We start from the raw sequence: 288,358 nt of genomic DNA, 5'->3' as shown, positions 1-288,358 counted from the left end.
AGGTCAGGTAAAGGTCACTCCAAAACTGTAGGGAGAGGTCAGTCAGGCATGCTCAGTCCAAAACTAGGTAGGGTCACCATCCCATAATAGTCAACATCCCATAATATTAAGACTTGTTGTTTAACAGCTTTGGTTGACAGATTTAGCCGTTATCATTGGTCAATAAGTATGAACCAATCAGAGAGGGTCTGAAGGTGATTGGTGGATAGGTATGCTAATGCTAGGATTGAAAAATAAACCAATCGTATAAGTCCAAAAACTGTATTTAAGGCAGAGAGGCGTCAGGCAGAAGTTAGTCAAGTTAGGAGTAGGAGAAGAAGGAGAACCAGCAAAAGATCAGAAGAAACCTAAAAGAACAAAGGAATCAGAAGCAGCAGCAGACAACTGCAAGGTGACAGTAGCAGCAGTGATGTTGCTGGGACAGAGCAAAAGGACTGTGACAGAACAGAGGGAGAAAAGCCTACAGAGAGTAAGCATGCCAGCCATAGTATAGGATATAGAATAGAAATAGAGTTCATAAATATGTATGTTTGGGATAATAAAAATGATTATCTGTGCTGCGTATATTTATGTTACTATGTATAAAGTTTAGGGTTTATTAAGATTGCTGTCAGTGTCCTGCATATGACTGATCACTATATGCAGAATATAATCACTTACGCCATTCCAACTGTATGACATTATGGTCTTAGATACTTTAACTTGTATACCTGTGCTAAGGGATTTATGTTTATGTTTTAATTTAGGTTTAGATTAATTGTATCAGGAAAGGTTGGTTATGCTAAATAAAGAAAACACTTTGTTTTGGAAAAATACTGCCTGGGTGTCAATCCTTCGAGCAGAGGGCTGTATCCATGTCCTCCCAGGGGTGAACAGATCTAGTCTCTGCTGGGGGCATTTCCTGAAGGGTTTGGGAAATCTTGGGTAGACCCTAGCAATTTCGCTAGGGCGGGCCCCCTCCTCTCACCTTGCAGTATTTGGGGAACCTGGAAGTAAGCAATAGGAGGGCTACTCTGGGATCCCCTGAGTCTGTTCTTGAGGTAACAACTCTGGTCCCATGGTGGTGTGCCTGTTCTCACGACTCAGCTCTCTGGCCAGATCAAAGTAAAGTCTCTAAACTAAAACCAAATAAACATAACTCTTCACCCCTACTCAGGTTCACATTTCTACAGACTCTTTGCCCTTTCCTGTGCTCTGCAGGGTTGTCCTCCTGCTCTTGTGTGGAGTGGCACCTCCCAGGGCTTTCTTCCTGGAGGCCTGGTCCCAAAGTCAATAGTCCTTCCCATGGTCTTCAAAGCACCATTTAAAGTTGGGGGAGACATAGATTTCCCCCACACCTGACCCTCTTAGGCACACCCCCCGCCACCATCAGCCTGATCCTCCTGGCCCAAAAGTGCTTACATCCAGGGCCGGCTCCAGGCACCAGCCAACCAAGCACGTGCTTGGGGCGGCACCTTGTAAGGGGAGGCCAATCTTGGGGTGGCGGGGGGCGCTCGGTTTTTTTGTTGTTTTTGTTTCGGGCGGGCAGCGCTCGGGGGGGGTGTTATTTTTGTTTCGGCAGTGTGGCGTGGCACGGCACGGGGGGGGTGTTTTGGTGGCGAGGCGCTCGGGGGGGTGTTTCAGCGACGCAGCGCTCGGGGGGGATGTTTCGGCGGCGCTCGGGGTGGGGGTGTTTCAGTGGGGCGGCGCTCGGGGCGGGGGTGTTTTGGCGAGGCGGCACTCTTTTTTTTGCTTGGGGCAGCAAAAATGTTAGAGCCGGCCCTGCTTACATCCACCCCTGCCAAATATGAGTGAATGGTGTGGTGACCTGGCACGCAGTTGCAGCACCACTTAGGTTTGGCCTGGCTGCCCAGCTTCATGGTCTATGCATCTCCCTCTTGTGTCAGGGTCTTCCATGCCACCTTTCCAGTGGACAGGAAGCAGAACCCAGGCCCTCCCTCTCCTCTTGGTTCCAGTCCAGTGACCCTGTGGCAAGCAGCTAAGGTCCACTCCCTCAAACTCCTTGCTGCCTCCTGGGTTTTCTTTCTACCTTGGCTCTTTCCCACAGCTCCTCCCTGGCCTCACTGTACATCTGCCTTTTTCTAGGCCTTTTCTCCATTCTCGAACAACAAGAAAGGAACTGCAGATTTCTTCCCCTTTCTCCCTGCAGTCTCCTCCTTCTGTTTTGTGGTGTAGCAGACTTGCTCCCTGAGTCTATGATCACTGGGCACTGTACTTAGTATCTTTTTCACAACTTAGATACTCGCACCTTTGCTAGCCTTCTTAAAGAATTGCAGAAGAACTTTTTTAATTGGGCCCCATTTTCCTTGTATTTTTGATAGCTGTTGCAAGAAAAAACTTTGTTACTTTAAGGCCTCTGAATTTTCTATATAAATACCTCCCTTCATTGGTACAGACTCTGCAATCCCAAAGGACATGGTCTATTGTTTCCTGGACCTTACATATTACGTATAATCCATCTTTGTGCATGTTAATTAGAAATAAATTACTATTTAATCCACAATGCCCTGTTAGAATTCTAAATAGAGCCACTTCGCTCTTCCTCTCAGGGCCTTGGATTATGTCAACATTGTCAACTGTAGGGCATACTTCTCTGAATGTTTTCCCCTTTGTTTCATTTGCTCACAGTTCTTGCCATTCTTTCCTTGGCTCATATTTTATTAGGTGTTTAAATTCCAATTTGCTTAAGGGGATTCCTACGTCAACTTGTTCATGATTAATAGCACTTTTTGCCGGTTCGTTGCCTGCTATCCCTATATGCACCAGGATCCATGCTTATTACTATGGTTATATCCAATTGCGCCAGTTCAGTTGTTAGCAGTAATATTTCATTAAGAATATCATTTCTGCTGTCAGCCTTACCCCTGTAAACTGCCTGCTGCCCCGATAAGGAGTCAGACAGGATGGCCCCAGCAGCTGGCTGCAAATCTAAAGCCTAATTTAGTGCTAGCAATAATCCCTGTTAGCTCAGCTGTAAAGACAGCTACAAACTTAGTTAGCCTCACGAGTTTCTTGAGTCTGAGGGAGGGCATGCCGAAAGCTGTTCCCACTCCTTCTGTTCCTTCCTCTTTGGAGCCGTCTGTATACATTTGTCAACAGTGTCCCACTTATCACAAATATTTTGATTTACTCTATCTTGTATATCTATTAGTCTTCTTCTTTTATTTATTTAATTATTTAATTTCTTGTCTATCTCGGGGGGATGGTTTTCCTAGTGATAGAGTATTTTCCCATAATTATAGATTTTGGTCTCTTTCAATCCTTTCTTTTCATTAAGATCTTTTATCTGCTTCTATACCCTATTAAATGGGGAAATTTTGATTTTTTTTGTCCTACCCACCCTCCACTTAATTCCCAGCAATTGTTATATACTAGCTTCATGTTGGCATCTTCACTATTATGTAGTACCTTGGCCCACAAGGATAAGTCTTGGAGCTTCATTCTAAGAGTGATAGGCATTTCACTGGCTGCTATCTGTAATACACACAGAAGCATATTAATGAAGGAACCACATGCAATATGTAATGCCTGTGCTTGGATATAGTCTAGTTTTCTCAGTTTTGTATTCACTGCTGATCCAATAAGTGGTCTAATTAGCATTCTGTATAGAATTACCACTATTTTCTTATCCATTCCCCAGGATGTTGCAGAGATACTTTTAAGTAAATTAATTCTACCTTTGCACTTATCTTTAATATTTTCAATATGGTCTCTCCAAGTGAGAGGTTGTTATCGAATATTACACCTAAAAATTATAATTTTTCACTATATTAATGTGTTGGTCATATAGATGTCATTTTACATCTTTGGGGATTTTCCTTGTTGTGAAGATCATCCCCTTAGTTGTGTTTATGGAGAGTTTGAAGCCCCCATGTTTCCCCATTCTGCACTTTTCTTAAGTGAATCATTGCTTCTTTTGGTGGCATTTTCAAGGTTTCTGCTTTTGGTCCATACGGCACAGTTATCAGCAAATAATACGATCCCAATTCCCGTACTCATCTCCTTACAGAGGTCATTTATCATGATGTTAAAGAGGATTAGACTAATTACACTCCCCTTTGGAGTTCCATTTGCAACTGATGTACATTGGAAAAAGCTTTCCCTATTTGGACTTGTATAGCTTTAGGGAAGGAGGCTTGTTTAAGAAGTCCCTTATCCATCTGCACATTTTCCTGTAACACCCATGGAGCCCACTTTATGAAGTAGTCCCTCTCTCCGTAACACATCATAAGCTTTGTCTATGTCCAGGAATGTTGTTATCGTGAATTCTTTGGTTCTTGTGCTTTTTTGTGTTTCTTTTTCTATTCTTCTGAACCTACTTTGTGTTCCATCTATGAACCTATTTCTTTCTAGGCATGCTACTTATCTCTCTGTTGCCATTCTTTCCATGGTTTTACTTTGACATAGTGGGAGGGCAATTGGTCTGTATGCCTCAAGTCTTAAGCACAACTTATCCTGCTTCCTCACTGGGAGAGTTATTGCATGTTTCCAGTCCTTAAGTATTTCACCTTTTCAGCATATGTTATTATATCATTTTAGTACAACCCTCAAGCTTCCTTCATTTAGGTGTTTAAGAATTTCAAGCTCATTTTGTCCTTGCCTGGTGCAGTGCTTTTGCTCCTTATCACTTTTTGGAGTTCTCTGATACCAAAGTTTTCATTTAAAATAATATCCACATCCTCCTCCCACCCTTCTTCATCTCATAATTATCCCTAACAAATGTTCTTTCCTCTCACTAATTTCTGTCCTCTGATCCTCTTCATTGCTGACTTTTTGGAACATGGTGGCCAGAATTTCCACTTTTTCTTTGTTGCAGCTTATTACTCCATGCCCTGCAACAACAAGGCTTGGTATCATGTGGCTCTTACTTTTGAGTCCATTCATTTTCCTAGTTTGTTTATATACCTCTGTTGTATTGCTGTCTTTATGTACTTTCCCTCCGTATGTTCTCCAACGTTCTCTTTTTGCCCTTTTTATAGCCCTTGGTGCAACTGCATTGCTTTTTAGTATTTCAAAGTATTTCACTATTTAAGGAATTTTTTGTTGTCTTCTATGCCTTGTTCCTTTCCCTAGTTATTATTTTATGGTACTTGTTCCATCAAGGAACACTTTTCCTATCTTTAAGGACAGGAATAGCTAGACTGGCTGTCTTAATGGTTTCCTTAGTAACATTGCTACAATGTTTCCTCAGTATCTTCATTTTTACATTGTTCATTCACATGTGACTCACTTTTGTTTCTAAAGAGTTTCCAATTTGCTTTTTTTAAATTCCAAGGAGGGCTATTATCCTCATCTTCAGTATTTCCTTTTCCGTGAAATGTAATTAATGTCAGGAAGCAGTCACTATCCATTCCCTCTTCTCTGTAAATTTCCCAGCTGCAATTACTTGCTATGGTGCTAGAAGCAATTCCCAGATCCAGGCATGAGAAGCTTCCGTTACCTGTATTGAACCTGGCAGGTGCTCCATCATTTAATATTACTAAATTATCCTCTTCAAAGAATTGCTCTAAACATTTTCCATTTTTATCATTTTTCTGACTTTCCCACAATCTGTCGTGACTATTCAGATCACCACAGATAATGAACTGGCAAGTGCAATCTGCAATTAATTTTTTCAGGTCCGTAGCCTCTAGTTTCCTAGGCAGTGTAAAGACTTAGGGTATGTCTACACTACGAGAGTAGTTCGATTTCACTTAAATCGAATATGTGGAATCGATATTACAAAGTCGAACGTGTGTGTCCACACTAAGGACAGTAATTCGACTTTGTGAGTCCACACTAACGGGGCAAGCGTCGACATTGGAAGCGGTGCACTGTGGGCAGCTATCCCACAGTTCCCGCAGTCCCCGCTGCCCATTGGAATTCTGGGTCGAGCCGTCAATGCCTTCTGGGTAAAAAAATGTGTCGAGGGTGCTTTTGGGTAACTGTCGTCATCCGTCTGTCACTACCGCCCTCCCTCCCTCCCTGAAAGCGCCGGCGGGAAATCAGTTCGCGCACTTTTCTGATCAGTGACAGCGCGGACGCCACAGCACTGCGAGCATGGATCCCGCTGCGACCATCGCTGCAGTTGTGGCCGTTCTGAACGCCTCGCAGCTTATCATACACCTTTCCCTGAGGCAGATGCAGAGAAATCAGGAGAGGAGGCTACGGCACCGCCGTGAGGGCCTGAAGTCGGAGAGTAGCACAGAGCTGTCAGAAACCACGAGACCCAGCGCCCAGGACATCACGGTGGCAATGGGTCTTGTGGATATTGTGGAACGGTGATTCTGGGCCCGGGAAACAAGCACGGACTGGTGGGACCGCATAGTGCTGCAGGTCTGGGATGAATCACAGTGGCTGCGAAACTTTCGCATGCGGAAGGGGACTTTCCTCGAACTTTGTGAGTTGCTGTCCCCTGCCCTGAAGCGCAATGACACCCGGATGCGAGCAGCCCTGACTGTCCAGAAGCGAGTGGCCATAGCCCTCTGGAAGCTTGCAACGCCGGAAAGCTACCGGTCAGTCGCGAACCACTTTGGTGTTGGCAAATCTACCGTGGGGGTTGTCGTGATGCAAGTAGCCAACGCAATCGTTAAGGTACTGCTCTCAAAGGTAGTGACCCTGGGAAACGCACAGGTCATCATAGATGGCTTCGCCGCGATGGGATTCCCAAACTGCGGTGGGGCTATAGATGGGACTCACATCCCTATCCTGGGACCGGACCACCAGGCCAGCCAGTACATTAACAGAAAGGGCTACTTTTCAATGGTGCTGCAAGCACTGGTGGACCATAGGGGACGTTTTACCAACATCAACGTCGGATGGCCGGGCAAGGTTCATGACGCTCGCGTGTTCAGGAACTCTGTTTAGACGGCTGCAGGAAGGTATTTACTTCCCGGACCACAAAATAACTCTTGGGGATGTGGAGATGCCTACAGTGATCCTCGGGGACCCAGCATACCCGCTAATGCCCTGGCTCATGAAGCCCTATACTGGCGCCCTGGACACAGAAAAAGAACTGTTCAACTACCGTCTGAGCAAGTGCAGAATGGTGGTGGAGTGTGCTTTTGGCCGTCTCAAGGGGAGATGGAGAAGCTTACTGACTCGCTGTGATCTCAGCGAAACCAATATCCCCATTGTTATAGCAGCTTGCTGTGTGCTCCACAATCTGTGTGAGAGCAAGGGGGAGACCTTTATGGCGGGGTGGGAGGTTGAGGCAAATAGCCTGGCTGCTGATTACGCCCAGCCAGACAGCCGGGCGATTAGAAGATCCCAGCGGGACGCGCTGTGCATCCGGGAGGCTTTGAAAGCTAGGTTCCAGACTGAGCAGGGTAACCAGTGACTGTTAAGTTTGTGGACACAGAAGCTGAACCTGCCCCCGTTTCTTTACCCAGTTAATGTTGACTATCCTTCCAAGTTACATACCCCCTTCACCACCTTCCCAAAAAATAAAATCTGTTCTGTTTTGTTAATGAACACCGTTGTCTTTATTACTGTTTTCGCGGGAATGTTTTAAACCGGGGACGCAGACTGTGGCGGGGGGCGGGTTTAGTGTTCTGATGCAAATGATGCTTCTAAACTCCAGGAATGACAGGCTCCGCAGTGGTGGACTGGTTGTTTCAACGGAGCCTGCCAGCACTCCTGGGCGGGACTGCGTGTATGTGTCGGCTATGTGACTTTCTGGCAGGGGGAGGAGGGTTACAGATCCCTGCTGCGTGGCTCTGTGATCCAGGATAAGGACCGCGGCATAAGATCTGTAACTGCCTTCCCCCGCCACAAAGTCACAGATCACCCCCCCCCCCAGAACATGAAAACCACCTCCCAGACTGACCAGGGTAACTAGTGACTGCACTGTGTATGTGTCCTGATGCTGGACCTGCCCCCGCCTCTGTACCCTGCTAAAGGTGACTGTCCTGTGCAATTACCAAGCCCCTTCCCCCCCTTCAGACAGAGTCTCCTCCAAAAGAAAATCATGGAAACAGTAATTAACAGAAACGAATATTTTATTATGAACCACACATGAAACGGGGTGGGGGTGAAACTTGGACGGGGGCTTGTGTGAGGTGGGTAGGAAAGGACTTTTCAAATTTTGGGGAATGAGAGCCTTCTAGTGCTAGAGCAGTCTGCAGGGGTTGACTGAAAGTTTTAACGGCCCTTGCCGCCCCTCCTTCTTTGGACTTTGGGTGAGGGGGGTGTGGGACTTGGTGGCGGGGGAGGGCGGTTAGAGATAGACTGCAGCGGGGCTCTGTCCTCCTGCCTCCGGTCTTGCAGAACATCCACAAGGCGCCGGAGCGTGTCCGTTTGCTCCCTCATTAGTCCAAGCAGCGTTTGAGTCGCCTGCTGGTCTTCCTGACGCCACCTCTCCTCCCATTCCATGATTGCTCGGTGCATTTGGGACAAGTTCTCCCTCCACTGTGTCTGCTGGGCTGCCTGGGCTCGGGAGCAGCCCATTAGTTCTGAGAACATGTCCTCACGCGTCTTCTTCTTCCTCCGCCTAATCTGCGCTAGCCTCTGGGAGTGTGATGCCAGGCTGGATTGGGAGACAGTCGCAGATGTGTCTGTGGGAATGGGGAAAAGGGAGTGAATTCCTGAGACAGATAAATGAAGTTGTGAACAAAGAACATAGTCTTTCTCTGTGAACAAGACCATGCACTGCACCTCTCACATGCGCACTCAGGACAAGGTCGAATTTTAGGCCCTCGCCTTCAGTGCCTGGGGTCTTGCAGTGGCGATCTGAGAAGCGGGGCAGGACACCTGAACTTGTGTAGCAGGCAAACATGGTAAGCCGTAGACTTGTGGCTGCTTAAAACTTTAATAGTAGCACTGGCCTCCTTTCACATTGAAAGCAATGCCAGTCTCTGCTGGCAGCAATCAGGCAAGCATGAACTCTGCCCCTGTCCCACCCCCTCGCGGCTGTCCCAGGGAAAGATCCCTGTATGCTGCCCCTCTCCCGCCTCCATCGCGTGGCTGTAAAGCAGTCCCAATACTAACATTCCCCTCCCTAATTCAAAGCAGGGCATCATGAGCGACATCACCCTGATGAGGATCTCGGAGAGCGACAAGGAACGGATGCTTAGGGAAAGCATGCAAAAACCAGGGCCGTATGCCGCCATGCTCTGCCGTGCAATGATCCCTGAGTACTTGATTGACTCCTGGCGCGGAAACGTCTCGTACCATGGAGGACCCAATAAGATCGCTCTCCCAAGGAACCTGATGAACAGGCTTGAACATTACCTCCAGGAGAGCTACGTTGAGATCTCCCATGAGGATTTCGTCTCTATCCCCGGACATATAGACCGGATTTTGGTGTAGCTGTACTGGCAGGGACTACAGAGTGGAGCGTCTTGGGCAGCAGAATCATGAAAAACCGGACATTGTTAGATTTTTTTTAACTATTTGGGACTAAATAGTTAAGCGCCTAAGGCAAAGAAATCATGAAAAACCCATTGTTAATATTATAAATATTTCAGTTCTGTTAAAAATAAAAGTTTATATGTTTAAATCACTTAATGAAAAACCCATTGTTAATATTATAAATATTCCAGTTCTGTTAAAAATAAATGTTTAGATGTTTAAAGCACTTACTGCTTGATCCTTCCCCTGATTCTGTGTCCGGGGTAACGGATGGGGACGGTTGGTAGGGGATCTCGGTAAGGGTGATGAAGAGCTCCTGGCTGTTGGGGAAATCAGCGGTGCAAGCGCTGTCGACTGCCTCGTCCTCCTCATCTCCTTCCTCATCTTCCCCGTCCGCTAACATTTCCGACGAGGAACCGGCCGCGGACAATATCCCATCCTCAGAGTCCACGGTCAGTGGTGGGGTAGTGGTGGCGGCCGCACCTAGGATGGAATGCAGTGCCTCGTAGAAATGGGATGTGTGGGGCTGGGATCCGGAGCGTCCGTTTGCCTCTTTGGTTTTTTGGTAGCCTTGTCTCAGCTCCTTGATTTTCACGTGGCACTGCGTTGCATCCCGGCTGTATCCTCTCTCTGCCATGGCTTTAGAGATCTTCTCGTAGATCTTTGCATTCCTTCTTTTGGAGCGCAGCTCGGAAAGCACGGACTCATCGCCCCACACAGCGATCAGATCCAAGACTTCCCGATCAGTCCATGCTGGGGCCCTCTTTCTATTAGATTGCACGGCCATCTCTGCTGGAGAGCTCTGCATCGTTGCCAGTGCTGCTGAGCTCACCACGATGTCCAAACAGGAAATGAGATTCAAACTGCCCAGACAGGAAAAAGAATTCAAATTTTCCCGGGGCTTTTCCTGTGTGGCTGGTCAGAGCATCCGAGCTCGGACTGCTGTCCAGAGCGTCAACAGAGTGGTGCACTGTGGGATAGCTCCCGGAGCTATTAGCGTCGATTTCCATCCACACCTAGCCTAATTGGATATGGCCATTTCGAATTTAGCGCTACTCCTCTCGTTGGGGAGGAGTACAGAAGTCGAATTTAAGAGAGCTCTATGTCGAACTAAATAGCTTCGTGGTGTGGACGGGTGCAGGGTTAATTCGATGTAACAGCGCTAAATTCGACATAAAAGCCTAGTGTAGACCAGGCCTCAGAGACCCAGACTTGCTTTGTATCGGTATCTCAACAGCACTATACTCGATATTTAGCTTTTTAACCTCTACTTCAAGGTAGTTCAGGTTCTCCTTAATGAAGGTTCAGATACCTCTACCCTTTCCTATTTCTCTATCATGTCTATATATGCCATATCCTGGGATTTTATAGTTGATTAGCCAAGTCTCCTGTGTGCATATTATATCAGACTTTGTTGTCATATCAATAATAGTTTTCTTTAATTACTGCCCATGCACTATTAGGCTATTGACCTATTCCAGATTAAAATAGTCACCATCGTTCTTTTAACCTTCAATATTTCTTTCACTTAGGAAAGCATGAAGTCGTTCAACTGATAGGTTGCTAGCCCATAAGTACTTTTCAGCAGCTTTAATTACAATTCTCATTTTCTCTGTTTTCTTTCCTGTTTACGACGTACAATTTATTACTTCAATCATAAATGCAATCAATCTCTCTGTTTCTATAAGTAGTTTGTCATCTCATTTTACCCCAGTGTCACTCATTACTTCCTTCCCATGAATTTGTTACTGGCTATTCCCTTTCCCTATATCAGGTTTCCTTTTTTCCTCTTTTTTTTTTTTTCCTTTTAGATCTCCGCTAGCAGCTACTGCATATGAGATGATGTTAGATGTTTTGGGTTTTTTTGCATTTATCTTGCTCACTTTGCCTCAATACAGCCTCCATATGTTGAGCTGTGTTTTCCGCCAAAGCTGCAACATTTTTGTTCTGTTCCTTCCTCACAATTATCATATGAGTATTCACCTCAACACTTAACTGCACTGTATTTTTCCCTTTGCAATTATTTGCTATGTGACCAAATCTTTGCCACCTATAGCATCTCACAGGAGGAGGAATATAGGGTTGAGTCCAGAATATCTGATACCCTAAAGTTATTCATTCTAGTAGCATCCTTTCTTTAAATGTGACCAGCACACCTGTCAAGGGCTTGCTATCACCTCCTCTTCTGCTGATTAGACTCTTAGCAGTTACTCTCTTATCTTCACCTATTCCTTGCTTTATTTTTTCTACTGACGTATTCTACCCATCTTGTTTCAGTGAGGAATTTGGGGAGCTGACAGCTTATTTTTATTTTACCTAACCCTTTTGTCTTAAGGAGCTTCCCTACCTGTTCTTTGTTTCTACATTCCACTAGCAAGTCTCCACCAGATAGTTTCTTAGCTCTTACCATAGCTCCTGCACTTTCTGTGACGCAGCCTGCAACACTCAAGGTATGTCTACACTGCAATTAGACACCCGCAGCTAGCTGGTGCCAGCTGACTTGAGCTCAGGTTTAGCGGCTGTTTTAGACATTAGGACTCGGGCAGCAGCCCAAGCTTTGAGACCCTCCCACCTTGCAGCGTCCCAGAGTCCTGGCTCCAGCCTGAGCCCAAATGTCTATACTGCAAATAAACAGCCCATTAGCCCAAGCCCCTAGAGACCAAATCAGCTGGCACAGGCCAGCCGTGGGTGTTTAATTGCAGTGTAGACCCCGTCAGGGGATTGATATCCCCTGTCCGTCTTCTTAACTGGGCTTCCTCCCCTTATGTTCACCACCCACCTCCTCCCACAGCTGGGCTTCATCTTCATTTGGGCCTGGTCCACCCTCCAGGTTCAACCAGATGCCTTGATTGAGCTCTAGAGCTCCAGTTGACCTTTTTAGTACCAGTGTGGGCTATAGACTCATTTGTCGGTTCGACGATGACATTTTAATGTTATTTCTTTTGGTGGATTCTGCAGTGACTCTGAAATCCAAAGCGTGATGTGCATGCTTGTGAGCAGATCGGGCAGACAAAGTCGTTGGTGAGCATCTTGGTAGCTATAGCAGTGTTATGATGCTTTTCCCTTGCAGCTAACAGTCAATTATTTCTGTCCTCTACAAAGGCTTGGAAAGCTCTCAGTGTTGTGTGTTGCCATGCGGATCTATTTGATGCAGCCTTCTTGAGATCACCAAAGTGAATGCTGTTCTTGATGCTAATGCTGTCCTTGTAGCGCTTTCTTGGGCTGTCTTGATTCCGGTGTCCTTGTGCCAATTCTCCATAGAAAATTTTTCTGGGGAGTCGATGTTCAGGCATCCTAACGATGTGTCCAACCCAGTGTAGTTGGGCTTTTATCAGCATGGCCTCGATGCTTATGGCATTTAACTTTTGGAGAACCTCCAGGCTGGTAATTTTGTCTTGCCAGCAGATCCCCATAATGGCACGCAGAGAGCACCTATGGAAGGCCTCTAGCTGTTTGATATGCCATTTGTATGGTGTCCAGGTCTCACAGCCGTAGAGGAGAGATGTGAGCACAAATGCATTGTAAAGTTTTGTTTTTGTTGAGAGGGTTGTGTTGTGGGATTTCAGGACTTTGTTCCTAGTGACTGAGAAGCTTTCTGTATCCTGTTCATGATCTCTTTGTCAAGAGATCCATCACTGGAGATGTTGCTGCCGAGATAGGTAAAATTATCAACTTGCTTTAGTTGGATTCCACTGATGGATATACTAGAGAATATGGCATCGACTGATGACTATGACTGATGCGACACCACATTTTTCTCCAGGCTGATTGTGAGACCAAACAATTTTGATGCTTCAGCAAAGCAATCTGTGATGCACTGGAGATCTCCCTCTGTGTGTGCTAGGAGGCCACTCTCATCCGCAAAAAGTGCTTCTCTTATTAGTAGTTCTGTTGCTTTTGTTTTTGCTTTAAGCCTTATAAGACTGAAGACTGAGCCGTTATGTCTATATCTGATGTACATGCCTCTGTTGAGCCTGTTTGTAGCATGGTTGAGCACTTGTGTGAAGAAGAGGTTGGACAGTACAGGGGCAAGGACACAGCCTTGTTTGACTCCATTTGAAATGGGAAAGGAGTCAGTGAGATCTCCAATAAAAGTACCTGACCTGGCATCCCCTCATGGAATAAAAAAATGATCCTTACCAGTTTTGGTGGGCAGCCAAGTTTGCTGAGGATCATCCATAATCCTTCTCTATTGATTGTATCAAATGCTTTTGTCAGATCAGTGAAGACACTGAACAGATCTATGCCAGACCTCATCACGGGTTTAATAAAAGGCACCATTGCACAAGGCAAAATCCTTTCCCCCAAGTGTCTTTGAATTATGGGACCATGGTAAAGTGATCCAAAAATAGTAATACTTTATTTCAAGAAAATATCACTGACTATAGATTTTGCTAAATGCAATATTTTTCAATAGTTAAAATATCAGGTACTTAATAAAGCAAGTTTCTTGTTAGTGTGTATAGTTTGTACCTCTATTTATTAGGCTCATAATTGCATAACACTGAGTCAAAAAACACTATATGCTTTAGGGTAAGCCTTGAAACTCCTGGTGAGTTATAATATAACCAACACATTTATTACTAAATATTCTGTAAAGAATGGAGTATTAGGGCATTGGTCGTGATACATAGAGTCCTTCATTTCTAAGTTGTATCTATCTCAGTCTTTGAGCATTCCTAACGTGGTTAACACCGCAGCCTCTAGGATACTGGTTCAGATCCAGCTCATGTCAAAAGTGACCCAGAGTTAGGGCTGTTAGAACATAAAAAACGGTTACTTACCTTCTGTAACTGTTGTTCTTCGAGATGTGTTGTTCACGTCCATTACACATTAGGTGTGCGTGCGCCGCGTGCACGAACGTCGGAAACTTTTTCCCTCAGCGGCTCCCGTCGGGCCTGCAGGGTCTCCCCTCCCGCCAGAGCGGCGCCCCGCTCTAGCGTATATATATCCCTGCCGGCCCGACCCTCCCTCGGTTCCTTCTTGCCAGTGACTCCGACAGAGGGGAAGGAGGGTGGGAAGTGTAATGGACGTGAACAACACATCTCGAAGAACAACAGTTACAGAAGGTAAGTAACCGTTTTTTCTTCTTCGAGTGATTGTTCACGTCCATTACACATTAGGTGACTCACAAGCTTACCATTGGAGGAGGGTAGGAGTCAAGGAATAATCGACTGAAGCACAGCTCTACCGACCGCCGCGTCCTCTCTGGTCTGATGATGGATCGCGTAGTGGGCTGTGAACGTATGCACCAACGACCAGGTGGCCGCTTTACAGATTTCCTGGAGTGGAACCTGCGCCAAGAACGCCGCCGAGGACGCTTGGGCCCTAGTAGAGTGAGCCCTGATCTTCGGGGCTGGTACGTTAGCGAGCTCATAGCACGTGCGTATGCAAAGCACAATCCATGCCGACAAGCGTTGCGTCGAGATAGGTTGGCCTCTCATTCGCTCCGCAATGGCAACGAACAGTTGAGTCGACTTGCGGAATGGCCTGGTCCATTCTAGATAGAAAGCTAATGCCCTACGGACATCGAGGGTATGCAAGCTGCGTTGGCTTGGGGCCGAGTGTGGCTTAGGGAAGAACACCGGTAAACAAACGTCCTGTCCCGTATGAAACTGCGTGACCACTTTCGGGAGGAATTTCGGGTGCGGTCTGAGCTGCACCTTATCTTTATAGAAAACTGTATAGGGAGGTTCCGAAGTGAGGGCCCTCAACTCCGAGACCCTCCTAGCCGATGTGATGGCCACGAGAAACGCCACCTTCCATGAGAGGTGCATGAGGGAGCAAGAGGCCAGGGGTTCGAAGGGCGGCCCCATGAGCTTGGTGAGGACCAGGTTGAGATTCCACGCAGGGACCGGCGGGCGCGAGTAGGGAAACACCTTGTCCAGCCCCTTGAGGAATCGGGCTACTGTGGGGTTAGAGAACACTGAAGCCCCCAACTCCCCAGGGTGGAACGCCGATATGGCAGCCAGATGCACCTTAATTGAGGCGGGGGCGAGCCCCTGATGCTTGAGGTGCAGCAAGTAGTCCAGAATCGATGGGACTGAGGCCTGCAGAGGCTGGATGTGATGAGGCTCACACCAGTGGGAGAACCGTTTCCATTTGGCGAGATAGGTCGCTCTTGTCGAGGGCTTCCTACTACCAAGGAGGACCTGCTGGACCTGGTGGGAGCACCTGTGCTCCATATCGTTTAGCCAGAGAGAAACCATGCCGCGAGATGTAGCGACGGTAGGTTCGGGTGGAGTAGGCGACCTCAGTCTTGCGTGATGAGGTCGTGATGGAGGGGGAGGGCGATCGGAGTGGTCACGGACAGTTCCAACAGGGTCGTGAACCAGTGTTGGCGTGGCCACGCCGGGGCAATGAGGATGACTGTCGCCTTGTCCCTGCGGGTTTTGAGGAGGACCCTGTGGATGAGCGGGAATGGGGGGAAGGCATACATCAGGCTCCCGCCCCACGGAATTGCGAAGGCATCTGCCAATGAGCCCGGACTGAGGTTCTGGAATGAACAAAATTGAGGGCATTGGCTGTTGTCCTTGGTGGCAAAGAGATCCACCTGGGGAAACCCCCACCTCTGGAAGATTAAATGCAGGACGTCCTGTCTCAACGTCCACTCGTGCACATGATAGGACCAGCTGAGGCGGTCCGCTAACCCGTTTTGGGCCCCCGGGAGATATGTCGCTAGTAGGTGGACTGAATGGGCTATGCAGAAGTCCCAGAGGAGGAGCGTCTCGTGACAGAGGAGGGAGGACCGGGACCCGCCCTGCTTGTTTATGTAGAACATGGCGGTAGTGTTGTCCGTCAGAACTGACACGCTGTGGCCTTCTATGGTAGCGTGAAAGGTCTGGCAGGCGAGGCGAACCGCCCTCAACTCCTTCAGGTTGATATGAAGCAACTTTTCTTCCCTGGACCACAAGCCCTGAGTCCGCAGGTCCCCCAGGTGCGCCCCCCAACCCAGGTCCGACGCGTCTGTTACCAACGTCAGATCGGGTTGCAGGGTGGCGAAAGGGACCCCTGCGCAAACTTGCTGCCGATCGAGCCACCAACGGAGAGAGTTCGACACCTGAGCCGGGATCGTCACGACCAGGTCTAAGGGGTCTCTGTTGGGGCCAGCCACAACTGCAATGGCCTGAGTCTTAGGCGGGCGTGTCCGACTACATGAGTGCAGGCCGCCATGTGCCCCAAAAGCTGCAAGCAGCATCTGGCTGTGGTCGTGGGGAATTGCTGGATGGAGCTCACGACCTTCTGAATGGCCAAGAACCGCGATGCGGGAAGACTCGCCCGTGCCGCCACTGAGTCCAGGACTGCCCCTATGAAGTCCAGTCTCTGCGTGGGGACCAGCGATGACTTGGGTACATTGACCAGTAGACCGAGCTTGCAGAACACCTGTAGTGCCAACGTCACATGGGAGCGAACCTCGGCCTCTGACCGGCCCGCAAGGAGCCAGTCGTCCAAGTATGGGTAGACGCGCATCCGTCTTTTTCGAAGAAAAGCTGCCACCACGGACATGCATTTTGTGAATACGCACGGGGCCGTTGCCAGGCCGAAGGGCAAGACCGTAAATTGAAAATGGCGCTGGTTGATAGTGAAGCGCAGGAACCGCCGGTGGGCCGGGCGGATGGCGATGTGAAAGTAGGCATCTTTCATATCGAGGGCAGCGTACCAATCTCCCGGATCCAGGGACGGGATAATAGCACCAAGGGAGACCATACGGAAACGTGTTTTGAGCAAGTATTTGTTTAGTTTGCGTAGGTCCAAAATAGGACGGAGGCCCCCTTTCGCTTTGGAAATGAGGAAGTATCTGGAATAGAACCCTTTCCCCCTGAGGTCCGGAGGAACCTCTTCCACCGCTCCTACTGTGAGGAGGGTCTGTACTTCCTGCATGAGGAGTTGCTCGTGAGAGGGGTCCCTGAAGAGGGATGGGGATGGGGGGTGGGAGGGAAGGGTGAGGAGAACTGAAGGGTGTAGCCCGCCTCCACCGTGTGCAGGACCCAGCGGTCCGATGTTATATGTGACCAAGCACGGTAAAAATGGGACAGGCGGTCCCTGAAACACAGAGGGGGATCCGGAATAGAGGTTGGTACTCTGTCCTCGATCGCAGCTTCAAAACCCTTGCTTGTTTCCCGGCTGCGGCTTGCTTTGGCCATGATTCTGGCCCTGGTTAGGCGTGTTGTTGCGTCTACGCCTGTTATCCCTGCCCCTCCTGCGGTACGGTTCCTGTCTAGGACGAGGGTGGTACTGCCTCTGCGGAGGTTGGGGCTTAAAGGGCTTCCTCTGCGTCACTGGGGTGTGCATCCCCAATGACTTGAGGGTAGCTCGAGAGTCCTTGAGGCTATGCAGTCTGGCGTCCGTCTGGTCCGAGAACAAGCCTGATCCCTCGAACGGAAGGTCTTGTAGGGTGTTTTGCACCTCTGGGAGAAGGCCGGAAGCCTGTAGCCACGCCGAGCGCCTCATTACCACTCCTGACGCGATTGTCCTGGCGGCTGCGTCCGCGGAGTCAAGGGAGGCCTGTAGAGAGGTCTTGGCTACTGCCTTCCCTTCGTCTACTATGGCCGCAAATTCGGGTTGCGAGCCCTGAGGCAAGGCTTCCTTGAACTTGGAGACCGATGCCCAGGAATTGAAGTTGTGTCTGTTCAGAATCGCTTGTTGGTTTGCGATCCTCAACTGGAGGCCTCCGGACGAGTAGACCTTTCTCCCAAATAAGTCCAAGCGTTTAGCCTCCTTGGCCTTGGGGGCCGGGGCTTGCTGGCCATGTCGCTCCCGTTCGTTGACCGCAGAGACGACCAGCGAACATGGTGTTGGATGGGAGAATAGGAAATCAAACCCTTTAGATGGGGCAAAGTATTTCCTCTCTACGCCCTTTGCAGTAGGTGCACTGGAGGCTGGTGTTTGCCATACTGTCTTATAATTAGATTGGACCGTTTTTATGAGCGGGAGCGCGATCCTGGAGGGGCCCTCCGGGCTTAGAATGTCGACTATAGGGTCCTCCTGCTCAACAGTCTCCTCTGCCTGCAACCCCAAATTGAGGGCTACTCGGCGGAGCAGGTCCTGGTGCGCCCGATGGTCAATCAGGGGAGGACCGGACACGGTTGTGCCCGCCACGGCTTCGTCTGGCGAGGAGGAGGAGGTCATGGCCTTTTGCGCGTCTTCCTCCTCCTGCAACTCCTCATCGGCTGGTTGCCCCTCCGGAGTGCATTCCCTGACGTGGGTCTGGGACGGTGCCGGGCTCGGTGCCGAGTCAGCCCTTTCCCTCTCTGGCGGCCTGATCTCGAGGTCCTGGATGGGGGGCCTTGTTGGTGGTAGGCCCAAGGGGTCCAGAATGGCCATTGCCCTGGGTGGCCCCACTGTGGGTGCCAAGTGGCTTCGTGCTCCCTACTGGTCTGTGCTCTGTGGGCATATCTGGTGGAATGGCCCGAGTCTACCTCCGAAACTATGGACGGTGATCTAGAGGGCCACGGCGGTGCCGTGGGACGGTGCCGGTCCGGGGTCGGAGAGCGGTGCTTTCGTGACCGGGACCGGGAGTAGCGCCTTGCTGACCTGGACCTGGATCGGTACCGGTGACCCCGGGACCGGGAACGATTGCGGGAGGACGGTCTCGGGGATCGCGCAACCGATACGTCCCGGTGCCTACTCGAGCAGGGCTGCTGGACCGGTGCCTTGCGCTTGTTGGGGCCCGACTGTTGTGCGGCCCTCTGCGCGGAGGGAAGCCGGGAGTCCACCGAGGCGGAGCTCGACCGGGACCGGCGCCATGAACGGTGCCGAGATGGCGACCGTGATGGGCGCATCATCGCCGGTTTGCCTTTGGATGGCAGTCTCGGCGGAATGTCCTTAGCGCGGAGGGTGCCCTCAGCGGACAATTCAATGAGGTCCTTTGCTGCCTCAAATGTGTCCGGGGTGGAGGGCTGTTCCAAAAGTTCCTCCAGCCCTTCCTCCTCACTCGACGCGCCTATCCCGGGGCTCGACGGGCCTTTCGGCGCCGGAGCCACTGGTACCGGGATCTATGCTGGGGCCGCAACGGCCTTAGGAGCACTTGCGGTCTTCGCGGGCGCTACCCTCCTGTGCGGGGAACGTCCTCGGGCCTTGGGTTGGCCCTTCGATTTAGCCGGCGAAGACGACCGGTGCCGGAGGTGTTCCCGCTGATTCGGTGCCGTGGGCTTAGGTTGCCCCGCCGGCGTCGGATCACGAACCGATGCCGGGGCACTCCGCACCGAGGTTGACGGTGCCGTTGAAGTGGAGGGCTGTAACGCCGTCTCCATGAGCAGCTGCTTCAAGCGAAAGTCTCTCTCTTTTTTAGTCCTAGGCTTGAAAGCCTTGCAGATCTTGCAGCGCTCCTTTTGATGTGCTTCCCCCAGACAACGGAGACACGAGTCGTGTGGGTCACTTACTGGCATGGGCTTGCGGCACGTGGCACAAGCCTTAAAGCCTTGGGCGTGCGGCATGCCCCGCCGCCCAGGGCCGGTGCCGGGGTTGGTCAAACACCCGACACAACAGAAGTTTAAGTCTTTCTAAATAGCCAGGGGCTTAACACTAACTACTGAAGAACTGATAACTGAAGATAACACTGAGTACTATGCTAAGGGACACTCTCAGACGAGAGATAGAGTTGTTCCAACGTCGCCAGGGGCGGTAAGAAGGAACTGAGGGAGGGTCGGGCCGGCAGGGATATATATACGCTAGAGCGGGGCGCCGCTCTGGCGGGAGGGGAGACCCCGCAGGCCCGACGGGAGCCGCTGAGGGGAAAAGTTTCCGACGTTCGTGCACGCGGCGCGCGCACACCTAATGTGTAATGGACGTGAACAATCACTCGAAGAAGAACATTAAATTTCACAATGCACATCTGTGTCTAGTTTTTAGTGGACAAGTAGTTTTACATCACAAAATTGGAAATACCAATCATCATTAGCAACTGTCCTTGCAATTGGCAACATTGTTGGCAGCCTCAGCAGAGGCAAAAGGCTTGAATCAGCCACAGAGGTAATCTTGCAGGTAGGGCCAAAATGAGAGAATGCATTGTTGCAGCTAGTGCTATCGATAGACTTCAGTTTCCAGGGCTGTCAATATACTACCATTATATCAATAGACCTCAAATATTGCCGACCTTACCTAGGATCCAGTCCAAATTCCTGAGTTCAGTGTGCTTTGGGTTTAGGGTGACCAGATGTCCTGATTTTATAGGGACACTCCCAATTTTGGGGTCTTTTTCTTATATAGGCTTCTATTACCCCCCACCGCCGTCCCGATTTTTCACACTTATAAATAAATTAATGGAGATATCCTATCTCTTAGAACTGGAAGGGACCCTGAAAGGTCATTGAGGCGAGGCCAGCCCCCTGCCTTCACTAGTAGGACCAAGTACTGATTTTGCCCCAGATCCCTAAGCGACCCCCTCAAGAGCTGAACTCACAACTGTGGGTTTAGCAGGCCAATGCTCAAACCACTGAGCTATCCCTCCCCCTCCTGTCTGGTCACCCTATTAGGGCTGTAGTTCATGCTCCCTTGAAGCAATTTGGATCAGCTAAATAAAATCAATGAAAGTGTTGCTTGGATTTGGCCTATTCTGAAAGTTTGAGGAGATGAGTAAAAGTTTCTGAAACATTTAAGTCACATGGGAGCCTAAATCCCATTGAATTTCAGTGGGGCTTGGGGCTCCTAAATTAATTAGATGCTTTTGAAAAATTTAACTGATCTACATTTGTCTGGTAGTAAGTCTCAAACCACTGAAGGCAAATTGAGTTCAAGGTCAGCCATTCAAGTACATCTGAGAGCAATCATTAAGCTGAAGTATCCATTGCACATTACACAAACTTAATGATGAAACACTTTTAATATCATATAGGTTTAAATATATCCACAAACATTTCATTTTCATCAAATGGAGTAAATTACCCACAGTGGTGACAGTGAATTCAGTCATCACAACATTGATTAGGAACTCTCCAAAAATGCCATTACATCAAATGAGACTCTTCCATGTGTACACTACTCACCTCTAAGGCCTGGTCTACACTAGGAGCTTATATCGAATTTAGCGCCGTTACATCGAATTAACCCTGCACCCGTCCACACCAGGAAGCTACTTAGTTCGAAATAGAGCTCTTTTAAATTCGACTTCTGTAATCCTCGAAAACGAGAGGAGTAGCGCTAAATTCGAAATGGCAATATCGAATTAGGCTAGGTGTGGATGGAAATCGACGGTAATAGCTCCGGGAGCTATCCCACAGTGCACCACTCTGTTGACGCTCTGGACAGCAGTCCGAGCTCGGATGCTCTGACCAGCCACACAGGAAAAGCCCCGGGAAAATTTGAATTCCTTTTCCTGTCTGGCCAGTTTGAATCTCATTTTCTGTTTGGACAGCGTGGAGAGCTCAGCAGCACTAGCAACGATGCAGAGCTCTGCAGCAGAGATGGCCGTGTAATCCCAGAATAGAAAGAGGGCCCCAGCATGGACTGATCGGGAGGTCTTGGATCTCATCGCTGTGTGGGGCGATGAGTCCGTGCTTTCAGAGCTGCGATCGAAAAGACGGAATGCAAAGATCTATTAGAAGATCTCTAAAGCCATGGCAGAGAGAGGATACAGCCGGGATGCAACGCAGTGCCGCGTGAAAATCAAGGAGCTGAGACAAGGCTACCAAAAAACCAAAGAGGCAAACCGACGCTCCGGATCCCAGCCCCACACATCACGTTTCTACGAGGCACTGCATTCCATCCTAGGTGCGGCCGCCACCACTACCCCACCAGTGACCGTGGACTCCGAGGATGGGATATTGTCCACGGCCGGTTCCTCCTCGGAAATGTTAGGTGACGGGGAAGATGAGGAAGGAGATGAGGAGGACGAGGCAGTCGACAGCGCTTGCACCGCTGATTTCAACGACAGCCAGGAGCTCTTCATCACCCTTACCGAGATCCCCTACCAACCGTCCACAGCCCTTACCCCGGACACCGAATCAGGGGAAGGATCAAGCAGTGAGTGCTTTAAACATCTAAACATTTCATTTTAACATAAGTGGAATATTTATATTGTTAAGAATGGGCTTTTCAGTCACTCAGTTAAACATAGAAACTTTTATTTATAACAAAACAGGAATAATAACTATATCAGTAATTTGTTGTTCATGATTTAGTTGGCTTAGTAAACTTTTTACTACTAACTATGTATAGAAAATCAAGTACTGTCCGGATATTCATGATTAGTCCACAACACGGCCCCTCCACTCTGTAGTCCGTTATGCTCAACTTAAAGGAAAAGGCGGTCAATGTGCCCGGGAATGGACAGACAGTCCTCCTGGGATAGCTCCGCATAGCTCTCCTGGAGGTACCGCTCCAGCATGCGCACGAGGTTCAACGGCAGGGCAATCTTGTTTGGTCCCCCGTGGTAGCACACGTTCCCACGCCATGAGTCCATGAGGTAGTCGGGGATCAGTGCGCGGCACAGCATGGCGGCATATGGCCCAGGCCTCTGCATGCATTCACGCAGCATCCTTCCCCTCTCGGTCTCCGAGATCCTCATGAGGGTTATGTCACACATGACGCCCTGCTTTAAATTAGGGAGGGGAATGTTAGTATTTGGACTGCTTTACAGCCACGCGGTGGAGGCGGCAGAGGGGCAGCATACAGGGATCTTTCCCGGGGACAGCCGCGAGGTGGTGGGACAGGGGCAGAGCTCATGCTTCCCTGATTGCTGCCAGCAGAGAGTGGCCTTGCATTCAGTGCGAAAGGAGCCCAGTGCTACTATTACATGTTTAAGCTGCCACAAGTCTACGGCTTACCATGTTTTCCCGCAGCAGAAGTAGAGGTGTCCTGCAACGCTTCTCTGATCGCAACTGCAGGACCCCAGACACATAAGGCGAGGGCCGAAAATTCGACCTTGTCCTGAGTGCGCATGTGAAAGGTGCAGTGCATGGTGTTGTTCACAGAGAAAGACTATGCTCTTTGTTAGCAACTTCATTTATCTGTCTCAGGAATTTACTCCCTTTTTCCCATTCCCACAGACACATCTGCGACTGTCTCCCAACCCAGCCTGGCATCACACTCCCAGAGGCTAGCGCAGATTAGAAGAAGGAAGAGAAAAACTCGTGAAGACATGTTTTATGAACTTATGGAGTGCTCACGAGAGCAGGCAGCCCAGACGACACAGTGGAGGGAGAACTTGTCACAAATGCACAGAGCAGTCATGGAACGGGAGGAGAGGTGGCGCCAGGAGGACCAGCAGGCTACTCAAACCCTGCTTGGACTAATGAGGGAGCAAACGGAGACGCTCCGGCGCCTAGTGGATGTTCTGCAAGACCGGAGGCAGGAGGACAGAGCACTGCTGCTGTCTATCTCTAACCGCCCTCCCCCGCCACCAAGTCCCACACCCCCCTCACCAAAAGTACAAAGAAGGAGGGGCGGCAAGGGCCGTTAAAACTGTCAGTCGGCCACTGCACACTGCTGCAGCAATGGAAGGCTCTCGTTCCAAACTTTGAAAAGTCCTTTCCTACCCATCTCACACTAGCCCATGTCCAAGTTTCCTTCCCCCCCCCCCTTTTCATGTGCGGTTCGTAATAAAACATCTGTTTCTGTTAAGTACTGTTTCCGAGAGTGTCTTTTGGAGGGGATTCTGTCTGAAGGGGGGGAAGGGGTTTGTTACTTGGACAGGACAGTCACCTGTAGCAGGCTACAGAGGCGGGGGCAGGTCCAGCATCAGGACACATACACAGCACAGTCACCAGTTACCCTGGTCAGTCTGGGAGGCGGTTTTCTTGTTCTGGGGTGCGAGGGGGTTGATCTGTGACTTTGTGTCGGGGGAGGGCAGTTAGAGATCCTATGCCGCGGTCCTTATCCTGGATCACAGAGCCACGCAGCAGGGGATCTGTTACCCTCCACCCCCTGCCAGAAAGTCACTTGGCCGACACATACATCCAGTCCCGCCCAGGACTGCTGGCAGGCTGCGTTGAAACAACCAATGCAGCACTGCGGAGCCTGTCATTCCCGGACTTTAGAAGCATCATTTGCATCAAAACAGTAAGCCCGCCCCCCGCCACAGTCTGCGTCCCCGGTTTAAAACATTCCCGCGAAAACAGTAAAAAAGAGAACCTTGTTCATTAACAGAACAGAACAGATTTTATTTGTTGGGAAGGTGGGGAAGGGGGTATGTAACTTGGAAGGATAGTCAACAGTAACTGGGTAAAGAAACGGGGGCAGGTTCAGCATCTGTGTCCACAAAGTAAAAAGTCACTGGAGACCCTGTTCAGTCAGGAACCTGGCTTTCAAAGCCTCCCTGATGCACAGTGCGTCCCGCTGTGATCTTCTAATCGCCCTGCTGTCTGGCTGGACGTAATCAGAAGCCAGGCTATTTGCCTCAACCTCCCACACTGACATATAGGTCTCCCCCTTGCTCTCACACAAATTGTGGAGCACACAGCAAGCAGCTATCACAATGGGGATATTGGTCTCGCTGAGATCACAGCGAGTGAGTAGGCTTCTCCATCTGCCCTTGAGACGGCCAAAAGCACACTCCACCACCATTCTGCACTTGCTGAGCCGGTAGTTGAATAGTTCTTTCCCTGAGTCCAGTGCGCCAGTGTAGGGCTTCATGAGCCAGGGCATTAGCGGGTATGCAGGGTCCCCGAGGATGACTGTAGGCATCTCCACATCCCCAACAGTTACTTTGTGGTCCGGGAAGTAAAGACCTTCCTGCAGCCGTCTACACAGACCAGAGTTCCTGAACACCCTAGCGTCATGAACCTTGCCAGGCCATCCAACGTAGATATTGGTAAAACGTCCCCGATGGTCCACCAGTGCTTGCAGCACCATGGAAAAGTATCCCTTTCTGTTTATGTACTGGCTGGCCTGGTGGTCCGGTCCCAGGATAGGGATGTGAGTCCCATCTATAGCCCCACCGCAGTTTGGGAATCCCATCTCGGCAAAGCCATCTCTGATGAGCTCAACATTTCCCAGGGTCACTACCTTAGATAGCAGTAGCTTGACGATTGCCCTGGCTACTTGCATAACAGCAACCCCCACGGTAGACTTGCCCACGCCAAACTGGTTAGCGACGGACCGGTAGCTGTCTGGCGTTGCGAGCTTCCAGAGGGCTATGGCCACTCGCTTCTGGACAGTCAGGGCTGCCCGCATCCGGGTGTCCTTTCGCTTCAGGGCAGGGGACAGCAACTCACACAGTTCGAGGAAAGTCCCCTTCCGCATGCGAAAGTTGCGCAGCCACTGGGATTCATCCCAGACCTGCAGCACTATGCGGTCCCACCATTCCGTGCTGGTTTCACGGGCCCAGAATCGCCGTTCAACAGTATCAACAAGACCCAGTGACAGCGAGATGTCCTGGGCGCTGGGTCTCATGTTCTCAGAGAGGTCGGAGCTAGTGTCCGACTTCATGCCGTCACGGTAGTGCCGTAGCCTCCTCTCATGATTGATCTGCAGCTGCCTCTGGTACAGGTGGAGGAGAAGCTGCGAGGCGTTGAGAACTGCCACAACTGCAGCGATGGTCGCAGCGGGATCCATGCTCGCACTGCTGTGGCGTCCGCGCTGTCAGTAATCAGAAAAGCGCGCGAAATTATTTCCCGCCGGCGCTTTCAGGGAGGGAGGGAGGGAGGCAGGGCTTGAGTGACGGACGGATGACGACAGGCGCCCAAAAGCACCCTCGACACATTTTTTTACCCAGAAGGCATTTGGGGCTCGACCCAGAATTCCAAAGGGCAGGGGGGACTGCGGGAACTGTGGGATAGCTGCCCACAGTGCACCGCTTCCAATGTCGACGCTTGCCCCGTTAGTGTGGACTCACAAAGTCTCACAAAGTCGAATTACTGTCCTTAGTGTGGACACACACGTTCGACTTAGTAATATCGATTCCACATAGTCGAATTAACTAAAATCGAAGTACTCTCATAGTGTAGACAAGGCCTAAGTAACCACATGACTGTCTTGATATAGATCTATCCTTTATCCCATACCCGACCTTGTCACATTACTTCTATCATGTCATGTATGAAACTGAAGCTCTTTGGAGTAGGGGCTATGTAGTCTATACTGGGAGGCATCTAGCGATGTTATTAATGAGGATGTTGTAGGGATCTCACACCCTAATGTTGAAACGATTGCGTACCAGCACAGTATGCATAATGCGAATTCTAACAAAAATGAATCAGAATATTGCAAACTCAAGTAAAATGAATTCATCAGGTAACCCGAGATTGTGTTTACCACTGTCCAGCGAGGGTGGACATGATCTTTTCTGAAGTGGTCAGGGAAGAGAGAGACGTCACAGAGCAGGAAAAGGGCTGATTGAGACTCACTGAGCAAGAGAGTGGAGTGAAACTGTATGGAAAGTTAATTTAGTCTGGAGGGGAAAAAAAGTTTTCAGCCCACTTCCTTTCTCCAAAGTAGAGTCTATGATACAATACGTACATACTTCCTCACTACAACACAACTGTTCTTGCTCTTTCTCTCTACCGAACTTGTATTTTACAGTGTATGTTTGACTTTCTTTATTGCCACTCTGCAAACAAAGTGGCTGGTTATGCTCACAATGAGATTATAAACTTTCTACTTCTATTCTATTAAGCATGGCCTGTGACAGTGCGCACACTGTACCATATTATACAAATACATGTAATCCATCAAACAAGTCACAACACAGAATTCTTTAAAATGCCTATAACCAATCTATAAACCATTTTCGCTTTGTTAATTATGCATAGAAAGCAAATTAAGTGAACGGCCGAAACTAAAACCAATGTTATGCATGAATCAAAACAGATATGGAAACATAGAACAAAGGAGAGAGGGGTTGTAATGTGAAACATCCAACAGTCCATACCTGTTAAAGGTTTGGGAAATTAAGGTAACTGAAAGAAAAGGTTTGGGGATAAATGGATCCAGATGATCCTTTGTTATCATTAGTCTCCCAATAGCATTCTTCCAACAGAAGACTAACACTCAGTGCCCAGTTAGACAGCTGTCTAGAAAATGCATCTTCTAATTCTTTTCTCTCTATGATTATGAAAAGTACCAGACCTAAAGCTTCATCGATGGAAGTCCTCTGTGTACTCACTGAACAAATCCAGTCCAGTCCTTTTCCACCTCAGTCCTTGATCTCTCTGAGACTGACACAAACAATGACAACTGGATTTATTATTTGCTTGACATAGGCACCCCTCCAGTAGGACCGAAACTGAAGCTACCTATCCTTTCACATAGACCATCCACAGCTGCTGCGGTAACAGATTTGTGCACTAATCCCCTCAATTTGGATTCATAGAAAAGTAAGACAGTTTATCCTATTAACAATTCCCTGAGACATCTAATTCCCCCGCAACATTACTTTCTAATGGGCTGATCCTTTGAAGTGTTGAGCACATTTTATGAGGAGGTGCTGAACACCTTCAACTCCCATTGACTTCGGTGGGAGTTGAGGGCACTCGGGATACGTCTACACTTACCTCCGGGTCAGACGGCAGGCAATCGATGTTCTGGGATCGATTTATCGCGTCTTGTCTAGACGCGATAAATCGATCCTGGATCGATCCCGGAAGTGCTCGCCGTCGACGCCGGTACTCCAGCTCGGCGAGAGGAGTACGCGGCATCGACGGGGGAGCCTGCCTGCAGCGTCTGGACACGCGGTAAGTTCGGACTAACGTACTTCGAATTCAGCTACGTTATTAACGTAGCTGAATTTGCGTACCTTAGTCCGAAGTGGGGGGGTAGTGTGGACCAGGCCCGAGGCCTGGTATCTAACAGGATGGGGCCTTAATTTTTTAAGTGAGTGTTTTGCATCCCTTCAGGACAGACTGTCCAGACAATGTTTTCTGTCATTTTATGACTTATCTTGAAATGTCCTCATTATTTGTAGTGCAGTAGCACCTAGAGGCTCCAACGAGGGACCCCATTGTTCTAGGCATCTACGATGTTATTACGATGTTATGTTACACACACAACACAAAGATAGATTATAGGCTATTTGGGCAGGGGCTAACATGATACAGTATGTACACACACACACACATATATATATATATATATACTCTGTGTGTGTGTGATACAGCCTAGACAAAGCACATTAACATAAGAATTACCATATTACAAAGTAGATTGTGGGAATGTATATCTGAAAACCATTTTTATTCTTTGGCTGGGTGAGGAGGGTGTCATTCACTGGGATTAATTAGTATTGCAGAAGTCATTAAGTACCCCCTACAATAAACAGAAAGGTACTCATACCTCTACATGCCAGATAACGTGTAAGGGTTATTTGGTGACTATTTGCACAAGCCACAATAAGGAAAAGTGAGATAGAAGGATTCCTCAATAGAGGAAAAGTCACAATCGAGAAATTAGACTCAGGGAGTAACTCTAATCAAAGCCCAGTAATTATAAACCTGATCCTGTAAGGTGCTAAATGCCCTCAGTTCCAATTGAATTCCATGGGAACAGAAGGAACTCAGTACATTACAGTAGCTGCTCAGCATTTTGCAGGATTGAAGCCCTCTGATTGTACAAGGTACCTGTTATGATCCAGGTTTTGCCACCCTTGTCGTTCACAAGTAGTTCTACTGTTCTCAGTGGTGCTACTCATAGAGTAAGGTACGACTTAGTGTAAGTGTGGCAAAAATCTAGCCCTATGATTTGGTAAGTGAAGATATGAACGAGATGGGGAAATATTCTCTTAGCAGTATGGTTTATATGTACAATGGAATTTGCATTAAATATCACCTCCAAAAGGCAATCGCTTCTTTAGCAACAACTTTGAAGTATCCCTATGCAGTTTTCTTTTATCTGTATTTTCCTGGTCCTTGGATGGATTGCTCAAGACAGTTTTCCCTTTTTAAAATATGCATGAAAAAAGCCAAGTATCAGAATGAGGATACATCTCTCTTTAAATGTATCGGTGATGTGACGACAAATTGAAAATTGCTGATTGCTCTGTGTTCTCAGTTCTTCAAAGCGACTAAAGAGCCTGTCAATTACAAGCCATTGAGCTTGACCTTAAAAACTGTCAAATGAAAATGAAAAACTCCCTTACAAATCATGTCCCTCAATATTTTTTGTCAAGTAATAAGTGGTGGCATCTTCACCAAAGGAAGGATCCACATGACTGGATAATTGACTGTTCAGGTGCCCCACACTCGGCTTCTTAAAAATCTTGTAGCAATTAAGCTAAGTTTAAAGTCTAAACGCTTCCCTACATCCTTTCCTTTATCCCAAATTAACATCCATGGAAATCTCATTGCACCACTGCACTTGGATATATTTGTCTTTCTCCTCTCTTTAATAGGAGACATGCAGTAAGTCTCTTGCCTTTCTTATCACAGCAATAATTACTGTCTACCATCCTCCAAAAGAATAGCCTTCATTAATACTTGAATTTAGAGTCACTGAACACTTACGCGTTCTCAGTACTCAAGAGATATAACAGTGAGTCAAGTTAGATTAAGGAGATCCCTGTTAATATCTGTGGGTTTGACCGTGTCATGTACACATAGCCCTGAGTTGGGGGTTAGGTAGAGTTGCACTTCGCCATGGATTCTCCTGGCCACATACTATTATATCTCTTCATGGGGTGCACCTTATCCCTAACTAAGCTCAAGCCGTGTGACGCCACATGAGTTATAGGAAGAGAGCGGCTTGTTCTACATATAAAATTTTTAAATAAAAATGAAAGCATCGCTACCCCTAACTTTCCTTTGCCACTGTCTTCTTTTTAATGGCTGCCTGAACTTAGGCTCCTAAATGCTTACTTCGGTGCCTGGGGGTAACATTTTCAAAAGTATCTAAGTGACCTAAAAGCCTAAGTCCTGTTTTCAAAAGTGATTAGGCACTTATGGCCAGATTTGTAAAGGTATTTAGGTGCCTAAGGTTCAGCTAGGTACCAAGTGAGATTATCAGAAGTACCTATAGCCCGAATCTGACACCTTCAACGTACATTGACTAGTACCTGACTCCGCAAGTAGGCCCATTGAAACCAATGGGACAAGATATGGAGTGAGGTCCTATCCCACTTGAGAAGGGTCTCATCTGGCCAAGTGAGAGAAAGGTCCATGTTAAAAGTGGTAGGCGGTTTCAGTGGCCTAGTGAATCACAGTTTGGAAGACTTTTCTTTCTTCTCTTGAAGGGTTAAATCACCCCCACACTGGGATACTTCTTCCAGAACTAGAAAAGAAAATATGTAAATTTCCCTTTTCAGGACCCTTTCTATATTTTTCCCCCACTTCACCATTTTGAATTTGGGGTCACATTTTGCCACCCTTACGCATGCTGAGTGGTACCTAATTCTGCAAGTAGTCCAATTTTGGCTTAAGGTCCTCAGGGTCCTCTAGCCAGTCAATGACACAGTTAGGAATTACAGTGGCCAACTCACTGTACCTAGCAAAAGGGGGCCTTAACCCATGACAGGGGTTCCTAAGCACTGTGGCAATACAAATATATTATTATACAAGGGCTGCAGAATATGACTATTTTAATTTATAGCCAGGCATCTTATCCTAAAAATGACCTGAGGACAGAAGCAGAAGAGGCCAGAAAACATGTCTCTAATCCAGCACAAAATGAGGACAGGATGCTCTCAATTCATGCAGACGGATTGGTCCCTGCTTTGACTCCATTGAGTTCACTGGTGTTACCCCAGGGATGAACTTGTCCCTGCTCTTCAGTGCCCTAGAGTTGAATTGAGTTTCTGGTTCTGGCTTCTCTCCCTTGCCCAAAATCTTTCTGGCTGTGGACCAGGGTGCACATTAAGCACCCGAATTCCACATTTAATTACAGTGTTTAAATAATGATGTAGAGCATTGATTCCATTTACTCACAATAAAGCAAACTGGCTTTATGTATTTAACACCTAGGGCTCTTCCTGTCTCTATTAGACTTGGTTCCATTTCCTATTTAATCATCTTCTGTCAATTATAAATTCCCAAAGAGGTTGGGCTCCTTTTTACCATTAGAGAAACTGAATACTCCTGGCATTTTAGCAGCTTTTAGTTAATGTGTTATGTCCTGGAGACAGAAATTTGATTGAAATGAAGTAGATTGCTTATTTGAATATTTTTTATATTATGCTCTTACAGCTCTATTTGAACAACTATGATATGTGGACAGTCTGGCCTGAGTGGTCAGTGACACTAAGGACCCCTTTATACCACTCTGACAGCATAAAAGGACTTTGAAGTGGGTGTAAATGTAATTTATATCCACAGGGCAGTGTAAATGGATCTTAGTATAACAGAGAATCAGCCCTCTGTTAAGTAGTCTCCTTACTGCCTTCAGAATCTGACTGTAGAAGAATGCAGTAGCAACAATTAAAAACTATTAAAAACTAGGAATCCTGAGGTTTAGAAAGGCACCAAGGGCCAGATTCCGAAAAGACTTTACACAACTAACCAATCAGACAGACGCCATTGACATTTTGGAAGCCACAGATCAAGCACTACTTAACTCCCCCTCCCCCCCAGGTGCCTAAATCCCTATGGCACCAAAATTTCTGCCTGTCAGCATTTTCAAAGCTGCAGAAGCATTGATGCCATCCCCATGCCTAGAGAGCTTCTGAGAACTCTACCTCAAGCCCCAGAGGCCCTGAAATGCCATTTTCAAACTAGGTGTGTGTGTGGGGGGGGGGGGGCGATGCCTAGCCAATCCTGTACGTGTCCTATGTTTATGCCAAACGCTGATACTTGGAAGGCTCTGCAGCAGGGAGGCCAGATACAGGCCCCAGATAGGTGTGGAGGTGTAACCCACACACCTACTGGGTGTGGTGTTCTGTCCCATCTAGTGGCACCAAGACCTCTTAGAGAGCGTTAAATGAGTCTGCTCTACAGCCTTAGCTACTTGGCTTTTAGCTCATGAGGTAGAGGCTCATGCACTAAGCTCCAGAGATCCCCGGTTCGATCCTGCCCGCCAACAACCGGGGTCTGTCGGCATTACAGAGGCAGCACAGCAGCCATACAAAAGACAGCTGGGGGAGGGTACAGGGAAGTGTGGGATGAGCATCAGAAAGAAATTAAGTGTGAACAAGAAATGTGGGGAGAGAGAGAGAAGGTTGTGAATGCTAGAGCAGGAGCTACCCAAATTGTCTAAGGTGCCTAACCCCAGGGCAGGTTTCATAGCTGAGGATCTCATAGAGAGACTTCAAGGTCAGAAGGGTCCATCGTGATCATCTTGTCTGACCTCCTGCACATCACAGGCCACAGAACCTCGCCCATCCACTCTTGTGATGGACCCATAACCGCTGACTGCATTACTGAAGAGTGGCGGTAAATGCCTGTCTGTGGCCCGTCAGCCAGGCACACCAGGTCAGCTGTTTAGGTGCCTAAGTTCCTTGCCCTGCCCCTCCTTGGCATCTCACTCCAGGCTAGCATAGACAGCTACCTGCTCAGCATTTCTTAGGCACTAAGCTGCCCCTAGGCATTCTATAGGGAGCGTAGGCAACATGGAATAAATTTGAGTAGCTGGTGGGCTGCCTAAAATTTAGTCATTGTGCTGCTCAGTCGAGCAACACCTAAATCCCTCTAAAAATCTGGCCCCCAACAGCTGCTGAATGGGATGCTCATTACATCATCCATGGTCTTGCTGAGTGCTCTGGCCAGCTAAAAGCTAGTCCACCTTAAAATCTTCAAGCATATTTCTACATGACATAACTACCGTATGCAAATTTGCCCCTTCCACTGTGTCCCTGCTGCCAATCTACAGTTCATGCTTTGGCTGGTAGCTCTCTCCTTTAGCATGGCATTCTCCTCATCTTTAGCTTGACCTCCCTGCACATCCCCACCTCTCCGTATCCCATGAACAAAGAGATGCTCCTTTGGCTCCCTGTCTTCTTCCCACTGAGTTCAAACTCCTTGTGGAAAATTCATCCCTGGAACGAATAATCACTTTTCATCAATGGGCAAGGAAGGTGGGCTACTGGTTAGAGCAGAGGCTGAGTGCTGAGTCGCCACTGCTTTGCACTTCATGCCATCTCTTCTTCCTGAGCAACATGGAGTTTAAAACCCTCCCAGGTGGATTAATTTATTTTTAAGGACAGAGGGGACTGCTTACAATTTTTGTAAAGATCATGGCATACGACACTGTCTGGATCGCCCTCTTTTTTACGTTTTCTGAATTCCAGAATGATACAGCAGGCAATACCTAGGGAAGCTGTTGTTTTATTTTCCACGTGTCTGCTTTGGTGGTAGACTTGATACAATAGCACTAATGTACTGGGGGTCTCTTTGTGGATAGCCAATGTTAGTGTGTTAATGGAAGTAGTGGCAGTGTCGGGCTCTCATTTTGTCATGTGCTTAGCACACCTTTGAAAGAACCTTTCTCCCATTGAAATCTATGGCAAAGCTCTCACTGACACTGAGGATAGTGGGATCACACTCCTTGTTGTTGTGTTTTGTCTGTATTTTCTTTGTGTTCTGGTGCTGCAGTATTTTTTGGAAAGTAAACACCATTGTGGGGGTGGGAATAGCCTGAGGGGCTACAGGAGGGCAAACAAGACAGCCACAGGTTTGTTTGAGTTTTGGTGTCCTCCTGACTTGGGAAGGAAATCAAATTCAAAGCCTTTCTAGTCCCAAAGCAAATTCTCCCAAGAGTGGCTTGTGGGTTGACCACTCTCTCTGTTTTCATTGTATACTTTTTGTTCAGTGTTTATACTACTGGGGAAGCTCATTTAGCAGCTTCCTTGTGCTGGTTAGGAGCAGCTTTATATTAGTAATAATAATAGCTTCTTGATTGTTCTTAATGCTGATCTGCAATGCCGTTGCTGTGACTGTACCAGTGTAAATGGATGAGATGCAAATTCCTACTGCTGACTGTAGCTGGACCAGAAACCTTGCATTTGTTTACTCCCTAGACCCTGTCCCACTGAGGACTAGAAGGTTGTTGAGTTTTCTTCCTATCATCCTTTGTAGAGTTGCCAGAATGTTATATTCAAGTTTACAGAATCCCATCAGTTCTGCACGGAGTCCATTATAAACTCACCTGAGAGACCTTTCCCTGTTTCTTAATATTCCATCTACCATCTGTCAACTTTGACCTCAGCACAGTTTCACTATCAGTCTAATTTGTTAGTTTGCCTTCCAGGGAGAGTTTTAATGCCCAGATACAGTCAGGAACTCTGTCTCATCTGAAAGATAATCAATGGTTATAATAACATGGGGGTGGAGGAAATGGAGAAAAGAGGTCTAGGATCATGATTAGGGGAAGGCAAATGCTCGTTATTAGATTCTGACATAGCCATAAACATAGTGGCAGGGTGCTACCAACACTTTGAAAGAGGGAAATGAACAAGTAGTTTAGGGCAGGGCAATTCCTAAGACTGAAGAAAAAGAACTAAAAGTGATGTGATGCCTTTCTGGGAGCTGCCGAACAATTTCAGATGAGACAGAGTTCCTGACTGTATCTGGGCATTAAAACTCTCCTACCACTCTCTGCAAGAGTAGTGGCGGTGTATGTCCCATGTACTGTCCACAAGCCATTCACGGAATTACATCCTACGTGTTGCATCCCTGAGACCTGTTCCATGCCTGCTGGGTTCCACCCCAGATATGGATGTGTTTTGTGTGTATAGAAAGTACCTTGTAAAGAACTTTTGGATCTTTAGCAATACAAGACACTATGTCGGGGGGGGGGGGGGGGGATTGTATTCCTGGCCTGCTAAATGCGTTTATCCAGCCCCCTTCACAGATTCACAACTTTGATCTTAGAAAGGGCCTTATTATCCACTGCCTCGTGTGCAGTCACTTACACCTATGCAAAGGGGCTCTAAATGCTCATTTTATACCCACTTTGCTCTCTCTTTAGTTGGGTGTAAATGACCACACAAGGGGCAAAGCCATGGCGAGCCAGGCCCTGTCTCCTTAGCCCTTATGCTTGGAAAGGTAGCTTTCTAAATGTGACCAGATGGAGCAAAGCCACAGACAGCCTGAAGCAACAGATAGGTGTGAACGGACCCATTCAGTTCAGTGACATGTTAACTCTTATGTGTGATGTTGGTGGTATAAGGACTAGATTTTCAAAAGGCATTTGCTCACCCAATTTGTAGATGCAGTCACTGCAATGGCTGCTCCATGTGGGGTACCGTAATTGCATGTGCAAGTGGCCTAGAGTTAGTGGAGGCAAATCAGCTGTGGGTTGAGGGTAGTATGTGGCCACAACTTGGTAGCCTTGGTCCAGGGGCCATAATTAAAGTTGTAATTTGGCCTTCTCCACAGAGGGGGTTTGATTCCCACTGGGCTTATTCTCTTCAGGGAGACAGTTACAGCTTCTTGATGTTGTGGGCCAGCCTGCAATGGCTCTGTCCTGTCCTGAGTTAGAGCAGACCGGGAGGACCATAGGCTAGCTGAGGATTGGCAGAATGAAGCTCTGCCCCATGCCTGCCCTCCCTCTGGCATGCCCCCTTACAGTGGTGGGGATCCAGCTGGCACAAGACCAGCTCATCTGTCTTTTTCCCAGCTGAAAACCCCTCTGCTGAAGGAATTCTCAACGGGCCAGTTACAGCCAGAGCAGGCTAACAAATAAAAACCTAGCATGCTAAAAGTAAGGCTTTACCCCCTTTCATTATGATTACAGCCTTCTGCAATACAGCCAGGAGCAAGTCACTATGTTTCCAGAATACGTCATTTCAAATGCATATTTGAGTTTTGTAAACGTCACCCAAGAACTAAGGCTGTGTCTACACTACAAACATTGGAGATCCACCGCTGAAGCTCTATAGTGTAGACATTGCCTGCATCAAAAGAAGGGGTTTTTCCATCACAGGACTAAATCCACCCCCTCAAGAGGTGGTAGCTAGGAATGCCTATATATCAGGTCTTAGGTGGGCTTAACTACATCTTTCAAGAATGCGAATGTTTCACACCTCTGAGCGACGTGGCTAGGTCAAACTGCGTTTTAGTGTAGACTAGGCAGACTCTCCTGGCTTTTGCGATGGAATTGACACAGCTAGCAGCAGCAGCAGGCACTGTTTTAATGTGAATTCCCAAATTCAGAAACAAAAGGATTATGAAGGTTGTGTTCATAAAACAAAAGGAGGTAAACCAAAATGAAGCATTTCCAAAAGTTGGTTATTTCATTTCCCATCCTGCTGGCATCGGCCCCCACAGAACGAAACAAAAAGTCCAGAAAAACATACTCATTTTGCCATTGAAATCTTTGGCTGATAATAAATAGGATTAGAGCCACACACTGCACTTGTTTGATTCGTCCTAGTAGCCAGAAAAACAACTCACCCTCCTGGGTTATTTTAAAAAGAAGAGCTACTTGCTATTATGCAGTATCTAGTGATAATTGCTTTGAGCATCTATCAGCCCTGCAGAGCTTCCTTGTAGAATGAGGGAACCAGGCTGAAGTCCCTGCTGTAATGAATAGTTAAGTATGTTATAGACAGTGAAATAGCTTCAATAGGAGCGAGGGAGCGACTCACCCTAGTGTATCTCATAGCCTGATAGTTAGAACACTTACTAGGGAGGGGGGAACGCTGCGTTAAAATCCTTGCTCCTCCAGATCGTGCACAGGTCACAATACCACCCATGTAATTTTGGCTCCATGGCCCCCACTGTCATGAGTGTCACAGTGGGGCAGCCAGTGCTGCTCCTTTACACCACTGGCATGGGGCCAGCTCCTGCCCGGGGGCTCCCTTTCTGGGCTCTGCATGTCCTCGCCCCCACTTCCAGCACCCCATGTCTCCTCTCAGGGATGGAGAGTGACACTACACCTGAGCGGACCAGGCTGGAAATGCAGGGGCTCAACATAGTGCTGAGCTGGTGGGCAAGGTGCTGGGGCCAGCAGCTGCAGCAGGATAGCTCCACAGGGATTGACAGAGCATACCAGCTCAAAAATTTCTGGGGGTGCCCCTGTTTGTTTCCCTCCTTGCCTGGGGCTATCCTCAGAAGGTAGGGGGCTGCCAATGAGCTATTAGCTTACAGCACCTCCAGATATTTTGGAGGGAAGTGGCTAAGCCTCTTCTGGACCTTCAGGATGGGTGCACTTCCACCCCCAGCCCCAACTGGAGTCTTTGAAGCAGAGTAGGCCACTGGGACCCCCTGAGCCTCCTCTTCACAGGAAAGTGGGCCCCAAACAAGAGAGGGAGGAGGAACTGCTTTTGGTGGGAGGTTGTCTTGCAAGGATGGAACTAGGCCAACCAGTGGCCCAGCACTGGTGCTGGCCACCCCCAGTATCAGCCCCAGCACCAGGTCACTCACCGGTCCCAGCGTCGGCCCCAGTGCTGGGCCGCCCACTGGCCTCAGCATAGGCCCCAGACACCTGCTGGGGTCTGACCGGAGCTGAGCTCCCGCTGGCTTGGGGGAGAGGGCAGAGTGAGGGTGTGGCAAAGGCTTGGCTTAGGGAAGGTTTAGCCTCCTCTGGCCTATTATACCCGCAGCCCATGACTTTAAAGTCAAGCAGTTCTTAGAGTTTGTCACGGATAGAAGAGTTCAGACTTCATTTTTAATTTTAAAAACAACCTTTTTGGTTCACTTTTAACCTGATGTGAGGAATTCCTTTTTCTTCCTCTAGTTAAAATTAATGCCCCTTCATGCCAACAAAGTTACTGTTCCAAGGGGGAAAAGGTTAATCTATTTACAATTTTGTAAAAGACCCCCATCGCCATCTAAGACTTCACAGATGTCCCTATTCTGTGTCCAAAGCCCATTCAAAACCTCATGTCAGAAGCAGGGAGACACCTCTGCTCCTAAAGAGCAGTGCTAAGATCTTCAAAGATATTTACGTATTTCAGTCAGAGTTAGATACCTAATACCTTTGAGGATCTGGGCCCAGGTGCTGATTACTTCAGCTTTACTGAAACAGTTACCATTAGTACTAGAAGGTCTATGTATTTCTGGCTCCGTCCAACAGAGGGCAGTGGTGCAGGCATACATACACTGGGCAGTACATTATAGTAGTGTAACAGAGGGAGACTAATGAAGAAAGGAGGGGTATTCACATACAGATATCTGAGATCTGCTACATATTTGGTTTATTCCCATTGAATCCCCATCTTGCAACTTGTCTGCGTGATGACTTTGCTGATATGAATCATTAAGGTTTATATTATATTTATATGAGCCTTGCATCAACAGTGAACTTTATATTCGCCCTGCATGAAGAGTGAATTGAAGGAAGAGGTTTTCTTATCTCATTAACTACCACGTTGTAGTTTTATGCCCAGAAAACATTTCAGAGCATTGTTGGATGCCCTTAAGCCAGCCATTGTTAGTCCACATTAATGTTATCCCATTCTTTCTCCGAGTAGCCTCTTGGGGACAGACACATCAGCATCTGCTCAGACCCCAAACCATTATTTAGTACACACTTGAGAATAAAGGAATCATTGTGAAGTGTCATCTGGGAATGGCACAAGTAACTCCATTACCAGTAACTGGCAATACATACAGGGATCAAAGGGAGCCTCCCAATGTGTCCCTCTCATTTTCCACTTGAAATGAAAGGAAATTGTTTTTTTGTTTGCTCCAACCTGTGGAAGTGAGCCTTGATTTTTTTTGCTTACATGGATCTTTTCCCAAAAAGTGAGTATAATGTAAACAAGCACAGAACCTTACAGACTGGGTTGAATTTTGTGTGATTGTGCTTATATATATATGTATGTAATTAACGTTGCATTGTAAATTACAGCTTGGCCAACCGATTGCATAGCCTCCCTATTTTTTATTAGTGTAAGTTCATTTATTACTGTTCTTAACTTTCCCCTCCATAGAGTAGGCGGGCAACCCCACCTCCTCTGAACCATAATGCCAAAGAGGGAAGGGACTGTTACACTGAGTGGGGAGAGCCGAGTACGGGTTACAAATACCTCTATGAAAAAAAAAGTGATTCTCTCAAACTAAGTTTAGTTAGCACAGGCACAAAATCCTCCACTAAATAATGCAGCATATAATCTTAATGGTTGTTAGTTAAGAAAAAAAACATTAACATGCAGAAATCTAATTTACCATATGTCCTGCCTGGTAATTGAAGGGCAGGAAAAGGGTAAATGTGGATTAGATCATAGAAATAATTATACCTATCCCTAATAAAGTGCATTAGTGTCATCAGAACCCCTTGATATATTTACAACCAGTATAGCCATCATCCCACTGCATCTCTTGAGATTTAATTAAGAAAGTAGCACTGGTCTGTTAATATTGTTTTGACCTGACTTAATTTGCCTTTTGTAATTTATGCAAATTTCACAAGGTGAGAGGGGATGAAAGAGAAACTTTGTTAGTGAAAAGCTCTTTGAATGCAGATTAAGTGAAGATTAGATACAGAAAATAGTGCAGAGTAGTCAAGAGGAAAACCACCAAAATGGCTTGCTATTCAGAAAAAAATTTAACTTATTTGACATCCATGTTATAATCAACGTTTTGTTTTTGCTTTTTCCCTCCCTAGTCTGGTATTTTGTTGCTATCATAGCAAATGGATATCACAGGCAATGTAACCTTACCCAACAACCATTATAGGTCTTTATGGTACCATAGATCAGCCTTCCTAAAAGAAAAGCCTCATGCTTGCCAAAATTGTTTGTATTCGATTTATACATAATTATTTTTTCCTTTGAAAAAGAAGATATTGTTTATAGAATCTGATCCTTCTTTCACTTGCAGAGTGTAAATCAGGAGTGATTTCTTTACAATCTATGTGATTACACTGGTGTAAAACTGGTATGGGAGGAGAATCAGGTGCATGTTTTCTGCCTAGAATCATAGAGCCAATGGACCCAATTCTTCCTTCAGTTACACCAATGGGAGCAGCAGCTACCCAGTTCAGGAAGAAGCATCTCTGATTATTCTTTGGTGCTTTGCCCTCTTTCCGCCAGCAGTACCAGTCTATGCTATTGAATTAGTCATTATGTCTTGATTTATTTTATTTCTTCAAAAATGCATATTTATGTGCTTTGCAATTCCTGTAAAAGATAAAAGGTGTCACAAAACATTAACCCCCAACTTTTCAAAGCAAAAAGTTACCCGTGAGATTCCCATCAAAGGAAAACTGCAGTGACAAGCACTGTTGACACCTTAATAAATCCTAGATGAGAATTTTCAATATCGTTTTTCAAACTATGCTGCTGTTTTATCAGTGCTTCTCACAGATGTGACTGATACTGGCCGCTCTCACTAAAGGATGATTCAAAGCCAACTGAGGTCTTTCCATTGACTTCAGGGCTTTGAATCAGGCCTAAGAGCTGCATGGGATCCCCCAAAGCATAGGGCTCGTTCTGATGTGCACTGTCTCTCTCATCTCAGACTTCAGCGCAAAGTAACCAGATTTCACACCACTGCTGGTTGGGGAAAGGGTGCAGTTTTTTCCCATGGAAAATTTCAATGTTTGGACAGATATTTGAATACTGAAATATTTCATTTGCAAACCAAAATATTTCAATTTGGAAACACTGCTGCGTGCCTCAGGGGAGTTGTAGTTTGAGTGCCTAAAGCTCCTCTTCTGTGCTCCCTGCTCAGACTACCTCTCCCATGATGCACCACAGTTTTCCCTCTTGCAGACAGGAAGTGATGGGCACATTATGGAAATGCCTGCCTATGGTGCATCATAGGAGATGTAGTCTGGCTGGGGAGCTCAGTCCACAGAGGAGCATAGGGACATGAGGCAGAAGAATTACAACTCCCATGAGGTCTGTTGTGGTTATTGGACCTAAACAGTTGTAAAAAGTATGTGAAAGTTCATAAGATGTTACAATAATCATGAAAAAATAAGTCCATTATTTACTATGATGAATGTTATAATAGGCACAAGAAAACCTGACAAAGAATCTGTATTAGTCCAAGTAACCAGGGCCAACTGATATAACTTAAGAACTATGTGAGCTCATACTTTATAAACAAGAAAATGTGGGAACAAAGTTACTTATGCCAAGTTACCTTATGGAAATGGATTGAATTGGTGGACCAAATAATGAGAATAAAAGATGCCACCCATCTTTACGCCTTTTGTGGGGGCTTAAAGAGATGTTGGCTTTGGGGAAGAATCAGCTTCTCCCAGTTCATCTCCCATGTCACCTTGCATCCCAGCTCATCTCGGCTCATCTTATCTTCCCTGACCCCAAGACTGAAGGCACAAACTATACCGGAAGACTTTCTTTCGAGAGGAAGGCCAGCTTTTAAGTTTAAGGAACTTTTTTTTACCTGTGAGTGCTGAAAACCCCCAGCATGACTTCTAGTCCTCAGGCCATCATTGGGAATAGCTAATTGCCAGCATGTCAGAGACACGTAAGATGCTGTTTTGCCTCCCTTCCCTGTTGTGTTACTTTCTGCCCTGCTATTTCTTTGCTCCTCTCTCTCTTGGCTTTACATCAAACCCTGAAATCAACTGCATTGCATCAGCACAGCGAGATGAGATTACCACAACCCTGCCCTGTGTAAGGGGAGAAGATCCAACCAGATGATGCCCCTGACTGGAATGTGAACCAGGGACCAAGCAACAGGTGCCATGGTTGACCTGCCAACCAATACACCCATTTGTGACTGACCAGCCACCCAGTGTTCCAAAGACATCAACAAACGTTGTATTTCCCTCCACCTTTCGTATCCTCTTTCTCCTTCACCTTTTGTCCTTCTGTTTGCTAGAAGCAGGAGAAGTGATTGTCCTTTACACATCAGAACTGAAAGTAAAATTAACCCTTTCCTTTTCATCAAAGAAAGGTTGTTCTGAAAATAAGAGACTCTAATATTTTGCCTCCAAAAGGACAGACTTTAAAGGTTTTGATTGTTTGGTTTGCATAATCACTCAATTTCAGTTTCAGCATAAATGTTTGTTTTAATTGTGTTTGATCAATAAACTTTCAATTTTAGAATGAATGCTTTTGAGTGTTTGCCAAGTAACCTAAGGTTTTTGTAGGGGGAAAAACAATAACCCCTGAATCTCTCTATCACTGTTTAATGTTGGACAGTGAAAGAGTTTATAAACACCTTGAATTCTTAGGCCTTTGAGATCAACAGGTCTCAGGATAGGATTTCCAAACTGAAATATTTCAGGTTATTTGCAGAAATATTTTGGGGTTTGGGCATTCTGTTTTTCAACAAAAAAGTCACAATTTTCCATGGAAATCAGCCATTTTGCACATTTAATCAAAAACTCAGTTTTCTGTTAAACATTTTCAACATTTTTAACCGGCCCTATTTTCCACCCAGGGAACTAATAGAGAGAGGACCCAGAACTGAATGTCTGTGCTCGTTTATGTTCTGAAGGTCACGAGATTTACTCCAAAGACCACCAAAATCAATGGAAGTCTGTCTGTCGACTTCCGTAGGCAATAGAAAAGGTGCTATAAAATACTAGTATGAGCCGTATGCTGTGTTGTTGTAGCTGTGTCTGTCCCAGGATATTAGCCAGATGAGGTGGAGGAGATAATATCTTTTACTGGATCAACTTCTACTGGTGAGAGAGACACGCTTTCGAACTTGTGTAGGTCTGCGGAAGAGCTCTGTGTAAGCTTGAAAGCGTGTCTCTCTCACTAACAGACGGTCCAATAAAAGATATTACCTCAACCCACCTTGTCGCTGTATTATGATCTTTGACAGATTACTATGGAAGTGCAATGGAACAGGCATGAGCAAGGAGAATATCAACATTCTAAACCAGATGGTGAATTAATGCTCATCATCACTGTTCCCTGTGTATTTCTTGGCAAATGGCCTTTTCTGCCTATGCAAACTGCGACACATTTCAGTCTCTACAAGAGTGTTAGCAACACAGACTGCGATGAAGCTGCTGTTTCTCCAGCCTCGCAGCCTAAACCTCTGCTACTGAGGACCAGGTATGTATCCATGCACTATCGCAGGTTTTGAGGGCTCTCGTAATTTGATTGGAAAGACTTTTTAAGGAAGCTCAAAAATGACAGTCTGAGAAGAAACAAACCATTATGTATTATTGGTGGTATTGCAGCTACACTAGTGCTTCTGAGGCTTAGGGTGTGTCTTCACTGCAGAATTAACTCAAGAACTCAGCAGCTAGGTCTGAGTACCCACATTCCCTTATCCCAGGTGTGAGCACCACACTGCAAAGCCCTACCCGAGTCACTGTGCCATCACTGGTGATGTACTCGCCCGTGGGAGGTGCCAGGACTTTTGATGGCGTACCCTGTGGGTCTTAGCACTGCACTACACTGAAGCACGCTGAGTCTTTCCCAGTGAATTGCAGGAAAACTTGTTTGGGAATTGTGGGAAGGCACTGCAGGACTATCAGCATTTGAGTGGTTTAGCCAGTCCCCTCACTGCATAGGGGGCAGGTCACCAGCCCCAGTGAAACAGCACGCGGACGTTAGCCTGTACCCCTCCCGCCCCGAGCAGAGCCAACTAGCCTGGATTGAAAGCACTCCCAAACTGAGGTGATAGGGTTTGGTGTGTGGATTTCGGGATGAGGGGGGATTAGGGCAACACCTGAGTCACCAGGAGTGAACTCCAGGTTCTTTACTACATGGCACAAGAAGCCCAAAGTGGCTTGGAGTGAGCAGCACCTTCGTGCCATGAGTCAGATTCCACTGGCATGATGCTTCAAAGGCTTCGCAGACACAACTGTCTCCACCAGGTTTTGCAGCGCTGAACAATCCCTGATAGATCCCTCCTGCTCCAAGTTCCTCAGCCACTGGAGGACTGAGGGGACGAGGTGACAGGGCTGCAGTTCTGGGAGATAACATTTCACCCCAGGAAATCTTCCCTCTGTGCTTTGCTCAACGCACCCTCTCTGAAGCGATAGGGTTGGAGGGTGCATGAAAAGCCCTGCTGCTAGTGCCCCTACCATTACCCTTACATAGCTCCCAGTTCGGATGTCCTATGATTTAGGGCATGAAGAAAATTCCCTGGCATGGTGGAGAAGTTTAGCCACCTCCTAGGTATTTTTAAAATAAGAGAGAAAAACAAGAAAAAGAATATAACCAAGAATAAAAATACCAGCCAGAAAGGGTGCAGATTCCTTCTTCCCATTCTGCTTTTCTTTTCTTTTTCACCCTTCCCCACTTTATCAGCACCCCAGTTTTATTTACTCTCTAATCTCAATTAGGGCTGGGCAGCAAACAGTTTTCCCAGCCCACAAATACTTTGAGTTTGAATTTTCTCCTGTCTCAAATTGGAACAAAAAGTCAAATTGAAAACATGTCTGAACCAAAAAAAAACAAAAAAAACAAAAAAAACCACCACAACTATTTTTGTTTCAGGTTAAACAAAACATTTCATTTTGATTTTTTAACTTTTTTTACCCCTTCAGTCTAATTAGCTTAAATTTTTTGTTTTGACAATATTGTAATTTTGTTTTGACAATTTTGAAACTTTTTTCAAGTTGAGAAATTCACCGAACTCCACCCCATTTCATGAAAAGTTTGGGTTTCAACAAATTGGCATTTGTTGGTAAAAAAAAAAAAAAAAAAAAGATGTATTGTGAAATTCCCAACCAGCTCCAGTCCCCATGTCCTTAACAATTGAAGAGTAGCATCCATTTTTACCCTTTCTGCCTGTCTCAGCTACAAAAGACAAGTCGCTCCTTTACTATGTTTCCGACTCATGTATCTGTCCATCCACTGTCAACAACCTCTGGTCATTTTACAGGGAGGAGAGCTCCATGCCCATTTTTACAGGGGACATTTAAAAAAAAAATCTACTTATTTTTTTTAACCCAGAAGAAAGGCCACTGGTCTCCAGCATCTCCTGCTCCTCTTGCTCTGTGAAACTCAGCTGATTTCAGTTTCAGGACTCCTACCGATCGGCTATAATCACAGGGACATTAGCTACATTAGCCCTGGCCTGAACCTGCCAACACCTTTGAGACAGGCTTTACCTTGGAATCTTGCTGATTTTCCTCTGCTGCTAGCTTTCCCGAGTCATTGTCACCCTGAGCTGATGTTCTCTTAGGGGAGAGTTTGTGGGTGGGAAATTACAGAAAGAGACAGAAGTAGGACCCTGCTCTATCACTGTTTCACCTGTAATTTGCCAAAGGTTACTTAACCTCTGTCTCCCATCTTTAAAATGGGAATGATAATATTTAGTATCCGTACAGCTCACAAGGGTGCTGGGAGAATGAATTAACGCTCATAAAATGCTCTGAGAGCCTTGGCTGAAAGGTGCTAGACAAGCAGTCATTTATGTGAACTACTGCCCTCTCCTGGATGAAATCAAACTGATCATTGGTCTGTCTTAGGCCCTGTAGATTCTGCGGTAGCATGGGTGTAGACAACAAAGGGCTTGGGGAGGGGGGATGTTAGAAATTGCATTAATAAAGAAAGGAACCACTGAGTTTGGAACAGAAACTCATATCTCACTTTATTAAAAGTGGGAAAATGTAGTTATGGTACAAAATTACTCATTAAAGTGATATTCAAGAGCTATTGCATTGTTTTTTAACTCTAGCCCTCCACCCCAACCAAAAAGTTGTCTACCCTCCTGTTTAGCTCCAATGGCCAAGAGCTGTGGTTCTGGAGTAAGAGGATTTGAGCTACATGCCGGCTTCTCTGGGCCGTGCCCAGTGGTTCTGTTGTTCAGTGTGTGATGGTTTAATAATCAGGCTCTGGATACACAGCACGAGTAATACACAAAATCCCATCTGGAAATTCACCAGCTAACTGCTGCCTTATTCAACAGAATCCTCACTTCTGCCTTCTCCTACCTTTGCATCTTAACGCTGGAAGGAAAGATCCATCCAGGGATCTCAGGATCAGTTGGACATGACTCCCCTATCAGGTCTCCCCTCACCCATGCTGCCCTGGAGGAAGTATTTCAATCTGCTCCTGTCACATTTACCACCCTGCGTTTAGTGGGGAGACAAAGGGCAGGTCCTTCTGAAATCATGATTTCCTACAGCTTCACAGGCAATCACCACGCCTAGAAGCAGAAGATAGCTGGGTCTCCTGGAACATGCTGGGCTCTTGCGGCCCCCTACTTTGTTCCTGCCATCTTACCCATTTCACAAGCAGTATTTTACAGGCTATGTGGTGTAACTTTCCACAGAGAAGCCTGGGAGACAAGACTCTTGAGTTCTACTACCACCTCTGCCACTGACTCACTTGGTGAACTGGGAAAGTCACTTCATCTGTGTCCGTTTCCCCATCTCTAAAAATGGGAATAATAATATTTCACTTGGCCACAGGCTGAGTATCTGGTTCTGAAAAAAGCACATTTGTCTAAACAAGGTGAAGAATTAATAGATACCATAGTCCTTGTCCTATTTTGGGGCAGTACATACACCCCCAGGATATGAGGTTTATCAGAGACCAAGGAGGGAAAATTTCCCTTTGTTTAGTATTTGTAGACTCAGATATGCATCGAGATTTTAACACAAAACATTTAAGAAACCCCTTCCCTTCTGTCCCAGATGTAAGGGGACATGGTTGGATCACATTACCACACAGTTTTACAGGGATTTGACTCCTCCTCCTGTCTAGGTTTGCTCAGTTTAATTACAGCTAAAAGCTCAGTCACTTCTGTTTGACTTGACTTGTCACTTCTGTTTGACTTGACTTGCTCAGACCTCTCTCTGAGAAATTGACCTAAAGGCCATTGAGGGCAACCAGAATGTTTTCCATTGATATCAGTGGACTTTGGATCAGTCCCGAAGAGAAGAAATCCCCTCCCCTCCACCCCCCAGACACACACACACCTTTGGTCAACACCTTCCTTCTTCACAAATCCCATTTAGAACAAATAAGTTCCCTTCAATCAGAAACTTCCCTTTTTTAGCTTAAAATACCTTGACTTGCTGCATGGAACCTAACCAACAACTGCTCAGAAGATTCATCAAAACATTACAGGAATGTTGTAATTTTCTCCCCCCAAAAAACAAGCATTACCCAGGAAATTCAGAGTTAAGGTTACATTTAAAAGTAATCCAAACTTGTTAAGGAATTGATATGCACAAACAACCTTAACTCTGCCCTTTAGGGATTCCATGCAGTGCCCATGCAATTAGAATTTATACACATAAAAAATCTGTGGTCCCAGATTAGATTACACTGATTTTTAAAAACAGAGAAAGAGAGACAAGGTGGCTGAGGTACTGTCTTTTATTGGACCAACTTCTGTTGGTGAAAGAGACAAGCTTTCAAGCTAAAACTTGCCTCTTTCACCAACAAAAGTTGGTCAGATAAAAGATATTACTTCACCCACCTTGTCTCTCTCATATCCTGGGACCAACACGGTTACAGCACCACTATAAATTTTAAAGAGAGTGGATTTATTCATCTTTTTTCCCCTCCATGGTGTCATGGTAACATTTACAAGTTGAAGAATGTATTATTTCTGCAGAAAATGGAGCACTATTTCCTTTGAGTTTTATTCCTAACCCCTTATTTTGTTCTGAGTAGTGTTTCCCCATAGGATTTTAGCATATAGGTGGGCTCCCTTCCATACTGCACAAACAATATTTGCCTGAGACCAGGGCAGCAAATACAGATTGACTAGAGTCATGCATGAATGAACCTTCTTTTTAATGATTCAATGCCTGAATAAATAATCTTGGCTATATCTCTTGCCTTTCAGTTGATGAGCTGCTGCAATGATATTAAAGATAGTTAAGAATTACCCTCCATGGTATAAATCATCTCGTTGCTATGAGGGATGTCACCTTGTATGACAAAAATGGGAGTGTAGAAAATTAGAAAGGAGATTAATGTCATGATCTGATGCTTTTGCTCATAATATTTTACAGGGTTTGCATCTTTCCTGCTTGATTTTCCCATACCTAAAGGTAAATTAGCTTATGAAACACCCAAATGCACTTAATGAGAGATTAGATACAGTAAACATTTAAATTACTCTGTCTATCAAGTGTGTCTAGAACCAATACCTGGGTGTAGAGTTTTAGCATATTGAGCTATATTCTTCTCTAATAAGAAGCTTATTTTTTTCATTCCAATTCAACTCTTCTGAAAGGCAACTGCTTGCCATGAGCATGGCAAACTGACCTTCCCTTTGTATTTGACTTGACAGAGTTTAATTCAGAATCCCCTCTTAATAGTGCTAGCAGAAGACACTTGACAACTGTACAAGTCACCTTGTGGTGTGAGACACTGTGTCATAGCAGGCAGTGAGGCCACATTGCACAAGCTGGCGACTAAGCAAAATTGAAGTAGGACACGTTTTTTTAAATAAAAGTGTCCACACAGAGACTTGCACTGAAATGAGAAAAGGTGTTAATTAAAAGTAATTTAGGTGCAAGTTTGAGTTGTAATTAAGGGCTTGTCTACACTAGAAAGATTACCGGGATTGCAGTACAACCCCATTGGAGTACCATTAAAAGCAACTGAATACCAAGGCCCTAAAATTGAGACACCCCCTCAAAATGCATTCACAGTAAAATTTCTAATGATGTCTCCTTGTAATGATTCACAAACAAAACTGGACTTTGAAAGAAAAATCCATGTTTAAAGAAGATTAAGAAATGTTGAACATTAAAGAATCGTCATATATTCCACAAATTCTCCTCCCCTTTCTGATAGATTAAGGGTAGCACAGAATAACATATACTGACATATAAGATTGAAATATAAAAATGAAGGATTGCTAAAAGGTAACATTAAAAGCTTGCTATTTTAATTTAATGATTCGTAACTATGTATAACGAATGAGTACAGATAAGGTAAAACAAATAAAAGGAAGTTCTTCACGCAGCGCACAGTCAACTTGTGGTACTCCTTACCTGAGGAGGTTGTGAAGGCTAGGACTATAACAGGGTTTAAAAGAGAACTAGATAAATTCATGGTGGTTAAGTCCATTAATGGCTATTAGCCAGGATGGGTAAGGAATGGTGTCCCTAGCCTCTGTTTGTCAGAGGGTGGAGATGGATGGCAGGAGAGAGATCACTTGATCATTGCCTGTTAGGCATAGGCGTGCGCACGGGGTGTGCCGGGTATGCCCGGGCACACCCTAATGCAGGGGTGGGCAAATGGCCCCCCTCTCCAGGCGCGGCAAGCTGCGGGGTCTGTGCTCCACGGCCGAGCGCAGCAAGCTGCCGGCCCCTCCCCCGTCTTTCTCCCTCCCCGTGAGTCCTGCCGCCGTGCGCGCCGCGCTCTGGGGGCCGGGGCTGCACGCTCCCGTGGGGCAGGGTTTGGCTCCACGGGGAGGCAGACACCTCCCCCCTCTCCTGGAGCCATGCTGCCCTTTGTGCAGTGCTCTGGAGGCCAGGGCTGCGTGCGCTCCCGCGGGGCAGCATTTGGCTCTGCGGGGAGGCAGACACCCTCACCCCTCCCCATGAGTCCTGCCGCCGTGTGCAGCGCTCTGGGGGCTGGGGCTGCACGCTCCCGCGGGGCAGCGTTTGGCTCTGCGGGGAGGCAGACACCCTCACCCCTCCCCATGAGTCCTGCCGCCGTGTGCAGCGCTCTGGGGGCCGGGGCTGCACGCTCCCGCGGGGCAGCGTTTGGCTCTGCGGGGAGGCTAGGAGCCTCATCTCATGCCATGGTAAGAAGTCCAGGGCCAGGGGGGTTGGATAAGGGGTGGGGGGAGTCAGGGGACAGGGAGCAGGGTGGGTTGGATGGGGGTGGGATCCCGGGTGGGGGTGTTAGGAGCGGGGGGTCTCTGGAGGGGGCAATCAGGGAGCAAGGGGGGTTGGATGGAGCATGGCTAAGGGTCGGGGCAGTCAGGGGACAGGTAGGGGGTAGGGTCCTAGGGGGGTAGTCAGGGGACAAGGAGCAGGGAGGCTTAGATAGGGGTGGGGTCCTGGGGGGCAGTTAGGGGCAGGGGTCCCAGTAGGGAATAGTCAGGGGACAAGGAGCGGGGGGGTTGGGGGTTCTGAGGGTGGCAGTCAGGGGGCAGGAAGTAGGAGGGAGTGGATGGGGCAGGGCTAGGGCGGGGCTCCCTGGGTGCACACCCTAATGAAATGGGCTGCGCACGCCTATGCTGTTAGGTCCACTCCCTCTGGGGCACCTGGCATTGGCCACTGTCGGTAGACAGGATACTGGGCTAGATGGACCTTTGGTCTGACCCGGTACGGCCGTTCTTATGTTCTTAGGTAACTCTTAGGCCAAATCCTGGCTGGCATAAGTGTGGTTTTGCCAATTCTTCTTTTACATGGAATTGTTAATCTTCTTGAAATGATATTGCAGATAGAACAAAGGTAACGTGTTGGAAGAGGTAAGTAAAAGATCACAAACTTGCTAAATAAAAACCCCCTTTTCTAGGAAGACCCAAGGCAGGGTGACACAAAAACAACATGACCTGGAGACTGCAAACCCAGCAGGAAAAATACAGAAGTTGGATAATTGAAGCTTAGACATACATATGTATGGGTTACCTAAAATCCAGAGGGTTGGTGTGCTAAAAGCCAATTAGATAAAAATGAATTAATCTGTAATGTAGAAATGTATAAAAGACCTAAGTGAACATACGCCAAAACTGGAGGAACACTAGCCCAGAAACTGAAGAACTGACTGAAGGAGCAAACCAAGGGATCAGAGAAGGCGATGACTCTCATGGAAGGTGAAAGAACTTCCCGGTGCCTCAGTGTGACATTACCCACAGTACAATCTGGACTGTTGAACAGCTGTGTCCTCTCATTTCTGCCATCTGGAGTGCCTTTTACACTGCTTCGCTGTGAGAGCAACCACTCCTGGTCTTAGGACATAGGATGCCTGCCAACCAATAACCCATAATAGCTTATAAGATGCATTGGGAAGCTCTTGTTATTGCACATGTTATACTGAAACTGCTTAAATCACCAGCCTCTTGTAGACTGGATGTGAGTGCACCCTTCAAAGAACATAACTGTCAGGATGAGTTAATCAGAAGCCCCCCTACCTAAGACAAAAGGGGTTGTGAACCCACCCAGGAATTTGGACTGAATAGGCAGAGGAGTTAGAGAATAGACAAAAACAGAGAGACAGGCTGAGGCAAAAAGCAAGACATCCAAGCAATAGCTGGTGAGCAGCTTTTGGGTCTGGTGTTGGCTAAAGAGGTTGGGGACTGTACGCTAAGAAGTTGCTCCTTTTATATTTGATTCCTTCTGTGTTCAGAGACACTGGACTTTGTACCCACTTTGTAAATAAACAAAATTGCATCAAAGAAAATATCAGACTCCATCCATTTATACTTCTGACTAGAACATCCCCAGGGCTATGACTTTGACTAGCCACCTGGGTCAAAGAGGTGCAGCAGATACTAAGGTATGGTCTACACTTAAAATTCTTCTCAACCAAGATATGTTGCTAATTTTTCACCCCCCTGAGCACCTTAGTTAAGCCAACACAGTCCATAGTGTAGCTGCGGCTAGGTTGACAGAAGCCTTCCTCCATCGACTTAGCTACTTCCCCTCGGGGAGGTGGATTAACTACATCGACATATAAAACTCCTTCCCGTTGATGCAGGAAGAATCTACATCACAATGCTACAGAGGTGTAAGTGCAGCGCTGGAACTGCGCTGCTTTAGTGCCCGTAGTGAAGAGATGTCTAAGCACATGCCCAGGCTCTTTCAAGTGAGGGAATCTATCTTTGGAATCCACTCCCTGGGCTGGCCACTAGAGTATAAGCTTATAGCAACCGTCTGCAATACAAGATACGTAAATCATGGGAACTCATCTAGGATTCCCCATCTCCTGTTCTGTAGCATATTCAAGCAGGCTGGCTATTTTTTTGCTATTGAACTGCTGTGTCAAAAAGAAAAAAAATCAGCCAATAAACTTTACCTTTATAATTACAATTTCACTATTCGATTAAACGAGTTGTACTCCAGCTGGACGTGTTGTGCCATCTGCCAGCCACTGCCCCTGGTTGAGAGAGAAGCTGCAGCATAAAGCAAAAAGTTCATTTTCTATAACAGTTTTCCTCTGTTCCTTAGCTGTATTTAAATTAAAAGAAATTCTAGTGAATGTCCGTAAAGAACTGTTACGGAAACAAATGCTTTCAAATTCTCCCTGTCACTCTGAATTCCACACATTTTGACTGGTTCAGTCTGCTGACTAAGACTATTTGTAATAGCACGTGATCTGATATGACAGCTAGTGCCTAGAAGGCTGGTATAAATTGGAAGTTATTTTAGAATTATCATACCGTGGCCTTGTCTGACTTAGATCTGCTCGGATTTGTAGTTTGAAATAAATTGTGCCATTAGAATGCATAGTATGGCTAATGCTAATGAGCTGGTTGGTTTAATTACTTAAGAAAACAGCTCTAATCATCTGAGGGTTTTTTTTTAAACTCGGAGCAGCGAGGCTGCTAATATTCTCTGTACCATACGTCTTTTGATAGCACATTTACTACTTATCATGTCTGATTATACAACCAACAAAATGTTAAAAAGAAGACAGTAAAATCATGTTGAAAAGCACTGACTGATGTTGATATTCTGAACACAGACAGGTTTTCTTATCCTTGTGAGAGATGTTGTAACGACTAACATCTTCCAAAGCTGGAAGAATAATGGGGATAAGAGCTAATATCCCCAGTCCATTAGTAACTAAGGAGGGTGTTTAATAGCATCTACTAGGGATAAACATTTTTCAGCCAGCAGGTCCTGATAACCTGTAGATGTAATATACTCACATTCTGTAATGTGTTTGACTTAATATTGCATGATATTGGAGATGGATGGCAGGAGAGAGATCACTTGATCATTGCCTGTTGGTCCACTCCCTCTGGGGCACCTGGCATTGGCCACTGTCAGTAGACAGGATACTGAGCTAGATGGACCTTTGGTCTGACCCGGTACGGCCGTTCTTATGTTCTTATGTTATGTTCTTATGATATTCTGACCAAAGAATTAGCACTATTCAGTCAGAAAAGGACCATGTCAAAAGGATTAAGAACTGGCTAACTGACAGATCTTAATAAGTCAAGGGGAATCTTCAACAAATAGGGCTGTTTCTAGTGGCATTGCACAAGAATCAGGCCCAGGCTACATGCTATTCAATATTATTATCAATGATCTGGAAGTAACCATTTCTGACAAAAATTGAGGCTAACACAAAGATCGGTTCAATGGTAAATATGAGGAAGACAGGGTAGTTACACAGAGCAATCTGGATTGCTTGGTAAACTGGGGCCATTCAAACAAAACACATTTTAATACAGCCACATGCGAGGTCAAATATCTAGAAACAAAGAATACCAGGCCATGCCTTCAGAATGGGGGACTGTATCCTGCAAAGCAGCAATTCTGGGAAGGATTTAGGGATCAGCGTGGACAAGCAATTCAATCTGAGCTCCCAGTGGCATGCTGTGACAAAAGGACTAATACAATCCTAGTACAAACAGGGAAGTAGTGAGTAGGAGTAGGGTGGTGGTTTTACTGGAGAAACCAATATTGGAATATCAGTTCTGGCATCCATATTTTAAAAAGGAAGTTGAAAAATTGGAGAGGGGGAAGAAAAGGTTCACAAAAATCATTCAAGCTCTGGAAAATATGCATTACAATGAAAGACTAAAGATCACTGTGCTTATCTTAACAAAAAGATCTTGAACAAAATGACTAGATTCTGGTGTATAAGAACCTTCACAGGGACATAAAACCAGGCACAAAGGGGCTTGTTAACTTTCAGCCACCGGTTCTTGTTATGTCTTTCTATGATAGATTAAAGTCAGATACATTCAAATTAAAAATAAGGCAGTTAATCGGGGTGATAACCATTGGAGCAAACTACCAAGGAAACTGGTGGAATCTCCATCTCTTGAAGTCTTTAAATCAAGACTTGATGCTTCTGGAGGATATGTTTTAGTCAGATACATGGTTACCTGGGGTTTTCTGACCTCAAAGCTCTTGGTAACTTTTACTCTTGGCGAGGCAATGGCAGGAAATCAATCAGTGGAGACATGGCTGTCCAACTGACAGACAATTGACACAGGCAGTACAATGCAAGAATGACACAGGCAGTACGATGCAAGAGTGCTCTAACCTTAAAGCTACACTCTATTTAGTCTCAAGCACTTACACACATCCACAACAGGTTACTAAAACATCCCCAACCCTCAATAATTATCGGAGTCTGGGGTGGTTCTCGAGTGGTACAGCAGCAACCTTCCAATGGCCAGTCTTCTGTCTGCCAGTGGGGACCTCAAGATATGTCCACAAAGTGATCCTACTAGCCCAAACTGCTCCCCCCTTATTTATTGTGTTAGTACGACAATAACATGTCGAGCAAAAAGACTTGTTAAGCAAACAATTTCAAAGGTTAAGCAAGAGGTTTCCTCAGATGGTTAATTAGACAGATGTGTTTTTGCAAAGTCCGCATGCTTGAGGGTCCTGACAAACACATCTCAGAGGGCAAATAGAGATAAGCTTCCTGTTCTGGAAAAACACATTCCTCAGCCATTTCAACAGAGGTCTTATCATGAAGGATGCAGGGAACGGCTCCCTTCTTGTGGTCGCTCAAACCCTCCTTCCCTCCTGGCTGAGTTATGCTAAGGCTGCTACACAGGCCCACTAAAGCCTACTGACTTGGCTAATTTGGCAATAAGCATGATAATCGATATTCCAACTAGCGGCAGTGGTCCAGGCAATTTACTGTCAATTCCTGCAAAGCGCCTATTCTTAGGATTCCTCTTGCAAACTCCATATAAACTATAAACGTCTCCCACTCATCAGTGTATAATCATGCCACAACTGGGAGGTGGGGGGCTCGGGATGTCTGGCCTCCATATAGGGTGCAGGCGCTGCGGAAGCTCCCTAAAAGTGCGGGTCCACCAGCGCCCGAACTGTGGCCCCACCCCCCCGCGCCATCCCTTCCCCCAAGTTCCCACCCCCATGCCATCCATTCCCCCTGAACTGCCACCCTCACACCAGCCCTTTCCCCGAGGCCCCACCTTCATGCCACTTCTTCCCCACAAAGCCCTGCTCCCACACCGCCTCTTCCCCCCAAACCCCACCCCCTGCTCACTCCTCTCCGCTCCCTCCCGTCACTCACCCTTATGTCCAGAAAAAAGTGATGGGGCCACGGCCCACTGATCCTCCCTGTTCCAGCACCCCAGATAGGGGGGCAACCAGTGGTGCACTAGGGCTTTTTCCTTTTATGCTTGACCGGTTCATGTTCTGCCAGCTTCACTAGGAGTTCGGGGCTGGACAGCTGGTGTATCTTTTCCTTTGGCTCATATTTTAAGAGCCATTTCCAAATTTCCCCACGCCACGGGGCAGGGGGCCTGCCCCGACCCTTATAGGATCTGTCTCCCCTCTCTCTTCCTCTGTGGCCATCTTGACAGGTTTCCTCTTAGGTGGGTGAATATCTTTTTGGACCTCATAGGCCTTTTTCGTCCTATCTTCAATATCTCTTGTTTGAGCCACCGCCAGGTCCATACCCACCCGGGCCATACCAATCATGGGGAGGAATCCTTGGATCAAGGTATGTCTAAAGAGGCTAGGACTCTTCAGCTTGGAAAAAAGGAGACTAAGGGGGGATATGATAGAGGTATATAAAATCATGAGTGATGTGGAGAAAGTGGATAAGGAAAAGTTATTTACTTATTCCCATAATACAAGAACTAGGGGTCATCAAATGAAATTAATAGGCAGCAGGTTTAAAACAAATAAAAGGAAGTTCTTCTTCACGCAGCGCGCAGTCAACTTGTGGAACTCCTTACCTGAGGAGGTTGTGAAGGCTAGGACTATAACAGAGTTTAAAAGAGAACTGGATAAATTCATGGTGGTTAAGTCCATTAATGGCTATTAGCCAGGACGGGTAAGGAATGGTGTCCCTAGCCTCTGTCTGTCAGAGGGTGGAGATGGATGGCAGGAGAGAGATCACTTGATCATTGCCTGTTAGGTTCACTCCCTCTGGGGCACCTGGCATTGGCCACTGTCGGTAGACAGGATACTGGGCTAGATGGACCTTTGGTCTGACCCAGTACGGCCTTTCTTATGTTCTTATGTTCTTATGAAGGGCTGAAAAATGTGGGTTAATGACATTTGTCAGTCCAGAGTGCCTCTATGCCAACTGTTTCCTGGCTATATAACTTTCTGCTCTCTCCCCTGCTTGCTGCTTCTCTTGGTGAAATATGACTGTGGGGCTCTCTGCCAGGAAGAGGGTTTGTATTACTTCCTTTTGCAGGTGTATGTGTTTTTCTGCATCTTCAACTCCAAGAGGAGCCCCAATTTTAATATCATAAGGGAGCCCTGCAAAATCCTTGGGGGGCCATACACTCCCTGCGCATAGCTGCCACATCAGCTGGAGTAAATCCAGCCGTGCCAGATACTCTGACCAAAGCTGTATTCCTATGCGACAGGCCCACCTGATTTCCCTACTGCCATAACCTGGTCAGGAGAGAAGGGTCTAGTCTCCACCGCGCCTTTGCTCCTCCCTGACTTCTCTGAGGACCCCCTTTGTGACTGAGATGTTGACAATGGGGGCTATTGGAGGGGGTCTATGCGGCTCTTCCAGAGATCTCCACAGGGTACTATATGGAGACTGCCCAATAGAAACCAAGGGGAATTCACCAGGCTCCTTTCTCTCATAATTGCAGCAAGAAGGGGTGCAGATCTGGGTGTTTTCCAACTCTACATCTTCCTCCCAGCTACGATTCCCTCTGATCGCTGCCACGATCCCCCTTTGCTCTCCCAAATGAGTCTTAAGGGCACAAATTTGTTTCCAGCAATCCCTGTGGTCTGCCTGAGTGTTGCTTTGGGAATCTTTCAAAAGGGCTCTTACAGCTGCTTCGCTCTCTGTTGTGTGCTGGTTTAACTCAGACACTTCCTTCTGCAACCTACCGCTGACCCTTTTGCTGTCACACACTTGTTTCTGCATTCCTACACTCTCCACTGCTTGTGTCAGGGAAGTAGCTCTGAGAAACTCCGATTCCATCTGCAGATTAATTAGTTCCCTCTCTCCTTTTCAGTTCCTGCACCCTATCTTTCAACTGATTTAGCCCCTGATCCAATGCTGTCACTACCATCCACAATCCCTCCAAGGCAGCCCCTTCTTTGCCCTAACATTTCGGCCTCCCCATTTCCCTGCGCTAACCCAGACTTCCCATTGCTTCTGGAGCTGCAGGAAAGCTCCAGGGCCAATGAAGGGTCCTTTACCCACAGCTTCCTGTACAAAATCAGTCAAGCTGTTTCCCAACATCATTTTCAAAACTGTTCTCCATTTCCAAATGCTTCCTTTCCTTTGGACATAATTCCTCACTCGAGCAGGCTATCAACCTGAGTCCTAAGTCCCAGTAATGGAATTTATCCAGAAATTGACCCACAAACTACAACAATGGCACTTGTAGGGAGCTACCCCACCCCGCCGTCTTTTACCTCCTATTGGAATAGACAAACCGTCTGTGCCAAATGTCCCCTTCCTCTCCACCAGATCCTCTCTGGGGCCTCCAATTCTGTTACTGTGGTTTTAAAACCCTAAACTCTTGGTAACTATTAATCTTGCAGTGTACTGTTTGTGCTAGCCATCTGTCAGTCAGACGGCCATGTCTCCATTGATTTATTTCCTGCCACCGTTTTGCCAAGAGTAATAACTACCAAGAGCTTTGGGTTTTTAGAACCATGGTAAAGATATGTTATTGATCTCAGTATAGGTGTAAATGGATGAAATGCGATGGCTTGTGATATATAGGAGGTCAGACTAGATGATCTGCCTTAAAATCTATGAATCTATTCAAATATCTTAGCAATGATAATATTAGGGAGAAAGGATGGTCCTGTTACTAAAGCACAAGTCTGTGGATCAGGAAATCTCATCTATACCTGACAGCCATAGCTCTCCTTTGCGACTTAGGCCCACATTTTCTATGCCTACTATTGGGCAGGTACGGGCCTGATTTTCAGAGGTGCTGAGCTCCTGAAGCTACCATTGTCAACAGTTGGAGTTGTGGGGCTCGGCGTCTCTGAAAATCAGGTTGTGGCAAGCTCCAATTGGGCTCCCCAAAATTGGATACCTAAAATTAGTGAAAATTTGGCCTCAGTTTTCCCAGCTATTAAGTGGGAGAGAATAAGCTTAACTCATATTAAAGTTCTAAAGTTCTTTGAGATCTTTCAACAGAAGGCACCATGGAAACGTGAAGTATTGTTACGTATGTAGAGTTGCTTTCCGAATTTTTAACACTATTATTTATGTAATGCCTGGCCAACCTAATAACAGGTCTCTGTCCCAAGTCTAAACTGTAATAGTAAATACTTTGTATTACAGAATGCCACATTTTGACCTGTGTTGCACTCATCAGAACATAACAAACTCTACTCCGTCAGGGAGACTCAACCTTCGACTCTTTATTGTCGAAAGCACAAGCCCCTGCCACCTCAGCTAAAGCTGTAACACTGTTTGCTCTGCATTAGCAGCTGACTCTTATCCTTAGCATGGGCCAGTCACATGCAGGTCTGATCACAGGTAATATGTCACTGAATTAAATGCACAATCATAATTGATTTCAGTGGGAGCTTCCTTTGTTTTAAATGAAGGCAGTATTTGACCCAGAGTGTGCTGTGAACAGATTAGCTGGAATGCTTCAGTAGTTTTTTTGGTTTTAATATTTTGCAGATCAGGTAAGGGACTTGGAACAGATGAGACAATGAACCATTTTGAATAAATGTGAAAAATATTCTCTTTATATTATATTTCCTGCATACAGGACATATGTGTGTCTGATTCTATTTTCAGTGAAATAGAATGAGTGTCCCTGCCGTATATTTCACTGTTTTAGTCAAATGTAGCTAGATAGTCTGCTACAGTGTACAACAAATCTATGCAACTCCTACACAAGGAACACTCTTTAATGGTGCACTTGCTTTCAAACAGGACTATTTCCTATTCACAGCGTGCAAAACATAACGAATGCTGACCATTTCCAGAAATTGTGACTAGAACAAAACCTATTGAACTGACATTATGCATACCTCCACTATAGAGCAACAAAAGTATTTCCTTACAAATGAGAATCCCTTGCTTTTTACTGGAATGGCATAAATAACATATATATCTTTGATGGACAGCATGTACATTTGTGTCTTCCTTTTCCCAATGACTGTTTTACTCCCTTATCTTTCAAATACAGTTCTTGCTAATAAGAAAAAAATGGGAACATTTATTTCCCCCATGTCTGTGTAAAAGTAATGGACTCGTACCACTTGTCATTTTCAACACACTTGGCTAACAGCTGAATAGATACTAAAGGGCCATTTCTGAATTCAGATTACAGTCATGAAACTACCAATGGAGTCAGTGGGAATTGTGTTGCATATAACTTCAGTTATTAAGATTTGTAACCTAGGAGACTAATGGGTCCTCATCAGTATTCCAGTCCTAAAAGAAGAAGTGCCGGAATGCACTTCCATTAAGTGATAGTACCAGAGGTATCAGAATGCCATTACAGTTCCCCCCCAAAAAGTGTTCCTGAGCATTCCAGCACCGGGTCCTCATGTGATAGCAATATCCAGGAGGCTGACCTTTCTCTTTGCATATGGACTTTGCCACAGTTATCCAGGCCATTATCCCTCCAGATTAGATAACTGCAACCTGTTCTGCGTGAGCCAACACCTGAACCCACTCAGAAACTTCATGTTGAGGACAGGGAAGATTTCCACTTACTCATCTGTGATTACTCCTGTCGTCAGTCCCTTGCCTTGACTTATGTGAAGCTTTTGGGTGCGATGCAAAGTATTGATCTTGATCTATGAAATCCAACGGACTAGATCCAAAGCTGGTATAGATTGGCATAGCTCTATGGAAGTCAACCTCAGAAATTGCCTCCCTCCTTGTATTGATCACAAAGGCCTACAAACTCAGGCTCTGTTAGGCCTTGTGCAAAAGAAAAGTCCTCAGCTCTGGAACTTGCACCAAGAATTTCCCTTCCTCCAGATTTTAAGAGTGGGAAGATTTTGAATTTACACATCTCTACTGAGCTCAGCTGTCAGGATGGAGCACAGGGACAACCCTACTCAACTTGGGCTTGGGTTTTCAGAACCCTTTCTCTCTTCTCTCTAGGCTACCCACCTTGACTACCTTTGCAGGCCTTGGCATATGCATGGGAAGCAGGCAAAGTACTTCCCCTCTCCTCCTCCATTCATATCTCTTTGTTAACTGTACGTGTTAGTACTAACGACCCATATGCCAAAATGTGTAGCCAAATAAGCCAAATACTTTGGCCCTATAACAGCCACCTAGTGGGTTTCTGTGCTGCAGCTGGATACTGAAAGTGACTAGGTAGCAGTATACATTGCACCTTGCTTGATATCTTTTGTCCCGCACATCTCTCCTTACTAAAAAGCTGGAGAAGGATGGTCAGTTTGCATGAATCCCTCCCCAGTCGTGGCTAAACCCTTTTCAAAAAGCGTTCAGCAAATCAGGCCCCTTTAAGGTGCCCAAAATCACTACTGACTTCTGAAATCCTGGCCATAATTTCATATTTGGGTGCCTAAATAAGCAGCCATTTTTCCAAACAGGATGACCACGTGTTACCTTCAATGAGAGCTGCTGTGTATTCAGCACTTCTGAAAATGGGTGCACTTATTTATCTGCCTATATGTGGATTTAGTAGCCTGCTTTAGATACCAATTTTTTTAACTCTCAGGCTAAGAAATCAACTTTTAGACACCAAAGATGGGGCTCCTATGCTCAAAATACATAATTCCAAAAGATTCTGAGCAAAGTCAATGATCCAGACAAATGATTATACTTAAAGGCCTTATATAGAAGCTTCTATTTGAAGGTGATGTGTTACTAATATATTCTCACTGTTGCTTTTAGACATTTTAGTTGCCTGTAAGATTAGTTTTATTAGCTGTTTCTTAATAAAACATTATATTAGTCTTAGTCTGCGTTTTTTTCACGTTAGCCATAAACGGTGTTGATTTGTCAGGAAAATTATTTGGTGCATTTCCATTTCTTGCAATAATGATATCAACTGATGCTGCAAGTTGGCATTTTTTCCCCCTTGGAGTTGATATTAACATTCAGAATGAAGATTAAACATTTGAAGACCAAAAAATGTGAGAATAACTGGTGGGACTGAAATAACTTTAAAGGTTAGGTTATAGCTATCAAGCTTCCAGATGTGCTTCGCAGATTGCTGATGTAAAGCTTCCAAAGGTTTTTTCCCTTCATGTGTCAGATCTCCTTTATGCTTTAGACATTGTCATAAAAGGCATCAAATCTTACTTTCCAATCTAGAAAATCATTTTAATACGAGTAATATCAACAAAGTCACCTCACTTAATGCCATCTCACAGTACCATACAGCTGCTTTGGCAGCAGATTACAATATACTCACAGAAGGAGGGGCAAAATAAGCAGACGTCTTTCCGTGCTTCATTAAAATGAGCTTAGCAAAGTTAGGCTGATAGGGTAAATGGGGATAGCTCTAGTTTGAACAGAAGCTTTGACGGCATTCGCAGTTTCCACTATTCTCAACAGCAATCATCATGCCAGATGTTGCGCTCCTTGTATAAATTATATGCCTGGTGTTTGTTGACGAGGGATAAACTAGGTGCAGCCAGTTTTCATTTCACAGCAAGCTGTTAAGCAGAATAATGTTAAAGCCCTGCAGATCAAGACAGAGTTTAATTTTAGCTAAATTTAAAAAAAAATGACAAAGCTTCTCTTTTACTGCTGAAAAGACATCTGATGTTGGGATGTTCTTGTTAATCAGCTACAACAACCTAGACATGCAGACATGAGGTAGCTGGCATGAAGTATGTTATTTTTATCTTACAGTGTCTGCAGACACTCTGCTTCCTTCCTCAGACCGGAAGAAGAGTTCTGCATAGCTCGGAAGCTGGTACCTTCCACCAGCTGAAGTTGGTACAATACAAGCTATTACCGCAACCACCTTGTCTCTCACATATCCTGGGACCAACATGGCTACAACAACATTGCAAACAATTTTTATCTTAGTAGTATCAAGTAGGAAATGTCCTTCCAATCACGCTTTTGAGTTACACAGAATCCAGTGCCATTAGGTAACCACAGTGAAAAATTACACACAAAGGCATTTCAGAAACACGTTTCTGTTCACCTCTGTTGATAAATTGTATAGCCCATGGCTCAACCATGCTTTGGTTCATTATGAAATAAATCCAAGAGACCAAATAACCAATATCAGTCTGGATTATTGCTATAAGCCAATAATAGTATAGTATAGGGAAAAGGTTCTGTTTGATACTAGTTTCCAGGAAGCCATCTCGTGCAGCATTGTTACATTTACCTTGCATAGATGGTGTGCTCCCAAACTTACCCATTTCAGGTAGGAGTATTTATAGGATGGTTTTACAAGTTACAAAACTCTTTGCATGTCACTAAAATCCAACCCATCATTTCATCCCATTTCCTTAACTTGTTGTTTTGTTCCTTTCCTTAGCTTTGCTTTGGATACTAGCATTCCAGGTACTGGTCTGTGATGATCACTCCCCTGCTCTAATCCTCTAAGAATAGCCTTCCCAGGATGGTCTACCACACAGTCTTTTTCTATAAAACCCCTAGAGGAATGTGTTTAAAAAGATGTCATATTTATACAGACGCACACACTGTAACAAACCTGATTCTTATGTGCAATTTAAAGTTCCTGTTTGTGAGTATCATGCCAGCATGTCTAAATGCTCAGCCCGACAGTTGCTAATGTGTTAATAAAATAATGACACAGGATAGCGCTGAGAGTTGCCTAGGATAAACGTTCACATCCTGTGGTCAGTCATGGGGGACGATCTATTGTTTATTTGCATCTTTAAAAGAAAACCCAAATCAACATGCAAACTTATACATAGCTAGCCCGTATAACTATGAATTCCTGTCTCCATTACTTTTGTCTTTCCTCCGCCACTCCCTCTGCTTGTTTGCTATGCCCACTGCTGCCTCCCGTCTTAGAATGTAAACTCTCCAGGGCAGGGACCGTCTCTTACTGGTTATGTGCAAGTGCCCAATCTGATGGTGGCCTCTGGGCATTATCATTATTATTTGTATTTTAATAAGTGTTCGTGTGAACTGAGCCAGCTTTTCTTGGCTAGAAGAATGGGTTGTTCCAATGCCCACTGAGAAGTTTCTGTGGGAGAAATAATGAAGGAAAATGAATAGTATAGCATCCCCCCAAATAACCAAACAAGGTAACATTTTAGCACAATTCTGGTGGGATTATATAGATCCATAACAATACTAAAAGTTCCCTGAATTAGTATTGTTATAAAGCAGACTATTCAGCTTTTAGATTTTACAAATACTATAATTAGATCTATATATGCCTGATGGTTCCACAGGTTTATTCTGGGGAACAGGGCAGCAAAATCAAGACTAGGAGGTTTTGTTCTAAGGACATATATTTTTATATCTGTTCTAGTAAGATCAGTATTAACTCTTCATTTGAACAAATAGTTTGGCTTTGTTTGGAGTATGCCTTTTGATTAGTGCCTAGGAATTCAGTTGGAGACACATGCTGAATTCATTCTGTTGATTGTGATCTGAAGTAACCTCTTGGGTGAGAAATGCAAAATACATTTATTCTGTTTTAATTAGAACTCTAGCATATCCTCAGCCTTGTAAAGCAAATGACAGCTCTGAAGAGAAGAAAAGAAAGCTATTTTCTCTAGGTTTTCAGCACGCCATGATAGATATGGAATATGACAGAAGGGACTAAAAGTTAATAGGAATCATTAATCAAAATATGCCCTCGTAGCAAATAGCCATTCGGCCGCTGTATCATATGTCTTTCATTTCATGACACACAGTCCTAGACCTTTACAATTGTTCCTGTCCCGCAGGGTGAATTCAATTGAATAACACTGAGTTCCTTTTTTTTTTTTTTTTTTTTAAACGCAGACAGGATACATTTTAAAGGGCTGTATCATCCCTTATTTAAAATACTGCAGTGTTTGACAGTGATGGCACAACACACTGCAGTAATACTAAACTGTAGTGACTTGGCCCATTACATTTAATACATGTAAGGGATATGGACCTCCATGTTGTGTCAACGCAAACATGTCATGTTGATTGCAAACGTGATGTGACATAACACAATGTGATTGGGCACAGGCAGGTTAGGGACATCCTAATTTTCAGCTTCAGTATTCAGGGTCTTAAAGAAAGAATGTAAGGAGAGGAAAGGCACCTGAGGAGACAGAGTTCTATTCCCAGGTCTCCCGCATGTTTCCTGTATGGCCTTGGGCAGGTCACCACTTCTGTTTTCTTTCCCACCATTTGTCTGTCATAGCTATTCAGTGTAAGCTGCTCAGGGCAGGAACCATGCATTTGTACAGGACCTAGCACCATTGGGCACTCCAGGTGCTACTATGATATAGATAATACTAATAATTAGTCCAGACAACAGCAGAGTGTAGGGACCTGTGGTTCCCATGGTTTGACTGCTTCACTATTTAAAAGTGTGTAGACTTGCTAATATTAAAATAGAGAAACAATCCAAAGTGTGTGTGTGTTGTGGGGGATCCAAACACAAAAGGACCATGATAAATCCTTTGGCACTTCATCATCTGGCCTCTTCAAAATAAAAAAGTACTGATAAGGGACATTAAGAGCAATTACGTCCTAGCTTATGATGTGGCTCGGCCTATGCTCAAACATTCACTTTCAATTCTAAACAGTTTGCATCTACTGTGCATTGTCTCGTCCGTGAATAATGAATCCCACTGGCATTATTACTTATTGTTATTAGGGCTGTCAATCGATTACAAAAAAAGTAATCGCAATTAAAAAAATTAATCACGATTAATCGCACTGTTAAACAATAATAGAATATCATTTATTTAAATATTTTGGATGTTTTCTACATTTTAAAATATATTGATTTCAATTACAACACAAAATACAATGTGTACAGTGCTCACTTTATATTTATTTTTGATTACAAGTATTTGCACTGGAAAAAAAAGAAATAGTATTTTTCAATTCACGTGCTGTAGTGCAATCTCTTTATCATGAAAGGTGAACTTACAAATGTAGAATTATGTACTAAAAAACTGCATTCAAAAATAAAATAATGTAAAATTTTAGAGCCTGCAAGTCAGCTCAGTCCTACTTCCTGTTCAGCCAACTGCTCAGACAAACAAGTTTGTTTACATTTACAGAAGTTAAGGCTGCCCGCTTCTTGTTTACAATGTCACCTGAAAAAGAGAACAGGTGTTCTCTTGGCACTGTTGTGGCAGGTGTTGCAAGATATTTACGTGCTAGATGCGCTAAAGATTCATATGTCCCTTGATACTTCAACCAGCATTCCAGGGGACATGCGTCCATGCTGATGACGGGTTCTGCCTGATAACAATCCAAATCAGTGAGGACTGACATGTTCATTTTCATTATCTGAGGCTAGGTCTACACTACCCGCCTGAATCGGTGGGTAGAAATCGATCTCTTGGGGATCGACTTATCGCGTCTCGTCAGGACGCGACAATCGATCCCCGAATCGACGCGCTTACTCCACCAGCGGAGGTGGGAGTAAGCGCCGTCGACTGGGAGCCGCGGCAGTCGATTTTGCCGCCGTCCTCACAACAGGGTAAGTCGGATCTGATACGTCGAATTCAGCTACGCTATTCGCGTAGCTGAATTTGCGTATCTTAAATCGACCCCCCCCCTGCAGTGTAGATGTAGCCTCAGGCAGATGCCACCAGCAGAAGGTTGATTTTCTTTTTGGTGGTTCGGGTTCTGTAGTTTCCGCATAGGAGCGTTGCTCTTTTAAGACTTCTGAAAGCATGCTCCACACCTCGTCCCTCTCAGATTTTGGAAGGCACTTCAGATTCTTAAACCTTGAGTCGAGTCCTGTAGCTATCTTTAGAAATCTCACATCGGTACCTTCTTTGTGTTTTGTAAAATCTGCAGCGAAAGTGTTCTTAAAATGAACAACATGTGCTGTGTCATCATCTGAGACTGCTATAACATGAAATATATGGCAGAATGTGGGTAAAATAGAGAAGGGGACATACAATTCTCTCCCAAGGAGTTCAGTCACAAATTTAATTAACACATTATTTTTTAACTAGTGTCATCAGCATGGAAGCATGTCCCCTGAAATGGAAGCTGAAACATGAAGGGGCATACAAATGTTTAGCATATCTGGCACATAAATACCTTGCAATGCCAGCTACAAAAGTGCCATGCAAATGCCTGTTCTCACTTTCTGGTGACATTGTAAGTAAGAAGAGGGCAGCATTATCTCCCGTAAATGTAAACAAACTTGTTTCTCTTAGCGATTGGCTGAACAAGAAGTAGGACTAAGTGGATTTGTAGGCTCTGAAGTTTTACATTGTTTTGTTTTTGAGTGCAGTTATGTAACAAAAAAACAACATTTGTAAGTTGCATTTTCATGATAGAGATTGCACTACAGTACTTGTATGAGATGAACTGAAAAATACTATTTCTTTTGTTTATCATTTTACAGTGTAAATATTTGTAATAAAAAATAATATACACTTTGATTTCAATTACAACACAGAATACAATTATATATATAAATAAATGTAGAAAAACATCCAAAATATTTAATAAATTTCAATTGGTATTCTATTGTTTAACAGTGCGGTTAAAACTGTGATTAATCAGGATTAATTTTTTTAATCACGATTAATTGTTTTGAGTTAATCATGTGAGTTAACTGCGATTAATCACCAGCCCTAATTATTATCATTATGATATTTATTAGGTGCTTAAGTGTACAAGGCGTAGCTGAGAAGTGACCTGGTCGTAGTTGGAGCACATATCCGACTTAGGGGGCTCTTTAGTCTAGCAGACAAAGTCATAGTAAAATCAGATGGCTGAAGCTTGAAAAATCCAGATTGGAAATATGATGCAACTTTTTAACAGTGGGAGCAATTAACCATTGGAACACCTTGCCAAGAGAAGTAGTTGATTCATCACCATCTGGATTCTTTAAATCCAGACTGGATGTCTTCCTAAATGATATGCTCTAGTTCAATCACAAATTATTGAGCCTGACACCTTTCATTTACGTAGAGAGGAATAATACCTCTCTCCATTGCAAGTGGTGTCCTACCGGTCTGTGTTATGCAGGAGGTAAGACTGTATAAACACAGTGATGCCTTCTGGACAGTCCCTGCCCGGAGAGCTTCAATCTAGAAGGCAAACAAGATCTCATGAAATATGTGAGTTTTTAGGGGAGAGTGAAATGAGGAGGGGAACCTGCCACAATGGGACTGGGGGGTGGTGTGCAATCTGCACGTGGGCTTCACAGCAGAAGGCACAAACTGGGAGGGAAAAGAAAAGAAGGTAAGCAGCAACGCTGGCATTATTTACAAATCAAAATGGTTGCACATCAGAGGGTATTTATTTAATTTATTTCTATTACTGTAGCACCTGGGAAACCCAGTCATGGCCCAAGGCTCCATTGCACTATGTGTGGTACAAACACAGAACAAAACAACAGTCCCCACCCCAAAGAGTTTACAAAGAGCTGGTCTAAGTAGGACAAGGAGACAAGAGGTGGATACAGACAGATGGGGTAGCACAAGGAAATGACATTGGTCAGTGTGATCAGCAGTGGGGTTTCACACCACTCCCGCCAGCCGCCTAACTCTTGTCAAGCTTTTTGTAGGTCTCACAGCAAAGAAGGGTTCTGAAGATAAAGCTTTCATTTTGTGGATGTTTCCAGGGAGCTCCTTCCAAATGACAAGGGCAGCCTGGCAGAAAGCCTCAAAGCGCTTGTTTGAAAATGAGATAAGCAGGCAATGGAGCCTGGAACCAGGGTCAATCAGAGGTGGAGTTGACATCTCAATGCAGAATAAAAGAGAGGATAGATAGGGGTGGGGTGAGGCTGTGAAGGACCTTGAAAGTGAAGACAAGCAGCTCACATTTCATGCAACAGAGAAGGGAGAGCCACCATAGGTATCAAAGAGAGGGGGGATGTAGCAAGGGCGAGACTCACCCCTGCGGCGCCTCCTGTCGGTCGTACTGGGAATTAGCTCTTTTGACCCGTAGCGCCCTCTGCAGGCCGGTGTCCCGCTTGCCGCTGGCCTCTGTGTCCTTCCCGGACCCAGTGCCCCTTGTCCTCGGGCACTGCCCCCTGGCAGTACACCTGCTCTCAGGGTCTCCCCACCCAGGAGAACCCCCACCCACTATCCCCACCTCACCTCAGTCTTGGGCTACTGCCAGTCACCATCTAGCCCCTGCTCACTGGGACAGACTGCAGTGTAAAAGCCACTCATCATAGGCAAGGGGGGTTTGGACCGGCTGCCTCTGCCTACCCTGGGCTGCACCCTTGCACCCTAGTACCTTTCTGGCCTTTGACAAGGCCACAGGCTGGGGCTTTTCCAGGCAGGAGCTCCCCAGCTCCCTTGCCCTATTCCCCAGCCCTGCTCCCCTCAGGTACTCTGTTCAGCTTCCCAGCAGCCAGGCCCTTCTCCCGATAGAGATAGAGAGAGACTGACTCTGCTCCTGGCCCACTGCCCTCTTATAAGAGCCAGCTGAGCCCTGATTGGGGCGTGGCCACAGCTGAGCCTGCTTCCCCAAACAGCCTGGGAACTGCTTGCTCCCATCACAGCCCTCTCCTGGGCTGTTTTAAGCCCTTTAAGGCCGGAGCGGGTGACCACCCTGCTACAGGGGACATGGTCAAAGTGACAGGAGAGGAGACTGATCTTTGTAGCAGCACTCGGAATGGACATGAGCAAGACAAGGCTGCATTAGTCAGGGCAGAGAAAGGAATGTTTCAGTAATCAAGATGGGATGATGAGAGCCTGGATAAGAGTTTGTGTGTCTGGACAGGAACGGTTGTTTCTCAGGGTATGTCTACACTCGAGCTGGAGGTGTAATTTCCAGCTTGCTTAGACGAACGTGCACTAGCTTTGATCGAACTAGTACTTTAGGTGCAACCACAGCAGTGTGGGTAGCAGGATAGGCTAGTCTCAGTGAGTACAACCTCGCCTGGGACAGTTACTTGGGCAGCTAGCCCATGCTGCTGTCCGCACAGTGGCTACACTTCTATTTTTATCACGCTAGGTCAATCAAAGCTAGCACACACACATCTACCCGAGCTGGAAATTACTCCCTCAGCTTGGGTGCAGACACACCCTTAGGGTATGTCTACACTACGAGAGTAGTTCGATTTTACTTAAATCGAATATGTGGAATCGATATTGCAAAGTCGAACGTGTGTGCCCACACTAAGGACAGTAATTCGACTTTGTGAGTCCACACTAACGGGGCAAGCGTCGACATTGGAAGCGGTGCACTGTGGGCAGCTATCCCACAGTTCCCGCAGTCCCCGCTGCCCATTGGAATTCTGGGTCGAGCCCCCAATGCCTTCTGGGGAAAAAAATGTGTCGAGGGTGGTTTTGGGTAACTGTCGTCATCCAACCGTCACTCCCGCCCTCCCTCCCTGAAAGCGCCGGCGGGAAATCAGTTCGCGCACTTTTCTGGTCAGTGACAGCGCGGACGCCACAGCACTGCGAGCATGGAGCCCGCTGCGACCATCGCTGCAGTTGTGGCCGTTGTCAACGCCTCGCAGCTTATCATTCACCTTTCCCAGAGGCAGATGCAGATAAATCAGGCGAGGAGGCTACGGCACCGCGGTGAGGGCCTGAAGTCTGAGAGTAGCACAGACCTGTCAGAAAGCACGGGACCCAGCGCCGAGGACATCACGGTGGCAATGGGTCATGTGGATGTTGTGGAACGGCGATTCTGGGCCCGGGAAACAAGCACGGACTGGTGGGACCGCATAGTGCTGCAGGTCTGGGATGAATCCCAGTGGCTGCGAAACTTTCGCATGCGGAAGGGGACTTTCCTTGAACTTTGTGAGTTGCTGTCCCCTGCCCTGAAGCGCAATGACACCCGGATGCGAGCAGCCCTGACTGTCCAGAAGTGAGTGGCCATAGCCCTCTGGAAGCTTGCAACGCCAGACAGCTACCGGTCAGTCGCGAACCACTTTGGCGTGGGCAAATCTACCGTGGGGGTTGTTGTCATGCAAGTAGCCAACGCAATCGTTGAGGTACTGCTCTCAAAGGTAGTGACCCTGCCGCGATGGGATTCCCAAACTGCGGTGGGGCTATAGATGGGACTCACATCCCTATCCTGGGACCGGACCACCAGGCCAGCCAGTACATCAACCGAAAGGGCTACTTTTCAATGGTGCTGCAAGCACTGGTGGACCATAGGGGACGTTTTACAAACATCAACGTCGGATGGCCAGGCAAGGTTCATGACGCTCGTGTTGTCAGGAACTCAGGTCTGTTTAGACGGCTGCAGGAAGGTATTTACTTCCCGGACCACAAAATAACTCTTGGGGATGTGGAGATGCCTATAGTCATCCTCGGGGACCCAGCCTACCCGCTAATGCCCTGGCTCATGAAGCCCTATACTGGCGCCCTGGACACTGAAAAAGAACTCTTCAACTACCGGCTGAGCAAGTGCAGAATGGTGGTGGAGTGTGCTTTTGGCCGTCTCAAGGGGAGATGGAGAAGCTTACTGACTCGCTGTGATCTCAGCGAAACCAATATCCCCATTGTTATTGCAGCTTGCTGTGTGCTCCACAATCTCTGTGAGAGCAAGGGGGAGACCTTTATGGCGGGGTGGGAGGTTGAGGCAAGTAGCCTGGCTTCTGATTACGCCCAGCCAGACAGCCGGGCGATTAGAAGAGCCCAGCAGGACGCGCTGTGCATCCGGGAGGCTTTGAAAGCTAGGTTCCTGAGTGAGCAGGGTAACCAGTGACTTTTCAGTTTGTGTACAGAGAAGCTGAACCTGCCCCCGTTTCTTTACCCACTAAATGTTCAGTATCCTCTCCAGTTACATACCCCGTTCCCCCCCTTCCAACACATGTTTAAAAATAAAATCACTTGAATTTTGTTAATGAACACCGTTTTCTTTATTACTGTTTTCTCGGTAAAGTGTTGAACCTGGGACGCAGACTGTGGTGGGGAGCGGGTGTAGTGTAGTGATGCAAATGATGCTTCCAAACTCCAGGAATGACAGGCTCCGCAGTGGTGGACTGGTGGTTTCAACGGACCCTGCCACCCCTCCTGTTCGGGACTCTGTGTGTGGGGGGGCTATGTGACTTTGTGGCAGGGGGAGGACGGTTACAGATCCCCTGCTGCGTGGCTCTGTGATCCAGGATAAGGACCGCCGCATAAGATCTGTAACTGCCCTCCCCCGCCACAAAGTCACAGAGCACCCCCCACCCCCCACAGAACACTAAAACCACCTCCCAGACTGACCAGGGTAACTAGTGACTGCAATGTGTGTGTGCCCTGCTGCTGAACCTGCCCCCGCCTCTGTACCCTGGTAAAGGTGACTGTCCTGTCCAATTACCAACCCCCTTCCCCCCCTTCAGACAGACTCTCCTCTAAAGAACATGATGGAAACAGTAATTAACAGAAACGTATTTTTTATTAGCAACTACACATGAAACTGGGGGGTGAAACTTGGACGGGGGCTTGGGTGAGGCGGGAAGGAAAGGACTTGTCAAATTTTGGGGAATGAGAGCCTTCTAGTAGTAGAGCAGTCTGCAGGGGTGGAGTGAGAGTTTTCACGGACTCTGCCGCCCCTCCTTCTTTGGACTTTGGGTGAGGGGGGAATGGGACTTGGTGGCGGGGGAGGGCGGTTACAGATAGACTGCAGCGGGGCTCTGTCCTCCTGCCTCCGGTCCTGCAGAACATCCACAAGGCGCCGGAGCGTGACCGTTTGCTCCCTCATTAGTCCAAGCAGCATTTGAGTCGCCTGCTGGTCTTCCTGCCGCCACCTCTCCTCCCGTTCCATGTGTGAACGGTGTATTTGGGACAAGTTCTCCCTCCACTGGGTCTGCTGTGCTGCCTGGGCTCGGGAGCAGCCCATAAGTTCCGAGAACATGTCCTCCCGTGTCCTCTTCTTCCTACGCCTAATCTGCGCTAGCCTCTGGGAGTGTGATGCCAGGCTACGTTGGGAGACAGTCGCAGCTGTGGGAATGGGAAAAAGGGAGTGAATTCCTCAGAAAGATAAATTTAGTTGTGAACAAAGAACATAGTCTTTCTCTGTGAACAAGACCATGCACAGCACCTATCACATGCGCACTCAGGACAAGGTCGAATTTTCGGCCTTCGCATTCAGTGCCTGGGGTCTTGCAGTGCAGATCAGAGAAGCGGGGCAGGACACCGGAATTTGTGTAGCAGGCCGACATGGTAAGCCGTAGACTTGTGGCTGCTTAAAACTTTAATAGTTGCACTGGCCTCCTTTCACATTGAATGCAATGCCAGTCCCTGCTGCCAGCAATCCGGCAAGCATGAACTCTGCCCCTGTCCCACCCCCTCGCGGCTGTCCCAGGGAAAGATCCCTGTATGCTGCCCTCTCCCGCCTCCACCGCGTGGCTGTAAACCGCTGGTTACAGTTCTGTAAAGGAACGGGCAAGCAGTCCCAATACTAACATTCCCCTACCTAATTCAAAGCAGGTCACCATGAGCGACATCACCCTGATGAGGATCTCAGACACGGAAAAAGAAAGAATGCTTCGGGAAAGCCTGCAAAGACCAGGGCCGTATGCCGCCATGCTCTGCAGGGCATTGATCCCGGAGTACTTGCTTGTCTCCTGGCGCGGAAATGTCTGCTATTACGGAGGACCCAATAAGGCCGCTCTCCCAAGGAACCTCATGCAAAGGCTTTCCAATTACCTCCAGGAGAGCTTCGTGGAGATGTCCATTGAGGATTTCAGCTCTATCCCCGGACATATAGACCGCATTTTACTGTAGCTGCACTGGCAGGGACTAAACAGTAGAGCGGCTTGGGCAGAACAATCATGCTAAACCGGACATTGTTAGATTTTTTTTCAATAGTTGCACTGACCAGGACGTTAAGCGCCTAGGGCACACTAATCATGAGAAACCCATTGTTGTTATTGTTAATATTCCTGTTCTGTTAACAATAAATGTTTAGATGTTTAAAACACTTACTGGCTGATCCTTCCCCTGATTCTGTGTCCGGGTTAACGGCTGGGGACGGTTGGTAGGGGATCTCTGTAAGGGTGATGAAGAGATCCTGGCTGTCGGGGAAATCAGCGTTGTAAGCGCTGTCGACTGCCTCGTCCTCCTCATCTCCTTCCTCATCTTCCCCGTCCGCTAACATGTCCGAGGAACCGGCCGTTGACAATATCCCATCCTCAGAGTCCACGGTCAGTGGTGGGGTAGTGGTGGCGGCCGCACCTAGGATGGAATGCAGTGCCTCGTAGAAACGGGATGTCTGGGGCTGGGATCCGGAGCGTCCGTTTGCCACTTTGGTCTTCTGGTAGCCTTGTCTCAGCTCCTTGATTTTCACGCGGCACTGCGTTGCATCCCGGCTGTATCCTCTCTCTGCCATGGCTTTAGAGATCTTCTCGTAGATCTTTGCATTCCGTCTTTTGGAGCGCAGCTCGGAAAGCACGGACTCATCGCCCCACACAGCGATCAGATCCAAGACTTCCCGATCAGTCCATGCTGGGGCCCTCTTTCTATTCTGAGATTGCACGGCCATCTCTGCTGGAGAGCTCTGCATCGTTGCCAGTGCTGCTGAGCTTGCCACGATGTCCAAACAGGAAATGAGATTCAAACTGCCCAGACAGGAAAAGGAATTCAAATTTTCCCGGGGCTTTTCCTGTGTGGCTGGTCAGAGCATCCGAGCTCGGACTGCTGTCCAGAGCGTCAACAGAGTGGTGCACTGTGGGATAGCTCCCGGAGCTATTACCGTCGATTTCCATCCACACCTAGCCTAATTCGACATGGCCATGTCGAATTTAGCACTACTCCCCTCGTTGGGGAGGAGTACAGAAGTCGAATTTAAGAGAGCTCTATGTCGAACTAAATAGCTTCGTGGTGTGGACAGGTGCAGGGTTAATTCGATGTAACGGCGCTAAATTTGACATAAATGCCTAGTGTAGACCAGGCCTTAGAGATGTTATGCAGAAAGAATCAGCAGGATATCGACATCAACTGCATGTCGGGACCTAGAGAGCAGTCCAAGTTTAAGATGACACTCAGGGTGGTGGTGTCCACAGTGCTCAAGAAAGGAGGTAGGGAGGGAATATTAAGAGCTCTGCTTTATCCATGTTGAGCTTGATCTGATAGCTAGACATCCTTGAGGATGTCAGAGAGACAGTCTGAGGTTTTAAGGTGGACAGATACTAGGTAGATTCATAAATTCATAGATTCATAGATTCTAGGACTGGAAGGGACCGCAAGAGGTCATCGAGTCCAGTCCCCTGTCCTCATAGCAGGACCAAATACTGTCTAGACCATCCCTGATAGATGTTGTAGGCTGGACAGATTTTATGGTAGTTATTGTAGGCTATGTATATCATTAGTGCAGTGTTTACTCCCAAAGCAGTCGAGAAGATACATCTTCCATTGTCTTCTCTCTACAAAGTTATTTTTTAAATCACCTTTGAAATTCTGTAGCAAACCAACTGTTCTAGCTTCAGCAATCCATAGGTGGGCTGCTGGCACATCATAACTAGCAAATAGAATGCCATTGATTCAAAAGTGTATGAGGCTCCTGCCAGGAAATCATTACAAACAATGAGGAAGCCACTGAATACAATATGTGCACAAGTCAAATGATTTTTTTCCCAGAGAGAAAACTTAATGAGCACACTGAAGGAGAGAGTCGTTTTTAAATGAGCCTGTACAATGGAAGAAACCTTTGGTGACAAGAAGGGCCACTTTGTACATCTGACTGCCCTGACTGCTCTTCCCCATCTATTTGTCTATGTTCTCCCCGCACCTCATGACCTGAACCAGGACTAACATGTGTGTCTCCTTGAGCGCATAGGTGATCTTGTTTCAGTACTTTTACTTAACAAAGTATTCCATAATGTAAGGTCCTCCCTTGCAATAGCTAGGCAAGGAAGGGCTCCGTACCCAGGATGACTGGGATAGGATCATTCGGATCAGGGGAGGGATATGCTAGTCATAACCCAGGAGGATCTGGTCACATGAAGTATGACCCAGGGTGTAGCCTCCTCAGTACAAATAGGTAAGTATCTCAGGGACAAGGGGAAGACCATAATGAAAAATGAATGAAGGATAAGTGAACCAGTGGAAACTGACCTAAGACCCTGGAGCTGACAAATTGTCAGAATAGGCCCTGCAGTACAAGCATAGCATGTGCTGCCTAGGTTGGCAGACCTGATGGGGCGACATAAACATGAACAAAATTTTGGCCCAAGGTGACTTAAAAATTCTGTAGCAAAACCGGGACTTGGAAGCCAAGAGTCCTGGCTGCCATTCCTCCTGCTATAATAATCAAATCCTGCATTGGTTGGGCAGCAAACTGGAAAGAGTAGGGAGAGATAAATGTGCAGATACTGTAAAGATTTGTGGCTGAATCCACATACAGACACCACAGTCAGCTTGTTCGCTGGGCTAATGCTTGAAGAACAGGCTGCACTTTGAAAGCAGGTAAACATAATTTTTGTAATGTTTAGAGCTGGTCGGAAAACAGAATTTCCATCCCCTAGGAGATTCTGACATTTCAAAATTTGTTTTCCTTCCAACTTGAGCCAAAAAGTACAAACTTCAAAATTTTGCAAATGTCATAATGTTTTGTTTTGAGTGAAATGAAACAGCTGAACATTACCAAAATTGAAATGTTTTGTTTTCATTTGTTGAAATGACCTGAAACACTTCATATTCCTATCATGCACACAGTGTCTTATGGGAACTGTAGTTCCAGTGCCCACTCTCCCTATGGGTCAGGCTTCCTGACTGGTCTACACTTCTCATAACGCATCAGAGTCACATGACTTCGATGATGCACCGCCCAGCTTGGTCCCCACGTTGCATTTGGGAGATGTATCCTCCAAGGATCCTGGCCCATAAGGGAGAATGGAGACCAGAATTACAAATCCCATAAAGCAATGTGTGAACAATATGGAAATGCTGTTTAATGTTGAAATGACAGCATTTGTCTAAAAGACAAACGGACCAGTTCTAATCATGACCTACATTTCTGTAGTACCTACTTGCTTATTCTTTCTGAGCCAGAAAAAGATTCACAAATTAGAAGGAATTTAGAGAGACCCAATAAAAATGTGTAAGAAGCTGGAGGAACTTATTTATTAGTAACAATAAAAAACCCCTAATAATATAGAGCTTGTCTATGTGGCAACTAATGCAGAACAGAACAGAGGGCCAAGTTTTAATGACCAGAGGCCCATTTGCATGTATAAAATATATACGTACTCTCTATGTAGCTTTCTATGACTCGGCCTCTGTATGGCTGTTTAGACTTCTGAATATCCATTTGCCCAGGCTTTTGTGGTAACTGCACAATCGCACTTGTATTTCTGAGCACACAAATGGGCTTCTAGCCATTCAAAAGGTGACCCTGAGAATCTGCAAGTGACTACAAACACCGAAGAGGGAGAGAAATTGTTTAGGGTAGTCCAAGAGATTAACAGAATGCAATTGTGCCAAGGAAACTGTAGACTGACTGTGAAGAAGCATTTCAAACAATGAAGTCTGCTAAAATGTGGGACTGTATCTCCAAAAGGAAGTCGTAGAAGCCCATTCTACGGGGCTAATTACAGGGCATGGTTTACCACTATGTCACTCCAGTATTACACTGATTACGCCACTGAAAAAGAATGGAGCTATTCTGGCATAAAACTGGGGTATCACAGTGGTGAATCCGGCCGCACTACAAGGAATAATTCTGCATTGGCACAAGATAAATTTTCCCCATTTCCAGTTATTCACCACTGTGCACCAGCTCAAAGTGACTCGCACAGACCAACTGCTGCCTAAGAGGCCTCTATTGAAAGACACAGACACAGGCTTCATCCTCAATCAGCACACGCTGACAGCAGCTTGCCATACATGCCGAATAGCAGATTGAATCTCAACCAAGGCACAGCCACAATTTGCCAGCATCTTAACTGCCAGATTCCCCGCAGCCCCTGTTGAGGCACAGAATAGTCATCAACAATCAGATGCACATTGGAAAAACACTTGAACGGTTTGGGGAGGGGGCTCTGTTTCCTGCTTTCCACAAACATTCTAGGCCAGATCTTCAGCTAGTGTTAAATCAGCAAAACTCCACTGAGGTCCATGGGGCCCTGTGAGAGGTATCAGCCTTTTTTAAGAGGTTCTGGTTAGGTATAGCCATGTGGTAATGTGGCATAGTGAACTGTAGAGGAGCAGTAGAAGAGACCTATTACATCATCAGGCTCATGTCCCAGTGTAGTAGCATTCTTGACAATATATTGGTTAGTGCTTTATTCAGTCTCGTTTTAAGTAGCCCATGTGATATGGTTTCCCATATTTCCCTTGGGAAATTATTTCACAGGCTAACACAAGCTTTACGCCTAAATTTCTCTTTTCTCAATAGTCCTTCCAAATTTCTCTGTTCTTAATTTCATCCTTTTACTCCTACGGCAGTTACATACACACACCCTGTTGTCATGCTACGAAAATAGCTCCTCTTTGGTTTTACACCCTGCAAATGTGTTGACTGTTATCTTCCTTTAGAGGCAGATTCTGACACTCTTGCTCACACTGAATTTTACCTTACTCCACAAGTAATCCCCTTAGTTTCAGTGGGATTACCTCGTAGAGTAAGGTACTATTCAATGTACGAAAAACAGAATCTAGCTCTTAGTCATCATTGACCAAGCTCTATTTATTTACCATTTTGGGGCACTGTGGACAAGTTTGAGTCCTTAATTTTCCTCATAATTTGACCCTAGCAGCTTCATAATAGTTGTTCTATGTTTCTGAGAATTTACTCCCATCTGTATTTCCTCCACCTCTTAAAATTTATGCTACTGAGGTTATCAGACCATGACACAGATTCTAGGTTGTGGAGGGGGGTCTCACCAGAGTTGTATGGAGACAAGCTCTTCCAACTCCTTGCTGCAAGATGCAATGATGTCTCTACATAGGCAGCTCCAATTTACTACAGTGACTGGACAGAAAGAAAATGGACGAAGTCTACTAGTGGCCAAATTACCAGGCTACGAGCAGCATCCAGAGTTATGCTTCCAAGTCCCAAACCCCACACTCCAGTCCTGTGACCATGAGTTGAAAGAATAAACAGGGAGGGGGTGATTTTACAGTCAGATGATTCTAAACGTTTTAGGCAGATTTCACTGCTAGTCCAGCTGTCCTGTCACTTTTATTATTACATTATATTATTTATTATTAATTTTTATTATTATTAATTATTATTATTCAATTATATTTTGGTAGTAGTAGGTCCCTGAAAGAGAGAGCCTTTAGAAATCAGTTATTGCTGTTTACGGCAGTAACAATTTTGAATATTTATCATTGTATTTGTATTATATGTATTTGCTATTTTTGTGAATAGCTAAATAAATTCTATAATCAGAGAAATGAGGGATGTCCCTTTAAGATAGGGTGAGGCACTTGGAGGCAGCTCTTGTAGGGCCCAGCGAGCAGATGTGTGTACACGTGTGCTGCTGCGCAAGGAGGTTGGCTTGTAGCTGGGAAGGCCTCAACCTGCAAGAAGCTTCCAAAAATGGTTTTGGATTCCCAGAATAAATAAGGATCTCCTTCCAAAGCTACATCTTGTCCTGGAAGTAGTGACAATAGCACCTAGTCCGATACAAACATACAAGAGTAGGGGATGGGGATACAATATGCAAATGAATGAACCTGCTGAAGAACTGGCACAGCTTTGTTAGCTACTTGCATTGTAGGGTGTTGTGTTGTGTTTGTTTTTATTACTGTTGGAGAGGGGAGAGGAAGGGAAAAGGGAAAGGAAATGGGAGGAGGAGTCACAGCTTGTCACTTTTCTAACCATGATTCAAAGATTATAAAGCAGAAGGGACCATTGTGATCAGCTAGTCTGACCTGTATAACACCGGCCAGAGAACTTCCCTGAATTAATTGTTCTTTGAACTAGAGCAGATCTTCTAGGGAAACCTCTAATCTTGATTTAAAAATGTTTAATGATGCAGAATCCCCCACACACTTGGTATGTTGTTCCAAAGGATAATTTTTGCCTTATTTGTAGGCTAAATTTGTCTGGCTTCAACTTCTAGCCACTGGATCTTGTTATACTTGTGTCCACTAGACTGAAAAGCCCTCGGTTACCATATTTCTGTTCCTTTGTAGGTATTTATAGACTATGATCAAGTCACTCCTTAATCTTCTCTTTCATAAAATAAATAGATTAGCTCCCAGAGTTTTTCACTATAAGGCAGGTTTTCTAATCCTTTAATCATTTTCATGGCTCTTCGCTGAACCCTCTCCAATTTATCAACATCTTTTTTGAACTGTGGACACCAGAACTGGACACAGTGTTTCAGCAGCAGTCGCAACAGGACAAATATGGAGGTAAAATAACCTCCCTACTCCTACCCAGTATTCTCCTGTTCATATAGCCATGATCAGAAGGCTGGGTTTTGTAGACATCAAGGCAGAGGTGAGACTTTAGGGGGGATTTGAAAGAGGGCAAGGAAGTGGTGGTTCAGATTTCACTGAGGAGTTTTCCCCAGGCTGCCATATGAGGAGAGATTAATAAGACTGGGACTTTTCAGCTTGGAAAAGAGACAACTAATGGGGGGATATGATAGAGGTCTATAAAATCATGACTAGTGTGGAGACAGTAAGTAAGGAAGTGTTATTTACTCCTTCTCATAAGACAAGAGCTAGGGGTCACCAAATGAAATGAATAGGCAGCCAGTTTAAAACAAACAAAAGAAAGTATTTTTTCACACAACACACAGTCAACCTGTGGAATGCCTTGCCAGAGGATGTTCTGAAAGCCAAGACTATAACAGGGTTAAAAAAAGAACTAGATAAGTTCATAGAGTATAGGTCCATCAATTGCTATTAGCCAGGATGGGAAGGGATGGTGTCCCTAGCCTCTGTTTGCCAGAAGCTGGGAATGGGCAACAGGGAATGAATCATAGAATCATAGAATATCAGGGTTGGAAGGGACCTCAGGAGGTCATCTAGTCCAACCCCCTGCTCAAAGCAGGACCAATTCCCAACTAAATCATCCCAGCCAGGGCTTTGTCAAGCCGAGCCTTAAAAACCTCCAAGGAAGAAGATTCCACCACCTCCCTAGGTAACGCATTCCAGTGCTTCGCCACCCTCCTAGTGAAATAGTGTTTCCTAATATCCAACCTAGACCTCCCCCACTGCAACTTGAGACCATTGCTCCTTGTTCTGTCATCTGCCACCACTGAGAACAGCCGAGCTCCATCCTCTTTGGAGCCCCCCCTCAGGTAGTTGAAAGCAGCTATCAAATCCCCCCTCCTTCTTCTCTTCTGGAGACTAAACAATCCCAGTTCCCTAAGCCTTGCCTCATAAGTCATGTGCTCCAGACCCCTAATCATTTTTGTTGCCCTCTGCTGGACTCTTTCCAATTTTTCCACATCCTTCTTGTAGTGTGGGGCCCAAAACTGGACACAGTACTCCAGATGAGGCTTCACCAATGTCGAATAAAGGGGAACGATCACGTTCCTCGATCTGCTGGCAATGCCCCTACTTATACAGCCCAAAATGCCGTTAGCCTTCTTGGCAATAAGAGCACACTGTTGACTCATATCCAGCTTCTCGTCCACTGTGATCCCTAGGTCCTTTTCTGCAGAACTGCTACCTAGCCATTCGGTCCCTAGTCTGTAGCAGTCCATAGGATTCTTCCGTTCTAAGTGCAGGACTCTGCACTTGTCCTTGTTGAACCTCATCAGGTTTTTTTTTGGCCCTATCCTCTAATTTGTCTAGGTCCCTCTGTATCCAATCCCTACCCTCCAGTGTATCTACCACGCCTCCCAGTTTAGTGTCATCTGCAAACTTGCTGAGAGTGCAGTCCACACCATCCTCCAGATCATTAATAAAGATATTAAACAAAACCAGCCCCAGGACCGACCCTTGGGGCACTCCGCTTGAAACCGGCTGCCAACTAGACATGGAGCCATTGATCACTACCCGTTGAGCCCGACGATCTAGCCAGCTTTCTATCCACCTTACAGTCCATTCATCCAGCCCATACTTCTTTAACTTGGCGGCAAGAATACTGTGGGAGAACGTATCAAAAGCTTTGCTAAAGTCAAGGAATAACACATCCACTGCTTTCCCCTCATCCACAGAGCCAGTTCTTATCATCATAGAAGGCAATTAGGTTAGTCAGGCACGACTTCCCCTTGGTGAATCCATGCTGACTGTTCCTGATCACTTTCCTGTCCTATAAGTGTTTCATAATTGATTCCTTGAGGACCTGCTCCATGATTTTTCCAGGGACTGAGGTGAGGCTGACTGGCCTGTAGTTCCCTGGATCCTCCTTCTTCCCTTTTTTAAAGATGGGCACTACATTAGCCTTTTTCCAGTCATCCGGGACCTCCCCCGATTGCCATGAGTTTTCAAAAATAATGGCCGATGGCTCTGCAATCTCATCATGTATCACTTGATGATTACCTATTCTGTTCATTCCCTCTGGGGCACCTGGCATTGGCCACTGTCAGAAGACAGGATACTGGGCTTGATGGACCTTTGGTCTGACCCAGTATGGCTGTTCTTATGTTCTGGTAAGGGGCAGCATAGTAGAAAGCACAGAGATGTTTAAAGGAGAGAGGTGGGTAGTAAAAGCTAACAAAACAAAGGTGAGAGTTCACATCACAGTAGGTTACCAGACCACCTAGGTACAGTGGGGCTCAGTTATAAAGGGCCTTAAAATAAAAATAAGATGTCTGTATTTGGTGTGGAGGTGAGTGGAAGCCAGTGAAGACACCAAAAGATGGCCTAGATCTTCCTTGGCACCCTCAGCTCAGAGGTGAGTTTCATTAATATAAAGCTCCTCAAATTTGCAGGAGTTTGATACAATTAACATCTGTTTCTCCTGAGAAGACCAAGTGGCAAAAGCATACATGACTTTCAGGAACAATCATACAGGCAGTTTCTGAAATGAGTGAGTCCCCAGTACATGTGGATTTCATGAGTAAATGTGAATTTTTTAAAAATCTATTTTCCCTTGACTGAGTTAAAGGTGTATTTTATAGACTTCTACATGCAGACATATGGTAAATCTTCTTTTCCACTGACAATACAAATAAACAATTTCATTTTTCAGGAGACAAATTACTTACTTGGCAGTTGATTAAATTTGTTTTGTGGCTAGTAAAAAAAAATCTTGTGCTGCAGTTCACTGATACAGAAACAATTAAAATAGATTAGTTTTGCTGATGCAATTCCAGACGTGATAATTATCCTCTTATGGGATCACTTCTGTAAAAGGATAATTGATTGGAATGAGCACAATATTTCACAAAGAAGGGAGTATCTTCATCCTATTTTCTACCACTACAAAATTATTTTATGGGCCTTAAAAAACTGCTGCTTAGTGTGTCTTGGGGGCTTCTTTCATTTGGTGAGGTTTTTCATAGATGTATATGTGACCGAGGGATCCCTGGGCGCTAATTGGCAGAGGGCACAGGAGTGCATAGGGTTGCACAGGGATCCCTTGGGTTGGCTGTATGTATAATAGTTCACTGAAGGGTGGCATGTGAAGTCTCTACTGGGAGCCTGTAGCCACTGGTGGTCATAATCATTGCAAAATGTATGTACAGGTAATATTTAAGGAGTTACGTATCTATACTGAACATTATATTCTTGAGGTCTTGAAGTTAAGGCAGGTCATCAGGAGGTGACATCCCTCTGAGATGTTCCTTTCAGGCAGAAGGTAACAGACACCACTCCCCTGTCTGGCCATGTGTATGTAGTATGACTCACAATGTATGTCTATTTGAATACTGAGCCAGGGCTAAATAAGAGATAGCAAAATATACGAGAGAGGAAATCTACAGGATGAAGCAGTCAGCAAGGGGGTGTCCTCTTTATAAATAAAGAGAGAGGATCATTCTGATACATCTTGGCGTGCAAAGAAACACACTGGGCCCTTCACCTAGGAGGCAAATTGACAGTGGGCTTGTGTCATGAAAAGAGGGTCAAAGCCAACCTGGCTATAAAGGGCTGTAAGGATTTGGGGTGAGTAATACTCTACTAGACATCTATTTTAATTGATTTTTGTTAATTAAGTCTAAGCTCTAGAATGCATGTTATGATTGTATTTTATATGTAACGATTTGTTTCCAATACTTCTTCTTGCTACAACTTGAATCTTTATGCTTTGTTAAATAAACTTAGACTTGATTTCACTATAAACATATCTCAGTGCTGTGTGTTCAGGGGAGTGGTGATCTGAGGTAGAACGGGTAAGCTGGGGGTAGAGTTTCTTTGGAAGCAGAGAACCTGTGAATACTGCAAGTTTCCAGTGGACCAGGGGCTGGATACTGCAGGAAGGTGCTCGGAGAGCTCAAGGGTTGGAGTGGGCCATTCGCTAACCTGTAGAGCGAGACCGGGGCTTGTGAAGCCTAGAGGGGAGAGCTTGTGTTGCCTGTGGCCAATAGAGTTGGGGAGCTGACCTCCAGCAGGCAGACAAGGCTTCCTCACATTATGGGCAGGCGATATCGAGCTGCCTCACAACCCTGCCACCCCCGGGAAGCATCAAAGTATATTTTGAAGTGGAATTTGGGGTTCCTAAAAGGCACCAGTTTAACACAGTCCATTGTGGGAGAAAGGGCACCTATTGAAAAGATGGGATGGCTTTGGCAGCCTTCAGTTTAGTTTTCTTGCTTCCATAGATTGGCCCAAGAGTTCAAATAAAGTTTAGTGAACTATTTGATCTTTTAGGTACTCACCTAAAATGACCTGACCCTCCAAAACTCAGCCTTCTTATACAGCCTTGATTGGGGCTAACATGGAGCATAGTGTAATATAATAATATATCTCATAGAACTGGAAGGGACCCTGAAAAGTCATTAAGTTGAGTCCAGCCCCCTGCCTGCAGTAGCAGGACCAAGTACTGATTTTGCCCCAAATCCCTAAATGGCCCCCTCAAAGATTGAGCTCACAACACTGGGTTTAGCAGGCCAATACTCAAACCACTGAGCTATCCCTCAGTATGACACTGCATAGGGCAATGGTTCTTGTTGACCCTCACAGACTCCTTCAAACATAGAGCCAGGCTTCTCACTTTAAAATGAGAGAGAATGAAACCAGAAGGAATCCAAAGCAGGGTCACAAATCTGAGAGGATTAGCAACTAAAACATGAAAAATTATTAAGGGAGTTTAACATGTACAGTTTAGAAAAAAGACAACAGAGTATGTGGTAGCATACAGCAGTTAAGGGAAGGTCACGATAAAATAATGATATTAAAAAACGATATAGTAAGTGAAATATTGGAAGTAGCGCTGGACAAAACTTTTCAGAAAAATAGTTTATTGGACAAAACATGAAGTTTCGGTCAACCCAAAACTATTTGAAAATTTGATGTGAATAGTTCAGTCCTTTCACAAAATGTCTAGAAGAGGAGATGGAGGTGACAGTGGTGCTGCTGCCACCTTCCCCTGCCCACTTTATAACTTTTAGTGCCATGGTACGGGCACTCATCTGGGATATGGGAGACCCAGGTTCAAATACCTGTTCTTGAACAGAACCAAAGCAGACGTTTTTGATTCACTGAAAATTCCAAAATATTTTAGATTTGGTTCAACCTGAACCTGTTTTTTGTTTACTTCAGAACAGCCAATGAACCAAAACATCAGTTATTTGCCCAGCTCTACTTGGGAGGGAATCAATGGAATTTAACAATAAGGGCAATTAGACACTGGAATAATTTGCTGAACATGGTATCCAAGGCTAGGTAAAACAGTTGGGGCATCATCCTTGGAGGTACCAAGTATAGTACTTAGGCCATAATTTAGGAAAGCATCCTTTCTTCAGTACTGCACCTAAGCAGGTGCTCAATATATGCATATGCTTACGTGCTGTCCTGAACTGGAGCCTTAGTGGTGACTGAGGCAGATTTTAGGATAATCTACTTAATTAACAAAAATTAACTTTTACAATGCAGCATTGTGTTGTTTATACAAAAATCTTTGACATATTGAATGGTGATCAGGAACACATGATAAAGAGCAGTCAACATGATAAAGGGCAGGAGGGATAGCTCAGTGGTTTGGGTATTGGCCTGCTAAACGCAGGGTTGTGAGTTCAATCCTTGAGGGGGGTCACTTAGGGATCTGGGGCAAAATCAGTACTTGGTACTGCTAATGAAGGCAGGGAGCTGGACTCAATGACCTTTCAAGGTCCCTTCCAGTTCTATGAGATAGGTATATCTCCATATATTAACATGGATTTACCAAGGGCAAATCGTGCCTGACCAACCTGATTGTCTTCTATGATGAGATAACTGGCTCTGTGGATATGGGGAAAGCAGTGGACGTGATATACCTTGACTTTAGCAAAGCTTTTGATATGGTCTCCCATAGTATTTTTGCCAGCAAGTTAAAGAAGTATGGATTGGATGAATGGACTATAAGGTGGATAGAAAGCTGGCTAGATCGTAGGGCTCAACGGGTAGTGATTAATGGCTCGATGTCTAGTTGATAGCTAGTATCAAGCAGAGTGCCCCAGGAGTTGGTCCTGGGGCTGGTTTTGTTCAACATCTCCATTAATGATCTGTATGACGGGATGGATTGCACCCTCAGCAAGTTCGCGGATGACACTAAGCTGGGGAGAGAGGTAGCTATGCTGGAGGGTAGGGATAGGATACAGAGTGACTTAGACAAATTGGAGGATTGGGCCAAAATAAATCTGATGAGGTTCAACAAGGATAAGTGCAGAGTCCTGCACTTAGGACGGAAGAATCCCATGCACTGCCACAGGCTGGGACCAACTGGCTAAGCGGCAGTTCTGCAGAAAAGGACCTGGGGATTACAGTGGACGAGAAGCTGGATATGAGTCAACAGTGTGCCCTTGTTGCCAAGAAGGCTAACGGCATATTGGGCTGCGTTAGTGGGAGCATTGCCAGCAGATTGAGGGAAGGGATTATTCCCCTCTATTCAGCACTGATGAGGCCACATCTGGAGTATTGCATCCAGTTTTGGGCTCTCCACTACAGAAAGATGTGGATAAATTGGAGAGAGTCCAGTGGAGGGCAACAAAAATGATTAAGGGGCTGGGGCACATAACTTATGAGGAGAGGCTGAGGGAATTGGGCTTGTTTAGTCTGCAGAAAAGATTGAGGGGGGATTTGATAGTAGCCTTCAACTACCTGAAGGGGGGGTTCCAAAGAGGATGGAGCTAGGCTGTTCTCAGTGGTGGCAGATGACAGAACAAGGAGTTATGGTTTCAAGTTGCAGTGGGGGAGGTCTAGGTTGGATATTAGAAAAAATTATTTCACTAGGAGGGTGGTGAAGCACTGGAATGGGTTACCTAGCGAGATAATGGAATCTCTATCCTTAGAGGTTTTTAAGGCCCAGCTAGACAAAGCCCTGTCTGGGATGATTTAGTTGGGGATTGGTCCTGCTTTGAGCAGGGGGTTGGACTAGAGGACCTCCTGAGATTTCTTGCAATCCTAATCTTCTGTGATTCTATCGTTCTAATACTAAAAATATGGGAACAGCATGAAATAAATTGATTTTAAGATCCAAAAAAGTAACACAGAGGCTATAGTACTGGTTGTATTATTCAGACTAGAAGTTATGCAGCAGCTTCATGTAAATTGTCAAAAAGTAGGGTTTTCGTTTATTAAATATGAAACGGAACAAAATGAAAAGGACAGTAGGCCCTGCGTTACTCATTTTGGTCTTAGATCCTATTTACTTTACGCTGTCACCATGTCTTCAGTTTTGAGTATGCAGTGAATAAGATGAGCAAGATTTGGCCCTTTGATAGGCTCAGTATTGGACGGAATATAGTACCAGAGTGATAAAGAGCTACATCAGCTACCCCGCCTAACAAGGACCCTTCAAAATATCTGGGTGGGGGAAATAATATACCGAAACAACCTACAAATCAATTGAACTTCCATGGGATTAAATGTCATTTAAAGTCTTCTGCAGGGCTGGTGAGCTGCTCACTCTGTCTCTCTAGCAGAGGTTTGGCCCATGCACAGTCGCTACTGACCACAGTTTGCTAACAGGAATGGAATACATAGAAAACTACAGCTCTTCCACTATATGTTAAAGAAAGTGTAGATTCAAATGAAGTAAAAATCTTAAGCGAATCCACAGGTTCCATAGAGTCTCTATGGATAGAAATTTCATGCTCTAGTAAAAATATAACATTAGGGATCTATTATCGACCACCTGACCAGGACGGTGATAGTGATGATGAAATGCTAAGGGAAATTAGAGAGGCTATCAAAATTAAGAACCCAATAATAGTGGGGGATTTCAATTATCCCCATATTGACTGGGAACATTTCACTTCAGGACGAAATGCAGAGATAAAATTTCTCGATACTTTAAATGACTGCTTCATGGAGCAACTGGTACGGGAACCCACAAGGGGAGAGGCGACTCTAGATTTAATCCTGAGTGGAGCGCAGGAGCTGGTCCAAGAGGTAACTATAGCGGGACCGCTTGGAAATAGTGACCATAATACAATAGCATTCAACATCCCTGTGGTGGGAAGAACACCTCAACTGCCCAACACTGTGGCCTTTAATTTCAAAAGGGGGAACTATACAAAAATGAGGGGGTTAGTTAGACAAAAGTTAAAAGGTACAGTGACTAAAGTGAAATCCCTGCAAGTTGCGTGGGCCCTTTTTAAAGACACCATAATAGAGGCTCAACTTCAATGTATACCCCAAATTAAGAAAAACAGTAAAAGAACTAAAAAAGAGCCACCGTGGCTTAACAACCATGTAAAAGAAGCAGTGAGAGATAAAAAGACTTCCTTTAAAAAGTGGAAGTCAAATCCTAGTGAGGCAAATAGAAAGGAGCACAAACACTGCCAACTTAAGTGCAAGAGTGTAATAAGAAAAGCCAAAGAGGAGTTTGAAGAACGGCTAGCCAAAAACTCCAAAGGTAATAACAAAATGTTTTTTAAGTACATCAGAAGCAGGAAGCCTGCTAAACAACCAGTGGGGCCCCTTGACGATGAAAATACAAAAGGAGCGCTTAAAGATGATAAAGTCATTGCGGAGAAACTAAATGGATTCTTTGCTTCAGTCTTCACGGCTGAGGATGTTAGGGAGATTCCCAAACCTGAGCTGGCTTTTGTAGGAGACAAATCTGAGGAACTGTCACAGATTGAAGTATCACTAGAGGAGGTTTTGGAATTAATTGATAAACTCAACATTAACAAGTCACCGGGACCAGATGGCATTCACCCAAGAGTTCTGAAAGAACTCAAATGTGAAGTTGCGGAACTATTAACTAAGGTTTGTAACCTGTCCTTTAAATCGGCTTCGGTACCCAATGACTGGAAGTTAGCTAATGTAACGCCAATATTTAAAAAGGGCTCTAGGGGTGATCCCGGCAATTACAGACCGGTAAGTCTAACGTCGGTACCGGGCAAATTAGTTGAAACAATAGTAAAGAACAAAATTGTCAGACACATAGAAAAACATAAACTCTTGAGCAATAGTCAACATGGTTTCTGTAAAGGGAAATCGTGTCTTACTAATCTATTAGAGTTCTTTGAAGGGGTCAACAAACATGTGGACAAGGGGGATCCGGTGGACATAGTGTACTTAGATTTCCAGAAAGCCTTTGACAAGGTCCCTCACCAAAGGCTCTTACGTAAATTAAGCTGTCATGGGATAAAAGGGAAGGTCCTTTCATGGATTGAGAACTGGTTAAAGGACAGGGAACAAAGGGTAGGAATTAATGGTAAATTCTCAGAATGGAGAGGGGTAACTAGTGGTGTTCCCCAAGGGTCAGTCCTAGGACCTATCCTATTCAATTTATTCATAAATGATCTGGAGAAAGGGGTAAACAGTGAGGTGGCAAAGTTTGCAGATGATACTAAACTACTCAAGATAGTTAAGACCAAAGCAGATTGTGAAGAACTTCAAAAAGATCTCACAAAACTAAGTGATTGGGCAACAAAATGGCAAATGAAATTTAATGTGGATAAATGTAAAGTAATGCACATTGGAAAAAATAACCCCAACTATACATACAACATGATGGGGGCTAATTTAGCTACAACGAGTCAGGAAAAAGATCTTGGCATCATCGTGGATAGTTCTCTAAAGATGTCCACGCAGTGTGCAGAGGCGGTCAAAAAAGCAAACAGGATGTTAGGAATCATTAAAAAGGGGATAGAGAATAAGACTGAGAATATATTATTGCCCTTATATAAATCCATGGTTCGCCCACATCTCGAATACTGTGTACAGATGTGGTCTCCTCACCTCAAAAAAGATATTCTAGCACTAGAAAAGGTTCAGAAAAGAGCAACTAAAATGATTAAGGGTTTAGAGAGGGTCCCATATGAGGAAAGATTAAAGAGGCTAGGACTCTTCAGTTTGGAAAAGAGAAGACTAAGGGGGGACATGATAGAGGTATATAAAATCATGAGTGATGTTGAGAAAGTGGATAAGGAAAAGTTATTTACTTATTCCCATAATACAAGAACTAGGGGTCACCAAATGAAATTAATAGGCAGCAGGTTTAAAACAAATAAAAGGAAGTTCTTCTTCACGCAGCGCACAGTCAACTTGTGGAACTCCTTACCTGAGGAGGTTGTGAAGGCTAGGACTATAACAATGTTTAAAAGGGGACTGGATAAATTCATGGTGGCTAAGTCCATAAATGGCTATTAGCCAGGATGGGTAAGAATGGTGTCCCTAGCCTCTGTTCGTCAGAGGATGGAGATGGATGGCAGGAGAGAGATCACTTGATCATTGCCTGTTAGGTTCACTCCCTCTGGGGCACCTGGCATTGGCCACTGTCGGTAGACAGATACTGGGCTAGATGGACCTTTGGTCTGACCCAGTACGGCCTTTCTTATGTTCTTATGTTCTCTTTGTCAAATGCCTTATTCCCTGTATATGTGATGTGCCGAAACAACAACAAATGAAAGAGAGAAAGCATTCTGATTTCACTCAGTTCACCAACTAAGCGGATTCTTTCCTTTTTTAAAACATGGACTGTACAGTTAGTCTATAGAGTTATTAACTTCATGATCAAAAGAAGGTCTTGAAAGAATTAAAGATTTTCAGTATCATGCTGTTTTGCATGGCTGCCTTCCTACAGTTATTGGAGTTATTTCTTATAGGCAAGTGCAGTCAAGTTAAAGCAATGAATATTTTATAAAGACCTGTAGTTCTGCATTTTGGAAATACGATGAAACTCAGGGTATGTCTATACTTACCTCTGGGTTCAGCGGTAAGCAATCGATCTTTTGGGAACGATTTATCACGTCTTGTCTAGACGCAATAAATCGATCCCGGAAGTGCTCGCCGTCGACACCGGTACTCCTGCTCCGCGAGAGGAGTACGCGGAGTCGCCGGGGAGCCTGCCTGCCGCGTGTGGACCCACGGTAAGTACCTTGTAGTTCGAACTAAGATACTTCGACTTCAGCTACGTTATTCACGTAGCTGAAGTTGCGTATCTTAGTTCGAACTGGGGGGTTAGTGTGGACCAGCCCTCAGTTTCTGTTTCACAACAGTTAACAGGTGAGAGCTGGGAACGTAAGTTAGGTTTAAATATTGGATATGCTCAGATATTCTCTAGTAACCAAGTACATTCAATATCATCTGAACAGCTGTGCACCAATAATCTTTGATGCTTCATTTTCAAATGGTTTACTTACAAATGGTTGACAAATAACTTCCACTGGTGCTGTGGAGACACTGGCTGTCAAAGGTTAAGCGGGAGAAATACAGGTTCTGATATCAGAGCTATATTGGTTGTGGCAGGAAGAAAAAAGATCTTGACCCACACCCTTCATTTATTACGTTTGACTTGCTCTGCGGTGCAGTCTCCTGTTTTGCCCTGGGAGACTTCCATGTGGCTGCCTGAATCTCCCACCCACAGCAGAAACCAAAGTACTGCAGGGACCATAGAGATTCAGTAAGTTGTCTAGAGTGCCATTGCTCAGTCAAGAGAGAACCAGTTCCCTAGAATGGTCACCCTATGGTATTTCCCATGTAGACAGCAGTACTCTAGACAGCTGCATACATCTCTCAGTTCTGTAGTCACCACGGTAGGCACTGGACATCCCTCTGTGATCTGGTAGATTCAGGCAGTTGCTCACAGCTGCCATTAGTTCTGTGAGGGAGAACTGCCAATGCAAGTGTTTTTGGCTCTCACCCTTGTCTTTCCCACACCATATCCACAATAAGTATCAGCTCTCTTGGGGGAAGGATTGCTCGGGAGGCTGAGAAGGCACTTCAGTCCAGTGCTGTATCCCCACTTCCCCTTCACAACACCCCAGGCCTAACCCCTTCCAGATGCACAACAATCGTTTTCCCAAGCCTTCCAGCCTAACCCACCCCATCCGATGCCTCTCAGCCCCATCCCAACGCCCTCGGTCTCACATGCCAGGCCTAACCCCATCCAGCCCTTCTGTTCTCCCCACACCATAATCCTACCCCATCCCAACCCTCAAGCCACATGCCCCCACTTTACCCATCCATTCTAGCTCTCTCCTCCCTACTAAATGTCCTAACTCCCAGCCTGAACCTCATCCAAAGTTCATTCTACCCCACCTCCTCATCTGAATTTTATATGTGGGAAAGGCCTATAGGGTGAAATGGCTCCTCAAAATGAGGCAAGTCTGAGAGCAGTGGGTGTTATTGATCCAGCTGATGGGGATAAGGTAGCTTTTGTGTTGCATATATGCATGTTCGTGTCATGTATGTAAATGAGAACATTGAATATTAATCAAATATGCAAATAAATGCATGTCGTTTGCATATAATCTTCAAATTGCGAGGCCTTCAACCTTTACATATATGGGAGTTGCTTTAGATTTACAGCCATGTTAGCAGAAATTCAGGCCTATTTTGCCTTTCTCTGCTCCTAACGTTCTCATGGTAATATTGCATTTACTGCTCAGTTAGCATGCCATACCACAGTGAGTTAATCAAGTATTTCTATTGCAGGACCAAAATATTCATATATCTAGGTAATGAAGTTAATCAGCATCATTTGGAACATTTTGTCTTCATAGTCATCAACTCCCACTGAACGGCATGAGACTCCCATTCAGTGACAGTTTAGGGAAGGCCAAGAAATCGAGAGCAAGCCAATTAATTTAAATGTTATTTCACCGAAAAATGATGAAACAAAGAAAAGCACTACTACTGTAGAAAAAAAGTTGGTAAAAGAGCCACGACTGAATCCTGATGGGGACACATTTCTAATTATATTTGGCTTCAGACGCTAAACTATTCATATGGCAGATTGCTTCCTTTGCCAAAAGCATTTGAGAACTCCAGTAAATTAAAGTAGGAGTCTCTAAAGTTTAAACCTTGTAATATACAAAGCCATATTTCATGCACATCAAGTGCTTTTCAAAATCAATGCCAACCATCTCGGGTAGAGGAGATATCATTTTAAAACTTGGTAACAGCTGTGATGGATTTATTAGCTCAAAAGCACACTGATAGGGAAATAATGTTTGATGTGCGGTAATACATTCCATCAGTTCCATTTCCAGTGGAATTTATTATTTAAGCTCCTCTAGCTAAATATGAAAGAACAAAATTATAGGGAAATTGCTGCGGTTCAACTCAGAATATATTGAGACAACTATGGCTTTTTGTCTAGGATTAAAAGGGCATGTAGGAAGATGTATTAAATGCTAGGGCAGCAGATTCTAATCCCTACAAAAAATAGGCCTTTTTTCAGAGCATTTTCCATTTCTAAGGACTAGAGAATCCCACTTTTCTTTCAACTTAGACCTTAGAAGCAGAAAGATCTCAAGAGCAACCTCAAAGAATGTCACAGATATAGGGGCAGGAGCAGTAATATTAATAAAATAAAATCTTTGGGCAGACTTGAAATATATCAACTCTTTTTAGATACTAAACTTACCTCTCTCTTGCTGGAAACAGATACATGAACTTCAAAGATGTAATCAAACCTAAACTTCAGGCTTTGAATTCTGGAGAGGAAACGACTGTCCTCTCGTATAAAAGAAAAGGACTTGTAGAGATTAGGTGTATTACTAAACATATATGTATTTAGTAGTATGTCTAGTATGATTATGTTGATAGCCTAAGATGAGAAAACCTTCACCATTTTAAGTAAGGAGGACCATGGGCCTGGTTCAAAGCCTATTGAAGACAATGGGAATCTTTCCACTGACTTAAGAACAGCCATGTCAGACCAATGGTCTATCTAGCCCAGTATACTGTCTCTAACACTGGACAGTGGTAGATGCTTCTGGCAGTTGGAGGTTTAGAGACACCCGGAGCATGGAGTTGCATTCCTGACCATCATCAGCCATTTTGTCACCCAGTTTAGGGAGATCCCATGGTAACTCTTTTCAGTCAGCTTTGGACTTAATGATAGTAATTTTGTATTATTTGCAAATTTTGCCACCTCACTGTTCACCCCCTTTTCCAGAGCATTTGTGAGTATGTTGAACAGCAGAGGTCCCGGCACAGATCCTTCGGTCCCCATTATTTAACTCTCTCCATTGGGAAAACTGATAATTTATTCCTACCCTTTGTTTCCTATCTTTTAACGTATTTCTAACCATGACAGGACCTTCCTCCTTTTCCAATTACTGTTTACTTTGCTGGAGAGCCTTGTCAAAGGCTTTCTGAAAGTTCAAGTAACCTATATCAACCGGATTACCCTTGTCCACATGTTTGTTGTCTCCCTCAAAGAATTCTAATAGATTGATGAGGTATGATTTCCCTTTATAAAAGCCATGTTGACTCTTCCCCAACATATCATGTTTATATATGTGTCTGATAATTCTGTTCTTTACTATAGTTTCAACCAATGTTTCTGGTACTGAAGTTTGGCTTATTGGCCTGTAATTGCCAGGATCACCTCATCATCATTTAAAAAAATTGTCATGACATTAGCTATCTGCCAGTCATCTGGTACAGAGGCTGATTTAAGCAATAGGTTACATGCCAACATTAGTTGCTCTGCAATTTCATATTTGAATTCCTTCAGAACTCTTGAGTGAATACCTCTGGTCCTGGTGACTTATTATCAATCAGTTAATCAATTGTTCCAAAACCTCCTCTCCTGAAAAGTTTACAGTCTTTAAAATAGACAACATGGACAAGGAAAGGATTATTATCCCTATGGTACAGCTGAGGAACCAAGGCACAGATATTAAGCAATTTGCCTAAAGCCACACAAGCTGTGGCAGAGGGGAGAACTGAACCCAGATCTCACGGATTCCCGTCCAGTGCCTTAACCATAACACCATCCTGCCTCTGCTTAAAAAACACGTTTTTAATTTTTCAGTGAAAAGTTAATTCCATTTTAATATTCTTCTGCAGCCTAGTAAAACCAGACTCAACACATTGGCCTTGTCTACACTTGTGGCTGGGCATAGGGAACATGTAGCTATGTGCCGCCGTGGAAGGCAGGCTGTGTCCACACTGCAACGTGCAGCTACATGCCGCAGTGAAAGGCTCTGGCAGCCGCGAGGCAGCAGAGAGCTGCCAAAGCCTTTCCCCCAGGGCCGGCTCCAGGCACCAGCTTAACAAGCAGGTGCTTGGGGCGGCCACGGGAGAGGGGCGGCACCTGCGGCAATTCGGGGGCGGCAGGTCCCTCACTCCCTCTAGGAGCGAAGGACCTGCCGCTGAACTGCTGCTGCCGATCGCAGCTTTTTTTTGCTTGGGGCGGCAGAAATGCTGGAGCCGGCCCTGCTTTCCCCACGGCCGGAGTGTTTCACTGAGGCAGGGAAAGGCTCCAACTGCATGGCAGCAGTGGGACACTACACTGCTACAAATAGCAGTGTGGACATGGGAGGCACTACTTGGGCATATTGAGAGCCATGTAGGCTATATGCCTTAGGGTTCTGGCATGCCTCTGCTTTTATTCACCTAAACAGTGCCTTGCCCTTTACCCAGGATAGCTGGGCATGCAGTGTCTGTACTTTACACACCAGCTCAAGTGTAAACCTACCCTCAGTGGTACTGCATGAGAACCAGGAAGTGAGCCTAACTAGCAAACGCCTAGCAGCAACTAAAAAGTGAACGTTTCTCCTCTTTTTTCACTGTCCAAGCTGAGTGGAATGGAAATAGTAAACAAGCAACATAAAGGATGAAAAGTAAATTATATTTTGAAATCATCTGTACACGTCTAGTAATCTAAGCTGTTGTTAATAACATGAGTAAGGACATTTTTTTGCCCAGCAGTAAGCAGGAGGTTTAATCTCCTATTGATATTTAAGCTGATATACAGACTACATTTCTATTTACTTGATTGATTCTTACAGCTGGAGGGAGTCAAGTCACCTGTAAATTAGACATTTATTTTCTAGAGGTGTCTGTTAGATAAATGTTTCTGTAAGCAAAATACCTTTATTTTTAATTAGAGGCAGTAGGTCAAATTCACTGGTGGCATAAGCTGGTGGGACTCCAGGGAAGTCAACATGAATGGTGAATTTGGCCCTGTAAGTATTAATGTGTCTAAGATTCTTTGGGTTCAAGGAATTAGATTCAAGGAGGGGGCGGGGGGACTATTTTACGGCCCAGAAGTCACATGGCTCTCTGGGAGGCACATATTCTTTCAGGAAATATTGTAATAGTAGCAGTAACCCAGCCACATTACAGGTACTGAATATTTTTATGCCTAAGAGGTCAGTCATCAGCAGGGACCGATTCAAAATTCAGGGGATGGGGCAACCACTTTGAATATGTACTTGGGGGCCCATCTGAGTATTTCTAGGCCCCTTACAGAGTTATGTCGGCCTATGGTTTAAAACAGGAACTAGTGATTTGGGAGGCTTTAATTTCAGAAGCCTTGAAAGGGCCTGTTTTTCAGACAGCACTGAGCACCTGCCTTCTGAAAGCCATTAGTCCTCCCCATCACACATAAAATTAACAAGCTTGAATGTTATAGTCCCCTTACTAAGCATGAGTTGGAGGCTCCATTCCCCCTTCTAAAAATAAATCACTTGAGGAATAGGGCTGAAAAGCAGACAACTATTCAAAACTCCAGTGCCACTTTAGTCTCTCAACTCCACATGTAATGGATAGACATCTCCTTAAGCATTCTCTTTAAACGCTTCCTGTCAAAGTTTCTCCAGACTACTTGACAAATCAACTTTTTGCTACATTGAGCCCAGCAGGGGGAAGGTACCGCAGCTTACGAGAACCAGCAGCGAAAGAATTTCTCGTTCATTTCAAACAGCAGCAGCCAGAGTTAGATAATGGAAATCAAGTTCCTCTCTTCAAATCAGTACTGGTGTGATTCTAAATGATGTTGTCTCAAGCATAAAGGATATAGTTTGATTTTTCACATACATTGTATCCCCAGCAAGTTCTGAGATCGGGGGAAAGTACTTTGACAAGGGAGCTCCACTAACATTGTGTTTGTGTGTTTCTGATTCACATATTTAAGGAACAGGGATGTATCCAAAATATTACAAATGAATGTATAGAGTGGTTCTGAACTACTTATCTCTTGACTTTGAAGAAAGTAATTCCGTAGATTAATAAAATGAGTAATTTCTTTTAAAATCTAATTTACCATTTATACTCTCCCCCCCCCCTTTTTTTTTTTGCATTTCATTCACTTTCAGCAGTGAAGCTAGACTTAACAGGCTCTTCTGTATTAGCACAATGCCTTGAATTTAATTAATGCCAGGAAATGTCGGCACCTACTGCGGGTGGATCTGTGGTTCTAGGATTGGACTCCTGAGTCATCTCAGGACCCATATGTAAATCTGTGGTAGAGATCATCCTCGAATCGAGGGATCGCCAATGATGATGATGATATCTGCAGTATACTATTCAGCTCCTAAATACAGTCTCTGTGTTCTGTATACGCTCCAGATAGGATATTATCTCAAATAAAGCTCAGAAACAAAACTGGAATTCAATCTGTGCAGAAACCTGTTTGCTCATCTATGGTTCAGAGCCTTTTTTAGTTTATTCTTTTTCAAATAATGAATGCCTCTTGCTCGAGGACTGTGATTCCATACATACAATACAATTCTGTCTGGGTTTCTAATATTACTATAGGATGTTTAAATCCAAACAAAATATAAGGGAGGAGGGGAGGTTTGCCTCCTGAAAAAAAAAATCTTTTCACATAAAATCTTATAAAACCTAAAAATCAATGGCTATTAGCCAGGATGGGCAGGGATGGTGTCATAACCTCTGTTTGCCAAAAGCTGGGAATGGGCGACAGGGGATGAATCACTTGATGATTACCTGTTCTGCTCATTCCCTCTGGGGCACCTGGCATTGGACACTGTCGGAAGACAGGATACTGGGCTAGATGGATCTTTGGTCTGACCCATTATGGCCGGTCTTATGTTTAAATATTATAAACGTGCTTTACCCAGTTAGTGTGTAACTAAGGTGTCAGTTACCCCTCCAGGTGCCCATACCCCTGGAATTTGTTGGGTATGTCTGCTCTGGAGCAGAAGGTTTAAACTCCAGCTCAGGTAGACATACCTGTGCTAGCTTTGATTAAGTTAGCATATTAAAAATAAAAGTGTAGCTATGGTGGGTGGGATGGGCTAGCTGCCCAAATACAATCCCATCTGAAACCTTAGGTATATACTTGGGTGGCTACAACCACCAAAGCTACTCTTTTGTTTTTAGCACACTAGCTCCATCAGAGCTAGCACAGGTATGTCTGCCAACGCTGGAAACTACAATTCCAGCAGCTCCAACGTATATATTCCCTTTGCGCCTGCCATTTATCTACTGGCTTGAAGTAACTGAGAACTAACAAAAAGATACTTTGTTGCAACTAATTTTCTTGCTGGCTTGTATAATTAAGCTCAGAGGCAGAACTGAGCAGCACAGGAATGTCACAAGATTTGGTCTGGGATGGGTGAGAAGGTTCCACGCTTCAGGGTTGGGAAGGAGTGTTCCCTGCATACCGCAGTTTCAGAAGAGATTAAAAAGTTCCTGCCTGCTCAGGTTAATTGGGCTTCTATACAGGCAGCACAGAAAAGCTGGTATATATAGCAGGCCTGGATCTGGACAGGGCTGAATCTCCCTTTCCCTGCTGTGGACGTACACATGTATACAGCCCATGATTTTGGATTGACAAACGCTCCCACTATGTACCTCTTGCAGCTCAGTTATGCTCCCCACCTGCCACACACAAATGTAATTGCCATAACAGATATGGAACCAACATACTGTTAAGATTCCAGTCTCCATGGTATGTTTGACTAGTTCATTAATACATCTCAGCTGTGTGCCCCAGACACCCAAGGCTTGTGTTACTGGATCATTAACACACACCACCTCATATCTAGGTGGTACAAGGAAGCATACTGTTGAATTACAAAGGCACAGCTGTGCAGTTTGCAGATGTGTGCCCTGGCAGGGTAGAGATATCAAAAATACAGTGCAGGTGAGTTTGTTTTTCCTCTTTAGGAATTATTAATGGCAGAGCTGGAGAGAGTCAAGGCTCCACTGGCAGGTTTCCTGCAAGGTTCGGTGGTAAGGAAACTATTTTTGGAAGACGCCTCTATAAAATAAAACACTGAAGATGAATCAATTCCTCATCTCTCCTACAGAGCATGACGTTTACTTATTTACTTAATATGCAGTTATAAAGAAGTTTAGTTAGACATAAGTATGATGGACAGGGATCCCTTTCCAGCTGCACTGTGATCAGCAGGTTGATAGATTAGCTAGTCTAGATAGGACAAGTGAACCAGGTTTGGAAAAAATAAGCACAACCCTCACACACCCCTTGAACCTATGACCGTTTCCAGAACTATGAAGATGCTAAGTATTCAATTAGATTCATCTTGCCCCAAATAAGCTTTCATTTTTATGCCCCTCTAGGTGCCTAGAGTCTCAGAAGTGCTACACTTCTGTATGAAAAAATATTGGTTTTGATTCACAATAGTATTTCAGGTCTAATTGTGCAGTGTTCCTCCTGGTACAAAAGAAATTAGACTGTTTAGGCAGAGTTCACACCACCAAGTAGAAACACCTGTCCCCACACTCTCTCATCATCACTGGGATTTGGCATCCCTACCCACTGCTTAGCAAGTGAGGCTCAGTTTAGGGCAACTCCGTCAATCAGGGGATGTGAGGCCCAGTTCTGCTGCCCTTTCCTCGTACAATAAGGATAACAACATTTTATTACCCTTGCACTCAAATACTAGAATGACATGTAACCTTACACCAGCTAAAACTGATCATTTTGGCAAAACCACTCAATCATGCCGCACATCTAGGGAGAGTAGGCGTGTCTATGCAAACACAGTCTGTTTCCCCAGTGCACCATTAGATGTCAGGAGAGAGCTCATTCAGACCCTGCTTACATAAAGAAGGGAGAAAAGGGACTAGTTTTAACCCAAGTATGGTTTGATTTCTGTGAGAAAAATCAGATCCAGAAGCAACTGTGAAAAAGTAAAGGCTAGTAAAAGTAGAGTGCATCATCAATTCAAAAAGAAATTATATAGCCAGCATAGGCTTTGAAGTGGCAATGGTATGAAATAATAGATTACAAATCTCTGATTCACTTTAAAACACTAAACACAGCCCCGGACATAGCTGTGACAAACACTGACATCCCTTTGCCATTTTTTTTCGTGGATGACAGAAACCTGCCACATTTCAATCTGAGTGCTGCACTCCTGTCTCCCAAAGGCGATGCTGCATGTTAATGCTTCTCTGCGATGTACAGTGCCGTTTCTGTTGGGCATTTTTCCCCATGGCTACCTATCTGCAGCAAACACGCTTTGAAAAGCAGCAGCCTTTAATGGCTGCTTTGGGGAGCAAGATCGAGCTAAAACCTGTGTGATAATGGTCTCCGCCAGGAGCTCCAGGTTACTCTTTTAGCCAAAGAAATAGAACTGGATTCAGAATGTTGGAACAAGGAATTATTATGGAAGGATACAAACAAAAACCATTGTAATTGTTTCCGTCATGGTATCTGACTCTGGGCCTTGGACTATCGACCCTCACTTCGCACAGATGCTGAGGACATTCAGGCATCTGTGCAGGATGCAATCTTGCAAGGTCAGGCCCTCTACACTCATGTACTGCGAACTGCCGAAAAGGTTTCTGCTTGGGTTTGTAAAAAATAAACTCTTTGAAAGTGGGGATAGCACGGGAGATTCCTGAGTTCTCTCCCTGGCTCTGACACTGATTTGCTAGCAATTCAACTCTCTGCCTGCATCTGTCAGTAAAATGGGAGTGCATATCTTATAGAGTCAGTCTCCTGGACATAGTTAACCTGTCCTCTTATTATGCAGTGCCCATCATAGTGGTATCGAAGCACCCATTCATGTAGTTGGCTCCCAGCAGTATAGTGAGTGTTAATGGTTGTTCAGTACTTTGATCTCAACTGAAATGCTCTCTGTAGGTGCTAAACAGTATCACATCATGTTAGAGTTGGAAAAGCCCTACCAGATTACTGAATCCATCCTACCACAAGTGCAGGTCATGGTACCCTCGCAGGGGGCACATCCCATACTCAACTGAAACGGCACATGGTAGATATTTGCATGATAAACCTAAGGGGGCAAAGATGTTACAAAGGTTTAACCAAATAACTTCTCTGTGGGCCTTCTCTTTCCCATGGCCCCAAACAATGCTGCTCCCTTTATCCCTACCCATAGCAGTGTTGTTACCAGTTACAATAACTAGCGGGGAACTGCCGAAGCTAATTAGAGAGACTGTGTGCTGTAATATCTTTTATTGGACTGACTTCTGTTGGTGAGAGAGTCAAGCTTTTGAGCCACACAGGTCCTGACCCAAAGAAGAGCTCTGTGTGGCTCAAAAGCTTGTCTCCTTAAAAGATATTACCTCACCCACTTTGTTTCTCTAATATCCCAAGACAACTGTACTATATTGCATAGAAACTTCTTAGAGAAAACGGTCTGATCCAAAGCCCATTGAGGTCAATGGGAAGAATCTCCTTGATCTCAATGGGCATCAGGTCAGGCCCCAAGAGGTCCTAACGTTTTTCAGAAGTCTTTTCTCCTCCTTCTCCCCTTCTCGCTCAGTTGTCTTGTGTTGATGACTAGAAAGCCTTATCTCCCAGCCCTGCTTCCAGAGACAGAGTTTGGACATGCCTTGTTGGCTTGGGTCCCTCTCAGCCGAGTCAGTTTACAAAATTCAATTTGTAAATTAAATGGCTGCATGTCAGGCCTGGAGCTTTTGGAAATTTAAAGGGACTGGAATAAGGTAACACAGCAAACAGGTGTGAACCTTTCATGTGCTTTGCAAAGAATGATTTTTCCATTAGAATTCCCAAACGGCAGTTCCATGGACTTCTCTAAGCTCCCGTGGTCTTACAGGAGGACCACGCTGAAAGGTAATAAGCAATCTCCAAGCAAAAGAGTCAATTAACAAGTAATCTTTGACATTGTGAGTCAGCCTCGTATGCCAAATGGATTTGTCTTTTATACAGAATGTTCAATGAAACCCGCTGTTGATGTGCTTACAACTTGTGAATTTATGTAACACGCTCCGGTTAGCATTTCTGCATTGCTCTGTTTTACAGTGCTATAGATTTAAGCTGCAATTTTTAAAAAAGTTCAGAGTTGTTCTAACTCTGCTCCTACTGAAGTCATTGGTAAAACTCCCACGGACAACCGAATTAGACCAACACTCTGAGCTTCTGAAAAATCTGGTGTCTATTGATTTTTTCTGTGTTGTCTATTTAGGGCCATATTCTGATACCCTTAGTCATATTGGGTAGCACCTTATTGTACAAATGGTCCCAGTGACTTCAGTGGGAATATAACCTTGGCATTTTTCAATGGGAGTAAGTATATTGGAATCTAACTCTTAGATAGAAAGCTTTTTAAGACAGGGACTATGGTTTCCTGTATGTCTATAAAGCACCTACTACAAAGGAGCCCAATCGGAGTTTGGGCAGCTGTAGCTATACAAACATTAAATAAATATGTGTTGATCATTCCTCGTACAATGCCCCAAAGAAGTGAGGCAGTAGCATTATATTTGTTAATTAATCATCCAAGATATGCATGTGGCTAAATGGAGGAACTCAAATTCAGACTCAGAGACTTTAAGGCCAAAAGGGACCATCATGATCATCTAGTCTGACCTCCCGCACATTGCAGACCACAGAAGCTCACCCACCCACTCCTGTAAATAGACCCCTAACCTCTGGCTGAGTTACTGAAGTCCTCAAATCAGGAGTCAAAGACTGCAAGTTACAGAGAATCCATCATTTATGCTAGTTTAAACCTGCAAGTGACCCCATGCTGCTGAGAAAAGTGAAAAAAACCCAGGGTCTCTGCCAGTCTGATCCAGGGGACAATTCCTTCCCAATCCCAAATATGGCGATCAGTTGGACCCTGAGCATTTCAGCAAAACCCAGGGAAAGAATTCTCAGAGCTCTCCCCATCTAGTGCCCCATCACCAGCCATTGGAGATATTTGCTGCTAGCAGTCACAGATCTGCTACATGCCATTGTAGGCAGTCTCATCATGCCATCGCCTCCATAAACTTATCCAGCTGTCTTGAAGCCAGTTAGGTTTTTTTGCCCCCACTACTCCCCTGGGAAGGCTGTTCCAGAACTTCACTCCTCTGATGGTTAGAAACCTTTGTCTAATTTCAACCTAAACTTGTTGATGGCCAGTTTACATCCATTTGTTCTTGTGTCAATATTGGTGCTTAACTTAAATAACTCCTCTCCCTCCCTGGTATTTATCCCTCTGATGTATTAATAGAGTCTCAGCAAGCCAAGCTCCTTGAGTCTTCTTTCATAAGGTAGGTTTTCCATTCCTCAGATCATCCCATTAACCCTTCTCTGCACCTGTTCCAGTCTGAATTCATCTGTCTTAAACATGGGAGACCAGAACTGCACACAGTATTCCAGATGAGGTCTCACTAGTGCCTTGTATAATGATAATAACATTTCCCTATTGCTACTGGAAACACTTCACCTGATGCATCCTAGGACCGCATTAGTCTTTTTCACAGCTGCATCACATTGGCGGCTCATACTCATCCTGTGATCAACCAATACACCTAGGTCTTTCTCCTCTTCTGTCGCTTCCAACTGGTAAGTCCCCAGCTTATAGCAAAAATTCTTGTTAGTCTCTAAGTGCATGAGCTTGCACTTCGCACTATTGCATTTCATCCCATTTCTATTATTCCAGTTGTCAAGGTCATCCAGATCTTCTTGTATGATATTCTGGTCCTCCTCTGTATTGGCAACACCACCAACTTTGTGTCATCCACCAACTTTATTAGCACACTCCAACTTTTTGTGCCAAGTTTATTAATACAAATGTTAAATAAGATAGGCTCCAAGACTGATCCCTGAGGAACTCCTCTAGTAACCTCCCTCCAGCCAGACAATTCACCTTTCAGTATAATCCGTTGTAGTCTTCTCTTTAACTAGTTCCTTATCCACCTTTCAATTCTCATATTAATCCCCATCTTCTCCAATTCAACTAATAATTTCCCATGTGGAACTGTATCAAATGCCTTACTCAAATCCAGGTAGATTAGAGCTACTGCATGTCCTTTGTCTAAAAATCAGTAATCTTCTCAAAGAAAGATCAGGTTAGCCTGGCACAATCTACCTTTTGTAAAACTATAATGTATTTTATCTCAGTTACCATTTACCTATGTGCTTAACTACTTTCTCTTTCAAAATTGGTTCCAAGGCCTTGCATACAATTGAGGTGAAACTAACAGGCTTCTAGTTTCCTGAATCACTTTCCCCCCCTTTCTTAAAAATAGGTACTATAGTAGCAATTCTCTAGTCCTGGGGTATGAACCTAAAGTTTATGGATTCATTAAAAACCCTTGGTATTGGGCTTCCAATTTCATGTGCCAGTTCTTTAATATTCTTGGATGGAGATTATCCAGGCCCCCCAATTTGGTTCCATTAAACTGTTTGAGTTTGACTTCCACATCGGTAAATTTCCATATCCTCATTTCCATTAGCCACCCTGCCACTACCCCTAAGCTCCTCATTACCCTTATTACAAACTGAGAGAAGGTATTTGGTTAGGTGTCGGGCCATGCCTATGTTATCTTTAATCTCCACCTGATCCTCAGCGTTCAGTAGTCCCGCATCTTCTTTCCTTGTTTTCTATTTATATGGCCATAGAACCTTCTACTATTGGTTTTAATTTCCTTTGCAAAGACCAGCTCTGCTTGGCTTTTGGAAGTTCGCTCTTTTTCCCTACAATTTCTGACCTCCAAACAGCAGCTTTCCTTGCTGATCCATCCCATCTTCCATGTCTTGTAGGATTTCTGCTTTCTCTTAATAACCCGTTTGAGATGCTTGCTCATCCAGCTTGGTCTGCAACACTTCCCTATGATTTTCTGGGATGCAGGCTTCAGATAGTTCCTGCCACTTTGACTTAAAGTACACCTCTACCCCGATATAACACTGTCCTCGGGAGCCAAAAAATCTTACCGTGTTATAGGTGAAACCGTGTTATATCGAACTTGCTTTGATTCACCGGAGTGCGCAGCCCCGCCCCCCCCCCCCCCGGAGCACTGCTTTACCACGTTATATCCGAATTCGTGTTATATCGGGTCATGTTATATCGGGGTAGAGGTGTCATTCCAAGTCTCCTCCGCATTCAGATCATTGAGTCATTTCCCTAACTAGTTGCCTTAATTTTTTAATCTTTACCCTTCTGAAATCAAGGACCCTAGTTGCAGGATTATTTTTGTTTATCCTTCCATTTAGTATAAACTGAATTAGCTCATATTCACTCAAACCAAGGTTGCCCCCTACAACCAGTTCTTCTGTGAGTTCTTCACTACTCACCAGTAGTGTGGTTTTATTTTAGTAACCCCCATGTTTCCATTCCCCATCCTTTTTGTACAGTTGTTAACCCCCATTCATCACATTTGGTGTAATTAGCTAAGGACTTCATTATCATAAGTGGAATGGAATTCAAACCTTTTACACTAAAGCAGAGGTTTCTGCCACTTGATTTATACTAAGTTTGGCTGGCTTCCACTCCAGTCCCCTATCCACTGCTAGACTATGCTACCTGGATTACATAGCTCAAATAAAAATAGATTAGATCAAATGGATCCGGCAGATACATCTGTTCAGATACAATACAGGATGGGTTTAAGCATCATGGAATGTACAAGAGTACATGGCAGCAAATTCTGTTCAGAATATAGACACAGGGATAGTACAGTGCGCAAAGACATTTCTGCCTTTGTGAGGCCACATAGGCGAAAGTTAAGAAATATATCCATAAATACATATAAATATGGCCTGCACCTTCATTGCTTTCAATTCAGTAAAACCCTGCTATCAAATTCACAGCACAGTCAATGCAGTTGGGTTTTATTAATTTATTTTAACTGGGCTAATCCAGGTGATAAGAGTTCACAGTCTCATGAAGAGCTGATCAAAGCAGTAAAGCTTCCTTCTGGCTAACAAAGAAACTCATTGTACTCAGTGTGGCCAGTATGCAAAAAGAAAGGTCACCCAGCACAGGAGCAGCAGATGAACAAAATGAAATCTTGATTAGAAAGGGTTAGATGGAGTTGCAGCATAATTACTTTTGCAAGCTTGCAGAGGATTAAACTGACTTAATTAAGATGACTTTAGACTGAACACACTGTATCAGTTGTTTGATAGTAATTAATATGCAGATTAGAAAAAATAGAGTAGTAGATTTTGCATTAAGGCAAGTATTTCCTTTCAAAATGCCAGTGACATTTCAAGTCTTAGTGCCCATCTACAAATAATTAAAGATTGGGTTATCTTTTCCTTAATATACTTAAGCATTAGGAAACTGATTATTTGTTAGGCATTCTTTTTAATTTCCAAAGAGTTTAGTGTGGGTTCAGAAATTAAAGTTCCAGTTTTGCATAACAGGTTTAAAAGGAATTAGTGATAACTTGATTGTTCAAATGACTTAATACTAGAAATGAAAAAATGTAGTGTTGTATACATTTGATTTGGTTTATGTTTGTGGTTTTAAATTATGTATGCCAGCCGCAGCACTAGATATGCTAAACTGCTAAAGCTAATTATTTTTATTAGTAGTAGTAGCACCTAGGAGCCCCAGTCATGGACCATAACCCCATTGTGCTAGGCCCTGTACAAACACAAAACACATGATAGTCCATGTTCCAAACAGCTAAATAAATATACTGGACTTTTGAGAAATCTGTCACTTGATAATAAGTTATATCATCACACTTTCCACTCATAGATCTCAATGCATTTTACAAATGTAAACAAGTATTATCCGCATTTTATGAATGGAGGCACAAAGAGGTTGCAAGCCCACATTTTGACATGTTCACTGATTTTGAATGCCTTAATTTGTGTGCTCCCCTTTTGTGTCACTTACAGCTTGATTTGCAGAGAATTCAATGGGAGTTGTGGGTATCACCTCTAAAAATCAACCCCTAGCTAGGTGTCTAATATTAATGGACAGTTTTCAAGACGAAGCCCTATCCATTTCCTTGTCAGGAGGACTGAAAATTCAGTTATAAACAGAAATCATTTTGCAACCTTAACTGTGGTGCATCTACTAGCTGGCAAATACTAGAACCATATTGGTTCCAACTTCCACCTCTGTTAAATTCTACAGTCCCCCTTCCTCCAAATAAAGGAAAAAACTAATAGCAAGAGCAACCCATTAAGGTTGCAATGTTACTGAAAGTCAGCAGATGGCACTCCTGAGACAGCCTTAGAAGTTCTGTTTAATAGACTGTATAGGCAGTTAGACCATGGGAGAAATGCTGTATTGATAGTTGTGGTGCAGTTCTTTTTAGAACTTGTGCATTTCACTAGTAGAAGTTTGTCACTTCCTCAGTCTCTGACTAGAGTGATTTCTTAGGTGCTGAGCTGCTGTCTACAATCACCACAAAAAAGAAAAACATTACTAGGGCAGTCAGTTCACATATGGCCAGTTAGCTCAAAGAGCAGTATTACATGCTGGTATCTGTAGTCTTTCTGAATCACATTACGAGGGCAGTAGCAATGTTCCATTTTTATGCAAATAAGGTAATACCTGAGACGTCGCCAGTGCAGCTCTGTTAGACAAACTCTGAGCACCCTACTCCACTTCCTCAACATTCTGGACAAATTGGAGAACTGGTCTGAGTTAAACAGGATGAAGTTTAACAAAGACAAATGCAAAGTGCTCCACTTAGGAAGAAAAAATCAGTTTCACACATACAGAATGGGAAGAGACTGTCTAGGAAGGAGTACGGCAGAAAGGGATCTAGGGGTTATAGTGGACCACAAGCTAAATATGAGTCAACAGTGTGATGCTGTTGCCAAAAAAGCAAACATGATTCTGGGATGTATTAACGGGTGTGTTGTGAGCAAGACACAAGAAGTCATTCTTCCGCTCTACTCTGCTCTGGTTAGGCCTCAGCTGGAGTATTGTGTCCAGTTCTGGGCACCGCATTTCAAGAAAGATGTGGAGAAATTGGAAAGGGTCCAGAGAAGAGCAACAAGAATGATTAAAGGTCTTGAGAACATGACCTATGAAGGAAGACTGAAAGAATTGGGTTTGTTTAGTTTGGAAAAGAGAAGACTGAGAGGGGACATGATAGCAGTTTTCAGGGATCTAAAAGGGTGTCATAAGGAGGAGGGAGAAAACTTGTTCACCTTAGCCTCTAAGGATAGAACAAGAAGCAATGGGCTTAAACTGCAGCAAGGGAGGTCTAGGTTGGACATTAGGAAAAAGTTCCTAACTGTCAGGGTGGTTAAACACTGGAATAAATTGCCTAGGGAGGTTGTGGAATCTCCATCTCTGGAGATATTTAAGAGTAGGTTAGATAAATGTCTATCAGAGATGGTCTAGACAGTATTTGGTCCTGCCATGCGGGCAGGGGACTGGACTCGATGACCTCTCGAGGTCCCTTCCAGTCCTAGAATCTAGGAATCTATGAATCTATGAACATCTTGACAGAGGCTTTATCTTGCATCCCTGACCCAATGACAGTCCTCTAGCCGTCACTGTGACAAGTCTGGTGTTGATCACCAGGCTCATGACTCAATCCACTCAGGTGCTGAGCACCGTCTGCTCAAGAGCATTGCTGTCGCTCGCGCACCCTGCAGAATTAGTTCTTTTGTATATATGCAGTTGCTTTACTAACTCCAGCCACATGTGCTGCTTTTAACCAAATGAGCTGATCCTCTACTAAACCTGAAAAATCTCCCGAGAAGTAACATAATCCCTTTAGTTCTCATCTTTCATGTTACATACTGCTAGCATATGGCAATTACTGCATGTATAACTGCCATCTTGCACAGGCTGAGTGATTCGTTTCTACAGCTGACATTATATTTTTATTTTAAAAAGTGCTTTTCTTCCTTAAATTACCAGGAGGGTGATTTAATATGAACTAAGACACAATTCTATTGACCCTTGTGCATTAGCTGGGACAAGACAGTGTTATTTTGTAGGTCTGGTACTCATGACTAGGACTATGATTTTGTCACAGATTCTGTGACTTCCAGAGATCTCCGTGACTTGAGCCCGCAGCGCCTGGGAGCTGCAGGGTCTCCCCATTGCCCGTGATGGCTGGGAACTGCGGGGCCCCGAGCTCCCCGCCACCGCGGGCAGGGGAGCTCGGCACCACCACAGGCGGCCGGGGCGTCCCGGGAGCTCGGAGCTGCTGCAGGTGGACGGGGTGCCCCAGAGGGACAATGGGGGTGTCCCACAGCTGGGAGCCACAGGTGGCAGGGATGACCTGCAGCTCCCAGCCGGGCCCCCAGGGGTGGTGTGGGGACCCCGCAGCTCCCCATTTTGTCATGAATATTTTTAGTAAAAATCATGGATAGGTCATGGGCTTCCATGAATATTTCTTTATTGCCTGTGACCTGTCCGTGACTTTTACTAAAAATATTCATGACAAACTCTTAGCCTTACTCATGACAATCCCCCAATCTTAGATCCTTTTGTTTTACAAGGCAGAATCTACTGTCTTAGAGACAGGACAAAAATCCTTCAGTTATCCTCCATCTTTTAACCTAATGGCTATTTTTTTTCTGGGAAAAGTGAATTATCAATGAAACGTGATTTAGAAAAGGAGCAGCCTAGAAGCTAAGTGGCCATCGGAACAGAATGTGTTTAAGAGATCTGAAAGCATTGAGATAGAGCCAAGCACATTCTGTTGTACCAATAAATCAGTAGAATGTGCAGTTCAGCTGGATCTTGGCTTAGTCAGGGAATAGCAATTAAATTACAAGATAGCTGTGACCATTCAGGGCAACTGCACCTATATTCTCCCTTTGTGATCCACAGGGCACTCACATTTCGGTTTCCAGCTCCCCAGCCAACACTTCTCTTGGGCGGAGACCTACATCTCTCCCTCTTGTGACAGGGGTATTTCCAGGCTGCACATTTCCCTGCCTACATTGTGAGTTCCCCAGCAAGTCAGACTGCCTCAGCAGGCCTGCTTTGCCTTCCTTCCTCAGAGGCTATACACTGTAATTGCCCACAATTAAGTGACCACGCAGCTCCCTTCTACCAAGTAAAGTTATTCTTACGGTTAAAATAAACAATAAAGAACCTAAACGCATGCTGATAAGCTTACCAGAGATCACCCCATTTCCAGCCAGGGCTCTGGCAGGTGAGCAGTCCTTCAAACCCCACCAAGGGTTTTCTTCTGTGGTTACATACAAGGTCATAACCACCTGGGCTCAGAACAAGCACAACCATGAATCTGTGAGTCACTTCTTTATACCATTTGGGTCTTTGATCTGTCCTCATGTACCAGATGATCAGCAAACAAGAGGTCCCACCTCATGGCAAGCTTCAAAAGACTGACTTCTTGCATAACCAGAGGGTTTACACTTGGATACATCTCCCACCTACCTTTAAAAAGTCACATGGTTTCAGCTAGAGAGACAAGGTGGATGAGGTAATATCTTTTATTGGACCAACTTCTGTTGAGAGAGACAAGTTGGTCCAATAAACCTCTCTAACATCCTGGGACCAACCAGGCTACAACTACACTGCATTGTTTCAATTAGTCCTTTGAAGCTCATAGCACTTACCAGGTTTTACATTAGTTATTCCTCCCCCTAGAGACATTCCACACAATCCTACAATAATAGATAAACATTTGCATTTTTAATGCAATGAACTCCTAAAATACTTACACTTAATTCAATATGATTTTTTCTGGCTATTGCAGGAAATTTGCCATACCTGTCACACTAGTTCTGGGCTGGGCTTTGATATGACATTTTGAAGGCTGTGCAGACTGATCAAAATAAGGGGAACGTGTTCATGGAAGATTTTGAAAAATTTCAACTGCTGTATGAGCCATTGTAATAAATCGTCCCCTGCCTTCTGCTGCAAATCTAGAGGTGGCATTATAGATGGGAATGATTCTGCTGCCAGCTTTCCAAGAGATTATTATATATCTTGCCTGTGGCTTTAAAATAAACTTCAAGTGTCAATTATACCATCCTTCACCTGGGTTTGGACCCAAAAAGAACCAGTATTTTCAAGAGGATATTATTCTTTGAACTGAAGAAAAAAAATAGTTGTTCTATAAATTCACTGAAGGAGGTTGGTTTCCTTCCAAAACACCAAAGGCCCTTTGGTCCCCGTGAATTTACCTTGGTTCATAAAGCTATTTCCAGAATTAAAGAAGAATTTACAGCATTGCTAAAAGTAAATCAGACCTTGGTGCAGTGCTTAGAAAGCAATTTCCTTCTCTGTCCGTATTTGCCATTGCAAATAAGACCAAAAAAGTAACTATTAGAGAAAGTAAAATGGCCATTTACCACATTGTCTGACCTGTTTATTTTCCTGTGCTCTTAAATTATTGGCAGGCTTCGTTCACTTCAAGTTCTGCATGAATTTTGGAAAAGGAAAAACAAAACGTAAGTGACAATCTTACCCTCATTTAAGATCCTATCAATACGTCAGGGAACACACTTTGAAAAGCATTTTTTGTAGGCACAGTTCTGAATATAGATCAGCTGTTGTATCATTTTGCTTCCCCTGCCTTTTTCTTATAATTAAACTCACATAAATTCATAGAATCATAGAATATCAGGGTTGGAAGGGACCTCAGGAGGTCATCTAGTCCAACCCCCTGCTCAAAGCAGGACCAATTCCCAACTAAATCATCCCAGCCAGGGCTTTGTCAAGCCGGGCCTTAAAAACCTCCAAAGAAGGAGACTCCACTACCTCCCTAGGTAACGCATTCCAGTGCTTCACCACCCTCCTAGTGAAAAAGTTTTTCCTAATATCCAACCTAGACCTCCCACACTGCAATTTGAGACCATTGAGACCATTGCTCCTTGTTCTGTCATTTGCCACCACTGAGAACAGCCGAGCTCCATCCTCTTTGGAACCCCCCATCTTTCAAATTACAGATGAAAGAAAGACCTGGGAGGTTCTCTAGCCCCTCTCTGTGCTAGTGCAAGACTGGTCTGTGTGTTTTCCTGTACTTTGTCCAGTCCAGTAGTAAAATGATGCAAGAGGATGAGCTTCTCTTATTTGATGTGGGTGACTATCCCATGATACCATAGATCTTCCCAACATGATATTCAGCATATTTCTATTGCTCAATTGCACCCCTTCATTCCAACTGACAGCTTCTTGACCTATACAAACAATCCCCATTTCTCCTGTGGTTAAATCCTTCAAATACTTTCTGAGTGTGGCAGGTCTTGATTCTGCAAACAGTTTAAACATAATTTAAATAGGTCTCCTCACATGCTTAAATCTTTGCAAGGTTATGGCTTTAGACTCTGTCGATAATGTGGATACAATCTTCCTGGTTCTTCATTCTCCCCACAAGGAGATAGTCAGATGGGAGAATTCATAGGAGGGTGAAGTGTTGTTATTTTGTTGCGGTAAGAACTTAAGGCTCAGGTCCCTATTTTATGTAGCACGAGTAAAATACAACTTGTGGATTTTCCGCCATTCCTAACATTTAGTAAGTGACTTTATAATGATTTAGGAAATGAAGGACTTGAGAGAGATGTTAAACTTCCTGTCATGTTTTTTTTTAAAAAACTAGTTCCCTATAAGAAATTTGCAGAACAGTAAGTATGTGACTTCTGTCATTTTAATTAAACCGAGACTATAAAAGTGTCTCTTTAAGTGCCTATATCCTAAGAACACAACTGTATTTGATTAAGAATGATAGGTCAGATCATGCCACCCATGAGCCATCTCCTTCCCCTTCCCTTTCTGTGACCTGGAGGGGCCCTCAGTGACCACTGGGATGGGGCCAGTCTGATGTAGTGGTCAATGCATGAGTCAGGTGTCAGGAGACTGGCAGGGTCAGGTTACCAGGAGATCACAGTCTGAGACAGGCCAGAGGGCAAGGCAGGTGTCAGGAAGCAGGTAGGATCAGGTTACCAGGAGGTCATCCTCAGGCAGCAGGAGTAGGGAGGCTGTCCTAACCAGGAGAAACCCAGATACACAAACAACTTCCTTCCTGTTCCTCTGCTTGGTTTAAATAGAAGCAGGGAACCAATTAGGATCCCCAGGGTTCCACCTATCACATCCCAGGACTAGAGTCCTCTGTCAGTGCTGAGCTTGTAGTTCTGGCAACTTAACTAGTCTCTGGGTGGCAGGTTGGCATTTTCTAGCCCCTAAGAACCCTGTGGATCTGTGGTCCCTAACACCCTCCTCATACAGGTCACGAGTCACATGGGGGAAGGAGTCTTTTGGCCCACCCACCTTTCCCAGGAAAGGTAATACAGGTCCACAAACCACTGTAGCCAAAAGGGAGTCCCCAGTAGTGCAGCTCAGCAGGGGCCAAGATTAGGGGGGCCCAGGGTTGGTGCAGGACACTGCATAGATAGGCTTGGTGGTTTCTCATGGATCCCTAGAATGCACCAGGTTTGAGGGCAGGCCCCATTCCCTCTTCCCTGTGTCCCTGCCAGGATGGTGTGTGTGTGTGTGTGTGGGGGGGGGGGATCTTCAGCATTGTCAAAGTAAGGGGGTCACACTCAGGTCACATGCATTTACCAATGCAGCTTTTTTTCAGTCATTCCTAAAATACTTCTGGGGTTCTCAGGACATTACTCACCACTCATTTTTCCACCCTTGTGCTTATCAAGTTATCAGAACCCCTTGCTGTGTTTTTTAGCTTTGCAGATTAGTTACACAATCCATGCATATAGTAGAAGCCCTAAAGGGTCAACTTTTGCTAACTATTTCCACACAGCACAGATACTGCCTTAATCTAGGGAAAAACCATAGAGATTATAATTTCAGATACCAATATATGGTAACTGTTGGTAAACGCTGAGAATTTAATGGTGCCCTGTAAGGATGCGTCATCTTCTCAGATATAAGAGAAAAGACAAAACCTGGGAACAGTGAACTACAACAGGAGTTAAGAAAAGTTACGATCTGGTAGGGAGGAAGGCACAATCTGCAGAAATCAGGTGCTATATGGCCATTTTTAGAGCGACAGCTGCTTGTCTCTTCCAAATTAGAAAAGTATAATGGGATAAAAGGGGTTGAACCCACACTGAAAAGTTTAGTGATGATTAGGATATCACAGAGAAAGAACTGGCTAGGGAAAGGAGTGGAGTCTTACCTTTCTGAAGTTCGGGGTCTGATCCGCAGCTGGGGTCTTTCAGAGTTGGTGCCTTGTGTATATGAAATTCTGTCCATTTGCTTTTCTTTTTATACCATGTTTCTATAATAAAAATCTTGGGACATTCACTTCATGTACAATGGTTTACATTCAAAAGGAAGCACTTACATCATGAGCGCACCATGATAATGCTGCACATTCTAGAAATAAGACTATACAGTAATGTATGGAGGGAAGAATGTGGTGCAAATCAGTGTGTAATACCTAGAATAGGCCCAATTCTTTCCTGGCCTTAAATCCCCTGCAACTCCAACACCTTCAGTTCAGGGCCCAATTATCTATACATATATCTATAAGGTGACCCTGCCAGCAGGTAGGGGATCTTGGGGGACAACTACTGCACTGGTGGGGTGCAAAATAAACTTTATTAAGAAAATGCAAAAACAGGGAAAATTCAATAGTGAGGGGTATGGGGTTTGTTAAGGTAGACAATTGGGGAGGGGTTTCTTTTAGTAAATAGGATAGGGGGTTTCAATAGTGGGGTACAATATAGTTGGTAACCAATTAACACTGAAGTATAAATGTAACAGGTAGCTAACAATTTCTATGTAAAGGGTGTGTCACAGCAGCATATAACCAACTAACAGTTATGGGTAAAATGTGTTAAATAACCAACAACTCTAGGTAAAAATGTGTCTCAGTGGTGTAAATGTAAAATGTGAGGGGTGTTAGAGAGAAAAAGGGTAACCAATGGGGTTTTATGCTAGACTTCAGTAATACAATTGAGGTTTGGCAGCAGTAGGAGCGGGGTGAGCACGTGGGGGAAGGGATTGAGAGAGAGAGAGAGACACACACACAGAGAGCAGACAGGCTGCAAGTTTAAACAGCAGAGAGACAATTATACAGAACACAGCAAAATCTTATCTATGATTTAACTTAACCAAGACTACACAAATTAGCAAGTAACAAAACACAATGCAACAATTCTTTAAGCCTAATTTACAGAGTACAATGCAAGCAATTTTCTAAACCTAACTTAACCACAGCTATGCAAAATGAAATTACAATTTATCTAGACCAAAGGCTAAACCTGACCTAATGGGTGCACCTTATACTAGGGGTAGTTCCAGAGGGCAGAGTGGTGTGTGCCCAGGATACAGCTCCAAGGGGGGAGGGGGGGAATTTAACTAGTGGTGGCTGCAAGCAGGCTTATTTCTAGCAGCAAAGGCGCTGCGGAGCTAGAAGCAGATTACAGATACAGACCAAGGAGTTAGCTTGGGTCTGCCTGCTGGGGAAAGAAAGCCAGCAGCCAGAACAAGGGGAGTGTGCAAGAGGTTTTTTCTTACCAATCCCCAAAGCAGCAGCAGGAACAGCAGTTTCGGCATCAGAGGACGCAGAGAGGACTCGATTCGCTTACAATAATCAGGAGATCTCCAGGCACAAATTCGTTGTTCGTGGGAGGGGAGTTTAAAAACGGGGGTATGCTCAAAAACAAACGAGAGCGGGGAGAGGGCCCCCCAAAGACCCCTAGCTGATCAGACCAGGTGGCAAAGCAAGGACCTTCTCCAGGGGTCTGATCAGAAAATGTCTGGTTTTAAGGGCAAACTCAGGCATTTTCCTGCCAGTAACTTTGATTGGTTCCCCTTAATCCAGGGGAGGAGAGAAGGCAGGGAAACTGCAGGTAGGCACAGGACATGTCTGGGCAAGTTCTGAGTCACAGGTATGACTCATATGCTCAGCTATGTGGCCACTTTAGGTCTTGCATATCTGGGCAGAGCACCCTACACCGAGCTGGGTCCGAACAAAGAAGTTAGATAAAGGAGCGAAAAGCCCCCCCTCCCTGAGCAGAGCAATGGCTCCAGTCAGTCTGCACAAGCCATTTCCATGAGCAGGGCCAGGCTGTGACTTTGGTCAGTTCCATGGCCGGGGGGGGGGGGGGGGGGGGGGGGGGGGGGGCGGCCACTCAGCACAAACAGAAAGGAAGGGGGACAGCTGTAACAGACATAAGGAACATTGGAATTCTAGGTAAAGAAAACACTTGGACACAATGTTTTTAAAACAAAAGAGAAGTCAATAAACACTGGTCATGCTGCATTCAGGTTGTAATGTAACCTTTACATATATTCATCCATTTATTTTTCTGTTGTAGAATTCATCATATTTAGTAAGATAAACAGTAATTTCCTTCCCCAAGCTGCAGGAAGTACAAATACTGTTATCTAATACAAAGCAATTCAAGCCTTACATTGCTGTAGGTTTGCCTGACAGTGATATATTAGAATTAAAAAAAAATCTGTCATGGACAGTAGATGTGCAAAGTCTATTTGAAAATAATTTACTTGAGAATTTGTAAGTGATGCATGGCAAATTAGTTTTTCCATTTTTCCCCACAGCCAGATATTACTGCAAGCAATGGCTTAATTAATTCAGAAAGGGTTCATGCTAATAGTGTGAATCTGTTACCATTTAAGATGTTGATGTGCCTCCAAATGTGGTTTTAATGGCAAATGGGCCATGGAGTTACTAGTTGAAAATTTTTAAAAAGAAAAATATTTTTGCAGCTGTGTTTCCTGCCTTTCATGTAATGGCAAGAGTCATCTCTGCAAATTAACAATGAATCTTAATTGTAAACCACAATACAAGTTAAATTGATAGATTACCCCAGTCCATATACTAAATGAATCAGTTTCTTTTATATTATGTTAAATGGCTACCAAGCAATTAATTCATGGCTACTTCCATTTAAAGTTAGGTAGATGTTTCTTAAGGGAAAAAACACAACATTTTTGATCAGGTTTAGTTTAACCAAGCATCAAATGTAGCTGGTACAGTTACACTGTCTTCCAGACAGACCCCAGTCCTGTAAACATGAAGTCAATGGGAACTACTTGTGTCCTTAAAGGGAAGAACATGTGTAAGTGTTTGCAAGATTGGGGCCACATCAACTATAGCTAGCTCCAAGATGCAGGATTTTTATTCCACTTGAAATTAAGAAGCTACTGTAAATTCATGAGGAAAGCATCTAGATCTAAATTCCAACAAATGTTATGCAGATCATAAGGAGCATCCCTCAGTGGCAAGGTCAGGGTTTGACTCCCCGGGTGAAGCAGTCCTTGAACATTTGCAATTTAATATAATTTAGGGCAAATGACAGAGGACAGTAGTAGTAAAGTGCAGGCGCTAACTCAGTGTGTCATCTGTCTCTCTTACTCAGCCATATTCAAGAGCTGCTTTCCAACCAGAAAGGTTGGGAATACCTCTAACTCAATGGCTCTCAAACTTTTTTTTACTGGTGACCCCTTTCACATAGCAAGTCTCTGAGTGCGACCCCCCTTATAAATTAAAAAGACTTTTTTATATATTTAACACCATTATAAATGCTGGAGGCAAAGTGGAGTTTGGAGTGGAGGTTGACAGCTCGTGACCCCCTATGTAATAGCCTTGCGACCCCCTGAGGGGTCCCGACCCCCAGTTTGAGAACCCCTGCTATAACTTAAAAGCAACAGAGAGTCCTGTGGCACCAGCAAGTAATCCTTACTCAAGGAAGTAGCCACTGAAGTCAGTGTGACCACTTACTTGAGTTATAGTATCAGAGGGGTAGCCGTGTTAGTCTGGATCTGTAAAAAGCAACAGAGAGTCCTGTGGCACCTTTAAGGCTAACAGATGTATTGGAGCATAAGCTTACATTACATGCATCCGACGAAGTGGGCATTCACCCACGAAAGCTTATGCTCCAATACATCTGTTAGTCTTAAAGATGCCACAGGACTCTCTGTTGCTTTTTACAGATCCAGACTAACACGGCTACTCCTCTGATGCTATAACTCAAGTAAGTGGTCACACTGACTTCAGTGGCTACTTCCTTGAGTAAGGATTACTTGCTGGAATAAAAAGACACTTTTTACCCCATCGGCATGAAGCAGCATCCTCTAGCTTGTTGCAAAAAGGAAGTATTTCTTGTAAAACATATAGAAATTAGCCGCATTTAAACCAAAGAATGATGTGATGCTGTATGATTGAAATATGACCATGTATATCATTGATATTGCCACTGTTAAGACAATTGCAACAAATCTTGTACAAAGTATGTAAGGTGTCAATGGAAAAGTTACGATTTGCTAAAGAAGATTATCCCGTTTAAATCCATGTATCACCACTGTAGCTGAAGTTAGGAATATTGGCTATATACCTGTAGCTCAAACATGTTTGCTCCTGGGGTAACACCCACAAGGCAGTTTATATCCAGTCCAGCCAGCCATTGTGAATGGACTATTCAAGTTTGAGGACCCATCAAAGACACTTCACTCTCACAATGGGCCATAGCTCAGCTATCTCTTCCTGCTGATGCCTCAGCCTCCAGGGGGCCAATGGTTACCCCCTGTGAGTCAGCAAGCTGTGTAAGGACATGTGATATGCTCATGTGACCTGGACTCCATCTTGGGCCAGTAACCTTCCACAAAGGCTGAGAGCTGTGTTTTGAACCAGTACATTTCCAGGCACATGGCAAAGGGTATAAAAGATCCCTGAAATAACTCCATTTTTCCTCTTTCCTGCTCTGAGTCTCTGGACTTACAACTAAAAGGAGCATACTGGACTATGGACCTTCTAATCTTTTGGAAGTTACCGGAGACTTTACAAGCCAGCAGTCTATACCGTCACTGCTACAAACCTGCTATAAGAGCATTGCCATTAATGTATGTATATGATCTATTAACCATTTTAACTCTCCTTTTTCTTTTATTAATAAACCTTTAGATTTTAGCTACTAAAGGTTTGGTGGCAGCATGATTATTGGGTAAGATCTGAGTTGTATATTAACCTGGGAATGTGGCTGATTTCTTGAGATCAGGAGAACCCTTTGATGAAGTTGGTTTTCAGTAACTACTCATCATAAAGTCTAGTGTCTGGGTGGTGAAATAGGGGCCAGAATGCCTAAGGAGACTGCATTTTTGACTTCTTGTTAACCAGTGTGGTAAGACAGAAGTTTACTTTTGTTACTGGCTTGGTATAACTCATGATAGAATAACCCCTAGTTTGGGGTGAGTCTGCCCTGTTTGTCAGCAGTTTCTCCTGAATCTGGCATTCTCAGCTGTGACCCACTGAGGCACGGTGACAAATGGAACATGACAATTCTGCATTATTAATAGTTTTTATAGCTTAGATACAAAAACATTTTATCAGAAATAACTGCAAGGCCCAAGATGAAAATCTGAAGCTATGTACAGGCAGTGACTAAGAATCTTTAAACTCTTTCAGTATACACTTCATATTTTTTGTACAAGTTCTTTTACACCATCATAGCAGTATATTTACAAACATGTCTATTTTAATACATATTAACAAAAATCTTTTATGGCATATACAGGGTATGCGACCATTTAAAACAAAACAATGTTTCATTGAGTTGACACACGGGTTTGGTTTCACTGCATGGTACTTTACAGTCATTATTCAAGGAGATGCTGATAGTTATTATCCAAGTATTTAAATCATAACCAGTTCACTGCCATCCAGAATTAATGTGTATTGCTGGCAGTACCTCACAGTACCAAAGCATCATCTCACATGCATATACCAGTGTCGGTATGTGACATCCTTCTGATTACAGCTCACGGCTTTCAATTTGATTTTCAGGGCCACAATCCTACAGACACGTAAGCATATGCATTACATATGAGTAGTCCCATTTACTTTAGTGAGAGTATTCATATGTAAGGTGAAGCATGCGCCTACATATTTATAAGATTGGAGTCTAATTTTGTTAGCAGTTTTATTTCTAGTATATTTGGAAGATGGGAGTGGTTTATTTTCCCATTTCACCAACATTTCAGAATGTATTATGCCCCTTTAATGCCTTTTTATACAGTTCCATAATTACGTGGTATCCTGCCATCAGACATGAGCTCTTTAGAGTTACCAAGGCCAATATTCAACCACCATCACTCAGGCTTGGTCTCCATTGAAATAAATGGGATTACTCAAGAAGTAAGGCACTACTCAATGTGAGCAAAGGGAGGACAATATGGCGCAGAATTATTACAGGTGCCACAGCTCTACCTTGTTGCTGTGCCCCTTCCCCCCCCCCCCCCCCCCCGTACCTAAGGGAAGGCACAGCACAGCAGGGGGATTAAAGTCATCTAGAACGTTACAGAATCCAAACCATGCAAACCGTTTTTGTATTTCTCATTTGATTACTGTTGCTTTGAAAGAGTATAATTTTCATTCCTTGAAACAATGCACCAGGTTCAAGGAGGGAAAGAAAAATCCCAATTTGTGGCTGAAAAAAATCATTACACCCAATCTGCACTAATTCAGCAGGGACAACAATTCAGACAACTGCTTTTCATGTGTGTACCGAGTTTTTTAAGGCTATTTAGGCCCTGATTCTGCAAACATGCGAGAAGATGGTGAGCTTTATGCATGTGAGTAGTGCCACTGACTTGAAGGGGACTACTCACCTGAATAAAGTTAAACACGTGGAAATGTTTGCAGGTTCACAGGCTTGTATGTTGTAATTTCACATCTAGGATCTAGAATAGGAACATTACTGTACATGTAATACACTTCTTTCTTTGACAATTCATAGCTGAGTAAACATGAGTGGGGAAAAGAACACCCTCGAAAGATAAAGGTGCTGAAAAAATCCCAGCAAAAGGGTGGAACGACCTCTAAATCCATGTGGCTGAGTTCAGGTGTACAATCTTCTTGAAGTGCATATGAAACTAAAGGCAGGTATCAAATTAAAAAACCCAAACGTGGAAGTTTTCCTAGGAAGCTATCCAAAGTCTCCATCAGCCCACTTTTCTTGTGCATTCTGGCTTACCTTTTGTAGCAGGATGACATAGATATTGTTTTGTTACCCTGAGGGTAAATGGCTTTGAACTCACCAACTAGATTTCTGAGGATTTGCAGGTTATAATTTAGATACATTTTTAGAAATGTCAGAATATTTCCTCTTGAAAGTATAAAAACATGAGCATTTTCCAGCAGCCTATATGAGGCTCAATGTACAGAATGTGTTACCTATTGGCAAAATGCCGGCAGCCTGATCAAAAACCAGAGGACTAGGGAGCAGTTGAAAGTTTTGCTAGCACCCAGCTTGTATCCTTCCTTAAGTCGTCATTGAAAACTCAGCAGTATTGTGCAGCCATTGCCTACAAATATTTTTTCTAGATTTCCTGAACAGATTGTTCCACTGTCTGTTCTTCTACGGGCTGCATAGCTTCCTGCACATAAACGATGAACTCAGAGGCCTCTCCACCCTGTGTGTATACCGTCACGGTCTCAATTCCTTCCACTTCATCTGATGAGACTACCAGGTGATGCTGTTCAGCCAGCTCCACTGATGCCTGTTGCAAAGTCTCTTGAATCATTACAGTGTGATTGGCTGATTGCTCCTCTTCTTTCACCTAAAAGGGAATAAAGAGTTTATACAAGCTCCAGCTTTTAAATAAATAAAATAGTTCTGTGGTGATCAAAGCCCATGTATTAGGTGAACAATGCTAGAAACCAAACAGGTATTTCTTGAAAGCATCTGTCAGATGTATACTGTAAATTTATAGTAAGTACCTTTGACTACATTAATTTATCACACTTCTTTAAGTTATACATTTACATGTAAATCTGGAATAATTCCATTGAAGTCATTGGAGTTATTCATGATTTCCAGTGGCATAATTTAAATAAGGATCTGTCCCATAATGCTCTATCTATGCCATGCATCAGAATAGCCTGTACAATATTACACACAAAATGCTCGGGACTAGAAATGTTCAAAATTTAACATTTTTGCAAAAGCTCACTCTTTCTTGTCAACATTTTGACAAAAAATTCGTCGACAAATAAAAATTCAGAGTACTTCAACCAGCTCTGTTTGGGAGTCAGTCACAAAATCACATCAGTAACTCTGCACATGAATTTAAAGAACAGGTCTTCATTCACCACCAGATCCATACAACATGCAGAGCTCATCTGCAGTCCTGAACACAGTTCTCCAGTCCACAGTTGAAAGTAAAAATGTTATGATGCTTCAGTCATTTACCACAAGCATAATCTCTCAAATAGTAACAATTAAAAAAAAAAAAAGCAAGCACCGGGGGAGCAAGAGGATGGAACTGTCGGTTTTCTGTATAAAGGAAAAGTGCAGTTTTTTTAAAAACGTTCTCTAGATAATACTGCTGTGTTCAATAAAGAGGACAGTTTCATTTGTAAGCAGGATCATAAATGACAAGTCTGCTGCTGCATGTAATTAATTTAGATTTAGATTGTCTCCTTTTTTTTTTTTTTTTTTTAAAAAGATAGTTTTTATTCAAGACTGTTTTGGTTTCATTTAACCTGAACAAATGTTTTGTGAAATGATTCCCCTCCCCCCAAGATAAATAATGATTTATTTCACACTGGAAAAATGTAACTGACAGAATTTATACAAAGTGATATTCACTCTACAATGAATGCTAGTCTCATATCTCCAACTATTTCAATAAATCCCCTACTTATAACAAGAACATGGAAAAATGGGAATAATGCTAGCTCAGCTAGATCCCGGGATAGAGAGCAAAAGTCCACAGCATTTCAGGCAAATACACAAAGCATAATAAAAGAGGCGATAACAAATGATTGATACATTATCATTTTCTTGTATCCCATTGTGTACTATAGCACAAAGTCAGGAGACTCTTCTTTCTCGGAGGATAGAGTCTGGCCCCGTATCTGATGGTAACATTGAACATATACAAAATAGCGGCAACTTAGAAAAAGAAAGGGGTCAGCCAGGTATAAAGCATGTCTTCTACAAAATTAAGCAGATTAGAAAAAGGGCTTGTTATTTAAATTAGCAGAGAGGTGGTGACCCAATACGTTTTTTCCAACTCTAATATATAACACTTCGATAACAGTGTAATAGAAATGAAACAATCAAGTTCAAGGAAACATTTGATGGTCAGTACTCTTATCCCCACTAGTTGGGGAGAAAAAACTCTACAATGAAGATTTGAAGCATGTGTTTGAGTCCTGGGGGCAGAGGTTGGCAAGGATAGAAGAAGCTCTACATTCACCATGTTTTCTTGACAATCTTTTCTAATTTGATGGTTTTTCTAACTATTCATCCTTGTCTTTATACACTGACTTTTCCTTTAACTTTTTATTCCATATTAAATCCTTTTGGTCAGACAATTTATAGAGACCCACAATCCCTTAGGACTTGAATTCACACCCCTTTAAACTTGCACTCAATTCAGCAGGCTACACAAAGCCCTTGGTCAAACAATAACAAGGAAGTTCAGGTGTTAAATTATCCAGAGGGCGCCCACTGTCTGTATGTCTGTGATACACTGGTGGGAATACATGGGGCTCCATCTGGTAAAGGATTTAACTCCTGAAAATTCTTGCTATTGTCATTTACCTTAATGGAATAGCACAAGGTAACGGAGCAGAATTTGGTTCTACGAGTTCAGTTGAAGTTTCGCCTGAGTAAGGACGACAAGTTGGGTTGGACTGCAGAGTTGGGGATGCAGAGAAGTGCTTCTACTGTACCCAGGTTCCGCTCACATTACCAGAGTAGCTGAGTGTTACTGCAAAAACAATCAGCTCTAAAACAGTTGAAACTGAGAGCTAAGGTCAAATTTTAAAGTTTGGGAAGTGATTTTGCATGGCCCGCTTGAAACATGTTTAAAGGCTCTGCACCTGCTGTCTGAAAATCAGGCCTATTTAAGGTGTCTCAGGACAGAGGCACTGGTCACTACTGAAAATCTTGGCCTAAATTTTTGAAAGGTAGAAGGCCAAGTCCACTTTCAAAAATATGCACACCATTGTTCATCTACATTCAGCACCACTTTGGTTTATGTTTGGAAGGATATCTATACAAACAGAAAAGGTTGACTTTAAAAAAAAAAAAAAAAAAGATGAATGCTTAAATTTTGAAGAGAAGTGAATCCAGAGAGAAATCTCCATTCGCATGATCATCACCTCCTCTCATGAGACTAATTGCTTCAGTAGCTGATCCAGTATGAAAGGAAGGGCTCCACACAAAATGCACTATTCAAAAATATAAAGGCCAGACAAACCTCTAATCACTAGAGGATTCAGACAGAGAGTTGAATTTGCAGGGCAATTAAAATCCCACATCTGGCTGTGAAACCTGCACACAAACAGCAATGCTTGACACAAGTAGTATTTAGAAAAGGACTCTAGTTCACTCTAACTTGTGCTTTGTTATTGCAGCACACACAATCTTCTAACAAAATGTGGCTCAGCTCAGGAGAGTGGCATTACATTCATTGACAGCTGCAAGCAAGCATAATGCAATCTGAATGGAAGTTTGGATTGCCTTGTTTTAGTCATCCTAAATCAAAACCCAGACATAATTTTTAACATAGTCTTGTGTGTGTACATAAATAAAGCACAGTTGACGTGAAAATGAAAAGAACACAAAATCTCATTCAATTCAATGGCAGCAATCTAATATTCAATTATATTCTTTGGAAATGAAAATGGCGCATAAAGAAAGTTAAATTAACCACCCCACCTGCCTTTATTGGTGTGTTTTTATTGCCTTGGGCATACAGAGTAAAGATGACTTAATGCCCTTATTCTTGTGTTCCTCACTTTTGGTATCTCTTTGGGACAACTATCGGTAATCCTTTTAGTTTGACAAATTGCTGTGTTACTTGGGGTATTTACATTTCAAATCAACTCAGTGTTTACAGGCATTCTACTTGGTCCCTATCAGATTGTTCCACAGGGTATAATCTTCTCAAATTGTTAATTTACATCCCTCAAATGGGAGAGACAGTGGGGCTGCTGCCATCAAAATGAATGGAGATGCCACTTTCAATTCTTTTTATTGGCATCTCCATTTTTTCCAGGGCTACCAACCATGACCTCTTTTCTGTTTGAGAGGCAGCTGAAAGGCATCTGGTCCTTTATTATTCCTTAAAGAATGGCAACAGGAATTTGACGATATGCCCTGCTGGCATATTAAATCAATTCAGTACCTGCACAGATATGTTTTATGGACTAAGTCCCAATCTCAAAGGCAAAACTCCCAATAGCTTCAATAGGACCAGGATTTGACTCTAAGTGCAAATATCTAAAAAAACTGTTTTTATGTACCTATAAATAACATACAAGTATGGATAGCTGTTGATTAAAGAAATAACAGCCTCTAACACTAGGCAATCATACAGCAAGAAAGTCTATTTTGCTTTAATTTGAGTAAAAAAGCTATTTAATAATAGACATGAAAGCCCCACCACTAAAGAAGGTGGAAAGGAAATGCTAACAACCAAACAGTAACATTGTCTTCTTCTGATGAGAGGGCCTGACCTGAAGAAGTAATGAACATCCAAAAGCTTTCACTGAAGTCAGCAGGACTTGTGGGTGCTCAACATCTAAAGACCTGATCCAAAGCCTACAGCGGTCAATGGGAGTCTTTCTATTGACTTCGGTGGGCTTTCGATCAGAACCCCTCAATTTAAGGGAGAGGAGCATGTTTAAGCAGACTGAACTAATTAATTCCAGACCTAACACTGGGTGAAATAGACAAAATATTATGCACATAGCCACTTAAATAAGTCTCAAGACACGGCTATAAAAAAATATACAAGAAACTACAAACAAGTAAAAGAAAATAATATATATCCATCCTTGAACTGCAAATGTCACCAGAATAATAAGAGTGGCCAGTCCGTGGCTGATTCCTGGCATACAATCTCCTTGTTTTGTTCCATGCGCTTTTAAAATGGGTCAAGCAAAATAATTTGAATTAAAAAAAAAAATATCTTAAACAGAATACACATTGAAAAAGATGAATAAAACCAACTCTAGGATTTGATCATGTGAACCTGATTAATAAAATAAAATAATAATAATAAGTAAGGCATAATTGACACACAATCTAATCTTTTGAGAAAAACAGGGGTGCAACATTTACTTTTTGAATTTTGTGATTTTAAAGGGGGAGGGAGAATCCCCTAGAACCCCGACAATGATGGGAGGAGGGGAAGAGCCATCTTCACATTTAAATACAATGGACATGTAAAAAGAAGTTTCTTTAGAAATTAGGTGCTTGGATTAACCCCTCATGGTGCAGAGAGAATGCAGCTTACACACCCTGTGTGCCAGCAGGGGCTGCTGCATCCACAGGTAGATTCCCTTCTGAGAAGGTCAGGTGCTGTTTGCATTGCCATCATCCCTAGGGATTGCACCAGGTAAGACCAGTCTTGATATATGTGGCCAGGGATCCACAGGAACCTTGCCGGCAGAGGATACGTGGGGAATGTACAAGCCCTGGCCAAAATCCCTCCACAGCTAGCTCTGCCCACTTATGAGGGAGTGCCTGCCTGCTCCATGCCTCAGAGCAGAGGTTTTCTACAACTCCCCTCTTGGAGGGCTTTCCACCACTGGGAATAATGCACTCTCAGTTATGCTGGTGCCAGGGTTGAATTAAGCCCAAAGTGTGTAGATGAAATTAAGGGTATGTCTACACTGCAAAGAAAAACCTACGGCACCAAGTCCCTGAGCCCAAGTCAACTGACTGCTAAAAACTGCAGTGTACACATTCCTGCTCAGGCTGGAACCTGGGCTCTGAGACCCTCAACCCTCGCCATGTTTCACAGCCCTGGTTCCAGCCTGAGCGGGAACGTCTTGGCTGCTATTTTTAACCTTGCTGCCTGAGCCCCATGAGTCCAAGTCGACTGACCAGGGCTCTGAGCCTCTGTGCTGCAGGTGATTCTTTGAAGCATAGACCCTTAATGTGCAGTAGTTTTAGACATGACGGCCATACTAATACCATCAGGTGCCCATTTCTGAAGACAAGTTACAATACAAAATTCTATGCTGTGGTTTTCTTCAAACTGATACATAATCTTTGCTTTGCATTAGTACTTCTGGCACTTTGAAACAGGCTGCTGTTGCCACAGTAGGACTTTACTAGAGCCTGAAGTGGCTAGGAAATGAGAAGATGGAGGAAAACAAAATAAAAGGGGAAATGATTGAAAAGCCAATATTTTCTTATGCTCGTTAAAAAAATCCAACTTGCAGGACAAGCCAACCCTATGGAAATACTGTAGCATGTATAGTGCTTAGCTAATGATATGATAAGGGAATACATTTACACTAAAAATCAAGTGTTTGCCATGCCAAGTTACAAAACAGCTAAGCATTTTGTCCAATTTAGATTTAGTTCAGTAACTCCTCACTTAACGTTGTAGTTATGTTCCTGAAAAATGCGACTTTAAGTGAAATGATGTTAAGCAAATCCAATTTACCCATAAAAATTAATGTAAATGGGGGGGTTAGGTTCCAGGGCAGCTTCCCCTACTCTGCAAACACCAGAGACGGGGGGGTTCAACCTTCAGCCTGCCCACTCCTTCCCCCAAGCCCTCACCCTTGACCCGCCTCTTCTACCCCCCACCTCCTCCCCCTTTACTTTGCTCGCTGCATCCTGGCTCCTCCCCCCTCCCTCCCCTCCCTTCTAAATGCCGCAAGCCAGCTGATTGCCGAGGAGGGAGGGGGGAGGCGCGCCGAGGCCTCGCTCCTCCCCCCTCCCTCCTGCCCGGGGCAATCAGCTGGCTTGCTGCGTTCGGGAGGCAGGGGAGGGAGGGGAAGCCTGCGCGCCGAATCCTCGCTCCTTCCCCCTCCCTCCTGCCTCCAAAACGCCGCAAGCCAGCGATTGCCGCCAGCAGGAGGCGGGGAGGGAGTGGAGGTGCGCCCGAGTCCTCGCTCCTCCCGCCTCCCTCCTGCCCACAGCAATCAGCTGGCTTGCAGCGTTTTGGAAGCAGGAGGGAGGGGGAAGGAGCGAGGATTCGGCGTGCCTCCCCCCTCCCTCCCCTATGCCACAAGCCAGCTGATTGCCGCCGGCAGGAGGGATGGGGAGCCTGCGCGCCGAGTCCTCGCTCCTTCCCCCTCCCTCCTGCCTCCAAAACACCACAAGCCAGCTGATTGCCGCCGGCAGGAGGCAGGGGGAGGAGGGGGAAGGCGCTGATCCTCAGAGTCTGCCGGCGGGCGGGAGGCGCTGAGGGGAAGGGGGCCGTAGGGAGGCTGCCAGCTGTGGAGAAAGCAGACAGCCAAACAACGTAAGAGTGGAGCATTGCACAACTTTAAATGAGTATGCTCCCTAACTGATCAGCAACGTAACAACGTTAAGCGGGACGACTTTAAGTGAGGAGTTACTGTACCACTCTAAAGTTCAGAGATGGTAGGGAGATTAATCTAGCAAGTGGTTTTGAGGTGGGAGGAAGAAGAAGAGCATAGACAATGGAGCAACTTTCTCCTGTTGTTGTTATTTAGTATTTGTATTACCATAGCATCAAGGAACCCCAGTCAGACACCAGGACCCTATTGTGCTCCGTGCTGCACAAACAGAGAACAAAACGACAGTATCTGCCCCAAAGAGCTTACAAGTATAAGACAAGAGACTACAGATGGATGCAGACAGACTGAGGGAGGAAGTATGAGGAAACAACAAGACAATACTGGTCAGGATGATAGACAGTGGTATCAGCACACCAGCAGCCTAAACCACTGTCGAAATTTTTGTAGGCATCAAAGCAAAGTAGAGTTTTAAGGAAAAATTTAAAGAAAGATAATGAGTTAGCCTGGACAGAAGGAGGCAGGTCTGGAGTACAGAGGTAGATCTGTGAGTTGTTAACATAGAGATGGTATTTGTGAATTTGTGTTTGCAGTTGAGAGTACCAGAGATAAGGTGCAGAGTGAGAAGAGAGGAGGACCAAATGCAGAGCCCTGTGGGTCCCCCAAAGAATGTTGCAAGAGGCATATGTAGGACCCATGGATCTTGAAAGGGGTGTTGTGGGGGGGGGGTGATTATTGTAGCAGGAGAGAGATGTCCGCTTGTTTTGCATTTGTTGTCATGGCAGGGTCTGGTGCCCCTGTGATTTGGTGGGTCCTAGTCTGTGGGGCGCTTGCTTCTGATGATGAGCTTTGTGAGATTGGGTGGTTGTCTGAAGGACTGAAGAGGAGGTTCAGGAAAGATTTCTTTCAGGATGTGGTTCCCATCAGGTAGGGGTTGTAACTGTTTATAATCCATACGGGTTCCAGTGTGGGGTGGTAGGTGACAACTAGGAGTGTACTGTACTAAAGCAGATTCTCTCAGGGTATTTGGGTGACCCGTTCCCTGATGCGATGGGACCAATGTGGCTACAGCAACACTACAAACAACTTTCACATATTGGACAGTTAATATCACACTATGAATGGAGGCAGAGTCAATGTCCTGATTAACACTGCAACTGATGAAACTGTGTGTGTGTGGGGGAGTGAGGGAGGGGGGAATGAATAATCATAAATAAATAAAAATCATATAGAAAAGAAGGGCATAAATGAGACCCGTAGGGCAACTATTCCTGGGACATTTCAGTATGTTTACCATATTTCAGACCCAGGAATGAATCAGTATTTCAATAAAAGTAAGTTGAAAAACTGAACAAGAGAATCCATCTGCATTATGCGAATACTAAAATATTAAAATATCCTGAGCTGAAACTTGACATGAGGATAGGAGTCTGAATAGGCTGTTGGCTTAAAAACTGATGCAGAGAGAATGATTTGAATTTGGACACAAGCTGGAAGTTGTTTTGAGGCTGTTTATACACAAATCTGTACAGATAAGAAAATCTGCATCTGAAAATAAGAACGGCCATACTGGGTCAGACCAATGGTCCATCTAGCCCAGTACGTTGTCTTCTGACAGTGGCCAGTGCCATTTGTTTCAGAGGGAATGAGCAGAACAGGGCAATTTCGAGTGATCCATCCTTTGTTGTCCAGTCCCAGCCTCTGGAAGTTGGAGATTATGGGACAACTAGAGGATAGGGGTTGTGTCCCCGACCATCTTGGCTAATAACCATTGATTGATCTATCCTCCATGAATGTGTCTAATTCTGTTTTGACCTTTGGCTCTGGCATTCGGATTCTGACCACTAGGCAGACCGCCTACGACCTGGTCTTCTGACACCAATCAAGACTGCACATCCTGACATGGAGCACCCATAGGGAAACGTCTTGAAAAAAGAATACATGCTACTTGACCTTTTTTCCCTTTCAAAAAACAAAAACAAAACACTCCCCCCCCACAAGATTACTGAATTTATGCCCTAGAACACTTCATCTGAAAGCTTTATTAGCCAAGGCACTAACAGTGACCCTATAATGCATGGTATAGAAGTGCCTGGACTTTTAAGGTGTATGCTTTGTAAATCTCCTCTATAACATGTGGAAATCTAGAGTTTTTGGGAACACCAGAACTTATGAAAGGAGCTAAAACTGACTATATGTAAATATACCTATGATCATATAGGGAAAAGCTGATGAATTTTCATTAATGACTTGGATAATGGAGTGGGGAATATGCTTATAAAATTTGTGGATGACATCAAGCTGGGACAGGTTGCAAGCACTTTGGAGGACACGATTAAAATGGAAAATTACCTTGACAAATTAGAGAACTGGTCTGAAATCAACAAGATGGATTTCAATAAAGGCAAGTGCAGAGTACTTCACTTGTGAAGTAAAAATCAAATGCACAACTACAAAATGGGGAATAGCTGGCTATGTGGTAGTACTGACGAAAGGGACTGGGGGCTTATTTTGGATCACATGACTAATATAATTCTGGGTGTATTAAAAGGAGTGTCATAGGTAAGATAGAGGAGGTAACTGTCCCGCTGCACTCAGCACTGGTGAGGCCTCAGCTGGAGTACCGAGTCCAGTCTGTGTGCCATTTTTAAAGAAAGATGTGGACAAACTGGAGAGAATCCTGAGGACAGCAACAAAAATGATAAAATGTTTAAAAAAAACATGTCCTGTTAGGACAGGTTAAAAAATGAGAATGTTTAGTTTTGAGAAAAGACTGATAACATTCTTCAAATATGTTATCGGCTGTTATAAAGATAATGGTGATCAATTGTTCTCCATGTCAGCTGAAGGTAGGACAAGAAGTAATGGGTTTAATCTGCAGCAAGGGAGATTTAGCTTAGATATTAGGAAAAGCTTTCTAACTATAATGGTAGTTAAGCTCTGAAATAGGCTTCCAAGGGAGGTTGTGAAATCCCCATCACCAGAGCTCTTTTAAGAAAAGCTTGGACAAACACCTGTCAGGGATGGTTTAGGTTTACTTGGTCCTGCCTCAGCAAAGGGAGCTGGACTTGCAGACTTCGAGGTCCCGTCCAGCCCTACATTTCCACAATTTTATGCATACTTACCTTAAACATAGCTGGGTGAGGATAACAACAGGGGGGTAAAAAAATCTAAAGACATGCACAGACAAAAAGAGGTAGCTTTATATGGTAAAGTTTTAACATTCTTTAAAGGAAAGAATTTGCAAGACACAGAAAACAAAGTTGTCATTTGGTATTCTGGTGAAAAAATTTTCAGATACTAAACTAGCATAATTTTGCACCACCATTATATTTTTCTCCAGTTCTGTGCAGCAGACTGGGAGCTATTTTCCCTCAGAAATGTGTCCAAAATAACAGTTGACTTACTAAAAATAATAGGTGTTTTAGAACATGTATGTGAATATTTACATGGGCAATAAATACCTCCTGCAGGTACCAATTTTACCAATAGCAATTTAAGCAAAGAAAGTAATTTAAGCAATTGAGGAAAGAACTGATTTATTCCTATTTTAATCTTAATGAAATGTATATTTAAAAAAAACCTGAGGGGCTATGTTACTGTGACCACATCAAACTAGTACGGATTTTTTTAAATGTATATTTTATTAGGATTTACATTTTCCTGGACTAGTATGGTATGTGCATTAATCCTACTGCATGAATAGTGTATACTTATACTCCTGTGTACACCTTTCACACAGATACACCATGAGCCAGCAAAAGTGAAAATTAAGTAAAGCCACTATTACTTGGGTTTAAGGCTTGGGTCTTTCTTTAAACCTTTCAAACTCTTAAGACTTTCAGTTAAAAAAGTTGAGTCAAATCAACTCTTTAAAAGACATGGAATTTGCTTTTCTTGGCTTGAGAAAATGTCGATTTACTTGAATAATATTCCTTGAAAAAATAAACAGTTTTTAATTGCAGTGGATCAGTAGGGGAGTGTGTTCTCCATTCTTTATTTTCTGTCCATCCTGCCCCACATTTTTGTCACAGCCTCTGTTCTCACTGAATTGTGCTTCTTCCCCCACCCCCACATTGTTTTTGTCTATTTCTACCATCCTTTATTAACTACTTAGTCTCTCTAACCCTTTATTAGTTTATTTCCCAATCACTCTTTAGTTTTAAGTCTCCCTCTTTCTTCAATCTGTTTCTCTGCTTCACTACTGTCTCTCTACCCGCCCTTTAACAGATCCAGAACAACTCAAGTGCTGTGCCACAAAGAAAGCTCCTCATCAGATCTTCTCCTGGATAAGATTCTAATCGGAGCATTAGTGCTGAAGTGGCTTGAAACTGACAAGATTGAACTTCTGTTCCCCAAATGCTGTCAGACCTGTAGCATAGAGTCTTGTCAATTTCAGACCATACTGGTAATGCTCCAGACTGACATCTTCCTTTCTTCTCAGGCATTTGATGCATATTTCCTAGTAGCAGCTGTACATTTTCATAGCTGTCACGCAATCAATTTTTCCCAGTGTAGATATCAATATACTCCTAAGCTTGATAACATTTTCTACACTAGCTCTCAGCAAGGGCTGTACTAAGGCAATTCAGGGCCATAGGCACAACCCACACAGGCCCTTCAGTGCCTTCACACCTATGTCATAGCCTCACCCTGTCATGGACTGCTCTTTTTTGGGGCAGCAGCAGCTTTCAGAGTTAAGATAAATGGGACCAGTTCACATCTTTTGGCCCTACAGTTTCAGGCCATCTGCCGATTTAGGCCGGAATTGGTTACACTTGGGTCACATTTTCTTTGCATCCACGAGGGTTGCAAATATAACTTTCTAAACAAAAGCGGAGATTCTAAACCGGTCATATGATTCCAGGAGAGACATGCGGGGCTAGATAGCCTATCCCTTAAGAACATAAGAACAGCTATACTGGGTCAGACCCGTGGTCCATCTAGCCTAGTGTCATGTCTTCCAATAGTGGCCAATGCCAGGTGCTTCAGAGGGAATGAACAGAACAGGAAATCATCGAGTGATCCATCCCGTCGTTCACTCCCAGCATCTGACAATCAGAGGCTAGGGACACCCAGATCATGCGATCACATCCCTGACCATCTTGGCTAATAGCCATTGATGGACCTATCCTCCATGAACTTATCCAATTCTTTTTTGAACCCCATTATAGTTTTGGACTTCACAACATCCTCTGGCAAGGAGTTCCACAGGTTGACTATGTGTTGTGTGAAAAAGTACTTCCTTTTGTTTGTTTTAAACCTGCTGCCTATTAATTTCACGGGGTGACCCCTGGTTCCTGTGTTATGTGAAGGGATAAATAGCACTTCCTTATTCACTTTCTCCACACCAGTCATGATTTTATAGACCTCTATTGTATCCTCTCTTAGTCGTCTCTTTTCCAAGCTGTAAAGTCCAGTCTTTTTCATCTCTACTCATACAGAAGTTGTTCCAGACCCTTAATCATTTTTATTGCCCTTCTCTGTACCTTTTCCAGTTCTAACATCTCTTTTTTGAGATAAGGTTAGCTTTTTTACTGCTGCTGCACCTTGCATGTTGTTTTCAAGCGAAAACGAGGCCGCCCGAAAACAACATGGCAAAGAGCTGTGGAAGCCGAGCTGAAAAACCTGGGGCACAGCTGGGGATCCCTTGAAAGACTTGCCAGAAACAGACAGGAGTGGAGGAGCTTCATCACTGCCCTAAACGCCAGAGGCATAATGGGAACATGACGACGATGATGATAATGCACACTGAGTGGCTGCTTTCAGAGAACTATCCACACTGACTCCAAGATCTCTTTCTTGAGTGGTAATAGCTAATTTAGACCCCATCATTTTGTACATAAAGTTCGGATTATGTTTTCCAATATGCATTACTTTGCATTTATCAACACTGATTTCATCTGACACTTTTTTGCCAAGTCACCCAGTTTTGTGAGATCCCTTTGCAACTCTTCGCAGCCAGCTTTGGACTTAACTATCTTGGCAAATTTTGTATTGTCTGCAAATTTTGCCACCTCACTGTTTACCTCTTTTTCAAGAACATTTATGAATATGTTGAACGGCACTGGGCCCAGTATAGATGCCTGAGGGGCACCTCTATCTCCATTCTGAAACCTGATCCCTTCATCTGGTCCTGCTCTCGACTACATCATAGTATACCTCCACCTTGTACAATGCATCCTATAAGACTACACATCACAGCTTTATGGAAACTGGGCAGTGTAAAAGGGTATGTTCTTTGCAACCTGACCAGAATTAAGAAATGACTACACAATCCAAAAAGGATGATTAGATTTGATATCTAGTAATACAATGTCAGGACTCAAAATGCTAAGGTAAGACTGCTCCTACTCAAGTCAATGGCAAACATCCCATTCCCTTCAAGAGGAGCAGGATTGAGCTCATAATGTAGGATTTTGCAAGTACTGAACACGCCATCATTAGGATTGAAATTAAAACACCATGGTTCGAGGGACAAGGGCAAAAAACTTCCAGGGGCCAAGTATGAAAGACTGAGTTAGTTCCTGGATAAAAGTTGGAAGGAACAATGTACTGGGAGAAAGAAGACTCAGGGAGGACAGTGGAAAGAGATTATTCTATTATGTAACAACGTGTGGGGAAAATTGCAGCAAGAGTTCGTTATTTTTAAAAGCTCCATGTGTTCTAAGCACTTAAGGCTTAGAAGAAAGTTCATAATGCAAATATAGAAATATGAAAACAACTTCGAAGGACTAACAAATATTCGGGGAAAAGGCTGACAGCACACCTTCAGCGTGCATGAAAAAGACAAGACAAGTGGGTTTTCTAAGGAAAAAATTACATAAAAATAATACAAGAAATAGAAGTATCCGAAATAAATGTTGTTTTAGAAAAACAAGAACCCAACTTCTAAGCAAGGACTCAGTCAGGCCATTAAAGGACCAAGGTGGGAACTTAGTGACAGATGATGCTGATATACTGCTGATGCCCTGAGTGATTTATTTGTCCAACAATCCACATGAGAAACTCAAGGTCATAGGATAGAAAGTGAAATAAAATGTTCAGTGGGAAAGTGAAATATGACCATGTCTTAAAATCACAACAGGGAGAAGAGTTAGGAATTCAGAGTAATTAAAAGTTGACAAAGCATCAGGCTCAAGCCAGCTATAAAAGAATTGCTGTCCAAGGCTTTTCTGTTCTCCATGGTAAGGCAAGTAGCAGATGACTCAGCAGAGACATGTTAATGCTGTTTGAAGTTTTGAAAAGATCCAGAAAAATGGTTTGGATTATAATCTTAAAAGCAATCCTCCGGTGGGGAGACAAACATGAGGCCAGATAATATCACTACATTGAATATACAGAATTTGGTAAAAGATTATCAGCATGAATACAGGGAATAAAAAGTATACTTGTGGACAAGCAGGTAGTTGAACTGGTAGACAAAAAAAGTAGGCTTCACCGTAGGTCTAGGAAAAGATTGTGAATCTACAATACAAATTACGTCAGAATGAATAAACCTGTTACAGAAGAATGCACATAAATGCTGCTTTAAGCATCAAAAACTGGTATTTGTACTTTCCATGGATAGAATGAGGTAATTTACCATGACTCAGTTTCAGGTCCATTTATCTTCATGGGCCAATTCTTCCTCTATGCGACCTCAATTCAGGACACAATTGGTCTTTTATGTTTGTAGGACAATAGAAATATTGAAAAAGATGCAGGAAAGGTGGAGCAAAAGGATTCTAGGATTTGATACAGGATCAGTGCTTATACTAATTTGGCATCAGGGCTAGCAGAAAAGAAGAACGAGAGATCACACTGAAGTGTAAAAGGGAAGGGAAAAGAACTGATTTGTGTCAAGCTGTTTAAGATTGTAAACTCAGTGGCAAAGGGCTGCAGGTTGAAAAGTGAAGGAGTGAATTCCTTTCTAATACAAGCTGCCTTTCTTTACTAAGATAGCAAGAAAGTAGGAGTGTCCAAGGCATAAGATGTTTGTGTTTAAGATGATGAGAAAGAAATTGATTTGATTTAATACTTGGAGGGAGAAAGAGTAATTGAAATAATATATTTTTTAAAAGTTTTGTGGTTTACAGTTGCAGTTTCTTATTGGCAGCATTTCAAGACAATGTTCATTCTCCTTCTCACTCTTTCACTGAAAAAAGGTCCCATTACTTAAAACAAAATAATTGTAATTAATACTGTTTGTGATGGGGTCTCTCAACCTTGCACTGGTCAAGTGGGGGTTAACCAATCACTTTGGGCCCAAGAGGCCCTGCCCCCTTGTCCGGTTGCCCATGCTCCCTGTGGAGGGAACAGATAAAAGGAAACTCATCAGCTCAGTTTTGGCTGGCCGAGGAAGAGGATGGATGTGTGCCGCAGGCTCCTGCTGAAGAACAGTCAGCTCTCCAGACTGCCAAGGGGGGTATCCCGGACTATGCTATAGAAAGTCCACCAGCTACAGTGATAGACAGAGACGCCAAGCTGCTGCCTGTGGAGGACAGATCTGAAGTGGGCTCAAGGGTAGGAAGTGACCCAGGGAATGCATTGGGAACCGACACTTGACTCCTTAATAAGGAGGTTACCAGTTTCCCAGGGCCCTGGGTCAGAACCTGGTGGAGTAGGGTGGGCCGGGATTTCCCTATCCTTACCCTGCGCTTGCCACTAGGTGTTACCACAGGGGATCATTGCTGTAGACTGTTTTTTTGCCCCTCCCCACCCCCCCAGAGGTGCTGTAGCCAAGTTAGGGCTGGCCAGCAAGGATAGCGCCAAGGACTCTTTGCCATGAGGCCTGACACTGCAAGAAGATATGATGTTGTGATGCCATATGGGGGAACCCCTCCTTTTTACACAGCGCCCTGTGACCTGGATATAAAGTATGGAGACCTAGCTACAGATAATTCTTAGCCACTTCATTCCTATTTTATATATAGAGATATAGATTATGGGGATGTTGGCAGTGACTCCATTGTTATGGTTGTTTTGTAATTTGCACTTAAAGCAGGACTGAAATCCCTGTTTTTCACTTTAAAGATTGAATGTAGTCTCCAAATTTGGCAGAATAAATCTTCATGAGCCAAATAAATTTCTACCTAATTTTTTTTGTAAAATATTTACTAACTTGTGCAGAGGAAACATTTTTGAAATGATCCTTTTAAAATGAGCCAGAGGATGTTGTGAAGGCCAAGACTATGACAGGGTTCAAAGAAGAACTAGACAAGTTCAAGGAGGATAGGTCCATCAATGGTTATTGGTCAGGATGGACAGGGATGGTGTCCCTAGCCTGTTTGCCAGAAGCTGGGAATGGACAACAGGGGATGTATCACTTGGTGTTTACCTGTTCTGTTCGTTTCCTCTGGGGTACCTGGCATTGGCCACTGTCAGAAGACAGGATACTGGGCTAGATGGACCTTTGGTCTGGCCCAGTGTGGCTGTTTTTGTGTTCTTTTTGAAATGTTGCCATTTCCATTGCACTTCTTTGGGTTCCCCTGGCTAAACAACCACATTCCCCACAAACTCTGAACTTCACACACATACTCATGCTGATAACATCTTGGATACTTTGAAAATGTAAAAATTAAACACTAAGAATCAGTGCTAGTAGTCAAGATAAATAACTGAGTTTGGGCAAGATTAGCCAAAGGAACTTCTCAGATCCTACAGTTACTTCTATCTCCTCAGGCTGCCATCCTGAGTCATCAGCTGTGCTTTGAGGAGCCAAGCTAGGAAGAATGGGGAAGGAGAGATGAGCTGGTATGTAGAGGAGCAGGAGGCAGAATGAGTGTGCTTTGGGCTATGTCTACAGAGCACAGTGAGGCCTGGCTCAAGCCTACCTCCCCTTGCGTCAACGCACCAATTGTACTCACCTAGGGTTGGACCTAGGGTACTAGGACCCTGCAGGCTGTGTTAAGCAGGGACTTAGGGTCCAAGCCCGATTTCTTTCCAGCTTGACTCGGGTCCCAAAAGTCCTCCGGATGCATCTTACAGTTCCCAGAGGCAGAGGAGCAGTGCTGCAGGGAGCCAGCGCAGTGGTCGAAAGCGCCGTTACTGCCTGGCCGAGCACGCTCCCTCTTCCTGCTCCTCTCATGGCAGCAGCAGCTCCTGCTTCTCCTTGCTGCTGTGCGGAGCTTGCATGGAGCAGGGAGCAAAACTGACCGGCGGGAGGCAGCTCCCAGCTGCCAGGATGTTGGGGGTCATCCCTCCCTCAGCCATGCTGAGCCGGGAGCCCTGCCGCTCCCCATCCCTGCAGGGCAGATGCTTGGTCCCCTTGCTCCTGGGCCTCCCCTACCCTCCCTGGGGCTCACGTGCAGGGGTGCCTGAGCAGCGTGTACTGTGAGGGCAGTGAGTGGGAGCCAGCCCCCAAATTTCCCCACAGCCTTCCGAGGATCCCATACCTCTGCCTCCTGGGGTGCAGCAGGGTCAGGGATAAGAGCTCCCCAGGAGGTGCTGGAGCACACTGCTCCCCAAGGCCTGGGGAGGCACTTCACCGCACTGTAGCCAGCAGCAGCCAGGCTGGTGTACAGGGATAAGAGCTCCCCAGGAGGTGCTGGAGCACACTGCTCCCCAAGGCCTGGGGAGGCACTTCACCGCACTGTAGCCAGCAGCAGCCAGGCTGGTGTATGTGTGTGTTTTCCTCGAACCTACATTTTACGTCAAACTTCAAAACAAACAGACAAAAATAAATAAAAAAACAACCAAACAAAAACACCTTCATTGAACATCCCATTTTAAAAATTAAGAATGCAAAATTTCATTTTAATAGTTTGACAGCCCTGGGGATTGATGTCCTAATTATCCTCAGGACAGAAGCACGTGGGCATTTTCCTGCCAATGTGACTCAGCTTAGAGATGGAGAGCCCAATTCTCAGATTAGGTGAGAGTTCAGTACCAAGCCTTCTCAAACTGCAGTTATTCTACTGAGCCAGCCACCAGAGGAGCTAATTATGTGGTGTATGTACTCATGAGCTCCTTATGGGCACCTGAGTCCCATCAATAACACCCTCACAGTTAGGAAACAGAGTGGGCAGTAGAGTTTTCCCACAGTGCAACACATTCTTAGTGCTAGAGAGTCAACACTTTTTGGGGGGAGGGGGAGGGGGATGGCGGCGCTAGGCACTCCAGGATAGGGTTACTGTGACTCATGTCTGTGCACTGCAGTGTGGATGCCAGAGCACTAAATTCGAGCATGGATCAGAAAATCCTTAACCTAAGGTTAAAATGCAAGGTAGACTCTCAAGCCCAGGGTTCCCTGACACAGGTCAGCTGACTCGAGTTCCACTAACCCTAGGCTTACATTGCTGTGTAGACATAACCCTGGAAGGCATGAGAGATTGCATAGGGCTTTGGGGAAACAGGAGAAAGTGAATAGGGATGTGGGGGGTCTATGGGGAAACCAAGATTTGAGGTCAGTGTGCTGGGAGGGGGGTGGCACCTGTGAGGAGGAGTTTAGTGCTCCTATGCCAAACTCAGTTAAGATTACTAGATTAGCTAGGAGACATTGCTGAACTGTGCAGTAACTTGAGTTCTTCAAGATGTTTTGTCCTTACGGGTGCTTAACTGAGTTCCAGTACACTCTCGACCGCAGACTGTAAACAGCAATGTTTGTGGGTTTGTGCCTGTACAGAGCAGTGCATCGTGCTCCAAACTTGAGGGCAAATAAGGAGTTGCAGACCCGCCACAGCTCCAGTACTTTTTTGGCCATGAAACACAGAAGACTCCACAGTAGAGGGGAAGGACAATGGGAGGTGGAGCACCCATGGAGACAAAACATCTCAAAGAACACAAATTACTGTACAAGTAAACAACTTCTCCTCCTTTGAATATATGTCTGTAAGGGTGCTCCACCACAGGGTGTGTGCGCGCCCACGCACCCTTGATCGGAGAATAGCAGGGTCTGCACCTGCACAAAGCAGAGTCTCGTGCTCCCAAGTGAGGCATACAAAGTGGTGCAGACCCACCACTGCTCTAGTTCCTTCTCACCCACCTGCAGGCTTGAGATGCAGCAATTGTGGTGTCTATTGTTTCCATCTGCTTCCTGCCTTGTTTATATTCCGTGATTCCCAAAACAGGCAGTGGTTGAAAGCTGACATTAGACCTCAGGAACCTGAACACCTACATCCTATCGTAGCACTTCAGGATGGTGACCCTAGCTGCCATAATCCTATCCCGGGATCCAGGGGACTGGTTCATCGCATTTGACCTTCAAGACCCCTACTTTCAGGTGACTATTTATCCCTCCCACAAATGCATTCTGCATTTTGTCATAGACTCGGATCATTACCACTAATGTGTCCTTCCCTTTGGGCTCTCCATGGCCCTGAGGGTCTTAAGGAAGGTCCACTCAGCAGCAGCAGCCCACCTATGTCAGTGGGACATCATGGTCTCTTTCCATATTTGGAAGTCTGGCTCCTCAAGGACCACTCCACCCAACAGGCCCAGATAGCAGTCACCAAGACCCTATGTCAGTCTCTGGCCTGTAGTTACCCAAATCATCCCATTTGCCAATCTGAATATTGGCACAACATTATCACTCTTCCATGTTCTGGAATTTTCTCAATATTCCAAGATTAATTAAAAATTAATATCATTAGGCCAGAGATTTCTTTCAGGACTGTTGGGTGCAAGTTATCTGGACCTTCTGCTTTAAAAATATTTATCACTATCACTAGTAGATTTTGTTTAACATCCTCCTTAGTTACTAATGGACTGGTAAGTACTCCATTATCCTCAAGTGATTCAAACACACCATTCAGCTTTTCCCCAAGTACAGAACAGAAATATTTATAGAACACTAATGTATTTTTCGCATCATTATTAATAATTTTACCATCTTCCTCTAGTAGCAGGCCTATACTATTGCTAGGATTTCTTTTGTTTCTAATATACTTTAAAAAACTCCTCGTTGTCCTTAGCCATGTCAGCTATAGATTTTCCTTGTTGTAAATTACTTTATCAATTTTCTACTCTTCGTAACTTCTGACTAATTTATAGCAATTACTATCTATTTTTTTCTCTTCTTCTACTATTTGTTATATATAATTTGTTTATTTCTAATCATTGCCTTCACTTCTCCATTAAACTAGGACAGGTTTTTAGCCCAAGTTGTCCTCTTTCTTGAATGCAGAATCATTCATTGGCCATCTAATAAACTCTTCTTAAAGAATCCCAAATTTTAATTTGAAGTCTTTGAAATGAGAAGTAGGGCAACAGAAAGCCCCTCAAATATCGTAGTTGTATGTCATTAAAGACTTTAACAGTAAGGACTTATGTGCAGTTGCTGAGATCAGGTAACAAATGCATGTTGGCAGAGTGTGGATTTGATTACATCTACCCATAAAAAAACAAAAATGAAGCTCTTTAAAACACCAAGCCGCATTCTAAACTTGGCTGGTAATTAGTTTTTGTCTCCTTGCTTCTGCAGTTACCTCTCAAACTAATGACAACCCTGCAGAGTGTATTAGTCCAGAAAGGGAATTCTGCTGTCACCTAATCAACTAGAGTTTGAGTTCAACAATAGTATTGGTCATTAAGAGCTTGCGGCAAGGGGAGCTGAGTCCAAATTAAGTTTAGTCCTCATCTGAGGGCTGCCATGCCTCTAATGGAAAGAAAAAGAAGTGGAATGGGGTTACTGAAACCACTTCTCCTTTTTCCAAATGGCTTCTTGATGTAGACAGCAATGTAAAGTATATTACATTTTTAGTGCATGTACCCTGTTATACATATAAGAAGCTGTAGCAGCAGATTACATGCACCTGAATTCTAGACTTCCATACCACCAGACAACACACATGAAAAAAGGAAACTGACCATAGCTACCTTGCTAATTCCACATGGGCTCTGAAAGTCATGCTTGGCTTCTTTTCCTCCCATTTATCACCAGCAACCAATGTTTTCAGGCCAAATATGCCCTTAGTGACACCTATGCAACCCTGCTGTCTTCAGGGGATTGCACAGTTATATCTGATTGGAACTTGGTAAACAATTATGTTAATGATGCACAAGGAAGATCAGAATCCAGCTCATTTCTCTGGGACTAAGTCTTCACTACAGCATAAATTCGAATTTCTATACTCAAGTTAACTCCTGATGAGTTAGCTCAGCTCAGCTCAGCAGAAAGCAGCTATACTGTGAAATAATACTCCAGATACAAAGAATGATTGGATTACGGCACAGTGATTGTGTTAACAGCTGGTGAGGGCCCTGAGGGGCCAGTCATCTTGAGTTACCACCACATTCAAGTCAAGAGGTTTTGTGTGTGGACAGGACTCGAGTTAGGGGTAACGCCTGAGCTACAACTTGAGTTAACTGTTCAGTGAAGACAAACCCTGAGTGGTGTTGGTTCTGTAGCACTAAGGGTCTGAAAAGTAGTCAATCAATCAAATAAAAAACAAAACCTTATTTTTATCACAAATATCAGTAGAGCTGACTACATGGGGGAATACAAAATATGCTCCTTTTACAGCCATTTTTCAGAAAAAAATTGCTGTTTAAGAGCTAATGCTACCTTAGCTTAATGCAAAATAAAGACACCCTGAATAAATTTACTAACAAACTACTTTCAGTTTTGTTCTAAAAAGCCTGAAAGTAAGTTTTTTGACATCTTATGTTGAAAAAAAGCTGGAAGCTCACACACAGAGAAAGTAATCAAGCAACTATTATGCGCAAATATCCAACCTTTATGCACACAAGTAAAAAATTCCACCTGCCTACGGCAGAATATGGAATTATACTGAATGAGTCAATCCTTTAATTCTTATTTGAAAGTTGGCCTTCACTGTACTCTCATTTAGAGAAACAGAAGTTCCTTTATGAAATAAATACATATTTTATGAAAAAAATTAATGAGAATAAAATGTATATTTTCTAAGAAACAGAAGAGCTCTTACCTGCTTTACCACTGTAACAGTTCCAGGTGCCATGGTAACTACAGAAGCAACAGCAGCAGCATCATGGGTCTCTGACCCCAACTCAATGATTTGCTGAAGGATGTTTACAGCAGTGGAGTCAAGTCTTTCACCTTATCAGAAAGATAATGGGCACAAGACAATTATAGCCAAGACAGCTCTAAGGCTCCGTGAATCAAAATGCTCTTCTCTCCCTGGCCTCCACCCCCACATGTAGAACTCTTGCTATATATAACAGCTCAATAACATGACATTTTAACAGTGGATCCATGGGAGAAAGTATTCACAAAATAAGTGTCCTCAGGAACAGGATGGGCATTTGCATAGTTCATTTTTATCCATATCTGACAGTGATCAAAAAGAACTTATTGATTAAACAATCAATAGGCAGAACTAACAGCAGTAACTATAAACTACAAAGCAGCAAAGCTTTATGACTCCAAATGAGTATTTGCTAAGGGTTCAGCATTAACAGAATCTGAACACTAAAGTTATAATAATCAGGACAGCTATTTAGTATACTGTTTGTCTACCATTACCATCTGTTTGACCATCTGCAGTTCCTCTAAACCCAGAACAACCACCCTTGTCAGTAATGTGCTGAAGGGGAAAATGAATTCTCTTTAGAAAGATCATGCCTGATCATTCTATTTGTATAGCAGTTTTTGCCACACTTTTTCATTTTCTCAGTGTGTGTGTGGCTCTGCCGGAGAAATATCAGTTTACAGAAAATACAAAACTGAGATTATGACCCTACAGCAGCATGAAGGGGACAGAACATGGCCATAGCTAGTCAGTGAAAAATTCCTTTTGTGGTGAGGAACTACAAGATGTTACTTCTCTTCAAGTTTTTCCAAAGGAAATATGTCAAACAAATATTTTGAACAAAGTTTGAAACACTAAACTAACAAAATATGTTTTGAAAGCTTTATGCTTAAACTTAACCCATGTTGTGCTTATTTTAAATTTAAATGTATGCATGACTGGGCAAGAATTGCAAAGGATTCCTCCGATTCATTCACAATTCCCACTGAGGAAAAATGCATAAATATATATATATATAAATTGTCAGTAATACATCCTCATTTAATATGCTTGAAAATTCCATTCTGCTACCAATGTGTTACCCAAAATTATCATCCCTCCAAGTTCAGGTCAAGGGTCAATGGTGAACAATATACAGTTCAAGAATGACTATACCAGAGGTTGGCAACCTTTGGCACACAGCTCGCCAGGGTAAGCACCCTGGCGGGCCAGGCCGGTTTGTCTACCTGCCACGTCCGCAGGTTCGGCCGATTGCGGCTCCCACTGGCCGCGGTTCGCTGTCCTAGGCCAATGGGGGTGGCAGGAAGCGGCGGCCAGCACATCCCTCGGAACGCACTGCTTCCCACTGCCCCCATTGGCCTGGAGCGGCCAACCGCGGCCAGTGGGAGCCGCCATCGGCCGAACCTGCGGATGCAGCAGGTAACCAAACCGGCCCAGCCCGCCAGGGTGCTTACCCTGGCGAGCTGTGTGCCAAAGGTTGCCGACCCCTGAACTATACTAAGTTATAGCAATGGATCCATTGCAAAAATGGAATCCTGTGATAAGTACTCTGTTAGGCAGCATCACAGAGACCCTTGTTTATCTTTTCATCGAACTCATACTCACATACTCTGTTCTGCTGTTTTAGTACTCTGAGAAGCTTGAAAATAATTTCTTCTTTCCCTCCCGATTTTGTCATTTTCCATTTAGCAAATATTAATTAGTGCTCCCCGGTTTCTTGTCAAACACAAGCCAATACAGCTCTGGTGGTCTTACTTCCTTGTTTGTGTACCATCATAATTAACTGAGAATATGGTAGATTAGCTATTCAACTGCTGGCTTGTTGACTCTTGCAGCAAGGCAAAAATGTTACCTAGAGGATTGCAATTAAACATTCAACATTTATTCTGCCATGCTATTTGTCTGTACCACGATATTTTCTATAATTCATACAGAAAATTCCACTAATACCATAGTAAGGTCAAAAACAGTGGTGTAATAAATGCTGATGATTTATTGATGATCACTGTATATACAGATGTGTGTGCATTGGTAATTATTTGGGTGTGCAGTGGTAATTAGTTATAATTAGTTATCAACAGTAAGATGAATGAAAAATGAAGAAAAAATTTTTTTGGTTTGACATGCCTAATCAGTTTCTAACCGCTTTATGGTAGACCAGTGGTTCTTAACCAGGGATCCAGGGCCCCCTGGGGGTCCGTGAGCAGGTTTCAGGGGGTCCACCAAGCACAGCCAGCATTAGACTTGCTGGGGCCTAGGTCAGAAAGCTGAAGCCCGAAGCTTTGAGCCCCACCACCTGGGCTGAAGCCAAAGCCTGAGCAGCTTAGCTTCACAGGGGCCCCTGTGGCATGGGGCCCCAGACAATTGCCCTGTTTCGCGTCTCCCCCCCCCCCCCCCCCCCAACGCAGGCCCTGGCTTTTATATGCAGAAAACCAGTTGTTGTGGCACAGGTGGGCCATGGAGTTTTTATAGCATGTTGGAGGGGGGAGAGAAAGGAGCTCAGAAAGAAAAGGGGTGAGAACCCCTGTGGTAGACCACACTGTGGGCCCAAACACTTGACACTGTCCTTTTAAAAAGTATTACGGATGACCTTACAAAGAAATGTTTACCACACTACAATATTAGTACCTCACTACCATATAGAAAATACCTTGGTAAAATCAATACAGAAGAATAAATATTTCCTTTTCAAGTTTCCCACTGTATTCACAAGAGTTGGGAACTCTGATGAAAAAGATCTACTCTACCCTTTCAAACTAAAAATATCCCTTACCATTCTCTGAGGTATATCTTAGGTCTTGTAATGCAGCTACAGCAGCTTGAGTTCCTTGAACGTCTTCAGCCTCTGTGATGTGCAGATACTGAGTGGATGATTCCTCAGAAATTTCAGTTGTTAGCTAAAAAACAGGTCAATGATCTCCTTTTAACTCTTGAGAATTACAGAGGGCACTTGGTGCCCCAAATTTAAATAGGGAAAAACTGGATGACAGATTTATAACAATATACTTTATGGAAGAACATGAGAAATCCTGGCACCATTGAAGTCCATGGAAATTTTGCCACTGATTTTAATGGAAGCCATAATTTCACCCCATAAGCTTATTTATACTTCTATTAGACTTCCAGATAGTTGCATCAAGTTCATTTACAAAATGTCATGTTAATTTGACTTTATTTTTATTGTGCACGTAATTTATAATTAATAACCTAATCACACACTTGTTAGACTCTAAGGAAGATATTGTGGGCCAAATTCTCCTTTTAGCTACACTGCCAATATAAATCTGGACAAATTCCTTTGAAGCCAGAAAATGACCCTTTGTGTCAAGAAGACTGGCTACTTACCCTGCAAAAAGAGTTATGTTGTCCACAAGTATTCCAACTTCTGGTTTGCATGTGCCCCGTGCACATGAGATCAGATTATTTTGAAGAGCAGTGTTTGTTGGGACCACACTTGCTCCCAATAGCCAAGGACACAGCCGTTGGGTCAGCCACAACAACCCTTCAGTTTCTTCCCTAAAGCAGAATGCAAGTGATACAGGATTCTGCAGTAGCAGAGCAGGAGGGTGGGTTGTAGAATACAAGTGGATAACACATCTTGAAGAACCACAGTTACTGCAGAGTAAGAAACCACTCTTCTTCAAGTGACGGTCCACAGAGATCCCATTTCTGTTCACTTGCAAGCAATAATCTCTTTTCGTGGGGGTGGTATTCAGAATCTGCTGACACAAGGACTGGAGGACACTGCAGCCAAATCAGACATTTGACCTGGAGTCCTCTGTCAGGGAGTCGTGTCGAGTAAAGGTGTGAACTGAACTCCAGGTAGCTCAGTGGTTCTCAAACTACTGTACTGGTGACCCCTTTCACACAGCAAGCCTCTGAGTGCGACCCCTCTTAAACATTTTTTAATTTAACACCATTATAAATGCTGGAGGCAAAGCGGGGTTTGGAGTGGAGACTGACCGCTCACAACCCCCCATTAATAATCTCGCAACCCCCTGAGAGATCCCGACCCCCATTATAGAAGCTGCTTACAGTGTGTTAGAATGGGCTCTTATCTATGAAAATGGGTCCAACTGAACTATTGCAAATTGGTTACAATCAGGAACTTCGTATATATATCGGTTGATTCTTCATCCTGTCAACAAAGGCCAGGAATGTATTGGAGAATTCCTGAACAGTCCATTTCACAGGTGTGAAAGCTTCCCTTTGACTATTATGAGGCTTGGGAAATAAAACTGGCGAATCACTTGATTCAGGAGAAAGTCAGTAACAACTCTGGGCAAGAATTTTAGGTGAAGCCTCAATGTTACCTTGTCCTTATGGAATACTGTATATGGTGGTCTTGTTGTGAGGGCTTGGATCTCTCCTACTCTTTGGGCTGAGTTTACGATCACTAAGAAGCAATATTCATAGACAGCTGGTATAACGAACAGGTTGCTAAATGTTCAAAGGGAGCCCCATCAGCCTTATTACATAATGTTGAGGTCCCAGGAGCTCTGTATGATTGGAGGAAAGACATGGATGAGGCCTTTGAGGAACCTAGCAACTACAGGGTGTGCGAAAACTATGTAACCAAAACTGTTACATGCTGGAGCTAGCAGCATATTATGGGCTGCCTCCAACCTTCGTCAGGTTTCGTCAGGACCCTATGTATGAGTGAAATGGATGGATAAACATACACAAGTCCCAGTGCTCAGGGGATGAGTAAGGCATCTGACGGGGAGACTGGGCCTTCCCCAGCCTCCCATTCACTCCCAGAGCAGATAGTTAGCATTCATTGTTCCAGTCCGTGGCAAACAGGTCTGTTCACATTGCAGAAGGTACTTCACAGAATTGAGTCATGAATACTGTCTGTTAAGCTGGTCCACCTGGGTGTTTTTAAAACCTGGAATATGTAGGGCCATTAGAGTGAGGTGATCATAAATACACCATTCCCAGAGATGGACTGATTCCTGGCAAAGAGGCAATGATTGAGCCCCTCCAGGCCTGTTGACGTAGTACATAGTGATGTCCATCAGTATTTGGATGGTGGTTCCTCAGAGTGAGTAGAAATACCGTGTATGCTAGGCAAAAGGCTCTTAGCTCTAGCATATTTATGTGGAGATTTAGTTCTTGGGGAGGCCTTGTGTCTGAATTTGGTCTAGAAGAGATCCCCTTCCAAGAGCTTGTCTACACAATGTCCTAGTCCTCACCAGCTGGGGTGTTAATTCTAGTACACACCAGCGTGTCCTGCACTAACTGTAACTATCTGTGTGGATCCTGCTGGCACACACTCAAAGAGCCCTACGGTACATTGACATAGGACTGCACTACCTAAACGCACACTAAGGAATTTTTAGTGAGCGCCAGCAGGGCCCACGTGGGCAGTTAGTGAGTGCACTCTGGTGCACACTAGAATTTACACCCCAGCTGGTGCTCTTTAGCACACTGCATAGGCAAGCCTTAAGAGTGGCTACATCTATCACCAATGTCTTGGTTGGTAGGAATGGTGAAAACGATCCTCTGTTATACACCTGTAGGAAGGTCCTTCCACCAATCTAACGAGGTGAAAAATTTGTGGGACCATGAATATCATGACTATATGGTGTCTTCCAGGTAGTTACACTGATCTCAACCAGTCTGCATGGAGTGTAGGTGGAGTCTGGCAAACTGCAACAGATAGGTGCAGTAAACCATGTTTTCCATGAGTCTGAGACATGCTCTCACTGTTGATGTTGGGTAAGCCTGGAGTTGACTGATGAAGTTCAGAAGAGTGAGGAATCTGTCTTGTGACAAGTAAGCTTTTTGCTACTGTGGAGTCCAATATTACCCCTATGAACTCTTTTCAGTGAGGATCAGATTGTATTTCTCCTTGTTCACTCTGAGATCCAAAGCAGTGAAGAGCACGAAGGCTACCTTTGATGAATTGCTCACTTGCTGAGGAGACTGTCCTTGAATTAACCACAAAAACAACGAGGAGTTGGGTGGCACCTTAAAGACTAACAGATTTATTTGGGCATAAACTTTCGTGGGTAAAAAACCCACTTCTTCAGATGCATCAGATGCACCCACAAAAGCTGATGCCCAAATAAATCTGTTAGTCTTTAAGGTGCCACTGGACTCCTTGTTGTTTTTGAGGATACAGACTAACACGGCTACCCCTCTGATACTTGAATTAACCAATCGTTAAAGTATAGGTAGTGTGACAGACCCAGACCAGTGGGGTACAGGAGTCTGGTAGAGAGCAAATATATTGGTCACTGGATGAGTAGTTTTCTGTTCCCTGAGTGACCAGAGCAGGGGCTGCACTAGAGTAATCAGGAACCTGCTAGAACCAGTTAAGGCAGGCAGGCTAATTAGGACACCTGGAGCCAATTAAGAAGAAGCTGCTAGAATCAATTAAGGCAGGCTAATCAGGGCACCTGGGTTTTAAAAGGAGCTCACTTCAGTTTGTGGTGCGAGTGTGAGGAGCTGGGAGCAAGAGGCGCAAGGAGCTGAGAGTGAGAGGGTGTGCTGCTGGAGGACTGAGGAGCACGAGCATTATCAGACACCAGGAGGAAGGTCCTGTGGTGAGAATAAGGAAGGTGTTTGGAGGAGGCCATGGGGAAGTAGCCCAGGGAGTTGTAGCTGTCATGCAGCTGTTACAGGAGGCACTATAGACAGTTGCAGTCCACAGAGCCCTGGGCTGGAACCCGGAGTAGAGGGCGGGTCCGGGTTCCCCCCAAACCTCCCAATTGACCTGGACTGTGGGTTCTTCCAGAGGGGAAGGTCTCTGGGCTGTTCCCCAACCCACATGGTGAATCTCTGAGGCAAGAAAATCCGCCAATAAGCGCAGGACCCACCAAGATAGAGGAGGAACTTTGTCACAGTAGACATATACTTCCTGCCTCCTTAAGTGATCCACCATGAATGCTAGGCACTTGATGAATACTCTGGGAGCAGTGGAGAGATCAAAAGAAATCATGCTGTATTGGGACTAGCAACCAGTCAATCTAAGGTATTTCTTATGGGCCAGGTGAATTGCTATATGGAAACAGGTGTCCTGTAAATTGAGTGTGAACTAATATTGAGGATCTAGGGTAGGAACTATAGAAGCAAAGGTCACCATCCTGAACTTGAAGCAATATATGAATTGGTTGAGTCATTGGAGACCTAGGATGGGATACCAGCCCCCTTTCTTCTTTGGAATCAGGAAATAATCTGAATAACCCTCCGCATCCTGGAATTCTACAGGGACTCCTTCCACTGCTTTGAATTGCATAAAGGCTTCCTCCTCCTTTAACAGTGTCTTATCAAGGGGGTCCCTGAAGAAAATGAGAGAGGGACGTGTCAGAGAGGGAGAGACTGGAACTGGACAGACTACCTCCTTATCCACAATTTCCATGACCTACTTATTTGAGATAATTTGGTTTCAGGCCTCCTGAAAATAAAAGATCATTCCATGCAGAGACTCAACCGTCCTGTCAAATTTTCTGGCATGACGTAGTGCAGAATGCGTGGCAGAAGGGTCTTCTCCTTTGCAACCTCTGTTTTCCTCAGAGGCTCTAAAGATCTTTGTTATCCATAATATTAGGGGATGGTTGACTCTGATAGGTGAAGCTTGTAGTATTCTTTAGAGTTTGGGTATACCTCTCTAGGGATTGCAAAGTGACCTTTAAGTCCTTCAAAGCGTGCAGGGATTTGACAGTCTGTGTATGAAACAGGTCACAGCCTTTGAAGGGAAGGTCCCCCCGTGGTCATTTGAACCTCCTTCCATATTCCCGAAGACTGCAACCATGAAGCCCTGCACATTGTAACTGCAGCTGCTATACAACACACTGCTGTGTCTGAGACATTGAGGGAAGCCTGCAGAGAAGAGTGGTCTGCTAGTTGTCCCTCCATTATCAAGAAGTTTAACTCCTCTCTGGACCAAGGAGTGCAGGATGACCAATTGGTTCTGTGACTCCTCCTGTACTTGAATTTCCAGTGTGTCAACTGTTCATTCCAGCAAACTCCTGGAAGATGTGCTAATTGTCTGCCTGGGTTGGGACCACTGGAGCGATGGATTCTCCAGGGAAAATGAAGATATGTCCAGTATCTTCTAATGGCAATCTGGTTCTTGCATGTCATCCTGTTCGATGTCCCAGTGGACCATTTTCTCTTCCTGAGGTGGTCTGTGAGGGGAAGCCGACCTGATTTTGGAAGCAGGAGCAGAAATGATATTTTCTGCTGTACTGCATCCCTCAGGGGGCCCTGCATAGGGAATAGTTATGATGAAAAAGTGTGCTCTTCCTGAGACTCTTAATGTCATTTCTTAGAGGGATGTCTTCTGGCGAAAATGTGTCACATTTATGGCCACCACCACTTCCTGATAAGATCTGCTCCGATCAACCAATCGTCCAGATAGGGTAAAACATTTATATCCAGACAACGTAGGTGGATGGCAATTACTGCAAGAACATTCGAGAATACCCAGGGGGCAGAAGATAGGCTGAAAGGAAGCACCTGGTATTGGTAGATATCATTGTTGATTAGAAAATAAAAGAAACCTCGTGTGAAGGGTGAATAGCCACATGAAAATATGCATCTTGTAGGTCGAGAATCACAAACCAATCTCCTGAATCTAACAAGGGAATTGTTGCTGAAAGGGTCACCAACCTATATATGGAGATATACCTATCTCATAGAACTGGAAGGGATCCTGAAAGGTCTTCAAGTCCAGCCCCCTGCCTTCACTAGCAAGACCAAGTACTGATTTTGCCCCAGATCCCTAAATGGCCCCCTCAAGGATTGAGCTCACAACCCTGGGTTTAGCAAGCCAATGCTCAAATCTGAATTTGTGCCGTTCCACATATCTGTTTAGATATCGGAGATCTAAAATTGGCCTCCAACCTCCATTCCACTTGGGATCAGGAAGTACATTGAATAGAATGCCCTTCCCCTGTGCTGCACAAGAACTGGTTCTATTGCCCCTACACACAGAAGTGAGGCAACCTCATGTCAGCAATTGATCATGAGATGGGTACCTGAACAGGGAAGGGGAGGGAGAATGGGTAGGAGGGAACAAAACTGAAATGGATGGTGCAGCCAAATGTTATGGCTTCCAAACCACATTTGTCCCATGTTATATTCTCCCATGCAGCTTGAAAATGGGAGAGGTGATATCCGAAAGGAGGTGGGGGTATGATGTTGCAGCTGTAAATCCTAGTCAATCGGGTGGTTGAGTCTCTCGACCAAGCCATCAAAACTGTCACTTGGAGGTTGTGGATGGCTGAGAAGAGGTAGCTGTAGCTGAGGGAGGTTTCTTTTTAGAGTATTTTGGTCTCTTGGCTCGGGCTCAGATGTTCCACAATAAGTTGAATACGGGGTTGGGCATGCTCTTTATGCTGTCTGAGACCAGCTAAATCTCCTTTTATTTACACAGCAGTATAAATTCCCAAGGATCTTAACATAGCTCAAGTACTCTAGAATGTGGAGAGATGTACCTGTCAAATGTGCGAAGAGCATGTGACTGTCAAAGGCAAGGTCCTCAGTGGTGCTCTGCTCCTCACTTGGGAAGCCGAACAGCTGGAGCTAAGAGCTCTTCTCATGAACACTGCATTGAACATGCTGCAGTGTCAGCAGCATCCAAGGAGGCCTGGAGTGATGATCTTGCCAGGAGCTGACCCTCTTGAATAATGGCCTGAAATTGGTCATGATGTTCCTCTGGCAGATGATCAATAAAGTAATAGAATTTGTTGCCATTCAAACAGTCAAATTTGGCCATGAGTGCCTGATGGTTTGCTGTTCTAAAGTGAAGTGTGGCTGAAGAGTAAGATTTGCAGCCAAAAATATTACGCCTCCTGTGGTCCTTTCTGTACAGGGTGGACCTTGAGGTATGCTGTCTGCTTTGTTCATTAACAGCCTCCACTACAGGAGTTTGGATCCAGGTGAGAAAATTAAGATTCTGATTCCCCGGCATGGACGGATACTTTTTATCTGCCCTTCTGTAGGTAGGTGGTGTGGTAGCTGGGGTTGCCAAACAGACTTAGTGGGTTCCATAAGAGTTTCACTGACCAGAATGGCAATCCTCATGGATGCTAAACTATGTAAAATATTCAGGCGTTTATGGTGGGATACCTGAACTTCTTCTAAAGGAATCTGAAGCATTTCAGCAATTCACTTAATCAGTTCCTAGAACTGCCTGAAGTCATCGGCCATAGATGGCAGTGGAGGCATCACAGCTTCATCAGGCAATGAAGAGGAAATATTTGTAAGAGGCATCAACACCTTGTCTGCTCTTGATTTTTGCACCTCCAAGGTCTCCTCCTCTAGCATAGCTGGTGGCAGAGGTGGTTGAGGGGAATAACCCCTTCTTTGCTCCCTCTGATGGTGTGAAGAATTGTTGCAAATTGTTGACAAAAGAATGCCCAAGGGTTCCAACAAGGATATGGGTGGAGGCATCCATCTGTGTTTTTGCCATGTGGGTATCGTTTGAGGTCTATTCTCTGCCAATTGATCAGTGTAAGAGACAGAGTTATGTGTTTTAGAGTAGACAGGGAAACCATGTACCAATATTTGAGAGTCTGAGGAGTCCTTCTCAGCATACTCCGGGGGGGGGGGGGGGAGAAGAGAAAATAACTGTTCAACTTGAATGGTAGACAACAGTGAGTATGGTACTTTAGCTAATGGGGGGTGGCAACTGAGTAAGTCTCGGTGTGGATAAACCACCGGTACCAGTTAACAGAGGAGACTCCAGCTCAAATACCTTAATTGAATTGGCCCGTTAGCACTGACCCCCCCCCCCACACACACACACTTGGTAAGGCAACTCCCATCTTTTCATATACTGTGTATTTATACCTTCCTACTGTATGTTCCACTCCATGCATCTGATGAAGCCCATGAAAGCTTATGACCAAATATATTTGTTAGTCTCTAAGGTGCCACAAGACTCCTCGTTGTTTTTACTGATACAGACTAACACAGCTACCACTCTGAAAGAAAGTCCTTAAAGTATCAAAATTCTTGAGGTACCAATGGCATCAAAGAATGGGTCGAGCGAGAACCTGTAGAGGATGGCTTTGGTACCAAGGTAGCTGGCACCCAGTGCTTGGTATTGGAAAGAATCGACTCCGATTACAGTAACATAGGCAGTTGAACAGTCTTTGGTATCATAGACTTCCAGGTTATCAGTACCGATTGTTATCTGGGGACAAGCATAGAATCCTCCTGGAATTGGCTCTGCAGCTCTGGGTATGGGTACCTGAGCTCGGTACCAAGTTTGACGACTGACTCCTTGAATCCGTCTTCACTGTCCTTGCAGTACAGAAAGCACTCAGAGCCTGCACGGAATTCCCTTTGGGACCGAGGTCTCCGTAGCCTTCTTGTGCATCGGTGACCCAGACTTTCTCAGAGGTTTTGTCTTTACCTCTTTCTGCATACAGGCAGATGTCGATGCTACCTTTGCTTAGGTCTTCAGTGCTGTAGATGTAACCAGTACAGCCTAGATCTCAAGTGGCCTCCAATGACCAAGATCTTGGGGTGGACAGGGCACTAGCCGTACTGGGAGGTCTATGTATGGGGGGCGGGGTCCTCTGCCCCTGGATCTGAAGCTGGTCTTAAGGCTTGCTTCATAATCAGGAGTTAAAACTTGATCTCCCCATTTTTTCGGGATCTACCTTTGAAAGAAGTGCAGATCCTGCACTCACTGGGAAGATGAGTGTCTCCCAAAGAGTGGAGGCACTGAAAATGCCCATCACTTATCAGGATAGCCACCTTTTAAATCCCAAGAGCCCAGCATCTCCAAGCAAAATAACAAAAATGACCCCTTAATAGGAGAAGATTTTAAATCAATCTATGTCTATCAATAATTTTTTAAAGGAAAAAGATAAAAGGGAACAACTGTTTCAACAACCATAAACACTATCAAAGAACTAACTACATACTAACTAACTGCTAAATACAGTACTAAAGAGAACAGGCACACAGCAGACTCCATCTCAGGCCAAAGGACGTTGACAAGGGACTGAGGGCTGTTCGTCTATGGCCCTTTACACCTTTGGCACAGGGCATGAGGGTGTGAGCTTGCATGTGTGGACTAAACGGGCACAGGCACCAAAAATCTCTGATCAAAGATGTAGAGTACAGGCGCACCTGAACTGGAGCACCCATACGGACAGTATTTGAAGAACCATGAATTGTTATCTTGTTAATCCTGCTAGACATTACAGTAGTTAACCTTAGCACTGTATTACTCCTGGGGGACTTCTGCACTGCTGTGCATGCAGAATTTGAGCAGAAATTAATGTTGTGCATGCAGAATTTCCTTCCGCCCCCCCGAAATGGTCTGCAGAGCTGCTGGCCGCCAGTAGGGGTTGCTGTACCCAGCAGAGCCCAGCTGGCAAATAGAAGACACTGCCAGGGGAGGGAGAGGGAACTGGAGGGTTCCTGGGAACTGCAGTTCTCAACATGCCCTGAAGGAAGGAGGCAGCGTGCAGGAAACTCCACACACGCTCAGGACCCAGCATCAGGATGTTTCTCCTTTTGGGTCCTGAGCTTTGGGGGGGAAGGAAAGAAGGGGTGCAGGTGTTTGGGCTGGAGGGTCCACGGCTGGGTTCTGGAGGGGGAGGGGCGCAGGTGTCTGGGCGAGGGGAGGGGACCTGCAACTGGGCTCTGGGGGAAGGGGTGTGAGTGTCTGGGGTGGGGGGGCACCCCGCATCTGGGCTCTGGTGGGGAGGGGGCAAAGAAACAGGAAGTGGGTTGTTGTAGGGGTTTCTATAACTCTCTACTCCTGGGGGAAATTTTGTGTGTGTCTGTATTGTTACAGACATACTTGCTGACAGGTATTTTGAAATAAATTAGCAAAATAATTGAAACTGGCATGATTATATAGTGTTATTTTGACAAATAAAATATGCAGAAATTATTGTGTGCAGAATTTTAATTTTTTTAGTGCAGAATTGCACTGTATGCATTAACTGTATGCATTCAAGCCAGAGATAATAGAGAGAAGACAACTTTCCACCATGTAAGGAAGTCCATAATACACTTTTCACACACATTCTTTATCTTTAGAGATTTTTGAAATTTTTGGGCAAAGATGTAGCAATTTTGTTTTTACCTCCCACTTTGCTTCCCCGTCATGCTCCACTAATTTCAGGCCATGCTTGTTCTTAAGATGTCTGTTGAACTCCCATTTTGTACCATACACAAAACTGCAAACTGGACATTTAATGCCACCTGGGGAAAAAAACAAAAACAAAAGATTTTTGGTATAATTTCACTTCACTTCAATTATCCCAGAGAGTACCCTCTTACTACCATTACATTTTTTGGGATACAAGAAAGCCATACGGGACTACTCAAGTTTGCGCCTTTTTCTGTCAACCTAACCAGCAATACCTCATAAGATTTTGCTTTCTCTGTGTATTGAACACTTATTATTTTAAATATAATCAGACTAGCTGAACCACTTCAATGTGTATGGTACAAGTTTGAGTGGATCTGCTCCTCACCCACTTTATGTATCTGTGAGGGGCATGTGAGCCCCAGGGTAGAATGTAAACAAACTATTTACTGGGCAAGGACCTGTGTTTTCTGTTTGCTACACAACTGGAAACCCTTTGAAGGACGGTGAGCACTCGTGTGAGAGATGAACCTCTCCACCAAAGAGGACTACACTGATCCTGACCTTCACATCCCACTGCTGGGCCAAAAAAATTACTAGAGACTTAAAAGAAAAGTGCAGAATGCATTGGTTCCACTTATACAATTATACTTTGTAGACTGTACTGGCTAGCAATTTGTTTCTAGATGGAATTCGTGCCGTGATTTTAAATCTAAAAAGCAGAGATAGGCATGAGCCAAAAGTTTACATCTAGATTCACACCCAAAATTCCTCCACGTTTGGGGATATCCATATTCTGAGTTTTGATTTAGGCCCATCTCTAATATAAAGCCTTCTATGTGAATCACAATATTTAGGGAGAGGGAAAGGCTATTAGATCATATCTTCCATCTCTTCAAAGCATGATCAGTCCTTTAGAGACTATTGTTTTTTTTATGAACTCATCAACAAGGTATCTGAATACCTCCTCATTATGTATAATCCCAGCAGATAAGATTAATTTGGATGCTCCACCCAACATCTTGCAGGACTGGAGCCATAGCAGCCTTTGTCTCTGAATGTTGTTTCCCCTTTTTCCTGATACAGCCCCAGTTTCTTGGCCCTCAAAGTACGAAGCAAGGCCTTAGTGGGGTGAAGTGCTTTTATGTTATGAGTGGTGGAGTTCTCTGTCAAGTAGATGTTTGACCATTTTTTAAAATACTGTCATGCTCTTAATATTGTAAATGTTCCCAGAGTTGGGTCCATGTTTTGTTAATAAAAAAAATAATAATCTCCCTTAAGGCTGTTGTTCAGCATTATCAGACTTCATAGCAGTACATCCAGTAAGATTATTCACTTTTCTGGGACTTCTGCAATACCAAAGTAAAACAAGGACAACATACAATGGAAACTGCACCATACCCTAAATATCTTTGCTTTTGTGAGTTTGAACTATAGATTTATTTTAACATTTTAAAAGTGTAAATACAGGTATCTTTTCATTATGGTCTTTAAACGGATATGGTACATTGTTTACAGTCTGTCCTCACAGCAGCTTAATTAAAAGAACTAGTACAGTATGACAAAATCATAAACTTCCACTTTCTACATTAGATTTCACCAATTTTTTGCCTTTTTTCTTATGAAAGTAATTTGATCAAATATCAGAACTTAGATGCATGCAGTCATGCAAACTAGTGTTTGTTTTCACTGGATTTTTTCCCCCTCACTAAACCAAAAACACAAATAGATTGAATACTACAGTGTGTTGTATCAGATGAGTAAACCACATTCAATTAAATATAAATATAAATATTAGGGGAGCTCCTTGTGCCTTAAGTACTATACCACCAGATGGCCCTCTAGAAATCATCATCCATTACCCTGATGGTTCCTGCTAGTGCTATCTAATTAAATGCTTGATGTGTACTCTGGTAGGCTGATTACAAGCCAAGTTCTCATTGCACACAGTATTCCATTAATAGGAGAAAGACCTTTCTATATTACTTCTAAATTAAAATTACTAGAACATTACACCACGTTAATTAAAGCTGCAACTTTTGTCATTGTGACTAATTAAGGAACAACAAATGGAAATACGCAAACTGCTAATGTACAACTGTGTCAGTTAATTGGCATCGAAGCTCAGGAAAATTAATTTCTACTCAATTCATTAAATACTTGGGCCAGATATAGAAAAGGTCAGTGAATGACATACCTTATCCACTTTTGACACCAATATTGGTGTCTATAATATAATGTAATGTAATATATACTTCCATAGCACTTTCCATCACAGGATCTCAATGCACTTTTAAAACAATTTACTGACACAACATCCCCATGAGATAGGTATTATCTGTATTGCAGTAGCACCAACAGGCCCCAGCTGTGATTGCATGATGCTCTACAAACACAGAAATAGAAAGTCCCTTTCCTATAAAGTCTATAAGCCACATGAACAAGACAGACTATAGATATGAGGGAAACAGGGTGAAGAGAGGGGAAGCGGGTCATCTGTAGTTTAGACAAAGAAAGGATAAGTGATTTGTCCTGGGTCACAAAGAAAGTCTGAGGCAGAACTGGGGACAGAATCCATGCCTCCTGACTCCCAAGATCTGGAGATTATCTCCATATCATGCTTTCCTGTTTGATTACCTAACCAGGCAAGTGACCAAGGTTCCAAAAGCAATTAAAAAAAAAAAAAAAACACATTAAAAACAGTGTGTAGAGTGTATCACAAGATATTTTTGAGCCCTATGCCGGCTGGACATACTGTTAGAATATTAATTTTCCATTGTTAAACATTTAAAAAAAAATCAATTTTGTTGTAAGTTATATAATTCTATAAAGTTGAGTGTATGAAAGTATCTGCTTTTCTGCCATTCACTGCTGCTATAAATTTCTAATAGCAGTCTAAAAATAAAATACTGCTGTGTGTCACTTGGCTGTGTAATTCCTTGAATGATTAGCATTGCACCTCTTGTACTGTATGTGCACTTTCAGAAGGCTTTGGGAAGCGTTTAATAGTCTACATGAAAATAACATTTTCAATTAAGGTATTTATACAAGTTAAAAGATGGAGTCTCAACTTTTAATTCTGAATGTTTTTCCTTGTGTCACAATTTCAGTGTTATTTAAAGGTGGTTTAGCATTTCTGATGGACAAGGATTGTTTGTAAAAAGAATAATTTGGAAATGCTTTTTAGAAATAATGACATGCTTGGGAGAATTATATTTTATTCATTATCTAATATTTTGGCATTATTCTGGTATCTATTCTGTAACAAAAAGGGAAATTCTAAAGTTTCCAAAAGGCACTTATTTTAAAAAAAGTTTTGTATGTTCCATTCAAAATGGAAAAAAACAAAAACCTCAGAAATGATCAAAAATAAAATAAGAAATGTGACTCTACCAAACAGCTCAGCACTTTCAACACAATGCAACATAATATTTAATTGAGTTTCCCTTTTATTCCCCTCCAGGAACCAGAACTGTATGAGCTTTGTGCTTCCTGAATCTCTAAATACACTTCATACTCAACAAGCTATCTGATTGCACAATCAGATTGTTCGCTTTGGTCTATCTGCCAAGTGTACAATAGCAAAACCTCTCTTGGGAGATAGTAGACTTGTACCTATCTGCTTTAGCAGCATCTGGGTAGGGCTACTCTGCAAAGAAAGAATTATGGTTTCTAAATAAATAATTAACAACATGGTGGCTATCAAATGTAAATAATCAGACAACAGGAACTAGCAGCACTGCCCACTGTTTATAAAAAGGATGTAAGAAGTGAACTGAATGAATGAAAGCTTTTAGATTTAGAAAAATCTGCAATGAACAGAATTATTTCATGCTACGGATATATATGTATAAACACACTTCTCTCTTCCCTTGATTGTTGATTTGGTTCTGAGGGTTAATCTTGAATGTCAAGCATTTCCTACATTCTCCAATTTCCAGTTTATTTGATATCCCATAGCAGCTTACATAATGCAAATCGACTGCAGCTGCAAGCAAGAAGCTAAGGCAATCACTTTTCACCAATATTAGTTGGCCATATAGGCCAACTAAGATAATTAATTTCCACTCTGGAAACCAAGACAGTTGTCTGAGAGTGGAACAGACTTTCAGTTCAAGAGTCAAGAGTGCAGAGTCCATTTCCAAATGAAAACCAAGCTTATTTTTACCCCACCTGCATAGGTAAGAGGGAGAAGTAATAACCCCAACAGTTTCAGAGCAGCGTACAGGGCTTTAGCAATGAAATGGCCATTAAAGGGAAAGATATTCAAAGACAGGGCAGTGAGGCACTCAACTCCGATTGAAAGTGAATGGGCCATAGATTCATAGATTCTAGAACTGGAAGGGACCTCGAGAGGTCATCGAGTCCAGTCCCCTGCCCGCATGGCAGGACCAAATACTGTCTAGACCATCCCTGATAGACATTTATCTAACCTACTCTTAAATATCTCCAGAGATGGAGATTCCACAACCTCCCTAGGCAATTTATTCCAGTGTTTAACCACCCTGACAGTTAGGAACTTTTTCCTAATGTCCAACCTAGACCTCCCTTGCTGCAGTTTAAGCCCATTGCTTCTTGTTCTATCCTCAGAGGCTAAGGTGAACAAGTTTTCTCCCTCCTCCTTATGACACCCTTTTAGATACCTGAAAACTGCTATCATGTCCCCTCTCAGTCTTCTCTTTTCCAAACTAAACAAACCCAATTCTTTCAGCCTTCCTTCATAGGTCATGTTCTCAAGACCTTTAATCATTCTTGTTGCTCTTCTCTGGACCCTTTCCAATTTCTCCACATCTTTCTTGAAATGCGGTGCCCAGAACTGGACACAATACTCCAGCTGAGGCCTAACCAGAGCAGAGTAGAGCGGAAGAATGACTTCTTGTGTCTTGCTCACAACACACCCGTTAATACATCCCAGAATCATGTTTGCTTTTTTTGCAACAGCATCACACTGTTGACTCATATTTAGCTTGTGGTCCACTATAACCCCTAGATCCCTTTCTGCCGTACTCTTTCCTAGACAGTCTCTTCCCATTCTGTATGTGTGAAACTGATTTTTTCTTCCTAAGTGGAGCACTTTGCATTTGTCTTTGTTAAACTTCATCCTGTTTAACTCAGACCATTTCTCCAATTTGTCCAGATCATTTTGAATTATGACCCTGTCCTCCAAAGCAGTTGCAATCCCTCCCAGTTTGGTATCATCCGCAAACTTAATAAGCGTACTTTCTATGCCAATATCTAAGTCGTTAATGAAGATATTGAACAGAGCCGGTCCCAAAACAGACCCCTGCGGAACCCCACTCGTTATGCCTTTCCAGCAGGATTGGGAACCATTAATAACAACTCTCTGAGTACGGTTATCCAGCCAGTTATGCACCCACCTTATAGTAGCCCCATCTAAATTGTATTTGCCTAGTTTATCGATAAGAATATCATGCGAGACCGTATCAAATGCCTTACTAAAGTCTAGGTATACCACATCCACAGCTTCTCCCTTATCCACAAGACTCGTTATCCTATCGAAGAAAGCTATCAGATTGGTTTGACATGTTTTGTTCTTTACAAATCCATGCTGGCTGTTCCCTATCACCTTCCCACCTTCCAAGTGTTTGCAGATGATTTCCTTAATTACTTTTTTTTTTTTTTTTTATAATGGAGATATCCCATCTCCTAGAACTGGAAGGGACCTTAAAAGGTCATCGAGTCCAGCCCCCTGCCTTCACTAGCAGGACCAAGTACTGATTTTGCCCCAGATCCCCAAGTGGCCCCCTCAAGAATTGAACTCACAACCCTGGGTTTAGCAGGCCAATGCTCAAACCACTGAGCTATCCCTAGCTGGGAGGGAAACACCTTCCAAGTGTTTGCAGATGATTTCCTTAATTACTTGCTCCATTATCTTCCCTGGCACAGAAGTTAAACTAACTGGTCTGTAGTTTCCTGGGTTGTTTTTATTTCCCTTTTTATAGATGGGCACTATATTTGCCCTTTTCCAGTCATCTGGAATCTCTCCCGTCTCCCATGATTTTCCAAAGATAATAGCTAGAGGCTCAGATACCTCCTCTATTAGCTCCTTGAGTATTCTAGGATGCATTTCATCAGGCCCTGGTGACTTGCAGGCATCTAACTTTTCTAAGTGATTTTTAACTTGTTCTTTTTTTATTTTATCTGCTAAACCTACCCCCTTCCCATTAGCATTCACTATGTTAGGCATTCCTTCAGACTTCTCGGTGAAGACCGAAACAAAGAAGTCATTAAGCATCTCTGCCATTTCCAAGTTTCCTGTTACTGTTTCTCCCTCTTCACTAAGCAGTGGAACCTAACTCCAATTGATTTTTGAAAATCTCCCCCTAAATCAATGGGAGTTGAATGGTTAAAAACCCCATTCAATGCTCTGAATAATTATCCTTAAGTGTGAGGCCAAAGCCCTTTCCATTTACAACAGATCTGCACTTGTTTACCTTTCTTGACTTGACTTGTTTATTGGGAGATTAATTTGGTGCCATTCAGCCATTCAGTTCTCATCTCAGGATTAGCTCAATCTTTCAAAACTATCATGAAAATTTATCAGCTGATTACTCATTTGAAAAGAGATTGAAAAGATGGGACTGTTTACCTTAGACAGGAGATGAATAAGAGGGGACCTCATAAAAGTATATAAAATAATGAATGCTGTAGAGAAGACAGATTGAGAACTTCTGTTCACCCTGTCTCATAACGTTTGGCCCGCGGCCCGCCAGGGTAAGACCCCTGGGGGGCTGGGTTGGTTTGTTTACCTGCCACGTCCGCAGGTTCGGCCGATCGTGGCTCCCACTGGCTGCGGTTCACCGCTCTAGGCCAATGGGGGCTGCGGGACGAGGGATGTGCTGGCCGCGGCTTCCAGCACCCCCCATTGGCCTGCAGCGGTGAACCGCGGCCAGTGGGAGCTGCAATCGGCCAAACCTGTGGACGCAGCAGGTAAACAAATCGGCCTGGCCCGGCCCACCAGGGGGCTTACCCTGGCGGGCCGCGTGCCAAACGTTGCCGATCCCTGGAATAAGGGAACAGTGAATGAAATCATAATGTTGCCATTTCAGAACCTAGAAAAGGAAATACTTTTTCACACATGTAATTAAACTGTGCAACTCACTCCTCAATGTTCACCTTCAAATCAACTTTGCTTCAACAGTGAAAATAAACAGACAGATGTGCTGCTTTTAACTGGAAATTTACCTTGTTGGATAAGGGCTTCTGCAGCAAGTTCACCAGTACCAACATTAACATACTCTTCATTGGGATGCTTCCTGTTGTAATGCCTCTTCAGGGAGCCAGACATATTGCAGGAATAATGGCAGTGTGCACAACGGAAAGGCTAGCAAAAAAAAGGAGAGTTACAATTGGTCATACACATCTGCTTTCTGTATAGATGGGTCCAAGCTGCAGTATTCAGACTCAAACTTCCCCAAAATTCAAGAGGGTTCACACTGGTTAGGGCATATATCTGTCTCATTTATTCCAGGAGCTGACCTTTCAAACCAACACACAGGTATGTTTTAGCTAACTCTTACAGAAAATGTGTTGCTTTTTTAATCGCTTACTATAAACTATGTATCCTCACAACACTATTTCACAAGTACAAACACCTACACTGTGTTTTTAAGTAATTATTTTCCACAATTGGTAATTACGGGTCTGATCAGGCAAAGGCATGCTCTCAAATACACTGCTTACCACCTTGAGTAGGATCAGGGTCTCTCACTGCTGTAGGCAATATATAATCTTGATTTGAAAGGGGAAGGGAGGACAGGAGTAACTGAGTACAGGTCAGTAAATAAATATTACTTTTATGTATAAATAAGTTTTTGGGGTTTTGTTTTGGTAATGTCTATAAAATTACAAGTGCATTGTAGAGCAGGTTGAAAGCATTAAGAAAGTCACAATGTAGGCATTTTTAGAATTATTAAACTATATAGCAGTGAAATGAATGCTCTGAAAATTTAATGGCATATTTCTTGAGTGTAAATTTAATGTACTCGGTCTTGTAATGCTTTACAGCTCATGTCTGTTCATGTCTGGATAGTGGGCGATGTATGAGCTGCTATGGCAGTTCTAATTCACAGGGAGATTCCTGCAGATCAGCTGAATCCTCAACTAACTAGATGAGACAGGTTCAAAGCTTCCAGAGTAGTGCAAAACAGTGGTGTTGGAATCATTTTTATAATGGGCGTGCTGAAAGCCATTGAACCAAACTGTAAGCCTTGTATCTGATGGAAACCACATCAAGCCAGGGGGTGCTGCTGCACCCCCAGCACCCATAGTTCCAGCACCCCTGGTGCAAAACAGCCTTATGCCAAGGTCTACCTGAAATTTTTGCCGGTATAGAAATGGCTATAAGGGGATCAATTCTTTCCAACAATTCTATACTGGCAAAAGACCTAGCGTAGACACAGTTATATCAGCACAGAAGTTCTTTTGCCAATACAGATTATTTTGCTTGCTCAACAGGCATAAAAAGTACTGGCAAGAAAGTGCTTTTTTGCCAGCGTAAACTGTATCTGTACTAGGAGGGTTTTCCTGGTAAACTATGCTAGCAACACTTTTAAATGTACATTAGGCCTCAGTGGGGCTCAGGATCTGGCCCTCCTTCTTTGAGAAAGTAACAGATTTTTTAGATAAAGGAAATGCGGTGGATCTAATATACCTCGATTTCAGTAAAGCGTTTGATACGGTACCGCATGAGGAATTATTGGTTAAATTGGAAAAGATGGGGATCGATATGAAAATCCAGGGGTGGATAAAGAACTGGTTAAAGGGGAGACTGCAGCGGGTCGTACTGAAAGGTGAACTGTCAGGTTGGAGGGAGGTGACCAGTGGAGTTCCTCAAGGTTCGGTTTTGGGTCCGATTTTATTTAATCTATTTATTACTGACCTCGGAACCGAATGTAGAAGTGGGCTGATAAAGTTTGCGGATGACACAAAGTTGGGAGGTATTGCCAATTCGGAGAAGGATCGGGATATCCTGCAGGGAGACTTGGATGACCTGGTAAACTGGAGTAATAGTAATAGGATGAAATTTAATAGTGAGAAGTGTAAGGTGATGCATTTAGGGATGACTAACAAGAATTTTAGTTATAAGCTAGGGACGCATCGGTTGGAAGTAACGGAGGAGGAGAAGGACCTCGGAGTCCTGGTTGATCTCAGGATGACTATGAGTCGGCAATGCGACGTGGCCGTGAAAAAAGCTAATGCGGTCTTGGGATGCATTAGGCGAGGTATTTCTAGTAGGGATAAGGAGGTGCTGCTTCCGTTATACAAGGCGCTGGTGAGACCTCATTTGGAGTACTGTATGCAGTTCTGGTCTCCCATGTTTAAGAAGGATGAACTCAAACTGGAACGGGTACAGAGAAGGGCTACTAGGATGATCCGAGGAATGGAAAACCTGTCGTATGAAAGGAGACTCGAGGAGCTCGGTTTGTTTACCCTAACCAAAAGGAGGCTGAGGGGGGATATGATTGCTCTCTTTAAATATATCAGAGGGATAAATACCAGGGAGGGAGAGGAATTATTTCAGCTTAGTACTAATGTGGACACGAGAACAAATGGATATAAACTGGCCGTCGGGAAGTTTAGGCTTGAAATTAGACGACGGTTTCTAACCGTCAGAGGGGTGAAGTTCTGGAATAGCCTTCCGAGGGAAACGGTGGGGGCGAAAGACCTCTCTGGCTTTAAGATTAAGCTTGATAAGTTTATGGAGGGGATGGTTTGATGGGATAATGTGATTTTAGTCAATAAGTCAATAACGTGCCATCGCTGGTAATTAGTATCAATGGTCAATGTGGGTCTGGCTGGAGAATCTTGCCCGCATGCTCGGGGTTCTGCTGATCGCCATATTTGGGGTCGGGAAGGAATTTTCCTCCAGGGTAGATTGGCAGAGGCCCTGGAGGTTTTTCGCCTTCCTCCGCAGCATGGGGCAGGGGTCGCTTGCTGGAGGATTCTCTGCGACTTAAAGTCTTTAAATCATGATTTGGGGACTTCAACAGCTGAGTCATGGGAGAGAATTATTCGAGGAGTGGGTGGGTCAGATTTTGTGGCCTGCATCATGCGGGAGGTCAGACTAGATGATCATAATGGTCCCTTCTGACCTTAAAGTCTATGAGTCTATGAGTCTTGTTTTCCCATCTGTAAAGTGGTTTTGTGAGGCTAAACTAATTAATGTTTGCAAAGTGCTTTGAGGTCTAATGACAGAGGAGTATAGAAGTACTGTATTCCCATAGTGCTTTATGCAAGAGAAAAAGCATTAGACCCAGTTTTCTAGCAAATTCACTGGATAAATACATTTTTCTACCTGCAGTACCCCTGCACTTCCAGTTGGATGAAGTGTTCTTCTCTTCCCATCCTTAACTATAGTGTAGATCTGCTTTGCTTTTACCTACACCAGAGATATGTTGTGAGGCTTAATTCTTGCAACGTGTTTTCAGAGCCTGTAGCAGGGACTGTTTGGTCAGCAGGCCTACTGGCAGGGCCTCCTGCTCCAGGATCTATTTTAGGTCAATGTGTCCTGAACGGGGTTCAGTTGGGTCAACCTCCTAGTCAGTAACCCCCAATTTCTGCCCATCCAAGGGACAATCATAGAGGAATCTGGGGTGGATAGGGAGACCTTGAAAGTGTGATAGCGTGGCAAGGTCTATGTTCAACCCACCTCCTGCTCACATGCCATTGGGACACTTCATACCACACTGGATGCCGCAGTGTGGTGCATGGCTGCTGTTCTGTTATAGTCCTTTACTCAAACCCCAGAGTCTCAGAATGGATGCAGGTGACCCTCTGGTGGCCCTGCACATGGTACTCCCTACCTCTGGGGTGATATCAAAAAATAGGAGGAAAGGTCACAGCTGGACCTTCTTGGTAAGACCTTCTTCTTCTACTGTTGCAGAACAGTGTCCTCCAGGAAATGGCTTCTGTCCGCCTCACTGCCTGGATTTCTGGAGCTCTCTTTATACAGCTCCTTTTCCCAGGAGTATGCTCAGCAGTGACTATGGGGCGGAGATTTCCTGGCCCACTACTGCTCCAGGCTTTCCACTATCTCGGCCATAGTGAGGGTTTGTAAACCCCATTAAAGAGCCACAAAAGAAAGACTCTACAGAAGTGTTATTTATCCCAACTTTCAATTATAGTACCCTAAAGTTAAGCAGCTAAAATTTTTATTTAGGCATCCAAATCTCTATTTATGTGCCAAACTTTAAACACACAATTTTGAAAATTAGACCCATTATTTCATATGTGCGCACCATGGTGCTTAATATTAAATATTAACCTGACATATTCACAAAGACAATATATGTGAAGGGTAGAAGGATGCCAGTAACAAACTGCCATTATACATATGCATTTACAAAACAGGTGGAGAAATGTCAGTAAACCTTGTAAGTAAACAGAAATACTAAAACTGTACTGTACACCTTGTTTTAAAAAAAAAAATATTTAAACAAAGGCAAACAATTTCTAAATGCATCCTATCTTTCTATGGAGAGGCAGAGTAAAAAATATATGGGGAATCCAGCTGATTTAGCACACTGCCTGAACTTTGCGCCAACATTTAAAAATTTTAAATAGTGCTTAAAACATTGAAATATATTTATGCTCAAGAGGGTCTTCTAATGGGCATCATTACCAGCTTCACCATGAATATTTCATGTTATTTTGAAAATAAGGCAAATTAAAGTCATTCTCCAACTGTAACACAGGATATAAGCTTCAAAAAGTTAATTTGTCATTACATACTAATCAGCAGTGGATCAGATCTATTTGATCTGTAACATAGTAGCACACAAAGAGCAGAGCTTTCACCTGTATTTCTCCAGGTAATTAAAAAGAGCTCTCTGAACAGTCTGCCCTCTGCAGTTAATGATTTCAATTGTGTATTTGCTGTGCTAATTATGCTAATTAGCCTGTCAAAAGTATTCACAGTAAACAACCACCTCTTTAAATTTGGGTCAATTACTCCACACTTGTCTAAGGGTAACCAATAGTATGGATAGAATGTGATGTCATCTTCTGAAACTTGAATACTGTAATTTATTATAATTAATTGCTTATCAACTCAGTAGGGAATATGAAAAGCTGGGTTTCTGAAGGGGTAGGAGTGCAAGGAAGAAAGACACACACAGAGAAGCCCTATCCACAGTAGGGAATTTTTCTAAAAACGACCTCCCGTTGTCAATATCTGTTCACAGCTTCACCAGTGTTAGCAACATTAGGAGCCCAAATATAGAAAGAAGGGCTGCTGTTTGCTGCAGGAGTTTCTGAATACAATGTCGATCTATGTGCTCTAGGCGAGGTTTTGTAACATTGTTGTAACACCAGAAGCCCTACTATGCTATGGCTCCCAACACTGCAAGCTCTGATAGGGCTGAGCTGGTGTGAGCACTGATGGGGAATTTATTATTTCCCTACCATAGAAAGGACCAGAGATAGACAGAAGGCTGCAGTATTGCTGGAATAAGATGAATTCTGCTGATTGTGACAAAAGACCAAGAAATCTTGATCTTTAAGAATCAGTATTGTGTGCGCATCTGAGAGCCTGACTGTTCACCAGAGTCCAATATCTGTATGACAGCAGATTAGTAAACCTATACAAAATAATTCTAATCAATTGGGTAAATCTGACTTGCATGTTATAAGAGATTGAATAAATTCACAGAACCGTTTTGAGACAATCATGGTGACACACATGGATTGACTGCTTAAAGGGTCACCATCAACATAAAATCTAATATAGCCAAACATGAGTTAAAAGTACTTTCTGGCACATTTGCACCCAAGCCCTTTGCTAATTGTTTGAGTTTTACAGTCACATTTTTCTACTGCTTTTTGCTCTCCATTTGCTGTGTGAAAAATCCACACAAACAACAGAATAAACTGACTACGGCTCTGCAACTGGATGCACACAGTATCTCCTGTGAAGTGAAAAAGGTTTCCTCTAGACTTCAGTGAAAATATTCTGTTATTCTATCATTTTAATAAAGAGATGAGCCCTAAACAAAACAGTCCAAGACTACTGTCTAGCTGATATGGTGATGCACATATTAGAAATATCGTATTAGCACAGATCAGTTCATGCTGACTAGACTGTTTTGTTTCGCCATACCAGGCTCAGCTGCAGGAACTCTGGAATTCCTTTCAAAACGGATCTACTTGTAACAAGAGGCCTTGACTTGGAATTGCCCAGAACCAGAAACTATCTGCTATATACTCTGCAGAACTCTCTGTTATGTCAATTAGGCAGCAAGCTAAAGGAAACAAGGATTAACTCACTAACAGAGACCAAACTTTGATCATCCCAGATTCCTGCACACTTTTTTGTAAATTCTTTAATGTCAAAATTACAAAAACCATTTGCCATTCACCACCATTTCCTGGCTCAACTACCATCTCAAAATGCTTAGATACCACTTTGATTTAGAAATAGAATAGATTAGAATTAAATAGACAGACCACATGACTGTATATCTTCACTTGAGTTTTATGCACATGCAATGATCCCACAGGCAGGAGTGCACTCACGAACACACTTTATTTTGTAAGGATCTCTGACAAACTAATCTCTTAACAATTCATTGGATATTCCAATTGCAAGGCAGGCTGACAGTAGGGTGGCAGGCCATGATAATTTAAATTCTATCTTGTGGTCTACCAGGACAAAGCTATATTGCAAGTACTGCATTTTAAATATTTTTGTCCCAAAATAAAATATTTATTTTTAAACAATGAAACCAGAATTCAAGCATCTATCTCAATCTCCTACCAGTTTTGTCAAAGAAACATTTACAAACAAAAAAGAACTTGTTACAAATGTTTTCATACTTGTGACGTTGCACCCCATAAGGCTTTATGGAAATATGCTTATGAATGTATATATGACATAACTGGAATATGTTTTATGCTACATATGCCATGTAACATATCTCTGTAAAGGTTATGAGCTACTGAATACATTCCTCCTATTTGTATGCATGTATCATTTTTGTACTTGACATTATGAATATTGGCTGTGTACTTGCTTGATTTCTAAGTAGCCTTAGTAGAGCATTTGGTCAGCTTCTTGAGAAAGGAATGTGCAAATTAAGTGCCCAATCAAGAAACACTTAAAGGACAATGAATCTTGTAAGGCTCCAATCCACATAAGAAGTCAACCTGAGGACGAGCAAGGTAGCATGTAAGCAATGGCTGCTGTTTGTAAAAACTGAGTCCTGCATGGACATGTGACTTGCCCATGTGACTCCAAAACTCCATCTTGGAGCTGGACTTTGCATAGGAGAGAGGAGGGGGTCTCCACCCACAAGAGGAAGTCTATTTAAGCCCGTGGGAGACGCCTCCATTTTGTCTTCATCTGGCTAAAGAGATAGCCTCTCCACCCCCAAGGATACCTGAAGAAACTGGAACAAGGGACAATAACTACAGGGGGTGTGAGTGATTGCTGGACCCAGACTAGCAGGAGACTAGTCTGTAAAAGGAAGCTTACTGGGTGATGTTTTAAACTGTATTCAGTTTTCTTACTGTATTAGACATAGACTTGTGTGTTCTATTTTATTTTGCTTGGTAATTCGCTTTGTTCTGTCTGTTACTACTTGGAACCACTTAAATCCTACTTTCTGTATTTAATAAAATCAATTTTTACTTATTAACCCAGAGTATGTATTAATACTGGGGGGGCGGGGGGGAGAGGGGCAAACAGCTGTGCATATCTCTCTATCAGTGTTATAGAGGGCAAACAATTTATGAGTTTATCCTGTATAAGCTTTATACAAGGTAAAAACGGATTTATTTGGGGTTTGGACCCCATTGGGTGTTGGGCATCTTAGTGTTAAAGACAGGAACACCTCTTAAGCTGCTTTCAGTTTAAGCCTGCAGCTTTGGGGCATGTGGTTCAGACCTGGGTCTGGGTTTGCAGCAGGCTAGTGGGTCTGGCTCAAACCAGGCTGGGCACTGAAGTCCCAAGCTGGGAGGGCATGGAAAGCAGGGGCAGAAGTAGTCTTGGCACATCAGTTGGCAGTTCCCAAGGGGGTTTTTGTGATCCAACCCGTCACAGACTTATTTAGCATCTTGCAGCAGTTTTGCATTCTATTAGAAACAATCAACTTCTCAGATGTATTACACTAGGATTACCATATGTCCGGATTTTCCCGGACATGTCTGGCTTTTTGGGCCTCAAATCCCCGTCCGGGGGGAAATCCCAAAAAGCCGGACATGTCCGGGAAAATAGGGAGGTAAGGCCCGGTGGTGCGGGGCCGGGGGCCGGCGCGGTGCTCGGCAGGGGCTGGGGCCGGGAGCGCGGGGCTGGCGCGGTGCTGGGCCGGGCCGGGGGCGCGGGCACTTGGCCGGGGCCGGGGTCGGCGCGGTGCTCGGCCGGGGCTGGGGCCAGGGGCCGGCGCGGTGCTGGGCCAGGGGCGCGGGCACTGGGCCGGGGGCCGGCGCGGGTGCTTGGCCGGGGCGGGCGCTCGGCCGGGGGCGTGGGCACTTGGCCGGGGGCCGGGGCCGGCGCGGTGCTCGGCCGGGGCTGAGGCCGGGGGCGCGGGGCCGGCGCGGTGCTGGGCCTGGGGCGCGGGCACTTGGCCGGGGGCCGGGACCGGGGTCGGCGTGGTGCTGTGCCTGGGGCTGGGCCGGGAGCGCGGGCACTTGGCCGGGGGCCGGCGCGGTGCTCGGCCAGGGGCCGGGGGCCGGCGCGGTGCTCGGCCGGAGGTGTGGGCACTTGGCCAGGGGCCGGGGCCCCAGCCGGGCGGGAGACGCCGGGGCCAAAGCCTCTTGGCCTGGGCCGGCCGGCCGCCGAAGGGAGCCGCTCGGCCAGGGGGGCCGGACTGAGCCGCGCCGCGCCGCATCCCGCCCCAGCTTACCTGCTGCCTCCCTGTTTCAGGCTTCCCGCGAACATTTGATTCGCGGGAAGCAGGGGAGGGGGAGGAGCAGGGGGCGGAGCGTTCAGGGGAGGGGGCAGAGTTGGGGCAGGGGCGGGGCCCCATGGAGTGTCCTCCTTTTTAAAAATTAAAATATGGTAACCCTAATTACACCACAGTTGTGTGTCTATCATAAAATTAAATCTATCAGAAAATGAAAGTGTTGAATTCCCATCCTACATAAAAAATGCTGGAAATACAAATATAATGCAAAAGGAATGAAATTATTATACATATACATATATATATATATATATATATATATATATATATATATATATATATATATAATGCTGCCTTCCTCTGGATGTCTCTGTTCATTTTCTCTTTCTATGTCTGTCTTCTAGAATTTAAATTCTGGGCCAGGGACTGTCTTAATTTCTGCTTTAGACAGGCAGCAAGCTTAATGTTGATATAAATGATAAAATATAAATGATACTTTAAAGAAGCAAAATAAGTCATTAGGTACTGAAAGCTGATGAATTGCAAAAAAAAGCATAACATCTTTGTAGAATGGCTTAGAGGTTTACTCATTGTCAGGATAAAAGTGCTAAACTATACTGAACATTTTCTTTAAAGATAAAATTTTGGATTTTGCTGAAAATGAAAGCAAATGCCATTTTTCATTCTCTGAATATAGTATCCTCCATATTCATGACATCATATTCTACCACACTGAGAGTCACTGTAATATTTAGGAATAAATAAGGTATTGCTACATTTTATTAATATAAACTGATCTCCAATCTAAGTGCTTCACAGATACATTAACAAGCTTCCTTCTGAGACACACTTTAGACAGACAGATATGTTTTAGATTTCATTGTCCCTAATGTCCTTTGAAAACAAATGAACTCATCTACTGTAAATAAGATGGCCATCTTTCAAAGAAAGTTAAAGGGGGCAGTGAACAATAATCTATGGAAGACCACTTCTTACTTTACTAGGAAATTGTAACATACAGGTTTAAATAGTCATGTTTATTTTGCAGTGAAAAATACATACTTTAAAAAAAAAAGAAATTAAATATAAATTTCCATAAACAAAATGATTCCATCATGTTGTTGCACAGTTTGGAGTGTATTCTTCAAGTTATGTTGCTTAATATTTAAATGCCAAAGTCAAAATCCCCCTTCTAATATTAGAAACATAAAAATATCATATGTTATATCACTAGAAATAAGAACATCCTTCTTGAAAGTTGTTGTGCAGTCTGAAGACCCCTTTATTGCTACATGAGTATTAATTAATCATGGTTTACTTGCGCTCTTACCTTGAAAGAGACATGTTGTTCCATGTGACGTAGGAGCTGTGGCTTTTGGGCTGCAGTGTAGTCACACACTGTACATTTAAACTGCTTTCCTGAAACAGAAATAGAAAATGTGTTCAGATTGCCTCTTCATATTTAAATACAGAAAGCTATCAATGATATTTCATGATAAAGATGATTGTTAACAGAGTAAGGATAACCAAATATTGTAAACTTATCTGTTAGAATTTAGTATCAATAGAGAGGCAAAATTCTGGGTCAAATAGGTCTGAACAGAATAGGACAGAAAGAGCCTTTGTCTGCTATTTTTAATTACAAGTGTTAGTGAATATATTACTTGGGATAGCCATTGGGGAAAGAACACACTTTAGCGTAAATGGCCAGTGGACATCATTGCTGCTTTGCAAAAACATAGCTGCAAGCACATTTATTTGGTTGTAAATAACGTAGCTCTTAAAAGACAGCTGTTCAGACACGCCTGTTGCAGGTGCTTGTTCCATCTCTGTCCCAATCTTCCAACTGTTATGACTCATGTACATTTTTTATTTTTGACACTCACTGGATTTATTTTTAGAATACTATAAATTATTGCAGCTGGTCTTCAACAAATGATTTTTATTGGCATGTTTCACTACAATCTTAAAATAATGACTCAAACAGTCCTGAAAGGGATCCTTGCAAACAAAGACAAAAAACCCCAAAAGCTGCCACACAGAAATAAGCAAAATAAATATAAAATAGTATGTTAACATGCCAAGTGGTACTGAAGCTTTATGCTCAGACCTTTCACTTCCGTACGCCTGGGTTCAATGTGGGACTGAAGAAACAAACTATAGTGAATGTGATTTTTTTTTTACCTTGCCAGTCTGTGCTCAAAAGGAGCCCATAACTAAAAGACTAGGAGTGTTGTAGGCAGACTGGAAAAATATCTATTACCTAGAAACCAGGGACATGTAAAATTGTTATCTGGTCACCGTATTACTTGGTCACTTAGATGACAGCAACTTCAAGCTATTGTTGATGCCTAGAAGACAAGTGAGTTATCTTGGGGGCATCTACCATGTCGTTTGTGACAGGTTTCAGAGTGGTAGCCACGTCAGTCTGTATCAGCAAAAACAATGAGGAGTCCTTGTGGCACCTTAGAGACTAACAAATGTATTTGGGCATAAGCTTTCGTGACCAAAAAGATATAATTTGCTGTCACCCATTTGGAACACTGGAGAATGGATTGACATAGCCTGAATTTCAACGATTGGAAGCTGAAGCTTTGCAAATTCAGACTACAAATAAGGCACAACATTTTTAACAGTAGCTGTAATTAACTACAGTATTGGAATTATTTACTTAGGAACATGATGGAACATGATGGTCATTTCAAATTTCAATCCTGTTCTCCAAAGTGCTTGCAACCTCTCCCATCTTGGCATCATCCACATATTTAATAAGCACACTCTCCACTCCACTATCCAAATCATTAATGAAAATATTGAATCTATGAGTCTATGAAGTAGGGGCATTCTGAAGGGGATCAAGATAGTCAAATGTGGAAACAATGTATTTCATGACCCTATTCACCAATGGGACTGAAATCTCTCTTACATTTCAAGGAGAGGATCTCTTGTTTGAGGCTTTGCAAAAGCTAGGAAGTGCTATGCTGGAACTCTCAAACTCATTCTATGACCCTATCTCCCCACCATTCACTTTTTTCCCCCCCTAAAACATTTGTTTTTCTCTTTATATTCTCCTTCCTCTTGATTTGAAAACAAATATTCTCCATCTTTCCTTTCATTCTCTCTTTCTCCCTTCTCCATGCTCTTCTCTATTCCTCCATTCTTCATCTTCCTCCCTTAGTTATGAGTTCAGACACCACAAGGATGGGGAATATTGAAATGCAGAGAGACAGAGAGAGATCGATCTTCCCACTTCCAGGATTTCCATACCACAGAGCTTCATTTGTTCAAACAATTTTAAATGCTTGTTAGAAAAGTTGTCAAAAACTAAAAGGACCAAGGCAAAAGTGGAAAAGGCAGATTCACTCCAACTTGTCACAAAACAGGGCAGTTTCTTTACATTCAGAATCTTGTTAATAAAAGTTGCAAATGTTTTATACTGAAAGTGACAGCTCCAATAAAAACAGCTAAGAAAAATCTTGACACCATTTTTTTGCTACTTAATTAAAATAATGAAAGTCAGGTTCTATGCTTCATTTCTACTCATAAACTGTAATCAGCCTAGACGATTGAATTGTTTTCTGTCATATCACTCTTGAGAGGAATAAAGCAGAGAAAAAGAACCCACTTATTTTCTAGTGGTTAAACTGACCCTGCAGGGCTGAAGTTTGAACAAAAAATGCCTAAATTCATAAGCCAGGAAGACAAGACAGAAACAGTGAAGCGATTTTCAAACCCATTCTGTTTATTTGTAGAATAACTGAACAACACTGGACTGTGTTAGTAATATTTGAAGGGATGGAGGCACCATACAATTGAAGGTGTCACCACTCAAGAGGCTGAAAATCCTTTGACAAATCATACAACACATCTCCAACTAGAAATGTTATCCCACTTGCCACCAGTGCTTAAAGTACGTGCAGCATTTGAAGGGGTGGGATTAAGGAGGGGGATAACTGAAAACACCTGGAGGTTTGACATATCTAGGGTGGGAACCCTGATACTGATGAAGTCAATGGCAGAACTCCCACCTGATTTCAATGGGGCAGGATTTGCATTTAGAATTTTGGAAAGGAAATAAAGAGGAAAAAGCAGGCAATGGAAAGGGAGGAGACCCAGTACATTTACATCACGAGAAACAGCAGCAGCTGGAAAAACAAAGCCATCTCATATACTCCAGAGGTAGATGGCAGTCTGAGCCCTGACAATAAAGGCTACTGGGCATATATTTGTTTTTCCTGTACCTAGGGTTGCTGATTTTGGTTGGGCATATTCCTAGAGGTTTCATCACATGACATAATCTTTAATTAAAGCTTAATCTTTAATTCCTGGAGACTCCAGGACAATCCTGGAGGGTTGGCAACCCTACCTGTAGCCAAGGCTTCAACTCGACCAGCTCGTGTGTTAAAGTACATAGCACCAAGTCTATGCTAGAATTTTGGAAGATGTTAGTAAAAACACCTTAGCTAACATGTCCTAACACCACACCTTTATAACCTAGTCTAGGCAAAGCCTGTGTGACTATAGCCCTATTCTCATTATGGTCAAGTTAAGGTCAACTCAGTCTATAAAGTAGCACAACAATCACTTATTTGCACACATGAAATAGATCAGACATTGAACTGCCTGATTTACAAACACAAATAACATTTTCATGTTCAAATTTGATTATCTGCACATGAAAATAATTGTACATGAAAATTTGTGAATGAAAACACAAAAAGGTAGTTTTTTTTTTAAATTAAGCCATAAGAGCGAAAGAGAAAATAAGATTTTACTATATTTTCATAATAAAACCTACCCTTACCCAATAGCTGGTTATACAAAGTATGAGCATGCAGTGAAAATCGGAAGATGCTTCTTTGTAAATTGCATCCCAAAATTTCCTTTTGACTCAATTATATGAACAAAAATCAAAGATAAACACAGCTCAGCATAGGAGGGTTTTATTTGATAGTTATTGATTTGATTCCAAAATACAGCCATACTATATTATTGTGCTAGTGTTAATCCGGTTAGAGCCCTGCAACCTGACCCCAACGTAACTGGACCTGACTACAAGTGTCGGGTTCAGGTCAGGTACGAAAACAACCTAACCCTCTCAGGTCGAGTAACCTCTGAACACCTCCTTTTATCCTGTGGTGTTGGTGCGGAGTTGGCATGCCCCCACTCCTGCTGGCTGCCATCACCTTGCTATGCTGTATGCGCTGCAAAATGAGTATGCCAACGAGTGACAGCACCTCTCACGCTGCGGTGCTCACAGTGCAGAGGGGCAGTGACGGTGGCTGGCAGGAACGGAGCATACAACCACTGCTGCACTGACCCTACAGAGAGGAGGCAGTCAGAGATGGATCACAGGCTTGGGGCCCTACCAGGATGAGCCACAAGAACGAGGCAGTGGTGCTGACCCAACTTTGGGGGGAAGTGGCAAGTTTGGGTAGGGTCAGTTTCAAAACGACTTGAGATTCTTAGGTCAGATTGGCCGTGCTTGGATTTGGGTCAGCTTTTAAAATGAGGTCCTCTGGATCCAATTACATTGGGGCAACTGGAAAGTACAACTATTTATTGAATTTTTTTTTTTTTTTTTTTAGGAAAATAGCAATTGGGAGTGATTTAGTGATTCTAGTGAACATTACAATAATTACATGTACACACAACATTTCTGTTTACATCTTCTTATTTTGGTTTCATTGGGACATTGGGATAAATTTGAAATATAAATCCTCTATTGTGAAGTATACATTGTAATGAAAATCTAATTTCAAAATAAATTATCAAAAGTGATGGAAAGGGAGATTGCAAAAGAGTAGCAGTATTAGAAGACAATGTTAGTGCATTAACAAAAATGTATATATGAAATAAAACTGATATTAAAAACCTGACAAAGATAGAATGGAATTATATTTGAAAAGACTAGATCAATTATAACATAGAAACATACCACAGGCTACTGAATACATAGTAAAAGTCAATGGGACTTGTGCTACTAAATCACTGAGTCCCGTTTGAAAATCCCACTCAAAGAATAAATTGTCATATTTTGAAATTTCTTATTTATTTCAAACATTGTTTTCCTTTTTATATTTTGTGTACATTTTCTCAACCAATATGAGATAATATTCTTCACATTTGAAAACTTAAATCAGACTGAAGATTCGCATATGAACAGTGTCAAGTTTTTCTGTACCACCCAATACTGCACTGCCTAAGCACTGAGCGCTAACTGTGTGTGGCAAATGCAGGGCCAGCTCCAGGCACCAGCTTGCCAAGCAGGTGCTTGGGGCGGCCACTCTGGAGAGGGGCGGCACGTCCAGCTACTCGGCGGCAATTCGGCGGATGGTCCCTCACTTCCGCTCGGAGCGAAGGACCTCCCGCCTAATTGCCGCCGCAGATCGCGATCGCGGCTTTTTTTTTTTTTTTGGGGCCGATTGGGGCAGCAAAAACCCTGGAGCCGGCCCTGGGCAAATGCAACAGAAGAACATATCTTCACATAAAGAAAGATTAAGGTCCTGCTCCTGCAATTCTTCCATTTGCCAAACTCCAACTGATATCAACAGGAGCTGTGCATATGGAATTCTATATCTAAAGGATAAGAAGCCAAACTAGCATTTTAGAAGATCGAATCTTTGGTAGTCAGCTGTCTCTCCATTTATACAAATTAATCATGAGACATCTTCAATGGCTCCATGCAACAGATATGGCAATTTCCTGCCATATCCTTTGTGACAGACCCAGACCAGTGGGGTACAGGAGTCTGGTAGAGGGCAAATATACTGGTCACTGGATGAGTAGTTTTCTGTTCCCTGAGTGACCAGAGCAGGGGCTGTACTAGAGTAATCAGGAACCTGCTAGAACCAGTTAAGGCAGGCAGGCTAATTAGGACACCTGGAGCCAATTAAGAAGAAGCTGCTAGAATCAATTAAGGCAGGCTAATCAGGGCACCTGGGTTTTAAAAAGGAGCTCACTTCAGTTAGTGGTGTGAGTGTGAGGAGCTGGGAGCAAGAGGCGCAAGGAGCTGAGAGTGAGAGGGTGTGCTGCTGGAGGACTGAGGAGCACAAGCATTATCAGACACGAGGAGGAAGGTCCTGTGGTGAGAATAAGGAAGGTGTTTGGAGGAGGCCATGGGGAAGTAGCCCAGGGAGTTGTAGCTGTCATGCAGCTGTTACAGGAGGCACTATAGACAGCTGCAGTCCACAGGGCCCTGGGCTGGAACCCGGAGTAGAGGGTGGGCCCGGGTTCCCCCCCAAACCTCCCAATTGACCTGGACTGTGGGTTCTTCCAGAGGGGAAGGTCTCTGGGCTGTTCCCCAACCCACATGGTGAATCTCTGAGGCAAGAAAATCCGCCAATAAGCGGAGGACCCACCAAGATAGAGGAGGAACTTTGTCACACCTTGTGAGATCTTATTGAATTAAGTTTAAGCATCTTTAGAATCTATTGTATTAAGTTAATGGTTTATATATTAGTGTGGGCTGGGATTTTACGTAACCTCTCAATAGGGGAGATGCAACACATGGGAGACCTGGGAATTCAGAGGACTATATTGAACAATGTGCCAGAGAAGAATGGACTCTTGGAACAAAAAGTGTTAAGTATTTTTTCTGGAGAATATCTAGGGGGAGGTGAATGCAAATTCCCTATGTCTGGTTAGGTAAAAAAACAGCCTTTTGAAGCTATGCCCTCAGGAGTGGGCCTTTGTCTCATCACCTGTTACATGAGGCCAAGATCAAAAACCCAAGCTGTATAAAGGAAAGACTGAACTATTCATGGTGGGTCTGGTTCTGAATCTGAGACATTTATGAACTTATAACCACAGGGAAACCCAGTTGTGGTTTTGAAGGACTGATGTACCAGAGCTTTAGGGTATAGTGAGGTGACCTCTGGAAAGTTTTTTTTAGCAAGCAATACATTCTTTTAATATGTCTTCTCTGTAATACTTTTCACCTTAAGAATATATGTATTAACTTAGAAAGAGTTGTGTGGTAACTTATAACTGCTGGAAATTACATTGTTCGTAGCCTTGGGAGGGAAAGCAAAGCACAAATACTGGCCTGTTAGACAGTCTGGCTTGCTGAAAATATTGCCATGTAGGCTGGGAACTCTGCAGCCTGGAAAAGCCCCAGTCAGGAAGGACAGAGAGGCAGATCTGGGCTCAAGAGAGGTGACAGCTGAGGACCTGGGAGCCTAGAGTGGGTGCCCTTAAGGGACTACGGAGGGAAAATACAGGTGTAGTTGCCCTAAACTGTGACACTCCATATCTCAAAATTTTTCTTGTGAGTAAAGAAAATCTGATATATGCAGGCTCACTGATCACAGGAAAATTGCATTGCCACTAATGTGCTAAAATTTAGACAATATCTAGCACCCAAATGCATAAACTTCAATCTGTCAAACATCCACTCACCATCAGCAGTATGGAGGAGTTTATGACTCTTCAAAGTGCCTTTTGATTTGAACTTTTTTCCACACATATCACAGAGGTGCGTTTTCTCAGTGCTGTGGCGATTCATATGAGCTTTCAGATTACTCTTGCTGCGAGTAGCATATTCGCAAAGAGAACATTTGAATGGTTTGACACCTACCAACAGAGTTAAAAAAAATACATCACTTATGTTATAAAATTTCTAAACTGCATATTTTGGCTGGAGCTAGTGGGGGAAAAGGGAGTGGGCGATTACTGGAGAGAAAAATTGTTCCGACTGTATAAACAACCTAGGCAATAAGGCTAACATTTTCAAATTTGGATGCCTACATTTAGGAATCTAAATTTATACTTAGATTCAGTAAGCTTGATAAGTGGCCTGATTTTCAGAGATCCTGAGTCCATACACCACCTATTGACTTAACGACAAGTACTGGATGCTCAGCACCTCAGAAATTTAGACCACTTATTTAGGTGTCTATGTGTGGATTCAGGTGCCTAATATAGGCATGAGAGTTTGAACATTTTGGCCTGGAGCCTTATTTCCTGCTCACTTTGTTGTTTCAAGATGGATTTCTCCCATACACCCTCTTCTTCCACAAATCAGGGTGGATGGTTTCCATCCTTCTGGCAGACAGAGACTTTGTGGGTTAAAGCAGTGGTTCTCAAAGCCGGTCCGCCGCTTGTTCCGGGAAAGCCCCTGGCGGGGCGGGCCGGTTTGTTTACCTGCCACTTCCACAGGTTCGGCCGATCGCAGCTCCCACTGGCCGTGGCTCGCCACTCCAGGCCAATGGGGGCTGCGGGAAGGGCGGCCAGCACATCCCTCGGCCCGCGCTGCTTCCTGCAGCCCCCACTGGCCTGGAGCGGCAAACCGTGGCCAGTGAGAGCCACGATCGGCCGAACCTGCAGATGCCGCAGGTAAACAAACTGGCACGGCCCGCCAGGGGCTTTCCCTGAACAAGCGGCGGACCGGCTTTGAGAACCACTGGGTTAAAGCACACTAGGCTGATGAGAGGCAGGAACTGTAGTTCACAAGGACCAGGCATATCAGCTCATCATTAAGGCAGAGATGGGGACCTACAGTGCTAGTATAAATGCCTGAAATACTGTTATGAGTCTAGTATTTGGGTACCAATATATTAGCTGGTCAGTCAGTATTCAGCCCATTATACCTTTTATACAGGAAGTAAGTAAAATAGTATGGAAAAAACACTCCGCTTCTAGGTCACAATCAGATGCTCACACATGATTTATTAATGGACTGAAGACACTAAAAGCATAGAATGGCTGCCATCCTCCACTTAGTGAATGAACCTATCAGCCTGAGGATGAACCAGCTTTCTCCAGACCCAGCTCCATCCGGAGATGATTTGTAACTTGTAAATTTCTACACTGCTAAATGTTGTCCGCACAAGCCTGGACACACCAGCAGCATTTTTTCATGATTTTCAACGTTTTCTATATTCACTGTACTCATCTAATATACTCTCCATCTTATTCATTGACTTATGTAAGCGATTAACATTCACAAATGCAAATGGATTTCAATTGTTTTATTAATACATTTCATTTCATGTTTTTCTGGACACGTGAATGGAGTGAATTCATTCTTGAACAATTACTGCAAATCACTGGCTTTATTTTGACTATAATATGAATTTAGTTCACCCTTCCTTATTCAGATTTATTTGAGCAGGCAACACTTTCTGAATTTACAGCAATTCATTCATTCGTAAACAAAGAGGGATCAGAAACAAGTTCTGCATTACTTATGACTTGTCTTTGATGATGTTCGTCCATCGTTATCGATGAAGACCTCAACAACTCATTCTTTCAATGACCGGGCTCTGTGCGTCCGAAGATGACTGATCAGTCCGATTCGAGCGTGGAACATCCTGTCACACGTCGGGCAGACATGTAATGGCACTGTCGATGATGTACAAGCAGCTCTGGACTTGCGCAGCTCACGCTTTTTTTCAGCCTCAGCAATATGCCTCGCCTCAGAGGTATTACTGCCTGTGTGAATGAGGCTGCGTCATGCTGGACGGTTCAGTGCGAAGGTTTCCCATGTGGCGGTGTTGATCTCGAAGGACTTCAAAGAGGTCTTCAGCGTGTCCTTGAACCGCTTCTTTTGTCCTCCATGGGAGCGCTTTCCCTGAGTGAGTTCTCCGTAGAAGAGCTGTTTAGGAATGCGTTCGTCTGACATTCTCACGATATGTCTGGCCCACCTGGTCTGGGCTCTCATCAGCAATGTGTGAACTGACGGCAGACTGGCTCTAGTAAGGACATCAGTATCGGGCACTTTGTCCTGCCATCTGATTTTTAGAAGCTTTCGCAGACAGGAAATGTGGAAGTGATTGAGCCTTTGTGCATGACTCCAATAGACAGTCCACGTCTCGCAGGCGTACAGCAGAGTTGGAAGCACCACTGCTCGGTAGACCTTCAGCTTCGTTGGTAGGCTGATCCCTCGATGTTCCCAAACGTTGGAGCACAATCGGCCAAATGCAGAGCTGGCTTTAGCAATTCTGCAGTTTACTTCATCATCGATTGACACTGCTCGGGAAAGGGTACTGCCCAGGTACGTGAAGTGGTCCACTGTCTGAAGTCTCTGTCCATTTACAGTGATGGACCGTTCTGAGTACGGAGCGTGAGGAGCTGGCTGGTGCATGACCTCAGTCCTCTTGATGTTAATGGTGAGACCGAAGTTGTTGCATGCAGTTGAAAACTTGTCCATACTGGCTTGCATTTCTGGCTCTGTACTAGCATTCAGAGCACAATCATCGGCAAAGAGAAAGTCTCGAAGTACAGTTTCCTTCACCTTGGTGATGGCACGCAGTTGCCTCAGATTGAATAGTTTCCCGTCAGTTCTATACTTCAGGCCTACTCCTTCAGTGCAGTATTGAAAGGCATCAGTCAAAGTGGCAGAGAATATCATTCTGAACAAAGTGGGTGCTAGAACACACCCTTGCTTGACGCCGTTGGTGACTGGGAAGGCCTCAGATGTTTCACCGTCATCCAGGACACGAGCCATGATACCGTGATGAAATTGACGTACCATTCGTATAAATCTGTCTGGACAGCCAAATTTCGACATGATCCTCCACAGGCCCTGGCGACTGACAGAGTCAAATGCTTTCGTGAGGTCCACAGAAGTTGTGTAGAGTTCACGATTCTGCTCTTGACATTTCTCCTGTAGCTGACGCACAGCGAAGATCATGTCAATAGTCCCACGTCCCTTGCAGAAGCCACACTGTGATTCTGGCAGTAAGCCCTTCTCCAGGTGAGTGATCAATCGGTTCAACAGAACCCGTGCAAGAACTTTCCCCGCTGTAGAAAGCGGCGAGATTCCACGGTGATTATCGCATACCTGGCGATTGCCCTTTCTCTTATAGAGGTGCAAGATGGACGCGTCTCTAAATTCTTGTGGAATGGTTCCCTGCTTCCAGAAGGACTGAAACAGCTCAGTGAGTTTCCATAACAGCACGGGTCCACCGACTTTGTACACCTCTGCTGGTATGGCATCTGACCCTGGGGCTTTGGCACTTGACAGCTGATTGATAGCTTTCTTCACTTCGTCCTCTTCTGGTGAAGCATCCATGGAGTCATTGACTGCAACCTGGGACATCTTGTCAATGGCCTCATCATTGATGACTGAGGGGCGATTGAGAATTGCTTCAAAGTGTTCAGCCCATCTCTGGAGAATCTGCGTCTTCTCTGTAAGAAGCACAGTACCATCAGAGTTCAGGAGGGGAAAGCTCCCAGAAGACTGTGGACCATAGAGTGTGTTGAGGGCTTCATAAAACTGCTTATAGTCGTTCCTGTCCGCATATGCCTGTATTTCATCTGCTTTGGCGCTCAGCCACAAGTCCCGCATTTTGCGCAGTCGATTCTATACTGTTCTGCGAGCGTTGATAAAGGGGGTCTTCTTTGCCGCTGAGGACGGATCGTTTTGATATGCACGATGCAGGCGGTGCTTCTCAGCAAGTAAGGCCTGGATTTCTGCATCATTTTCGTCAAACCAGTCTTGCCGCCTGCATGTGAAGGGCCCCAATACCTTCGATGCAGCTGTATGGACAGTGTTGCGGAATCGCTCCCAGTCTTTCTCAGCGTCATCCTCAATACGAAGATCAGCAAGCTCATTCTCTAGACCTTCCGCTAGATTTTCAGTGATGCGGCTGTTCTTCAGCTTCGACACGTTGATCCTTTTGAGAGCCTTACAGCCTTGTGGTCATCTCTTCGGCATGATACGGAGCTTCATTTTGGATACTATGAGCCTATGATCCGTCCAACAGTCAGCGCCACACATAGCTTTTGTAACCCTGACATCTTGTCTGTCCCTTCTCCTGATGATGACATAATCGATCAAATGCCAGTGCTTGGAACGGGGATGCATCCACGAAGTCCTGTTACGGGTAGGAAGGCGGAAGACCGTATTGCTGCACAAGTTTTCAGCAGTAACAGACCATTGCTGTTACACTTTCCCACTCCATTTTTCCCCGATGACTCCTTCCCAGGCTGCGGCATCGCATCCGACTCTTGCGTTAAAATCGCCAAGCAGAATCAGCTTGTCTGTGCAGTGCACTGACGATAGCAGAGTATCTAGTTCTTCGTAGAATTTATCCTTCACATCCTCTGGGTTGGTCATTGTAGGAGCATATGCACTGATCAAAGTAGCTTGTTTTCCTTTTTGAAGCGGAAGCTGCATTGTCATTCATACCCTTGGGGGAACTGGCAAGTTTCCGAACAAGATGATCCTTGATGGCGAAGCCAACTCCAGATTCGCGACGCTCATCACTGCTGCAGCCACTCCAGAAGAATGTATAGCCACCGCCTGACTCGGACAGCTGTCCTTCATTAGCAAGGCGAGTTTCGCTAAGGGCTGCAATGTCAATGTTGTAGCGTGCGAGCTCTCTGGCGACAAGTGCTGTTCTTCTCTCTGGTCTGTCTGCCGTGATGTTGTCCAGTAACGTGCACACATTCCATGTGCCAATAGTGATCGGTGTCACTCTAAGTTTTGTTTTTGTTCGACCGCTTTTGTGGGATCCCCGCCAGCCGCGGTATGCTGGCCAGGGTAAGGTGAAGCAGGCAATGTTTAGGGCACCTTTTCTAGCCCCCTCCTCATTCTACGGAGGTGAGCAGTGCAATCCTGAATAGGGCTGCTCAGTCGCTCAAGAAGATGCCGAGCTCCACTGCTGCTTCGGTCAGTGAGGAACGACCATTATGCCTGAGCCGCCTATGTGCAGGTCCGCGGCTACAGCTCTCAGTGTATCCACACCTGCTGCTTCGTCGCTTGCCCATCGCCACAGGACTTGATATGATGTAATATGATATGATATGATGTCGAGACTTGCGCATGAATTGGATTAAAGTGAGGGAGAGTTGCGCGACGTCAGCCTTACTCTCTCTTCCCAGTTCCTATCTGTACCCAGTGGCAGGACAGAAGTCGAGACGGCTGGAGATAGGGCAGGGCGCAGTGGATGACCAGGACGCCTACGTGTCTTGTCGTGTTCTTAAGCGTTCCACAACGCTTGCTGTCACCGCCTTCCTGACCATTGAACCAGGTTGAACCAGGTTGCCTCAGTCAGCCGGATCCAGCCTTCACATGAAATGGGTAGACAGGCCCTAACTCACCGAGAGTCTCATACTCATCGGCTACTCTCACCTGGGTTTAGCCCGCCAGTCGAGATGGTCTCCGGGGTGTGGCCGCTGTCGCATGCTGACAGCTACTTGGAGCCACAGGTGAGAGCTGGGTGTCAAGTGGGGACCAAAGTGGATGAGCTACTCCTAGGAGTACGACTGCTCCCCCATCAGAGGTACTACCCCTCCCTGACAACCCCGTGTGATTGACACAGGGAATCACAAGACGTGTAGTTCAGTAGGAACTAGAACCCAACAAACAGGTTTACTGAACTTTTACTTTGACTTCAAATAGAAAAACTTTATTAAGAGACAGCAGGAAACTTCAAATTCTCCTACAGGACTGGCTTGTGTACAGAGTACTAAACAAACATGAATAGGATTGAAATGTCATTCGCTTTCAATTTATTATTTACTATATTAATTAAGGGACCATAAGCAAGGAATATAAAATAAATGATGTGGATTAAAGTTTAAAATTGAACATCATTACCTTCATGAGCCCAGATATGACGCTGAAGGTCTGAGCCATTCTTCATAAAATAGAAATCACAATAGGGACATTTCACAGCTCGTTTTCCAATTAATCCTTTCAACTGAACCCTCCTGCCGAGAATCTCTGAGATGGTGCTCATTGAGACCTCTGGAAAAAACATGCACGAAAACAAGGCATTCCAGACAGTCATGCACAGAATTTTTTCCAAGATATACTATATAAAATAAAATATTGCAGATCTAGATTTTTCCTAACTTGTGTCTATTTAAGTAGCTTTACTTTTTAAAAAAAAAAAAACTTTCCACACAGACAAGGCCAGCTCAAAGAAAACAGCCTTATTAATTTATGTATTTCTCCTGCATTAAACACTGACTTATTCACTGTGTATCCTCGCGCAGGGACTTACTGCTTCAGTGACAAATTAGAGCCTGCATGCACCACTGGGTCAGAAGTCATTTTCCAGCTATGAATATTCTCAGTACACCAATAGGTAATAAGGAAACATTTAGACGCAAATATTTATAAAGTTTCAATATCTTCGAACAGGTTTACAACATTTGTTAAAGGTTTCACTTGAGATTTCCAGAAGCGCTGAGCGCCTGCAGCTTCTCTAAACTTCAGTTTGAGTTGTGGTCATTCAACCCCTCTGAAAATCTGGTCTTTCATTTAAAAGGAAAAAATGAGTAGCCTAATACTCTAGAGATGTCAAAATAGCTTTAAATAGTTAGGCTTTATTATTTAAAAAATTAAAAATCCTAACCACACATGCTAAGAGACATTACTTAATGTTCTTTAACAGTTCCAATCATCAATGATGGACTTTCAATACTTTCCTACTACATGGTACTAAATTATAATAGTTAAATGTTATGTGTATATGACTCTTATTGTGACCAGAAACTTTAAGCATTGAGAACAGATGGAATCCTAAATAAACTAAAGTGGAATCCTAGCCCCAGTGACGTCAATCGGGCCCGGATTTTACGTCTACTGTCCAGAAACTTAGAACAAGCAGAAGTGCTGGCTGGGGAAGTAAAAATATCAGGTTTTTTGCTTGCTGAACAAGAAAAAAAGACAAAGCAGGTTGGCTGACATCAGAGTCAGAGGGGAGGGAGAAGCTGTCAGAAATATTACTTTATGATAAATAAGAAATGGTTTCGGTTTAAATTAATTTTTGATAAGTTCTTCTAAAACTCAAATCCTTTGAACATTATCTTGTTTTGCCTTTCATCTTTATTCTCTTGCCTCTGCATTTTAAAAAACAATTGCATTCACTCAGTTCCAGCACTTGTCACTTTATGCTATCAGGACCTTTAACACCCCTTAATGTCAATTTTGTTTTGAATGGAAATATGCTTGCGATCAAAAAATAATAATAATCCCTGATGACCACAAAGAGAGGATACATGGGAAAGTGTTATGCAAATATTTTTCTTTTAAAATCTAATTACAAACAGTCTTTTGTTGTATATTAGCTTGCAAAGGTTCTGTGTATCTTAATAACGTTTCTTTAATATATCACTGAAGTGTCTCTATTAAACATGCTGTGCTTTTTGCAAAGTTCTGATAGGATCCACTCTTCATCTAAGGAAAAAAATTATAGGCCTTAAATACTAAAATTGAGCAGATGTTTAACCTTCCTTATTTTTATTAGTTAAGTATGCAGCACTGGGCTAGCAGTTTACAGAATGTTTCCTGACCCAACCAGCTCACCCTCCAGTACAGACACAAGCAAAACAATTCAGAAAATAAACAATGACTACGTTTTCAAGCAATTGGGATGGCTTGTATGAATGTATATAGTATTCTACTTCTCTTAAAAAAGCAAATGTATATTTGTCTACAATAATTTGTTTATATACACCTCTACCCCGATATAATGCTGTCCTCGGGAGCCAAAAAATCTTACCGCGTTATAGGTGAAACCGCGTTATATTGAAATTGCTTTGATCCGCTGGAGCGCGCAGCCCCGCGCCCCCGGAGCACTGCTTTACCACGTTATATCCAAATTTGTGTAATATTGGGTCGCGTTATATCGGGGTAGAGGTGTATTTGATATACCCATTTCCCTCACCCTTCATGCTTCTTTGTCTTTCTTTTCACTGTGACCTCGTCAGAGTAGGAATGATGGGTCAAACTGACATTCAATGGGACTTGGCTGCTTTTGAAAATGCTACCCACTCCATATCTCACTACATGTTTGCACCCGTTAGCACATTTGGTCCCCAATTCTGATTGGCAGCTTCTGGGCACCATCCATAATACAAATTAACAACAGTAATATAGAGCATGTGGTGCTGATATGACTCAGAGGTAGGGAAAATCTTGCAATGGTTACTGTTGAAAGTAAGCATCCTGTACTGACTACTATCAGTAGGATTACACTGGACTATGGCCTGACCTGCTGTGATGTATTTCAGACAGTTATGCTTAAACTAGCTGGTTCCCCTGCCCCCCCCCCCCCCCCACACACACACACACACTAGAGGCTTGGCCATGACCAGCTAACACGTTATTAAAAAGTGTTAAACAATGTCTATGCTAGGTGCCAAGCAGTGTTTAAAAATGTGTAAATTAAAATGTGTCAGCTAAGATTTTTTTTTTTTTTTTAAATGTACCTATTTACCAAGTTTAGACAGGGCCACTGTGGTTCACCCTTTTTATGATCAGGGCCCTTTTTGGCTTGAACAGTAGATATTATTGAATAATAAATATCCTTTGATGTATAAATAGAATAGACACTAGCATGTAGAATTGTCAAAGAGTATCACCATGAAAAGCTAGCTTTTTATTTAACAGACAAGAAGGGCTGGATCCTGCAAGGTGGTGAGGACTCAGAACCCAATCCAGCAGTAGCTTTTAAGCACACAAATAGTTTAATTTACTTTGATGGGACAACTGAGATGCTTAAGTGCTATGCTGAATCAGGGACAGACGGCTCAGCATGTTGCAGTGTAAAGCCCATAAATATCACACAACACGCCCTTTTACTCTGTTCCCACGCCACAAATTAGCGTATTGTATGTTTACAATCTAATCCCTAAAGATCTGTAAACTCTACTGAAGTTTTAATATAACTAGTTTAGAATAAGAATGTAATTTTTTACACAGAGCAATCGCGTTATATTGCTTACTCCAGGACAGTCTTCCTCTGTTGCACTAGATGTAGAAATGTTATTGTGGTTTGTCTTACCAGGGTGATTTGTCTTGATATGTGATTTTATAAGTCGATCTTCAGAAAATGACTTCTCACACACCGGACAGGAATAACTCTTTTTGTCCTTAAAGGAAAGGAAGAGATTACATTAGGCGTTCACTGGGCTGATTACTACACTCATTACACACTGAATCATATACGGCTCCCAACAAAGTTACAACCAAAATGCTCATATGTGAATCGCACTGAGCATTATGAAAAGCTAATGCCATTATTATAATGAAATATAATGAAGGTGTAATATACAATTATTCTAAAAACCCCATGTCATTAATCCTGGGATGATTTAGTGCTTTGATTTGTAGCACATGGGGAAAATGTTAAATAAATTAAAGCATTATGATCTACCTAACTCTTTACAGAATTGGGAGGTGAAATATTACTGTACAAGTCACAGATCAGAAGGAAAGATGAAGGGTTTGATGTGAGCAGGAGTATTCAATTTTTTCATCATTTGATCAATCCATCCTTCCAAAGCCAAAGGAACAGATCTCATTGTGGCCTTAATTCTGCAGGCCTCAGCCAGGACATACCTTTCTACCACAGTTCAATGGGACTTTGCTAGAACATAAGGTGATTATGGCAGATTTCATTAGAAAACCAGGGTCTATGGTTTCGAAATGCCAGATAAATATTCAGCACTAAATACAAATATATTATTATTATTCAACTGTTTCAAGTTAAAAAATTTTGTCAGAGTTTCATAAGTGTTACCTATAAAAACATTTTTGATACTATAGGTCAAATGGAATTAGGGAGTGTGCTAGCAAGATCTTTGTTTTCTTTTGCATATAAAAAATAATAATGTTACATTACTGTAGCACTAGACGCCCCAACTAAGACTGGGACCCTTTTGTGCTAGGTACTGCATAAACACACAATAAGAGATTGTTCTTACTCAAGTTCCAGGGGACATAAACAAATGCTTAAGTGCTTTAATAAATCAGGGTCTATATCATGAGTTTATCTTCACTAATACAAACATCACCATTATAAACAATTTGTTGGACAGCCCTTAGTTGTCAATAGTTGCATAACATTTTTCATTTGTGAGGTGGAGAGGAATTTTGGAAGAGATCTTGGCTGCACTTTATCCCCATGGAACACTCTATAAAGTGGATCCGCAAATAGAGCTGGAATCTCGCTAACCCTTCTTGCTGAGGTGATGGTCACCAGGAAAGCAGTTTCGAGAGAGAATAAAAATAGTAAAATGAGCAGTCCTTTGTGGGTTCCAAGAGAGATGCCAGTCATGATGGAGGTGACTCTCGAACTGGTGGGTACGCATGGATTAGGCCTTTGATTGTGGGGAGTGCAAATAGTGTGTAAGCCTGGAAAGATAACATACCAATATTGCACACAGAACAACACTTAATTGAACAGATAGTCTTCCTGTTTGCTTCAAATGGAGGAACTAGTCCAGGATACTGCGGATAACAGCCTCTGAAGGATACAGGCCTCCTAGGTATCCAAGATGGAGAATCTTTCCTATTTCATCCTAGAGAGGAATCTGGTGGATTGTTTCCTCCTTTCTATTAGAATATCCTAAATGGCAGACTTAGCTGACTGAACCTGAAAAGCCTTCTCCAGGGATAGGGGCATGAGGCAGCCTTCCTACCTTTGTGAGTTCAGGCAATGCCCATGCTGTACAAGCATCCTCTTCTTTCTTCTTCTACTTAAGAAAAGCTAATTAACTGACAATCGAAGAAAAACAAAAATATTCCCCGAATGGCAAAAGAAAGCATTAAGGATACTGCATACAATCTGAGCGTGCTGTACCTCTGGTAGTTAGAAACTAAATGGTGGCTGGGAACACTCACGCTTTTATATCATCAAAAGTTTCCATAAGGGGAAAAGGAGGGAGGAGTAAATGGTCCCAGTGGACAATGTTCACTAGAAGATGTTGGAAGCTTGCAGTGCAGGTGACTTGATCTCACAAATGGAGAATATGCAGCGGCACCTCAAAGAACTATTAATTTGAGGGGTGGAGATGAGAGCAAGAGGCATAGCCCCATTAGACCCCAATCTGCCACAACTGACTTTGCAGCACCAGACTTCACACTACCTAAAATGATAGACATTAGTATGTTACAATTCCACACTAATATTTGCATTAAAAGTTATCTTTCCAAATGCTGGATTCCTTTTCAGCAGTGTTTTTCAAACTGGGGGTCCCAATCTAAAAGGAGGTCTATTGTAGGCAAGGGTCACGAGAGCGGTGGCTTCTGGCCGGGTGCCCAGCTCTGAAAGCAGTGCCACCAGCAGCAGCAGTGCAGAAGTAAGGATGGTGTGGTATGGGAGGGAGAGGGGAGGTCTCACTTTTTGAGGGGCATTGTAACAGCCTGAAATATTTTCAAAGGGGGTTCCAGAAAAAAAAGTTTGAGAACCCTTGCTTTTCAGTGTTTGTATTTAGAGTTTTAAAAACATATGCAATGCTAAGATTATTCTGATCTAGTGGCTGTTCACAGTGGCCTATGTGAAATGAGTTGGTGGATCTCAATTTATTCCTGAATCTCACCACATATCCTATTATACATAATGTTTAAACAAAATATAAAATATATATTAATTAACAGCATAGGGATGTTGAGCTTTTTTTCCGGTTCATTGTACTGTTAAGTATTTTCAGAGGTGTCTGGAGCATTTAGATAGGCACCTCTTATTTTAGAAGTCTAAATAAATTGAAAAACTCATCAGGAATTACTTTCAAAGAAATGTTACATTCAGGACAGAAATAAATAGTAAGGATGTTAAAGTTAAGTGGAAAAACATACCCACCAATATCAGTGCACAAATGGTTGTACTCATATCTATTTTTCCAGCTCTGAGGAACATATGCACCCAAAATTATCAAAACTGGTTGCCTAAAGTTAGGCACTTAAATAAGTACTCTGATTTATAAGAGGTGTTGGGCACCCGCAGCTCCCATTAAATTTAGATATCTACATTTAGGCCCCAAGTTTGAAAATGGCGACCACAGTACATTTCACTCTTGCTTTGCTTTCTGACACAAAGGGGACATTCTTCTGATGTAGCTTTTGGTAGGTAAATACTGTATTAAGTTGAGTTATATGGACTCATATGGATATTTCTGGGCCTATAAACACAGAGGTGTTTGTACAGAACATACAGAGACACATATACTTTACACAAATTTATAAATACACACCTATATAACTGACAGAGAATCTTATTTTCAAATTACCAGTAAATACATGTAGAGCTACAGTACCAACAATAATATTTTTCCACGATGACTGATTTTAACATCAAAGCCTTTAAAAAAAAATGTAGTCAAAATCTATTTCCTTGGGCAGTTAGAAAGTCATCTTTACTAAGTTCTATAATATATGCTCTTCAAAAACTGTGTTTTTTGTAGTCTCACACAGAGATTGCACTACTCAGTACACAGTGCCTTCAAAGTACGCCGTGTCAACCTCCATAATCCTATGGAGTGCATCCAGCTGAAGCTGAACCTTTCAGAGTTGTTTGTCCAAGTCAGCGCCACAGAGTTTCACAGGGTTGCATCATCTAGTTCTGAGTCTAAGAATATTCCTGTCACTCTCCTTCTGAGAGCTTGTTACAGCACTAGTCCTTCAGAGTAACCCTGTCACTCTCAGAGCCAGCCCTTAAGAATTCCTGTTACAAATTAAGCATTTCAGAGCTTACCCAGGTCATAAATGCAGAGTCCCAAAGAGGGTCCCCATCACAGCTCTTGCTATTCTGAGTGCCCTTGTCATGGATGATGACAAAGGTGTTAAAAGGACTCAGATGGAGGTCAGATGTAATAATGCCCCCAGCACATTCACAACATCTGATTTTTTTCCCTTTTGTAAGAATAAACGTAATTTATCCTATGCCTTATCAGGATACCTGCCTTTTAAATGCCTTTGAAGATTTTCTGAAAGACACAAAAAGGCAAAGTGTTCTGTGAGCTAGCTCTACCTTTGTTATAGATTGGCAGCACGATCCAGTCAGCTACTTCAATTTCAAAATCAAACCAGTTCCTGAGACTTGGGCCAGGTCTACAATAAAAAAATAGGTCAACCCAGCTACATTGTTTAGTTATAGTTAAACGATATAGTTAAACTGACCTAACCCCAGTGTCGACAGCACTAGGTTGACAGAAGAATTCTTCTCCCAACCTAGCTACCGCCTCTTGTGGAGGTGGATTCATTACAGGAATGGGCGAACCTCTCCCATTGCTTTAGTGAGTGTCTACACTGAAGCGCTACGGGGACACAGCTGCAGCAGTTTAAGTGAAGACGGAGCCTTACTTAATGTCCCTATTAACTAACTTAGAGAAAATGCAAGAAGCTTAAAAAGATAAAATAAATTTCTAAACAAAGAAAAACAGTTAGATTTCTCACTCTGTGAAGACAACAGAATCAGATTCAGAAATGCTCTCAAACCTTGTGAATTAAGCAGTCTATTACAAGCGGGTGGAATTTCTTAATTTAACTATGCTATACTTCATTACAACATAAGGCCATTTACACATATGCCTTTCATTATATGAATGTATTCAAATCTTGCTACAAACAAATCACCAGATATATTATGAATTCTACACACAAAGAACAGTCCATTGATCAGTGTATTGCTTCCCTGAAGTACATGCAAGCTTCAAGATTAATTAAATGGGTAAGTGCAATAGTATACAGGCATTTAAAAAATCCCAGTCTTACGATATGCAGCACTTAAAATATGGACAGACCACTATGAAATTTATTTAATGAAGCAAAAGTGCTGAACCTGACCTTAGCCTGGATACACTAGAAACCAACAATAGTAGGATATGATATAGCACATGCCAGTGGAGATGCTCTTTGAAATGGCAAGCAACTACGTGATGTAACAAACCTCTCCTTTGTATACACTGAGTGAAATCCTGACCCGACTGAAGTCTTTGGGAGTTTTGCCATTGACTTCAATGGGGCTGGATGTTGCCTGCTGTTTTTACTACTAGAATGATTTTGCTAGCAGTTTTCCTAATAACTGACACAGTTCAAGAAATGCATCAGGGTGAACCTGGCATAAATCTCCTTGTGGCCATGAGTACACAGAAATTATTCAGGTCCAAACTAGACAAAGGTGGTACAAAATGAAGAATTAATTTGTATTCCTTTTTTGTACTAGGGATACTTATTTCATTTGGAGGAAAAACCTGCAGAGACTGATATTACTATTCATTATGTGTATTTGGGTAGCACCTAGAGGACTCAGTTAGGTATTAAGGCCCCACTACAGTACGGTGCAAACACACACAAAAATGGCTGATGGCTCCCTCCCTGAAAAGTATAAGTAAATATTAACTATGAAAATGATATGAATATTTATTTGACATCAAGTTTTCTCCACACTTTGATTCTGAGTGACTCAGAAGTATACACATTAAGACTGCAGTAATTTTCAACACAAGTATCTATTATTCCTTCCATTAATCACCCTAGAAAAAATGGGTTTTCTGAAAGGGCTATACAAACCTTTGAGAAATTATCCTCATTTGATCTATATTGCACAGATTAGATTGCTAATTCATATGAATGAATATGACCTGACTATTCAATGCCCTGGCCACTATGCAAAAAAATTTAAAAACCCATCCCAGTTGTAACATCAACTGGTGCTTCTGAATACAATTCAAGGTATTGGTGGTTCTTAATGCCTTAAAAGCCCAAGACTGGGGATGAACAGACAGCAGAACATTTTTGGTAATGAACCCTCAGCCCAGAAATTTGATTCCTCTGAAACAAGGGATCCTGATGACAAGTTGGCCATAAAGAAGAGGAACTAAGGAAAGAGACAAGTGGTTAGGGAGGCAGAAGAATGGGTAAGACACAAAGGGAAATGCGGTTGGGAGGGCAAGAAGAGATAAAAATAAATCAGTAAAAGAGACTGATACTGGCTTGCGGCAGGAGGCAATAACAAGTTAAGAATTAACCCTCAGGAAAAATAGTTCCCTCCGTTGTGAATATTGCCCTCAGTCTTCAGCTTTGCGCAGCATAGCACCGTTTCTTCCCCACAGAGCAATATTTTTTTCCTACTGCTCTTTCAGATCATTTCTTTTATCATGCTAATAAAATAAACATCAAATTAATATAGAAGCCTACAAGAAACTTGTACTCATAGCCAGGGTCTCAATAGTTTTAGACAAGCAGTAGCTTACATAAACAACACAAAGATATGTCTAAATGTCAAAAATGAAGACGAGAGAAGCCAAAAAAGGAAACAGACAGCACTACTTATTCTTGAAATGAATAATGCAAGAAACAGCCCAATGTCACAAAGCTCCTGCTCTGGCACAATGGGATTCATTCACCTCATCACCAAGTCAAAGTATTGCTAACGTATCACAGCACTTCAAACTTTCCATCAAGATTCTACAGTCTCCCTATTAAATTTTCTCCCTCCACACACCATCTTTTCTCTCTCTCTCTCTCTCTCTCTCATTTCCTTCCCAACCTACTTAAAATGTTTTTATCATTGTATCTTACAATTTGAAGAAGAAAAACCTCTTGTATTTTGATAGTTTGACTCATGAAATTTTTATCATTTTACAGCAATAAAAACAAAAAAGAAAAATGTCTTTCACTCCTCAATAGAGAATAACTATTACTAATTGGCTAAAGCTGGCCAGTGCTGTATGTTGCTGTGCAATCCTTTCCATGTGTGTCTACCAATGCATTTCATCCTATCATGCAAACCTCTGCTATGACAGCCCTAAGTCTTCCCTAAGGAGAACTTACTCAGGACAGATCTACTCTACAGTGCTACATCGGTGCAGCTGCACCACTGTAGTGAGTCTGGTGAAGACGCGCTACTGCTGTCTCAGTTGTCCTGAGGTGACTTCTATTTACTCAGAAACTATACAAATTATGAAAACATGGGAGGAGAGGGAAGGGATTGTAGATCTATATTGACAGTCTAATCGAAGAACCAGCGTTATTAGGTAAATAAGTTTTTATCTCTTTCAAGAATTGTCAATATAAACCTTCACGCTTGTTACTAGCAATAACAACCATCTAACAAGGTGGATCTGAGGAGGGCACGACTGTTCTGAAGTGGGCATGTCCTGAAGCTGTCAAATAAAGAGACTAATGTAGTGCAAATGTGTGAAGTTAACTGAAGATAGCAGCCTTGTATGTCTCATACACGGAAACATCTCTCTCACATGCCACATGATATTTTTCTAGTACCAACCCTCCACCTCAGGAGAAGAAATCATGTTTTACCAACAAGCAGGTCATCTTTCTAGACTCCTTATCCCAACATCCTTTTCCTCTCTGATCTCTCCTTAGCTGCAGGAACTACAAAAGAATCAGTTACCAGGCAAGTAAAAAAATACATTCGAAGCCTTGAGATGTTACCTGATATATAATGGCAGCCTGGTTAGATGCAGCAGGTGCCACCACAAGGGAATGAAAAAGAGAAGGTGCTTACTTTATACAGTAACTAGAGTTCTTCAAGATGTGTGGTCCCCATCTGTATTCCATTGTGGGAGCATATGCACTCCACGTGCTTGAGACCAGAAGATTTTTGCTAGCAGTGTCTGTTGGTCTGTGCCTGAGCCCTTCCTCTCCTCACACTCTGAACAGAGGATATAAGGGGTGGTGTGGACAGACCACCTCTCCAGTTCCTTCTCTAGCATAAATCATATGTAAGGCTCTGAAGCAGAAGGAAAGGAGGGCGGGTCATGGAATACAGGAGGGTGGGTAGGAACCACACATCTCGAAGAACTCCATTACTGTACAAGATAAGTTACTTCTCCTTCTTCATGTGATGGTCCTTATTGTATTCCTTTGTGGGTGACTGAGAAGCAGTATTAATTGCAGAGGAGAATGCACAGGCCTCTATGGTATCAATGCCTGCAGGACTGATGTGGTGAAAGATGTGTCAATTACAGAAGCTTGCACCAGGGTGTAATGTCATATGAAGGTATGGATAGAACCCCATATTGCTGCTTTACAGATGTCAGTAACAGAACATCTTGAAGGGAGGCTATCGAAGAGGCCTTGGTGGATGGTTGTCTGTTAACTCATAACACAGCAGAATGAAGCTTGGAATCCACTTTGAAAGTCCCTGGGAAGAGACTGCTTCCCCTCTCATTCATTCAGCAAAGGATATAAACAGTCTAGGCAATTTCCTAAAAGATTTTGTTCTTTGTAGGTAGAATGCCAAAGCTCGACAGATATCTAGAGAATGAAGTCTCCTATTCTCACTGGTGATGTGAGGTTTTGGGAAGAAGACAGGTAAGTGAATTGTTTGATTCAGATGGAAATCTGAGATTACTTTGGGAGTAAATTTGGAGAAACTTTGTCTTTATAGAAGATTGTGTATGGTGGATCAGCCATAAGGGCCCCCAGCTCACCTACCCACCCAGCTGAGGTGATACAGACCAGAAAGACAAGCTTCATAGATAAGTGGGTCAAAGAGTATGAGGCGAGGAGTTCAAATAGAAGCCTTTTTAATGCTGAGATGACCAGACTGAGGTCCCATGATGGAGCAGGATTCATCACAGGAAAGAAGGTTTGGACCAGACATTTCAGACATCATAAAGTCACAGGATGAATGTAGATGGAGAGGTTGTCAATAGGAAAATGACAGGTGGAAATAGCTACTAAGTGTACCCAGAGGGAGTGAAGGGAAAGACCTGAAGTCTTTAAGGAAAGAAGATACTCTGATACGGTGGGGTGCCAAAGTCATCTGATATCATCATAGCCAGATAACCCCAAACATGGAACCTTTTCCAATTAGCTGTGTGTTACTCTCTAGTGGATTCCTTCCTACTATTGTTAAGGATAGACTGAACAGCTTCTGAATGTGTCATGTCTAGGTTCAACGCTCATCAAAATACCCAGCTGTCAGGGGGAGGAAAGCCAGATTAGGATGCCTGTCCTTGCCACTGTCCTGGGTCAAAAGGTCTGGGAATGTATGGCATGGATACTAATGTATGGCATGCTGACATCTGAAGAATGTTGAGGAACTGTCTGGACCATCTGGGAGCAATCAGGATGACCACTGCTCTGTCTTGCTCATCAGGAAGGTATACACCAACTGTCTCAACCAAGGAACTAGGAATCTCTCTCCTCTGGAGCCCTAACCTTGAGCTCCATTGGAGCAGTTGATCATGCATTTTCAGTTCTCTTGAGATGCAAACAGGTCCCAAGATGGAGACCACCACTGGCGAAATATGCTCTGTACTACAGCTACATGCAACTACCATTCGGGATCCTTGGAGAAGTGTCCGCTGAGGCTGTCTGCCAGCATGTTATGTATCCCTAGAAGGTGCACTGTGGACGCAGTGTTTTGACGGTGAATATATCAGTTCCAAAGATTGACAGCTTCTATACGTAGAGGGCTGGATCTTTCTCCCCGTTTTTTGATGTAGAACACTGTTGTCATTTTGGCTGACATCACTCAAATATGTAGCGTTCGTATGAAAGGTGGGAATCACTTGCAGGAGTCGCGGATTTGCACACAGTTCTTGGAGGTTTATATGCAACCAGGACTCTATGTCCTTTGGGCTGCACTCTCGTCTATATGGCTGCCCCACCCTAATAAGCAGGCATCCATGATTAATGTCTTCTCCATTGAGGTGGGGAATGAAGGGGACCACACACACACTTGCTCCTCCACCAAGTCAGAGAAGCTCATGCTCTGTGGGGAAACAAGACTAGTTTGTCCACACTGTCTGCTCAGCAAGTAAACCAGCTGAAGCCAAACCTGCAGGCAATGAAGGTGAAGTCTCACAAAAGATGTCACATATCTACAGGAAGGTGTTGTGCAGGTTTCCTTTGAGGATGAGGGCTGACAGGTCAGCTATGGTGTGATAGCTTTGAGAAAAGTGTTCGCCCATGGGTGACAGGATGTTTTTGACTTTTATCATTTTTCTGTACAAGTTCATTCTGTTGTTATCTTGTGCCAAGGCTGGGATGAACAGGTTAGGCGACCACCAAATTGGGTATTGGAGCCCTGGACAGATTACAGCTGGAGTGATTGGCAACCCTCAAAGGTCGTGACAGAAGTTTCTTATGTGGAGGTGGGAGCTGGAAGGAGGAAGGGGGGAAATGTTATGTTTGCTACATTGCACCCTGGGCTGTTTTCTTGGTGGTTCATAGCCCCTTTGGTTAAAATGTTTGAGGTGTTGGTCTGTCTATATGGCTGAGGCCTGTGGTACTTACTTTTTGGTGCTGAAGTGGAGACTCCCAGTGGACCAAGGGTTGCCCTTGAGTTTTTCAGTGAATCTAATGAGTTATCTGTCTTTTCACAGAACAGGTTTTCTCCCTCACAGGATTAATCTTCAACTGTAATTTGTACCTTCCCGGGGAACCCAGAGGACAGGAGCCACTAAGCCCTCCATATGACTATAGCTGTCACCATCGAGCAGGAGGCCATATCCACCACGTCGACTGAGGCCTGCCGAGCTAGATATCACTGCAGTCATTGAAGAAGTTCTGTCACAAACTAAGGATGGTAGAAAGGAACTGGAGAGGCAGCCAATCCATCCCGTCCCTTATACCTTTGATTTGGAGCACAAAGAGGAAAAGGGCTCAGGCATGGACCTATGGACGCTGCTAGTAAAAATCTTCCAATCTCAGTCGTACGGAGCACATGCATACCCACAGTGGAATACACCTAGGGACCAACACTCAAAGAATCACCTTTTTATATCAATGATGGGCGTCATATAAGAACAGAGGTTAGACAGATTAGATATGTTTTGGGAACAGAGGCAGAGGTCATCATGTAATATTGTCACTTGATTTTGAAAATTCTGATGATGACATAGAACTTAGATTAAAAAAATACTATTTCGTTTGTACTTACCAGCTCTGTGTGAACTTTAAGATGTGCCTGGAGCTTGTATTTATCTGGAGTGGAGTAGTCACAGTCTTCGGTGGGACATTTCAGCAAAATGTTACTGTGCTTCTGAATGACATGACGCTTAAGGCAGTTTTTGGTGATGGAGGAGTAATTGCACTGGGAACAGTAATACAAATGCTCTCGAGTGTGAGTACGAACATGCATGTCATAATGCACCTGGTACCAAAACAACTTGCCTAAAAATAAAATTAAACAGTCAAACATGAAAACAAGTTTTTTTTCTGAAGATATTTTTTAAATTGATATTGTAAAGAATTCAAATACATATTCAATTTCAATTCAAGCCACATCATCTGAATCCTTTCCTTTTGTGTTTAATGAAATGTTAGCTGTTAAAATTATCTTAAGACATCTCACTGATGCAAATATATTTAGAAATAACAATTGTGGCACCTCCTTAATTGACATGTGCTAAAGAAAGAGATCTTAACAAGGGACCCCTTAATGCAGGATATCGTAACAAGCGTGTTCCTAATGAGGAAGTGCTTTTAAAGGTGTGCCCCTAATTAAAACATGAAAATGCAGGAATTCGTAGCAAGTATGGTTTAGCTGAACCAACCATAAATAAGTCAGGAGGCCTTGTTGACACTTGACCCTCTTGTTCCAAACTGTTCTAAAATAAGGACTCCAGGAAAAAAAGTGATTAGAAAATCTTTGAACATGCCTGTAGAAATATGCTGACTTTAAAGGATAACTCTACATTTAAATACTGAATATCTTCAAACTTGAATTCCTTTCCCTTCTCAGTGATGAACACTATAACAAGACAAGTTCAGAGTTTCTGACTTTCTCCATTTTTGAATTATGCAAGCACAAAACTTTCAGTCAGAACATCGGAGACAAGTGTATGCTACTCCCCACTTTTGTAACTTCCACCAAAACACAACAACTTTGGTCTCAGACTAAGTATTGAAAATTTCCACCCCAAAGGAATTTGTTTGAGAAAGTTATGAAAAAGGGAAACCACATCAGTAATTTAACATGACATTATTTGCTATCAGAAGATGTCATCAGACATGTCTGGTGTATATATACACATCTCTACATACTACAGAAACATGGAAGGCTGAATTCTCCATTATGGCCCACACAGAACTTGAGCACTATGGAGAGCATGGGCTGACGGTGAGCTGAATGCAACTCCTTGGTTCTGCTCTGCCTGGCCCCGGCAAAAGTTAAAGCAGCAAGGGGCATGGGAGGGGAAGAGAAAACAATAGCTTTAACTTACGTTGCAAGCATACCATCCCACATGGATGTTACCCCAGCAGAGAATCAGGCATATCAGAACCTCACTTTGCCATGCCGTCTCCCTTTTCCAAGGTTTCCCTGGCAGATTTAAGTTCATTTTGCACTGCTTATGCAGCACAAAATAATTTCAGTGGACCAGAACCCAGCCCAGAACCTTTGTACTTAAGTCAGAAATTACTATTGCTACAAATGAAAAGATACACAAATGCACCAAACTATAAACCAGAATGCAATGAAAAAGTACTGCTATGTGACTTATGTGAACTAACTCACAGTATTCCACTGCTCCTTACCACAGTATTCACATTCCAAGTCTCCATAAACCTTCCTGATCTTCTCACACAAGTCTGTGTTCATTTGTCTCTTTTGTAAACTGTCCAATATCTGCATAAAGGCAACAGCTCCACTTCGATTATCAGAAGCCATATTATGAGAGTCCAGCTGTGGACTGATGGCTGTATTGGAATCTAATGCTGTACGAGGGTTTGTGGACTCATCTGTGTTTTGATTTGGTGACTTGCTAGTTTCTAATTCATTAAGACAAAAGGGTTGAACTTTCTCTTCGGAAGCTGAAAGGTTCTCGATGTCTATATTTTTCTGTCTTATATTAGAGCTTTTGCCTCCAGACAACAACAGCTGAATTTCTTCACCCTGCATGTTCACTGAACTATCATGACTGACTTTCTGTACATTTTCATGAGAAGCCTTTAGCTCATTGGAAGCACAGGTAGCATTTTTAAGTAAGAAACGATCTGAAGCCAGGTCTGATTGAGGGTCTGGTGCTGCTAGGTCTGTTGATGGTTGACATGGTGGTTCTGGTACATTCTCCACTGGGGAGTTTTCAAATTCTAAAGAAGGGGCAGTCTCAATTTTCAGAAGACCACCATGCTGATCATTATGGCTTCCATCTATGGTATTTGATTCATCTTTACAAGTAGATTGCTTTGGTACGCTGAGAGCATTAGCACTTAGGGGCGTGAACTCATCTGCAGTCTGTGAAAACTGTTCTCCAAGTGCTTCCTGTTGGATATCACCTCCTGGTTCCAGAAGGCAGAAACTCTGATTGATAGAACTATTAAAAACAGAAATCTCTTGTAAATTTCCATGCAGTTCTTTGATATGTGCACGGAGCCTTACAGAACTGACAAATTTCTTCGAACACACAGAACAAACGTACACAAATGGATGTTTTCGGACATGAAGTTCGAGTGCTTGATACTTTGTGGCTCCATGGCCGCATAGCTCACAAGCAAAGGGCCTTTCATCACCGTGGACTAGCATGTGTCGATCTCGATCCAGTTCATTTTTGAATTTACGTTCGCAAATATGACAGTCATACAGCAGTTGTCTCTTGCCTTCTCGGGTCATCAAGCGGAGCTCATCAAATACATCTTTCACTTTTTTGTCTTGCAAGTCATGTGTTTCCTTGATATGCTTAATTAGATTTTTGACATCTGAGTATTTCTTTTTACAGAAGCGGCAATGTTGCTTAATTTTCTTGTGGACTCTCTCAATATGGACTTTGAGATGGCCTTTGCTGAGACAGGTAAATGCACAGTAATCACAACTAAACTTCTCTCCTGTGTGTTTCCGCATGTGGACATTGAGGTTGGCTTTTATAGCACTGGCATAGCTGCAGTATGAACATTTGTAAGGCTTTTCGTTTGTGTGAATCCTCAAATGAGCCTGAAGAGAGTGTTTAAATTTGAACACCTTGTTGCAGTATTCACATGTAAAAATTTTTAGCTGAGTAGGACCTAACCTAGAAAGAAGCCAAACAACCAGAATATAGTTATCTTTAGAATTCTGATATATAGTTGCAAAATATGCCAAAGCAGCCTTACTGTATATTATGGACTAAGGGCATATAAAAATCCTCATTTTATGGATGGGAGGAGATGCTAACTTTTTAATTAACAGATATGCTTCTCACACACACCCCGGTCTCGCCCTCCCCCAACACACACACACGACTCACACAAACTAATTGCCGTACGTTGCACATCTAATTAATTTTAACCCCTGTATCTATTTTTTTTTAAAAATTCAGGAATAACCAATTCTAAAGTTTAAGTTTCCAACATTCTTGTGCTGAACTATTATTATTAGAAAAATTAAGGGGGAAATGCTGTAAACATATTTGCAGAAACTCAGTTAAAGTTACAGTCTTAGCACTTGTGGAAATACGACATTCGGGAGACAGTTTTGGTAGCAGTAATAGTTAACTTCATTGAACTTATAGCTATTCAGTTTATAAAGGCAAGATTGGTTGTCTTGAGAGAAAGCTAACATCTGCCTCACAAAGTTGCTGAAGGATAAGATATTAAACCATTTAAAGATAACGAAAGAAAGGGGTAAATTCCAATAGACAAAGGTGCTATTTTAGGTTATGATGATTCTTTACCTATTTTTATCTTCTTATATTGTTCTAACTCTTAATATTTGACAGACTCTAATGGTCTAGCTACTCTGACTCACCTGATGTATAATCTGTTTCTGCCTGCTGAAATAAGGGAAACAAATGGAGGAATTTCCATTTACATGACGCTGGATAAGGAAACACGTCACTCCTGAATTTAACATGAACCCAAGTACTTTAAAATTACCTGCTTGATTTCATTGGCTGCTCATATGGTGTTTGTTGAATAGCATATTCTTGATACCCTCTTCGTTGAGCTGTGTCTGGTACTGCTGTCTCAGGATTTGTTGCTGATTCAATTTCTGGGGGAGCAGCCTCAACTGGAACAATTTTTGTAGCTCCTAAAATTAAAATAAAACACAAAATAAAGTATAATAATGTTTATTAAAATAGTGATATTAAAACGCAATTGTCCTGTGACTATTACTTTGGTTTGTTCTACTTATTTGAATGTAATAGTAGAAAGACAGAGTAAAACTATAGTACTTGTATTGCAGACCTTTGTTGTATTGTAGGTGGAGGTATTGATGCCAGTTAAGGTTGCCTGACACTTCCATTATAAGATCCTGTTTTCAGTTGCTTAGATCTTTGCCAGACTTTAACCATTTGAACTGAAATTTTACATGACAGGGTATCTGCCTCAGGCTGAAGTTTTGGGGAGAATTTCAGCCAAAATGATACAGCCATTTCCAAGAATAAGGCTAGAGAAAAATAACTTTTACCAGTATTAAAAAAAAAAAAAAAAAGTTGATTTTTTAAAAAAAAACTGCTCTAAACCCTTCCTGCTTTGAAACAGAGGCTTGAAATGTGGTGCTGAAGGGGGAAAGTGGGGCTTTTTGTCAGGGATGTGCCTTTTGTTGTCCCTGCAAAAATCTGCCCGAGTTTGGCCAAGTTGTAAGCTTTTTAAAAGATCATATTTTGCACATGCTCAGTAGAGACTGAGTTTAGCAGCTGAGATCTCTGAATATCCCCTCCTTGCTGAGCATGCTCCAGCCTCTTACAGATCCAATAGCTGATCAGACTGCGTATGCACCACCCCCACAGTGCAGCTGAGAATGCTCCAGCTCAGCGCTACAGAAGCAAAGCTGGACTTTCCCTGTAATAACGTCCCAAATAGGGTAGGGTTGGGCACTGAAACTAGGAGCAGGGAGCCTGTGTCTCCTGTGCTCTGGTGCCAGCAGAGGGGAAACAGTCAGCAAGGAGGAGGAGGAAGCTGTCCAATTAAAATGCAGAGGGGACAAAAGCTGGACCAGGAATGAGGGAAAGGATAGAAAGACGAGCCTGGGACTGGCTGTGCAAGGAGACCAGGACTGGAAGCTGGTGAGGGAAACCATCACATTCTGTCACATTCAGTGCACAGAATGGACCTGCTCTGTGAATGAATCAGGACTGCACAGTAAAGGAGGCTGTTGTCTGTATGATCCTTAACTCATTTGTTGAGGAAGTTGGAAGCTGTGCAGTGAATGAGGCAGGGGATTGGCATGAAGAGAAATCTCTTTACCTCAGCTCCCCATCTGTAAATTGGGACAATACCACCTCCTCACTTCACAGGGGCATTGGGAAGACAAATAAATGTTTGTTAAGAACTCAGATACAATAGTGATGAGTACCACAGAAAAGCCCATGAGGAACTTAATAATTCTGTCTTTAGCGGGTTTGAATAGTGGGCAGTAAATAAGGCATGGAGACACCCAGTGTACAATAAGGAGAAAACAAAATATTGAATAGTTGCTCATTCAGTGAGTTCTGTCCATCCTGTGCACTGAATAAGGTAGCGGTCCTCTGAAAAAAGTAGCATATGATTATGTAATTAAAGACTGTATCATAATGCATATGCAAAAGAGGGACATATTAAGGTTACCTATGCAACCTTAAGTCTGGCATTTCCTAACTTTTGAGTGCTTGACTTTGCAAACTTAATATTCTTTTAACATACTTTGTGTGTGTGTAATCTTAGACCTAAAACAGCTTAGCTGAAATAAGTTACTTCATGCACAATTGGCTGCATTAAGTCTCAAAGATTTTTTGTTTGTTTATGTCAGCATTTGATCACATTTCAGTTTACAGCATTAGAAACTAAGAAAGATCTAACGGAGAAAGACGACAGTAACTTGTTTCTTTTTGTGCCAAAAGAAAGAACACGGATGAAATGAAATGCGAAGATGTTTGGGAAATAAGAGAATAAAGCGGAGAGAACAAAATTAAAAGGTAAAGTCACATAGGACTGTTTAGATAAAGTAAGAAGAATGATTTTTTTGTAAACCTAGACTCCCACTATGTTATGAGAGCGAGAGAGAGAGAAAAGAAACAAAACGATGCATATGAAATATTCCTTGCATCATGAAGGAACAAAATTAAGGTAATTATCTTCCCACCAATCAAGCAGATGGTTTTAAAGAAATTATCTTTTACAAAAAAAATAAGCAATACTTTAAAAAAAAAGGGACTTAGTTGAAAAATAAATTGTAAAAAGGCCAAGATTAAACCTTAGATACTCTGAGTGAAGAGAGAAAAGAACGAGGAATACTTGTGGCACCTTAGAGACGGACTAAAATTTATTTGGGCATAAGCTTTCGGGTTTTAGCCCACGAAAGCTTATGCCCAAATAAATTTGTTAGTCTCTAAGGTGCCACAAGTACTCCTCGTTCTTTTTGCTGATACAGACTAACACGGCTACCACTCTAAAACCTGTCTATGAGTGAAGGAAAGCTAGTTGGTAGGTAAATAACTAGGACTGGCCAAAAAATTTCCATCAAAACTGTTTTTTAATGGAGGGAGGGTTTGGGTTTTTTTGTTTGGTTTGGGTTTTTTTGCAATGCTTGCTTTCCACAGGAAAATTTTGACTTTTAATTGAAAAAAACAAACTTCCAAAAATCAAAAATTTTGATTTCAAAATACCACCACAGCAATTCCTAGGAGTATGAATTCAGGTTCCTTATGCCCATACTTAGAGCCCTGCGCGGATACAAAATTTGGATGCGGACATCTGCAGATATAAAGCAGATATCCGCAGATTTGCAGGGCTTTACCCATATTCTCTTCTATGGGCCAGGTTTCCCAGCAGGACTACATGTTCCATGATGTATTGTGGCCAGGAACTCCTATGATGCACTGAGGTTGCTCATGAAGAGGTGAGATGGTAGTGCACCATGAGAGATGTAGTTTAGCCAGGGAGCCCAGAGCACAGAAAAGATAAACATTTTCTGACCAGCTCTACAACTAATACCTGCAATGCACACCACATTTAGAGACTAGTAGCATTCAAAGGCCCTGATCAGAATAGGGGCCCCATTGTGCCAGGTAGTGTATGTTCCCAGTAGACACAGTCCTTGGCCAAGTTAGCAGGCTATCTGTATCTCAGACTCCCTCTTGATCTCAAGTGCAACCCACTCAGGTCTCAGGCCTGGGAAGAATTATATGATTCTCTCACTCTCAGACCTGGGTTTGAGCTAACATCCCCTGGTACTAACCATGATTACCTCAGCAGGTCTGACTTGGATTCAGACCCTGCAGTTCTGTTGCCTGGGAAGCAGTGACCAATGGTTAATACAGTGGCTAAATAGCCTTCTTAAAGCAAAATACTACTTATTTAGAACCAAAGAGAAAACAGATCTTACTATCCCCAACTGTGACAACTTGGGGAATCAATCTATATGCAACCAACTTATGAATTTGAGTTGATTTTCTTAAATTGCTGCTTCAATGAATGCCTCAGTATATGAAGAATCCACCATCTGCTATCAGAGCTGTGCCACACATCTTCCAGACCATTCATTCTTCTTACTTTATCTTGATGGTTGCCCAATTGAAAAAGTAGCATCTTAGCACAATGGGTTGGTTGAAGCTAGGAGAACCATTTTTTCCCCCAATTTCTCTGTAGAAGGCTGGGGTTTGAAGCAGTAGAATTTCCCCAGAAGGAGGAACAAAAGGATGAGCCCTTTAAAACAGAGACTGGGTCAGTTAGAGGGAAAGAGGAAAATTAGGGCAAGGGAGAGGTACAAAAGGCATGCTTTTGTAGCAGAGGGGATTTCTGCCAGCAGGACCAGCAAAGGTCAAAGGAAGCTGGTTGGGTGGAGGCGGGGGAGATAAAGAGACATACATTCCATGATTCGGAGAAGAACCATTAGCTGCAGGAGGAGGATCTTGGACACCCTAAAATAGCCTAACCTAAGCCCAGAGAATGCTCCAGAATGAAGAAACTGAGGCAGGGAATGGTGTGTAGGTGTGTCTTAATGTGGAGAAGATGAGCACAGCTCCTAGGGGTGTAGGGGCAGCTGGACTGCCAGGTCCCATTTTCTTGAAGCAGTAACAGACAGAGAGCTTGTGCCCCGGGAGTGTGCCAGAGAGGCCTAGAATGAAACAGTGCTGGAGCCTACCCATTCAGGAAGTTGAACGTGCATAGGGCTCATTGAGGTAGGACCTAAACACAGCAGCCTGGTGAGTGTCCAGTAGGCTTTGCCAGGGCTGTGATATCAAGGCTTACCATTAGAGCCTTGCCAATCTGTGGATATACGCTTTCTATCCATGGATGCGGACATCTGTGGACCATGTTTGCGGATAGATGCAGATTCAAATTTTGTATCTGCGCAGGGTTCTACTTACCATTACCAGGATCTGGGAAAGACCCAACTTCCCCAGACTCCCGCTACAGAGCCTCTCTCTGTCAGCTTGTCTCCCTGGAGAGCCCCTGGAAACTGATCCCCCTTCCTCTCTTGAGAGGGCTTTATAACGGTTTAGTGTCCTTATGATCTCTAGGCTCCAGTCACTTCATGCTGGAACCTGGCAGTATGTCACTGCCCTGTTATTTCCCCCCAGCATTTATTGGAAGGTTTGCTTATTTATTGCTGTCGTGTTGCTTTTCTGCTTGTTTTTTTTTCCTGACAGCCCTCTCTTGAGCTAGATCAATAAATTCAAATAGAAAAGTCTATAACCAGATATACAAGAACTTCACCACACTGACCAGGTCACATACAGTGTTCATAAAATGATTATATCTCAGTACTCTTTTAGATTATTATATAGCAGCTCCACGTTTCCCATAGTCCTAATCCCAAACACTTTACGATCAAAGAAGAAAAGCAGCATATGAAGAAAGTAGAATGACAGACAACCAAACGTATTTTATATATGCTTACCATTTAAGAAAAAAATTGGCATTACATAAAAGAAATTTCCACTTTCTTGTCTCTCAGCTGAACCACCATATATTGGCTGATTTCTTGCAGTTACTGAGCAGATGCTGGTCAACTGCACTAATCAGTATAGTATCTTGGTGCCAAATACAGGAAGTTTAATTTTCATTGTAAGCCTAGTAGGGCTATATTCTCTGCTTCAACCTCAGAAAGGATTTTAGATTCTTAGATTTTATTTATCCCTTCTCCATCTTGCCAGCCAGTGTCACAAGGTCTTTTGAGAAAAGTCTAACACAAAATAGCAAGTGTGTGGACTGGTCTCTAATAGAGACAAGATTTGAGTTCATCCTGATCTTCTGTGGTAGAGAATTCCACAGGCATCCTTCACCTAAAATGACTCTGCTATGGCTCCGACATGTTTTGTAATTTCAAACAGACCATTGAGGTTGGTCCCTGTTTCCTTTGCCTGGGTGTGTGTGAAGGATTGGTATTGTATGGTTATGTAGCAAACCTCTAAACAAGTGGCTGTGGCCTTTCCTGATTTGGGATTTTTTTGTCTTGTGGCTTCTCAAACCAATTGGAACAGGGATCAAGTAGGGAATAGAGGGTGTGAATTTGTTATCTTTTTACTTTATAGATAGTTCCTGTGGGATATCATATTCTTAGTTCTAGACAGATTCTGTCTGCTGGGATATGCTGTTAGTAATATTGTAATTCCTGACATGGTATATATCTACTGTAGCCAATTTCTTGTGTACTATATTACCTTTTTGTTTGGCTAGCAGTTCTTGTTTTCAATGGTGATGGGGACTTTTGCATAGTCTGTGGTAATCCAATGGGTTGCCAAGCATGAAAGCTACCTTCCCTGTTTAGACACTTTTCCTGTGACCTATAAGTCAGAGAGTCCCTTGTGCTGAAGGTGCTTTCTACCATCAGCTTAGCGGGATAAACTATGTTGTCAGTTTCAGGTCCAGATTACTAAAATAAAAAAAACCAACCCATGGGTGTGGAAGATGGAAACACTAAGCCTACGGGGCCCAGCATTAGCAGTGGCCAGAGGAACTATACATGCCACTTCATGCTGGAGGGGAAAATGAAATTAACAGAAAATAGAAGACTGAGGATTTGACACTGTATTTACCCAGTGGTGGCCATTAACACATTCGTACACACTATCAAAGAAAAACACCAGTCAGTGACGTTTAAGAGTAAATGCTTTTAACTGAAAGCATAACTGTGTGTGATCAGTGCAATTTCTAGTGGAGAGATGTTAATAACAACAAACGCCTACTAGTCAATTTAATCAGAGGTCAAGGATTGATTAATCTTCCCTCTCACCTCTGGGAGCATGGGGTCCCTCCAACTAACAAATAAGGTCCTTCAGTGCCATGGGAAGAGGCTCAAGCTATACTTATTTTGTGGGTTAATATAAGCTTTCAAGTTTCTAAGGCTGTCAATCCATTACTTTTCCTGAGCTCTACATTCATTCTATGAAAGAAAAAATAATCAAACCTTGTCTAGCTGTCCTTGTTGAAAAATTAGAATCCCCCTGATCTGTTCTAAAGGGATTTTCAAAGATCTGTTTAGCTATAATCTACAGTAAACACAATATAAAACAGTGTCCCTGAACCTGACCTAAGTAGTGCAGAATAAACGTTTATTGAACAGCTGCTAATACAACCATTTGGAAAGCATCTTGCATAAGAAAAAGGAGACACGCTATTTGAGGCCTGGTCTACACTAAAAGGTTAGGCTGACCCAGCTACATCACTCAGGGGTGTGAACAATCCACATCCCTGAGCAATGTATTAAGCCAACCTAACCCTGGAGTAGACAGCGCTAGGTCTATGGAAGAATTCTTCCACCTCTCAGGGTAGGTCTACACTTACCGCCGGACCCGGAGGTAAGCAATCGATCTTCTGGGATCGATTTATCGCATCTTGTCTAGACGCGATAAATCGATCCCGGAAGTGCTCGCCGTCGACGCCGGTACTCCAGCTCGGCGAGAGGAGTACGCGGCATCGACGGGGGAGCCTGCCTGCCGCGTCTGGACCCGCGGTAAGTTCGAACTAAGGTACTTCGAATTCAGCTACATTATTCACGTAGCTGAATTTGCGTACCTTAGTCCGAAGTGGGGGGTTAGTGTGGACCAGACCTCAGAGAGGTGCAATTACTTATGTTGACAGGAGCACCCCTCCCCACTACTGTAAGTAGTGTGCACACTGAGGCATTATAGCGATGCAGCTGCAGGGCTGCAGCTGTGCCACTGTAGCGTTTCAAGTGTAGAAAAGCCCTGAATATGATCACTTTCTCAAAACTATAGATGAAACCCTACTAATTCTGGAGTGTCCATTTTTCTAAGTAATAGAAACCTTATGTGGCATCTTCAACGAGGATTTTATAACACTCCACATTAAGGAAAAAGGGGTATCTATACAAAGTTCTCAGCTTAGATGACAGGTGGCTATAGAGTGCTAATGCTTGATGAAAATGCTGCAGTGACAGCACTTAAACAGTCTTGAACTTGACATGATCTAGTTCAGTGTTTCTCAACCTGGGGGCACTCAGAGGTGTTCCAGGGGGTACATCAAACTCATCTAGATCAGTGTTTCTCAACCTGGGGGTTGCAGACCCCAGTGGGGTCATGGGACAGGTGTGGGGGGGTGGCAAGTGCAGGGCTGGCATTAGGGGATGGCAAGTAGGGCAAATGCTTGAGGTTCCACGCTATAGGGGCCCAGTGAATCTATGTTACATGCTTCAGCCCCGCTGCCTGGGGCTCAGGCTTTAGGACAAGGCTCACAAGTGAAAAATAGGCTCAAGTATGAAATGTAAGTACAATATTTACATTCCAATCAATTTATTGTATAATTATATGGCAAAAATGAGAAAGTAAACAATTGTTCAGTAATAGTGCGCTGTGATTCAAAATCAGACATAAAAAGGCAAAAGTAAGCAAGTAGTTTTTAAGTGAGCTGAAACCTGGGGTACGCAAGACAAATCTGACCCTGAAAGGGTACAGTAGTCTGGAAAGGTTGAGAACCACTGATCTAGTACAGTCAGAGGGAAGAAATATTTTTTCTTTATTCTTCAGCAACAGTCTGCAGCAATAAACTAACTTTCTACTAAAGAAAGATCTCCAGGAAATGAAAGGAAAGGTGTTAAAAGCCATCTTTATGATGGTGTACACATAAAAGCATTTATGAGAAAAGGAATGACCTCAGAATTTCCAGAGACATCAAAATAGCTCAAAACCGTAAATGAATGACCAATATTACTCCTGGGGGGATTCTGCTCTGATGCGGGGGGCACAGAATTCATATGGACGGCATTTTTCTGTGGCCCCTGTGCAACAAAATGCCAAAAAAAAAAAAAAATCTGCCAGGGGACACATGCATCTTCCCCGGCAGCACATCCGTTTCAGCGTGCCTAGAGCAGCCTCCGAGATGGGGGAGGGTAGCTAGGCGTGTATTCATCATCCTGCGTGTTCATCATCGGGGGGTCTGGACTGAGCGTACGTGCATGCCAGTGACTTACTTCTGGGGGGATTCTGCAGGACTGCGTGGCCGCAGCAGAAAACACCCCCGCACCAGGCACATTTCCTGCTTTTCCCTGCAGAAAACAGCAGGGACGCTGCGGGGGGATGTGTGCAGTTTTTTGGGGGGATTGCCCCCCCCCCAAGCAGAGGCAAGGCATGGGGGGCACACAGGGTTACATGCCACTGCCACCTCCCGCCTGCAAAGGCAGAGCTGCCCAGCTAGGGGGCTGACTCTGCAGCTGAACGCTGGGTCATAGTGCTGGTTGTGCTCCCCCTTCTGTGTTCTGGGAGCCTTCCTATTTTCTGTGGAACAGCGAGTGCCCGCGGTGGGACTGGGTAAGGGGGGTGGGGGAAATGAGGGAAGATGGGGTGGGAGGGTGGGGGGGAAGAGGCAGTGGCAGGGGAATGTGGGAGTGGGGGGAGGGGGTGGCGAAGAAAAGGGGATAGGGGAATCACAGGGGAAGCGGGATCCCAGCATGCAGCGTCCCCTCGACAACAGCTGGGGATCCTCATTAAGCAGGCCCATCGAACGCTCACCCTGACAAGCCCTACCTCCCTATACCCGGACCCATCTGACAAGCCCCCCACCCCCAGACCCCCACCCCACTGAGCCCCAATCAGCTGCATCTGGACCCCCACCCCATCAAGCCACACACCCCCAGCCCCCGGACCCCCTCCAAGCCCCCACAGCCAGACGCTCCTGCCAAGCCCCATCTCCCCACACTCAGACCCCCCCGCTGAACCCAGCCACCATCACCCGGATCCCCTGCAGAGTCCCACTGCCCCTTCACCCGGAACCCCCCAAAGAGCCTCTGTGCATCCAGATCTCCCACTGAGCTGCTCACACCCAGATTGCCCCACAGAGAAACCTCTCACCCCACATCTGGATCCTGCCACATTAAGCCCCTCCACACTTGGATCCTGCTGGGCTGAGCCTTCCTACCCACACCTGGGTGTTTCTGGGGCAGGCCCAGCTCTTGTACTGTGTCAGGGTCAAATGCAGGCTCACTGCTGAGTCCCTGTACTGGGGGAAGTGGGGGCTCCAGGGTGATCTCCCATCTCAATGCAACCAGTGGCCTGTGCTCCCCACTGCCATGCTGGAGCCACATTTATTTATTGACAAATAAAATTTGCAGAATTTTGCAAAATTTTAAAATATTGTGCGCATAATTTTTTGGCACATAATTCCCTCAGGAGTAAAATATAGCAGGAAAGACTATGAATGTAATGCACTGTAAGAAAAATAAAGTAAAACAATTTTATCAAACAAATAGTTTTCCTGTGAATATAACAGATGTAATACCTTTCTAATACCAGCCAAAACTCCCAAATGATGACAGTCAGAGTCCCGCCACCCGGCGCTGACAGCGATTTCTAAGTTAAATTAAGCCTCAATCATGATCTCGGGATAGAACTCTCAAATGTTTGAGAGGGTCCTGTGGCACCTTTAAGACTAACAGAAGTATTGGGAGCATAAGCTTTCGTGGGTAAGAACCTCACTTCTTCAGATGCAAGTGAAGAAGTGAGGTTCTTACCCACGAAAGCTTATGCTCCCAATACTTCTGTTAGTCTTAAAGGTGCCACAGGACCCTCTGTTGCTTTTTACAGATTCAGACTAACACGGCTACCCCTCTGATACTCAAATGTTTGAGACACATTTGAGACTTCTATCGTGAGATCATGAGTGAGGCTTAATTAATGAGTGAGGATCATGAGCGAGGATAATAATCCATAATTGCCTCCAATGGCATTGATTCTATTTTTATTACATATATTATAGCTGGGAACTTCTATGCAAAATGCTAATTCTCATGCATGTAAATGATGCCTTCAAATCTATTTGAAGAATAATATATTACCATAACTCCTTTCAATTTATTGAGCTCTTTCTATCTAGGGGATATTATACACAAACATCTCGGGTAAGTTGAAGCAAGTTATGTTAAAATTTTATGGATCATTCATGTGTATAACAAACATTTGCCTTTTTATTTATTGTAAAATTTTGGCATTGAAGTTTATCAAACAAAAATAAAATAACAGTCAGTCACTCTTGCTTTTCTTACTTACCTCTTCCCTTTTTTGTCCCTCTTTCCCTTCTTTCTATATTGGCTATCATTGCTTTCATCTTTTTAAGTACATTTTCTTTTCCTTTCCCTTCTCTTTACCTCTGCATTCTTCCTAATTTTTTCATACTTAAAATATTGCCAACCGCAAACCTTAAAAAATCGGTAGTCAGACCTCAAAATACAAATTTGGCTTAAAAATAATAAAATATGAGGTTTGTTTTATTTGCCTCTGGCTTCTGAGCCCTTAGGGTATATTCGTGTCACCTTTTCAGGGTTTTCTCTGCAAACACAAAGCCTAAAAATTACTTAAAAAAAAAAACCCACCACCACCCTCTCTCCCCCCAAAATTCTCACAATCACTTCACTGTAGAAGCTGGGTCATGAAGAAAAATGACAAATATGTTGATACTTGCAATAAAATCACAATTCAGCAATACTACTTTCCCTTCCTATTCTTCCTTATCCCTAGATTCTCTCTCTCCCATATATCCTATACTCTCATACACCCCGAAGCATGTACACAAAGCCACATACGCAGACAATCCTAATATTAGTATCTAGGGCCCTACCAAATTCACGGCCATGAAAAATGCGTCACGGACCATGAAATCTGGTCTCCTGCCATGAAATCTGGTCTTTTGTGTGCTTTTACCCTATACTATATAGATTTCATGGGGGGAGACCAGGGTTTCTCAAATAAGGGGTCCTGATCCAAAAATGGAGTTGCAGGAGGGGGTCACAAGTTTATTTTAGGGGGGTTGCAGTATTGCCACCCTTACTTCTGCACTGCCTTCAGAGCTGGGCAGCCAGAGAGCGGCGGCTGCTGACTGAGGGTCCAGCTCTGCTGGAAGCAGTGCAGAAGAAGTTCTCCAGCTGCCCAGCTCTGAAGGTAGCGTCACCAGCAGCAGCAGTGCAGAAGTAAGGGTGCCAATGCCATACCATGCCACCCTTACTTCTGTGCTGCTGCCTTCAGAGCTGGGTGGCCAGAGATTGGTGGCTGCTGATTGATGGCCCAGCTCTGCACACAGCAGCACTAAAGAAAGGGTGGCAATACCATAACATGCCATCCTTCTGGTCTGCTGCTGCCACTGCTCTTCCAGCTGCCCAGCTCTGAAGGTAGCAGTGTCACCAGCAGCAGTGCAGAAGTAAGGGTGGCAGTACCGTGACCTCCCCCCCCCCCCCCCCCCCCCCGCAACTCCTTGTTGGGTCAGGACCCCTACAATTACACCATGAAATTTCAGATTTAAATAGCTGAAATCATGAAATTTAAGATTTTTAAAATCCTATGACCGTGACATAGACCAAAATGGACCATGAATTTGGTAGGGCACTATTCATATCCATGCCCACACTTGTACAGCTGTACAAATTTCTAACTAGTTGCCTATTCCCACTGTCATTGCAATGGCTAGAGGATGGGCATTTCAAGAAGATGTTACCTCATCCCCACACATGTGAGGACAGAAAGGTGTTGGCGATCACACTGCCCTTACAGACTAGCCTTGTAACCCACTGAAAAGGGCCCAAACAGACAAATGCCCAGGCTTGGTTTTACGGAGTCAATAATTAACATTTGTAAAGAAGTCTGAAATCCTGTGATGAAAAGATTACTATAGAAGTGCAAAATACTTTGCACACAGCCATAAAATACTCAATTAAATATCAATTCAAGTACTTGATTTACAGAAACATACTTGTTCTTGCACTCCTAATTTGTACACTCAAATACTGCATGTGTACACTATCTGTATGCATAAATGTCCAATTAGATACCTAACTGATCATTTGTGCTTGCAAATACCTGATTTGCACTCACATTTAAGGTAGCTGTACACATAAATCAGGTCCTAAAAATATGATGCTGCTATTAAAGGAAAAAAGAATGGTTTTCTACTCTTCTATTGATTTATCATTCATATCTTCAGCTCCTTCTTTAATATCCTTTACATACTTTTATTACTCTATATAAACTCAGTTATTTTTCCTAAGTCTCCAAACTCTCTTTCATACCTTTACATCAGGCCTTTAAAGAAAGCTGAGGACAGCTTTGAATGTTATGTAACTGCCAGATGAGGAGCGAGCCGTTATAGGAGATGACCAAAGGTTGCTAAATATTGCTGATTTTCAGATCACAAATATTCTGAACATTTATTAACCTTATTCCAATTACTTTATTTATATTTTGTGAGCATTAAGTAATACCCACGAACTAAAAACAATCTGATTATATAGTGAATAATTATGGTTACCTGGAATAGCTTCATGTGCTGTCAAAACCACGCTTATAATAGGATTTTTAGCTCCTGAAATCTGGTCGCCTTCCTTTGCGGATAGAGTTTTCTCAGTTTTCTGTATCCGTGGCCTCTTCGGAGTTTTTTCTCGCTCATCTTCCTTCCTGTCAAGGTCAACGTCAGAATCATTACCTAAAGAGCAAACATCAAAAAGAACATAACTATGTACAAGTGAAATGTTGTTATATATTTACACCGTGGAAAGAATGGGGAGATACTTAATGTAATTATATGTATTAGGGAAAGCAGATTTAAAAATAAAAGGTGGGATTTTCAAAAGCCCTTGAGTGATTTAGGAGCATAAGTCCCTCTTAGAGTCATGTGTATTCTTAAATCACACAGCCACTTTTGAAAATCCCACCAAAAGGTTTCTGAAACTTGATGACTTTGTGAGCTAGCGAACAGAGGACCGCAAACAGGGGAGTTTGAGAGAGAGTGAAGGAGATCCCCCTGCTGAACGAACAAGGTGCAAGTACTAACCTTGGGGTGAGTGACTTTGTTTGACTGTTTGTGTTTTTCTTTTTCTTTCAGGTTATTTAAGTTACAGGGTCAACTGGGATTGTGTGATTGAGGACTGTTTGAGCCTTTGTTCCCTTGATCATCCTTGATCAGCCTCAATCAGCCTTGTGATCACCCTCCCCCTGTGTGACTAACGAGGGGGTAGGGTTGACCTAGGAGGGAAGGCCTTAAAAGCCAGAGGTTTCAGCGTGGTAGCCGTGTTAGTCTGTATCAGCAAAAACAATGAGGAGTACTTGTGGCAGCTTAGAGACTAACAAATTTATTTGGGCATAAGCTTTCGTGGGCTAAACCCCACTTCATCAGATGCATGGAGTGGAAAAAAACAGTAGGAAGGTATATTACACAGTACATGAAAAGATGGGAGTTGCCTTACCAAGTAGGGGGTCAGTGCTAACGAGACAATTCAATTAAAGTGGAAGTGGGCTATTCTCAACAATAGAATACCAAGGGAGGAAAAATCACTTTTGTAGTGGTAATGAGACCAAAGTAAACAGGGTGGCCCATTTCAAACTATTGACAAGAAGATGTGAGTACTATGGAAATTAGTATGGGAAATTAGTTTTTGTAGTAACCCATCCACTCCCAGTCTCTACGCAAAAGAATACATGGACACAAATCAGACGTCAAGAATTATAACATTTCAAAAATCAGTCGGAGAACACTTCAATCTCCCTGGCCACTCAATAACAGACTTAAAAGTGGCAATTATTCAACAACAAAAACTTCAAAAACAGATTCCAATGAGAAACTGCAGAACTGGAATTAATTTGCAAACTGGACACCATCAAATTAGGCCTAAATAAAGACTGGGAGTCAATTGTTTGACCGTGGTCACCCCATTTAAGGTGGTAAACTGTTATGCATCAAACCCTTAGAGTGACAACAGCCCTAATATATCTAGGCTGTCCATGGGAGGGCTGGTCAGTGCAGAACACACATTTTCGGGGGGAAATTCAGAATTGGGAATGTGTTGGGGTCATCCTGCAAGTAATAACCAAGGCTGGTGGAAGCCAGGATGTGGCTGGTCTTTGCTGACAGGCTGTGGCTGCACACAGACATTCGGGGAGTGATTTACACACTGGCAGGCTGTTTGCGAGCAACTCGGGAGAGAGCTACCAAAGCAGGGCACTGCAAGGTACCCCAGGTTGCAGGGCAGGAGGTAACACAGAACTTCACTGGTCTGGATTGCACCCAAGAACGTCACAACTATGTTATATAAAGATATATTATAGGCCAAATTCAAAAAAGTGATGTACATTATATGAGTACATGGGTATAGATCAGGGGTGGCCAACCTGTGGCTCCGGAGCCACATGCGGCTCTTCAGAAGTTAATATGCGGCTCCTTGTATAGGCACCGACTCCAGGGCTGAAGCTACAGGCACCAACTTTCCAATGTGCCGGGGGGTCTCACTGCTCGACCCCTGACTCTGCCACAGGCCCTGCCCCCACTCTACCCCCTCCCCAAGCCTACCGTGCCCTCGCTCCTCCCCCCCCCCAGAGCCTCCTGCTTGCCACGAAACAGCTGATTGAGAGGTGCGGGGGGGGAGCGGGAGGCGCTGATCTGTGGGGCTGGGAGGGGTGGGAGGCTCTGGGAGCGGGGGGGGGTGCTGATGAGGGGGGTGCTGACATATTACTGTGACTCTTTGAAAATGTACATTGGTAAATTCTGGCTCCTTCTCAGGCTCAGGATGGCCACCTCTGGTATAGATTATATACCACAAGGGAGAAATGTAGCAGGGAAGTAAAAAGCAAAGATTTTAAGAAATTGTATGTTAGTGTCCCATACAAAATTTGTTTCATCATATTTTTCTTCCCTGTCGTCTAGTCATCTCTGTATGCAATTTATGCTCACTAACTTGTAAATCTCATCACCATTTGAAACACCTCTGAATCTGTAAATTAATATAGTTTTAAGAGATTACTGCTGTTTTTGTTAGACCATTTGCATCGCGAACAACAATTTCACAATCAAGATTCAGCCTGATTGGAGTTGACACCTCTGAAAATAAGAGAAAAATATAAAGATGAGGGCAGATTTTTAAATATAATACAGTTGCCATAGCACTAAACGAAAAACTGTGTTCTAAAGCTATTATTGCAGTGCTGTATTCAAGCACTACTGCCAAAGGGCCAGACAATGGACCAGCCCTACACAGCTGCATGATTATATGGGGAAATAAGATCCCCCATACTCACTCCTCTACACGGCCTCCCTGCACCTCCACGGCAGGCAAAAGGGAAGAGCCGGGACTGATCACCTGTTTTCCCCCGCTCCAAATTGTGCCCCCTCTCTGAGGCACAATTCCTTCCCTGGGTTCCTATTCAGAGCTAGATGCAAAGAGTGGAGGAAGATAGCACAAAGCGTTAATGTAGGCTATGGCTAACATAAGAGAGAAAAAAATTAGTCTTCTAAACAGGAAGAAATATTAATTAACAGATGGGACAATACTGACAGATTCAGTCTGTCAGTGACCAGAAATCTGTTAGGAATTTAAAATAACTTGCCAAGATAGTATAAAATTCAATAAAGCTCCAATCAATAAATAGGAAGTGATAAAGGTGAACAAACACTATTCGGAAAAGAAAGCAATGAACTTGTCAAAGAGGTTTTTAATTGGAAAAATACAATAATTGTAGTCTGAAGAGACATAGCAGTTCCTTCAATTCAAACACAAGAAAAGATCTAAGGAGAATATATGTATTATGTTACATACTGCTCACCTGTGGTCATTTATGCGGTCTGATACCTTGCCAGAAGCCCAAATAACAACAATCAAGGGAGAACAAATAGAAGAAGCTTAGTAATACGTCTATTTGGACCAAGAAATTAACATGTGCCACGATCAGGAAGGTGAACTCTTACAAAGGAACAAAGCAGGTTGGTGCGCATTCAATTCTATCAAGGATGTCCTCCAAGGAAAAATCAACAAGGCAACATGCGCCAGCCTTTTCAACTCAACAGTACTGCCAGCAATGTTGTACAGCAGCGAAACATGGGCGCTGACGAAGACAGAGGCGCAGCAACTGTCTGTCACGGAGAGGGCAATGTAAAGAAGAATTCTGGGAATTTCAATCTGTGACCGAGTCCACAGTGAAGCGATCAGACAGCAGAGTGGAGCGCAGGACATGGTGAGAGCAGGCATAGTAAATGCGAGAGGCTGGGCATAGAGCGAGACTGACAATCGATGGACTGCAGCTGTCGCTGAGTGGTACCCACAGGAACTGAAATGACCACTCGGCCGACCTCCAAAGAGAAGGGAAGATTTTATCGTGAAAAGACATGGCCGCACATGGAGAAGGAAAGCCAGGATACAAGAAGAATGGAAAACGTGTTGTGATCCGCGCAATCTATATGCGGGCTGAAGGACAGATCAATCAAGGTGATCACTGTGACAGTCCACCTCTGAACCTCTGTAAATTAGGACAGTCTTAAAAATGGGTGTGCAGAAATAATTAACTTTAGACCAGCATACAGTAGATCAATTTAACACTATATAGAATCCTTATAGAATTTCTCAGGACAATAGTGCTTTATCAAAATCTCATTTTAAATTCAGTTGCAGCAGGCTGCTAAAAGCTAAACATGAAGAAATAATTCTAAAGCGAAAAATATCTTTTACTCTTGATAGTGGGCTCAATCCTGAACTGTGTCAAGTGTCTCAAACAAGGTCTTGCAACTCAATTCCCATTGTATTCAGTGGAAGCTGGGGATGCTCAGCACCTTGCAGAACTAGTCAAAGTATTTGCAAAGGTGCTTAGAATATGTTCAATGCAATAGAAATGCTGTTATCAAAAAGATCCAACTAGGGGTCAAGAATTGGTAAGAGGTAAAATTTGACTGATCAGTAAATTACAAGTTACAGTTAATGCTGAATATCAGTGTTGTGATCATTGATGAGGCAAGTCTGAAACAACATGTATATGATAAACTTCTGTCTAGACAATGTTTGGTCTCAGCCAAGTCCTACAAAACCTCTCATGTCCCATCCTGCAGCCCTTACTCACATAAGCAATCCTCACTCATTTGCATAGTCTCATTGACTTTTATGGGAGTTGCAATTGCTCAGGCTCCCCAAGGTCAGGAACTAAAGAGTGGAGAATGACCCCGCCAAGATCTTTCGACTAAACCTCATTTTAATTTACAAGGCCATGCTATTTCTGAGTTAAGACCTGACAAAAACGCATGACAAAAATTTTCAAAACATAACTAATGCATATTTTTTCTGAGACTCTCCACATGTACAAAATCTGAAATGGAAGTGACCTGTTTCGTGGATACTGGGGTGGTGTGGGGAAACAGCTTTACAATGGAAAGCCAGTCTCGAAGTTAACGAGGGAGAGGATACTGGCTCTCTTTAATATGAGAGAACTAAATTATTGCTGAGGTAATCTCATTGGAATAAACAACTCTGCCTTCACTGTTGTAGTTTATGCATTCTGGCATGAGTGTTCTCTGTTTTCTCCAAATAGGACACCTCACCCCATAATACTCCTGGTGTATTATAAATGAAGCTTCATGAGTGGTTTTAAGTTGATTTAGAAGAAAATGAAATGCATTCAGCTTAGAAGGTCTAAACAAAGTTTTGCCAAATGGTAAGCCAAAGTATTTGCTTGCTCGTAACAGCTTTATTTAAATGAAGTTCCTCACTTCAGCTCCCCCTTGCTAAGGCACATCACGCAGTGAGTCTGAACAGCTGGCACTTCGATTCAACAGACTAATATATTGACCTTCCCTGTCCAGTGAAATGCATTTTAAATCCCAGTTGTGCTTGTACAAGTAATATAATGCAGTGCCAGATCTTTATACCACATGTAAGGAATGTTCAAATTGGTGGTGATGAGAAAGGCTACTGTCAAATCCATGGAGTATCAATATTTTCAATGTTATTTCAAACTAGACTGTTCAACCATCCCAATTTTCTGATCAGAGTCCCTAATTGGAGGTGCTGCCACGTGCAGCCTTAATTGGAGGCATGCCTGGTGCGTCCTCAAGGCACCACTACCAGTACCTAATTGGCATGCTGGAGTGCTGTTCATTGAAGGATTTTAAGTTTTTCTTTATTCCACTAGGCCTCTACAGCAGTGGTTCTCAAACTAGGGCCGCCGCTTGTTCAGGGAAAGCCCCTGGCGGGCCGGGCTGGTTTGTTTACCTGCCGTGTCCGCAGGTTCGGCTGATCATGGCTCCCACTGGCTGCGGTTCGCCGCTCCAGGCCAACAGGGGCTGCAGGAAGGGCGGCCAGCACATCCCTCGGCCCGCGCCACTTTCTGGAGCCCCCATTGACCTGGAGCGGTGAACCGCAGCCAGTGGGAGCCCCAATCAGCTGAACCTGCCAACATGGTAGGTAAACAAACCGGCCCGGCCCACCAGGGGCTTTCCCGGAACAAGCGGCGGCCCTAGTTTGAGAACCACTGCGGAGGTAGATACTATGGTGCTACAGATCAGGCCTAGGGGCTCCCTTCTCCAGTAAGTACAGTGTGGGGAGGGAGCCAGGGTTCCAGCTGTGGCTAGTTCTACCCTGGGTCTGGCATAGTTGAGAGCAACCTCAGGGCTGCTCTAAGTGACACCAGCTATTAATCATGCCCAAGGAGCCATTGGCCACGCAAGGGGTCTACAGGATGCAGGTGTTGCACTGATCCAAGAGGAGGGGGAAATTCCTCTTGTAAATTTTCAAAACTGGCCATGCAAAAATTTTATGTGAAATCAGTAATTACTTGTGTAAGTATAACACAGGAGTGGCCAAATTTACTGACCCTCCGAGCCGCATACAATAATCTTCAGGAATTTGAGAGCTGCAAGACATGCACAACCTGCCCCACGGGGCAGTGCCTGCCGGGGCATGCGGCTTCTGCCCCAATGCTCCCAGTGGGGCTAAAGCCCTAGTCCCACCACAGGGCAGAAGATCCTAGTCCCACCACCCTGCCAGAGGGCAGAAGCTCCAAGCTCCCCCCCAACCCAGTCTGGTAGGCGAAGAATGGGGTGGGGTGCGTGAGAGGCTCTGCGAGCTGCACTTTAACTGTAAAAGAGCCACAGGCGGCTCACAAGCCAGTTTGGCCATGCCTGCTATAGCGTTTTTGTGACCAAAATGGAGTCTGCTCTGTAGGGCAGCTCTGGCCAAATGAAGGCACATGCAGAAACACAGCAGGTAAACTCCTTTCTACCCCAAGAGCACCTTTTCTAACCCCCGGGACTAAACTCTCTCTCTCTCACACACACACACACACACACACACACACACACACAAATCAGAGGGATGAATGTAGAAAAACAACAGGGAGAGAAGACTGGGTGGGGGGGAGAAAGAGGGGGGGCAATAAAACAAAGGTTACATCCAACACAGAGACCCATGTGCCTGCCACAATATAAAAGGACAGACACCGAGCAATGCATCTAGACTCAGAGTTTAGGAATCCTGGGCAGAGTTCCAGTCTGGTAGTGAGTCTTCAGCACCTGGTCGTCTTCGGCGCCAAGATACTTTCCCCAGCAAACCCCTTGGGTGCCCTTTTCTGCCACAATCTGCAAACTCACAAAGGGACAATCTCCCCACTTAGCTAACTACAGCCTCCCTCCTTACTCCCAACGCAGTCACAAGACCCAGTACTCACAGCCCCATACAGCTCTGGGTAACTGTGATACTGGGTCCGGCTCCAGTTTGTCCATCTCAGGTGATTCCTTCCTGGCACAGTGCTCCTCCTGGCTCCTGTCCTGGGTCGACTGCTCCGTCCTTCCTGGGCTTTGGGCTGGCTCAGCTGCTTTGCTACAGATGGGCCTGCTTGCTGTAGACCTCTTGTTTGGAGCTACAGACACACACCTGCCCCAGTTACTCCCCCTACTTCAACTCTCCTCCCCCCAAAACAACCAGCACTTCCTCTGCCTGAGGAAGGTTTTTAAAGGAGCCGTGCTCTCTAAACACCAACGGGATTACATTTGCATAAAACACCCATTTGAGTGAGAAGTGAGAATTACTTATTGACAGTCATAAGTAAACTTTTTAAAAGCACCGAAGTGACTTAAGATAGCAAGTAGTTTTCAAAAATGATTTAGGCTCCTAAGTGACTTAGAATCTTTGAAAAATGTTATCCCCTGTCTACATAAGAAAATTGTACCTGTTTAACTTAAGTTGAATTTTAATCTGATTTATTTAAACTAGTACAGCCTCCTGCATAGACACTTATTTTGGTTTAAGAGAAGCTTACTTTGGTATTCATGACTCTCTCACAAACCAAGAAGAGAATGAGCTGGATTAATAAATTTTGGGTTTGGACTTTTTTAGGGTATTCAAAATTTCTTGATAAGTGAACTCTGGGAAATGCAGGTGAGCTGTGGGTTGGTGGGTGCAGGTGGAGTGGATCCATGCTGTTTGAGAAGGCTTCCCAAATGTGTGATCCTTTCAGCAAAGTAGGATAGTTCTTCACACTGTGTGGTGCTTGGCTCTGATGCAGGTTGTAGGCACTTGGGACTGATGAAGCAATTTACCACCTTTGATAGCTCCTTGATGCAGGATTTGGCCGCCCCAGTGGAGGCTCATAGGAAGGTATTTTTGTCTGGTAATACAGCCTGACCATAGGCTCTGAAGAATTTATTATGTTTCATCTTGTCTAAATCAGCCTTTGTTTTCTGCCATCAGCACTCAAGTTTCCACACCCTCTCTTCAGCCAGTGCAGACTGTCAGAAAACCAAGAAGTTCTGTGTGGGTGATGGGAAGGAAGGGACTGTTTAGGGGCAAGTGTGCCAATGGCTGAGGCCAGTGTAGAATGACAATGATTCACCGATTCTCAGACTCCTCGTCCTCTGGGTGGGGTGCTGTTGTCTTTTTAGCAGGCTTTGGAATTTGTTGGAATCCATGAGTCTTCATGGTCAAATCAGGATCACTGTTTTTTATTGCTGCCTGAGTGCTGGAAGGTCTCTGACCACTGCCTTAATGAGATGACGGTCTGACAAGACAGTGACTGGATTGTAATGTCCTCTATCTTGATATCTAGGCCTAAGATCAGGTCCAAGGAATCACCCGCTGTGGTGAGTGAACCAGAGATAATCTGTGAAAGTTCTAGGGAAGAAAGTGAAGAGATGGGTTTTTGCATCTGTAGCCAAGTCGATTTGAATTGTGAAATCTCCCAGGACAATGAGTCTGGGGTATTTCACCACCATTACTGACAAAGTGTCAGTGAGCATTTTTCTGTATCCTTTTGTCTGTAGTGGCCTGTAAATAATCATAAAAATCTGTGTTGGCATTGGCTCTTGTTTCCACTGTTAGTAGAATGAAAATGTCTTATCTGAGGCATCTTTCTTGCATTTGATGTTTGCAGAGATGAATGCAGTACCACCTGCTTGTCTGGGTCTGTGGTGTACTGAGTACCTTGGGGAGACGAGGTGGGCTAGCACAGTGTTTGCAGGATCATCTAGCCAGGTCTCAGGGATGCAGACTATATCAGGCACTTCATAACTGATGATGTTGTGTGTTGGTTTTTGTTTCTTAGCAGCAGATCTTGCATTAATCAGCACCAACTTTAGTTTGTGATACTTTCTGCTGTCTGCTTCTGACCTGTGCCTACCTAGTGGACCTGTGCAGTGTGTACAGATGTTAGATGTCTAGAATCTGGTCTGAGACACACCAGGAAGGTGAAGTAATATCTTTTATTGGACCAACTTCTGCTGGTGGAAGGCACAAGTTTTCAAGCCTCAGAAAGATCTTCTTCAGTTCTGGGGAAGTAAACCAAAGTGTCAGAATCTGGTTTCTTATTTCTGCTTTTTCTGTTTTCTTGGACAGTTCCTCCCAATTTGAATTGTGATAGGAGATGAAGTAAATGTTGCCATTGGATGTTCCAAGTGGAAGAATAGTTACCTCATTTGCCATATGCCCTGGGAAAGGCAGGTCTGGTTGGATATCTTTTGGAGCTGTAACCTGGCTGAGTCCTGGGAATGGGTGGACCTGGAACAGTATGTTCCTGGAGTACTGGTATGTGTGCTGGAAGCATGGTAGAACAGCAGTAGAAATAGTAATAAATGGTAGGTCTGACCCCCTCAAGAGGAAGTGTAAATGGCTTCACACATCCACTTCCTTGAAATAAGCTGTCTCTGTTATCATGACGCCACTGTTACTCTTACCTGCTTTGGGAGGGAGGTGGAGAGGAGAGAGGAAGAGAAGTAGCACCTACCATTTAGTCTTGTCTGAGCCAGAGCTGAAAAGTGGGTGGCAGTGAAGACTGGAGGAGCAGGGCTGGGACTGCTTCCTTGTAGAAGAACAGAGCCCATGGGCAGCCTCCTTCCCAGTGGTGGTTCCTGAGCTGAGAGAGGGACAGGAAGGGGAATCACAGCCTCACTGAACCTTTTGAGAATTGACACAAATTTTCTGAAAAGTGAGAAGCGGCTGAAGGTGAAAAAGTGTCTGAAGGTTCTCCCCTGTCTTTCCCCCAAGTGTGGGCTGCGTGAAGGGCCAGCTGGAGCTGGACCCAGCTGCTGTTGCTGGAGCTGTGTCCCTGTCAAGGGGAGAAAAGTGGCTGGGGGAGCAGGGACTCGGCTCCTTTAAGGGCTCAGGGGATTCTCTGCTGTTTCGCTGCTGGTGCTGGCCATGTACAGGGTCACATGGAGTTAGACCCTGCTTATGCAGCTGTGTTCCTGCTGGGGGGAGAGAGGAGAGTGGCTGTTCCCACCTGAAACAATCATCATCATCACAAATGCAAAGGAATGTAGCCTCCTTGCAGATAAAGCACCACCCAGATCAATCTCTAGCTAGGCCTTAACGTGGCCTGACTGGATATGCGGTCTATGTCCATTGTTGGCAATGTTATTGCACCACCAAAGCTTCTGGTGACCACATGATCATCAGCTGTGAAACAATGGCAGGGATTCAAGAGATTTTTGAGAGGTCCAGCTAAGTCACAGAATTATAGAAGTGAGAAATGATAGAGACCTGTTAGGTCTTTCAGTTCATTTCCTTGTGAACAATGCATAGGATTGACTCCAGTACAATTTGGCAGTGTTTTGTCAAGTTTAGTTTTAAACGTCCCATATGATAGGGCTTCAGACATCTCACTCAAGAGACTGCTCCACAGCCTAATGCATCTTACTGTCTAGAAGTTTCTTGATATTTTCCCTTTTACTTCAATAATGCCTATCACAGCTGAGTTTACACATTTTAAATATTTGTAAATTTATCATAACCCCCTTAATCATATTTTAACCAAACTAATTTTTCCTCAGTAAATAAGTGAATAATGTGTTATTACCCAGTTTCAACCTAGGAATCATACGAAAAGGTATGTTAGCTTTACCACTCTTTTAACCAGTAAGTGCACTTTATAATCATGAGCTTATTTTCATAGAAAGAACAGCTCAAATTATCAACTAAAAGTAGAATAGCATTATACCATTCCATACACAGAAGCTTAAAGACATGGTTGCCACAGCAATCATAATTTGGCACCAGAGAGTGTATGTAGGGTTTTTAATATTGCTGAATACACTTTTTAATTTAAGCCTTAATAAATTACACAATGTGGTAGAGTTACAGTTGCTGTGGAAACCATAACTGAATTTCCTGGCTTGTGTGTGTGCGTAAGTTCTCAGCTAGTGTTTTGTGGCTTTTTAAATTTCTTGGTGCTTTTAATTTTTAAGACCAATAGCGAAATTTCAAACTGCCATATAAAATTGAAATGGTTACACATAGAACTTACACATACTAAGCTAGTGCATGCTAATTAGGACTGCCGCACCTTCTTCTTTACCCTCCTATACCATAGATGCATTGGGTGTCCACCAGTTTCTGCCATTTATTTTCATCTTTTGCCAGTCTGTTCAGGCTTCTGAGTGTCATGTTGATGGATCTGGCTTCTTTCTCTATTGTTCTGTGTAACGTTTCTCTAGGGTGAAGTCGTGTTGGTGGCACCCTTAAAATGCATCCTAATTACGTCCTCTGATGTCTTCTTACCACATTTGATGCTTTAGATAGGTTTGCTCAACTTAGAATTTCTGACGTTGCAAGAAACTCTTTCCAATAGTCTCTGAAGATCTTCCACAGAGATTTACTTTGGAGTGAGTTGATCTTCTCGTCAATTTCTTTTGCAGATTTTCTTTACTCTGCTCCATAAAGGAGGGCAGACATGATGCTGGTGTTAAAAAAAAAAAAAAAAAAATCATATTTTTGTGCCAGTGCCAATCATGCTACTTTTCCAAATCTTCTCAAGTTTATGGAAGTTGTTTGCTGTTTTTGATGTTCATTGCTTGACTCTAGTGTGATGTCGCTGTCAATGTACATCTCACTCCTTACATAGAGAAAATTACTTACTTCATTGAGTGTTTCTTTAGCCACACTAATGGTTACTTTTGGGACATTGATAGCCATACATTTTGTCTTTCCATTGTTGATGAACAAACCTACTTATTTTGCTATATATGCGGTGTCTTTTCTTCCATTAAGCAATGTGTTGAACTAAGCAAGACAATGTCATCAGCAAAAATCAGGTCATCCAAATGTACTTTATCATTTGTCCATAAAATTCCTTGGTTGCCTTCTGCAGTTATTTTCCTCATGCTATAGTCAATGACCAGTCCAAACAATATTGGGGACATAATACACCCTTGGCCTTAGTCCACTTGTCACTGCAAACCATTAGGTGATGCTGTCACCATCTCTGACTGCACATGCAGCATTATCATATATTCTTGATTATGCTAATTATTTTTGCAAGTATTCCATAATATGCCCCAATTCTTCCAAGACTTTCTCCTAGTGCACTGTCAAAAGCCTTCTGGAAATCTATACAATTTATCACAAGAGGCGCTTCGCGTTCCATACTTTGTTCTATAAAATATCTGCAATCTACACAATGAGGACCTAAAGTCCAGAGAAAATCTCCAAGGAGTCCAAAAGAGTCACTGTTGGACTTGATATAGTACCAGGTCCCAACACCAATGCATCCTGTTCCTGGGCTTGCTCCTATAAGAATGACAGTACTGAGATCTTGACTTGCATAAAGAGGTAAGAGGAGAGGCTGTAGACCTTCTTTAATGGGCTCCTGATGCATAAATCCCACCTCTGACTGAAGAGGAGTAAGCATAGTCCAAATGCCAAGGTGGTACGGTATCAGGTAGAGTGGCAAGGGACCAGGACTTAAACCGACCAACGAGATGTGGACACTGTGACGTTGTGCAGTCTATATGGTTTTATAAAAACATAATAAGAAGTGAATATAATGTAACTGGAATAGTTTTATAAAAATATAAGTGAATATAATGTAACTGGAATATGCTTCATGCAAAAGGTCTCTTGTAAGGTATCATTACAAAGCTTATAATCTACTGAGTGTGATCATCCTATTTGTATAAATGTACCGCTCTTGTATCTAAAACTAGAAATATGAAATATAACTCTGAGGGCCTATTGTAATTATGCAAAGTGTGGGCCATTAATAGTGGTTTGGAATCTTGATGACTCCCATTAACCAGGACCATTGTCTGCAGATGGCTGTGTTTACCTGTTAGTCTTCCTGTATATGTGTGTGCTGGCAAGTGGGTAATGAAGTCTTGTAGTGACATGTGATCATGTCACCTGACCTGGAATCCATCTTTAACCTGGGTGCTTTTCCAGTGGGGGGGAGGGTGTGGAAACCCAGAGGGACAAAGGGTTCCCGCCTTATGCAAAAGATATATAAAGGGGTGGAAGAGAACAGAGGAGCCATCATGAAGAATCCCCTAGCTATCACCTGAGCTGGAACAAGAGCTGTACCAGGGGAAAGAATTGTGCCCAGGCCTGGAAGGTGTCCAGTCTGAGAAAAAGCTTACTGAAGCATCTCTGAGGGTGAGATTATCTGTACTCAGTTTGATTAGACATAGATTTGCGCATTTTATTTTATTTTGTTTGGTGACTTACTTTGTTCTGTCTGTTACTACTTGGAACCACTTAAATCCTATTTTCTGTATTTAATAAAATCACTTTCTACTTAATAATTAACTCAGAGTATGTATTAATACCTGGGGGAGCAAACAACTGTGCATATCTCTCTATCAGTGTTATAGAGGGCGAACAATTTATGAGTTTATCCTGTATAAGCTTTATACAGGGTAAAACGGATTCATTTGGGTTTAGACCCCATTGGGAGTTGGGCATCTGAGTGCTAAAGACAAGCACACTTCTGTGAGCTGTTTTCAGGTAAACCTGCAGCTTTGGGGCAAGCAATTCAGACCCTGGGTCTGTGTTGGAGCAGACGGGAGTGTCTGGCTCAGCAAGACAGGGTGCTGGAGTCCTGAGCTGGCAGGGTAAACAGGAATAGAAGTAGTCTTGGTACATTAGGTGGCAGCTCCCAAGGGGATTTCTGTGATCCAACCCGTCACAGACACTTCTATGAGAAGCCTCCAGTAGATACCGTACATCTGCCTTGCTGCACCACAGAGCATCCAGCAAGCGCCCAGACCCTCATGGCACTGAAAGTGTGGGTGCCAAAGATTATCCCAGTAACGGGGCTTGTACAACAGGGACAGGGGCATGAACCTCCTCCTGCACCAGCAATGAATCCTGAACCAAGAGTCAAAGGCGGTCCCCAGTCACCATGTAAGACTCAAGAGTTGTTGGTACCGAGATCATAGAGTGTACCACAGACTAAGCTGAAGCTGTAGAAGGTTCTGGCAATAGAGTCTGTCTCAATGATACCGAAAGAGGTGCCGGAAACTACACCTCTACACTGCTAGATGATGAATATAGTACCAGGGAGCGGCTAGCTGGGTCTGATTTAGCTCTAGCCTCAGTACCAGACTTCTTCTTTGAGAGCGAGGTGCCTAATGGAGACTCAAAGAAGAGGTGGACTTCTGGCTAGAGGAACTTGAAATACCTGACTTCTGGCATTTCATGAAACTGGAAACGGATCACATCTTCTCTCTAGCTCCCTCTGATAAGTGAGCCCACCGAGTCTGATAGTGCACTCTGAGATGGAGTCTGAACCCCTGCTACTGAGCGGCTGGGTTCCAAGTGGGGATGCAAAGCTGCCTCCATCAGGAGATGCCAAAGTCGAATTTCACTCAACTTCTTAGACCTGGTCTTAAACCCTCTATAGAAAGGGTACTTATGCCTTATGCGACCCTCTCCTAAACCCTTTAAACAGCTAGAATGACTGGCATAAATTTGTTACACCAGAACAGCACTTAAATCCCAGGGACAAAGACGAGCCTGGTACCAAGCTTAAAGTAAAAAAAAATAATATATATATATATATATATATATATATATATATATATATATATTGAAACAAATGTCTAAAATGAGTACTGCTATCACAATAATTCATTGACTAACACACTATGTACACTAAGGGGTAGAAAAACTTTCTTTAAAAGAAGACAGACAAAAGAGTGCAGCAAGTATACACACAGACTCCAACCACCAATCATGGGTGATGAGAAGGAGCTGAGGGAATCAGGATGGCTCTTTCCCTTTTTGCCCTCAGTTAGCAGCACAAGCATGCAGAGGGTGCAGGTGCCACCCCGATAGCTACCACTATGGGAAAACCTTCTCCAGCTACAGTGCACTGGAGCATACACCTTAGGTGGAATGGACATGTGCAAGCACTTGAAGAAGAATCTCTGCTTCAGTCATCATCAGCAGGTGCCCACCACATAATGACTTGAAGGGATTATCAAGTAGATATAAGTCTAAATGGAAAACAAAATCTAAACCCAGTATTCCACTCTAATTTAAAAACAATACAGTCTAGTATTAGGAGTTTTATCTACCATATCATATTCAAAGGGAAGAAGATTGGTCCACATGGTTACATGTCCTTTTGTAAGACATTTGCTTACCTGGATCTCCTTCTTCCTCTCCTTCATTTGAAACAATGATGCAGATGTGTTTTCTTAGCTGACGTGGGTTAGAGAACTTCCGACTACATTTCCGGCATTCCAAGTTGCCTGGTAAAACTTCAGCCAATTCTGTTCCTTCCTCTGGCCCTTGTTGTGTTTCCTCGCTTGGAATGCAGTTACTGTTTTCTGCTGATTCTTCATCTGCGCAGAACTTCTTAGTTGACCCTTTTGGCCTGCCCCTTTTTCTCTTCACTACAAGAAGCTCTATATAGGAAAATTGAAAAGAAGCTGTAATGCAATTTTGCAGGGTTATTGGGAGGATTAATTAATGTCTGTACAGCTCCTTGAAAATGGAAAATGCTAAATAAAGTTCAAGAGCTTCTCCCTTTGAAATGTGAAAGCACTGTTAAAGTTTCACACTCAGACTTTTCTTTTTTAAGGAGTGACATTTGATGGTATATCTGCCAGCCGCAAAGCAGTAACACTTTGTATTCTTGATACCAAATTCAAATTACTATACATTTCAAAAATTAAAATGTAGGCTTTCTTTTAAATTGCAGCATGTTATTTTATCAGTGTGTGCATTCCTTCTAGAAAGTTGTTCTGCTCTGTGTTTTCTGACTGGCACTTCACAGATCACAAGTTCTAGTCCTTGCCTAAATCTCATTTTAATTTATATTTATGTTCAAAGAAATTGCTTAAGTAAATTCTTTGAAAAATGTTCAGAAAAAGAAAGGCTGCTTAACTGTAAGTAAATTTTTTTTATAAAAAGCTTATTGCTTTATAATAAATTGCACAACTATTATTTAATTACTCTCATGATTCATAATTATTACCAAACGTGCATGGAAGAAGTAAAAAAAAAAAAAAAAATCTTGTTGGCAAGGAGATTAAAATTTATTTCCCCCTCTCCCCCACTTAAATACTCTTTTCTTAGCAAACACTGGAAAATGTTAAAACCAGAAGCCCTTCACAAAGCTAAATAACTACTATATAATTTAGGCTTCCTGAGTACCTTTTTATTTTTGAAGTTAGATACATGAATGAGAAGTATTAGCACTGGAAAAGAGCGAGAAATAAAAGGAACCCTTCCTCTTGCTGAAATCATATTTACTACTTGGATTTCTTTCTTCACCACTCTGGTTACCTCAAGAGGGCATTTGGAGCCATCCTCTTATAGTCTGACCACATCAGAAGCACCCATATCCTCATTAGGAAATTTTACCTAATTAAACTAGGTACTCCCCTGTGAAGGAAAAATGTCTGGTAATCCATTGGGTGGTGGGGGCACTCGGGTACTACTTTAAGGGGATTTCACGCTAGCCACACATCATAGCCCCTCTTTCACACTATGAAAGACGTGGATCTATGTCTCCCCTGCTGGATGTGGTCTTCTAGCCCTACCAGTTCTCCATACAGTACTGTCTGGGGAAGAATAGGGAGGATATTGTTATAATAGGCATCGCAGGAACTTGGTGGAATGAGGATAATCAATGGAACATGGTAATACCAGGGTACAAAGTATATCGGAATGGCAGAGTCCATCATGCTGGTGTGGGAGTGGCACTATATGTTTAAAAAAGCATAGTCAAATAAGGTGAAAATCTGAAATGAATCAAACTGAAGCACAGAATCCCTATGAACAGAAATTCCATGCTTGAAGAAGAAGATATAGCAGCAGGAATATACTACCGACCACTTGACCACGATGGTGACAGGGATTGTGAAATGCTAAGGGAGGTTAGATTGGCTACATAACCAGAAACCAAACTAATAATGGGTGATTTCAACTATCTCCATATTGATCGAGTAAATGCCACTGCAAGATGTAATGCAAAGATAAAATGTCTAGACACCATAAATGACTGCTTCTTGGAGCACCTAGGCCTGGAACCCACAAGGGGGAGAGGCAATTCTTGATTTGGTCCTAAGTGAACCACAGAATCTCGTCCAAGAGGTAACTATAGCTGAAATGCTCAGTAATAGTGACCATAATGTAATTAAATTTAGCATCCTTGTAGAGGGGATGATACCAAAAGATCCCACCACAGTAACATTTAAGTTTAAAAAGGGTAACTATACAAGAATGAAGTTGCTAGTTAGATGGAAGTTAAAAAGAGCAGTCCCAAGGGTAAAATGCCTGCAAGCAGCATGGAGACTACTTAAAAACACCATAACAGAGGCTCAGATTATAAGTAGACCCCAAATAAAAAAAAGACAGTAGGAAGACCAAAAGACCACCACCATAGCTAAACAGCAGAGTAATAGAGGCCATAAGAGGTAAAAAGGCATCCTTTAAAATTTGGAAGTCAAATCCTAATGAGGAAAATAGAAAGCAGCACAAACTCTGACAAGTAACATGTAAAAGTATTGTAAGGGAGGCCTAAAAAGAATCTGAGAATCAACTTGCTGAAGACACAACAATTAACAATAAGAATTTGTTTAAGTACATCACAAGCAGGAAGCCTGCCAAACAGGCAGTGTGGTCACTAGATGACAAAGATGTTAAGGGAACACTCAAGAAAGACAAGGCCGCTGCAGAGAAGCTGAAATAATTCTTTGCATCGGTCTTCACTGTAGGGGATGTGTGGGAGATACACAGATCAGAGCTATTCTTTTGGGGCAATAAATGTGAAGTACTGTCCCAAATTGATCTGTCAATAGAAGACATTTTTGAACAAACTGATAAACTGAACAGTAATAAGTCACCAGGACCAGATGGTATTCACCCAAGAATTCTAAAGGAACTCAAATATGAAACTGTAGAACTACTAGCTGTAGTATGTGACCTATCACTGAACTCAGCCTCTGTACCAGATGACTGGAAGGTAAAAATTAATGGAGATATCCCATCTCCTAGAACTGGAAGGGACCTTGAAAGGTCATCGAGTCCAGCCCCCTGCCTTCACTAGCAGGACCAAGTACTGATTTTGCCCCAGATCCCTAAGTGGCCCCCTCAAGGATTGAACTCACAACCCTGGGTTTAGCAGGCACACTGATTTTTTTAAAAGGTCTCCAGAGGAGATCCTGATGACTACAGGCTGGTGAGCTTAACTTCAGTACCAGGCAAGTTAGCTGAAACTATAGTAAATAAAAGAATTATCAATTCATTCTTGTATAATCAACACAGATCAACATGATTTGTTGAAGAAGAGTCAACACGGCCTCTGTAAAGGGAAGCTATGCCTCATTGATCTATTAAAATTCTTTGAAGGTGTCAACAAGCAGGTGGATAAGGGTCATACAGTCGATACAGTGTACTCGGATTTTCAGAAAGTCTTTGACAAGGTCCCTCACCAAAGACTCTTAAGCAAACTAAGCAGTCATGGGATAACAGGGAAGCTCCTCTCAAGGTTGAAAGATAGGAAACAAAGGGTAGGAATAAATGATTGGCTTTCACAATGGAGAGAGGTGAACAGTGGGGTCCCCCAAGGATCTATACTGGAACCAGTCCTCTTCAACATATTCACTAATGGTCTGGAAATGGAGGTAAACAGTGAATTAGCAAAGCTTGCAGCAATACAAAATTATTCAAGATAGTTAAGGCCAAAGCTGACTAAAAAGAGTTAAAAAGGTATTTAACAAAACTGGGCGACTGGGCAACAAAATGTAGATGAAATGCAATGTTGATAAGTGCAAGTAATGCACGTTGGACAAAATAATCCCAACTATACATACAAAACAATGGGGTCTAAATTAGATGTTGCCACTCAAGAAAGATCTTGTAGTCATCGTGGACAGTTCTCTGAATACATATCTACAGTGTCAAAAAAGTGGCAGTTAAAAAAGCTAACAGAATGCTAGCAACTACTAGGAAAGGGATAGATAGAAAACAGAAAATATCATAATGACACTAGATAAATCCATACCTTGAATACTGTGTCCAGTTCTGGTCACCCCATCTCAAAAAGGATATAGTATAACTGGAAAAGGTTCACAGAAGGGCAACAAAGAGGGCTAAGGGTAAGGAAAGGCTTCCATACGAAGAGATACTAAAAGGATTAGTGCTGTTCATCTTAGAAAAGTCAAAACTCAAGGGTGGATACGACAGAGTTCTGTAAAATCATGAACGATGTGGAAAAAGTTAATATAGAAATGTTATTTACCCTTTTTTCCACAATACAAAAACCAGGGGTCCCCCAATGAAATTAATAGGCAGCAAGTTTAATACAAACAAGAGGAAGTACTTATTTACACAACACACAACTAACCTGTGGAACTCATTGCCATGGGATACTGTGATGGCCAAAAGTACAACTGGGTTAAAAAACTAAGCATAGCTAAATTCATGGAGGATGGGTCAATTAGCCAACATGGTCAGCAAAGCAATCCCATTCTCAGGGCAACTCTAAACCTCTGACTCCCTGGAGGAGTGGAAGACAGTGGTGAAGCATTCCCTTATTATCCTGTTCTGTACACTCCCCTTGAAGCTATGGTAGAGACCACTGTCGGAGACAGGATACTGGGCAAGATGGACCATGATCTGACCCAGTATGGCAGCACTTATATTTTTAGGTTGTCGATTTCTTTTCCCAGAACAGTGGGGCTAGCTTGACACTAGGTGAGATTACCCACAGTGATGCTAACAGAGAGGAGGGGCATATGATAGGGTGTTATATCCCATCTGAATCTTGAGAGGACTCTGGATATAAGGGCAGGAGCATCTGGGAAAGAATCAGACTCAAAAAAATCCTCTATCTACTGTACTTCTCAGCAGGATTCATGGACCAGACAAGAAAGGTTCTTGGGAGTTAGAGAAAAATCAGAGTGTGTCTGGAAGAGTTCACCTTGTGCCATTTAGAAACAACATTACAACAAGTGGAGCCTTCTTCAGCACTCTGGAATTAATGGAAGGGTTAGATGAGTATTCGGAGTTTTATTATAGCACACAGTAACTTTGACTTGTGACAAATGCAATAAAGGGAGCATAAAAGCACAGCCAGTGATCTTTAAAATATCACAGATAAGAGAACAATGAACCAGCACCCAAAAAAATCTTATAGTGTGCCAATAATCTTACTTTAAGTGTTCAGGGAAAGCAAGCAACCAAAAAAAGATGCATGAAGGATTTTAGATACATTTATGGAGGCAATACTGGAGAGGTTCCTTAATTCTAAATCTCTAAAGTTAGATATGTTTCAAAAATCTTGCTATTCTCTTCATGCTGTTGTGGGGAAGAAAAAAAAAGGAATAATCTGTTAGATTATTCTGCTTGGAATTTTACACATCTACTGCTATTTCTCTTTCCACCTCTACTTTGAAGCTGTACATGACCAAAGCAGAGGGAAAAGCCATAAAATAAAAGCTTTGTGGTTGCAGAAGGAGAAGTGCAAAGTAGTAAATTAGTTACTGCAGTTCCAATGGTTTTAATTAGGACATTTAGAGTATCATTCAAGCTAAAATACATTCCAAAGGTTAAATCTGAACTGAGCTCATTATAGAGAAATTTTGATTTCCACTGCTCTCCTTCCAAGAACTTTCACAAAATGGTATTAATAACTAAGATTGTCATCTAAACTCTTTATCAAGTATTTGTTTAAGCCAATAGCCCTTCCTCTATGTGAAAAATTGAGACTGACATGTAAATGTAAAATTCTTAAATGACATAAAAAGGAGATGCTAAAAGGACAGTCATGATGATTTTCAAATACATGGGGCAAAAACCTCATGAAATAGGTTAATCTAGGCCATCTGAAAAATAATTAATAAACAAACTCACAGAGAATGGGAGGGAGTGGGGGAAGAGAAGAGGGAAAGAAAGAACAAAAGAAAATATGGAAGGACAAGGAGGCATCTTATTCAAAATCCAAAAAAGAGCAAGAAGGAAATACAGAATAGCAGTAATCATTTTATTATTTTCAAAGGAAGAGGAAAACATTGTGTTCAGTTGCAGTTTTGACTGTTTAAGGAATGCAGTAAAGTTTTCACTGAGTATCTAAGCACTTTAAGCATCAGCTGTTAAGCACAGCCCAGAAAACCTCATTGTAAATAGGGCAAAAAATTATTATTGCACATTACCTTCAACAGCTCTTGACCGTCAGGGTTCTGAAGGTTTAGGATATCCAAATCAAGTGAAAATATAGCTTTTCCAGTCATTAAAAATGACCAGTCAAGAAAAGACAGGCAGTTTGGAGGCCCTCAAAATTTTCCGTGTACCTCCACACACAACCTTTAATGGTCATGTCAGTTGAGACAAGTGTAGCAATCAGTATTTGGCCCCTTGAGTTAAATAAGTTAACGTGCCACCAAAAAAAAAAAAAAAAGATTTCTCCTTGTATCTATTGATAAAAAGGTCTTCATGGGCCTAATGTGTCAAACCTAACACACTGAATATAGATTTGGATAAAGCTTAAATTACTATGGAATAAGTAAGTGTAGAGATTTAATATGTTAATAAAGCTACATTTCTCTCTTTCCATAAGGCTTTTACTGTTCTTCCATAACAGTCACCACCTTCACGATATTATACAAAACCTTATTAAGCATGTTATCCAAAAAGAAATCAAGTGAGACAAGTAGTAGGTGAAAGAGGGGCAACTCTTCTTGGACGACTAATATTTTAAGAGATGTATTTTATTCTCTCTGCTTTCTTTAAATTTACATTTACTTTTAAAAAATGATACTAAGTAGTCTAACTCTTTAGCGGTCTGGTAGTAGTTCCTGCCTCTGGAATGCAGGACTGCCTTTAAGGTAATGATTTGATGCATGAGACAAGGGGTTTGTGGGTAAGGTCAAGCACTCTCCCTGCAAATGAGGCTTCAACGTCCCTTCCCCATCAAGGGAGATGGGGCTCGATTTGCAGAGATTCCCAAATATTTTTATGGGGCTGTTGATAATTTCTTGGTGGCAGAATACCCTGGAATGTGAGGGCTGACACAGATTTTGGTTTAAATGAATTAATCATTACCTGGAAAATTTGAGAGGCTTTAGATGTCTGTAAGAGCTTTCCCCTTCTCCCTTCCCACTTTACTGTTTCCTAAAAAGGCTGTATTTCAAAAAGTTATCCAGTATGAGTTATCTTTGTCTAAGCGTGACGTTGAATAATGCTGCTGTCACTTAGACAAAAATTCCAAATGTCTCTCTGACCACACTGGCCCTTTACCATTCATAATGTTGCACCTACACCAACATTGCTATAACAAATTTAAAAAATAGAAAATCTTTTTCTTTTGTGCATTTGACATCACTTTATATAGAGTCAGCTGCATTCTACCACCAGCATAACAGTCAGTCAAGTTTTAACCTTTGCCGTAAAAGATACTTAACATCAACAGGGGAACAGAGAGATCATTTAACATTTTATTTATTTAAAATCAGGACATATTATTTAAAGGGTGTTCAAGAAGAATTTGGAACATTTTTAAATTAGTATTTTTTTAAAAAATATCAAGACAATGGCATCCCTTAAAATACCCCCAATAATATCTCATTAAAAATCCATAGCTATTTCTGATGATTTCTACCCTACACCACAAGCTTCTCCAGAGCAATCTTCATGCTGATCAGTATTGGATGCAGATGAGAACATGTTGGGAAGACATTCCATGATATATAATTAAATCCCCACAGACCAAAAAAAATAAAAAGATGACACTTAAAAAGAGACTAATGGAATAAACCACATAAAACTATTTTTAGACTGCTGTTTCCTAGCAATTATTCACACAGGCTTCTTAAAATGAGTCAATTTAATGATCAATTGTCTGAAAAAATTCAGAACGTGTACCTTGCTGTCCAAAAGATTACTATTGATGAGCCCCTTGTGTTATTGTTCAGAAAAAATATTTTTAAATTATTCCATTGAAGTTTCCCTAGTACAGACTCAAATTATACAGAACACTGTAAAAATTCCAGGAAGTATTTGTGTTGTATTGTGGTAAATGATCCAAAGAGACACCAACGTGCCCTCTTGACTATCTCCAAGACTAGCCCTGTCCCTACCCCCAACCCACTCAATAGTGAAATATTTTGGATGTACCAACCTCTTTATACTACATATATGTGGCAATTTGTATATAGACCTGTATTATTTTAGCACAGAATTACATGGTACCATACAACTTAACAAGAAAGTTTAACCAAAAATCAGTTGTGCACCAAAGAGCAGAAGCCTTGGGAGAAAAGTTTTTTGTTTTTGTTGTTCTGAGTGGGACAGTTTAATGAATGGATTAAAAGACTGTGCATTTTAGATGCATCAGTTTATTCTTCATTCCTTCTGTCTCTCTACCTCTCACCCCTCTTTCAATCCTATGTAATATGTAGATTATGTAGTGACAATCTGACCCTGCATCCCCTTATACCACCAACCATGTTGATGCAGTGGCAGTTCAAGGATATCAGCCTAAACAGGGTTAGGTAGTATAGAAAACGATCGTGGTGATTCATCAGATGGCATTCTTTCTTGAGTTGGTATGTACAAACACCTCAGCATGGTGTTAGAAGGGCAGAGGGAGTCTTTCAAATGAGACAAAAAATAAGAGGCCCTGACCTTTTGCTAGAAGAAGATCGCACTGCACTTTTTGTAAGTTTATTAGTGTTAACTCAAGAATCCTGGCCAAATTCCAATGTGGGCAGTATGTGTTCTGCCTCATCTAAATTCCCCCCGGAGTTTCAATTGGAAAAGCTTATCTTCTTCTTACAATATTTATATTTGCAGAACAGAGGCCCCATACCACCAGGCGTGATACAAAATACTTACATGATACCTCTCCCATAGAGCAGAAGATGGTGGCCTTAAAGATAAGTTTAGAGAGGGTGTTGCATTCAAAAGAAGCAGTGTATCCTAATCTGTCATGCAGGCTTACTTAAATGGCTGCCATTTTCCATGTCAGAGATGTCTGTACTTCAGTGTTGGACACAGCAATATTTATGAGTAATCTGTATTATCAATAGCAACATTTGTCAAAGTGTATTGGGACTCATTTGAACAAGAGGTGATATAAAAATGTAAAATCAGCATTACTGAAGATAACAAAAATGGTTAAGATTAACCAATTGTTGAAGGCAGCATGATCTAACTACTAAAAGCATGTATATCTGGTAAAATTGAGATAGGGAGTAACAACAATAATAATATTTAGCACTTACCTAGTATTTTGCAGTTTCATAATGCTACAAAAACATTAATTATTCCTCAGATAGAACTCCTAAAAGGGCTTCAATAAAACCTCAACATTCACCAACTCAGGTACCTGTAATAACCTTGTTTTTTTCCTATTCTTACAATACAGACCATGCTGTCTAGCAAAGTACAATGTTGTTGTATACCACTCAACAAGCACTTAAAAGAGATTGTCATTTCTAGATTACCAGCCCTCAGTCATACCCAATTACATCTGTTATAGTATTAACCTGGTTGAAGTACACAGAAGAGAAGCACATCAGGGCTTACTGAACAGAATTTTATAAGAAAAAAGTGTTCACTCCCTTGTCCATTGTACATTTCTCTACAGGAGAGGAAAACGTAATGTCATGAAGGAATATTTCCCACACAATCCCTTACATCACTCCAGTGAAGAGTGCTATAAATATCCTACATTTTCCAACAGACTACTGGAAACAACAACAAAAAGCCTGTGCTAACTACAGTAGAGGAGTAAATACTTATATGGGTTGAAAATCTTTTTAAGTTGTGGGGAACTCACTTAAGAAGACTGAAATAGTCTTATGGGTGGTAGGAGTTGTTATATGTAATTTGAAAAAGCTGCAGCCATATGGTCTAGATAGAGCAAATTAAGGCTAACAGAAAAGAATTATTCAGACAGCTTTATGAGAAGACAACTTTAAAAAAATAGCACAGCTGTTACTTTTCCTCATAATTAGATATGCAAAGTAGTAATGGCAACATTTCTTAAGTAAAGCTGCATAAGTCTGATACCTCTTTATTTATTATGTATTATTTGTTAAGCACTGAGAGTGTGTTTAGCTCCTTAGAAGACACAAAATGCAGACAGTCCCTGCCACTCAAAACTAAACCTCTACCCTGATATAATGCGACCCAATATAACACGAATTCGGATATAACGTGGTAAAGCAGTGCTCCGGGGGGCGGGGCTGTGCAGTCCGGTGGATCAAAGCAAGTTCAATATAACACGGTTTCACCTATAACGCGGTAAGATTTTTTGGCTCCCGAGGACAGCGTTATATCAGGGTAGAGGTGTACTGTACTAAAAAATACATATGTATTGTAAAATGGACATAAGTTTAACTGTGTTCAGAGATACTATCTACAATTTGTGAAGGGTTACTGGGTACAAAACTATGACAAAGGAAGATGTATTCTGCATGCCTGAGATCTTCACTCTGTGTAGATTTAACACAATTATAAAGCCATCAATCCAGACTGCTAATTAGTAAATGAAGACCTACCATATGCATATACTATAGATATGAAAAGTATTATTTAACCTGGCTTCAGTATTTTTTTAAAATATGTTTTTAATATACTCCGGACAGAATTTAGCAATCACATGACCAGGTATTCACAAAATCTTAGTGGTTCAGTAAAATAAAGGATTAGCCAAAAATATAAACCAGTTGTCCGCTAGGGCTCAAGAAAGAACGTGTTATCATGAAATCTGAATTATTTTAACCCCCACATTATCACAAAGATTTGCAATTACTCTCAGCAGTGGAGGAAATTACATTTAATACCATGGGTAGCTGATGATAATTATTTTGTGTAACGAATTCAACCTTTGACTACTGGATGGCTTAATTTAATAGCACTAGTGTCTATGCACAATTATAAATTATGAATCACGCTATTTTCATCTTTGCATAGAGTGATGATATCTGAAATGGAACTCACACAGAGTTAGACAGACATCTTGAGGCAACATTCAATCAGCCACCTTGGCAAAGTCTGTAGATTCTTTTTTTCTGATGTGCTGGCTGATTGTCTAGGCAAATTTAACTGTTTCCACTGTTAGTGCTAGACAATGTTAGTCACAAAGCTCCAAATTAAAGCTTCAGGAAGGAGGCTCAGAAACACTTGACATTTAAAATCAATAAACCAATATAATCATCCTGTACCACATGTTAAGTTTTTCCAAGTCCCTTTTCCTATCTATTTTGTACTGAACAAAACTCAGTTTTAAGTAATGAAAACTGATCTCTACAGAAACAAATCATGTAACTAACTATACACAGCTTAGTCATCACAGCACATATTTTTTAAAAATTAAATTGGTAATTGGAAATTGCATCCCTGTCAATTTGTGCCAGTACCTTCTCCACTTTTGCTTGTATTTGTGGGTGCTGTAAGTGGTCTGAGAGGAATAACAATGTCATCCACATTAATCCCATCTTCTGCATGCTTCTCAGAGACGTGAGACAACAGTTCTGACTGATTCGGTGAAAATAAGTTACAAAGTTTACACATGAAGATGGAATTGATTCCTGTAAAATAGAGAGAGAATCATTAACAGTTCTGACATCAGCAGTTTACTTAAAAACCTACTAGTCACTCCGATTATTATTATTTTTTATTGTGTTTACCCAAACTAGCTAATCACCAACTGCGAGAAGGACTGCATTATAGTTTTAAATTAGTATTTTCATAGAAAACAACAATATTAGGTAGGTGAAGAGCAAAATAAAGGACAACACTTTCCCCGCATCTCCTCACAGCCAGGAGAGAGATATGGATGGATGGACAGATGGACACGGCATGCACACACACACCCCAGCAAGGAGGCTTTCCAAGGGGCAAAAGAAATAAAAGCTCCTTTTCTTTTTCAGTATCACTGAGGGATTCCACTTCAAGTTTATCAGACACCTACTAGTCAAAAGATGATACAAGATGGTGTCCTGAACAGATTCCAGGGACAGCACCCTGATAAATATCCCAGCATTTTACCCTCAGCTAACAGCTCTGTATGGCAAGGGAAGCTGAGCGTCACACCGGGTTTATGTACCTGGACCTCACCTCCCACTCACTTCCCTGGACTCTTCCCACTCACTTATCCTTTGTATCTGCCTCTAACTAATAGGTCTAACCTTCCAATTGGTAGGTGTTTGGTACACTTTTCAAGATCTATGGTACTGTGTGATTCATTTAAGATTTTTACTATATTTGACTCTATGTTTTCTTTCACATACAGTGCCACTCCCCATCCTCCTCCCGTGCGACCTACTCCGTCATTACTATTATTTTGTACCCTGGTATTATTGTGTCCAATTGATCACCCCATGAGCTTCTCCATACCAGTCAGCTTTCCCCTAGTTCAGGGGTGGCAAACTATGGCCCGCGGGCCACATCGTGCCCGGCCCCCAAGCTCCTGGCCCAGGAAGCTAGCCCCTGGCCCCTCCCCCGCTGTTCCCCCATGCCCGCAGCCTCAGCTTGCTAAATCCGTCGCTGGCGCAATGCTCTGGGTGGCGGGGCTGTGAGCTCCTGGGGCAACGCAGCTGCAAAGCCCGGCCTGACCCGGTGCTCTGTGCTGTGTGGTGGCAGTGGCAGCGTGGCCCGGCTCCAGCCGGGCGGCACGGCTGTAGCGCCGCCAGCCACCGGTGCTCCACGCAGCGCAGTAAGGGGGCAGGGAGCAGAAGGGGTTGGATTGAGGGCAGGGGAGATCGGGGTGGTGGTCAGGGGGTGGGGGTGTGAATAGGGGTCGGGGTGGTCGAGGGAGGAACAGGGGTTGAATGGAGGCAGGGGTCTGGGGGGCAGTCAGGAAGGAGGAGGGGTTGGATGGGGAGGCAGGGGACAGGGAGAAGGGGTGGTTGAATGGGGCAGGGGTCCCGGGAGGGCCGTCAGGAATGAGAGGAGGGGTTGGATGGGGCGGCGGGAGTCCAGGGGCAGTCAGGGGACAGGGAGCGGTGGGGGGTGGATGGGGCAAAGGTCCCAGAGGGGCCGTCAGGAAACAGGGGAGGTTGGATGGGGCAGGAGTCCCAGGTGGAGGGGGGCAGATAGGAGGTGGGGGCCGGGCCACGACCCCCTCCCCTAACCGGCCCTCCATACAATTTACAAAACTCGATGCGGCCCTCAGGCCAAAAAGTTTGCCCGCCCCTGCCCTAGCTGTTAGTTTAAAAACTCCTCTACTACTAGGGCCCTACCAAATTCAGGGCCATGAAAAACGCATCATGGACCATGAAATCTAGTCTCCCCGCCATGAAATCTGGTCTTTTGTGTGCTGTTACCCTGTACTATATCGATTTCATGGGGGAGACCAGAGTTTATCAAATTGGGAGTCCTGACCCAAAATGGGTTGCGGGGGATCACAAGGTTACTTTAGAGGGGATCGTGTTATTGCCACCCTTACTTCTGCGCTGCCTTCAGAGCTGGGTGGCCGGAGAGTGGTGGCTGTTGGCCAGGCACCCAGCTCTGAAGGCAGTGCCCAGCCAGTAGCAGCGCAGAAGTAAGGATAGCAATGCCATACCATGCCACCCTTATTTCTGCGCTTCTGCCTTCAGAGCTGGGGGGCCGGAGAGTGTCGGCTGCTGACTGAGGGCCCAGCTCTGCAGGCAGCAGTGCAGAAGTAAAGGTGACAATACCATACCATGTCATCCTTATTTCTGTGCTGCTGCTGGCAGCGGCACTGCCTTCAGAGCTGGGCTCCCAGCCAGTAGCCGCTGCTCTCCAACTGCCCTGTTCTGAAGGCAGCACCGACGCCAGCAGCAGTGCAGAAGTAAGGGTAGCAGTACCACAACTCCCCCTACAATAACCTTGCCACCCCCACCCCCGACAACTCCTCTTTGGGTCACGACCCATACAATTACAACACCGTGAAATTTCAGATTTAAATAGCTGAAATCATGAAATGTACTATTTTTAAAATCCTATGACCATGAAATTGAACAAAATGGACCATGAATTTGGTAGGGCCCGATCTATGACCTTTTAAACTTTACATGCCAGCAGTCTGGTTCTGTTTTGGTTTAGGTCAGGGGTTCCCAAACTTGGCTCGCAGCTTGTTCAGGGTAAGCCCCTGGCAGGCCGTGAGACACTTTGTTTACCGTTTCCCACAGCTCCCATTGTCCTGGAACGGCGAACCGCGGCCATTGGGAGCTGCGAGCAGCCGTACCTGCGGACGCTCAGGTAAACAAAGTGTCTCGTGGCCTGCCAGGGGCTTACCTTGAACAAGCAACGAACCAAGTTTGGGAACCCCGGGTTTAGGTGGAGCCCAGCCTTCCTGAATAGGGTTCTCTTTCCCAAAAGATTCCCCACTTCCTAATCAACATAAATCCCTCCTCCGATCACCATCGTCTCATCCACACATTGAGACCTGCGGTTCTGCCTGTCTAACTGGCCCAGCGCATGGAAATGGAAGCATTTCAGAGAATGCTATTATGGAGGTCCTGGTCTTTAATCTCTTATCTAGCAGCCTAAAATTGGCTTCCAGGGCCGCTCTCCTACCTCTCTGCGTCACTGGTCCTATGTGTACCATGACCACCAGCTCCTTCCCAGCATAAGCCTGTCTAGATGTCTCAAGAGGTCTGCAACCTTTGCACCCAGCAGGCAATTCACCATGTTGTTCTCTTGGTCATCAAAAATCAACTATCTATAGTTCTAACAACTTAATCCCCCATTACTATTACCTGGCTCTTCCTAATAACAGGGGTTCCCTCCCCTGGAGAGGTATCCTCAGTGCAAGAGAATACCATAACATCATCTGCAAGGAGAGTCCCAACTATGGGATCATTTACCTCCGCTCTAGCTTGATGTTCTCCTTCTCCAAGACTTTCATCCTCCTCAAAAGCACAGAGAACATCAGATTGGGGTGGGTCTGCTCTACCGTGTCCCAGAAAGTCTCTCCTATGTATTTCTCGATCTCCCTTAATTCTTCCAGTTCCGTCACTCTGGTCTCAAGAGCCCATACTCAGTCTCTTTGTGCAAGTAGCTCATGGCCCTAATGCACATGTATGCCACCTGCCCACAAGGCAGATAATCATACTACTCCTGGGGGAATTCTGAGCCAAAAAATTAAAAATTCTGCACCCAATATTTTAAAATTCTGCAAACTTTATTTGTCAAAATAACACTACATAATCACGTCAGTTTCAATTATTTTAGAATCATAGAATATCAGGGTTGGAAAGGACCTCAGGAGGTCATCTAGTCCAACCCCCTGCTCAAAGCAGGACCAATTCCCAACTAAATCATCCCAGCCAGGGCTTTGTCAAGCCGGGCCTTAAAAACCTCCAAGGAAGGAGACTCCACCACCTCCCTAGGTAATGCATTCCAGTGCTTCACCACCCTCCTAGTGAAATAGTGTTTCCTAATATCCAACCTAGACCTCCCCCACTGCAACTTGAGACCATTGCTCCTTGTTCTGTCATCTGCCACCATTGAGAACAGCAGAGTTCCATCCTCTTTGGAACCCCCCTTCAGGTAGTTGAAGGCTGCTATCAAATCCCCCCTCATTCTTCTCTTCTGGAGACTAAACAATCCCAGTTCCCTCAGCCGGGGAACTTTATTTATTTATTACCAATAAATTTTGGTAATTTATTTCAAATTACCTGTCAACAAGTATGTCTACAACAATAAAGACAAACACAAAATTTCCCCCAGGAGTACAGAGTTAAAGAAACCCCTATGACAACCCAGTTCTTGTTTCTCTCCCTCCTCTCCTCCCTCCCCCCGAGCCCAGCCAGGGGGTCAAACACCCACAACCCCTCCACCCGAGTCCAGCCACGCCCCCCCCCAGACCAAACAAGCATCCCTCACCCCTCCAGAGCCCAGACATGGCCCTCCCAGGCCAGACAGCCACCCCTCTCCCTCCCTGAGCCCAGCCATGGTCCCCCAGGACAGACACCTGCCCCCCTCCTCCCTCCCCCGAGCCCACCCATGACACCCCCCTAAGCCCAGATACCCATCCCCCTATCACCCAGAGATCCAGAGGGAGAAACAGCCTGCTGCTGGGTCCCAGGCTTGTGTGAAGTTTCCTGCACGCCACCATCTCCTTCCCTCTGGGCATGTGGGTAACTGCAGCTGCCAGGAACTCTCTACTCTCCCCCCACCAATGTCTTCTACGTGCGAGCTGCGCATTCCCAGGTCCAGCGTCCCCTAGTGGTAGCCAGTAGCACTGCAGCCCATTTATGTCAGGGAAAGGAAATGATGGGCAAAAAACATTAATTTCTGCAAAATTCTGCATTGCGCAGTGGCACAGAATTCCCCCAGGAGTATCATACATGCTGCATTCAGTGCAATAAACTGGATAGCCTCCCCTCTGCTACTGAACTTGTGTGTGCATTATTTTTATTCTTGCAGGGGGGGGGTTGTGTTTGTTTTGTCTTTGTGTGGGGTTTTTTTGTTTGTTTTTTTAATGACAGCATCCTCTCATCTCGTCTTTGGAGATAGTTGCATTATTTTCAAACTAATGCACAGAGCATACATCTACAACTCCTTTAACATCCTTATGTTGCAGGAAAACTCTTAAAATTATGTTTCATTAGATTATGGATGTAAGCAGTTATTTAAAGCGCATAATGTGTTCTCAAAAGATCAGTATGGCTCCTTCCCAGCCACTCTGCAGTCTTGGGCACATACATATTATGGCAATTTTTAAAAATGCATATTATGTACATGATAGAAATTCTCCGTTGAATAGACTCCACTCTACTTACTTAATACGTATTCGTTTTTTAAGATGAAGCATATTATTTGCCCAGCAGGTCAAAACTGTTCTTTCTAAATGTAAATATGTATTTAAGATTCATGCTATGCAGAGTAAAAATATCTATGAACATTAAACAAAAATGAAAAAGTTAATATGCAGTGGCCATTAGAGAGAGATGAATGCTCCAATATTCAGATGACATTCACTTTCTGGGGTCTTATTATCTTCTAGTTGATACCTAGATTCCCTTTGGTCTGCTCTCCCCTTCCTGAACTGTTGGTGAAGAGAAGAACTGACTGATTGACTCACTTTTTGCTGCCTCCTCATCCCTTCTTAAATTTTCCTGGTAAGTGTTTTTGGGGTCATCTTTTTCCCCTTTCGCTCTCAGAGTTGGTAAGACAACTCCCACCTGTTCATGCTCTCTGTATGTGTGTATATATATATCTCCTCAATATATGTTTCACTCTATATGCATCCGAAGAAGTGGGTTGTAGCCCACGAAAGCTTATGCTCTAATAAATTTGTTAGTCTCTAAGGTGCCACAAGTACTCCTGTTCTTTTTGCGGATACAGACTAACACGGCTGCTACTCTGAAACAGAGTAGAATGCAGAAGCAGGATGTGAATTAATAGGGGAAATATAAGGCAATAAAACTGGAGTAGAGAAGTGAAAACAAGGAGAATGTTAGGAAGAATGGGCAGAGGAGAAGGGCAGGGTCCAGACAGCAGAAGAATAAGTGTGCTGATCATAGTTCTTAAACAATTAGGTGATGAGTAAGCAACTGACAATTGATCAACCAGGTGCTAATTAGGTGGTGAAGCAACAGGGCGATTAATTAAAGAGTCAATTAAGTGTAAAGCATCAAATAAGCAATAAGTCACTTAAGTATGCACAGAATCAATGATTAAGCAGTGGATAATTAATTAGGTGGGAAGTCAACAGAGCAACTAATTAGACAGAAATTAAGTATGCAGAGAATCAAAGAAACCGTTAATCAATTAAGTATGCCGGTAAACAAATAATATGAATATCAGCCAAAAATATTAAGAAATATTCAGTTTGCTAAATATATTTGATAGCTGTGTTCTTTGAATAATCAATAAGCTTCAAGTGACGTAAACCTAAATTTTAATATAATTTTAAATTTAAAAAGTGCCAAAATGAATTCAAAACAAACAAAAAAAGCCCTCCTCCAAAAAACCCGACATTAAAAGTTAACAAATAAAGGATTAACATTAAGCAGGTAACAAATAAAATTTATAAACAAACTGTTTCTATACCTTTTCTTCATATTGTTCTTCCAAATATCTCAAGCTCTTTCCTAACTCCCAGGGATGTGATGAGGCTTAATTAGTTAATGTTTGAAAAATATCTCCATTTTACTTATCAAGCATAAGGCACAGGGAGATTAAGTGACTTTCCCAAAGTTATACAACAAGTTTCATACCCTGGCACAGAACCCAGGCTTCCCGACTCCCAGTCCCCTCCACTAACCGCAAGACAACATCCCTACCTTTTGATTTAAAGCACCATAAAAAAAATTGACTCAAACAGGTAACACTTAGCTTGACACTTTTCAAAGCTACAACAGAGCTTAATTTAAAAAAAAAAAACCATGGTTGAGATACGATCACAAAATATGCTTTTAGACTGTCACGGTGATTGTGTGATGGGAACAGTCTAGAAATACTTTTTTAACCAAATTGTAACCGTTTTAAAATATTTTATAAAGGAAAAAACTCACTGAAATTAAACTCTTCCAGGGGTATTCCTGGGCAGAAAGAAAGAAGTATATTATCTCTCTATATATTTACACATGCGTACATACAAGGCCAGCCTTAGGAGTAGTCAACGTTGGCACCATGGGAGGTGTGTATGCTGTCAAGAGGGTGTTACAATAAGAACCCGCCCTCCCCGCTGCCCTCATCTGGCTCCGCCCCCCAGGCCTGGTCAACTCACAGCCACAGTCCGTCTCCAGCCCCAGTCCGCCCCCATCCTCTGCGCTGCCTGCATCTCTGCTCCATCCGCCTACCCCCAGCTTCACCCCAAGCTCTGCCTCCAGCCCCAGTCCACCCCCATCACCCACTCCACCTGCACCTCTGCTTCATCCCCCTGCCCCTAGCCCCCGCTTTCCCGCCTCACTCCGCCCCCAGCCAAGCTCCAGCCCCCAACCCTGCTCCACCTCCAGCCTCACCCAGGGTGCCATTTTCCATAAGGCCGGCCCTTCACACATACCAATGCATCAAACAAATCATGGTAATAGGTATCCCAAGCAATTAGCTAAAATTATCAGCACAGCCAATATTTTAGAACATATATATCTAATAATACTTCTTGCAGTTCTATAGGAGTCAAAAGCAAATGTAACTCCATAATTAAATGCAACGCTAACCTCAGGATTAAGACCCTGATCCTGCATGCATTTAGGCACATGCTTAAACTTAGACATATGCCCAAGTGCTTGCAAGATCACATTATACCTTTGTCTCTTTCCTCCCAATTTTACTGTATACAGTAGAACCTCAGAGTTATGGACACCTCAGGAATGGAGATTGTTCATGACTCTGAAATGTTCGTAACTCTGAACAAGACGTTTATGATCCTCAGGGCAGGCTGCTCGGAGCGGGGGCTCGCAGCATAGGCGCCAACTTTTCCCGGCGCCGGTGGGTGCTTGCCCCGGCCCCACCCCGACTCCACCCCCGCCCCGCCCCCATTCCAACCCTTTCCCCAACATCCCGCCCCAACTCCGCCCCCTCCCTGCCCCTATTGGACTCCTTCCCCAAATCCCCGCCCCGGCCCTGGCTCTTCCCCAAGCATGCACGTTCCCCCTCCTCCTCCCTCCCTCCCAGAGCTTGCTGCCGCGAAACAGCTGTTTTGCAGCGGCAAGCACTGGGAGCGAGGGGGACAAGCGGGGACGCGGCGCGCTCAGGGGAGGAGGTGGAGCGGAGGTGAGCTAGGGCGGGAAGCTGCCAGTGAGTGCAGAGCACCCACCAATTTTTCCCCATGGGTGCTCTAGCCCCGGAACACCCATGGCGTCGGCGCCTATGGCTCAAAGCTGTGCCTGCGAACTTCAGCATCTTCACCTCTTACCTGTAAGTGGCTGCCCGGCAATGGGGGGTGTGCACAGGCAGCTGGTTCTAGCCCCCTGGCTGCAAGGGTGATGAGCGAGGCACCCTGGGGAACCACGGTATCAGTGGGCACCCAGTGCAGGCTGTGGCCCTTTAAAACTGAGCTGCTCCTCCAGAGCTGAGCGTGCAGGCAGGAGCTTGGGCTCCAGCTCCAGCCGCAAACACTCCAGGCCAGGTTCTAGCAGGAGCTCAGGAAGTTTCTTTCCCGCGGAGGGGGGGAATGTGCGCCAGCTTACAGGAAAGCTGCAGACCTGTCCCCAGCACTACTCCTGCTCTGCCTGCTCCACATCTGCGCCTGTGAAATTCAGCGTCTTCACCTCCTACCTATAAGTGGCTGCCCTCCACATGGCGAGTAGGGGGAAGGGACAGGCAGCGCAGATGTGCCTACTTTTAAGATGCAATACAGGCACAATATAGTATTTACTGTTTGTTTGTCTCCGCTGCTGCCTGATTGCTTACTTCCCATTCCACATGGTGTCCAGTTGACCGGTCAGTCTGTAACTCTGTTGTTCATATCTTTGAGGTTCTACCGTAGTTCCTTCAGTCCAATTTTTCCTTCTGTTTAGTAACTCTTTCCTTCCTTAATTTATACCATTCTTCATTTCCACTATTTCGTTTGCTTCCTAGCATATATGTGCCATTTCAATATTTCCCTTTCTTTCCCCTCCCCAGTGTCTTTTATACTCTCTATTAGGTTCTCTTACTCTTCCCCTCTCTATACCGGACCACATACTCCTAAATTACATGCACATTCTCTATACTCACTCACCTACACATCCACTCTGCCACAGGGTACTTGTTTTCTTGCACCTCCCACAACCCTGCTTCTCCATTTATGCCTTGGCTTTAGTGTGCAAAAAGTGTGTTCTTTATTCAAGTTAAAATCCTAGTGAAGACAAAGCAGTTTGTAATTTTCGTACAAGTTAGCAGGTCGAGTTAAAAGCTAAGACTTTGTCTTCAGTGTCAAAAAAGGTGACTTTTCAGTTTGTATTTTACATTGAGATAATTAACGTGTATTAGCTATCTTGCTGGAAAATCTTAGTAGACACAACTTGGTAGTTTTTACCATGATATAAAAAGGCAAGGTCAACACTATGCCCCTCTCACAGGTGAGCTTGCCTAACTACATCACAGTAAAAGCTACAGTGCCTTGTCTCCACTAGGATTTCACAGTGAGATAGTTATGTCACTGTAAACACACACCTTTTTGGCAGTGAAAACAAAGCCTCAGTGTACACAAGGCCTTAGCCACAGATCAATGGTCCAGCAACACAGCTGGCAGCTCTCCAGCTTCAGCATCTCCCAACTTCCCACTGAATCCCACAGCCATGGCTCTGGTTCAGTTCCCCATACCTTGTTTCCTAGCTTCCCTTTGCTCCTTTCCAGCTCCTCCTAGCTCCCCACTCCTCCGCAGTTCTACTCCTCCCTAATTCCCCAAGGTCAGCTCCTCCCAGTATCCTCACTCCTTCAGCAGCTTGCAGAGATAGGCAGGCAAGTACTTGTGCTCCCTAGCGTGGACACAGCACCCCTACTTGCCCTATTCCAGGGGGTTTGAGCACAGATTAAACGACATAAAACACAACACTCAATAACTCAACCTTTAGATAAAAGACCTATAAAAACACTTTTAGATTTCCTGTTTGAAAACCCTTGAAACCACTGCATGCAAATTCCTTTTTGCCTTCATGCACATCCAGGGAGTACAGCCTAAAAATATTGTGGAATTAGCCAAGAATGAGAAGAGATTCTTCTGAGCTTAATAAAATGTTAATCACAAACACAAAATAATTGGAAATATGTAATAAAAAATTTTTTGGCAGCCATATTCTTGCTCTCCCTCCTCCAACAGGTCTAAGTTCCTCAGTGTGAGCTACAGCTCCAAATCACTCTCAGTGCTCACACCTCTAAAAGCAGCTATGATTGTGGACTGAGTGAAGAACAGATCCCACAGAGCTTCACCACAATACATCTTAGTATGTTAACTGTACTGCACAGAGAACTCACTGTATGACAACTAAGCAGGAATTTTAAATATTCTGCAAACACCTATATATTACTGCAAATTAACATCTGCCACTATATCAGTGTTCTCATTGTGTACATCAGGCCTGCACAACTCGTAAAGCGGCGAGGGCCATATTACTCCAAAGAAAACAGCTGAGGGCCGAAACCTCCCGGCCCCGCGGAAACACCCCCCCCCCCCAGCACCGCCCAGCCCCGCGGAAACAAACCCTCCTTCCCCAGCACCGCACCGCCGAAACAGCTAAGGTTTGCGGGGGAGGGTGTGTGATACTTTATTAAGAATTTTTCAATTAAATCAAACAATTTTTTAAATTCTTTTAAATTTTTTTATTAATCATGGAAAAATTAAAAACATCTGTTCCGTTGAAAGAAAACATTTGTACTTTTCATAATTACCTTGCAAATTTAATGAGAAATATTACATCTCTTCTCGGCAACAAGCTTGTCGCATTTGGGGGTCATATTTGAAGTGGATATTTTCATAATGTCTTCCAAATGGTCGTCAGTCAGAGAAGAACGTTGCTTGTTTTTATTCATGTTCATGATGGAAAATGTTTGTTCACATATGTAAGTGCGTCCAAAAATGCTGAACGTTTTCAGTGCAACTTCATTGTCCAGACTTTTGTAGAAGTCCCGCAAGCTGCTTTCTCTGTGCTTATTTCGGTAAACTGCTGAACACTGAAGTTCAATAACCTCCAACTGCAAATCTAGTGGCACTTCCTCTGGATCCACAGAAAAGGGATCTTCAATCAGCTTCAACTGGACGTCTTCTTCTTTAGACAAAGTAAGTCTTCTGTCAAATTCTTCAATCAAAAGAATGATGTGCTTTGCGTATTTTTCTCCCAACTCGGCGTGTTTGTGCTGAGGGATACGCTGTGCACAAGTGGGAAAGTGACACATTTCACCTTTTGACAGCTGACTTCTGAAAAGTTTCAATTTCATTTTGAAAGCTTTCACTGCTGCACACATTTGAAATATAAGTTGATTTTTTCCCTGAAGTTGAATGTTGAGATCATTCAGGTGTGCTCTAATATCACAAAAGAAAAAGAGATCTTGATTCCAGGACTCATTTTCAACCTCTGGGAATTTTATTGGCCCATTTTCTAGGAATTTTGCTACCTCCTCTTTCAAAGCAACAAAACGCTGGAGCACTCTTCCTCGACTCAACCATCTCACTTCTGTATGGTAGATTAAGTCATTGCACTCGGTGTCTACCCCTTCAAGAAAGGCTCGAAATGTCCTATGTTTTAGTCCTCTAGAACGGATGTAGTTTACAATGGAAACTACCACTGACATTACATGCTCAAATTTTAAGACTTTGCTACACAAAACCTGCTGATGCATAATGAAGTGATGTTTGGTTATTTCTCTCCCGATAAATTCTTCAAGAAGAGTAACTGCTCCAACATTTTTTTGGCACATAGCTGGAGCACCATCAGTACAAATGGCCACCAAGTTTGTGAAATCTAATCCCGACTTATCATTCGTGCACTTTATCACTTCACTGGAAAATTCTTTTCCGGTTGTGTGACCCGTCATGGAGCACATGCCAGCAAGTTCTTCAGTAAGTTTTTATCAATACCTCTAATAAAAATAAGAAGTTGGGCGGTGTCTTTTAAATCGGTGCTTTCATCCATAGCTAGGGAGTAAAAGCAAAATTCACTGACTCTCTGCTTTAACTGATCACTTAAATTGGTAGAAATGTCAGCTATTCTTCTCCGTACAGTCATGTGTGATAGACTGACATTCTCAAATATTCCCCTCTTTTCTGGACATAACTCAGATACAGCAATCAACATACACTTTTTTAATAACTCGCCTTCTGTCAAGCATTTCCCAGCAGCAGCAATTTCCTTAGAAATTTTAAAGCTTACTTTAGTAACTGTATCGTTCTCAGTGCTCACTTTCTTGAAAATTTGCTGTTCTCTACTAAGGTTTTTCGCTAAACTGGCTGCTTTAATTATTTTTTCATTTGGGCTCAATTTGGCGAGATTGGGATGCTTAGTTTCAAAGTGCCACCGAAGGTTGTATTCTTTCGGAACGGCTAACGTTTCGCGACACACGAGGCACAGTATTTTGTCTTTGGAAATAGTATATAAGTATTTATTCGTCCATTCAGTGTTGAAAACTCTGTGCTCTGATTCTATTTTTCTCTTTTTCTTTTCACTCATGGTATCCATTATGAAGCTCAAGATTTTGTTGAATAAATTCACACACAAGGGAAACACTCACAGTCACACACAAAGAGAAGAGATATCTCACGGCGCATGGCACACTATCAAGGCACTGACGGTGTGTGGAAGCCTGTAGGTCCAGGGGTCACTATATTACTGCACACAGCAGTCAATCAATGCAGTTGTAGATAAATCTCTGCATTATGCATTTTTGTATAACTTTTATATGACTTTGTATTGAACCTTGGTACTATGTTATAGCGGGCTCCTAAGATAGTATAATTAAGGTAAAAGAAAAATTTTACATTTAAAAAGTTTTAATTTGCAATTTGTGTCAATTTATATGGGTTTTCAGATAGAGACATCATAAGTAAAAAAAGAAAAACAAAAGTTTGTGTTTTAAATTGAAAATTTTCCTAAAAAATATCAATAAATGATTATCAGCCAAGAATAAGATATGTAATTACAAATGCATTTTAATGTCCTTATTGGTCGAAATGTCAAAGACGGCTAAACTAACCTTACTGTTTTTCCCTGCGATCTTTTTCATTTGCCCATTCAATATAAACTCTGTCCAGATCTATCAGTCCTCAATCCAGCTGGTAACTCTTAATACACATCAGCACCCCACATAGAACCCCCCACTCGCTAGTTTCCCAATACACACAGATTTCTCCTCCCTCCCTCCCAGTGCCCTTCCCCAAAGCCCCACCACCACAACTAAACAATGCCCCACACAGACCCCCAGTGCCCTGACACACACAGATCTCCCTCACTGCCCAGCACCCCCCAACAGGCCCCCACTGCCTAGCACCCCAAAACACACAAACCTCCCCCACTGCCCAGCGCCCTCCACACCCTCACAGCCCAGCACCCCCCGCACATCTCCCAGACACTCACTCCACCACACCCTTCCCCCTTCCCTGGCCGTACTCACCAGCCCTGCTGGGAGGTCTCTGGCTCCTAGGGTGAGAGCGGCAAGGGGAGTCTCCAGTGGTGAGCGGGAGCCGGTTCGCGGGAACCAGTTGTTAAATTTAGAAGCCCTTTTAGAACCAGTTGTCCTGCGCGGGACAACCGGTTCTAAAAGGGCTTCTAAATTTAACAACTGGTAAGTTGAAGTGACCAGGACCGTAGCTGGGGGGAAGCAGAGGGAGCGGCTGCTCCCCCTGAGCACATTATCCAAAAGTGGCGCCTTAGGAGCCGACCCCATGGGTGCTCCAGCTCTCCGCCCCGCTCCCCAGCCCCAGCTCACCTCCGCTCCGCCTCTGCCTCTGAACACTCTGCCCCGCTTCTCCCCATCCCCCCCCCCCCCCGCTTCCCGCGAATCAGCTGTTCGCGCGGGAACCCTGGGAGGGCAGAGAAGCAAGCGGTGGCTTCGCGCTCAAGCCCAGGGAGCCGGAGCGGAGGTGAGCTGGGGTGGGGGGAGCCGCCCGCGCCACAGCAGGTAACCCGGGGGGAGGGGCGCGGAGGGGAACCGCTCCCCGCCCCAGCTCACCTCTGCTCCGCCTCCCTGGGCCTGAGCGCGAAGCCGCCGCTTGCTTCTCAGCCCTCCCAGGCTTCCTGCGTGAACAGCTGATTCGCGGGAAGCAGGGGGGCTGCAAGCTCAGCCTGACCCGGTGCTCCAGGCATTGCACGGTGGCGGCGTGGCCCGGCTCCAGCCGAGCGGCGTGGCTGTAGCGCCGCCAGCCACCTCCAGGCAGCGCGGTAAGGGAGCAGGGAGGGGGTGTTGGATAGAGGGCAGGGGAGTTCAGGGGGTGGGGTGGGGGGGTGGATAGGGGTCGGGGCAGTCAGATGGCAGGGAACAGGGGGATTGAATGGGGGCAAGGGTCCCAGGGGGCAGTCAGGAAGGAGCAGGGGTTGGATGGGGCGGTGGGAGGCAGTCAGGGGCAGGGGTTCCAAGGGTGGTCAGGGGACAGGGAGAAGGGGTGGTTGGATAGGGAATCAGGAGAGGAGTTGGATGGGGCGGCGGAGGGCAGTCAGGGGACAGGGAAGGGGGTGGATGGGGCAGGGGTCCCAGGGGGGGCATCAAGGAACGCGGGGGGGTGGATGGGGCAGGAGTCCCGGGGGGGGGGGGGGCCAAAAAGCGCTCAGGACGGGGGCGGTGGCTGAGCCCCGTGTCCCTGCTGGGGGGGGGGGGCGAGGGCTCCGTGCCCGTGTCCCGCTTGGGGCAGTGGGGAGGGGCAGCGGCGCGCGAGGGCTCCCTGTCCTGCTTGAGGCCTGCGGGGTGCGGCGCCGCGCGCGGGCTCCGTGTCCCACTTGGGGCGGGGGGTGGAGGCGCGGCAGCGCGCGAGGGCTCCCTGCCCGTGTCCCGCTTGGGGCGGGGGGGGCGGCAGCGCGCGAGCAGCGGCGCGCGAATCAGCTGTTTCACGCGCCGCGGCCGCTCGGGATCTCCCCCCCCCTCCCTCCCAGGTTTGAGAGCCTGGGAGGGAGGGGGAGAAGCGGCACCCGCGCCGCGGCCGCTCGGGGTCTCCCCCTCCCTCCCAGGCTCTCAAACCTGGGAGGGAGGGGGAGATCCCGAGCGGCCGCGGCGCGTGAAACAGCTGATTCGCGCGCCGCTGCTCCCCCTCCCTCCCAGGTTTGAGAGCCTGGGAAGGAGGGGGAGAAGCGGCGCCCGCGCCGCGGCCGCTCGGGGTCTCCCCCTCCCTCCCAGGCTCTCAAACCTGGGAGGGAGGGGGAGATCCCGAGCGGCCGCGGCGCGCGAAACAGCTGATTCGCGCGCCGCTGCTCCCCCTCCCTCCCAGGCTTGAGAGTGAGCCCCCGCGGGCCGCACAGTGAGCCCCCGCGGGCCGCATGCGGCCCGTGGGCCGTATGTTGTGCAGGCCTGGTGTACATGAATACTGTACCAATACTGCCCTGTGCAACATGGTCCAGTTATAACTCATCTACCAGCAGGGCATGCCAATGCAGCCTCTGGCAAGTCTAGCTGTAAAAACACTAAGGGTGGGTCTAAAGAAAAATCCACAGCTAGCCCATGCCAGCCAACTTGGGCTGATGGGGATCGAGCTGCGGGGCTGTTTCGTTGCTGTGTAGAATTCCGGGCTCAGACTGGAGCCCAAGCTCGGAGACCCTCCCACCAGTGGCCTAGAGCCCAGGCTCCCACTGAGCCCAGAAGTCTAGGCAGCAATGAAACAGCCCCACAGCCCGAGTTGGGTCAACGGGTCAGCCACGGGTTTTTCTTTGCTGTGTAGACATACCCTAAGTAATCAATTTCTTTCTACACTTTGTTGCTATATGCTACACAAATACAAAACTTTGCTACTTTGGCATTGCTTCCCACACACACACACACACACCGCTGCTGACCTAAAATCTGCAGCTGGTTGAACACAATATAACAAGGCTGGAATAATAATTCATATTGCAGTTTTGCATTGTAATAGGAAAAATGATAATACACTAACATAAGGATCACTGACTGAGCAAATAAACATAAAAGGATTGGTGTTCAAAACTCATGTGCAATATAACAACTGATGCTTTTCATTATATCAAAAGGTGGACATATAGCTCTCCTTACAAAATTATGCTTTTAGTAACAACTACTTACACACAAAAAGGAGATTTTCAGCTCCAAACCCCTCGTATTACAATCTGTGGGTTTGTGACACTGGCAGACCAGTGCCAGCTTATGCCAAGCTCCCCATGTCTCAACTGAACGCTGACAAATACAAAGCTGGAACACTCTGGCTCACCTGTTTGTTAGATAGTTAAAAAAAGGATTCGAATTATAAGAATGTGTTTAGACTCTATAGCAGAGATCGGCAACCTTCGGCACGCAGCCCACCAGAGTAAGCCCCCTGGCAGGCCAGGCCGGTTTGTTTACCTGCCGCGTCCGCAGGTTTGGCCGATTGCAGCTCCCACTGGCAGCAGTTCGCTGCTCCAGGCCAATGGGGGCTGCGGGAAGCGGCGCGGGCCGAGGGATGTGCTGGCCGCCGCTTCCCACCTGTGAGTTGCTGCATGCATTAATCTCACAACATCTGTATCCCTCAGGTAATATTTGAACAGCTGTATTGTGAGCCTCTGTGACCAGGTAAATCACTACAAAGGCGAGAGATATTAATTAGTAAGAAGGGCTGATCTTCAATAGAAAGTGTTACACCCTTTCCAAAACAAAAGGTTTATTGATACCAGAAAGACTAGTGTGGCACACTGCAATTGGGCTCTCCCTACACACCATCAACAAGAGGACAAAAGACTTCTGTTGTTCTGCTCTCCTCCCTGTGAAAGTGAGTCATGCAAGTGGACCCCTCCCATCAACTGAGTTTGCAGCTCAGCTCAGCAGGAGGGGGATAAAACTACAAAGAAAAGGAAGTTGGTATTTGTGTGCTGCTTGGACTCTGTGGGGCAAAATGTTTCTCAGCATAAGAGAAAGATCCCCAGCAGCTTAGCCTGAATTAGCCCTAAACAACATATAGAATCTGATTACAGCAGCTTTTATTACCTTTTTAAATGTAAGATTGCAACTCATTTGTGTATCTATGTTTACCTGTTTTAACTTTGTAAATAATTCTCTGGTTTCCTTTTTCTATTTAATAAATCTTTATAGTTTATTATAGGATTGGTTGCAAGTGTTGTGTTTGGGGTAAGATCTAAGGTGCAACTGACTTGGGGTACATGACTGGTCCTTCGGGACTGGGAGTAACTTGAATATTGCTCTTATTCTTGGTGTAAGAGACCTTCTATCACAAAGGTACACTCACATGGGTGGCAAGATAGATTGGAGTACCCAAGGGGACTGTCTGTGACTCCATATTAAGATTGTTTTAGTGCCTGAGGAGCTCACACTTGATAATTGGTTGGGGACATCTCAGGCCTTGTCTACACTAGAGTTTTGTTGACAAAAATTATGCCGCTTTAATTAAACCGCTGTTGCATGTCCACACTATGCTCCTTGTGTAAGCAGAGAGCATCCACACTAGCAGCTCCTGCATCGACACAGAGAGCAGTGCACTGCGGGTAGCTATCCCACTATGCAACTGGCTGCAGGGTTCTTTGGAAAGGGTTTGCAATGCCTCATGGGCCAGGTACAGCATCACATGATGCAGGTTTCTCAGTCCCATCGTTCCATGGGCATCCTACTAGATTGCCAGCCGCTTTTCAACTGAAGTGTGGAGGGAGGGAAGGAGGTTGGGACAGGGAGCGTGTGGGGGGGGGGGGGAAGAGACAGAAAAAGTGTGTATTGGGGAAGCATGTGAGAGACTGTAGTGCGGGGAAGCGCATATGTGAGAAAGACTGTGCGCTGGGAAAGTGTGTGTGTTGTGGGAGAGTGTCAGCAAGCTGTCTCTTTAAGTTCAGACAGCAGCCTGGGCAACCAATCCTGGGGGAGGGGGACACCCCCCACAACATCCCCTGGCTCTACACAGCAGTCTCTTCCCCCACTTCACCCCTGCAGCAACAGTCTGCTCTGCCTGCCTGCCGATTCCATATTGAAGATTCTGTGATTCCCTGCGAATTCTCCCACAGCCTCCTCAGCCACCATGAGCAGCATCCTCAGCAGATCTGAGAGCTCTCCACACTGAGGAATATCAAAGCTTCCTGGAGCTTTCAAAGGTGAGGAGCGCAAGCCTGCAGGGCAGCCAAATTCAAAAGAGTAAGCAGAGCGGTCATGATGGTGGGCCTTGTGGGATACTAGGGAAGGCCAGTTATGTTGACATAACGAACAGCAGCATTTACACTGATGCTTTGCCACTTTAACTTTACCGCAGAAAGCTCTATGCCTCTTCTCAAGGTGGTTTTATTTTGTTGGCAAAACAGCAGAGTTTTGCTGCCAATAGTAGCTTTGTAGTGTGTACACCGCCATGTTTTGTCAGCAAAAAACTGCCTTTTGACAATAAAACTGTGCCATGTAGACAAGGCCTAAATATAGAACTCACAACTAATTTGGGGTTTGTGGCCTTGCTCTTAACTGTCTACCCTGAGGTTGGTACTCATGGTCTTGAGTCACAGCAGGCAACCTTACAGGGTTTTCCAGAAAAGGGGGAGGGAGACTCACACATGAATATATATGATTTTTTCCTTGGTGTAACTACTTTAGCTCAAACAAGAAGTATCCAAGTTTCATGCTAATATTTAACACAGGAGTAACAAGTAACAAGCCACTAATTTTAGTTGAACATAAAAAGAACTGAACAACTTTGTGATGTGTTAAGTAGTAAATAGACTTATATTTTGAACTACACATATACAGAATTATAATATATGCAGTATCACATATTATGCTACTCCCTTCCAACTCTGAATGCATTAACAAAAGTGACATATAGAAAAATGGCATCAAACCCTTCTCGGCTTGTCAGAGAAGAGCACTATTTTCTGCATATTTGCAATCTGTATTCAAATATGTGTTACTATGTAGCTGTGGGTTTTGTTGGCTTGCTGCTGAGTCATTGTGTAGTCAGGGTATTCCACATAGAAAATAAGCAGGTTAAAATAGATACACAAAGGCCTGGTCTACACTAGGAGTTTATGTCGAATTTAGCAGCGTTACATCGAATTAACTCTGCACCCGTCCACACCACGAAGCTATTTAGTTCGACATAGAGGTCTCTTAAATTCGACTTCTGTACTCCTCCCCAACGAGGGGAGTAGCACTAAATTCGACATGGCCATGTCGAATTAGGCTAGGTGTGGATGGAAATCGACGCTAATAGCTCCGGGAGCTATCCCACAGTGCACCACTCTGTTGACGCTCTGGACAGCAGTCCGAGCTCGGATGCTCTGACCAGCCACACAGGAAAAGGCCCGGGAAAATTTGAATTCCTTTTCCTGTCTGGGCAGTTTGAATCTCATTTCCTGTTTGGACATCGTGGCGAGCTCAGCTGCACTGGCAACGATGCAGAGCTCTCCAGCAGAGATGGCCATGCAATCTCAGAATAGAAAGAGGGTCCCAGCATGGACTGATCGGGAAGTCTTGGATCTGATCGCTGTGTGGGGCGATGAGTCCGTGCTTTCCGAGCTGCGATCGAAAAGACGGAATGCAAAGATCTACGAGAAGATCTCTAAAGCCATGGCAGAGAGAGGATACAGCCGGGATGCAACGCAGTGCCGCGTGAAAATCAAGGAGCTGAGACAAGGCTACCAGAAGACCAAAGAGGCAAACGGACGCTCCGGATCCCAGCCCCAGACATCCCGTTTCTACGAGGCACTGCATTCCATCCTAGGTGCGGCCGCCACCACTACCCCACCACTGACCGTGGACTCTGAGGATGGGATATTGTCGACGGCCACTTCCTCGGAGATGTTAGCGGACGGGGAAGATGAGGAAGGAGATGAGGAGGACGAGGCAGTCGACAGTGCTTACAACGCTGATTTCCCCGACAGCCAGGATCTCTTCATCACCCTTACAGAGATCCCCTACCAACCGTCCCCAGGCGTTAACCCGGACCCAGAATCAGGGGAAGGATCAGTCGGTAAGTATTTTAAACATGTAAACATTTATTTTGAACAGAACAGGAATATTAACAATATTAACAATGGGTTTTTCATGATTAGTTTGCCCTAGGCGCTTAACGTTTCAGTCCTTGGCAGTGCAACTACTGCAAAAAAATCTAACAATGTCCGGTTTATCATAATTGGTTTGCCCTAGGCGCTCTACTGTTTAGTCCTTGCCAGTGCAGCTACAGTAAAATCCGGTCTATATGTCCGGGGATAGAGCTGAAATCCTCAAGGGACATCTCCATGAAGCTCTCCTGGAGGTAATTGGAAAGCCTTTGCATGAGGTTCCTTGGGAGAGCGGCCTTATTGTGTCCTCCGTAGTACGAAACGTTTCCACGCCAGGAGATAAGCAAGTACTCGGGGAGCATTGCCTTGCAGAGCATGGCGGCATACGGCCCTGGTCTTTGCAGGCTTTCCCGAAGCATCCTTTCTTTCTCGGTCTCTGAAATCCTCATCAGAGTGATGTCGCTCATGGTGACCTGCTTTGAATTAGGTAGGGGAATGTTAGTATTGGGACTTCTTGCCTGTTCCTTTACAGAACTGTAACCGGCGGTTTACAGCCACGCGGTGGAGGCGGGAGAGGGGCAGCATACAGGGATCTTTCCCTGGGACAGCCACGAGGGGGTGGGACAGGGGCAGAGTTCATGCTTGCTGAATTGCTGGCAGCAGGAACTGGCCAACGCTAGGAGCATTGCTTTGAACGTGAAAGGAGGCCAGTGCTATTATTAAAGTTTTAAGCAGCCACAAATCTACGGCTTACCATGTCAGCCTGCTACCAAAATTCCGCTGTCCTGCCCCGCTTGTGTGATCTGCACTGCAAGACCCCAGGCACTGAAAGCGAAGGCCGAAAATTCGACCTTGTCCTGAGTGCGCATGTGATAGGTGTTGTGCATGGTCTTGTTCACAGAGAAAGACTATGTTCTTTGTTCCCAACAAAATTTATCTTTCTGAGGAATTCACTCCCTTTTTCCCATCCCACAGCTGCGACTGTCTCCCGACCTACCCTGGCATCACACTCCCAGAGGCTAGCGCAGATTAGGCGTAGAAAGAAGAGGACACCGGACGACATGTTCTCGGAACTTATGGGCTGCTCCCGAGCCCAGGCAGCCCAGCAGACCCAGTGGAGGGAGAACTTGTCCCAAATCCATCGATCACACATGGAACGGGAGGAGAGGTGGCGGCAGGAAGACCAGCAGGCGACTCAAACGCTGCTTGGACTAATGAGGGAGCAAACGGACACGCTCCGGCGCCTTGTGGATGTTCTGCAGGACCGGAGGCAGGAGGACAGAGCCCCGCTGCAGTCTATCTCTAACCGCCCTCCCCCGCCACAAAGTCCCATACCCCCCTCACCCAAAGTCCCAAGAAGGAGGGGCGGCAGAGTCCGTGAAAACTCTCACTCCACCCCTGCAGACTGCTCAAGTAGCAGAAGGCTGTCATTCCCCAAAATTTGATAAGTCCTTTCCTTCCCGCCTCACCCAAGCCCCCGTCCCAGTTTCATCCCCCAGTTTCATGTGTAGTTGCTAATAAAAAATATGTTTCTGTTAATTACTGTTTCCATCATGTTCTTTTAGAGGAGAGTCTGTTTGAAGGGGGGGAAGGGGGTTGGTAATTGGACAGGACAGTCACCTTTACCAGGGTATAGACGCGGGGGCAGGTTCAGCAGCAGGGCACACACACATTGCAGTCACTAGTTACCCTGGTCAGTCTTGGAGGTGGTTTTCATGTTCTCTGTGTGTGTGTGTGGGGGGGGGGGGGGGGCTATGTGACTTTGTGGCGGGGGAGGGCGGTTAGAGATCTTATGCAGCGGTCCTTATCCTGGATCACAGAGCCACGCAGCAGGGGATCTGTAACCGTCCTCCCCCTGCCACAAAGTCACATAGCCCCCACACACAGAGTCCCGAACAGGAGGGGTGGCAGGTTCCGTTGAAACAACCAGTCCACCAGTGCGGACCGCTCTAGGAGCAGGAGCCTGTCATTCCTCGAGTTTAGAAGCGTCCTTTGCATCACTACACTACACCCGCTCCCCACCACAGTCTGCGTCCCAGTTTCAACACTTTACCGAAAAAACAGTAATAAAGAAAACGGTGTTCATTAACAAATTTCCAGTGATTTTATTTTTAAACGTGTGTTGGAAGGGGGGGAATGGGGTGAACGGGGTATGTGACTGGAGAGGATAGTGAACATTCACTGGGTAAAGAAACGGGGGCAGGTTCAGCTTCTCTGTAAACAAACTTCATAGTCACAGGTTACCCTGCTCACTCAGGAACCTAGCTTTCAAAGCCTCCCGGATGCACAGCGAGTCCCGCTGTGCTCTTCTAATCGCACGGCTGTCTGGCTGGGCGTAATCAGCAGCCAGGCTATTTGCCTCAACCTCCCACCCCGCCACAAAGGTCTCCCCCTTGCTCTCACAGAGATTGTGGAGCACACAGCAAGCTGCAATAACAATGGGGATATTGGTTTCGCTGAGATCACAGCAACTCAGTAAGCTTCTCCATCTCCCCTTGAGACGGCCAAAAGCACACTCCACCACCATTCTGCACTTGCTCAGCCGGTAGTTGAACAGTTCTTTTTCACTGTCCAGGGCGCCTGTATAGGGCTTCATGAGCCAGGGCAGTAGCGGGAAGGCTGGGTCCCCGAGGATCACTATAGGCATCTCCACATCCCCAAGAGATATTTTGTGGCCCTGCAGCCGTCTAAACAGACCAGAGTTCCTGAAAACACGAGCGTCATGAACCTTGCCCGGCCATCCGACGTTGATGTTTGTAAAACGTCCCCTATGGTCCACCAGTGCTTGCAGCACCATTGAAAAGTAGCCCTTTCGGTTAATGTACTGGCAGGCCTGGTGGTCCGGTCCCAGGATAGGGATGTGAGTTCCATCTATAGCCCCACCGCAGTTTGGGAATCCCATCGCGGCGAAGCCATCTATGATGACCTGCACGTTTCCCAGGGTCACTACCTTTGACAGCAGTACTTCAACGATTGCGTTGGCTACTTGCATCACAACCACCCCCACGGTAGATTTGCCCACGCCAAAGTGGTTCGCGACTGACCGGTAGCTGTCTGGCGTTGCAAGCTTCCAGAGGGCTATGGCCACTCGCTTCTGGACACTCAGGGCTGCTCACATCCAGGTGTCCTTGCGCTTCAGGGCAGGGGACAGCAACTCACAAAGTTCCAGGAAAGTCCCCTTCCGCATGCGAAAGTTTCGCAGCCACTGTGATTCATCCCAGACCTGCAGCACTATGCGGTCCCACCAGTCCGTGCTTGTTTCCCGGGCCCAGAATCGCCGTTCCACAGCATCAACATGACCCATTGCCACCATGATGTCCTCGGCGCGGGGTCCCGTGCTTTGTGACAGGTCTGTGCCACTCTCAGACTTCAGGTCCTCACCGCGCTGCCGTAGCCTCCTCGCCCGATTTCTCAGCATCTGCCTCTGGGAAAGGTGGATGATAAGGTGCGAGGTGTTGACAACGGCCATAACTGCAGCGATGGTCGCAGCGGGCTCCATGCTCGCAGTGCTGTGGCGTCCGCGCTGTCACTCACCAGAAAAGCGCGCGAAATGAAATGATTGCCCGCCGGCGCTTTCAGGGAGGGAGGGCGGGAGTGACGGTTGGATGACGACAGTTACCCAAAACCACCCTCGACACATTTTTTTTCCCCAGCAGGCATTGGGGGCTCGACCCAGAATTCCAATGGGCAGCGGGGACTGCGGGAACTGTGGGATAGCTGCCCACAGTGCACCGCTTCCAATGTCGACGCTTGCCCCGTTAGTGTGGACTCACAAAGTCGAATTACTGTCCTTAGTGTGGATACACACGTTTGACTTTGTAATATCGATTCCACATATTCGATTTAAGTAAAATCGAACTACTCTCGTAGTGTAGACATACCCTTAGAAAAGTCAGACTTTCTTCAAAATATTGTGAAATATGCTAATGCACTTATTTTTATACCTTCAGGCAATCTGCAGTATTTCATAATCTTGTGAAATGCAACTAATTGTGCCAACTGCATTTTTTCATCCTTCAAAAAAGGAGCTTGGAACAAGTATGATTTTCAGTTACCCATACATTTGCCTCAAGAGCAGACTCTTAGCCAAAGATTTGATCTTCAGGCCTTTCCTTCCCACCACCACCCATTAACATTTTAGAGTTATAAGTTGAGGGAAAATACTGGCATTAACTAATTTTAGTTCTCTTTCTTTGGTGTGGTGAAAATCATCATTTCATTGTTTCTAATCAGTAAGCTCTGCACAAGTAAAGCTTCAGCAAGAAGTTTAAAAATGCTACACATGCTGTAGGACACTAAACGGTGCCATATTTCCTGTTGATTCTTGTCTACATTACATTTAGTGGCAACACTGGGAGTACTAGGGCTTATCTACACAGGGACTCTCAGGAAAGTTATAACAAATCAACTAAAGGTACAAAAAGTCAATGTGAGGAAGTTAAAGTGCATTAAGTCCTCATGTAGATGCTCTCACTTAGCTCACTGTGACTTAATCCTCCTTGGAATGTGGGAGACCTGGGAAGAGGTGGTGGGATGTCTGGGTCAGAGAAAGTGAAAATGACTCTCTAACTCAGTGGTTAACATGCTCACCTGGATTCCAATCCCTGATGCAATCAATGTTTAAGTGTTTTATACAAAGTGGAACAGTTTCAACAGGAGGGACAAAGAAAAACCCATAGGTACCTTGTAGCCCAGTGATTAGTACATTCAGCAAGGAGATGGGAGAGCTAGGTTCAAATCCCTGCTCCCAATCAGACAGAGTGGGGACTTGATCCAGAGTATCCCACATGAGAATTCCATCTATTGAGCTACTAGGTATAAGAGACTGGAACCACCATACTTTTTGCATGTCAGGTGTGCTCTGACCTCATTTCCTGGATCAGGCCCTGATGGCAAGGTAAGCGAGGGAACATTTAGTTTGTGAATCCCATCGAGACTAAGGCTCAAAGCTGCCCTGTGGTATCAGAACTTAGGCAGCTTTGTGCACGGGGCACAGCTGTCTTTAAAATTAGACAAAATATTGGTCTATTCTATCCCTTAAGGTTAATTCAATAATGTCAAAATTTTCTACAGCGGCCAATGATTTTGGATGTCTCAACTTTTGGGTGCCTTACTTGACATGACTTGAATCTTTGTGGACCTAGCCCAAAGTATCTCAAGTCTCTCTCTCTCATATATTATATATCAAAAAACTAAAAAAACATTCTTCCTGAACTATGCAGACTTCAGAACTGGATGAAAAAAATTCTTTAATTACTTGTTTAGTCTAGACAGGATGACTCAAGTCTAAAAACTCCAATGCCACATCTCAAAATCAGCGTTACAATATACCTTGTCAACAGGAAATTTAAACAATGAAAAGCTTATGTGGCCTATTCATCACATACAGAAAGTGAGGCTCTTGCCTGTCAGGATGGCAAAGCAAACTGATGCTTAGTACTTGCTTTCATCTGATCATGAAACAATTTAGGTAGGAATTAAATGTAGCAAACTTTCTTCTAAAAATGGCTGAAATAGACACACGTGACAAAATTCATAGAAGAAAATTAAGTCTGTATGCACACTGCTGCAGTTTAAAGAGATCAATTTACTTATCAAGGGACATAACCAATAGTTAAGTTCTTAGTATATAGGATAGTTGATTACAATGTTGGTAGAGATCCTATTGTTATGATAACTGTATAAAAGATCCTACAAAATATCTATACTAGGATATAAATATCTGGTTTATACTATATGTACCTTTTCTCACATAATTATTTTAAAAACATGCGCCAACTATCTAACTAAATGTTCTACAAGGCTATAGTTATCTTACATTCATAGACAACAAAAGTTATATTCCATGTTCTAGTAGCAACCTCTTGTGGCCAAACACAGGTGCTGCATTCTACACTTTAGGGACCCTATCCTGCAAGGTACTGTATCCTGAAGCAAAAGACACTGAAGACACTCATAAGAAAATAAACCAACATCCTCAAAACTGGCCATTGATTTTTGGGTACCCTACTTGAGATGCCTCGAACCTGACTTGTTGAAGTGCAGAGTATCCATAATTCTACTTGAAATCACCTGGAACTGTAGGCGTTCTGCACAACAGTTGGCCGAAAGTCAGGGTCAAGGCACCCAAATATTATTGAACTGGGGCCAAAATGCAGGGCATGTCTCCAATTTTAATCTATGTCCTCACATAACATTATGTAAATTGATTCTGCTATTTGCACAAGATAGCCATAACGTGCTTTTTTATAGACATTTGAAATACAAAAAATGACACTAGTTTAGTGCACGTTAGCAGGACATTTTATAGTTCCTCCCCTTTGTAAGTTATTTTCACACATGAACATTAGAAACTACTTTATCCTGGCACCCTTCTAAACAGCTTAGACCAGGGGTGGGCAAACTTTTTGGCCCGAGGACCACATCTGGGTGGGGAAATTGTATGCAGGGCCATGAATGTAGGGCTGGGGCAGGGGGTTGGGGTGTGGGAGGGAGTGTGGGGTGTGGGAGGGGGTGCCGTGTGCAGGAGGGGGCTCAGGGTAGGGGCTTGGGGTGCAGGAGGGGTGTGGGGTACAGCAGGGGGTTGGGGGCTCAGGGCAGGGAGTTGGAGTGCAGGAGGGGGTGCAGAGTGGGGGAGAGGGGCTCAGGGCAGGAGGTTGGCATGCAGGAGGGGTGCGGGGTGCAGCAAGGGACTCAGGGCGGGGGGTTGGGGGCTCAGGGCAGGGGGTTGGGGGTGCAGGAGAGGTGCAGGTGTGGCAGGAGGCTCAGGGCAGGGGGGCAGAGTGCAGAAGGGGGCTCAAGGCAGGGGGTTAGGGGGCTCAGGGTAGGGGGCTGGGATGCAGGATGTGTTCGGGGTGCAGGCTCCGGCCCAGTCTGCTTACCTCGAGTGGCTCCAGGGTGGCAGCAGCGAGCAGCAGGGCTAAGGCAGGCTCCCTGCCTGCCCTGGCCCCACACCACTCCCGGAAGTAGCCAGCATGTCCCGCAGTGGCTCCTGGGGGCGGGATGGGGCAGGCGGCTCTGCCACATGCTGCCCTCACCTGCAGGTACCACCTCCAAAGCTCCCATTGGCCACGGTTTCCTGTTCCCGGCCATTGGGAGCTGCGGGGGGTGGTGCCTGCAGATGAGGGCAGTGCACAGAGCCCTCTTCCCCCCCCCCCCCCCATCCCCCAGGGGCCGCAGGGACGTGGTGCCAGCCGCTTCCAGGAGCAGCACAGGGCCAGGGCAGGCAGGGAGCCTGCCTTAGCCCTGCTGCGCCACGGGGCTGGCAATCCTGCAGGCCAGATTGAAAGCCCTGATGGGCCAGATCCGGCCCACGGGCCGTAGTTTTCCCTCTCCTGGTTTAGACCCCTGGCTTTGGTAGACGAGGACACCCTTAGGAATCTGAATGTAAGCAATGCTCTAAATACATCTAACAGCACTGAAGCTTCCTTAGAGAGATTTAGCAGCACTTCTTCCTTAAGAGTAAATTACATGCCAAAAACCCTACTGGGCAGTCTGACTCCGTCCACCCCTTCCCACTATAGGGTGGGGCCCACAATACAGTGGGAAGGGGTGGAGGGACTCATAACCACCATCTCCAGGCAGCAGGGAGGAACTCAGGACCCCACTGACTGCACCCACCTTCCCTGCCCAGCTGGCTCCTATAGGCAGAGGGAGGGGAGCGGGGAACTGAAGCCAGGGCTTGGACGTCATACATGGGAACGGCTGGCTCCCCTCCCCAAGTGGAAGGGATTCCCCCTGCCCATATGAGGACTTCCCACCGCAGAAAGAAGCCCCGCCCTCCTGGGGGCGGGCCTTCCCCAGGCCCCTGCCTAGAAAAGGCAAATCCCCCCTGCTCCGGCAGGGGCAGGTCCTGTCCCGACCCCAAGCGAGGCACGGGGGGGGGCGCGTGGAGACTCTCTTCCTGCCCCCCCCTGAAGGTGGCGAGCAGGCCCGTCGGTCTGTGGCGCGAAGGGGAGGAAAGGGGGCTGGCTGGCTGGGCTAGCAGCGGGACTGGGGGCTCGGAGCAGGAGGTTGGCTCAATACCGGGGGGGCAGGAACAGGCTGAGCAGGAGGAGGGGGCCTGGCGAGCAGCAGCTCCCCCAAGGGTTAATTAGCTCTGGGGTTCCGCTCCCCAGCTGCCGTGAGGCCGGCCCGGGGGGACTGGAGGAGTTCCCGGGAGGTCGGTAGCTGAGGAAAGAGGGGCCATGCCGGCGGTGGGAATAATACGTACGGGAACTATTTCATACGCGGATAGATCATAAAATGAACAGCTACCAGACGGGTCTACTTTTTATGCTCCCCCCTCCTCCTCCTCCCAGGATAGAATCCCTCCGCGCGCCTTCCCCTCCCCCCACTGCTCACATTTAGACCCGGGCCGCCCCGCTCACCTGCAGCCGGAGCCTCCATAGTCGGTGGCGGGAGGGGGTGGTCGTGAAATAAGGCCAAGGTGGGGGTTTTAAAGCACTTTCGTCCCAGTCGACTAGGCCACCTGGGCGCCCCACTGGCTTCCCCGCTCCTTGTGAAATTATTATTTTTAATGGGGGTCAGAAAAGCGAGGTGGCGGATTATGGCGAATCTGCCGCGTCCGACACGGCGGCTTCTTGCTCAGCGACGTCGCACGGAGAGCGCGAGGGCAGAGGGGGAAGGTGGGGAGGGGCTGGGAGGGGGCGCGCGCCGTCCAACCGCTGCCGAGTGAGCGGTTGTTGGGTGGCGCATGCGCGTCTCTTTCCTGCCTGGAGTCGCGACCGCTCGCTCCGCCTCTCTAATGCGGAGCTGCGGCGTCGCCATGGGTGCGCGCGTGGCGGGGCCGTCATAGTCGGGCGCCGCGCGGAGCGGCGTTCAGGTGTTTCCGGGAGGTGGCTGCAGCCCCAGCGGGGGTCAGTCGGGATCCCAGCCAACCAGATTGCGCAATAAACTGGCGGGTTCTCCGGCCCTTTCTCACAGGCTCCGGGGCTGCTGGAGCGGAGAGAGCCCCGGGGAGGAGGGAGCCGCGCGTTCACCTCGGACCTGTGGGGAGGCCTGCGGGGGTGAAGCGGGCCCTGCCTCAGTTTCCCTCCCTGTCAGTAGCTACAGGAGAGAACTTGGGCAGCGGTGCCAGTCAGAGGATGCTCGCACGGCGTTGGGAGGTATGATTGCGGCTCCCCTGCGCACACCTGTGCTGGCTTTAATCTAGCTAGCTTGCTGACTGTCACAGTGAAGGGGAAGGGTTCCTGGGGGGGCTGGTACAGCCTGTACTGCTCTACCTATGTACTGCTGTCGGTAACTGTGCGGGCTAGGTTACAGCTAGCACAGGTATTCCCAGGCTGCAGTCACACCTCCCGGTGTAGTGTAGACATGCTCTGAGACACCGCTTCCCTTTCCCTGATACTGACGTAGGTGAGGTTGGGGAAGTGCTGGAGCCCCCTTTTATAGAAGATGGGGGCTGGGAGTAAGGCAAGGATGCAGCTCTCTCTCCTGGGGCTGGAATCTGAGGACCTTCAGGCCACAGTACAAAGTTCATCTGTGCCCACCTTCTGGGGGAGGGATTGGTGTTTGTGGTGGTAAGATATTGCTTGAATTTGAGTGTTAAAGTTGCTCGTGAGTTTTGAGGAAGCTGCTGGCTCTCAAATGTACTTTTAAAATTATGTTAAAGGCACCTTGGAGCTCAGGTAGGAACTTTTTTTTTCTATAGACTTAAATAGAGAAATGGTAAAGTTAGGTTATAAAATGTGGATTCTCTTGCCTCAACTAAATTCCCTGAGTTTGAGGCACTGAGCACCCGTAGCTAACATCTTCATGTTAATTTATGAGCTTGTGACTCAGGAGATAGAGGTTCAGTTCCCTGCTGCATCACATACTTCCTGTGTGACTGTGGGCAAATCACTTAGCCTCTCTGTGCTTCATTCCCTGCTTCACCACATATCCTTGTAAGATGTAAGCTTATCCAACCTCTTGTTTTACGCAGTTGATTTTTTTTTAGATAATGTTCATAACAGTTATAGGTACATGTAATAAAATGTTCTCTATAAGGACCAGATTAATAATATTTAGCATCTATAGTACTTACCCTTTATTTTCAAAGTCCTGTATGTATATTAAGTATTTAATCCTAACTATATTAAATGTTATATTACTCTTTCTAGATTGGCTCCATGATGCTGAGGGGTACCAGGTACCCGCTCTCCCCCAACCTCTTAATTTTGCAAGGGAATAATACTGAGTTAAAATAATAAATACAGCATTTTAGGACAAATAAGTTGCCATAAATCAGGAAAAGGCATGTGCTTTCTAAAGGACAGGTAACATGTATGAACACAGACCCTGATTTCTGCAGAGAGTCGTCAGTGGGACTTTCTGTGAGCTACAGGGATCCACCTGCAGAGAGCTCATTGTAGGAGCTTGGCCTCAGGCTCCAAGTCAACAAAATACATAAGCATGTGCTCAAATCCATTATTTTTTAGCAAAGCACTTAAGGTTCCTATCATTTCAGTCTTTTGTTATAAACTCATAGGAATCTATACCAATCCATATTACTTTACTAGAATCATCTTGTCAGGTTCTTTCATCATAAGCAGAAGAAATCAAAAAACTATTATTAGCATTGATGTGATTACTTTTCATTGAATATCCTGAAATATATCAATGACTATTTTCCAGCAAAACTGTATTGTTTTGGTTTGATTTGAATCTGAAAGTCACTACTAGGCAATGGAGCTGAAAAAGTTTGCCTCCTGATGTTGTTTTTTTTCCTGCAAAAACAAAGAAAGCACTATTGGTTAGTTGATGGAATGGTTGATTCATAAGATTTTTATGAATACTATTGATAATACACCAAGGGTGGCTTTTTTTTAAAAAGAGCTATTTGAATTTGGTTTCAGATCTGACTATTGAAACTTCATACCGTTAAAAAGAGACATTCAGTTCCTTGTCAATACTGTCAACTCCTTTGTGTTAACCTTAAAGTGACCAGCATTTGTTTCACTTGTCTTGACAACTGATTGCAATAAAACAATGTAAACAGGTGTCCACTTCAGCTGAAGGGTCCATACAGAGACTTCAACACATGTGCTTAACTTTAACCATATAAGTAATCCCTTTCAATCAAGTCTTTGTAGGATCGGGGCCTTAGAGTGAAGTTATACTCTGAAAAGTGGTTCTGCATTTGGGCCTCAATGACCTTCATGGGCAGTTTTCACAGTATACAAATAAAGGAATGTTTTCTCTGACTGCCAGCTCTGCAAACGACCTGTGAATAACAAACTATGTTCTTTCCTACATAGGGAAGGTCCTCCGCAGTATTTTGCACCTCCCTTGGGTGCCAGAAGATTGGAGCCAAGATGCTAGCCACGTAACTACTGCAGTGGCTAAGGACTATGAAGCCTGTAAAGTTCAATAAAATGAGTAAACGTTGAGTAGTTGTTAAAATCATATTTTTTCATTAATGCTTGGTTGTTTGCAACTCGAAATTGAAGGGCAGCCAATTAGTAACTTTTCTTGCCCAGGAGATCAAGGTGTTTAGACTCCTTAAGAGACGGTCTGGAGTGTGCTTGATGGTTTCTTTTGTTGATTTCAGGGAGTTGGAGTAACACTTCTCCCATCCAACCCCCATTCTCTTGGCTGGAATGTAATATTTTTTGTCTGTCCATTTGCAAGGGGCGAAATAGTGGCAAGTATCTGCCATAGAGCATGAGCTGGTGCCTCATTGATGGGTAGGGAGGGAGATCTTACCCTGAAGGTTAATGTATAAAATGTCCACCAGGGAATGTTGAGACTCCTGGACTTCTCCAATGGAATCTGGAGGGATTTAGCTAGATACCCCAGTAAGTTCTGGAAGACCCTAAAGTCATCTGCATAAGAGGGCAGTGGTAGAATTACTACCTCATTGGGGAAGAGAAGGACTTGGCTGAAGCCGGAGATTCTTCTTTGTTCAGTGGGTCTCGCTCCTCTTGGGCTCTTCAGGTACAGAGGGAACATGTGGTACCGGCAAGCAATCTTGGGATGGCAGGAGCCATTGCACTACTGACAGGTGTTTCTTCCATGCAGGTACCCTATAAAATTGGTAGCCGTAATGTGTCCAGGGGGGCCAGTAGGCCCATTGTGCAGGTGGATAGGGGAAGAGTCCCCGAGAGTATTTGTGACCAGGGAACCTAGGACATTTGCTGGTCTCTGAAAAGTCCTCAGGGCTCATCCATAGAGGAATGTGGTGGCACAGTGCTGAAACAGAGCCCTGTACAAAAATCTCAGAGTGAGGATGTCATCCCCCAAGTTGAAAAGAGGGGCTTTGAGCATCAGTGCCGGTACAGGAGGCAATGGATCAGATCCTGTTCTGGTGGGAAAAGGTTCAATTACCAATTGTCAAAGTGGTATTAGTGAAGGGGCTCTTATGGTATCCTTAGAGAAGAGACTGGTTCCTCAGATAAGATACTTAGAGGAAAGGAATCTAGAGGGCCATGTTAATGAGCAGTAGAAGCCAGAGGTGGTACTGGGCCTTGGAACAGGGATTCATGCAGGAGTGAGGATGCTGCTTGCAGTACTGGAGGAGCAGACAAGAATGTTTCTCTGCTCGGAGTGCTGATGTCCCAAGGACAGTATCAGAGAGGGAGTCTCTCTTGGTCTTTGTGGTCTCTATGGCTTTGAGGGTATGAGCCCTTGAGGTAGTCTTAGAGTCCCTGATTTTAGATGCATCTTGGTGCCAGATGGTTCTGAGATAAACAGCACTGAAAGGCCCCTAACTGAAGACCTCTCTGATCGGGACTTCTTAGGTGGTACCAGGATCTGTCGGAGCCTTGACTGTACTCATTGTGGGTACATAGATCCTGAGAGTTGGCCCTGTAAGGTGACTTACCACTCTTTTTCTAGAGTCTGTAGTAGGAGTCTTTTAGAGAATTTCATCTCTGGAGCTGTCCCTGGAACTCCCAAAGTCCCTGGAATGGCCTGAAACATTGAGGCCAATGTACCGGGGGTGCAAAGTTTGCACAGGGTTTAAAGGAAGGTCTTGCAAAGATAGAAAGGCTAGGCTGACGCTCCTCGTAACAGAGCTCTCCTTAGCTCTAGCAGGAACTGTTTGGATGGAACATGAGTTTCTCTGAGATATGGGAGATGGCTAGAGTGGCTTTCACTACAGGGAAAAGACCTGTGGCAGGTCTGGTAGGGCTTGAACCCCAGGGTCTTAGGCATAACCCGGGCAGTGCTATAGACCACAAAGTGTGAGGCAACTAGTTCAGACAGGTGGGAGGATGGGGAAAGACCCCAAGCACAAGTTAAATAAGGAAAGAAAATAAGAAAGGCAGGAAGTGGCTGAAAGCAGCAGACGCCGCAGTTGCTCCATCTCAAGTTGCAAGAGGTTGAAAAGGAGCTAGAGTGGCAGCAGGTCTGCTCTGTGCCTCCTTGTATGCCCTCACCTGGGAATATGAGGTGCTGCTATGCGCAGGTGTGGACGCTGCTATTTACAATCTCCCGTCAAGCGTGCATGGGCTCTCTCACATCCTGCAGTGGAGCACCCATAGGGGAAAACTGTTCACACACTTTTTGGGTTCTCTTTTTGCAAATATTCTAGCAAATGAGTTTAGTTGCAGGAATATTTGCCAAAACAGCTAGTCTTAGCAAATATTACAAAGCAAGTGTCAAGTTTATAATTTCAAGTATTTGTGCGGCAACATGGGTCTGAGAATTGCACTAAACCAAGCTCTGTGTGTGTGTGTGTGTGTGTGTGTGTATGTGTCCAGGGGGGAGGGGAGGAGAGAGGGAGGAACGTGACCTTTTGTTCCCTGTTGTTAGTTCACCTATTGAATGCTTACAACAAATTGCTCTCAAATAAGCTGAAGACCAATACTTTGTAGAAAATATGTGGCTAAAAAAGAAAATTGCAACATTCACAGAGAATTTACAACTCAGATTATACATTACAAATTATTTACTCAATTTTGGCCAGAATGGAATCCACCTAATTGTATTCTCTGCAGTGCTAACAAAATTCAAATTACTGAAAACTAAAACAATTGTGATGCTGAATTCACACAAGTTTCTAGACTGTTGAGTAAGAAGGTGCCATTTTGAAATGGCTTTTCTGACCATAACCACACTTCAGAGATTTACTTTCATTTCTTTTAAAAAGACACATTTTAAAAAACTTTCAATCTCAAATGTAAACTGAGCATTGTCATTGAGCTGGTGTGTTTCCAGTGGGATCCCTCGGGGATCAGTTCCTGGCCCCACACTATTTAACACTTTTATCAATGATCTCATGAAAACAAAATCATCACTGATAAAGTTTACAGATGGCCCAAATATAGGGGGAGTGATAAATAATGAAGAGGACAGGTCAATGATACAGAGTGAGCTGGATCGCTAGGTAAGCTAGATGCAAGCAAACAATATACATTTACATTTAGATGTATTAAAATGCATCAACTAGGAACAAAGAACATAGGCCATCCATACAGGGTGGGGGATTCTATCCTGGGAAGCAGTGACTCTGGAAAAGATTTGGGGGTTATGAATAATCCGCTGAAGGTGAACCCTCAGTGCAACACTGTGGCCAAAAGGGCTAATGTGATTATTGGATGCATAAACAGAAATCTTGAGTAGGAATAGATGGGTCATTTTACTTTTGTATTTGATACTGGTGCAACTACTGCTGGAATGTTGTGTCCAGTTCTGGTGTCAGCATTTCAAAATGGACATTGATAAATTGGACAGAGTTCAGAGAAGAGCCATGAACATTATTAAAAGATGCTTTATAATGATAGACTCAAAGAGCTCAATCTATTTAACTTAACAGAGAAGGTTTAAGTGGTGACTTGAGTATAGTATAAGTACCTACATGGGGAACAAATATTTGATAATGGGCTCTTCAATCTAACAGAAAGGTAGAACATGATCCAATGGCTGAACATTGAAGCTAGACAAATTAAGACTGGAAATAAGATATACATTTTTAACAGTGAGGGTAATTAAACATTGGAACAATTTACCATGGGTCATGGTGGATTTTTCCATCACTGGCAATTTTTAATCAAGACTGGATGTTTTTTTATAAAAGATCTGCTTTGGGAATTATTTTGGGGAAGTTCTATGGCTTGTGTTATATAGGAGGTCAGACGGTGCTCACAGTGATCCCTTCTGCCCTTGGAAGCTGTGACTACATTCTGAGTTTCTTGTCAAACATAGATTCTTTGAGGACAGTGTAATGGGGTAGACTACTGCTGGGGCACCCCTCATAGCTGGATCTGGGGAGTAGCTCTTATTTAGCCTGGTACCCCTTTCCATCAGGTGCTCGCACTATGGTACCACTCTCTCTGGGACATGGGGTGCTCCCTCTTTGTGATTCAGCCCTCCACCCAGGTCACTATTTACTCCTCCCCTTCCAGGGTAACACAGTCCCACCAGACAAGCTGTCTGGACATTGTCTCAGACAATCTTCCAAGTCTCCAGGTCCTGTGCCCCTTTCCTGGTGGCTGGTAGGGGAATCTGGGCTCACCTGCTAGGGTCCCTGGGCTGGAACCAGGAGTATCACTACCAACCAGGTCTGCTCAGTCTCAGACCTCGTTGCTATTTCCTTGGGCTCCTTTCTACTCACCCTCTCTATTTCTTTGCCTATCTCTGGTTTGCCACTGAAGATTCTTCTGCTCCCTATGGCTACTTCACCCTTCTCGGCCTCTTGACGGACTCCCCAGTCCAGGGCAGGATCCCAGGCTTACTCTTCCCCTGGATCTCCTTGTCCCTGGCCAACCCACTTTCCCTCTAGGGAATGACTGCAGAATTCACTGTAGCCCTCTTCTGTGTTCAACTTCCTGCCTTTATACTAACCAGCCTGCTCTTGCCCAACTGGATTTCATGATCAGTTGAGCCTGGCTCTCCCTGCAGGTGCAGTCAAGTACCATAATTGGTCTTTCAGGCCCATATTAACCCCTTCAAGGCCTGGGTGGGGTACACACCCCATCACAGACAGTCTCTGTTTTGATTGTTCCAAATTTCTGGTCAGAAACAAAAGGGATCTTTCCCGGATATTACTGGAGCAGAGGGATGGTGAAGTTCTTTTTAACTCCTGGTCCTCAGAATTATGTTGGCACTGAATGCTGGTGAGTCACCAATCTCTATCAACAAGAACTTGTGAGTTGGCCAGACTATTATAAGAAATAAAAAAATAAAGCTCATCATTTCTAGGAATATTTCAGTGTTTTAGCATATAAAACATGGAACCATATTACAGGGGACTGAAAAATAATAGTAATATAAGAAGATGTTCAGGAATGTGAAAAATCTAAATATTACTCATTTCCCAAAGAAGAAACAAATTAAGTTTTATTAAGTAAAATTCTTAGAAAAAATCAGATCTGAGTAAACTGGGCTACATTCTGCTCACTTTAATAATAATGATACTCCACTCCTACATAGCACTTTTCGTTAGTAGATCTCAAAGCACTTTACAAAGGAGGTAAGTATTGTTGTTCCCATTTTACCAATGGGGAAATGAGGCATAGGGAGATGAAGTGACTTGTCCAAGATCATTCAGCAGACTGGTGGCCAAGCCAGGAATAGAACCCAGATCAACTGAGTCCCAGTCCAATGCTCTGCTGATTTAATAGGAGTGTTATGTGAGTAAGCAGGTCCACAGTGTTTATATTTTTCAGGCATTTCTGCAGACAAACAGGTTTGGAGTAATAGTCCTTTTAAAAAAAATGTGGATCTCAATGATACTGGTGTTAGAGCTATTGGAAAATCCTGTATTTGTTTGTTATGTCAAAAGGATGACCTGGAATGAGGAGAGATTAGTTTCTAAACACAAGCATGTGAACATCTGAACAAAGACAGTGCCTCAGCAGTTGTGTGTGAAAATTTAAAAAGATTATATTCAATAGTGGAAAGAGACATTTTTTTTTTTTTTTTGGTCCTTGAGCCAAAGCCAAATTTAGTGTGAATACTTATCTTTAAAGGCAAGCCTTTTCCACCCTATGAATGGAAGCAACTGTTCTTTGTACCACTAAACTAAGGATAAGTCTTCATGAGAAGTCATGAGGAAGAAGTTGAAAGTGCTTTTATTAAATTTTCAAAGAATACAAGACATGGGGAAATAGCTGTTCATTCAGAAGATACTGCAGCAGCAATGCTCTAGTCTATTCTGGTCAAATTAGAGAAATATACAGAGGGGAATTGAAATTAACAAGTGTAAATTATATGCAAATATTAATACAATAAAAAAGGGGCTGGACAGTAGTAATGCAGAAATAGACCTTAGGCACAAAAGAGGAGTAAAATGTAAAGAATATTCAGTTTGATATTGCAGCTAAAAAAACACCAAAACAAATAAAATCCTGGGATGTATTAAGAGAAATATCACAATGGTATTTTCTTCCTGTTTACACACTCCTGGTTAGACCACCACTAGAAAGTGTGTTCAGTACTGACCACTCTTCTATAGAAAAATATAGAAATACTACGTAAAGTTCCCAGAAAAACAGCTAAGATAGTGAATTTGAAGAGAATGTTTTATGGGGAAAGATTGAGTTAATTAAATACATATAGCCTGAAAACTTGGGACTGTTGAGGTAGGAAGGAAGTGTAATTCTGGCTTATTACTACATGTGTGGATACCACCAAGAAGGGGAGAAACTGGTCTTACTACTTAGCAAAGATAAGACTAGACATAAAAGATTTTAATTGAAGTAAGAGAAAATCAGTTTTAAATATCCAAATATAAAACCATTTTAATAGTAAAAGTTCAACTAGAACATGGAGTGTCCAAAAGAATTGGTGGAATAAAAATCACCAGAAAATCTTCAAATCAGTTTGTGAGCTATGCCTACTGGAAAGTCTAGGGAAAAGGAAAAAACAACACCACATGAATGATGGCTTTCTACAGTTCCCAGCCCAAGCAATTCTACTAAACAAGTTCTCTACTCAGTTGTGAACATACAGTTCTTTGGGTGTAATTGCACAATTCTCTCATATGTCAGAATGAGGCCTTGTGATTTTGGGGGGATGGTTAGGGTTGTGGAAGGTCAGATTACTGAGAACTGAGATGTGCCTTTTCTGAACATAGATGGATGCTTTATTGCTTTGACTTTAGGACTTTTCCATCTGTTTTCTTGACAAAGGGCATTGAAGCATGAAGCAGCTATGATCCAGATCAGATAAATGTAGAAGGGAAATCTTATGAACGGGACTATTTTTATACAGAACTATTTTTTGCTTTGCTAGATAAGCACATGAATTAGTCTGATTAATGGCTAAGGGCATAATTTGGTCATGTTATTCTTTAATTAATATACTGTAAAATGTTGCTATTCGAAGTTTTTGCCCTTTCATGTAGTTACAACATATCTTACTTAGGCATAAGCAGTACTTGATGGATTTCTTTTTAGGGTTGTTTCCAGGCTGTTGCATAAACACTCAGTCAGCATAACTGCTAGTTCTTCAGAGTGGTCTTTACACATTCCCCTTTCTGGGACACACACACTCACTCACTCACTCTGAACTTTAGGAACCTTCTAGAAAATCATTGCCTGTTGACCCAACATAAGTGTCCTCTCACAGCATCTAATATTTGGAACCAAAGTTAAAAGAGGTCATGCAATTTCTGGGCTTTCTTTGGCTCTGTTTCAGGGCATCATGTCTACTACAGACAATTGCAACTCAGAAAATATTAGGTTGAAAGTGGTGTATTTCATAATCCTCTGTTTTATTGGTGTTCTGTGCATATACTGCTGTCAAGAGTTCTACAGGAAAGTCATTTCCTCAAATCACTGTTCTACTTACCAGACCTTTATGGCAGGCATTCTTGGTTCTAGGCCTTCTTCATGATGACGTCCCTTTGAGCTTGACCCTCACATCAGTTCTTGATTCATCAGGACCCCATTACCTTTCATACACAGAGGTGGGTTTTGTCCAATTTGACACCCTTTAAAGATGGGAATTGGAATTTTTATGTCTAAGACTGGAACTTTCCTCTGGCTCCAACCTGGTGGAACTGTTGCTACAGCAATGAGGCACTTGATCTACCTCAATCTCCTGTTAGGACAATTTCTGCGGTGGGGACTTTGACTGTGCCTGCTTCAGTTACACTATTCACATGAATAAGGACCACTAAGGAAGTGAAGGTTTGCAGGATTAGAATTATTTTCACTATTATTTGTTGAACATCAATACAGAACAAAAGTAAAGCTAGTTCCTGTCTCAAAGATATGACTGAGCTCTTCATTTGCCTTTGTTATAAAAGAAGATGGACTAGGTTAGCATAATGGGTCCTTCTTACCTTAAAAATCTATGAAACTTTTCTGCTCATTCTCATAATCTATAAAACCAGGATAATATTTACTTTGTCAGTTACAGTGAGCTCCTCGGAAGACAGATACTGTAAAAATGGAAGTATTAGTAATGATGCACTTACCTAATTGTATACTAAAAAGTAGTGCTACTCTGGAAAGTGACTTTGTTGGCGGGGGGGGGGGAGGGGGGATCCACATTTTATCTCCATGATTTCCCAGTCAAATTTTCTCAATTTACAAGAACATTTTTTTTCTTATTACCAGGGCAGCAAACTCAGTGTGGGATATGAAAGTCTCAGGTTATGTTCATTTATTGTATTATCACAAGTAATAAAGATACCCTCAGTTACACCAACTCAACCCTATTACCTTCAGATGGCTGTGCAGCAGTAATTCAGAGCAAAACTTGAAGACAATAGGGTGGCACAGATGGTTCTTCATTTGGTAATTGGTTAACAATTGTGTTGATGAGACATGAGCCAGAGCTGAATCCAAGTCACTCTTCCATAGCTGTGCCGGTTCTGCAGGAATTAGTAGTGAAATCTTGTCACTCAGCAGATATGACTCCAAATACAGAAGGGAAGCAGATCTGCTATGTAAGAAATTACCATTTTTACGCATTGACTTTTTCCTGCATTTAGGAGAGTACAGATACTGCTGCCTCTATGAGCTCCTAGATGTGCATATTGCCCCTACCTTGTATCAGTCACTGTAGTGATCCATTAGAATGGTACAACCCAAGCACTACCCTGAGCTTTGGCCCCCTGAAGCACAGTCCCTCCCCATGTTCCTCCTGGGGTTGTACACATCTACACGTGCCCCAATACAGACCTGTTCTTTAATAGCACAAAATTTGGCCCTAGAGAAAGTGTAGTAAGGTCTGATCCTCTAAGGTGCTGAGCACCCTCAGCTCCCACTGATTCCAGGAGGTATTACCCTCATCTGGTATCCTGTCTCTAACCAGTGTTGCAAGCGTTGCAAGAAGTAAAATTCCCCCGAATACTGAACCATGTGTAGGGAGTTTTCTTCCTTTCCTTGTCTGGTAATTTGTTGCAGCATGAGATGTGACAGTCATTGGAATTTTAATATTATAGAAAGGGTAATTAAAACTCTTAATCATAAATGAAACTTTTTTCCAAAACTTACTAAGCTATTTCCATCCATAATATCCCCGGTTGTGCAGTCTATTGGCTAAGTGTATATTGCATAAAACAGTATTTCTTTTTATCCATGTTAAATCTGTTGCCTTTTAGGCAGTGTTAATTAGTTTTAATTAGCTGAACCATTTCATTATCTCAGGTATTCAGGTCTCTGCTCTGGTAAGGTGATACTTGGTCAATACTCAAAGCTTCATGCTTTTTGATCTTGAGCTTGTACAGAAGCTTTGATGTTTGAACTATGTATACTATATATCAGTGGTTTTCAAACTGCGGGTTTTGACCCAGTACTGGGTCGCAGCCGCTCTGGTCAGCACCGCCGACTGGGCCATTAAAAGTCCTGTTGACGGTGCTGCCCAGCTAAGGCAGGCGAGACCCTACCTGTTCTGACACTGCACTGCGCCCTGGAAGCGGCCAGCAGCAGGTCCGGCTCCTAGGCGGGGGGGCCACGGGGCTCCATGCGCTGCCCCCGCCCTGAGCACGGCGAGAGGGGCAACGCCTGCGGGCGAGAGCCACGCGGAGCTGCTTGCGCACCTCTGCCTAGATGTCGGACCTGCTGCTGGCCGCTTCTAGAGCACAGCATGGTCCATGGTGCCAGGACACGCAGGAAGCCTGCCTTAGCACCCCCACTGCGCCGCTGACCGGAAGCCGCCCAAGGTAAGCCCATGCCCCAATTTCTTGCCCCAGCCCTGAGCCTCTCCTCCAAACCTAGAGCCCCCTCCTACATCCCAAACTCCTCAACCCTGGCCTCACCCCAGAGCCTGCACCCCAACCCCCGACCCCAGCCCTGAGCCCCCCCAAAGCCAGAGCCCCCTCTTACACCCCAAACCTCTCATCCCTGGCCCCATCCCAGAGCCTGCACCCCCCAGCCCAGAACCCTGACCCACTCCCGCACCCCAACCCCCTGCCCCAGCCCAGAGCCCCCTCCCACACCATGAACCCCTCATTCCTGGCCCCATCATGCAGCCCTCACCCCTGTACCCCAACCCTCTGCCCCAGCCCTGAGCCCCTCCCATACCCCAAACCCCTTATCCCCAGTTCCGTTGGGTCGTAGGCATCAACAATTTTCTTCAACTGGGTGGCCAGAAAAAATAGTTTGAAAACCACTGCTATATATGACTTTAATAGTCATCTTTTATATACAGTATTATGCTAGTCATTCCCTCATAGCACATTTTGTCTTCTAAACAAGACACTTCCAAGATAAAATCATCTACTGAAAACATTGTTGCTTGGTTTTGTTTTGTTTTGTTTTTTTCTATTAATGGCACCTTATGTTATTACATCATTTCTCCATTTTTCACTCCACTCAGCTTGCGCAACAAAAATGAATTGGTCAATTTCTTTGTGTATTTACACAATGGTTTTTCTGTTTTGGTTTCTAATGCTATGGGAATGTTTTAATAAAAAGACAGTTTTTAAATTAAATTTAAATTAATTCAGTTTTTCATATGTTTTCCATTTTTTCCCTCCAAACAAAAAGCTAAAATTTGTGGCCACAGTTACTTGTCAATGTCCCTTTAAGATACTCAGGAGGTTGACAGGCTATGTAATATAGTTAATTCCCAGAGCGACTGGCAGGGGGCGCCAGCGGTGGTGAGTCGTGACCCCGTCACAGTGATCCCAACACATCCCCAGTCCCAGTTTTCCCCCAGAAATGTATGTCCTGTACTGCCCAGCTTTCTCCTGAACAGTACAAAATATTTTAAGTCTGCTGTTCCTTAAAGGGAATAATATGACAGCTTATTATCTCAAATACTTACTCAGGAATTTCAGTTTTAACACAAAAAGAACAGGAGTACTTGTGGCACCTTAGAGACTAACAAATTTATTAGAGCATAAGCTTTCGTGGGCTACAACCCACTTCTTCGGATGCATATAGAGTGAAACATATATTGAGGAGATATATATACACACACACAGAGAGCATGAACAGGTGGGAGTTGTCTTACCAACTCTGAGAGGCCAATTAAGTAAGAGAAAAAAAACTTTTGAAGTGATAATCAAGATAGCTCAGTACAGACAGTTTGATAAGAAGCAAGTGTGAAAATACTTACAAGGGGAGATAGATTCAATGTTTGTAATGGCTCAGCCATTCCCAACCTTTATTTAATCCTGAGTTGATTGTGTCTAGTTTGCATATCAATTCCAGCTCAGCAGTCTCTCGTTGGAGTCTGTTTTTGAAGTTTTTCTGTTTTAAGATAGCCACCCGCAGGTCTGTCATAGAATGGCCAGACAGGTGAAAGTGTTCTCCCACTGGTTTTTGAGTATTATGATTCCTGATGTCAGATTTGTGTCCATTAATTCTTTTGCGTAGAGACTGTCCGGTTTGGCCAATGTACATGGCAGAGGGGCATTGCTGGCACATGATGGCATATATCACATTGGTAGATGTGCAGGTGAACGAGCCCCTGATGGTATGGCTGATGTGATTAGGCCCTATGATGATGTCACTTGAATAGATATGTGGACAGAGTTGGCATCGGGCTTTGTTACAAGGATAGATTCCTGGGTCAGTGTTTTTGTTCAGTGATGTGTGGTTGCTGGTGAGTATTTGCTTTAGGTTGGGGGGTTGATTAGATAAAACAGTAGAACAAGTTTATTAACTAGAAAGAGATTTTAAGGGAGTACAAGTAATGAGCTATACAAATCAGAAATGGTTACAAGAAAAACAAAGATAAAATGTTTACTACTGCCTAACTTAAACTATATCAGATTCAAGCAAAGTTTCTCACCGCATGCTTTCAGCAGTCTTACTGACCAAACTCTGTGGGTCAGGACCCCTCCCCCAGAGTCCATGGAATGCTTCCTGTGTAGCTTCAGGTGCACTGAATGCGATGGGCAGGGAGAGAGAGAGGGGTGCCTTAGGTTAGTTGTCCCTCCTTTTATAGTTTCAGTCCCTCTCTTGAAAAACATTTCCAGCTGGGCACTAGGAGACAGAGTCTAGTTGGAAGGATGTTCCCTGATGACTTTTTCTCACCTATTTGAGCTTTGTTTCCCTTCCTGCTTGATTAGTCTGTTTACTGCTTAAATGCAAATTAAGCAGAGCACACATTTCTTCGTTTAGGACAGAGCTGTTTGCCGATCTCAGTTTGCCCAGGGCTGTGATGTTTGGAACATGTTAACATCATATAGGGAAATCTTATAACTTCACATACAGCGTTGCCACATATATTTTATCAGGATGATACTCATGAACAATTTATGAGTTTTCAAATAATAGAAGATTAGGGTTGGAAGAGACCTCAGAAGGTCATCTAGTCCAATCCCCTGCTCAAAACAGGACCAACACCAACTAAATCATCCCAGCCAAGACTTTGTCAAGCCAGGCCTTAAAAACCTCTAAGGATGGAGATTCCACCACCTCCCTAGGTAACCCATTCCAGTGCTTCACCACCCTCCTAGTGAAATAGTTTTTCCTAATATCCAATCTACACCTCCCCCACTGTAACTTGAGACCATTGCTTCTTGTTCTGTCATCTGCCACCACTGAGAACAGCCTAGCTCCATCCTCTTTGGAACCCCCCTTCAGGTAGTTGAAGGCTGCTATCAAATCCCCCCTCGCTCTTCTCTTCTGCAGACTAAATAACCCCAGTTCCCTCAGCCTCTCCTCGTAAGTCATGTGCCCCAGCCCCCTAATAATTTTTGTAGCCCTCTGCTGGACTCTCTCCAATTTGTCCACATCCTTTCTGTTGTGGGGGGCCCAAAACTGGATGCAATACTCCAGATGTGGCCTCACCAGTGCCAAATAGAGGGGAATAATCACTTCCCTCGATCTGCTGGCAATGCTCCTACTAATGCAGCCCAATATGCCGTTAGTCTTCTTGGCAACAAGGGCACACTGTTGACTCATATCCAGTTTCTCATCCACTGTAATCCCCAGGTCCTTTTCTGAAGAACTACCACTTAGCCAGTCGGTCCCCAGCCTGTAGCAGTGCATGGGATTCTTCCGTCCTAAGTGCAGGACTCTGCACTTGTCCTTGTTGAATCTCATCAGATTTCTTTTGGCCCAATCCTCCAATTTGTCTCAGTCACACTGGACCCTTTCCCTACCTGCCAGTGTATCTACCTCTCCCCACAGCTTAGTGTCATCCATGAACTTGCTGAGGGTACAATCCATCCCATCATCCAGATCATTAATGAAGATGTTGAACAAAACCGGCCTCAGGACCAACCCCTTGGGCACTCCGCTTGATACTGGCTGCCAACTAGACATCAAGCCATTGATCACTACCATTGAGCCCTACAATCTAGCCAGCTTTCTATCCACCTTATAGTCCATTCATCCAATCCATACTTTTTTAACTTGCTGGCAAGAATACTATGGGGACTATATCAAAAGCTTTGCTAAAGTCAAGGTATATCACGTCCACCACTTTTCCCATAACCACAGAGCCAGTTATCTCATCATAGAAGGCAATCAGGTTGGTCACGCATGACTTGCCCTTGCTGAATCCATGTTGACTGTTCCTGATCACTTTCCTCTCCGCCAGGTGCTTCAAAATGGATTCCTTGAGGATCTGCTCCATGATTTTTCCGGGGACTGAGGTGAGGCTGACCGGTCTGTAGTTCCCCAGA

The 288,358-nt window shown here is 44.0% G+C and overlaps 1 protein-coding gene and 1 long non-coding RNA gene across 2 annotated transcripts; one reads left to right on the top strand and one right to left on the bottom strand.

Annotated features, from left to right (window-relative positions):
• Nucleotides 1–120,641: 120,641 nt before the first annotated feature.
• ZFAT (zinc finger and AT-hook domain containing) lies at nucleotides 120,642–271,941 on the bottom strand. The gene is made up of 16 exons (XM_065398805.1): nucleotides 271,767–271,941; nucleotides 243,307–243,477; nucleotides 232,078–232,341; nucleotides 216,727–216,900; nucleotides 203,929–204,082; nucleotides 201,616–203,084; nucleotides 200,018–200,250; nucleotides 189,167–189,254; nucleotides 185,971–186,120; nucleotides 179,823–179,996; nucleotides 172,753–172,841; nucleotides 162,766–162,904; nucleotides 155,554–155,672; nucleotides 145,264–145,387; nucleotides 142,428–142,558; nucleotides 120,642–120,881 (listed from the first exon to the last, which is right to left on the bottom strand). Exons 1-16 carry the CDS (start codon nucleotides 271,783–271,785, stop codon nucleotides 120,642–120,644), a joined length of 3,738 nt encoding a protein of 1,245 aa, XP_065254877.1. The 5' UTR covers nucleotides 271,786–271,941.
• A 272-nt stretch (nucleotides 271,942–272,213) lies between these two features.
• Nucleotides 272,214–274,766, top strand: LOC135875040 (uncharacterized). The gene is made up of 2 exons (XR_010561162.1): nucleotides 272,214–272,504; nucleotides 274,638–274,766. It is a non-coding gene; the product is annotated as an uncharacterized LOC135875040 (long non-coding RNA).
• The last annotated feature ends 13,592 nt before the right edge of the window (nucleotides 274,767–288,358 follow it).

The sequence above is a fragment of the Emys orbicularis genome, chromosome 2 (genome assembly GCF_028017835.1).
Source record: "Emys orbicularis isolate rEmyOrb1 chromosome 2, rEmyOrb1.hap1, whole genome shotgun sequence".
In the NCBI taxonomy this organism is placed as follows: domain Eukaryota; kingdom Metazoa; phylum Chordata; order Testudines; family Emydidae; genus Emys; species Emys orbicularis.
Note: the sequence above shows the minus strand (reverse complement) of the source record. Positions and strands in the feature narration are given on the sequence as shown.

Coding starts and splice junctions, on each gene's coding strand:
- ZFAT (XM_065398805.1), bottom strand. Junction 204,083..216,726: donor AGCACATGAAGCTATTCCAG/GTAACCATAATT, acceptor TTTTAATTTTAG/GAGCTACAAAAATTGTTCCA. Junction 162,905..172,752: donor AACAACATGTCTCTTTCAAG/GTAAGAGCGCAA, acceptor TTTTTTTGCTAG/CCTTTCCGTTGTGCACACTG.